A 238,293-nucleotide genomic window follows, 5' to 3' on the forward strand; every position below is an offset into this window, starting at 1 on the left:
TAAAACCCTCCAAGAAGGGAGAGTCCACCACCTCCCGAGCAAGACTGTCAAACAGCTCTTACTATCAGAATGTTCTTCCTGATGTTTAAGTTTGAATCTCCTTTCTGGGAGCTTGAAGCCATTGGTTCAAGTCCTGGCCTCTATGTGACAGCCCTTCAGACACTTGAAGCAGTGTTAGAAACTGAGATATGAAAGCTAGGATCTAAATCGCACCTTAAACTTAGGTTATGGATGCAACATTGGAATGTCTAGGCACACTTTTTTAATAACAAGAATACAAAGCTGAAAATGAATGAACTGCAGCTAAAATATTATGTTCATTTATCACATGGTCTAGTCCTTCCCCTGCCCACCCCCCTAATATTCTTAAGAGGGTCTCTTCTCCAGTTTTCAGAGAGTATCTGGATGTGGGGAGGCAGAAAAACATCCTCCTTTCCTTCCACTCTGCAGTTTTAATCTGAAATCTTAGGCACAGTACTGAGCCCAGAGCTCAGAAACTGCTCAGGCTAATGAAATGACCTGCTGCAAAAAAAAGCACCTAAAACACTGGGAGTTTCAAACACCGATTTCAAGATGGCTGTCATGCCACATCTTTTTTTTTCTTTTAATGATATTTATTAGAGTTTCCAATAAAAAGAACACATCAGTAAAAAAAATAAAAAAGAAAAAAGAAAAATACACAATTCAAAAGTACACAATACATAATCCAAAAAAAAGCAAAAAACAAAAGACAAAAAAAAAAACAACAGTTAAAAACAATACCACCTTTTCATCACCATTTTTAAATTAACTTATTTTCTGGACCTCCTCATACCTCCCTCTTTTGTATTCCAGTTCAATTTTGTTTGTCCAGCAATTTCTTTCCCTCTTTTTTAATCCCAATCCTTAATCTTAATATACTATAACATTAAAATTTTTACCTCTTAAAAGCCAAATTTCCATTTCCTTTAACTTTTTTAATCCTAATCCTTAATCTTGATCTATATATAACTTTAAAGCCTGTATAGCTAGAAGCCACTTAATTTCAATCCATCATCACTCTAACATTCTTTAATTTTGCAATATTACTGTAGATAGTCTTTAAATTTCTTCCAATCTTCTTCCACCGACTCTTCTCCCTGGTCACGGATTCTACCAGTCATTTCCGCCAGTTCCATATAGTCCATCAGTTTCATCTGCCATTCCTCCAGTGTGGGTAACTCTTGTGTTTTCCAATACTTTGCAATGAGTATTCTTGCTGCCTCATGCCACATCTTTGCACCTAGTCCAACCCCCTGCAATGCAGGAATCTCAACTAAAGCATCCATGACAGCCTTGAATAGCACTCACTTAATTCTGCTGCTGCATCACCCTGTGGGCTCATGTTCAGCTTGTGGTCTATAATAACTAAATAAATTGGAATAAATAAAAAATAAATAAAAAATTGTCCAGTAGCACCTTAGAGACCAACTAAGTTTGTTTTGGTTATAAGCTTTCGTTCGCATGCACACTTCTTCCATTTCATGCAGCTCAATGTGCTGCCTTCCATAATTCTAGATTCATGGAGATTCTAGATTCCTCCATGATTCTAGATTCATGAAGAAGTGTTCATGCACACAAAAGCTTATATCCAGTACAAACTTTTGTTGTTGTTGTTTAGTCGTGTACGACTCTTCGTGACCCCCTGGACCAGAGCACGCCAGGCACTCCTGTCTTCCACTGCCTCCCGCAGTTTGGTCAAACTCATGCTGGTAGCTTCAAGAACACTGTCCCACCATCTCGTCCTCTGTCCTCCCCTTCTCCTTGTGCCCTCCATCTTCCCCAACATCAGGGTCTTTTCCAGGGAGTCTTCTCTTCTCATAAGGTGGCCAAAGTCTTGGAGCCTCAGCTTCAGGATCTGTCCTTCCAGTGAGCACTCAGGGCTGATTTCCTTAAGAATGGATACATTTGATCTTCTTGCAGTCCATGGGACTCTCATGAGTCTCCTCCAGCACCAGAATTCAAAAGCATCAATTCTCCTGCGATCAGCCTTCTTTATGGTCCAGCTCTCACTTCCATACATCACTACTGGGAAAACCATAGCTTTAACTATAAGGACCTTTGTGGGCAAGGTGATGTCTCTGCTTTTTAAGATGCTGTCTAGGTTTGTCATTGCTTTTCTCCCAAGAACTTAGTTGGTCTCTAAGGTGCTACTGGACAATTTTTTAATTTTTAAAATTTATTTCGACTGCGTCAGCCCACCTACCTACCTGAATCTGAATAAATTGGCGCAGGAGAAAGGGAGAGGAGCCAGAGCCCGGCCCCCACTTCGCCTCCCCCACCCCCGAGACTCCCCTTCGAGGTCCACTTGGCCCCGCCTCCACGGGCCCGCCGGCTGCCCTGATTGGCCGGCCGGGCTGAGTGGCAGGCTTCCCCAGCGCCTCACCTGAGGGCGGTCATGACCCGCCTATAGCGCTCGTAGCGGCCCAGCACCACCAGCAGCTCGGCCGGGTCGACGGGCGGCGGCACCTTGACCCTGCCGGCTTTGGATTTGGCGGGGGGGTCGTGGCGCGTCTTGCGGCCCCGCGAAGGCGCGGCCAGGAGCGGCGCCAGGCTCCGGCCCAGAAGGCCGCCCCGGCCGGAGAAGGGGACCAGCCCGCGAAGCATCACGGCGGCGGCGGCAGTTAGAGCGGAAGCAAAATCCTGAGGGAAAAGTCCGCACGCCGGAAGTTGGGCTGGGGCAGTATGGGAAATGTAGTTTCCTCGCGGTCTTTTGCCTCACGAGCGGCTGAGCACCGGAAGTGGGGCTGAGGCACCATGGGAAATGGAGTCTTCCTCAACTCGATTCCTTGTGGCCTACACACCGGAAGTAGACCCGGGCTACTGATGGTTTTCTCGCTTTCGCTACTCCCGTCTCCTGCTATTAGGCCCCGTATTTGCTGGGTCCGTGAGGCGGGTGAGACCCGAGCGCGGCCTACCTCAGAAATAAAAGCAGGCGGAAAGAAGGAAGGCAGGGTATGCAGGACACCGGAAATAGGGCGTGAGCATGACGGGAAACGTAGTTCTCCCTCTCGCTGTCAATCAAGGAAATGAGCGGGAAAGACGGCGCCTCATCTGCTGGAGGGCGGGCAGGGCACCGGAAGTAGGGTGTGGGCGTGATGGGAAATGTAGTTCCTCTTCCCTGTCACTCAAGTTAAGCGTTTAGCCTGCCTTGCAGGGTTATTGTGGGGGATTAAATGAGTGGGGAGAGTCATGTAGCCCACCTTGAGCTCCTTGGAGGAGAAAGGGTGGGATGCAGCAAATAATAAAATAAAACGAACGGGGGGAACCGCACCTCAGCTCCTGGTCCTCCTCACGGGTATTATTACTACTAAAGTATTAGCATTATTCTCATCTGCCTGTCCTACCAAAGGAGCCCAGGGTGGCAAACAGCGAAGCAGTACAATTAAAAATAAGAATAACAAAATTAAACAGTAATATATCCTCATAGCTAATAATGTCAAGGATGCCGGGAACAGAATTTTTCAAAGTGCCTGCTTTAAAAATTTCTCCTGAATGTTAAGAATGATGGAAAGCATTGCACAAGTGGGGAGCCACTACCAAGAAGGCCCCGTCAAAGGGTTATTGTTATTACCTCAGAGAGCCGCCACGCTTTCCTTTACGAAGTGTTTCTTTCATGCACTCCAACATTTCAGATGGAAATGGGGACGTTGTTGTGTACTTGAGTTCTTACACTGCCTGTTACCTCGCCTCCCTCCAATTATTACACATTGCTAAAAGCCTTTCTCTAGCTGCTGATCATTGCCTATTCTACCCTGTACTATGTGGGCTCTTGAAGAAGGCCCTTTCTATTCCACCAAGCCTTGGGAGGTTGAGATTGGTTGGAATTGTGACTAGTTCTTGCTGCGATTTGTAGCATTTTTTGAGAATTTGCAATAATACATTTTACTGTTTTAATGTGTGCTTTAAAAATCTTTTTATGGTAGTCTTGGCAGACTTTTTTTTTTTTTGCCAACAGGCAAACAATGACTCAAGTAAATGAATGAATAAACAAATGTATCCCCCTTCCATGCCATATTGTTAAGCAGATGAACAGTGACATAAGCAATAGACATGCTAATAGAACTTTATTGAAAAGCCAGGAGAACACAAATCATAGACTTCTGTTGCTGATATGCAACTGTTAATTTGCACAAGTTTGTCAGCCGTTAGCATCCAGCATGCATACTTGAAGTGTCCCACTGGCGTTGCCTGCAAGTTCATAATCTAAAAGTGGATTCACATGATCCTCGTTCCTTGTTGTCTTTTCATTCTTGGTCACAGGCAGAGTCTACCATGCAGCCCTCTGAAATGACAAGGAAATTCGTCAAAAGAAACCAACATGGGCCACGTCTTTTGTGGCCGTTTCTGATCATCATAGGAACAGATCTGCCCAAGGCAGTTTGCATACTGAGCCAGCCCAACAACAGAGACTACCTGGACAACTGTCTGTACAGTGGTACCTCGGGTTAAGAACCTAATTCGTTCTGGAGGTCCGTTCTTAACCTGAAACTGTTCTTAACCTGAAGCACCACTTTAGCTAATGGGGCCTCCTGCTGCCGCCGCGCCGCCGGAGCACAATTTCTGTTCTCATCCTGAAGCAAAGTTCTTAACCTGAGGTACTATTTCTGGGTTAGTGGAGTCTGTAACCTGAAGCATCTGTAACCTGAGGTACCACTGTAGTGCCAAAATTCAAGGAGCACCTGCCAACATCTTGAGAGGAGAAAAGTGTTGCCTGCGTGATTAGAGGAGACACAAAGAGGCAGCTTATCAAATTCCTTTCTGGTAATATATCTCTGGAATTCCAGGGAACATGGTCAAGTGAGGAGGAATCTTTTAAAGGCAAGAGCTGCATATTCTTCTAGACAACTTCCAGGGGCACAGGCAAAAGTGGGTGGGGCAGTGCATGCAGATTTTACCTTTGGCTAGTTTTACAGTTGGCTAGTTTCTCACATAAAAAGGTAAAGGGACCCCTGACCATTAGGTCCAGTGGTGGCCGACTCTGGGGTTGCGGCGCTCATCTCGCTTTATTGGCCGAGGGAGCCGGCGAGGATTCGAACCTCCAACTTTCTGATTGGCAAGTCCTAGGCTCTGTGGTTTAACCCACAGCGCCACCCGCCTCCCTAGTTTCTCACATACCCTCCTCTCTATTCTCCATCCGCACAAGCAAGAGGCATCATCGAGGGACATTCCTGCTGTGCAAAAACATTCAAGAAGGGTGCAAAGCAGGATTGGGGAGCAGGTGTGGGCTGGGGAGTGACCCAAGGGCCAGAGAGGCTTAGAGGGCTGCATTTGCACACCCACCCACCCTTGTTCCTGATGGTTCCCCACACCTCATCAAGAGAGTTCCGGTCCCTTTCAGCTGCCTAAGCCTTAGTCCCCAACAGTTGTTAAAAGGGAAATGGAAAACGTTAAAATGACAAAACAGTATTCTAGCAAACTCTTGGTCATTTCAAGTACTCTTTCATGCTCCTCAGCATCACATAAGATATAGGGGAAGTGGCATATTTTATGGAAATGTTGATTTGCTTAGGCTGGCATCAACTAGTTGCTAAGATAAGGTTACCAGACATCCCCTTTTCCCGGGGACAGTCCCCGGATTTACAAATCAGTCCCTTGACAAAATCCTATCCGAAGCTGAAAAGTGTCCCTGGATTCATTGAAGAAATCTGGTAACCTTGTGCTAAGAAGTAATTACATTGCAGGGGGTTGGACTAGATGATCCTTGGGTTCCCTTCAACTCTCCAGTTCTATGATTCTAAGAAAAGCCACTTTTCATTCAAAAATATCATTTCACTGCAAGAAAGCTGCATGTATTCCTGTTTCACGGTAGCAATTTGTGGATGTTTAAAATGCATATAAATGGGGGATCAGAACCATTCCTGGGGTTCCCAGCCCCATCACCCGCATGTTGACTTGAACCTCTGCACAAGGACAGAGATCCTACTCACATCTAAACTGGCTTTATGTAGCCGAGCAGAGATGTGATGTGGCACTATGGTTTCCATGTTCACCCTCGACCCTTTAACAGCAGGCTTGACAGCAACTGTAGAAGCAGCAATTTCTATGCCTACAGTAATTTCCAACTATCAGAAACCAAATCGCGCTCACTTGAAAAAGCAAAAAGGGTCATATGCACACTGTGGAAAGCACAAATGCCAGAAACCACATGGCGCTGCACAGATACGGACAGCATAGCAGTGAATGTTATGGGTAAAAAGGGCGGGTTTCAGCCAAAAGAGAAGAATAAACTTTTCATGTATGCTACAACCGTGGCAAGGATATTGTTAGCCCAAAAATGGGAAAGCGACAAAATTCCAACAACAGGAGAATGGCAAGGAAAGCTGATGGAATATGCTGAAATGGTAAAAACTGATGAAAAGACTTAGAGATAAAGACAATACTGCAGAGACTTTAAAAAAGAATGGGAACCATTCATGTTGTATATACAGAAACAATGGAAAGAGATGAACTCACTAGCAAATATAGAAACTACAAAGAGATTGTTAAATAAGATAAGAGTACAACAACAAGCAATATAGAGAACTCAATATTAAGATAAAACAAAGTAAGGAGCAGGAGAAGTTATTATGCAAAAAACCAGAAAAGGAAGTTGAGGGAGGTCATGGGGGGAAAGAGGGCTCTGTATTTTGTTTGTTATGTGTTTGTTATTTTATAAAAATATAAAATCCAATAAAAAATATTTTAAAAAGAAAAGGAAAAGGGCGGGTTTCTGATGGGGAGATGTCCTCACCATTGTTGCAGCAGATGCCTGATGAAGCGCAAGTCCCGCCGCTGTTGCCGCACGGCTTCCTTCCAGACTCGCAAGGCGTTGGGAGGAAGTTTTCTTCCTGGCATCTCATGGTTTCCGCTGTGCCAAAGTAACAGCCTAGTTCTTCCCCGCAACAGATGTTGGGACCAAAGCAATGCCCTCTGTTTCTTGGCCCACACGAGATGCACTGGTGTGGGGCACAAAACGGAGGAAATGTAGCTTTATCCAAGTCTGGTTTACATAATCCGATGTCTGGCGATGTTTACAGTTGTAGATGTTTTGGATGGCATGCAAACCATGCATTTAAAGCACACCCACACAAACACACCCACACACCAACAGACAGAATTCTTTCCCGGTCTGATATGGAGAGCCCAGGGATTGAACCTGCAGTCTTCTGCATGCAGATGCTCTTAACACTGAGCCAAAGCCCTCTCCCACCTTGCCGTAAACCCGCCATGACCTACCTTTCTGACTTCCATGTCCAGAAGGGAGCGCTTCCCTCCAATGGGGCAATTCTGGATGTAGCAAGCCGAAGAGAGAGCCAGGAGCCAAAGCAAGCAGAAGGCTAGCATATTGTAAGACATGGTCGCCACCAGCTGCTTCTCTTGAGGAGCAGGAACGGAGAAGGTCCTTCTGGTTTTTGCCCTTATGGCCGTAGGTATATATATACTGGTGGACAGGCCTGTTGAGCCGTGCTGTAGCCCTTGTTACTCATTTCTCTTAAAAAGCACAAGGCATTGCTCTTCACGCCAAGTGTCATGTCTAATAAGACAAGGTCGCAGATGTGAGGCCACTGAAATATGGGCAATTTTCTCTCCTGTTTCGTTCCAAACTGGGTAGAAGATGCATCAAAGGCCAAGAGTTCTCCCTAATTGAAGAAGTCTTTGATGTCACCCGAGGTTGGGGAGGAGAATATGAATACTTTTTGTTGGGCTTTCGGGAGATCTGATCTGTGTGAGACTCTGGCCCTCTCGGAAAAAATCTGTCATTTTAGGAGGACATCCGTTTGTGGAAAGCACAAACACCACCCATTCTTATTAGATCTATTTATTTTATACAATAATAGTAAAGGTAAAGGGACCCCTGACCATTAGGTCCGGTCATGGACGACTCTGGGATTGCAGCGCTCATCTCGCTTTACTGGCCGAGGGAGCCAGCGTACAGCTTCCGGGTCATGTGGCCAGCAGGACTAAGCCGCTTCTGCATCCCAGTACAGCAATAGTATTTACCCGTATATATCATCTGTTCAAGGGATGTGGGTGGTGCTGTGGTCTAAACCACAGAGCTTAGGATTTGCCGATCAGAAGGTTGGCGGTTCAAATCCCTGCGACGGGGTGAGCTCCCGTTGCTCGGTCCCTGCTCCTGCCAACCTAGCAGTTCAAAAGCACGTCAAGTGCAAGTAGATAAATAGGTTCCGCTCCGGCGGGAAGGTAAACGGCGTTTCCGTGCGCTGCTCTGGTTCGCCAGAAGCAGCTTAGTCATGCTGGCCACATGACCCGGAGGCTGTACGCTGGCTCCCTCGGCCAGTAAAGCAAGATGAGTGCCGCAACCCCAGAGTCAGCTACAACTGGACCTAATGGTCAGGGGTGCCTTTACCTTTACCTTTACCCTTATCACCTGTTCATACAATATAATATGTTGGTGTGCAGCAATATATACAGTGAAATATAAAACAGCATGAAAACAGTACAAAATGACCTTTTAAATGATAGAAATACATTTTTTAAAATTTAAATGGTACATAGGCTTGTCTCTTCTGGAAGAGGGTTCCACAGCTTGGGCCTGCCAACACTAAAGACTCAGCTTCTAGCGGAGACAATGAAAATGTTTAAGATTTCCTGTTGGAATAGCTCAGTGGCTAGCGCGTGAGGCTCTTAAACACAGGGTTGTGGGTTCGAGCCCCATGTTGGGCAAAAGGTTCCTGCATTGCAAGGGCTTGGACTAGGATGAGTGAAATATACTCGGAGTGGAGAGTGGATTTCATGCTCTTTATTCAGCTCATAGTGGTGAGGAGGAATGCCCGTTCCCCCAGAATGTCTGCTTTATATACATTATTTACACAATGGGCCCCACGTGATTGGCTAATTCCGGGATTCTCCTGTAGACCAATCAGGTTGCGGATTCACTTCCACCTGGAGCTGGATAGGGTGGCTCCTGTGGACCAATCAGCATTCTGAATCCTATAGTTCTAGGACCAATCAGACTGCTGCATTCTGAATCCTATTGTTCTAGGACCAATCAGACTGCTGCATTCTGAATCCTATTGTTCTAGGACCAATCAGACTGCTGCATTCTGAATCCTATTGTTCTAGGACCAATCAGACTGCTGCCTTTTGGATCCTATTCAACCCAGTAAATAACAATGAGCCTCGTGGTCCCTTCCATAACAATGAGCCCTCGTGGTTTCCTGCTTGGCAGGGGGTTGGACTTGATGGCCCTTGTGGTCTCTTCCAACTCTATGATTCTAAGTTTATGGTTGCGTCTTCCAACGGAGCCTAGGACGGCAAACACCAAAGTGGTAAAGCCGTACTATTAAAAATAAAATAGTAACATACTTAAGGCAATTAAAAACATTTAAACCACTTGTGCTAAGGCTCCTGAAACTTTCGTTTCAGGCAAGGCGTTCTCCAAAGAGGGCTTATAGTTATTTTGGATCTCTTTGCCCAAGTCAAAAAGTTGTTTCTATGCACAGTGTGTGTCTACTGAACCAGTAGATGGTGCACAAAGAGTGGCCTTAACTTCTTCTTAGGCTGCTGAAGTATAGAATCCATTCCAGTTAGTGTTATGTTCTATCGTGCGTGCAGTTTACTAGAAATGGGTTGGCATAAATGAAAAAATTGGGTAAGCCATTCCTCTCACCCACTTGGATAAAAATAAGGAGCCAGTTCACTCCAAGTCAGATGAGTTCTTGTAGCTTGGTAGGGTCAACTCTGAGCATTAAGGGATTCCAAATCTACGGTAACTCTCTGCAGCCTTTAGTGTTTCAGCAACTTAAGATCTGTAAAATGGAATAGGCCCTGTTCCTGATTGTTATGTACTGAAGTTCTCACCCTGGGCCAGCAGGGGGATACTGTAGATAGTTATGCAAATGAAGGATCGAAAAGTGACATTCAGTGATTGGATAGTTTTAGAAAATGGCAACAGTTACATTGTTCTGGAGCTCTATATAAGCAGGCTGACTGAGCTCCTCAGACAGTTCTGTTCCAGCTTACAAATAAAGAGCTGCTTTGGAAGAATCGCTGTGTCGCCTGATATGTTCGCCCACAACTTAACACTGATATCTCCACATTGCAAGTTTGAAGAAGGATGTGCAACCATTGCGCCCTTGCCCCTTTCCTCTGCTAGGGACGGACAGATCTGTCAATTTCGGTTTCTCTCAGTTTGCAATTTTATTTCTTATTGTTTTAAAGTTCTCAGCAAAACTTGTCAGCTTTTTAGGCTGATTTTCTCACAACAGAACACATTTCTGTATGCCGTTTTGCCGCATATACTGTACACAACCATAGGTTTGTCTTTTCCCTAAGTGCATTTCTGTACGCTATTTTCACCATCTAACCCTAGGCTATCCATTTTTGCATGCATTACTTGCGCTACATTGCAAAATTTGGAAAAGTGCAGGTTTTGAAGGACGGTTGTGTTTCGGCGTATTGTTGCAGAAAGTGTGAATTAGGTAGGTTCGCCATAAAATGCAAAAACGACTCAGATTGGTCCCCAATGCCTACCAGTCCCTTAATCCTCCCCACACTCCAGTGTGCTGGGACCACCCTGTTAGGCCGCAATAGATTGTAATGGCTTGCTTTGAAGTCATTTCGGCACCAGATGGAGAAAGAATAAATCACCTCCCCAAGTGCCCTGCCCACCCTGCCCTGTATTCGGCCAGAACAAAGGTGACAACCCTAGACTAGCTGACCCTTGATGTCCCTTCCAACTGTACAGTTCTGTGCCGTGCTTCTATGGCTATTCCCACCCCCCAGTCTGACACGTCACTCTCCGTCTTCCACACAGGCAAGGAAGAAACATTCGATGACATATTCCAGCCAGGCAAAAACCTTCAAGGAGGATGCAAGCAAGGATGAGGAATGTTGTACAGTGGTACCTTGGTTCTCAAAAGCCTTGGTACTCAAACAACTTGGAACCCAAACACTGCAAACCCAGAAATAAGTGTTCCAGTTTGTGAACTTTCTTCAGAAGCCAAACATGCTCTGTTTTGAGTGTTATGCTTCCAATTTGAGTGCCACACTTCCGTTTTGAGTGTTACACTGAGGTTTGTCTGTTTTTGCTGTTTATTTTGTGTTTTTGTTTCTGCGGCTCTTTTTTGTTGTTTTTGTGACTGTGTGGAACCCAGTTCAGCTACTGATTGATTGATTGTGTGACTGCAGTACATTGTTTATTGCTTTCATTTTATGGATCGATGGTCTCGTTAGAGAGTAAAATTCATGTTAAATTGCTGTGTCCAGGGCAGCTGTCTACCAGCTCCATCTGGTACACAGGCTGAGACTGTATCTGCCCACGGACTGCCTCGCCAGAGTGGTGCATGCTCCGGTTATCTCCCGCTTGGACTACTGCAATGCGCTCTCCGTGGGGCTACCTTTGAAGGTGACCCGGAAACTACAACTAATCCAGAATGCAGCAGCTAGACTGGTGACTGGGAGCGGCCGCCGAGACCACATAACACCAGTCTTGAAAGACCTACATTGGCTCCCAGTACATTTCTGAGCACAATTCAAAGTGTTGGTGTTGACCTTTAAAGCCCTAAACGGCCTCAGTCCAGTATACCTGAAGGAGCGTCTCCACCCCCATCATTCTACCTGGACATTGAGGTCCAGCGTCAAGGACCTTCTGCCGGTTCCCTCACTGTGAGAAGCCAAGTTACAGGGAACCAGGCAGAGGGCCTTCTCGGTAGTGGCGCCCTCCCTGTGGAACGCCCTCCCACCAGATGTCAAAGAGAAGAACAACTACCAGACTTTTAGAAGACTTCAGATAAGGCAGCCCTCTTTAGGGAAGCTTTTAATGTTTAACAGACCACTGTATTTTAATACTCTTTGAAGCTGCCCAGAGTGGCTGGGGAAACCCAGCCAGATGGGCGGGGTATAAATAATAAATTCTATTCTATTCTATTCTGTTTTATGGGGTTGTTTTTAAAAGTGTCTGGAACGGATTAATCCATTTTGCATAACTTTCTATGGGGAAGGACACCTTGGTTTTGGAACCGACTTCCAAGGTACCACTGTATCTGGCTTAGGGAGACTTTGAGGGACAGATAGAGATGACCTGAGTGGTGCAATTGTCCCTTTGGCCTGAGGCTTCCCATCCTGGTGTAGCAAAAGGAGATCTGCCCAGCTTTCCAAACCTTGTGGTCCACATGGGCTGCCATGATTGCTGTTACACACATATTTACAAACAAGGTTTAGAGTGGCTTACTGGGAGAGGATCGGTTCTTTTTCTTCAAGGGTGCAATGACAGTGATGCTGAATATAAATGAGAAATACTGACTATTAATGAAACTGGGGCTAATATCTGTTGCTGCCATACCTGTTCCTTTTTGCCTGACCTTCGTTAGAGTCAGTTAGCACTTTCATCAACTCTGCAGCTGCAGACAAGGACTTGAAACTCTTAATCGCATTGAACGCCTTCGCTCTGTAATGCACTTTTAGCTTTACTAATTGACCATCAGGCTCTTAACCGTTGTCCAGGAAACAATCTTGCTACCTGCTCTCTTGTGCCTTAATATTTGGCACTTAAAAGGGCACAGGAGGTCAAATTCAGAGGTCAAAGAGGACCTCGCTCCTTGCTTGTGAATTCAAGAACGTTCAGGTCACCGACTTTAAATTGTGAGGACTATTAAAAGGCAACTCATTAGGGATGAGATTCAGAGGGTGATGTAGGATATTCTGTTATCTACTCCGCTGTTATGACATCATTAGACTGATAGGGCAGGAAAGTTGCAAATCCAACTTACGGCGCCATTGCTAGACTCGTCTCCACACTGGCAAGCCTTACTTTGATAAGACTCTGATCAGACAGACTGCAAGGGAATAGATATATCTGCAACTGGATGAAATGCAGAGCCACTCAATGAAGCAGAATGTTGGAAAATTCGGGACAGACAAAAGGAGGTCCTACTTCACACAGCGCATAGTTAAACTTTGGAACTCCCTTCCACAGGAGACAATGATGGCCACCAACCTAGATGACTTTAAAAGAGGGTTAGACCATTGCATGGAGGATGAGTGCCAGTGGCTACTACATTGTCCCTCCATTGTCAGAGACAGTAGGCCTCTGAATACCAGTCGCTAGGAATCAGAAGCATGGCGTAGGGAGCGCTGTGGCACTCGTGCCTTGCTTGCAGTCCCCTCTGAGAAGAGACATGGACCTTTGGCCTGATCCAGCGGTCAAGCTCTTCTTATGCTCATTGTGCACTGAAGAAGCACCAACAGAGCAGGTGGCTCCAGAACGGAAGACTCAAGGAAGCGAGCCAAGCCGCGATCTCACCCCATTAAGGTCGAGGGATGCCTGAACAAGCAGGAGATGCAAGTAAGTGTTGCTTGCTACGCCTATGGATCGTTGTCTGCCAGTACAAGTCACCTCGGATGCAAGGAGGTAGGAAGGTGTGAAGGGTTGAGCATGATGCTGTGCTCACATTCCCATTGGTTCTTCATCCAGTGTGCTCCTGATGACGATTTGGGAAGCGGCGTACACACAGTGTTGGCCACAATCCGCCTCTGTGCTGTGGTTTTATTATGAAATGCTGCATTTGCTCACCCCCACCCCAGACCAGCTTCGATCCGAATCGAGAAAATGAACAGCACGGCCTCATTTCAAGCTGGCAACATGTGTAGACAGCCTACAGCGGTCTGCATATGCACAGAAAGCATGTTGTGCATCACCAAGCGGCAGCCCTGCCTGACCCCAAAAGTCTCTGAGTCAAGCACCTCTCGATGTCATCGTCACTTGTCACTCGTTCCCTTCTTTGGAAGAAAGAAGACCAAATCAAATGGCTTGAAGGATCATATACAGGCATTGATAGACTGGGGGTGAGGGTTCCTGTTGAAGCTAAAATCCCCATCTTCTTGCCCAGGGCTTCCTCTTTACATCCTCCCTTCCTCTTTCAAATATAGAAAAGAAGCCCTTTCCAACTTGGGTGGCAATATCTGTGATGCGATGCTATGTTAAAGGTATGGTTTTCCCAGTAGTGATGTATGGAAGTGAGAGCTGGACCATAAAGAAGGCTGATTGATCGCCAAAGAATTGATGCTTTTAATTATGGTGCTGGAGGAGACTCTTGAGAGTCCCATGGACTGCAAGAAGATCAAACCTCTCCATTCTGAAGGAAATCAGCCCTGAGTGCTCACTGGAAGGACAGATCCTGAAGCTGAGGCTCCAATACTTTGGCCACCTCATGAGAAGAGAAGATTCCCTGGAAAAGACCCTGATGTTGGGAAAGATGGAGGGCACAAGGAGAAGGGGACGACAGAGGACAAGATGGTTGGACCAGCATGAGTTTGACCAAACTGCGGGAGGCAGTGGAAGACAGGAGTGCCTGGCGTGCTCCGGTCCATGGGGTTACGAAGAGCCGCACACAACTAAATGACTAAACAACAGCAACATCTGCGATGCATGCATCTCCAATCACAGACTTGCTTGAGCTTGGCCATCGTTTTTCCAATGGGGTAAGCATATGCTTTTCCTTCTGGGTTTATCATTTTATTCTTCAGCAGGGGCGTAGCAATGGGGGTGTGAGGGGTGCGGGCCACACCGGGTGTCAGGCTAAAGAGGGGTACCATTTGGCGCTGCCCACCCCCACCCGCAACTCCCCCAAACCCAGCAAGCGGCAAAGCAGCAAAGCAGCTGCTGCTGCTCTCAAGGAATTTTGATTTCTTTTCATTTGGTCCGTGTATTCCCACCAATACTATCTTTTCTGCTTGGACTTTGATTTGTACCACTAGAATTCTCCCTTTATCATCTTTCTGAATCAACTTGGGTTCAAGTTCAGGTTTAATATAAAATACTACACCACGTCTTTTTGCATTATCTGCCGAAATGAAATTCATCCCTAATTTTTTATTAATCAGAATTCTTTTGTGTTTATTTGCTACATGTGTTTCCTGGAGACAGATTATATCTACGTTTTGTTTAAGAATTTCATGTTCAATCCTGATTCTCTTTGCTTTGTTGTTCAATCCGTTCACATTCCAACTGAGTACTTTAAGATTTGCCTTTGTCCTTCTCGTTTAAAAAAATCTGTTTTTTCCACCCACTGCTCCCCCAAGTGTTCCAGTGCCTCCTTTTGCTCTTCCAGGGGGCTTTTCAGTTCTTTTATCCCATCTTTGAATTAGGACCCCTCCCATGTTTTTCCAGAAATTCATGAACCTGACTCTCCTTCACCAGTCTGTATCCCAGCTTGCAGAGCCTGTCAGTCAGAAGATGGAAGTCAACTTCCTGTTTAGTTTCTGTCTTCGCCAAATTGCTTTTAAAGTCCAAATTAAGCTTTAAAAAGTCCAGAAATTTTGGCATTAACAACCTTGCTTGGAAAATCTGTTGCTTTCGGTGGCGACTTGTGGCTTCAGCTACCAGACTGTGATATCGCCATGAACAGACTCAAGTCGCTTCTTGCTCCCACCCTCCCACTAGCTGCTAACACAGCAGCAAGGTAGCAGGGAGATTGCGGCAAGTTGCTCCCCATTTGGCTGGTCCCCTCGAGACCCCACTCTTCTGTGGGGCTTTTTCAGGGGAACGCGTAGCCCTAGCGCTTCCCCGCTGGTCCATAATAGCTCGAAATGGTCGTCTCTTAATTGGACGATCCATCTCACGCCACCATAAATACTATACCAAAATAGTTTAACTTTGTCACATGTCCACCACATGTGATAGAAATCCCCTTCTTTTACCTTACATTTCCAACAATTCATATTTCTCATTCTAGACGTTTTCGCTAATTTGGTAGGAGTCAAATACCACCTATACATCATTTTCATTATGTTTTCTTTTGTTGTCATGCATGCGGTAAATTTCATACCCATATTCCATAGGCTTGATCATTTATCAAATTCAGTGTTATGCCCAATATCTATTGCCCATTTTATCATTACTTCCTTAATTTCCTCATCTTTTGTATGCCATTCTAGAAGTAACTCATACATTTTTGATAGGATTTTTGTTTTACTTTCTAATATTCGGTTTCCAGCTTCGATCTAGAAGTCTCAAAGCCGTTCTTCGTTTTGTCTTTTTTAAATATGTCATTTATTTGGTGGTACTGTAGCCAACCTGTTAACTTATCACACGTTTTGTCATACGGTTTCATTTTTAACACTTTATCACTTTCCATTAACAACTCCCTATATGCAGGCCAATTGTCTTTCATATTTAACCTCTTGACTGAAATTGCTTCTGCTGGTGAGACCCACAATGGTGTTTTGTGTTCTAATAATTATTTATATCTAACCCATACTTCATAGAACAGTTTTCTTATTGCATGATTCAGGAAGCCTCTGTGTAATTTAACTTTGTCATACCACAAATATGCATGCCACCCAAATCTGTTTCCATAACCTTCCAAATCTAATACATCTGTGTTTTCTAATTTCATCCAATCCCTTAGCCAAGTCAGACAGGACGCTTCATAATATATCTTTAAAACCGGTGGCAAGAAGCCGCCTCTTTCTTTTTTATCTGTAAGAAGTTTATTCTAGGTTTCTTCCCCACCAGATAAATCTTGACAACGCTTTTTGCCAATATTTAAACTGTCCTATTCCACTAATCACTGGGATTGTCTGAAATAAGATTAACATTTTGGGTAGTACATACATCTTTATCACAGAGATTCTTCCCCAGAATGACAATTTCAATCTCCCCCATATTTCTAAATTTCTTTTGACCTCTTTCCACACAGATACATAATTATCTTTAAATAGATTTATGTTTTGGGGAGTCAACCAGATACCCAAATTTTTACCTTTTTGACCACCAAAATTCCTGTTTTATCTTGTAATTCTTTAATTTGTTCCTGATTCATACTTTTAACCATCATTTTTGTGTGGGCTTTAAAATCTGCTAATTGCCCAAACTCTTCAATTGCTTCCAATGCTTCCGTTACACTGGCTTGTGGCTCTTCTAACGTTAGTACCAAGTCATCTGCAAAGGCTTTTAACTTGTATTCCTTTGTGCCCACTTTAATTCCTTTTACACCTTGTGTCTCTCTTAACTTTTGTACCAGAATCTCTAAAACTGATATGAACAATAAAGGTGATAATGGTCACCCCTGTCTTGTTCCTTTAGAAATTTCAAAATTATCTGTCAAAACATTATTAACTATTAACATCGCTTTTTGTTCTGAATAAATTGCTTCTATCCCTTTCAAAAACCCACTCCCCAAACCCATCAATTCCCAATTTTTCTTCATAAAGTACCAATAAATGTTGTCAAATGTCTTTTCTGTGTCTATGAAATTCAATGTGGCTTGCTTGTCATTCCTGTCTCCAAATCTTCAATTACCGTAAATTTCGCTCCATAACACGCAGATTTTTCCTCCTAGAAAGTAAGGGGAAATGTCTGTGCGTGTTATGGAGCGAATGCCTACAGATGGCGGGGGAATCTGCTGCAGTCGTGAGCAGACCGTGGCTCGCTTTGAAACAGCAAAGCGGGTGTAAGCGGCTCCTGTCAGCTAGCAGAGCCGGGGAGGAGGGAGAGAAGCAGAGCGGGAGTTGGCTGCTTTTAAACAACCCCTGCTCTCTGTCCCTGCCTGCAGTTTTTTGCTGTCTGATTTTGGATTAGCCACTGTAGGGGCTGTGTGTGTGTGTGTGTGTGTGTGTGTGTGTGCTTGAGCTATCGTTCTCCTCCTCCTGCTTCCCCTTCACTCTCCCAGCGCCCCTGCGACTTTAGAATCCACACTCTGTGTGTGTGTGTGTGTGTGTGTGTGTGTGTGTGTGGGCTCCTTCTCCTCTTGCTTCCCCTTCACTCTCCCTGCGACTTTAGAATCCACACTCTGTGTGTCTGTGTGTGTGTGAGGGCTCCTTCTCCTCTTGCTTCCCGTTCACTCTCCCTGCGACTTTAGAATCCACACTCTGTGTCTCTCTCTGTGTGTGAGGGCTCCTTCTCCTCCTCCTCTTGCTTCCCATTCACTCTCCCTGCGCCCCTGCGCTCTCCCAGCGCCCCTGCGACTTTAGAATTGACACTCTGTGTGTCTGTGTGTGTGTGAGGGATCGTTCTCCTTCTCTTGCTTCCCATTCACTCCCCCAGCGCCCCTGCGACTTCCAGCGCCCTGTGACTTTAAGGCCAGTTCTCTCTCTGTGGTGTGTGTGTGTTTTGACCTCACTGCGCTTGTTGGGGGAGAGTGTTGGTCGCAATTTTTCTTGATTTGTCTCAGAGTGGTTACTATCGTGGTTTCCTTGCTGGGGAGGAAGGAGAAACGCAGAGCCTGCTTGTTCTAAAGGAGCAAAGCCGGAGAGGAGCCTCTCCTGCATTATTAGCAGCATCCTTCTCCACACCCCCCACGCGTGCTCCTTGTCCCTTGAGTGCTTTTCCTTCCCTCCCCACTTAAAACGTCGTTACAAAGCACGGATCCACATGGATCCTCAGGATTTTTGCACTGGGTCATCCCAAATTCACCATCAGATCACATAGCATGTCCATGGCTACAGCCTGCACAAAAAACACACACGCACCCACTGTTTCATGGGGCCGCAATGGCGCAAAAACGTGGTTACAAAGCATGGACCCACATGGATCCTCAGGATTTTTGCATTGGGCTACCCCAAACTCACCGTCAGATCACATGTCTGAGGCCACAGCATGAACCACAAAAATCATACATCCACTGTTTTGTTTAGAATATTTTTTCTTGTTTTCCTCCTCTAAAAACTACGTGCGTGTTATGGTCAGGTGCGTGTTATAGAGCGAAAAATACGGTATATCAACTATGTTTTTCATATTGTCTTTCAATTGGCAACCAGGAAGAAAGCCCTGATTTAAAATCAACTTAAATCTATTTGCTAGAATATTGGCAAAACATTTATAATCATTATTTAACAACGAAATTGGTCTATAATTCTTTACATTCATTAAATCTGTTCTTTGTCTGGGAATTAATGTGATATACGCTTCTTCCCATGTTTTCGGAGTCTGGCCTTTTGTCAGTGCATTATTTATTTATTTAGTTGTTTATACCCACCCATCTGGCTGGGTTTCCCCAGCCACTCTGGGCGGCTTCCAATAGAATATTAAAAACACGATAAATACATCAAACATTAAAAGCTTCCCCAAACAGGGCTGCCTTCAGAAGTCTTCTAAAAGTCGGATAGTTGTTTATTTCCTTGACATCTGATGGGAAGGTGTTCCACAGAATCTGCCATGCTGATCTGCCCAGGCAGCAACGGGCCCTCTGAGAGGGGTTCATTGATGCGTTTGCAAGTCACAAGATTCCCCCTTGCATATTAATTCCACGTTCCTAAGGTCATTCCCTGCTGGTGTCAGGTCTCGGAAGCATCTTCCTTTGGGGACTGCACTGCAGGGGTGGTGTGTGGGGGGCATCGGAGGAGACGTTGCTTGGAGTTGGGGGGAGTTGTTTGGGCCCAAACAAAGCACAACACTGCAAAACAGAGGGAGGAGGTTTGGTGAGGGTTGACTCACCAATGGGCACTACATTGGCAGTCCTTGAATCAAAACATGGAGGTATCAAACAGCCTTCACACCCAACAGTCTCATGTTAATGTCTCCAATGCAACTGTTGAACATTTTGCAACAGGATGAGAGTTAAGCATCCTCCACCACTACCTTGCAACTGGGGAGCTAGGCACTGGATATCTCACGGTGGTCAGTTGTCAGTCATCTCTCTTTTTTGTGTGTGGCAGGGAGGGCCTATGGGGATATCCAGGCACGGGTATGTTCCACTGTGAGGTACACCTCCTCTTTTCTGCTCTGTGGAACCATACAAATCTGATACGGACAAGCAATTGCTATATGCAGCAAGGAAAGAGATTCTGTACCTATTAAGTTTTACTGGTTCTGCTCTGTGGAACCATACAAATCTGATATGGATAAGCAATTGCTCTACGAAGCAAGGAAAGAGATTCTGTAGCTATTAAAGTTTAGTGGTTGGCATCTGTCTGTCTTGCGAGACAATGGAGTGTGCCTCTACCTTCGCAGCACTGAAATGACCTCCTTGGGGTGCAAACCTGGGCAGGGTGGATAATGACCCTGCCCAGATGACAAGACCCCCTCTCAGCCTTGCTGATGTGGTCCAAAGGAAAGCAGAGCAAGACGTTTGGCACCAACTTAGTTGCAGGGCTTATTCTTACATGACTGCCTGCTTGTTGATACCGATACAGTGCTACCTTGGTGTTATGGTTCCAAGGGGTTGCTCGTGAGCAAGCAGGCAAATATCTCCCTGGCTGGCTGTGAAAGTAAACTTTATCTGTCCGGAGCACCACTCGCCCATGGCTGACTCAATCGCTGGCAGAATCCGTGAGTGGGCGTTTCTTGAACTTCCTCCAACAAAGAAGCTCCTTTATGCCCAGTTTGCGCGTCCCTCTCTGTGTGAATGCCTTCTGCGCAGAGAGGGCGTGGGCAGTGGAGGACCCCTTCCCTCCTTGCTTCTCCCAGGCAAGGAGTCCTGGGACCGCCTCGCCATTTCCGACGTCTGCGCCTCCTCTCCACTGGACCTGCGTTTATCCTCTTCCCCGGAAGAGGAGCTACTTCTCCCGATCCCTGGAGGCTCTCTATAATGCATCTGCCTTTTGCTCTCTCCCTCCGGCACTGATGGCAGTTCCCTGACATCCACCACCTCCTCAGGACCCCCTTCACCCCTGGTGAGATCCTCTGATGCCTCCTCCTCTCTTTCGCCGACCGGCGATGCGGGGAATCCCCTAAAAGACCCTTCATCATCATTAATTGGGCGTCAGAGACTCTCAATGCAATCGTGCCTCTAGCCCTCCAATCTGCGGCAGTCCCCGCATTCATGAGTGGGGCTGGGGCGTCCTCCGACACGACATGCCATAGCTTCTCATGCAGCAGCAGACTCTCCATTCAAAAGCTCCATGTGGCGTAGTTCGTCGCATCTAGGCAAGGAAATGTGAAAGCCTTGTTTCCACCCTGGCTTGCAGCCATTTCTACCATTCTCTTCAGCCAGCAAATGCAGCCCACAACAGCAGGTATTTATGACTGGCAAAGCACTTCTCTTTCAGGCTAATCAGCAAACTAGCAGCAAAACAGACAGACATGCCTCATTAGCAGCTGGACTTGACCCACTTTCCATCATGTCGCCATAAATCACACAATTCTGGACCCATAACCGATAACAGATCACAGGACGCTCCCCTTGTTCTCTGAGTACCATACACAGCAGCGACACACATCCGAAAGATATGTGCACACATGAGCAGAGTCAGCAAAAACAAGATTGTGCAGGAAATGTAGCATTAAGGATTTTACTTACAGCAAAGAAAACAAACAAACCGAAAGAATAATGGTGTGCTGTGAGAGCGTCTTCTCACACATCCTCTCTGTCTGGAGAGAGAACAAAGAGCAAAAGTTGTCGATTTGACTTCCGCCCATATACATACAGTGGTAAGAAATGTAAACATTGGATCATGTGACCCTTTGCAATAGTTGGCAGTGAAAATACTGACAATAAGTACATCAAACATTAAAAACTTCCCTAACAAGGCTGCCTTCAGATGTCTTCTAAAAGTCGGATAGTTGTTTATTTTGTTGACAGTTTATTTTGTCCACAGAATCTGCCATGCTAATCTGCCCGGGCAGCCATGGGCCCTCTGAGAGGTTTTTTTGGGGAACCATGATGCTCTCGTGGTCTCGCCCTTCTTCAAAGCACTGGGGCTCTTTCAGCCGAAACAGCTCCCGGCTGCCATACCGGGAGACCAACCGGAAGTCAGCACAAAATTGCATATTAATGCCAGGTTCCTAAGGTCATTCCCTGCTGGTGTCAGGTCTGGGAAATGTCTTCTTTGGGGGACCACACTGCAGGGGTGGGGTGGGGGGGGCATCTGAGAAGAAGCAACCTCTGCCACTAAATTGCAACTGGGGAGCTAGGCACTGGATATCTCAAGGGGGTCAGTTGTCAGACATCTCTCTTCTTTGTGTGTGGCAGGGAGGGCCTATGGGCAGTGGTGTAGCGTGGGGGTGCAGGGAGGGCCGGCCGCACCGGGCGCAACATCTGGGGGGGCGCGCTCGCACTTGCAGCTCTCTGCCCCTACCTGGCAGGGGCGCAAATTACTTGCCTTGCCCCGGGTGCTGACAACCCACGCTACGCCACTGCCTATGGGGATATCCAGACATGGGTATGTTCCACTGTGAGGTACACCTCCTCTTTTCTGCTCTGTGGAACCATACAAATCTGATACGGACAAGCAATTGCTATATGCAGCAAGGAAAGAGATTCTGTACCTATTAAGTTTTACTGGTTCTGCTCTGTGGAACCATACAAATCTGATACGGACAAGCAATTGCTCTACAAAGCAAGGAAAGAGATTCTGTAGCTATTAAATTTTACTGGTTCTGCTCTGTGGAACCATACAAATCTGATACGGACAAGCAATTGCTATATGCGGCAAGGAAAGAGATTCTGTACCTATTAAGTTTTACTGGTTCTGCTCTGTGGAACCATACAAATCTGATATGGATAAGCAATTGCTCTACAAAGCAAGGAAAGAGATTCTGTAGCTATTAAATTTTAGTGGTTGGCATCTGTCTGTCTTGCGAGACAATGGAGTGTGCCTCTACCTTCGCAGCACTGAAATGACCTCCTTGGGGTGCAAACCTGGGCAGGGTGGATAATGACCCTGCCCAGATGACAAGACCCCCTCTCAGCCTTGCTGATGTGGTCCAAAGGAAAGCAGAGCAAGACGTTTGGCACCAACTTAGTTGCAGGGCTTATTCTTACATGACTGCCTGCTTGTTGATACCGATACAGTGCTACCTTGGTTCTCAAACTTAATCCGTTCCGGAAGTCCATTCCAGAGGGATTGTTTTCCCATAGAAACTAATGCAAAATGGATTAATCCATTCCAGAAACTTTTAAAAGCAACCCCTAAAACAACGAGACAATTGATCCATAAAATGAAAGCAATAAACAATGTACTGCAGTCACACAATCAATCAATAAGTAGCTAAACTGGGTTCCACACAGTCACAAAAACAAAACAAAAAAGAGCCACAAAAACGAAAAATATATAACAAAAACAGACAGACATCAGCGTAACAGTCAAAATGGAGCATGTTTGGCTTCCGAAAAAGATTCACAAACCAGAACATTTACTTCCGGGTTTGCAGTGTTTGGGTTCCAAATTGTTTGAGTACCAAGGCGTTTGAGAAACAAGGTGCCACTGTAATTCATTTTCAAGAGCACTTTCCCTGTTACATGCCAGCAGGAATAAAGAGCAGAGGTGGTCTGTTTTGTTGGGTTTAATTTCCTTCATGAGTGTAAATCACCCCAAGAATGAGATAAGCCAACAGGCGCATGGTCAGCCAAGCCAGTTGCTATGGCAACAGCCTAATGCCATCCATATAAGTGATTCTGGCACATCAGCTCATTGTGTCCGGGGTCTTGTGCTGCGTGTTGGGGTCAGGCTTGTGAAGTGAGGGAGTATTGATTTGGAGTCTGTGTTACGTCTTCAACTGCTGGAGCAGCGGAGATACTTTCTACTTGTATGTATATATATGCAAAAGCTATATGTGTCAACATCTGGAACTGTTTTACTGAAGCCTTGTCTTCTGCCACAGTAAACTATTGGGACCTTAGGCTGCCTCTGTGGGGTGAGCGGAACTGGGGGCAACTTCCGCTACCTGGGTATCTCACCTCAGATCGCCAAGACATCCCCGTTCCAGACTTTCCTCCTTCTGCAAGGCAAGTTACTCATCCCCTGGAGTAACGTTGCACAGAGAAGCTAAGGTGGCTGAAAATGAGGAAAAATCAGTCCCATCTCCACCCCCCGCAATGAAGACCCAACAAGTGTATTTAAAATGCTGCTAATGTTTTGACCTGTTTACAATGATTTTGTATCTACATTGTAAAGATTTCCCATTCTTTTTAAAATTTCTTCTCTTCTTGATTCCTGAGCTTCCGGAAGTATGGCTGTTTTGTGGTGGCTGCAATCATGGCAGAGGAGGAGGAGGAGGACGTTAAGGGAGGGAGGGAGTGGAGGGGGCAGGGCCAGAGTGAAAGTGGGCGGGGCCAGCGTGAGAGGGGCGGGGCCTCCATCGAGGTCATGATGATAGAAGTGTTGCATCGATGCAAAGGGGAGCTACAAAGGGTATAAAGAGGCAGGTGGTCCAGAAAGGAGGCAGATACAGGAGGCAGAAGCCAGGAGAGGAAGACGGCCTGTGAGCAAGATTTGCAAGCTCACCAGGATGCCTCAGACCTCTCTTCCAGTCTACGTCCTTTGCCTACTCACCTTGTCTTCGGCTTGCTATATCCAGAACTGCCTTCGGGGAGGAAAGAGATCAGTCTTAGACATCCAGAATTGGCATTGGCGAGGAAAGAGAGGAGACATAGAACGCAAAGAATACAGACCGGTAGGAGAGAGAGAGAGGATCTCAGTTGATGCACCTGCAAATCTCAATTGATGCGCCTGTCTCCGAAAGAGACTGCTTTTCTGCTCCTTTGCTGGTTCTGGGGGAATTGTTCCAAAGGTGTCTTTGTGTCCCTAATCCCTTTCCTGCTTTGCTCTGCCTCTCAGACCTGTTTCTGCTCTACAGGGATGGAGCACTGCTCCTTATGGAAGAGAGAGAGGTGCTGCAACTACTGTAGCAAAAGAGTGAAGGAATGCTCCCTCAAGGCTGCAGAGACGACCCTTCCTTTAAAGGACATTTAAAGCGCACCCGCCCCAAATCCTGGGAATGGCAGTCTACCCCTCACAGAGCCACAATTCCCAGGACCCTTAACAAACTACAATTCCCAGGATTATTTAGGTGCTTTAAAGGTGTTCTGAACACACGGGGTGTGTGCTGCCGTAGATTTCTATGTCTATATGAGAGGGAGATAAGACAGTAAGCATCTTAGGAAAGACTTTAATTTGTGTCTTAGATTGTCAAGAAGATGATGCACCTACATTTATTCTGGCACAATCTCAGAAAGAGGCAAAGCCTCTATTAGTAACGGTGCAGGGATCTCGAAGCACAGCTTTCAACCTTCCATGCCAGCCCATTTCTGTTGCCTGCGCTAAGTGCTGCTCTTCTCTGTACTTCTGTTCCTTAGAGAAGCTTGCAGGGCTAGCAGAGCCAAGTGTGGTAGCTTGGGGTTCAGATTTGGCCCATAGCTTGCCACTAGCCCATAGGTTAGACATGTGTCAGTCTCTTCATTTATCTGTGAGCTGGACAATGTGAAACCCTCCCTCGAGGGAAGCAATGAGGTCATGCTCTGTGCACAGCTCATGCACTAGAAACATTGCAGATTAGATTTATAAGTATTTTTCATACCAGCACTTGTACTGAAGCATTTACTCCCTTTCAACGCTCTTTTCCAAGCTGCATAGCAAGTACTCTGCCTTCCTGCAAGACTATTCCTTTGCAAAGGCCTCAATTAATGCCTCAGTAATTAAATGGGAGTGCAGTGCAGGCCTAGACATAGCGACTCAAAAGTAAGCCTTATTGAGTTCAATAGGACTTGCAACCAGGTAAGTAAGTACAGGATTGCAACTGTTATCGCACAAAGCAAGGGTGGGGATGCTGAGGTCCTCCAGATGTTGTTGGACTACAACTCCCAGTATCCTCTGGGGCATTTGGCCAGGTTCTCTGGGGGTCTGATGTGAGCTGCATTGCAACACCAGCTAGAGAGCGGCACGTCCCCCATCCCTGACTTTAAGCTTCAGCACCTACTCAAAACACTTTTCTTCTATTTAGATGATTTTAATACTTTTTGCAAATTGCTTAAAGGCTTCCTTACAATCAAGCGGGATATAAAATTTGTTAAAGAAATACATATTAATTGGTTGTGATCAGCTTGTTGAGCCAAACGTTCACATTGGCACTCGGTTCAAATGAAGATTCCTGGTGTGATTGGAGTAAAAAGAAAGTCCATTTCTGAACTTTGCTAAATAGAAAACAGAGAGGCACATCACTCTGCCTGGTAGATGTGGTGAGAAATATAAAATATAAAATGATTAACTAATACAATGCCTGTATGAAATGAGGAGAGGGAGAGCAATGTGACCACCTTGAACTCCTTCGAGAAAAGGTAGGATATAAACGTTGTCATAATCATGATAATGTGCATTAAATTCAGTGTGTCTACCCTGAGTAACGTTAAGTGGGATGTCACCCATGGTGTTTAGAGATAGGACAATATGCATGGGAGTGTAGCCTCAAATGGTTTTGAAAGGGGAATTGGAGAAATCCATCGTGGGGGACAGGTCTGTGTTAGCCAGCATGGTTGGATGAAAACTCCAGCTTCAGAGGCAATATACCTCTGAATACCAGTAGCCAAGGCAGGGACAGGGATTCCCCTGCTTGTGGGGTACTTGGCAGCACCCGGCTTGTGCTGTGGGACAGGGAACGTTGGTCTGGATGGATTTTCGTGAGCCCTGCTGGATCAGACCAAACACCCATCTAGTTCAGCATACCTGTAGTCACGTTGCCGTAGCCAGACTCAAACTCAGCACCACCCCTCTCTCTCTCTCTCTCTCTCTCTCTCTCTCTCTCTCTCTCTCTCTCAGTGCATCACCTGTGGTCCTGAAATGAAAGGAAACTGTTTTGGCCCCAACATCTGCTGCGGAGAAGAATTTGGCTGCCTCATTGACACCGAGGAAACTCCGCGCTGCCTGGAGGAAAATGACCTGCCTGACCCCTGCACGTCCGGCTGGAAGTGGTGCGGTGAATACGGGAGATGTGCAGTGCCAGGCACATGCTGCAATATCGGTAAGGGTATCCGTGTGCGAGAGATGAAGCTCAGCAAGAGGGGGTGCTGGAGAGAGGAAGAGGGGGAATGTCAGTCAGAAAAGTCAAGTGGAAAACCACCGCCAAGGCAAAGACACATTAACAAGTCATGACCACGGGTCATTTAGTACAGCCCCTGCAATGCAGGAATCTCAACTAGATCATACAAGACAGATGGCCATCCGACTTACCATTAAAAACTTCCACTGCCAAGCAGCAGAACGTTCTTCCTAATGTTTAGTCAGACTCTTCTGTCTTGTATTTCAATCTATTGCTTTGGGTCCTGGAGCAGCAGAAAAGAATCTTGTTCCGTCTTCCATGGGACAGCCCTCCAGATATTTGAAGACGGCTCATATCACCTCTCCGTCTTCTCTTCCCCAGGCTAAACATACCCAACACTCCTTCAACCATTCCTCATCAGGCTTGGGTTCCAGACCCTTGGTCACCCTGTTCGCCCTCTTCTGAACACATTCCAGCTTGTCAATATTAAACTGTGGTGACCAGAGTTGGACACAATGATCCAGGTTGGGTCTGAGCAAGGCAAAATAGAATAGTATTGTTACTTCCTTTGACCTGGACACTAGACTTCTGTTGAAGCAGCTTCGATTAGCATTCACTTTTTTTGCTGCTGCATCACACTATACTCTCATGCTAAGCTTGTGGTCTCTACTAAGACCCCAAGATCCTTTTCACATGTTCTGCAGTCAAGCCGGGTGTCACCCATCCTATATTTGTGCATCTGGTTATTCCTGCCTCCATGTCAAACCTTACATTTTTCCCTATGGAAATTCATTTTTTTTAAAAAAGTTTGGGCCCAGTTCTCCAATCTGTGAAGCTCATCTTCAGTCCTGATTCTCTGAGGTTTTAGCTACCCCTCCCAGTTTGGTGTCATCTGCAAATTTGATGACACCCCACTTGTCCTTTTCTCCCAGGATTGGGAGGAACCATAGGGGAGTCCTTTTGGGCCTCAGTTAGTCAAACAGCTACAAATCCACCTAACAGTTCACATCCTCTAGGCCACAGTTTACCAGCTTCACTGCAAGAATACCAGGGGAGACTTTGTGACCAGCCCAAAAGGCTTGGCAGAAGATTAAAGCACAGGAAATTTTATATTTTTTCTTCCGCAGAGAGCTGCACCGAAGATGCGGAATGCGTGCGTCCCTGAAGTCTGCGGGGAGGCAGCCCCCAGAACATTGGTTCTCCAACTTATATTTCAGAACGCCCTCAGACAAAGAAGAATCCAAAGAATACCCTAAATAGCATAAAGAAAAAATAAAAATTGGGGGATGAAAATGTAAACACACAGCAAATAATAAAAGTCCTTTATTGCATTGTGTTGCATGTTTTGTCCTATGTCATATATGAAGGGAAACGCTTGATATTTTCAAATACATGGTGGGGATACTTTGGGCCCCTTAACGCTGGTGTTTTATTGCAGCTGTGTTCTGGACACAAATCCACATTGGTAGTGGATTTAGCCTGCTTTAGTTGGTTAGAATAATAGAATCATGGAATTGTAGAGTTGGAAGGGACCACGTAGTTCATCTGGTTCAGGGGTTGGCAACCTTTTTCAGTCATGGGCCAGTCCTCCGTCCCTCAGACCATGTGGTGGGCCAGACTATATTTTGGAGGGGAAATATGAACAAATTCCTGTGCCCCATAAATAACCCAGAGCTCTCTGTCCCTGCCTGCAGTTTTTTGCTGTCCGATTTTGGATTAGCCACTGTAGGGGCTGTATGTGTGTGTGTGTGTGTGTGTGTGTGTGTGTGTGTGCTTGAGCTATCGTTCTCCTCCTCCTGCTTCCCCTTCACTCTCCCAGCGCCCCTGCGACTTTAGAATCCACACTCTGTGTGTCTGTGTGTGTGTGTGTGTGTGTGTGTGTGAGGGCTCCTTCTCCTCTTGCTTCCCCTTCACTCTCCCTGCGACTTTAGAATCCACACTCTGTGTCTCTCTCTGTGTGTGAGGGCTCCTTCTCCTCCTCCTCTTGCTTCCCATTCACTCTCCCTGCGCCCCTGCGCTCTCCCAGCGCCCCTGCGACTTTAGAATTGACACTCTGTGTGTCTGTGTGTGTGTGAGGGATCGTTCTCCTTCTCTTGCTTCCCATTCACTCCCCCAGCGCCCCTGCGACTTCCAGCGCCCTGTGACTTTAAGGCCAGTTCTCTCTCTGTGGTGTGTGTGTGTTTTGACCTCACTGCGCTTGTTGGGGGAGAGTGTTGGTCGCAATTTTTCTTGATTTGTCTCAGAGTGGTTACTATCGTGGTTTCCTTGCTGGGGAGGAAGGAGAAACGCAGAGCCTGCTTGTTCTAAAGGAGCAAAGCCGGAGAGGAGCCTCTCCTGCATTATTAGCAGCATCCTTCTCCACACCCCCCACGCGTGCTCCTTGTCCCTTGAGTGCTTTTCCTTCCCTCCCCACTTAAAACGTCGTTACAAAGCACGGATCCACATGGATCCTCAGGATTTTTGCATTGGGCTACCCCAAACTCACCGTCAGATCACATGTCTGAGGCCACAGCATGAACCACAAAAATCATACATCCACTGTTTTGTTTAGAATATTTTTTTCTTGTTTTCCTCCTCTAAAAACTACGTGCGTGTTATGGTCAGGTGCGTGTTATAGAGCGAAAAATACGGTATATCAACTATGTTTTTCATATTGTCTTTCAATTGGCAACCAGGAAGAAAGCCCTGATTTAAAATCAACTTAAATCTATTTGCTAGAATATTGGCAAAACATTTATAATCATTATTTAACAACGAAATTGGTCTATAATTCTTTACATTCATTAAATCTGTTCTTTGTCTGGGAATTAATGTGATATACGCTTCTTCCCATGTTTTCGGAGTCTGGCCTTTTGTCAGTGCATTATTTATTTATTTAGTTGTTTATACCCACCCATCTGGCTGGGTTTCCCCAGCCACTCTGGGCGGCTTCCAATAGAATATTAAAAACACGATAAATACATCAAACATTAAAAGCTTCCCCAAACAGGGCTGCCTTCAGAAGTCTTCTAAAAGTCGGATAGTTGTTTATTTCCTTGACATCTGATGGGAAGGTGTTCCACAGAATCTGCCATGCTGATCTGCCCAGGCAGCAACGGGCCCTCTGAGAGGGGTTCATTGATGCGTTTGCAAGTCACAAGATTCCCCCTTGCATATTAATTCCACGTTCCTAAGGTCATTCCCTGCTGGTGTCAGGTCTCGGAAGCATCTTCCTTTGGGGACTGCACTGCAGGGGTGGTGTGGGGGGGGCATCGGAGGAGACGTTGCTTGGAGTTGGGGGGAGTTGTTTGGGCCCAAACAAAGCACAACACTGCAAAACAGAGGGAGGAGGTTTGGTGAGGGTTGACTCACCAATGGGCACTACATTGGCAGTCCTTGAATCAAAACATGGAGGTATCAAACAGCCTTCACACCCAACAGTCTCATGTTAATGTCTCCAATGCAACTGTTGAACATTTTGCAACAGGATGAGAGTTAAGCATCCTCCACCACTACCTTGCAACTGGGGAGCTAGGCACTGGATATCTCACGGTGGTCAGTTGTCAGTCATCTCTCTTTTTTGTGTGTGGCAGAGAGGGCCTATGGGGATATCCAGGCACGGGTATGTTCCACTGTGAGGTACACCTCCTCTTTTCTGCTCTGTGGAACCATACAAATCTGATACGGACAAGCAATTGCTATATGCAGCAAGGAAAGAGATTCTGTACCTATTAAATTTTACTGGTTCTGCTCTGTGGAACCATACAAATCTGATATGGATAAGCAATTGCTCTACGAAGCAAGGAAAGAGATTCTGTAGCTATTAAAGTTTAGTGGTTGGCATCTGTCTGTCTTGCGAGACAATGGAGTGTGCCTCTACCTTCGCAGCACTGAAATGACCTCCTTGGGGTGCAAACCTGGGCAGGGTGGATAATGACCCTGCCCAGATGACAAGACCCCCTCTCAGCCTTGCTGATGTGGTCCAAAGGAAAGCAGAGCAAGACGTTTGGCACCAACTTAGTTGCAGGGCTTATTCTTACATGACTGCCTGCTTGTTGATACCGATACAGTGCTACCTTGGTGTTATGGTTCCAAGGGGTTGCTCGTGAGCAAGCAGGCAAATATCTCCCTGGCTGGCTGTGAAAGTAAACTTTATCTGTCCGGAGCACCACTCGCCCATGGCTGACTCAATCGCTGGCAGAATCCGTGAGTGGGCGTTTCTTGAACTTCCTCCAACAAAGAAGCTCCTTTATGCCCAGTTTGCGCGTCCCTCTCTGCGTGAATGCCTTCTGCGCAGAGAGGGCGTGGGCAGTGGAGGACCCCTTCCCTCCTTGCTTCTCCCAGGCAAGGAGTCCTGGGACCGCCTCGCCATTTCCGACGTCTGCGCCTCCTCTCCACTGGACCTGCGTTTATCCTCTTCCCCGGAAGAGGAGCTACTTCTCCCGATCCCTGGAGGCTCTCTATAATGCATCTGCCTTTTGCTCTCTCCCTCCGGCACTGATGGCAGTTCCCTGACATCCACCACCTCCTCAGGACCCCCTTCACCCCTGGTGAGATCCTCTGATGCCTCCTCCTCTCTTTCGCCGACGGCGATGCGGGGAATCCCCTAAAAGACCCTTCATCATCATTAATTGGGCGTCAGAGACTCTCAATGCAATCGTGCCTCTAGCCCTCCAATCTGCGGCAGTCCCCGCATTCATGAGTGGGGCTGGGGCGTCCTCCGACACGACATGCCATAGCTTCTCATGCAGCAGCAGACTCTCCATTCGAAAGCTCCATGTGGCGTAGTTCGTCGCATCTAGGCAAGGAAATGTGAAAGCCTTGTTTCCACCCTGGCTTGCAGCCATTTCTACCATTCTCTTCAGCCAGCAAATGCAGCCCACAACAGCAGGTATTTATGACTGGCAAAGCACTTCTCTTTCAGGCTAATCAGCAAACTAGCAGCAAAACAGACAGACATGCCTCATTAGCAGCTGGACTTGACCCATTTTCCATCATGTCGTCATAAATCACACAATTCTGGACCCATAACCGATAACAGATCACAGGACGCTCCCCTTGTTCTCTGAGTACCATACACAGCAGCGACACACATCCGAAAGATATGTGCACACATGAGCAGAGTCAGCAAAAACAAGATTGTGCAGGAAATGTAGCATTAAGGATTTTACTTACAGCAAAGAAAACAAACAAACCGAAAGAATAATGGTGTGCTGTGAGAGCGTCTTCTCACACATCCTCTCTGTCTGGAGAGAGAACAAAGAGCAAAAGTTGTCGATTTGACTTCCGCCCATATACATACAGTGGTAAGAAATGTAAACATTGGATCATGTGACCCTTTGCAATAGTTGGCAGTGAAAATACTGACAATAAGTACACCAAACATTAAAAACTTCCCTAACAAGGCTGCCTTCAGATGTCTTCTAAAAGTCGGATAGTTGTTTATTTTGTTGACAGTTTATTTTGTCCACAGAATCTGCCATGCTAATCTGCCCGGGCAGATATGGGCCCTCTGAGAGGTTTTTTTGGGGAACCATGATGCTCTCGTGGTCTCGCCCTTCTTCAAAGCACTGGGGCTCTTTCAGCCGAAACAGCTCCCGGCTGCCATACCGGGAGACCAACCGGAAGTCAGCACAAAATTGCATATTAATGCCAGGTTCCTAAGGTCATTCCCTGCTGGTGTCAGGTCTGGGAAATGTCTTCTTTGGGGGACCACACTGCAGGGGTGGGGTGGGGGGGCATCTGAGAAGAAGCAACCTCTGCCACTAAATTGCAACTGGGGAGCTAGGCACTGGATATCTCAAGGGGGTCAGTTGTCAGACATCTCTCTTCTTTGTGTGTGGCAGGGAGGGCCTATGGGCAGTGGTGTAGCGTGGGGGTGCAGGGAGGGCCGGCCGCACCGGGCGCAACATCTGGGGGGGGCGCGCTCGCACTTGCAGCTCTCTGCCCCTACCTGGCAGGGGCGCAAATTACTTGCCTTGCCCCGGGTGCTGACAACCCACGCTACGCCACTGCCTATGGGGATATGCAGACATGGGTATGTTCCACTGTGAGGTACACCACCTCTTTTCTGCTCTGTGGAACCATACAAATCTGATACGGACAAGCAATTGCTATATGCATCAAGGAAAGAGATTCTGTACCTATTAAGTTTTACTGGTTCTGCTCTGTGGAACCATACAAATCTGATATGGATAAGCAATTGCTCTACAAAGCAAGGAAAGAGATTCTGTAGCTATTAAATTTTACTGGTTCTGCTCTGTGGAACCATACAAATCTGATACGGACAAGCAATTGCTATATGCGGCAAGGAAAGAGATTCTGTACCTATTAAGTTTTACTGGTTCTGCTCTGTGGAACCATACAAATCTGATATGGATAAGCAATTGCTCTACAAAGCAAGGAAAGAGATTCTGTAGCTATTAAAGTTTAGTGGTTGGCATCTGTCTGTCTTGCGAGACAATGGAGTGTGCCTCTACCTTCGCAGCACTGAAATGACCTCCTTGGGGTGCAAACCTGGGCAGGGTGGATAATGACCCTGCCCAGATGACAAGACCCCCTCTCAGCCTTGCTGATGTGGTCCAAAGGAAAGCAGAGCAAGACGTTTGGCACCAACTTAGTTGCAGGGCTTATTCTTACATGACTGCCTGCTTGTTGATACCGATACAGTGCTACCTTGGTTCTCAAACTTAATCCGTTCCGGAAGTCCATTCCAGAGGGATTGTTTTCCCATAGAAACTAATGCAAAATGGATTAATCCATTCCAGAAACTTTTAAAAACAACCCCTAAAACAACGAGACAATTGATCCATAAAATGAAAGCAATAAACAATGTACTGCAGTCACACAATCAATCAATAAGTAGCTAAACTGGGTTCCACACAGTCACAAAAACAAAACAAAAAAGAGCCACAAAAACGAAAAATATATAACAAAAACAGACAGACATCAGCGTAACAGTCAAAATGGAGCATGTTTGGCTTCCGAAAAAGATTCACAAACCAGAACATTTACTTCCGGGTTTGCAGTGTTTGGGTTCCAAATTGTTTGAGTACCAAGGCGTTTGAGAAACAATGTGCCACTGTAATTCATTTTCAAGAGCACTTTCCCTGTTACATGCCAGCAGGAATAAAGAGCAGAGGTGGTCTGTTTTGTTGGGTTTAATTTCCTTCATGAGTGTAAATCACCCCAAGAATGAGATAAGCCAACAGGCGCATGGTCAGCCAAGCCAGTTGCTATGGCAACAGCCTAATGCCATCCATATAAGTGATTCTGGCACATCAGCTCATTGTGTCCGGGGTCTTGTGCTGCGTGTTGGGGTCAGGCTTGTGAAGTGAGGGAGTATTGATTTGGAGTCTGTGTTACGTCTTCAACTGCTGGAGCAGCGGAGATACTTTCTACTTGTATGTATATATATGCAAAAGCTATATGTGTCAACATCTGGAACTGTTTTACTGAAGCCTTGTCTTCTGCCACAGTAAACTATTGGGACCTTAGGCTGCCTCTGTGGGGTGAGCGGAACTGGGGGCAACTTCCGCTACCTGGGTATCTCACCTCAGATCGCCAAGACATCCCCGTTCCAGACTTTCCTCCTTCTGCAAGGCAAGTTACTCATCCCCTGGAGTAACGTTGCACAGAGAAGCTAAGGTGGCTGAAAATGAGGAAAAATCAGTCCCATCTCCACCCCCCGCAATGAAGACCCAACAAGTGTATTTAAAATGCTGCTAATGTTTTGACCTGTTTACAATGATTTTGTATCTACATTGTAAAGATTTCCCATTCTTTTTAAAATTTCTTCTCTTCTTGATTCCTGAGCTTCCGGAAGTATGGCTGTTTTGTGGTGGCTGCAATCATGGCAGAGGAGGAGGAGGAGGACGTTAAGGGAGGGAGGGAGTGGAGGGGGCAGGGCCAGAGTGAAAGTGGGCGGGGCCAGCGTGAGAGGGGCGGGGCCTCCATCGAGGTCATGATGATAGAAGTGTTGCATCGATGCAAAGGGGAGCTACAAAGGGTATAAAGAGGCAGGTGGTCCAGAAAGGAGGCAGATACAGGAGGCAGAAGCCAGGAGAGGAAGACGGCCTGTGAGCAAGATTTGCAAGCTCACCAGGATGCCTCAGACCTCTCTTCCAGTCTACGTCCTTTGCCTACTCACCTTGTCTTCGGCTTGCTATATCCAGAACTGCCTTCGGGGAGGAAAGAGATCAGTCTTAGACATCCAGAATTGGCATTGGCGAGGAAAGAGAGGAGACATAGAACGCAAAGAATACAGACCGGTAGGAGAGAGAGAGAGGATCTCAGTTGATGCACCTGCAAATCTCAATTGATGCGCCTGTCTCCGAAAGAGACTGCTTTTCTGCTCCTTTGCTGGTTCTGGGGGAATTGTTCCAAAGGTGTCTTTGTGTCCCTAATCCCTTTCCTGCTTTGCTCTGCCTCTCAGACCTGTTTCTGCTCTACAGGGATGGAGCACTGCTCCTTATGGAAGAGAGAGAGGTGCTGCAACTACTGTAGCAAAAGAGTGAAGGAATGCTCCCTCAAGGCTGCAGAGACGACCCTTCCTTTAAAGGACATTTAAAGCGCACCCGCCCCAAATCCTGCGAATGGCAGTCTACCCCTCACAGAGCCACAATTCCCAGGACCCTTAACAAACTACAATTCCCAGGATTATTTAGGTGCTTTAAAGGTGTTCTGAACACACGGGGTGTGTGCTGCCGTAGATTTCTATGTCTATATGAGAGGGAGATAAGACAGTAAGCATCTTAGGAAAGACTTTAATTTGTGTCTTAGATTGTCAAGAAGATGATGCACCTACATTTATTCTGGCACAATCTCAGAAAGAGGCAAAGCCTCTATTAGTAACGGTGCAGGGATCTCGAAGCACAGCTTTCAACCTTCCATGCCAGCCCATTTCTGTTGCCTGCGCTAAGTGCTGCTCTTCTCTGTACTTCTGTTCCTTAGAGAAGCTTGCAGGGCTAGCAGAGCCAAGTGTGGTAGCTTGGGGTTCAGATTTGGCCCATAGCTTGCCACTAGCCCATAGGTTAGACATGTGTCAGTCTCTTCATTTATCTGTGAGCTGGACAATGTGAAACCCTCCCTCGAGGGAAGCAATGAGGTCATGCTCTGTGCACAGCTCATGCACTAGAAACATTGCAGATTAGATTTATAAGTATTTTTCATACCAGCACTTGTACTGAAGCATTTACTCCCTTTCAACGCTCTTTTCCAAGCTGCATAGCAAGTACTCTGCCTTCCTGCAAGACTATTCCTTTGCAAAGGCCTCAATTAATGCCTCAGTAATTAAATGGGAGTGCAGTGCAGGCCTAGACATAGCGACTCAAAAGTAAGCCTTATTGAGTTCAATAGGACTTGCAACCAGGTAAGTAAGTACAGGATTGCAACTGTTATCGCACAAAGCAAGGGTGGGGATGCTGAGGTCCTCCAGATGTTGTTGGACTACAACTCCCAGTATCCTCTGGGGCATTTGGCCAGGTTCTCTGGGGGTCTGATGTGAGCTGCATTGCAACACCAGCTAGAGAGCGGCACGTCCCCCATCCCTGACTTTAAGCTTCAGCACCTACTCAAAACACTTTTCTTCTATTTAGATGATTTTAATACTTTTTGCAAATTGCTTAAAGGCTTCCTTACAATCAAGCGGGATATAAAATTTGTTAAAGAAATACATATTAATTGGTTGTGATCAGCTTGTTGAGCCAAACGTTCACATTGGCACTCGGTTCAAATGAAGATTCCTGGTGTGATTGGAGTAAAAAGAAAGTCCATTTCTGAACTTTGCTAAATAGAAAACAGAGAGGCACATCACTCTGCCTGGTAGATGTGGTGAGAAATATAAAATATAAAATGATTAACTAATGCAATGCCTGTATGAAATGAGGAGAGGGAGAGCAATGTGACCACCTTGAACTCCTTCGAGAAAAGGTAGGATATAAACGTTGTCATAATCATGATAATGTGCATTAAATTCAGTGTGTCTACCCTGAGTAACGTTAAGTGGGATGTCACCCATGGTGTTTAGAGATAGGACAATATGCATGGGAGTGTAGCCTCAAATGGTTTTGAAAGGGGAATTGGAGAAATCCATCGTGGGGGACAGGTCTGTGTTAGCCAGCATGGTTGGATGAAAACTCCAGCTTCAGAGGCAATATACCTCTGAATACCAGTAGCCAAGGCAGGGACAGGGATTCCCCTGCTTGTGGGGTACTTGGCAGCACCCGGCTTGTGCTGTGGGACAGGGAACGTTGGTCTGGATGGATTTTCGTGAGCCCTGCTGGATCAGACCAAACACCCATCTAGTTCAGCATACCTGTAGTCACGTTGCCGTAGCCAGACTCAAACTCAGCACCACCACCCCCCCCCTCTCTCTCTCTCTCTCTCTCTCAGTGCATCACCTGTGGTCCTGAAATGAAAGGAAACTGTTTTGGCCCCAACATCTGCTGCGGAGAAGAATTTGGCTGCCTCATTGACACCGAGGAAACTCCGCGCTGCCTGGAGGAAAATGACCTGCCTGACCCCTGCACGTCCGGCTGGAAGTGGTGCGGTGAATACGGGAGATGTGCAGTGCCAGGCACATGCTGCAATATCGGTAAGGGTATCCGTGTGCGAGAGATGAAGCTCAGCAAGAGGGGGTGCTGGAGAGAGGAAGAGGGGGAATGTGAGTCAGAAAAGTCAAGTGGAAAACCACCGCCAAGGCAAAGACACATTAACAAGTCATGACCACGGGTCATTTAGTACAGCCCCTGCAATGCAGGAATCTCAACTAGATCATACAAGACAGATGACCATCCGACTTACCATTAAAAACTTCCACTGCCAAGCAGCAGAACGTTCTTCCTAATGTTTAGTCAGACTCTTCTGTCTTGTATTTCAATCTATTGCTTTGGGTCCTGGAGCAGCAGAAAAGAATCTTGTTCCGTCTTCCATGGGACAGCCCTCCAGATATTTGAAGACGGCTCATATCACCTCTCCGTCTTCTCTTCCCCAGGCTAAACATACCCAACACTCCTTCAACCATTCCTCATCAGGCTTGGGTTCCAGACCCTTGGTCACCCTGTTCGCCCTCTTCTGAACACATTCCAGCTTGTCAATATTAAACTGTGGTGACCAGAGTTGGACACAATGATCCAGGTTGGGTCTGAGCAAGGCAAAATAGAATAGTATTGTTACTTCCTTTGACCTGGACACTAGACTTCTGTTGAAGCAGCTTCGGTTAGCATTCACTTTTTTTGCTGCTGCATCACACTATACTCTCATGCTAAGCTTGTGGTCTCTACTAAGACCCCAAGATCCTTTTCACATGTTCTGCAGTCAAGCCGGGTGTCACCCATCCTATATTTGTGCATCTGGTTATTCCTGCCTCCATGTCAAACCTTACATTTTTCCCTATGGAAATTCATTTTTTTAAAAAAAGTTTGGGCCCAGTTCTCCAATCTGTGAAGCTCATCTTCAGTCCTGATTCTCTGAGGTTTTAGCTACCCCTCCCAGTTTGGTGTCATCTGCAAATTTGATGACACCCCACTTGTCCTTTTCTCCCAGGATTGGGAGGAACCATAGGGGAGTCCTTTTGGGCCTCACTTAGTCAAACAGCTACAAATCCACCTAACAGTTCACATCCTCTAGGCCACAGTTTACCAGCTTCACTGCAAGAATACCAGGGGAGACTTTGTGACCAGCCCAAAAGGCTTGGCAGAAGATTAAAGCACAGGAAATTTTATATTTTTTCTTCCGCAGAGAGCTGCACCGAAGATGCGGAATGCGTGCGTCCCTGAAGTCTGCGGGGAGGCAGCCCCCAGAACATTGGTTCTCCAACTTATATTTCAGAACGCCCTCAGACAAAGAAGAATCCAAAGAATACCCTAAATAGCATAAAGAAAAAATAAAAATTGGGGGATGAAAATGTAAACACACAGCAAATAATAAAAGTCCTTTATTGCATTGTGTTGCATGTTTTGTCCTATGTCATATATGAAGGGAAACGCTTGATATTTTCAAATACATGGTGGGGATACTTTGGGCCCCTTAACGCTGGTGTTTTATTGCAGCTGTGTTCTGGACACAAATCCACATTGGTAGTGGATTTAGCCTGCTTTAGTTGGTTAGAATAATAGAATCATGGAATTGTAGAGTTGGAAGGGACCACGTAGTTCATCTGGTTCAGGGGTTGGCAACCTTTTTCAGTCATGGGCCAGTCCTCCGTCCCTCAGACCATGTGGTGGGCCAGACTATATTTTGGGGGGGAAATATGAACAAATTCCTGTGCCCCATAAATAACCCAGAGATGCATTTTAAATAAAAGGACACATTCTACTCGTGTAAAAACACGCGCAAATGAGCCAAGAGATCCTCTGGAAATGAGCCAATGTGATTAATCTGATGAAGGCTTTGCTCCCCCAGGAGAGATCATTACCGCCTGTGAGGTTGCTGCCCCATCCACTGCCATGCTAAAACTAACATCTCTCAATACATTCTTATTCTAATCATAACTGATTTATCAATCACCTTCTAAGCTGCTGCATCAAGGCGATGTGCACCGAAGATGATTAAAAACCGTTAAAGACGAAAAAAAGCAACAAATGCCTTTGAAACAAGACTGAAACCCCGACAAGTTGACACTCTTGGTAAAAATCCATTTATCCAGCCAGGAAAGCCTGTCAGAACAAAAATGTATTTGGCTGTTTCCAGAAAGGGCAGATGGCAGCTGTCTGTCCTATCATGACAGGACTGCTATTCCACAGAACAGGGGCAGCCGCACTAAAAGCCCTGGTCTGAGTTACTCCATAGAGGGACTCTGAGATCTTGGGAACTTGCAGAAGAAACTGCCCTGTGGATCACAGCCTTCTGCTGGGTGTTTAGGGGATAAGCCGGTCTCTCAAAAATATATACAACAACAACAACAGCATCAAATTTAGTGGTGGGTTGCATGTTACTGTATTATTGCTAGGGTGGCGCTGTGGGTTAAACCACAGAGCCTAGGACTTACCAATCAGAAGGTCGGCGGTTCGAATCCCCGCAACATGGTGAGCTCCCGTTGCTTGGTCCCTGCTCCTGCCAACTTAGCAGTTTGAAAGCACGTCAAAGTGCAAGTAGATAAATAGGTACCACTCCAGTGAGAAGATAAACAGCTGCTCTGTTTGGTTCACCAGAAGCAGCTTAGTCATGCTGGTCACATGTTATGTACTGAGTTGAATAGGATCCAAAATGCAGCAGTCTGGGGGGCTCTGCTAGGGGCGCCACGGAAGATGGCCGACAATACCATCTCTCCAGCTCACACGAGGTAATTTAGAGGCTGAGATGGGTGTAATCAGCCTCCCAAATTCTTCCCGGTGGAAGGGAAGAAGCAGTCTCATCTGCGGCTGCCCACAAACCACCCCCGAGTTCGTAAAGAAGGAGGGGGTGGGGGCACTGGATGGAAAGCCCTCGAGGGAGCTCGGATCTCCTGGACGCTGTCTCTGTGAGCACTCCAAGTTCCATTTCTTAAGATAAAAGATTGGATATAAGAGTTATGGACATGCTTCGAGTGAAGAAAGGGTATTTAATCTGCTAATTAAGCCAGCCACTGAGGTGCCAAGAGTGATGGAGTGGAATAAAGAAAACATCAAAGAATAACATCTATGCTGGTATGTTGAAACGGAACAGAAAGGAGGGGGGGATAAAACTTTTTCTTTTCCTACTACGATACTACTTAACAATGCCCCCCCGAAGAATCGTCTACATTACTTATAGCAAGTGAGATTGGAAAATATAAACTGTGTGGAAATAATAATATTAACTAAAGCCTTTGTTCTTTGAAAGCCTTTGTTCTTTGAAGATAAAAGGCTCTCCTGTACACACTAGTTAATCGGGATCCGCCATTATGAGACAGACTGAGTTGCAGAGATTGATAGTCATAGGGGGGAGACGAGCTCTTACTTTGTTATTATTTCTGTATTTCAAGTACGATTTGGCAAACCTCCTCTGGAAAGACTAATGTTTGGTGCAACCTGTCTGAGAAAATTAATGAGCAAACGCCTAGATTTTATTTCATCGGAACTGAGAAAAGATGGCGTCTGCCACCCGAGAAGGACTTTTGGATGGATTCTGCATAAACACCAGCGTGTGAGGACATACTGCAAATAAAAGACTTACCAGCTGCAAAAAAAAAGGAGAGTCATACAAAGTTCATACAGAAGTATATTATTGCTATATATATTACAACTCAGAGGCTATGAAAGAAAGAAGGATTACAACAAGAAGATTTAAAGAAAGGACTATTGGACACTCAAGGCAGTAGAAACATGAGATGATTGGACCCTACTGAACTCGAAGTATGGGAACCCCCAACAAAAAAATTATAATTTAGCAAAATATTTAGACTTTATGATATGATACAATTTGAATATTTAATGTGATTTGATTGGATTGTTAAAATGGAAAACTTAATAAAAATTATTACATAAAAAAACCCAAAATGCAGCAGTCTGATTGGTCCTAGAACAATAGGATTCAGAATGCAGCAGTGTGATTGGTCCTAGAACAACGCAGCAGCATGATTGGTCCGCAGGAGCCACCCAATCCAGCTCTAGGTGGAAGTGAATCCACAACCTGATTGGCCTACAGGAGAATCCCAGAAATAGCCAATCACGTGCAGCCCATTGTCTAAAATAATGTATATAAAGCAAATATTTTAGTGGAACTTTCATTCCTCCTCACCACTATGAGCTGAATAAAGAGCATGAAATCCACTCTCGACTCTGAGTATATTTCACCACATGACCCAGAAGCTGTACGCCGGCTCCCCCGGCCAGTAAAGCGAGATGAGCGCCGCAACCCCAGAGTCGGTCACGACTGGACCTAATGGTCAGGGGTCCCTTTACCTTTACCAAATTCACCTATTAATACAGCAACTCTGAAGGGCAGTGATTGTATTGCAGGTCTTTGGGGAGGAGGAACAGAGACTGTATAGTGGACAGATTTCACACCCTCCAACATTTCCCCAATGAAAATAGGGGCGTCAATAATAATAATAATAATAAATGTTATTATTTATACCCTGCCCACTCTGGGTGGCTTCCAACGTATATAAAAACATAATAAAACATTAAACAATTAAAAAAATCTTCCAGGGCTGCCGTCAGATGCCTTCTAAAGGTTGTAGAGTTACTTATCTCCTTGGCTCGGGGGGTCGCATAACTCCATACCCTGCAACATTTCTCCGATGAAAACAGGGATGTTCTAAGGAAAAGTGGGACATTCTGGGATCAAATCAGAACCCAGGACGGCTTCTATAAATCCAGGACTGTCCCTGGAAAATAGGGGCACTTGGAGGGTCTGAGCTTTTGCCCCTACCAAAACGAGATCTCCAAATGAAGCATAATATGGCAACTCTGGTTTTGTATCCCATGCTCTGTTAAATCTGTTCTGGGCTTCCTCCAACCCTCCAGGGGAGGTCTGGGGTAAGTGAGGGGTGGGCAGAGGTGGAGAAAGGGGGGCAGTTTTTCTATCGTGCACATAAATCCTTGCACTAACAGAACAAGGGCACTAGGTATTTCTCATTGGTCTTAAGTACAGGTGAAACTCGGAAAATTAGAATATCGTAGAAAAGTTCATTTATTTCAGTAATTCAACTTAAAAGGTGAAACTAATATATGAGATAGACTCATGACATGCAAAGTGAGATATGTCAAGCCTTTATTTGTTATAATTGTGATCATGGTGTACAGCTAATGAAATTAACAATCCCCCAAATTAACAATCTTGAAAAATTAGAATATTAAATGAAATCAGCAAAACAAGGATTGCAAATAGAGCAATATTGGACCTCTGAGAAGTAGAAGCATGCATATGTACTCAGTACTTGGTTTGGGCCCCTTTTGCATCAATTACTGCCTCAATGCGGCGTGGCGTGGATGCTATCAGCCTGTGGCACTGCTGAGGTGTTATGGAAGACCAGGAAGCTTCAATAGCAGCCTTCAGCTCTTCTGCATTGCTCGGTCTCATGTCTCTCATCTTTCTCTTGGCAATGCCCCATAGATTCTCTATGGGGTTCAGGTCAGGCGAGCTTGCTGGCCAATCAAGCACAGTAATCCCATGGGCATTGAACCAGGTTTTGGTACTTTTGGCAGTGTGGGCAGGTGCCAAAGTCCTGCTGGAAAATGAAGTCAGCATCCCCTTAAGGCTCGTCTGCGGAAGGAAGCATGAAGTGCTCCAAAATCTCCTGATAGACACCTGTGTTGACCCTGGACTTAATGAAGCACAGTGGTCTTAATGAAGACCAACACCAGCTGATGAGATCGTTAATTTGGGGTTTTCATCAGCTGTACGCCATGATCATCACAATTATAACAAATAAAGGCTTGACATATCTCACTTTGCATGTCATGAGTCTATCTCATATATTAGTTGCTGAAATAAATGCACTTTTCCACGATATTCTAATTTTCCGAGTTTCACCTGTATAGGGCAATGACAAGACTCCTGCATCTTTAATAGTACTAAATATTAAGGTGCAAAGCCCTGCCTTCTTTTGCCGCTGACAACTCTGTCCGAATGGCCGATTAATCTGGATGAAGAGCAGGCCTGAAAAGCAGAGTGTGGTCCAATCTGAAGGCCAGCTTGTCTTTTTTATCACCATTCCACCAGCTCTGCTTTCCCTTAAGTTGGTTTTCTTCTTCAAGCCCAGCAAGAGGGAAACGCTAATTTGTTATGTTGTTCTGGTCATAACCACCTTGGCTTAAAGGCAGCTGTTAGGTAAGGAAGAAGATCAGTTTTCCAGACTGCATTAGGGCAATTACTGAAAAAAGCGGGTACATTAGAGAGAGAGGCAATCATGCAAGACCTTTTATTCCTGACTCAGAAGAGAATAAAGGAGACGTTAGGTCAGGATGGCTGGTGCTTGGAGGTTATCTTCATGTTATGGCCCTTTTGTGGCGTTTTTCTACAATCATCTTGAAATATGCTCAGTGTCGAGTGTGAATTTCATGCTCTTTGTTCAGCTCATAGTAGCAATGAATGAATACTCAGGATGAAACGGTTAAATCTGTTATGATTAAATTGGCACAGGATGTTGGACATAATATTATGTTTGCTGACTGGGAACAGTTATGGACCACAGGTATGAAATTTACGGCATGCAATGCCTTAAGAGAGAATATTATGAAAATGGTATACAGGTGGTACATGACACCAGTCAAGCTTGCAAAAATCTATCATTTGCCCGATAATAAATGTTGGAAATGTAAAGAAACTGAAGGTACATTCTTTCACCTTTGGTGGACATGCCCAAAGATTAAGGCCTTCTGGGAAATGATATATAATGAATTGAAAAAGGTATTTAAATATACCTTCCTGAAGAAACCAGAGGCCTTTCTCCTGGGCATTGTCGGCCAATTGGTGCCAAAGAAGGATAGAACTTTTTTCATGTATGCAACAACAGCAGCAAGAATACTCATCGCAAAGTATTGGAAGACACAAGATCTACCCACCCTGGAAGAATGGCAGATGAAGGTGATTGACTATATGGAATTAGCAGAAATGACTGGCAGAATCTGTGACCAGGGAGAAGAGTCGGTGGAAGAAGATTGGAAGAAATTTAAAGAATACTTGCAGAAATACTGTAAAATTAAGGAATGCTAAAATGATGTCGGATGGAAAATAAGAGGTATTGGTAAAAAGTTTTGTTTTAAGAATATGCAAGTATGGACTGATAACGGTTAAAAATATATATTTATAATAGGTCAAGATACTGAGTTATGACAAATGACAGAGGGCAAGGATTTGCTGAAAGGATTTTTTAAATGGGAATACAAAAGGGGAGGTGTGAGGAGGTCAAAGAATTAAGGAAATGAGACCAAGGATTATTGAAAGATGGAGTTAATTTTAAACTTTTTCTGTTTTCCTTTTTCTATTTAGCTATCATGGTTCCCCCCCCCCCTTTTTATATATTTTTTCCATGTGTGTTTTTTCTTTAGCTTGATAACTTTTTTTTATTTTGTATTTCTGTAAACCTTATTGTGTAATGTTTGTGTCTTAAACCTTAATGTTATTGTGTATGTTTGTGTCTTAAACCTTAATAAATATTTTATTTTAAAAAAAAAACTTTCCCCAAAACGTCTAGCTATATATACATTATTTACACAATGGGCCCCGCGTGATTGGCTAATTCCGGGCTGCTCCTGTAGGCCAATCAGGTTGCTGATTCACTTCATCCAGGAGCTGGATTGGGTGGCTCCTGTGGACCAGGCAGACTGCTGCATTCTGGATCCTATTGTTCTAGGATTCAGCACAGTACACAACACATCTGAAAGTGGAACCAGAGCAGCACACAGAAACACTGTTTACCTTCCCGCCGGAGCGGTACCTATTTATCTACTTGCACTTTGATGTGCTTTCGAACTGCTAGGTTGGCAGGAACAGGGACTGAGCAACGGGAGCTCACCCCGTCATTGTGCGGATTCGAACCGCTGACCTTCTGATCGGCAAGCCCTAGGCTCTGTGGTTTAACCACAGCGCCACCCGCGTCCCTAGGTACAACACTATATAGAATGCTATATAATCAGGCAATGCCCATTCCCAAAGCCAAGCTCCTTCTATTACATTTACTGTACTCAGAAGGAATTCTGTTGAGCAGCGTTCCCCTGCAATCTGAATTAGAAGTTTCCTTCTTGTGACTTCTGCTTCTAATTGCTTCCTAATTGCAGGCTTCTGCTTCCAAAGTGCCTCTAATTTTATCTTAATTGCAAGGGGCAGCTGAAGCATTACCGTATTTTTCACTCCATGGGGCGCACCGGAGCATAGTGCGCACCTAGTTTTTAGGGGGGGAAATAAAGGGAAAAAAATATTTCCCCCCCCCCCAGCCCCAAAGAGCAAAGAAGCCAAGACAGCGAGCGGGATCCATCCCCCTGGCTGTCTTGGCTTCCTCGTTAGCCGGGATGGATCCCGCTCACTGTCTTGGCTTGGTTTTTAGCCGCGGGGCTGGAGCGGGGGAAGCCCAAGCTTCCCCCGACACCAGCCCCCAGAACAGGTCCGGGAGCGGCAGCAAGGTTGCGTGCAGCCTTGCTGTCGCTCCCGGGGCTTGCGGGGCTTGGGGCGCACTCCTAAGGCTTGTGGGTAGCTGCCTGAAGCCCGGGAAGTGCAGCGGGCTGCAGGCTGCAGGCTGCAATCCGCAAGCCTTTGGAGTGCGGCGGGAACTCCTGCTGCGCTCCGAAGGCTTGCAGATAGCTGACTGAAGCCTGGAGAGCGAGAGGGGTCAGTGCTCATCGACCCCTCTCGCTCTCCAGGCTTCAGCGAAAGCAACGCGAAACCTCCGGAACACGGAGGGAGAGCTCCCTCTGCGCTTCGGAGGCTTCCCGTTGCTATCGCTGAAGCCAAGGAGCCTGCATTCGCTCCATAGGACGCACACACATTTCCCCTTCATTTTTGGAGGGGAAAAGGTGCGCCCTATAGAGCAAAAAATACGGTACATACAAATTGTCTTCTTCTTCCCTGAAAGGGGAAGGAACTTTTTACTGGCTTTCTCTCATCATGGTTTTCTTTCTTCCCTCTACAGCAAAATAATTACACTCTATTATTCTGACCAACTAAAGCAGGCTAAATTCACTACCAGTGTGGATTTGTGTCCAGAACATAGCTGCAATAAAACACCAGCGTTAAGGGGCCCAAAGTATCCCCACTATGTATTTGAAAATATCAAGCGTTTCCCTGCATATATGACACAGGACAAAACATGCAACACAATGCAATAAAAGACTTTTATTATTTGCTGTGTGTTTACATTTCCGTCTCCAAATTTTTATTTTTTCTTTACGCTATTTAGGATATTCTTTGGATTCTTCTTTTTCTGAGGGCGTTCTGAAATATAAGTTGGAGAGCCAATGTTCTGGGGTCTGCCTCCCCGCAGACTTCAGGGACGCACGCATTCCGCATCTTCGGTGCAGCTCTCTGTGGAAGAAAAAAGTAAACAAATATAAAATTTCCTGTGCTTTAATCTTCTGCCAAGCCTTTTGGGCTGGTCACAAAGTCTCCCCTGGTATTCTTGCAGTGAAGCTGGTAAACTGTGGCCTAGAGGATGTGAACTGTTAGGTGGATTTGTAGCTGTTTGACTAACTGAGCCCCAAAAGGACTCCCCTATGGTTCCTCGCAATCCTGGGAGAAAAGGACAAGTGGGGTGTTGTAGTGGTTGGGAGTTACTCGTGCGTAATCCTGCCCCGTTTGGGCGTTAGGTTACCTGGTTAACCCTTCGGACTGCACAGCCCATCTCAGCATGGCTGCCCTTAGTCACTCGTAGAATCTGTCTGTGGGCGTTTCTTAAACCGCTGCCAACATAAGAGTTGTTTGACACCCAATCGTCTCCGCCTCTCACTGCGCGGGAGTCTCCTGCGCAGGGTGGGCGTGGGTAGCGGGGTGCCTGGGCTCTCCTCACTGACTTCCAGAGAAGAGTCCTGGAGCCCCTCCACCTCCTTGTCCCGTTGCTCTCCTGGATCCCTGGTGTTACACTTATTTCCTTCCCCTTCCCCCAAGCAGAGTCTCCCCCTGGTGCTGGGACCTTCGCCTGCAGAATCAGAGACCCTCTCCTTCTCCCCTGTCTCTGATGTCAGTTCCCTGACAGGTGTTGTCAGGGGTTCAGGAGCAGAGGCAAGGGCAAGGGAGGAAACAGAGAGCGAGGGGGAGGAGGCAGAAGAAAAGATGAGTGATGACGACGACCCGAGATCTCCGAGTCTTTCCAGTGAATCAGAAGATTCACAGAAAGGAGCACCAGTGGCCAGGGCAAGGGGGGAGCCTAGGGGGACACCCCAGGAAGATAGAGCCAGAGGGGACTCAGAGGGGAGCAGTTGGAAATCGGGACCAGCGTCACCGCCAGAGAGCAGGGAAGAGGAAGGGCGCCAGGGATCAAGCGCTGGCAGCTCACAACAGGGGGGAGGGCACGAGTCAGGAGTGGCCACACCTCCATCGGGGAGCGAAGAAACGGTCAGACGGAAGGTGGAAGGTTGGGCGCGCGCGCCAAGTTCAAATGCACAGGAAGGTGGCGCAGTAGGCAGCCCGGAAAGGGAGCCAGGTCCTAAAGCCCGCCGAAAGGAGGGAGAAGAGTCAGGGGGGTCAGCGTCAGAGGAATCCCGGAAGGAAGAGACCCCGGGGGGCAGAGGGACCCAGAGAAGAACAGTCAGGCGGAAAAGGTGGAGCAGGGCTAGGATATTAAGTTGGTGTACAAGGGGCGGAGACTCAGATGGAGCTTCGCCGATCTAACCATGAGACGTAGGGTTGCACGCAGCAGCTTGAGAATGGAAACTGTAACTCAATAAAGACTTTTATTTAATGATCGCTGGCTAGCGTGATCCTCTGTGAGCTAGGATCTGGAAGCAACTCTGACAGTAAGCTCCATCTCATAAATTGTGGGCATCTACAGCCTCGCGGAGAGGAGAGAAAGCGGGTGCCTACTAGCGAGCTCACGAACGGCAGACAACATGACGGCCGAACAGCAGATAGCGGAACTCAGAGAAGCAGTGTCACGACTGAATGCCGAGGCTCTTGCATCCAGGAAGAGAGAGGAGGACGCAGCTGCCGCCTACAGGGATCTCCAGGTCAGGTTGGAAGTGCTTACGAAGCAAGGGCAACTGACACCCAAACCGGAGGGGATTGGGTTGGGGAGACGAACAGGCGGTCTGGTCTCTCACTTCGATGGGAATTTGCAACAGTACCCCAACTTTAGAGCAGATGTAATGTGTGCACTGCAACTGCTGAATAAAGACTTTAGAGATGAGCAAGAGAAGGTGGGATTCATCATGTCCCATTTGCATGGAGATGCTAAAGCATGGCTGCGCAATTTGTGGAGAGATAAGGATCCGGCGCTCCAAAATGCGGATGCCTTTATTAAAGCGATGGATGGGTGCTTTTTATCAAGCATTGACGTGGATCTTGCTCGGCAGGAGATACATGGACTGAAGCAAGGGAGGGCCAGCGTAAGGCAGTACCATGCCCGCTTTTTCGCTTTGGTCAGTGCTCTGGAATGGGACAGAGATTCGGCTCCTGTAAGAGACCTGTTTTGGGAGGGATTGCACGGCTCGGTTAAAGATGAAATTGCGAGGGGGGAGAGACCCCGGACCACGCAGGAGATCGTTCAGAGGGCGCTGGCGGTGGGGGTGCGGCTGGAAGAACGTCCGTGGAGCAGTGGCGAAGGGCGTGGAGGGCGCGAACCAGCCAGGGGCTCCTCCTTCCTTCCCAGAGAAGCAGCGCGTGCGCAATCCACGCCTCCGCCAGGAGGAGGAGCGGAACCTATGGAGGTTGGAGGTGCAAGGGCTCAGTCAGCAGCCAGAGCCCTAGCACCGGCAGCAGTGAAAGCGAAGCCTCCTAGAGGGAACAGGAAGTGTTACATCTGCGATGATCCACAGCATATGGTGAAAGAGTGTCCCCAGAGGCTCCACAAGCACACTGCAGCCTCAGCAATGGTAACTGCAGCAACGCAGCAAGGACAACCACAGCAGGGAAACGACGGAGTCTGGCTGGAGAAAGAGGCACTGGGGCCCAGCCAGACGTGTCAGTGAAGCAGTCCCCAGAGATTTTACAGCCCATGGACCCCCTCCCACCCAAACCAGTAGTGAGGCTCACCGCGTCGCTCCAGCTGCCCAATGGAATCACCATGGACGTGCCAATCACCATTGACTCCGGAAGCAATGCGGACTTTATAGGGCAGGACTTTGTCGACCGGCACGCTATACAGTTGCTGCCTGCCACGCTGCCCCTGCAGGTTGTCACGGTGGATGGCAGGGAGCTGCTAGGGGGGCAAGTGGTGAAGCAGACGCCACCAATGGTGATGCGACTTGGGAATCACAGGGAAATCATCAGCTTCAATGTCACTCACCTATCGGACACGCCCATTGTATTGGGCATGAGTTGGCTGGACAAGCACAGCCCGACGCTGGCTTGGTACCAGAGGCAGCTGACCTTCGGCTCTTCCTTTTGCGCTGAACACTGCATCGTGCCCCGGCAGGAAGGAGAGGAAGAGGAGTCACAGCTGCAGCTAGGCACGCTGCAAGCGGTTCCCCACAAGTACGCAGAATTTTTGGAGGTTTTCTGCGAGAAGGAGGCAGACAGGCTACCCCCCCACAGACCATATGACTGCAAAATTGACCTGCTGCCGGGGGCGGCGCTGCCCAAAGGGAAGCTGTATTCCATGTCTGAGGACGAACTGCAGGAACTCAAAGAGTTCATAGATCATAATTTGGAGCGCGGTTTCATCCGAGAGTCCAAGGCAGCGGGGGGCAGTCCGGTATTCTTTGTTAAGAAGCGGGACACGCCCCAAAAAAGACTTGTAGTGGACTATCGCATCTTGAACAGTGTGACCAAGCCATCGGACTTCCCCATGCCCCGAATCGACGACCTCCTCGCAAAGGTACGGAAGGGCAGCGTGTTCACCAAGTTGGACCTGCGAGGGGCGTACAACCTCATTCGCATGCGGGAAGGAGATGAGTGGAAGACAGCCATGTTCACGCCCCTGGGCACCTACGAATATAGAGTTATGCCTTTTGGATTGCAAAATGGCTCCCACGTTTTTCAAGCTTTCATGCATCACGTGTTGGCGGGGCTCCTCTACAAGACGTGCGTCTGTTTCTTGGATGACATCCTGATCTTTTCGGAATCGCAGCAGGAGCATGACAGACACGTCAAGGAAGTGCTGAGCAGGCTACAGCAACATAGGCTTTACGCCAAGCTGGAGAAGTGCCAATTCGACGTGACGGAGGTGGATTTCCTGGGCTACAAGTTGTCTGATAAAGGGCTCGCCATGGACAGCGCCAAGGTCCGAGCAGTGTTGGATTGGAAAAGCCCACGCAACCGGAAGGAGGTCCAACGGTTTGTCGGCTTCGCGAACTTCTATCGCAAGTTTATCAAAGGCTTTGCGATGCAGACAGCGGCCATCACGGACACGCTCAGCTCCAAGAAAAAGAAGTTCATCTGGACAGAGCAGGCGGAGCAGTCCTTTCAGGCACTCAAGCGTCTCTTCGCGTCGGAAGAGCAGCTGCTTCATGTCAACCCCAGCAGGCCGATGAGGGTGGAGACAGACGCTTCGGACAGAGCCGTGGGAGCAGTCCTGCTGCAGAAAGACCCGCAGGGGGTTTGGAGGCCGGGAGCGTTTTACTCAAGGAAGCTCAGCAAGTCCGAACAGAACTACACCATCTGGGACAGGGAGTTGCTGGCCATTCATGCAGCGTTCAAAGCGTGGAGGCACTTCCTGATCGGCGCCAAGCACACGGTGCAGGTCTGCACGGACCACAAGAATCTAGAGCACTGGCGCACGGCACAGTTCCTGAACCAGAGGCAGATACGTTGGGCTGAGTTCTTTGCGAATTTCGACTTCCGAATAGAGTATGTCCCGGGGGACACCAACATCATGGCGGATGCTCTCTCCCGTAAGCCACAGTATCTGGAGGAGGCAACGCCAGCGGCCGCCATGCACATCTTCGCACCGACAGTGTGGGCGTGCGCGGCGGCAACAGTTGACCTGGATGCGGTGCGACGAGCGTTGCAGGATGACTCCTTCGCGCAAGCAAAGATGGCAGAGGTGCACAGGGGCACAGCAGCGACCGACGAGTTCCAGCTGCGAGATGGTTTGCTCATCCGTAAAGGGGCCATCTACGTGCCGGGAGACGAACTTCGCGCCAAGGTACTGCAGCAGCTGCACGACGCGCCCACTGCCGGGCACTTTGGCAAGGAGAAGACGGTGGAATTAGTAGCCAGAGACTTCTGGTGGCCCGGAATGAGAGGGGAAGTCGCGGACTACGTGGCGAGGTGTGACACCTGCCAGAGGGCCAAACCAGTGCACAGACCGCCGGCCGGACTGCTGGAACCGCTGCAAACTCCGTTCGAACCATGGGAGAGAGTGGCCCTGGACTTTGTCACGGATCTGCCCAGCTCGAGGGGCAAGACGGCTGTGCTGGTGGTGGTGGACTTGTTCTCCAAGATGGCACATTTCATTCCGTGTGCGAAGGTGGCCACGGCGGAACAAACCGCCAAACTGTTCATAGACCATGTGTTCAAGGTTCACGGTCTGCCGCGGTCTATTCTGTCCGACCGAGGGCGACAGTTCATCTCGAACTTCTGGCAGAGGCTGATGGGCTTCCTGAACGTCAAGATCAACCTGGCGTCGGCTAGACACCCGCAGACCAACGGGCAAGCGGAGCGGGTCAATGCCATCATGCAGCAGTACCTGAGATGTTATGCGAATCAACAGCCTGCGACGTGGGTGGATTACCTGCCTCTCGCCGAGTTCGCCTACAACAACACGAAGCACGTGTCCACGGGGGTCACGCCGTTCTTCGCCAACAACGGGAGGCACCCCAGAACCTTCCCGGGACTGGAAAGAATGGGGGAGGGGGAGCCGCAGACAGCAGATGCGTTCGCGTCGGAGTTGCAGGAGGTCCACGATCAGCTGCGGCGGCACCTGGAGCTGGCTAAACACGCATACAAGGTACAAGCGGACAAACACAGAACGGTTGGCGAAGAGATCCATGTGGGAGACTGGGTCTGGTTAGCAGCCCACGCAGTGCCGGCCAGGTCGTTGGCGAAGAAGAAACTAGGGCATAAACAACTGGGGCCCTACCAAGTCGAAGAACAGGTCAACCCGGTGGCTTTCAGGCTGGCTCTTCCGGAGGGTTCCAGAATGCATCCGGTGTTCCACAGATTGGTGCTCACTCCCTACAAGGCACCTCACAGGTTTCAGGAACCAGGAACGGCACCGGGTCCGCTCCGAGAGAGAACCGGGCAAGGGGGAGGGGCACAGGAGGAGCGCATCAACGAAGTCACGGAGATTTTGGACTCCAGATGGGGGGAAGAGGGGGTAGAATACCTTCTCGCCAAGGAGGGCACCCCGGCCAGTGCCAACAGCTGGGTGCCGGGCTACGCTTTAGACGAACCTCTGCTCAAAGAAGAGTTTCATGCCCTCTTCCCACATAGGCCAATGCCAGCAGACTTTTTCGACGACTGGCTTTTCACGCCCACGCTTTCAGCCAGCACGTTCCGGGGGTTCGACTCGGACGAGGAACCGACACGAGACGCCCGTTCCCCGGAGGGGTCACCCTCGGGATCTGCTTCAGAACCCTCGTATTGGTGGGATGATCGACCAGAGGAGCAGTTCCGCAGAAGGTGGCTGGAGGGTCCAGGACGAGCAACGTCTCCAGAAGGCAACGAGGGAGAGACGGACATGGACGTTTTCGGGGACGACCCGGGTTTCGAGCACGGCGGCACAGAGATGGAAGCGGAGGTGACCATCGTCAACGAGAGCAGGGAGGAAGAACCGGAAGACTTCAGATGGCGGCCCGCCACGGGAAGCGAACTGTATCCGACATTCGTCCCCCTGACACGGCAGCACCCAGATCCCGCACCGGAAGGAGGGGAGGGGGGAAGAGGGGGCTTCGAGGGGGGGGATGGATGTCAGGGGTTCAGGAGCAGAGGCAAGGGCAAGGGAGGAAACAGAGAGCGAGGGGGAGGAGGCAGAAGAAAAGATGAGTGATGACGACGACCCGAGATCTCCGAGTCTTTCCAGTGAATCAGAAGATTCACAGAAAGGAGCACCAGTGGCCAGGGCAAGGGGGGAGCCTAGGGGGACACCCCAGGAAGATAGAGCCAGAGGGGACTCAGAGGGGAGCAGTTGGAAATCGGGACCAGCGTCACCGCCAGAGAGCAGGGAAGAGGAAGGGCGCCAGGGATCAAGCGCTGGCAGCTCACAACAGGGGGGAGGGCACGAGTCAGGAGTGGCCACACCTCCATCGGGGAGCGAAGAAACGGTCAGACGGAAGGTGGAAGGTTGGGCGCGCGCGCCAAGTTCAAATGCACAGGAAGGTGGCGCAGTAGGCACCCCGGAAAGGGAGCCAGGTCCTAAAGCCCGCCGAAAGGAGGGAGAAGAGTCAGGGGGGTCAGCGTCAGAGGAATCCCGGAAGGAAGAGACCCCGGGGGGCAGAGGGACCCAGAGAAGAACAGTCAGGCGGAAAAGGTGGAGCAGGGCTAGGATATTAAGTTGGTGTACAAGGGGCGGAGACTCAGATGGAGCTTCGCCGATCTAACCATGAGACGTAGGGTTGCACGCAGCAGCTTGAGAATGGAAACTGTAACTCAATAAAGACTTTTATTTAATGATCGCTGGCTAGCGTGATCCTCTGTGAGCTAGGATCTGGAAGCAACTCTGACAGGTGTCATCAAATTTGCAGATGACACCAAACTGGGAGGGGTAGCTAAAACCTCAGAGAATCAGGACTGAAGATGAGCTTCACAGATTGGAGAACAGGGCCCAAACTTTTTTTAAAAATGAATTTCCATAGGGACAAATGTTAGGTTTCACATGGAGGCAGGAATAACCAGGTGCACAAATATAGGATGGGTGACACCCGGCTTGACTGCAGAACATGTGAAAAGAATAAGAGGTCTTGGGGTCTTAGTAGACCACAAGCTTAGCATGAGAGTATAGTGTGATGCAGCAGCAAAAAAAGTGAATGCTAATCTAAGCTGCTTCAACAGAAGTCTAGTATCCAGGTCCAAGGAAGTAACAGTACCACTATTGTGCCTTGCTCAGACCCAACCTGGATCATTGTGTCCAACTCTGGTCACCACAGTTTAATATTGACAAGCTGGAATGTGTTCAGAAGAGGGCGAACAGGGTGACCAAGGGTCTGGAACCCAAGCCTGATGAGGAATGGTTGAAGGAGTGTTGGGTATGTTTAGCCTGGGGAAGAGAAGACGGAGAGGTGATATGAGCCGTCTTCAAATATCTGGAGGGCTGTCCCATGGAAGACGGAACAAGATTCTTTTCTGCTGCTCCAGGACCCAAAGCAATAGATTGAAATACAAGACAGAAGAGTCTGACTAAACATTAGGAAGAACGTTCTGCTGCTTGGCAGTGGAAGTTTTTAATGGTAAGTCGGATGGCCATCTGTCTTGTATGATCTAGTTGAGATTCCTGCATTGCAGGGGCTGTACTAAATGACCCGTGGTCATGACTTGTTAATGTGTCTTTGCCTTGGCGGTGGTTTTCCACTTGACTTTTCTGACTGACATTCCCCCTCTTCCTCTCTCCAGCACCCCCTCTTGCTGAGCTTCATCTCTCGCACACGGATACCCTTACCGATATTGCAGCATGTGCCTGGCACTGCACATCTCCCGTATTCACCGCACCACTTCCAGCCGGACGTGCAGGGGTCAGGCAGGTCATTTTCCTCCAGGCAGCGCGGAGTTTCCTCGGTGTCAATGAGGCAGCCAAATTCTTCTCCGCAGCAGATGTTGGGGCCAAAACAGTTTCCTTTCATTTCAGGACCACAGGTGATGCACTGAGAGAGAGAGAGAGAGAGAGGGGGGGGGTGGTGCTGAGTTTGAGTCTGGCTACGGCAACGTGACTACAGGTATGCTGAACTAGATGGGTGTTTGGTCTGATCCAGCAGGGCTCACGAAAATCCATCCAGACCAACGTTCCCTGTCCCACAGCACAAGCCGGGTGCTGCCAAGTACCCCACAAGCAGGGGAATCCCTGTCCCTGCCTTGGCTACTGGTATTCAGAGGTATATTGCCTCTGAAGCTGGAGTTTTCATCCAACCATGCTGGCTAACACAGACCTGTCCCCCACGATGGATTTCTCCAATTCCCCTTTCAAAACCATTTGAGGCTACACTCCCATGCATATTGTCCTATCTCTAAACACCATGGGTGACATCCCACTTAACGTTACTCAGGGTAGACACACTGAATTTAATGCACATTATCATGATTATGACAACGTTTATATCCTACCTTTTCTCGAAGGAGTTCAAGGTGGTCACATTGCTCTCCCTCTCCTCATTTCATACAGGCATTGTATTAGTTAATCATTTTATATTTTATATTTCTCACCACATCTACCAGGCAGAGTGATGTGCCTCTCTGTTTTCTATTTAGCAAAGTTCAGAAATGGACTTTCTTTTTACTCCAATCACACCAGGAATCTTCATGTGAACTGAGTGCCAATGTGAACGTTTGGCTCAACAAGCTGATCACAACCAATTAATATGTATTTCTTTAACAAATTTTATATCCCGCTTGATTGTAAGGAAGCCTTTAAGCAATTTGCAAAAAGTATTAAAATCATCTAAATAGAAGAAAAGTGTTTTGAGTAGGTGCTGAAGCTTAAAGTCAGGGATGGGGGACCTGCCGCTCTCTAGCTGGTGTTGCAATGCAGCTCACATCAGACCCCCAGAGAACCTGGCCAAATGCCCCAGAGGATACTGGGAGTTGTAGTCCAACAACATCTGGAGGACCTCAGCATCCCCACCCTTGCTTTGTGCGATAACAGTTGCAATCCTGTACTTACTTACCTGGTTGCAAGTCCTATTGAACTCAATAAGGCTTACTTTTGAGTCGCTATGTCTAGGCCTGCACTGCACTCCCATTTAATTACTGAGGCATTAATTGAGGCCTTTGCAAAGGAATAGTCTTGCAGGAAGGCAGAGTACTTGCTATGCAGCTTGGAAAAGAGCGTTGAAAGGGAGTAAATGCTTCAGTACAAGTGCTGGTATGAAAAATACTTATAAATCTAATCTGCAATGTTTCTAGTGCATGAGCTGTGCACAGAGCATGACCTCATTGCTTCCCTCGAGGGAGGGTTTCACATTGTCCAGCTCACAGATAAATGAAGAGACTGACACATGTCTAACCTATGGGCTAGTGGCAAGCTATGGGCCAAATCTGAACCCCAAGCTACCACACTTGGCTCTGCTAGCCCTGCAAGCTTCTCTAAGGAACAGAAGTACAGAGAAGAGCAGCACTTAGCGCAGGCAACAGAAATGGGCTGGCATGGAAGGTTGAAAGCTGTGCTTCGAGATCCCTGCACCGTTACTAATAGAGGCTTTGCCTCTTTCTGAGATTGTGCCAGAATAAATGTAGGTGCATCATCTTCTTGACAATCTAAGACACAAATTAAAGTCTTTTCTAAGATGCTTACTGTCTTATCTCCCTCTCATATAGACATAGAAATCTACGGCAGCACACACCCCGTGTGTTCAGAACACCTTTAAAGCACCTAAATAATCCTGGGAATTGTAGTTTGTTAAGGGTCCTGGGAATTGTAGCTCTGTGAGGGGTAGACTGCCATTCCCAGGATTTGGGGCGGGTGCGCTTTAAATGTCCTTTAAAGGAAGGGTCGTCTCTGCAGCCTTGAGGGAGCATTCCTTCACTCTTTTGCTACAGTAGTTGCAGCACCTCTCTCTCTTCCATAAGGAGCAGTGCTCCATCCCTGTAGAGCAGAAACAGGTCTGAGAGGCAGAGCAAAGCAGAAAAGGGATTAGGGACACAAAGACACCTTTGGAACAATTCCCCCAGAACCAGCAAAGGAGCAGAAAAGCAGTCTCTTTCGGAGACAGGCGCATCAACTGAGATTTGCAGGGGCATCAACTGAGATCCTCTCTCTCTCTCCTACCGGTCTGTATTCTTTGCGTTCTATGTCTTCTCTCTTTCCGCGCCAATGCCAATTCTGGATGTCTAAGACTGATCTCTTTCCTCCCCGAAGGTAGTTCTGGAAATAGCAAGCCGAAGACAAGGTGAGTAGGCAAAGGACGTAGACTGGAAGAGAGGTCTGAGGCATCCTGGTGGGCTTGCAAATCTTGCTGGCAGGCTGTCTTCCTCTCCTGGCTTCTGCCTCCTGTATCTGCCTCCTTCCTGGACCACCTGCCTCTTTATACCCTTTGTAGCTCCCCTTTGCATCGACGCAACACTTCTATCATCATGACCTCGATGGAGGCCCCGCCCCTCTCACTCTGGCCCCGCCCACTTTCACTCTGGCCCTGCCCCCTCCACTCCCTCCCTCCCTTAACGTCCTCCTCCTCCTCCTCTGCCACAATTGCAGCCACCACAAAACAGCCATACTTCCGGAAGCTCAGGAATCAAGAAGACAAGAAATTTAAAAAAGAATGGGAAATGTTTATAATGTATACACAAAATCATTGTAAACAGGTCAAAACATTAGCAGGATTTTAAATGCACTTGTTGGGTCTTCATTGCGGTGGGTGGAGAAGGGACTGATTTTTCCTCATTTTCAGCCACCTTAGCTTCTCTGTGCAACGTTACTCCAGGGGATGAGTAACTTGCCTTGCAGAAGGAGGAAAGTCTGGAACGGGGATGTCTTGGCGATCTGAGGTGAGATACCCAGGTAGCGGAAGTTGCCCCCAGTTCCGCTCACCCCACAGAGGCAGCCTAAGGTCCCAATAGTTTACTGTGGCAGAAGACAAGGCTTCAGTAAAACAGTTCCAGATGTTGACACATATAGCTTTTGCAGATATATACATACAAGTAGAAAGTACCGTATTTTTCGCCCCATAGGACGCACCGGCCCATAGGACGCATCAAGTTTTTTTGGGGGGAAATAAAGAAAAAAAATTTATTTCCCCCCAGGCGCTTGTGGGGCAGGCAGCGGGGAGAAGCGCTCTTCTCCCCGTCGCCCGCCTTGAGATCAGGTCCGGGGACAGCGGGAAGACGCGCTGCGTCTCCCAGCTGTCCCTGGAGCTTGTGGGGCAGGCAGCAGGGAGAAGCGCTCTTCTCCCCGCCTCCCGTCTTGAGATCAGGTCCGGGGACAGCGGGGGGACACGCTGCGTCTCCCTGCTGTCCCCGGAGCTTGTGGGGCAGGCAGCGGGGAGAAGCGCTCTTCTCCCCGTCGCCCGCCTTCAGATCAGGTCCGGGGACAGCAGGAAGACGCGCTGCGCCTCCCCACTGTCCCTGGAGCTTGCGGGGCTGGTGGCGGGGTCTCCCCGCCGTCAGCCTCCAAACCACTTCGGGAGACAGCGGGATGGCGGCGTTCCCCCTCCCTCTGTCCCCCGACCTTGTGGGGCTGGCGCTGGGGCTCTCCTGAAGCCTGGAGAGCGAGAGGGGTCGGTGCGCACCGACCCCTCTCGCTCTCCAGGCTTCAGTGAAAGCCTGCATTCGCCCCATAGGACGCACACACATTTCCCCTTCATTTTTGGAGGGGAAAAAGTGCGTCCTATAGGCGAAAAATACGGTATCTCTGCTGCTCCAGCAGTTGAAGACGTAACACAGACTCCAAATCAATACTTCCGAACAGACTCCCTCACTTCACAAGCCTGACCCCAACACGCAGCACAAGACCCCGGACACAATGAGCTGATGTGCCAGAATCACTTATATGGATGGCATTGGGCTGTTGCCATAGCAACTGGCTTGGCTGACCATGCGCCTGTTGGCTTATCTCAGTCTTGGGGTGATTTACACTCATGAAGGAAATTAAACCCAACAAAACAGACCACCTCTGCTCTTTATTCCTGCTGGCATGTAACAGGGAAAGTGCTGTTGAAAATGAATTACAGTGGCCCCTTGTTTCTCAAACGCCTTGGTAGTCAAACAACTTGGAACCCAAACACTGCAAACCCGGAAGTAAATGTTCTGGTTTGTGAATCTTTTTCAGAAGCCGAACATCCTCCATTTTGATTGTTATGCTTCCAATTTGAGTGCCACACTTCCATTTTGACTGTTACGCTGGTGTCTGTTTTTGCTATTTATTTTGCGGCTCTGTTTTGTTTTGTTTTTGTGACTGTGTGGAACCCAGTTCAGCTACTGATTGATTGATTGTGTGACTGCAGTACATTGTTTATTGCTTTCATTTTATGGATCAATGGTCTCATTAGATAGTAAAATTCATGTTAAATTGCTGTTTTAGGGGTTGTTTTTAAAAGTTTCTGGAATGGATTAATCCATTTTGCATTAGTTTCTATGGGAAAACAATCCCTCTGGAATGGACTTCCGGAACGGATTAAGTTTGAGAACCAAGGTAGCACTGTATCGGTATCAACAAGCAGGCAGTCATGTAAGAATAAGCCCTGCAGCTAAGTTGGTGCTAAACGTCTTGCTCTGCTTTCCTTTGGACCACATCAGCAAGGCTGAGAGGGGGTCTTGTCATCTGGGCAGGGTCATTATCCACCCTGCCCAGGTTTGCACCCCAAGGAGGTCATTTCAGTGCTGCGAAGGTAGAGGCACACTCCATTGTCTCGCAAGACAGACAGATGCCAACCACTAAAATTTAATAGATACAGAATCTCTTTCCTTGCTTTGTAGAGCAATTGCTTGTCCGTATCAGATTTGTATGGTTCCACAGAGCAGAACCAGTAAAACTTAATAGGTACAGAATCTCTTTCCTTGCTGCATATAGCAATTGCTTGTCCGTATCAGATTTGTATGGTTCCACAGAGCAGAACCAGTAAAATTTAATAGGTACAGAATCTCTTTCCTTGCCGCATATAGCAATTGCTTGTCCGTATCAGATTTGTATGGTTCCACAGAGCAGAAAAGAGGAGGTGTACCTCACAGTGGAACATACCCGTGTCTGGATATTCCCATAGGCAGTGGCGTAGCGTGGGTTGTCAGCACCCAGGGCAAGGCAAGTAATTCGCGCCCCTGCCAGGTAGGGGGAGAGAGCTGTGAGTGCGAGCGCGCCCCCCCAGATGTTGCGCCCGGTGCGGCCGGCCCTCCCTGCACCCCCCCACGCTACACCACTGCCCATAGGCCCTCCCTGCCACACACAAAGAAGAGAGATGTCTGACAACTGACCCCCTTGAGATATCCAGTGCCTAGCTCCCCAATTGCAAGGTAGTGGCAGAGGTTGCTTCTTCTCAGATGTCCCCCCACCCCACCCCTGCAGTGTGGTCCCCCAAAGAAGACATTTCCCAGACCTGACACCAGCAGGGAATGACCTTAGGAACCTGGCATTAATATGCAATTTTGTGCTGACTTCCGGTTGGTCTCCCGGTATGGCAGCCGGGAGCTGTTTCGGCTGAAAGAGCCCCAGTGCTTTGAAGAAGGGCGAGACCACGAGAGCATCATGGTTCTCCCCAAAAAAACCTCTCAGAGGGCCCATGGCTGCCCGGGCAGATTAGCATGGCAGATTCTGTGGACAAAATAAACTGTCAACAAAATAAACAACTACCCGACTTTTAGAAGACATCTGAAGGCAGCCTTGTTAGGGAAGTTTTTAATGTTTGATGTTGTCAGGGGTTCAGGAGCAGAGGCAAGGGCAAGGGAGGAAACGGAGAGCGAGGGGGAGGAGGCAGAAGAAAAGATGAGTGATGACGACGACCCGAGATCTCCGAGTCTTTCCAGTGAATCAGAAGATTCACAGAAAGGAGCACCAGTGGCCAGGGCAAGGGGGGAGCCTAGGGGGACACCCCAGGAGGATAGAGCCAGAGGGGACTCAGAGGGGAGCAGTTGGAAATCGGGACCAGCGTCACCGCCAGAGAGCAGGGAAGAGGAAGGGCGCCAGGGATCGAGCGCTGGCAGCTCACAACAGGGGGGAGGGCACGAGTCAGGAGTGGCCACGCCTCCATCGGGGAGCGAAGAAACGGTCAGACGGAAGGTGGAAGGTTGGGCGCGCGAGCCAAGTTCAAATGCACAGGAAGGTGGCGCAGTAGGCAGCCCGGAAAGGGAGCCAGGTCCTAAAGCCCGCCGAAAGGAGGGAGAAGAGTCAGGGGGGTCAGCGTCAGCGTCAGAGGAATCCCGGAAGGAAGAGACCCCGGGGGGCAGAGGGACCCAGAGAAGAACAGTCAGGCGGAAAAGGTGGAGCAAGGCTAGGATATTAAGTTGGTGTACAAGGGGCGGAGACTCAGATGGAGCTTCGCCGATCTAACCATGAGACGTAGAGTTGCACGCAGCAGCTTGAGAATGGAAACTGTAACTCAATAAAGACTTTTATTTAATGATCGCTGGCTAGCGTGATCCTCTGTGAGCTAGGATCTGGAAGCAGCTCTGACAGTAAGCTCCATCTCTAGATTGTGGGCATCTACGTCCTCGCGGAGAGGAGAGAAAGCGGGTGCCTACTAGCGAGCTCACGAACGGCAGACAACATGACGGCCGAACAGCAGATAGTGGAACTCAGAGAAGCAGTGACACGACTGAATGCCGAGGCTCTTGCATCCAGGAAGAGAGAGGAGGACGCAGCTGCCGCCTACAGGGATCTCCAGGTCAGGTTGGAAGTGCTTACGAAGCAAGGGCAACTGACACCCAAACCGGAGGGGATTGGGTTGGGGAGACGAACAGGCGGTCTGGTCTCTCACTTCGATGGGAATTTGCAACAGTACCCCAACTTTAGAGCAGATGTAATGTGTGCACTGCAACTGCTGAACAAAGACTTTAGAGATGAGCAAGAGAAGGTGGGATTCATCATGTCCCATTTGCATGGAGATGCTAAAGCATGGCTGCGCAATTTGTGGAGAGATAAGGATCCGGCGCTCCAAAATGCGGATGCCTTTATTAAAGCGATGGATGGGTGCTTTTTATCAAGCATTGACGTGGATCTTGCTCGGCAGGAGATACATGGACTGAAGCAAGGGAGGGCCAGCGTAAGGCAGTACCATGCCCGCTTTTTCGCTTTGGTCAGTGCCCTGGAATGGGACAGAGATTCGGCTCCTGTAAGAGACCTGTTTTGGGAGGGATTGCACGGCTCGGTTAAAGATGAAATTGCGAGGGGGGAGAGACCCCGGACCACGCAGGAGATCGTTCAGAGGGCGCTGGCGGTGGGGGTGCGGCTGGAAGGACGTCCGTGGAGCAGGGACGAAGGGCGTGGAGGGCGCGAACCAGCCAGGGGCTCCTCCTTCCTTCCCAGAGAAGCAGCGCGTGCGCAATCCACGCCTCCGCCAGGAGGAGGAGCGGAACCTATGGAGGTTGGAGGTGCAAGGGCTCAGTCAGCAGCCAGAGCCCTAGCACCGGCAGCAGTGAAAGCGAAGCCTCCTAGAGGGAACAGGAAGTGTTACATCTGCGATGATCCACAGCATATGGCGAAAGAGTGTCCCCAGAGGCTCCACAAGCACACTGCAGCCTCAGCAATGGTAACTGCAGCAACGCAGCAAGGACAACCACAGCAGGGAAACGAAGGAGTCTGGTTGGAAGAAGAGGCACTGGGGCCCAGCCAGACATGTCAGTGAAGCAGTCCCCAGAGATTTTACAGCCCATGGACCCCCTCCCGCCCAAACCGGTAGTGAAGCTCACCGCGTCGCTCCAGCTGCCCAATGGAATCACCATGGACGTGCCAATCACCATTGACTCCGGAAGCAATGCGGACTTTATAGGGCAGGACTTTGTCGACCGGCACGCTATACAGTTGCTGCCTGCCACGCTGCCCCTGCAGGTTGTCACGGTGGATGGCAGGGAGCTGCTAGGGGGGCAAGTGGTGAAGCAGACGCCACCAATGGTGATGCGACTTGGGAATCACAGGGAAATCATCAGCTTCAATGTCACTCACCTATCGGACACGCCCATTGTATTGGGCATGAGTTGGCTGGACAAGCACAGCCCGACGCTGGCTTGGTACCAGAGGCAGCTGACCTTCGGCTCTTCCTTTTGCGCTGAACACTGCATCGTGCCCAGGCAGGAAGGAGGGGAAGAGGAGTCACAGCTGCAGCTAGGCACGCTGCAAGCGGTTCCCCACAAGTACGCAGAATTTTTGGAGGTTTTCTGCGAGAAAGAGGCAGACAGGCTACCCCCCCACAGACCATATGACTGCAAAATTGACCTGCTGCCGGGGGCGGCGCTGCCCAAAGGGAAGCTGTATTCCATGTCTGAGGACGAACTGCAGGAACTCAAAGAGTTCATAGATCATAATTTGGAGCGCGGTTTCATCCGAGAGTCCAAGGCAGCGGGGGGCAGTCCGGTATTCTTTGTTAAGAAGCGGGACACGCCCCAAAAAAGACTTGTAGTGGACTTTCGCATCTTGAACAGTGTGACCAAGCCATCGGACTTCCCCATGCCCCGAATCGACGACCTCCTCGCAAAGGTACGGAAGGGCAGAGTGTTCACCAAGTTGGACCTGCGAGGGGCATACAACCTCATTCGCATGCGGGAGGGAGATGAGTGGAAGACAGCCATGTTCACGCCCCTGGGCACCTACGAATATAGAGTTATGCCTTTTGGATTGCAAAATGGCTCCCACGTTTTTCAAGCTTTCATGCATCACGTGTTGGCGGGGCTCCTCTACAAGACGTGCGTCTGTTTCTTGGATGACATCCTGATCTTTTCGGAATCGCAGCAGGAGCATGACAGACACGTCAAGGAAGTGCTGAGCAGGCTACAGCAACATAGGCTTTACGCCAAGCTGGAGAAGTGCCAATTCGACGTGACGGAGGTGGATTTCCTGGGCTACAAGTTGTCTGATAAAGGGCTCGCCATGGACAGCGCCAAGGTCCGAGCAGTGTTGGATTGGAAAAGCCCACGCAACCGGAAGGAGGTCCAACGGTTTGTCGGCTTCGCGAACTTCTATCGCAAGTTTATCAAAGGCTTTGCGATGCAGACAGCGGCCATCACGGACACGCTCAGCTCCAAGAAAAAGAAGTTCATCTGGACAGAGCAGGCGGAGCAGTCCTTTCAGGCACTCAAGCGTCTCTTCGCGTCGGAAGAGCAGCTGCTTCATGTCAACCCCAGCAGGCCGATGAGGGTGGAGACAGACGCTTCGGACAGAGCCGTGGGAGCAGTCCTGCTGCAGAAAGACCCGCAGGGGGTTTGGAGGCCGGGAGCGTTTTACTCAAGGAAGCTCAGCAAGTCCGAACAGAACTACACCATCTGGGACAGGGAGTTGCTGGCCATTCATGCAGCGTTCAAAGCGTGGAGGCACTTCCTGATCGGCGCCAAGCACACGGTGCAGGTCTGCACGGACCACAAGAATCTAGAGCACTGGCGCACGGCACAGTTCCTGAACCAGAGGCAGATACGTTGGGCTGAGTTCTTTGCGAATTTCGACTTCCGAATAGAGTATGTCCCGGGGGACACCAACATCATGGCGGATGCTCTCTCCCGTAAGCCACAGTATCTGGAGGAGGCAACGCCAGCGGCCGCCATGCACATCTTCGCACCGACAGTGTGGGCGTGCGCGGCGGCAACAGTTGACCTGGATGCGGTGCGACGAGCGTTGCAGGATGACTCCTTCGCGCAAGCAAAGATGGCAGAGGTGCACAGGGGCACGGCAGCGACCGACGAGTTCCAGCTGCGAGATGGTTTGCTCATCCGTAAAGGGGCCATCTACGTGCCGGGAGACGAACTTCGCGCCAAGGTACTGCAGCAGCTGCACGACGCGCCCACTGCCGGGCGTTTTGGCAAGGAGAAGACGGTGGAATTAGTAGCCAGAGACTTCTGGTGGCCCGGAATGAGAGGGGAAGTCGCGGACTACGTGGCGAGGTGTGACACCTGCCAGAGGTCCAAACCAGTGCACAGACCGCCGGCTGGACTGCTGGAACCGCTGCAAACTCCGTTCGAGCCATGGGAGAGAGTGGCCCTGGACTTTGTCACGGATCTGCCCAGCTCGAGGGGCAAGACGGCTGTGTTGGTGGTGGTGGATTTGTTCTCCAAGATGGCACATTTCATTCCGTGTGCGAAGGTGGCCACGGCGGAACAAACCGCCAAACTGTTCATAGACCACGTGTTCAAGGTTCACGGTCTGCCGCGGTCTATTCTGTCCGACCGAGGGCGACAGTTCATCTCAAACTTCTGGCAGAGGCTGATGGGCTTCCTGAACGTCAAGATCAACCTGGCGTCGGCTAGACACCCGCAGACCAACGGGCAAGCGGAGCGGGTCAATGCCATCATGCAGCAGTACCTGAGATGTTATGCGAATCAACAGCCTGCGACGTGGGTGGATTACCTGCCTCTCGCCGAGTTCGCCTACAACAACACGAAGCACGTGTCCACGGGGGTCACGCCGTTCTTCGCCAACAACGGGAGGCACCCTAGAACCTTCCCGGGACTGGAAAGAATGGGGGAGGGGGAGCCGCAGACAGCAGATGCGTTCGCGTCGGAGTTGCAGGAGGTCCACGATCAGCTGCGGCGGCACCTGGAGCTGGCTAAACACGCATACAAGGTACAAGCGGACAAACACAGAAGGGTTGGCGAAGAGATCCATGTGGGAGACTGGGTCTGGTTAGCAGCCCACGCAGTGCCGGCCAGGTCGTTGGCGAAGAAGAAACTAGGGCATAAACAACTGGGGCCCTACCAAGTCGAAGAACAGGTCAACCCGGTGGCTTTCAGGCTGGCTCTTCCGGAGGGTTCCAGAATGCATCCGGTGTTCCACAGATCGGTGCTCACTCCCTACAAGGCACCTCACAGGTTTCAGGAACCAGGAACGGCACCGGGTCCGCTCCGAGAGAGAACCGGGCAAGGGGGAGTGGCACAGGAGGAGCGCATCAACGAAGTCACGGAGATTTTGGACTCCAGATGGGGGGAAGAGGGGGTAGAATACCTTCTCGCCAAGGAGGGCACCCCGGCCAGTGCCAACAGCTGGGTGCCGGGCTACGCTTTAGACGAACCTCTGCTCAAAGAAGAGTTTCATGCCCTCTTCCCACATAGGCCAATGCCAGCAGACTTTTTCGACGACTGGCTTTTCACGCCCACGCTTTCAGCCAGCACGTTCCGGGGGTTCGACTCGGACGAGGAACCGACACGAGACGCCCGTTCCCCAGAGGGGTCACCCTCGGGATCTGCTTCAGAACCCTCGTATTGGTGGGATGATCGACCAGAGGAGGAAGGTTGGGCGCGCGAGCCAAGTTCAAATGCACAGGAAGGTGGCGCAGTAGGCAGCCCGGAAAGGGAGCCAGGTCCTAAAGCCCGCCGAAAGGAGGGAGAAGAGTCAGGGGGGTCAGCGTCAGCGTCAGAGGAATCCCGGAAGGAAGAGACCCCGGGGGGCAGAGGGACCCAGAGAAGAACAGTCAGGCGGAAAAGGTGGAGCAAGGCTAGGATATTAAGTTGGTGTACAAGGGGCGGAGACTCAGATGGAGCTTCGCCGATCTAACCATGAGACGTAGAGTTGCACGCAGCAGCTTGAGAATGGAAACTGTAACTCAATAAAGACTTTTATTTAATGATCGCTGGCTAGCGTGATCCTCTGTGAGCTAGGATCTGGAAGCAGCTCTGACAGATGTATTTATTGTCAGTATTTTCACTGCCAACTATTGCAAAGAGTCACATGATCCAATGTTTACATTTCTTACCACTGTATGTATATGGGTGGAAGTCAAATCGACAACTTTTGCTCTTTGTTCTCTCTCCAGACAGAGAGGATGTGTGAGAAGACGCTCTCACAGCACGCCATTATTCTTTCGGTTTGTTTGTTTTCTTTGCTGTAAGTAAAATACTTAATGCTACATTTCCTGCACAATCTTGTTTTTGCTGACTCTGCTCATGTGTGCACATATCTTTCGGATGTGTGTCGCTGCTGTGTATGGTACTCAGAGAACAAGGAGAGCGTCCTGTGATCTGTTATCGGTTATGGGTCCAGAATTGTGTGATTTATGGTGACATGATGGAAAGTGGGTCAAGTCCAGCTGCTAATGAGGCATGTCTGTCTGTTTTGCTGCTAGTTTGCTGATTAGCCTGAAAGAGAAGTGCTTTGCCAGTCATAAATATCTGCTGTTGTGGGCTGCATTTGCTGGCTGAAGAGAATGGTAGAAATGGCCGCAACCCAGGGTGGAAACACGGCTTTCACATTTCCTTGCCTAGATGCGACGAACTACGCCACATGGAGCTTTCGAATGGAGAGTCTGCTGCTGCATGAGAGGCTATGGCATGTCGTGTCGGAGGATGCCCCAGCCCCACTCATGAATGCGTGGACTGCCGCAGATTGGAGGGCTAGAGGCACGATTGCATTGAGAGTCTCTGACGCCCAATTAATCAATCTGCAAGGTAAGCAAACTGCAAGGCAGATGTAGGATGCTCTTAGAGATATCCATCTGAGAACAGCTGCTGGCTCTTCTATCATATATTTTAAGAAGCTTTGACAAATGCAGCTTCAACCTGGTTGTGATCTGGAATCACATCTGACGTAGCTAAAATTCCTTAGGGAGAAACTTAAGAAGAGGGGAGTGACGCTTGCTGAATATATTTTCTGTTTCATGATTATCAACAGTTTGGATGCAAGCTTTGATTCATTTGCTGCTCAGCTGTCCCCACAGCACAGTTAACTGTTGATCATGTAGGGGGGGGGGTTGCTTAATGAGATGGATCAGAGAGTAGCCATCAATCATAGCTAGGAGAGGGCTACTAGCAACATTCCCAAACCATCTGCACAGAGTCCAGAGGGGGGCACAGCTTTTAAAGCACAGTGATGCTTCAACTGCGGAGAAGTGGGACATCTACAGAAGTTTTATAAAAAGTGCACTAAATCTAAACATGACTCCAGAGGATGAGGTGGGGGGAAGACCCGGGGACCTGCCCAACCCAAAGCTTTGATCACACACTGTTCCAGTCAACGTTCGCGGTTGTCTTTTGTCATTGACTCAGGCGCCACCCAACACCTTTGCAAAGACAGAAGCCTGTTCATCGAGCTTGAGATGCAGGAGGGAAAGATTCATCAAACTGATAGAGGGCTGTTGCAGAGCAAGGGAGAAGGGACTGTTTCTTAAAAGCCTCAACACAACAATCAAGAATGTACTATATGTCCCACACCTGGCACATAATCTGCTGAGCATATCGCAGCTCACTTCACAAGATTTCTGAGTGTGCTTCACTAAGACCAAGTGTGAAATTATCAAGGGCAATGAGATCATTTTTAATGGCAAATTTGAAAAGGGTTTATTTATGTTGCCTTATTATACCAGTGCTGTAACTGATGTTCATTCTAATGCTGTAAATGATGAGCAATGTTGCAATATGACTGTGGGTAAAAATGTGAAATTGCATGATAATTGTGTACATGACTACCATCGCAAGCTAGGTCATTTGCATTTTCAGGCCGTTGCTAAAATGCCGGATTTGGTTGAGGGCATGTCCTTGAAGAATTGCAAGTACCACATGAAATGCATTTCTTGTGCTGAAAACATGGTCAAAATGGCTCCCAAGGGAAGAATGTCCAGGTGGGAGGCTTCATCGCCTTATCAGTTCTTTCATGCCAACCTTGTGGGACCTCTAGCTCCCTCTAGAGGTAATTCACAGTATTTTTTGGTCTTAATTGACCAATTTTCCAGGTATGTTTATGTCTACATGCTGGAACATAAAAGTGGTGCTTTTTCTAGGTTTAAAAATTTCTGTGCATGGTTGAAAAATGTTCATGATACCCAGGTGAAATGTTTGTTCACAGATAAAGGTGGAGAGCTTTGCTCAGCTGAATTTGAGCAATATCTGGCTGAACTTGGCATTGAGCATCAAGTTGCTTGTCCCAGGTCCCCATGGCAAAATGGTCTCTGTGAGAGAGTAAATCAAACACCCCAACAGGGGATGAAGACTTTGCTTCATGATACCAACTTGCCAGACCCTTTTTGGGAAGAAGCTTTAAACCGTTTTGTTTATTGCTACAATCGCAGGTTCTCATCAGACATAGGCTGCACTCCTTATGAAAAGTTGTTCCAGAAAAAGCCTTTCATCAAACACCTCAGAATTTTTTGTTCAGATGTCTGGGTTCATACACCTCAGGACAACAAGTTGAGCAAACGAGGTTTGCATGGTATATTTCTTGGTTATGAGAAAGGTGCTTATTGTGTGTTAATGTCTGATACCAAAACAATAAGGTTGACTAGGAGTATTGAATGCAATGCAAAATGGGACACTGTAGGGATTTTTCAGTGTCACCCTGCTTCTGATGATACAGGTCATGCATCTGATGTTGATGGTGAAGGTTATGGTGATGATGGTGCTGCTGCAGAGTCTGGTAGTGATACAGACACAGCCGATTACAAAAGCACCAAAACATCTCTCAGATCATCTGATGAGTCTGATACTGAATCAGGGGTACCCCTTTTCACTACAGGATAGTTTTCTCTAAAGAAGGAAAGACCTGATCTTGAGGATTTACGTATCATACACAGGAGTGAAAGAGCCACTAAAGCTAAACCTCCTAAAAGGTATGCTGATGAGTATGCTAACACGGCTGGCTATTGCTAGCTTGGAAAATTTCCAAGAGGTTCAAGGTTTGTCCTCAGAGGATGCTGAGCCTTGGCTTAATGCCATGAAGGCTGAACTTGTTTCCTTCAAGAAGAACAATACTTGGGAATTGGTTCCAATGCAACCTTCCATGAAGTTAATTGATAGTCGTTGGGTCTTTAAGGTCAAGACTGACCAACATGGAAAGGTAATTCAGCACAAGGCGAGACTAGTTGCTCATGGTTTTTCACAGATTCCATATCAAGATTACCACAGGACCTATTCACCAACTGTGAATTTTGAAAGCATAAGGTTAATGCTTAAAATGGCTGCTGAAGAGAAATTGAACGTTTCTCATCATGATGTCAACACAGCTTTTTTGTACGGTGAATTGGCTGAAAATATTTACATGCTACCGCCTGATGGTATACAAGTAAAACAGGGAATGGTGTGTAGTCTCAAGAAATCCCTGTATGGACTCAAACAGAGCGCCCGTTATTGCCACTTGAAATTGACAGAAGTATCATTTTCTTTGGGTTTTCATCAAGGCAAAGCTGACCCACGTGTATTTGTCAAAGAGGGTAATCAACACAAGCTGTATTGTATCTGTTTTGTTGATGATGTCCTATTCCTATGGAAGGATGAAGCCATGTACTAAACCACCTTAGCTAAATTACAGGAGCGCTTTGACAAGAAAGATCTTGGTGAGGTAACCAATTATCTCTCCCTCGAGATAGAAAGAAACCAGGAAGGTGATATTCTGATATATACCAGACAAAGAAAATCAATGATGTAATAAGTAAGCTGAATTTGGTCGATGCTAATGCTGTTGATACACCTATGGTTACAGGTTTTCAGCTTGATAATGCTGAAGATACCTTTTGTGATGGTACTTTGTTCTGAAGTGTTTTAGGCAAACTGAGTTTCATTGCCAGATGCACAAGACCAGACATTGCAGTCAGGGTGAATCTGTTAAGCAGACATGCTACCAAGCCCACTGTTAAAGATTGGAATAATAATAATAATAATAATAATAATAATAATAATAATAATAATTTATTATTTGTACCCCACCCATCTGGCTGGGTTTCCCCAGCCACTCTGGGCGGCTTCCATAGAAACCAAAAATACACTAAAATATCACAGATTAAAAACTTCCCTGAACAGGGCTGCCTTAAGATGTCTTCTGAATGTCAGGTAGTTGTTTATCGCTTTGACATCTGATGGGAGGGCGTTCCACAGGGTGGGCGCCACTACCGAGAAGGTCCTCTGCCTGGTTCCCTGTAGCTTTGCTTCTCGCAATGAGGGAACTGCCAGAAGGCCCTCAGCGCTGGACCTCAGTGTCTGGGCAGAACGATGGGGGTGGAGACGCTCCTTCAGGCATACTGGGCCGTGGCCGTTTAGGGCTTTAAAGGTCAACACCAGCATTTTGAATTGTGCTCGGAAACGTACTGGGAGCCAATGTAGGTCTTGGCGGCCGCCCCCAGTCACCAGTCTAGCTGCCGCATTCGGGATTAGTTGTAGTTTCCGAGTCACCTTCAACGGTAGCCCCATGTAGAGCGCATTGCAGTAGTCCAAGCGGGAGATAACTAGAGCATGCACCACTCTGGCGAGACAGTCCGTGGGCAGGTAGGGTCTCAGCCTGCGTACCAGGTGGAGTTGGTAGACAGCTGCCCTGGATACAGAATTGACCTGCGCCTCCATGGACAGCTGTGAGTCCAAAATGACTCCCAGGCTGCGCACCTGGTCCTTCAGGGGCACAGTTACCCTATTCAGGACCAGGGAGTCCTCCACACCAGCCCGCCCCCTGTCCCCCAAAAACAGTACTTCTGTCTTGTCAGGATTCAACTTCAATCCATTAGCCGCCATCCATCCTCCAACCGCCTCCAGGCACTCACACAGGACCTTCACCGCCTTCACTGGTTCTGATTTGAAAGAGAGGTAGAGCTGGGTATCATCTGCATATTGATGGACACCCAGTCCAAACCCCCTGATGATCTCTCCCAGCAGCTTCATATAGATGTTAAAAAGCATGGGGGAGAGGACGGAACCCTGAGGCACCCCACAAGTGAGGGCCCAGGGGTCTGAACACTCATCCCCCACCACCACTTTCTGAACACGGCCCAGGAGGAAGGAGCGAAACCACTGTATAACAGTGCCCCCAGCTCCCAGCCCCTCTAGACGGTCCAGAAGGATGTTATGGTCGATTGTATCAAAGGCCGCTGAGAGATCCAGCAGAACCAGGAAACAACTCTCACCTTTGTCCCTAGCTCGCCGGAGATCAACCAGCGCGACCAAGGCAGTTTCAGTCCCATGGTGAGGCCTGAATCCCGATTGGAAGGGATCCAAATGGTCCGCATCCTCCAGGCATGCCTGGAGTTGTTCAGCAACCACGCGCTCAATCACCTTGCCCAAGAATGGAAGATTTGAGCCTGGGCGATAGTTGGCCATACTGGCCGGGTCTAAAGATGTTTTTTTAAGAAGCGGTTTAATAACCACCTCTTTCAGCGGATCTGGGAATGTTCCCTCACAGAGGGAAGCATTCACCACCACGCAGAGCCCATCGCCCAGCCCTTCCCGGCTTGCTTTTATTAGCCAGGATGGGCAAGGATCAAGGAGACAGGTGGTTGGTTTCACGCGTCCAAGCAGCCTGTCCACATCCTCGGGGGTAACGGATTGAAATTGATTCCATACAACCTGACCAGACACAGCTCTAGCACTCTCCCGCCCCAGCCCTGCTCCCACGGTGGTGTCTAGCTCCTTCCGAATATGAGTGATTTTATCTGCAAAAAACTTTGCAAAATCGTTGCAGGAGATTTTGGGGTCTTTACAAGGCCCCGGTGGTAAAGGTGGTTCCATTAAATTGTGAACCACCTGAAAGAGTCTCCTGCTACTATTTTCTGCAGATGCAATAGAGGCGGTGAAGAAAGTCTTCTTCGCCGTCGCTATCGCCACTTGGTAGGCTCGACGTTGAGCTCTAACCTGTGTCCGGTCAGATTCGGAGTGAGTTTTCTGCCACCGACGCTCTAGCCGTCTCAGTGATTGTTTCATCGCCCTCAGCTCTGAAGAAAACCACGGGGCTGTCCGGGCTCCATGCAATCGAAGAGGGCACTTCGGAGCCAGACAGTCGATAGCCCTGGTTAACTCCGCATTCCAGCGGGCCACCACGGAATCAGCTGAAAGGCCATCAACATGGGATAAAGCATCCCCTACCACTCTCTGGAAACCATTTGGATCCATTAAGTGGCAGGGGCGGACCATCCGAATTGGTCCCACCTCCCTGCAGAGGGGAAGGGTCGTGGAGAAGTCCAGTTGCACCAGGAAGTGATCTGACCATGGCACTTCTTTTGTTTCACTTTTACTTAGTGTCAGATCACCCACGTCACTAGAGGTCAACACCAGGTCTAAGGCATGTCCATGACTATGAGTTGGGCCAAACTTATTCAGGGACAGCCCCATGGAGGCCATGCTTTCCATGAAGTCCCGAGCAGCTCCTTGTAAGGTCGTGTCGGCATGGATGTTAAAATCCCCTAGGACAACCAAACTAGGTGTCCCCAGGAGAAAATCCACCACAACCTGAAGCAGCTCGGACAGGGAATCCTGGGTGCAGCGGGGAGGTCGGTACACCAAAAGGAATCCTGTACTGCCCCTATTGCCCAACTTCCAGAACATGCACTCAGAAAACTGGATCTTCCCAGTAGGACGCCTGGTGCAAGCTAGTGACTTCCTAAAAATCACTGCAACCCCCCCTCCCCGCCCACATGACCTGGGTTGCTGTGCATAAGAGAAACCTGGTGGGCAAGCAGCGGCAAGGACAGGCCCATCTGCTTCCTCCAACCAGGTCTCTGTCACACGTGCCAGGTCAAATCCTCCATCCACAATCAGGTCGTGGGTGGCAGTGGTTTTATTCATCATTGACCTGGCATTACACAGCAACACCTTCAGGTTATGTGGGTTTCCCCTGTTGATTCCAGTATCCATCCGGTCAAGGCCAGACCCGGAGGCAGGGATAGTCTTCAAACAACGACTAAACCTGCCTCCTCGGTAATGACATGGTCTGGTCTTAGCGTAACTCCGCCTCCTGCCCATGATCACTGAGATCGGATGTCCCAGTGCTTCTGCCCCTGTGGAACTTGTCCCAGCCATCATGTTGGCTGGGGCCCCACTCCCAGGCAGCCCTGATCCCGCCTCTTAAAAACAAAACACAAACTATACAGAACCAATAAAACAACAACAACAACAAAAGGAACAGAATAATTATACTAAAATTAATCCCCAACCAAATATCCATCCCACCCACCCACCCCCAACAAAGGAAAAAAGGAAAAAAAAGAAATAAAAATTTAAATTGCCACCGATTGCTTGAGGACATTTTGAAGCACATTAACCACCTGGAACAGGGAAGCAATGGCAGAACAGTTCCCACACTTCCCCAAAAGTTTGTTCCAAATAAGGGCCTGGGCCACGCCCCCTGGGCCAGTTGGAAAAGGCCCTGGAAGGGAGCAGGCCCTGCAGTCCTCACCCAGCCGATGGAAGGCGTTAAAACACATTGCTCACTACCTGAAAGGTACTATATGCATTACAGACTGAGATTTACTAATCAGAAGTCTGGAGGACTTGAAATATATGCTGATGCAAGTTTTGGAAGTGACCGCATAGATGGTAAAAGCACTTCTGGTGTGTGCTATATATACAACTGTTTATTTGACTGGTCATGCAAGAAGCAAACAACTGTAAGTTTAAATTCCTGTGAAGCTGAACTTAAAGCTCTGATGTATTCACTCGTGGATGTTGAGTGGTTGTTACAATCATGTAAAGACGAGATTGAATGTGTCTTGTTCTATACAGGTTTATCAGGATAACAAATCTTGCTTGGCTTTGCTAAATTCTGAAGGTTGCAAGCAAAGAAACTTGCAAATCAAGTTATTTCATGCAAGAGACTGTATCAAGAGAGGATTGATAAATGTATCCTATATGCCAGGAAAAGAAATTCCTGCTGATCTCTTTTCAAAGGTTGTTAACAAGGAACAACTAAATGTGTTTGTACATATGTTGCAATTGTGCTAAATGCAATAGTTGCATGAAATAAGGGGAAGATGTCAGTATTTTCACTGCCAACTATTGCAAAGGGTCACATGATCCAATGTTTCAATTTCTTACCACTGTGTGTATGTGGGCGGAAGTCAAGACGACTTGTTTTTGATGACTCTGCTAATGTGTGCACATATCTTTCGGATGTGTGTCGCTGCTATGTACGGAACTCCGAGAAAAAAGGGGAGCATCCAGTGATCTGTTATTTATCGTGTTTTTAATATTCTATTGGGAGCCACCCAGAGTGGCTGGGGGAACCCAGCCAGATGGGCGGGGTATGTATGTATGTATATGTGGGACGCGTGTGGCGCTGTGGGTTAAACCACAGAACCTAGGACTTGCCGATCAGAAGGTCAATGGTTTGAATCCCCGCGACGGGGTGAGCTCCCGTTGCTCGGTCCCTGCTCCTGCCAACCTAGCAGTTCGAAAGCACGTTAAAGTGGTACCGCTCCGGCGGAAAGGTAAACGGCGTTTCCGTGCGCTGCTCTGGTTCGCCAGAAGCGGCTTAGTCATGCTGGCCACATGACCCGGAAGCTGTACACCGGCTCCCTCAGCCGATAAAGCGAGATGAGCGCCGCAACCCCAGAGTCGTCCGTGACTGGACCTAATGGTCAGGGGTCCCTTTACCTTTTGTATGTATGTATGTATGTATGTATGTATGTATGTATGTATGTATAAATAAATAGATTTATTATTACTACCCACCTATACTCAGGTTAAGTGCATGGGGTGTTAGGGGAGGTTAGCACATCTGGTGGGTGACACATCATGCTCCTTCTGGGGTAGCTTGTCCACCTTTGGTCCCCATCCTGCGCTCAGCTCCCACCTGTGGCTCCTAGAAACTGTCAGTATCTGACAGCGGCCACACCTGGGGAACAGCTTCCACTGGCAGGCTAAACCAGGTGAGGGTAGCCAATGGGCCTCAACCCACATTTTCCAGGGTTAAACCAGTTTTCAATCTGTAGTATGGATGTTCCCTGGAGGTGTCCGACTCGGAGCCTATTGCGTTAAGCTCAAACCAAAATAAGACGTTAGTGGTGCATTGCCGGCCTGCCCTTGCCATAGTACTTTAGGACAGTAACACAGAGGTTTTGCTGGGACAGAGTTCAACGGGTCTCTCCAAACATCCTTCTTATCGCACATCAGTGATGAATTGTGCACATGATGTTATCAGGGTGGTCACACTCCAATCCACTATCAATGCTGTTTGTGTCTGCAAAAGTTTTGGGGTGGAATCACAGTTGGGACTCAGCTACATTAGTAAAAAACAACAACACAGCGATTTGAATGTGCTATAAACACGCAACACCAGGTGGCCCCAGAGAGCAGGAAAATCTAAAACATTATTTTTCTTTTGCTATAATGATCCAATTCCTGACTTACCTATAGCGGGTCCCCGGTCCCCTCCGGTGTCTAGATCCACCCTTGCATTTCCAATCAGGGCATATCCTGCCACTACCTGTGGAAATCCCATAACTTTTTCATCCACAAATACTCCTGTTTACTTTTTTACTGTGCTTTTGTTACGCTGCAGCCCCTCCCACCAGCAACAATGTGTCCCGATAGAACCATAGCTCAGTTGTTAGAGCATGAGACTCTTAATCTCACGGTCATGGGTCCGAGCCCCACCGCAGGAGGTTGTTGAACTAGATCAGGGGTAGGCAAGCTAAGGCCCTTGGGCTGGATGCAGCCCAATCGCCTTCTCAATCCGGCCTGTGGACAGTCCGGGAATCAGCATATTTTTACATGAGTAGAATGTGTGCTTTTATGTAAAATGCATCTCTGGGTTATTTGTGGGGCATAGGAATTCGTTCACCCCCCCCCCCAATATAGTCCGGCCCACCACATGGTCTGAGGACTGGCCCATGACTGAAAAAGGTTGCCAACCCCTGAACTAGATGAACCATGTGGTCCCTTACAACTCTACAATTCCATGATTCTATTATTCTAACCAACTAAAGCAGGCTAAATCCACTACCACCATGTATTTGAAAATATCAAGCGTTTCCCTGCATATATGACTCAGGACAAAACATGCAACACAATGCAATAAAAGACTTTTATTATTTGCTGTGTATTTACATTTTCGTCTCCCAATTTTTATTTCTTCTTTATGCTATTTAGGGGATTCTTCTTTGTCTGAGGGTATTCTGAAATATAAGTTGGAGAACCGATGTTCTGGGGGCTGCCTCCCCGTGGACTTCAGTAAAACTGCAGCTTCCCCTGTTGCTGCCTGTTTGCATTCGCCATGTGCATCAGCTTGAGGAGGAGATCCCCTGCCGAGCTGTCCAGCACAGTCAGGTTTCTTTCAGAGAGCATTCGACTCCTGTCGCTGTTTTCATCCACGCACGCTGCATCTGTGGTGCAGCTCTCTGTGGAAGAAAGGAGTAAAACAAATATATGAATTTTTCTGTGCTTTAATCTTCTGGCAACTTTTTTGGGCTGGTCACAAAGTCTCCCCTGGTATTCTTGCAGTGAAGCTGGTAAACTGTGGCCTAGAGGATGTGAACTGTTAGGTGGATTTGTAGCTGTTTGACTAACTGAGGCCCAAAAGGACTCCCCTATGGTTCCTTGCAATCCTGGGAGAAAAGGACAAGTGGGGTGTCATCAAATTTGCAGATGACACCAAACTGGGAGGGGTAGCTAAAACCTCAGAGAATCAGGACTGAAGATGAGCTTCACAGATTGGAGAACTGGGCCCAAACTTTTTTAAAAAATGAATTTCCATAGGGACAAATGTAAGGTTTGACATGTAGGCAGGAATAACCAGATGCACAAATATAGGATGGGTGACACCCGGCTTGACTGCAGAACATGTGAAAAGGATCTTGGGGTCTTCGTAGAGACCACAAGCTTAACATGAGAGAATAGTGTGATGCAGCAGCAAAAAAAGTGAATGCTAATCTAAGCTGCATCAACAGAAGTCTAGTGTCCAGGTCAAAGGAAGTAACAATACCATTCTATTTTGCCTTGCTCAGACCCAACCTGGATCATTGTGTCCAACTCTGGTCACCACAGTTTAATATTGACAAGCTGGAATGTGTTCAGAAGAGGGCGAACAGGGTGACCAAGGGTCTGGAACCCAAGCCTGATGAGGAATGGTTGAAGGAGTGTTGGGTATGTTTAGCCTGGGGAAGAGAAGACGGAGAGGTGATATGAGCCGTCTTCAAATATCTGAAGGGCTGTCCCATGGAAGACGGAGCAAGATTCTCTTCTGCTGCTCCAGGACCCAAAGCAATAGATTCAAATACAAGACAGAAGAGTCTGACTAAACATTAGGAAGAACGTTCTGCTGCTTGGCAGTGGAAGTTTTTAATGGTAAGTCGGATGGTCATCTGTCTTGTATGATCTAGTTGAGATTCCTGCATTGCAGGGGCTGTACTAAATGACCCGTGGTCATGAATTGTAGCAGTTAATGTGTCTTTGCCTTGGCAGTGGTTTTCCACTTGACTTTTCTGACTCACATTCCCCCTCTTCCTCTCTCCAGCACCCCGTCTTGCTGAGCTTCATCTCTCACACAAGGATACCCTTACCAGTATTGCAGCATGTGCCTGGTCACCACAGACAGGAGATTCTGACTAAACATTAGGAAGAACTTTCTGAGCGTAAGAGCTGCTTGGCATTGGAAGTTTTTAAAGGTAAGTTGGATGGCCACCTGTCTTGCGTGATCTAGTTGAGATTCCGTCATTGCAGGGGCTGTTCTAAATGACCTTTGAGGGTTCCGCCCAGTTCTACAATTCTGTTATGCTATGGTCATGACTTGTTAAATATGTTGCAGTTCTTGTTATTAAATATACCAAGGAAAAAGCACACCAAGAACTCTGGCCAAAGTTTCAGTAGTGGGAGTGGTCCCTACTGGCAAATCAATAGTCAATTGTAACAAAAACTAATCCATTCAAAAGTTTGTATTCTGACAAGGATTACAAACTCAGAGATTACAAACTCAAACTCATAAGGATATGTAGGAAAGCCTATTACCTTTTATATGTGCTTAAGGGGGCAGATGAGATCCTCTAGATCTTCTTAAAGGCATAGAGTTCTATGGACTAACATGAACTTATCTCTACTCATAAACTCTTATCTCTAATCCTGTGACAAATTATTGTGTTATACATATCCCTACAAGATTTAGTTTGTAATCCCTGTTTGAGTTTGTAATCCTTGTCAGAATACACACTTTTGAATGGGTTAGTTTTTGTTACAGTTGACTATTGATTTGCGAGTAGGGACCACTCCCACTACTGAAACTTTGGCCAGAGTTCTTGGTGTGCTTTTTTCATGGTCATGACTTGTAGCAGTTAATGTGTCTTTGCCTTGGAGGTAGTTTTCCACTGACTCACATCCCCCCTCTTCCTCTCTCCAGCACCCCCTCTTGCTGAGCTTCATCTCCCACGCACAGATACCCTTACCGTCATTGCAGCATATGCCGGACGCTGCACACCTCCCTCCTGCACTGCAGGGCTTCCCACCGGCCTCGCAGGGCGAAGGCAGGTAATTTTCCTCCAGGCAGCGCAGAGTTTCTGGGGTGCCAAAGTAGCAGCCAAATTCTTCTCCGCAGCAGATGCTGGGGCCAAAGCAGTTTCCTTTCTTTCCAGGACCACAAGGAATGCACTAAGAGAGAGAGAGAGACAGAGAGTGAGGGGTGGTGCTGAGTTCGAGTCTGGCTACGGCAACGTGACTACAGATATGCTGAACTAGATGGGTGTTTGGTCTGATCCAGCAGGGCTCACGAAAATCCATCCAGACCAACGTTCCCTGTCCCACAGCAACAAGCCGGGTGCTGCCAGGTACCCCACAAGCAGGGGAATCCCTGTCCCTGCCTTGGCTACTGGTATTCAGAGGTATATTGCCTCTGAAGCTGGAGTTTTCATCCAACTATGCTGGCTAACACAGACCTGTCCCCCACGATGGATTTCTCCAATTCCCCTTTCAAAACCATTTGAGGCTACAGTCCTATGCATATTGTCTATGGTGTGTAAACACCAGGGGTGACATCCCACTTAATTTTACTCAGGGTAGACACACTGAATTTAATGCACACTATCATTATTATGACAATGTTTATATCCTACCTTTTCTCAAAGGAGTTCAAGGTGGTGTACGGTTCCATCATTGGGGAGAAGGATTTCATACTGGCATTGTATTAGTAAATCATTTTATATTTAATATTTCTCACCACATTTACCAGGCCGAGTGATATGCCTCTCTCTGAATCCATTTTCTTTTTAGCAAGGTTCAGAAATGGACTTTCTTTTTACTCCAATCACACCAGGTATCTTCATTTGAACCAAGTGCAAATGTGAATGTTTATTTCAACAAGCTGATCCTCACCAATTAGTATTTATTTCTTTAACAAATCCCGCTTGATTGTAATGAAGCATTTAAGCAATTTGCAAAAAGTATTAAAATCATCTAAAGAAAAGTGTTTTAAGTAGGTGCTGAAAACAGTACAGCAAAGGGAACTGCCTGGTGTCAATAGGGAGGGAGTTCCAAAGTTTGTGTGTTGCCACACTAAAAGGCTGATCGCTTGTAACAGTGCCATTCCCACAGACTGAAGCCGTTGACTGGGCACATCTGGGGCAAGAGAATCATTCAATTATTGCTTAACACGGATGAAACACCTTTGGTGCACCTCAGTCGTAAACGGTTGTTTTAATGGCCCTCATTCATTCATAAAAGGTCTCTTCAGAAGAGCAGCACAACTTAATAAAAACGGCTGTTTGTAGAAAATGGGTTAACTCGGAAGTTGTGCTACAATGGAAGAATCGCTTTGAACACGGAGCATCTAAAAGCCAGGGGGAAGATTCCTTTTTCGTATGCACACCTACTGGAGTGAGTTTCCCAACTTTTCCGCTGGTGTGCCTGATGTGCAGACACCATCCAATAATAGACGGTCATGCTGGGAAAACCACCTGCTCACTTTAAGTTGCTGTTAAAGGCACAAGAGCAGACCAGGCCCTTTTCTTCTTATCAGTTGGCAACGCTGCACTCGTCTGTGTGCAGAGAAAGTGGTTAAAAGCAGTAGGGCTAGGAGCTTAAATTCCGGGATGGGGACATGCGGCTCTCTAGCTGGTGTTGCATTGCAGCTCACATCAGACCCCCAGGGAACATGGCCAAATGCCCCAGAGGATACTGGGAGTTGTAGTCCAACAACATCTGGAGGACTTCAGCTTCCCCACCCTTGCTTTGTGCGATGAAGGTTGCAATCCTGTACTTACTTACCTGGTTTCAAGTCCTATTGAACTCAATAAGGCTTACTTTTGGGACACGGGTGGCGCAGTGGTCTAAACCACAGAGCCTAGGGCTTGCCGATTAGAAGGTCAGCAGTTCAAATCCCTGCGACGGGGTGAGCTCCCGTTACTCGGTCCCTGCTCCTGCCAACCTAGCAATTCGAAAGCACAAAGTGCAAGTAGATAAATAGGTACCGCTCCGGCAGGAAGGTAAACGGCGTTTCCGTGCGCTGCTCTGGTTCACCAGAAGCGGCTTAGTCATGCTTGTAACATGACCCGGAAGCTGTACGCCGGCTGCCTTGGCCAATAAAGCGAGATGAGCATCGCAACCCCAGAGTCATCCACAATCTCAGGGGTCCCTTTACTTTTACCTTTGAGTAGCTATGTATAGGCTTGCACCACACTCACATTTAATTATTGAGGCATTAATTGCATGCGCATCACCGAAGAGGCCTTTGCAAAGGAATGGTCTTGCAGGAAGGCAGTGTACTTGCTATGCAGCTTGGAAAAAGAGCATCAAAAGGGAATAAATACTTCAGTACGAGTGCTGGTATGAAAAATGCTTATAAATTTAATCTGCAATGTTTCTAGTGCATGAGTTGTGCACAGAGCATCACATCGTTGCTTCCCTTGAGGGAGGGTTTCACAATGTCCAGCTCACAGATAAATAAAGCAGGGTGACTGACACATGTCTAACCTATGGCTTAGTGGCAAGCTGTGGGCAAATCTGAACCCCAAGCAACCACACTTGGCTCTGCTAGCCCTGCAAGCTTCTCTAGGGAACAGAAGTACAGAGAAGAGCAGCACTTAACACAGGCAACAGAAATGGGCCGGCATGGAAGGTTGAAAGCTGTGCTTCAAGATCCCCACACCATTACTAAATTAAAGTCTTTCCTAAGATGCTTACTGTCTTATCTCCCTCTCATATAGACATATAAATCTACGGCAGCGCACACCCCGTGTGTTCAGAACACCTTTAAAGCACCTAAATAATCCTGGGAATTGTAGTTTGTTAAGGGTCCTGGGTAGCTCTGTGAGGGGTAGACTGCCATTCCCAGGATTTGGGGCGGGTGCGCTTTAAATGTCCTTTAAAGGAAGGGTCGTCTCTGCAGCCTTGAGGGAGCATTCCTTCACTCTTTTGCTACAGTAGTTGCAGCACCTCTCTCTCTTCCATAAGGAGCAGTGCTCCATCCCTGTAGAGCAGAAACAGGTCTGAGAGGCAGAGCAAAGCAGAAAAGGGATTAGGGACACAAAGACACCTTTGGAACAATTCCCCCATAACCAGCAAAGGAGCAGAAAAGCAGTCTCTTTCGGAGACAGACACATCAATTGAGATTTGCAGGTGCATCAACTGAGATCTTCTCTCTCTCTCTCTCTCCTTACCTGTCTGATTTCTGTGTCTGGGAATGCTCTCTTTCCTCCCCGAGGGCAGTTCTGGATATAGCAAGCCGAAGACAAGGTGAGTAGGCAGAGGACGTAGACTGGAAGTGAGGTCTCAGGCATCTTGGTGGGCTTGCAGATCTCGCTCGCAGGCTGTCTTCCTCTCCTGGCTTCTGCCTCCTGTATCTGCCTCCTTCCTGGACCACCTGTCTCTTTATACCCTTCGTAGCTCCCCTTTGCATCGACGCAACACTTCTATCAGCATGGCCAGGATGTTTATTTTCTCTGCCCCCACCCTCCTCCGCACATCTCATACCTCTCCCCCCCCTCCAAGCTGGACTTGAAATCACATAATAATTGAACCAATTTAGTGCAGAGCCAAGCTCAGGTCCCCAAAGTCTCTCTCTCTCTTGTTTATTTTATTTTATTTTTAAGTGGTGCAAGAATATTATTAATACGTGCATCATAATAAATTTGAGTAGGATGGATTGCAGCACAGGAGTACACAGGGAGGGGAGTCTGCCTGAGAAGAGGAGAGAGGCCTTCTGGGTGAATTTTCTCTGCCCGTGTGTGCAGGACTTCTTTTTCCAGGCGTTGAAGGCATCAAAAACAAAATTCTGCCAACAATTTCTACACAATTCCACTCATCTTTATACCCTTCCCTGCGGCTTGTGGGATAATTTGGCTGCTTGAGCCCTTGCATTCAACAGGGGATGCCCATATCTGTCATATCTGTCAAGGCCCTTTCCACCTGGCCTAGGGGGTGAGGCCCACACTCACCAGCCCCACTGAAGAGGCTCCTCATGAGGCCGGAGGAACATCGCCCAGCTAACGTTTTAGTCATTGATTGATTTTAATATGCTGTACACCGCTTTGAGATTTGTATTAAAAATATAAAGCGGGGTGTGTGTGTGTATTGGTTTCTTGGAGTTTCTCATGTTTCCAGTCCAGTTTCAGGTGTTGTTGTTTTGTTTTTTTTAAAGAAGTCCTCATGAAAATTCATTGGAATTTTAGAATTTTTCAGAACATATACATCTGTATGCCATTTTGCCTAATATGTACATTTGTGCAAAGCAACATCCAGTTTTTGCATGCGATTTCCACTTATATATACCCAACGCATGCAGTTTGGGGCACGTTGCTTGGCAGTGGAGCTGCATTGCAAAATTTGAAGAAGGGCAAGTTTCAATGGTTGGCTATGTTTTGGTTTGCATATTGTTCTGCAAAGTGAGAATTAGTTAGGGCTGATCTTTAAATGCCACCTGAATCAAAAGTCTCCCCCATCCCGGGGCAACAGGCGAAGGGTTAAACATAAGATACTTACAGATACAAAAGAAAGAGAAGGCTTCGCCCTCCCAGACTTTAAATTGTATTATGAGGCTGCATGTTTAGTTTGGATTAGGGACTGGATAAAACTGGAAAAGGAAGAAGCATTAGATTTGGAAGGTCATGATAACAGATATGGATGGCATGCATATTTATGGTATGGGAAAGGGAAAGTACATAAAGGATTTTACAATCATATATTAGGAAATCAGTAATGAGAGTGTGGGAGAGGTACAAAGACCTAATAGAACAAAAAACACCTTGGTGGCTATCACCAACTGAAGCTTCATTACTTAAACCGCTTGGTAAAAAGGGAAAGTGGCCTACATATAGAGACTTACTGAGACATCAAGAAGGAAAATGGAAATTAAAAGATTATGAGGAAATCAAAGACTATTTTCAGAGCTGGTTGCATTACAGACAATTATATGAGATGTACAAGGAAGATAACAAAAAAGGGTTTGGCTATACAATTTCTAGATTCCAAAAAGAGGTTATAGAAGAAGGAGTGAAGCTGTTGAAGAAAGCATATAGTATTCTGCTAGAATGGGAAACGAAAGATGAGGAGGTCAAATCAGTTATGATCAAATGGGCACAAGACATAGGACATAACATAAAATTTGAGGACTGGGAAAAGCTGTGGAAGGTAGATTTGAAATTTACAGACTGTTCTCTTTTGAAAGAAAATTATATGAAAATGATGTATAGATGGTATACTACACCAGCAAAAATGGCAAAATTGTATAAAACCGGGTCAAATACATGTTGGAAATGTAAAGAAAAAGAAGGTACTTTGTATCATATGTGGTGGGAATGCAGAGAAGTTAAAAAATTTTGGGAGATGATATATAATGAATTAAAAAAATGTTCAAAATGACATTTGTAAAAAAGCCAGAAGCATTTTTGTTAGGGATTTTAGGACAAGACCTGCCAAGGAAAATGAAGAACTTATTTATGTACGCTACAACAGCGGCAAGAGCCCTGTTAGCACAAGGATGGAACAATGAGGAAATCCCAATGAAAGAGCAACGGCAAGAAAAGCTGATGAGCTATGCGGAGTTGGCAAAGTTAACATATACCGTGGTACCTCGGGTTAAATACTTAATTCGTTCCGGAGGTCCATTCTTAACCTGAAACTGTTCTTAACCTGAAGCACCACTTTAGCTAATGGGGGCCTCCTGCTGCTGCCGCGCCGCTGGAGCACGATTTCTGTTCTCATCCTGAAGCAAAGTTCTTAACCTGAAGCACTATTTCTGGGTTAGCGGAGTCTGTAACCTGAAGCGTATGTAACCCGAGGTACCACTGTAAATTATGTGAGAAGGACAACCATGACTTCAAGGAAGAATGGGAACTCTTTACAAACTATTTAAAAAGACAACAAAATGATTTGGACTCCTTGGCAGGTTTTGAATAAACATCCACAAATTTATTAGTAGAACATAGGATAGATAAGGCAATGATATGTACAATTTTACAACATACAGAGAATAATATGTGTAAACAAATTAGAGAGGTGAGCTGAGGGAAGTCTCTGGAGGGTGGGGAAGGGAGGGAGGGGGGAAAGGGTGAAATGTAATTGGATATATTGATTCATAATTTGATTTGTTAAATTTGCTCAATAAAAATATTTTTTTAAAAAAGTCTCCCCCATCCTTAGCTTCAGGTGGCAGATTCTGTGGGGGTGGGGATGGATAGGGCTATATGTTTTCTACGCTGCCTGGGCTGCACTCCCTAAGGGAGCCTCCTTCCCTCAAATCCCATCTCCCGTGTTGAAGAAAAATACTACTACCAACTTTTGTGCATGGATTTGGTGAGGGTGCCATCTGGCCCTTTGCCTTAGGCACGTAGGTCCTGCTTGAGCCATCAAGAGTCTCACTGCCATCCCAATATCGGCCACATCTGGCATGGTGAATCTTCCCTCCTCCCATGGGCTGCTTGTTTGACACTAACCCATGACGGGGCCTTTTCAGTGGTGACTTCCCCATTGTGGAATGCCCTCCCTAGTGAGGTGAGCCCGTCTCCATCATTATTAACTTGCAGGAGGAATCTGAGAACTTACCCAGGCATTTAGTGGCTGAGGAACACTGTCGCTGGAAACCTCAAGTACATTGGATGGAACTGTGCTTTTAACTGCAGTTTAATTGTACTAGAAAGTTTTCGATTGTAATTATTTCTACAGTATTTCAAACTGTTTTGTAATGTTTTTGTTTGTAAGTTGTATATCTGCATGCTGCCCTGCCTCCTTGGGGATAATAATAATAATAATGATAATGATAATGATAATGATAATGATAAAATAATACTGGAGTGTATTAAAAGCACATTCAACTCCTTGGCCAACACAGATGGAGACAACTCTGCTGGCGAAGTTTGCCAAACGAAAAGAGCGAAATCTGCAGCGGGCAAGATATTGGCGCTTCTTGCTGCAGCTTTTAAAGGCAGAGAGAAGTTCTCCTTGGCTTCTCTGTGCTGGGGTTAGAAGCTGAGCTCTCCCAGTTCGCTTTCCTCCCAAACCACAAGGAGAAACCTTAGAAGGCCTTTCGGAGAAGGCCATCGTGGAAGTCGTTCATCCTCACACAGATGGGGATTTTTGTGGAGGATGAGTTTTGGCTGCATGAACCGGGGCTGAACGGCCGCACTGCCATCAGGATGTGGTGTTTGCGTGGGGATGCCATCTGCACCCTGGCAGAGAGACATCCTCTCCGGGATTCTGCTGGGAGCGAGGCGTGGGCAGGGCCCACAAAAAAGATCATTGGGAATTTGTCAGTGAGGTGCCAAGGGTACCATCCCACTTAGTCCTGGGGACAAAAAACATCACCTTACTGACAAAGGTTTGTATAGTTAAAGCCATGGTTTTCCCAGTAGTGATGTATGGAAGTGAGAGCTGGACCATAAAGAAGGCCGAAGAATTGATGCTTTTGAATTATGATGCTGGAGGAGACTCTTGAGAGTCCCATGGACTGCAAGAAGATCAAACCTATCCATTCTTAGGGAAATCAGCACTGAGTGCTCACTGGAAGGACAGATCCTGAAGCTGAGGCTCCAAGACTTTGGCCACCTCATGAGAAGAGAAGACTCCCTGGAAAAGACCCTGATTTGGGAAAGATGGAGGGCACAAGGAGAAGGGGATGACGGAGGACGAGATGGTTGGATAGCCACCAGCATGAGTTTTACCAAACTGCGGGACGCAGTGGAAGACAGGAGTGCCTGGCGTGCTCTGGTCCAGGGGGTCACGAACAGTCGGACATGACTAAACGACTAAACAGCAACAACAAAAATAAAATATTTTTTTTTTTTAAGGGAAAAAAGAGGGGGGAAAGAAAAGAGGAAGTGTGAAGGCTACCTCCATGTTTTGATTCAAGGACTGCCAATGTAGTGCCCATTGGTGAGTCAACCCTCACCAAACCTCCTCCCTCTGTTTTGCAGTGTTGTGGTTTGTTTGGGCCCAAACAACTCCCCCCAACTCCAAGCAACTTCTCCTCAGATACCCCCACACACCACCCCTGCAGTGCGGTCCCCAAAGGAAGACGCTTCCCAGACCTGACACCAGCAGGGAATGACCTTAGGAACATGGCATTAATATGCAAGGGGGAATCTTGTGAATTGCAAACGCGTCAACGAACCCCTCTCAGAGGGCCCGTTGCTGCCCGGGCAGATCAGCATGGCAGATACTTCTCATCTTTCAACAGGAATTATGAAAGGTCGCTGTTCATTGTTTAATTAAAAGGAAAATGAGGAGTGGAGGGGGCGAGGGTAATGACGGCTTAGCTGAACATCACATCCGAAATTCCTGCTGCGTGCAGCTTGCTTCAGAAGGAGGGGAAGAAGTACGTAGCAGGTAGGCAGAGAAGGGAAGGAGGTTTATTCCCGGCGAATAAATTTGGGAGAAGATGTGTTGTGAGAAGGTATGGTGCTCATATAGGTTTATGAATGTAAAGTTGTTGTTCCAGCGGGGTGGGGTGGGGACACACACATTGTTTTCATTAATGGGGGATGAGAGTGTGAAAGGAGCAAAATCAATGTGGCAAAGTGGTTGGACCAGGAGGCAGGAAGTTCACCATGTGGCCTCAGGCCAGTTACAGTCCCTCACCCTAACCTCCATTGTAGTGTTGTTGTAAGGATAAGACAGTGAGAGAGATGACCAGGTGTGCTGTTTTGAGCTCCATGGGAAAGGGGTGGGACGTAAACACTGTTAAAAAGCTGGGCGCCTCTCCATCTCTCTGCCGAGTGGCGGCAAAACCCCAGGGCGTTCCCAGCACTCACCCAGGGTCTGTGCCCCGTCGGAGAATTGAGGCACGGCAGAGATGTAGCTTTAAGAAATATGGTTTATCTGTCAGGAGCTCAGCCTACACTCGAGTAGGACCCTGGCAGAAACACATGCCCCACTGGCATGTTCCCTCCCTCCTGGTCGATGGTTCAGGAGCTTCAAAAGTTTTCTTCAGCCTGAACATCACAGTGACCGATGCCAACCAACACCAGCACACTTAGGGATCCACAGAGTCTTAGCAGCTTGCGTGACAGACCTCAGCAACTCAGCATTTTGGCTAATCTACTTTATTTACATATAAACACACACGGAGCACTGCAACATGGCTCCCTCTCTCTCTAGCATCAGACAGCAAAGAGAAAAGTAACAAAGGACAATAGTCCCACTTCACAGAACACAGTAACACAAACATCCTGTCTCTGTCACTTCCCACTCTGTGGAGACAAAACATACACCGTCATGTGAAAGACAACAATCCCATGACTGAAATCATGGAGCAGGAATTCTAACATTATCCACCAATTTACACCTTCAGTGTGCATGGCGGGAGTCCAGATTTTACAGCACGGTCATTTCAAGAGGGGCTTGTCGCTCACAGCAGTGCAGCTCTGGAGTCCAAGGCATCTCTCTAGCCAGCCTGCAGCCAGCCTGCCCAAGATGGATCCCAGTCTTTCTTCTTCTTCTCAGCAACTCTTGCTCAAAACTCTCTTTCCCTGTCCCCTCACACCCAGTTGCTATGGCAAGCTTCCAAACGCCCAGTCTCTGTCCACATTTCAGGGCAAGGAAGGACAGTTGCATTGCCCATGGCTCTCAATGGCCCGCTATTGTTTCTTAATTATTCAAGCTTGATCACGTCATTTTGCATAGGCTAGTTCATGATTTCCTCTGCAGCTTATATTTCTCCCTTCACATGCCAAGTAATCAAAAACTCACAATTTATTAATTTCTAGGGTTCAGGAGGAGCAGTTCCTCCCAATCTTTACCACCATGATAGATTCAATCTATAACACCGGATAATGATACAGGTTTGCAGCTGCAACCTTTTTAGAAACCAAGCAAACTACAGTGGCACCTGGGTTCTCAAACTTAATCTGTTCTGGAAGGCTGTTCCAAAACCAAAGCATTCCAAAACCAAGGCGTGCTTGCCCATAGAAAGTAATGCAAAATGGATTAATCCATTCCAGACTTTTAAAAACAACCCCTAGAACAGCAATTTAACATGAATTTTACTATCTAACGAGACCATTGATCCATAAAATGAAAGCAATAAACAATGTACTGCAGTCACACACTCAATCAATCAATCAATCAATCAATTGGTAGCTGAACTGGGTTCCACACAGTCACAAAAACAAAACAAAAAAGAGCCGCAAAGACAAAAACGCAAAATTAATAGCAAAAACAGACAGACCTCAGCGTAACACTCAAAACGGAAGCATAACACTCAAAATGGAGCATGTTCGGCTTCCGAAAAAAGTTTGCAAGCTGGAACACTTACTTCCAGTTTTGCAATGTTTGGGTTCCAAGTTGTTTGAGAACCAAGGTACCACCGTACCGCTTTATCTCAAATTGCCAAGAAAGGTGCTGCGATAGAAAAGGTGCAAAAACTCCAACCCTGCAATAATTGCAGATCATTCGGCTTTTTCGCAGGCATGCCACGAGGAAACCTCAAGCTTGATGGGTGACTGTAAGAAAGGGGGGGGTGTCACACAGAGACAGGAGATGTTTAAATTGCTGCCACTCCACTTTCCTTCAGCGGCCGAATCTATACACAATTATATCATCTGATGTCCATTTGGCAGTCAGGGCAGAGGACTGGCGTGCCTGAGAAGTGGCTGTCAGAGTCACTTACAGGGAGACGGGGAAATGAGTGGACATTACGCTTTTGAATCACGGCTCAGCAATTTACGCCAAAGGATGAAAAGTCATCTTCATAAAATAGCCACATGCACTCTTGCTGAAATGGCCGTAATACAGTCTTCACCCATGTAAGAAATTAATATCTGGGCAGGGTGGGGGGAGGCAGCAAAAAAGGCTCACAGAGGAGAATCAGTGTCATAGTGACCCAAGTCTTGTCCACCAGCCTCTCTTGCTAAAACAGACAAGCATCTTGTAAGGCGGACAGACTTCCAAGCTCTGCTTTTTTCAGGATGATGTCTTAATGCACCTCTACATGAAGGTGTAGTGGGACGCGGGTGGCGCTGTGGTCTAAACCACAGAGCCTAGGGCTTGCCGATCAGAAGGTCCGCGGTTCAAATCCCCACGATGGTGTGAGCTCCCGTTGCTCGGTCCCAGCTCCTGCCCACATTGTTGTTGTTTAGTCGTTTAGTCGTTTCCGACTCTTCGTGACCCCATGGACCAGAGCACGCCAGGCACTCCTGTCTTCCACTGCCTCCCGCAGTTTGGTCAAACTCATGCTGGGAGCTTCAAGAACACTGTCCAACCATCTTGTCCTCTCTTGTCCCCTTCTCCTTGTGCCCTCAATCTTTCCCAACATCCAGGGAATCTTCTCTTCTCATGAGGTGGCCAAAGTATTGGACCCTCAGCTTCAGGATCTGTCCTTCCAGTGAGCACTTAGGGCTGATTTCCTTAAGAATAGATAGGTTTGATCTTCTTGAATGGATAGGTTTGATCTTCTTGCGGTTTGAAAGCACATCAAAGTGCAAGTAGATAAATAGGTACTGCTCCAGCAGGAAGGTAAACGGTGTTTCCGTGCGCTACTCTGGTTCGCCAGAAGCGGCTTAGTCAAGCTGTCTGCAGACAAATGTCAGCTCCCTCGGCCTATAGAGCGAGATGAGCGCCCAACCCCAGAGTCGTCCGTGACTGGACCTAATGGTCAGGGGTACCTTTACTGTTAAGTTGTGGGCGAACATATCAGACGACACAGCGATTCTTCCAAAGCAGCTCTTTATTGTAAGCTGGAACAGAACTAAGCTGAGGAGCTCAGTCAGCCTGCTTATATAGAGCTCCAGAACAATGTAACTGTTGCCATTTTCTAAAACTATCCAATCACTGAACGTCACTTTTCGATCCTTCATTTGCATAACTATCTACAGTATCCCCCTGCTGGCCCAGGATGAGAACTTCAGTACATAACATTTACCTTTACCTTCACATGAAAGTATAACTCCAATGGTCCAAGCCCCAGCATCTCCAGTTAAAAGATTCCTGTAGCCCCCAAGGCTGCATTAAGGTGGGCTTGTTTTACTGCTGTTTTTCTAGAAAAAGAGGTGCCAGAGTTTACCATGAACTTCTCCCCTGTTCTCTTAAAATAGCAATGCCACCCACCTGAGAGGTGCCGGAGCTGAGCTTTGGTGAGCTCTGGCTGAAAAAAAAAGCTCTAGTTGGTCCCCAAAATAGTGCTCCCCCCACCCCACTTCTTTCAGGTATACAGAGCCAAAGCCATTTAGGGCTTTAAAGGTCAGTACCAACACCTTAAGGGACGCAGGTGGCACTGTGGGTTAAACCACAGAGCCTAGGGCTTGCCGATCAGAAGGTCGGCGGTTCGAATCCCCGTGACGGGGTGAGCTCCCGTTGCTCGGTTCCTGCTCCTGCCAACCTAGCAGTTCAAAAGCATGTCAAAGTGCAAGTAGATAAATAGGTACCACTCAGGCGGGAAGGTAAACGGCATTTCCATGCGCTGCTCTGGTTCAACAGAAGTGGCTTAGTCCTGCTGGCCACATGACCCAGAAGCTGTACTCCCGCCAATAAAGCAAGATGAGCGCTGCAACCCCAGAGTCGTCCATGACTGGACCTAATGGTCAGGGGTCCCTTTACCTTTACCTTTACCAACACTTTGAATTGTGCTTGGAAACATACTGGGAGCCAATGTAGATCATTTAAGACCGGTGTTATATGGTCACGGCGGCCACTCCCAGTCGGCAAGTCTAGTTGCCACATTCTGGATTAGTTTCCAAGACAGCAATGGAGTTTCTCACACCATCACCACAGGGCTAGGAATCTTATGGTGTGTGTGTGTGTGTTGTGTGTGTGTGTGAACTGTCCATTGGCATCACTGGAGATTTATTATTTTGTGGCGCCCATCCGGGCATTGCCCAGTCCCAGACCTGCTTAGTTTGATGCAAGGTGGCACCTTCATAGATAATCTCCCATCACCTTCAAAACTTTGCCACTTTTGAAACCCACCTCAGAAGTTTCCAAGTGAATCAGTGAATTATCACACGGAAAGGAAGGACTCTGTTTCTTTTTTTTAAAACTGACCGCCGTCCCAAGTGTGGCTTCTAGACTTAATGCACACACTGCGAGACCAGACCAGACTTCAGATTACTGTATCTTAAAATTACATTAGCAGGAATTATCCACCCTTAAATGACTCCGTCTCCAGAATGATAATGTAGGAATGAAAGATTAAAATGCAATTACACTCTTTAAAGCCAAGGGAGGTTAATGAAAATGTTTTCCAAGTTAAGGAAAACGCTCTCACACACAGCCTGGAATCACTTAATGAAATCAGCCAATGCATCAGCTCAGAGGCTGAAGGTGAAAAACAACTGTTATGGGTTTGCGGGGAGCAAGCGCCCCTAAAATTGCTGGGTGCCAGCTTGCCCCCATAACTTCTGAAATTAACCAATGTGGGATTTGAGCAAGGGATTGAGCAAGGGATTTAGCATGGTTGGCGAACCAGAGCAGCGCATGGGAACGCCGCTTACCTTCCCACCGGAGCGGTACCTATTTATCTACTTGTATTTTGACATGCTTTTGAACTGTTAGGTTGGCAGGAGCAGGGACCGAGCAACAGGAGCTCACCCTGTCGTGGGGATTCGAACCACCAACCTTCTGATCGGCAAGCCCTAGGTTCTGTGGTTTAACCCACAGTGCCACCCACGTCCTCTAGGCACCCTCAAAATCTGCTCTGGTGAGTTGGGGGAGCCCTTGACATGGGGGGGGAGGGCGGACACAGAGGCAGCTGAAGGGGGCCAAGAGAAACTGGAAGTCCTGTTGCAGAAGCCTGTGGAAATCACCTAGGGCTGGGCGATATATCGTCCAAAACCGGTTTGAAGTCCACATTATGATATCGGTTTCATAATTATTGACCTGGCAATATATTGTGAATCATGATGTGTGTGCTATGCAAATATCAGTGTGGGGGGAAAGCCAGCCAGTGCCTCTACATAGCTCCATCCTTATTTCAGACTAGAGCTGGGGAGGCCTGAAAAAAACCTGGAAAATTGGGGGGGGGGGAGTATTTTCCCCCAAAGCTGTTGTTTTTTTTTTTTTTTCTGGAAAAATTGGTGTGTGTGTGAGAGAGTTTGATATAGTTTGAATATTCCACACACTTTCCCCCCAATTTTCCAGGAAAAAAAGTTTTGGAAAAAAACAAAAAAAACTGGGGTCCCCCCATTTTTATGCTTTTTCCCCAGGCCTTCCCATCTCTATTTCAGACATCGTGATATATTGGCGTATCACAATGTTTAGCTGGTGATATATCATTATATTGAAAGCCAGATATATCGCCCAGTCCTAATGTCACCCACTGCTTTTCAAGGAGAGTTCACATTCAGCGGTTGAGCAGCCCAGGCTTGGAGATGCAAATGAATCGTGGTACATGCATGTTATAAACTACGCTCCTGGCCTTGCATACAAGTGGGATTTTGCTGTTTGCTATAGCAGTGACCATTTCAGAAAAGGCAGAAAAATGGCTGGGTTTTAAGGTGGACACTAGGCAGCATGCTCAGCCCAAGCAAAGCCTGCCTGTCTGGCAAACGTCCTCAAATGAGGTATGGAGGAACACTAATAGGACAACAGGGAGCATCTATTCGCAGGCAGGGATGCATCACTGAACTCTCTCCCACTGAACATTCGCAACTAATGGATACCATGGAGGGCAGCAATGAAAAGGCAACACAAATGTCCTTATTGAAGGTTGCTTGGGAGAATTCTACTCTAGGAAGCCTGCTCCTCCAAATGTGCTTTAACTACAATGTCTGGAGGCTACAAGGGGGTGTCTCTCTCCAGAGGGAGTCACCTACTCTGATTATGGAAGGTGTCAGGTTCCACCAACATATCCATCACCAATTAAAAAGAAAAACAAGTCAGCTGGCCAGAAAAGACCAAGGCGTCAGATCTTGGACAACAGCTACCAGTCTTGGGAGAAGACAATGGTGGCAAGACCAATCAGTGGCCTTAGCTGCCGCTGAAAGGCAACTTCTTATGTTCATATGTTATTGTGTTTGACAGAATAGTGATTGTAAAGTTTGTTTCTTAGTGCTTTTGTGATTATCATGAGCCGCTTTGAGCTCTACGTTTGTAGAACAGAATATTAAATAAAATCTAACTAGGTTTGAGGGGAAGAGGGATTTAAATAAGGTGTGTACTTACATTGGGGCAGGTGTGTTCTACAGCAGGACCTTTTTAGTGGTTGGCCCTATATTTATGGAAGGTCCTCTCCCAGGAAGTATGGTCCCCCATCACTGGTGACTTTTAAAAGAACGCTAAAGACATCCTCTTTTCAATCTGCTTGTGATTATGTTTTTAATGAAGTTGTGTCACTCAACTGAAGGGGAATGATGTAGATTTTAATTTAACTTTTTAAATGCATATTTATTTTGCACACTGTCTTGGGAGGGCAGTTCCACTGAAAGGCGGCTTGTGAATTAGCAATAAAACACTTTCCCTTGTGTAAAGAAAACCACGAGATTTGAAAGCCCAAAGGAGATCAGCAACTTCTGACCATCATTTTTATTAAGGCTTATTATTTCCCCTGCTTCTATAGCCACCCCTCCTCTCCAGTTGCATAACAGAAATCAAGAGTGACAACAGATGTGTGTGTGCTTGCGTTTGTGTGTAAACACGCTGGCTTTTTATACAGATTGCACAACTAATGAAAATGGCCAGTCACCGTTCAAGCGTCTCATATGGAGAGTTGCTTGGTTTTCGGAAGAGGCAACCTATGGTTTCTGCAAGCTCCCCCCCACTCAGGTCGGATGTCAAATTAAGTGGCGGGTGCCACATCAGGTAGACTTTCCTTAACCACCTACTTTCCTTTCTATAACCAAAAAAGCTCCCTCTATTGACCAGAAGGCAGGGGAAATGAGGAATAAAACGCCGCAGAGGCCTGAGCCACCTGGAAAGTAGCAAAATAATGGAGCACTTACATGGACACACCACTTTTATATACAAATGACCTTTTTAAATTAGAGAAGCATATGGCTTTATTATCCTTTGATCGCTTTAGCTCTGGCACAACGCGCAACGCTGTAGCTGCATCGAGATTCTCTCCAAAGGCAAAAAGTCCTCTTCAGAACCTCGCAGAGTTTCCTTTTGCAAGGTCTCCCATCCTGGCACGACTCAAAGGAGATGGGGGGAAGCGTGTGGAACAGCCACGGGTCTCTTCTGCTCCTTGGTCCCCCCCCCCCAACAGCTCACTTTTGTTTTGTTTTTCATCCAAATTCCAGAGAAAGCGTCGTGAGAACGGTGTCAGAAGTGGACCCTCAGGATGTCGTGCGTGGCAACCAGCCTCTTGCAACTCATGCACAGTATCGATAAGGACTTCTGCTTCTCAGCCAAGCAAGAGCGGCACACCAGGTGGCCGCAAGGGAGCTGGTAAACGGGCTCCGTTTTGAAGTACACGGAGAAGGTCCGGGAGCAGGAAGAACACCCTTGGGCCGAGTCACTCCTACTGTGCTCTGCAAAACAAAGGAGGAAGAAGCACATGTGAGTGCCCTTGGGGTCTCCCGGTCAGAGTTACAAACCCAAATAACGGGAATTCCCACTCACTGTTGGAAAACGCCCTGGGGGTGAGCATGCAAGGCCCCAGAACTCTGAGCATCCTCCAGTATGCGCAGCTCTGGAGAAGGCATTCTCCCCTCATCTCCAGTGCGCTCAGCAGCATAAACCAGCTGGTATCATGCACACCAATCTTCTAGCTTACACAGCAAGAAGCTTGAAGCATCCTAGAGCTAATCTGCTATTTATTTACACACTATGTACAGACAAAGGCATAATGGCGTCTGTTCTCTCCAGCTCGGAGAGAACAAACAGGACAAGTAAAAGTGAAAGTACATTACAGTGGAAGCTCGGGTCGCGAACGTGATCCGCGAGGGATGCACGTTCGCAACCCGCAGCGTCGCATCTGCGTATGTGCGGGTTGCGATTCGGTGCTTCTGCACATGCACAAAGCGTGATTTAGCACTTCTGCGCATGCACGACTGCCGAAACCTGGAAGTAACCCATTCCAGTACTTCCGGGTTTCAGAAGGTGCGTAACCCGAAAAAACGCAACCTGAAGCAGCTGTAACCCGAGGTATGACTGTACAGCGGAAGAAATAAGACTGTCTTCCGTTTCTCACGCTCTTCTCAGACAGGCCTGTGATTTATAACAATCTCATCTGCAGAATCGGGCTGTGTGAAATACTAACACTCACTGCAGACACCACCAAGTAGAAGCCTAAGCACCTTTTGCAAGACCCAGCCTTTGGAACTCTGGTCAACGTGAGTCGGGAAAGGGTGGGGAAGTTTGATAAAATATTATGTATTATTGTTACTGCGTTTATATTCCCCCTTTTCTTCCAGGGAGCTCAAGGATGGCATACATGGTCCGTCCGTCCCCTTCTCACTTAATCCCCCACAACAACCCTGTGAGATAGGTTAGGCTGAGAGGCAGTGACAGGCCCAAGGCGACCCAGCAAACTTCAGCACAGAGTGGGGATTTGAACCCTGATCTCTCCCAGGTTCCTAGTCTGACACTCTAAACGCTACACCACCAGTCTGTTTTTCAATCTATTTTGCTATTGTCACCAGCCTCTGGGATGGAGGAAACTATCATCTCTGAATACAGCCTGACTCTCCTGAGACATGCACTCAGAACATAGGATCTGTATATATCAAGGAGAATGTCAACATGCATATTAGATAATGAAACCACTCAGAGGATTGTTTCCCCGCCCTCCGAACTGAGGAGCACCTCTGAGGCCACCGTTTTCTGGTTACCTTCTTTTAAACATATAAACATGACTTGAGGTCCCGCCTATTTGACCGCAAGTGCTCAGCAAATCTACACAAGTGAATAAGCCAAATTTGCTTCCTGTCTTTTAAGGCATGCCAATCTTGCAGAGCACACATATCCTGGGTGGATGAGGTCCAGGGCTTCGTCTAACGGCTCTCTGATGCAGCTTCTCTTGGCAGGAGAAACACCACATCGTTGTGGAATTCATAGCCACAAGATGTGGCTGTGGCCACAATCTTGAGATGTTTCACCCCTTCTCTCATAATACTAGAACTCAAGAACATCCCGTGCAGCAGAATGCTGGAAGGTTCAGGACAGGCAAAAGGAAGTTCTGTTAGGATATTTCCGTTCCACCTTAAGAAGTGGACAGGCTGTTGTGAGTCACAGCCTGTGTACTTCCTGCTCTCAGGAAGTTTCTGTTTTGTATATAGCTTTTGTTTTCTCTCTGTTGCCTGGACAGGAAGGCAGGCAGTCATGTTTTTCCTTTTTTCTGACCAACGCTGAATAAAGTTGTAAATATGCTCTCCTGGGTGCATCTTTCGTTGTGGAAGCTCTGCGAAAAGGGCGTGCATGAGTCCTGGAATGTGGACAGCTATTTCCGAGGCTCGTGTCGCTAATTGACTGATACTGTTTCCATGGGAGACCGGGAGACGACGTGGGGGCACGATGGCCTTTGTCTCCCTGGCAGTATCCCAACAAGTTCTTCTTCCTGCAGCACGTGGTTAAACTCACACCCGCAAGAGTGATGGCCACCAACCATGGTCACAGTCTAGTATATGGTCACAGTCTAGTATATCTGAAGGAGCGTCTCCACCCCTACCGTTCTACCTGGACACTGAGGTCCAGCGCCGAGGGCCTTCTGGTGGTTCCCTCACTGTGAGAAGCCAAGTTACAGGGAACCAGGCGGAGGGCCTTCTCGGTGGTGGCACCCGCCCTGTGGAATGCCCTCCCACCAGATGTCAAAGAGAACAACAACTACCAGACTTTTAGAAGATATCTGAAGGCAGCCCTATTTAGGGGAGCTTTTAATGTTTGATGCATTACTGTATTTTGTTGAAAGCCGCCCAGAGTGGCTGGGGAAGCCCAGCCAGATGGGTGGGGTATAAATAAATTATTATTATTATTATTATTATTATTATTATTATTATTAGGCTTTAAACAATTAGACAAATTCATGAAGGGCTACCAATGGCTACTAGCCAGGATGACTATAATCTACTTCCAAGGCTGGAGGCAGCCATCCTTCTGAATATCAGCTGCTGGAAACTACAGGAGGCGAGAGGGCTGTTCTTGTGCCTTGAATCCTGCTTGCCGGTTTCCCACAAGCAACCGTGTGACCACCGTGAAGACCAGATGCGGGACTAGGGGTGCCACTGGCCTGATCCCGGAGGCTCTCCTTGTGTTCTTATGTGTGATGGCCTGGGACTCGGGCTCGGAACTGGAGGAGTCTCAGTCTGCACCGGATCCTCTGCCTCAGGCGGCATCTGAACAGAGTCTTGGGCCTGATTCTGAAGAGCCCCAGTCTGCACAGGTTCCCCTGAAACAAGCACCAGCTGGGCCGAGTCAGGGGCCTGAGCCTGCCCTGGCTCCAGATGCGGGGATTACCTCCTTGCCTCCAGCTGGGCCATCACTTACAGCTGCTCCACCACCGATTGGGTCAGGGGAGGCTGAGGCGGCCTCTGGGTCTAGTAACACACTGACGTCTCCCGAGCTGCAGACTCAGGTCTGAGAGAAGGAGAGACCTGAGTACTCGCAGGAGGAGTGCTCGCCTTCAGGTAAGACAGGGAGGTGAGTCGCTGGGGGATCAGGACCAGCCGTTACCCCGTCAAGAGATAAAAGGTTGTCGTACCCTGCCCCAGGTTGCGGGAGCAACATTGCTGCTTGCTGGAACCTGCCTGTTACCCTGTGCCTGACCTTGCCTGGTTTCCTGCCTTGGCCCTGTTGGACTGACTCCTCGTGGAATCCTTGGATTCAGGACCGGACCTGGAAAGCGTTGCTTGGGTTAACTCCCGGGCCCAGCACAGTATGAAGTGATCACTTTCAGGAAACATTTGAAGTTAGACCTGGGGCTGCAAGTTGCCCACCTATGCAATCCACGTCTAGCTAGGCTGCTGGGCAGCCGAGGGCTCTTCCTCACACAGCAAGCATTAGGAGCGCTTTGCAAACTTTGCCTCCCACCACCCCTTTCCGAAAGAGGAAGGCAAGAACCGCCGTTCCCCAGGCCAGCAACCTTGCAGTGTCGTGCTGCCTCTTTACCGTGTCCACTGCTCGCGTTCCACGGGCCAGGGCAGCCGCCGCCGGTGTGTGGTTGCTGCTGCCCTTTCGTCAAGCTAGCTGTGAACAGCGGCATGGAGCTGAGCGCAGAGTTCAAGGCGCTATCTAAACTGTCCGAAAGCCTCTGTTCGTGAGAAAGCAGATCTGCGGAGAGATTTGCAAAATCAAAATCATCATCATCTGGAAATAGTCACTCTGGATTTACAAAGGGAGCAGGCAGCAAAACAACGGGCAATTCAGTCTTTCATGCTGTGCTGCAATAAAAAATTAAAAAGGCAAGTTTAAAAAATAAAATGGAAGGATTCCAGCGCTCTTCTTCCTACCAGCGGCTAGGATCCAATGTTCTCTGTCTGCTAGCGCAGGGGGTCGATAAAAGGAGTTGCACAGCAGAAGAGTCAAGGCAGAGACTCTGATCTGAATTCCCTCCTTTCCACCCTTCCAAACACATGTTCAATTAATGTTTTAAATCCTAATTAAGCATGTGGTCAACCAATACCCAACACCCCTTTTTGACAGCCCTGGATCTCCCCAGGTCAATACAGGCTGCCTTGACCCACTTAAGGAAAATCACACATTGACCTGACCTATGTCTGGAGGTTGTGCACAGCCTAGCGATAAGGGGGAAATGGGATGGACTCCTTATGAAGCAAAGAGCAATCACTTGTAAACAAGAAGCAGTGGAGGGAAGAAGGAAAAGTAAATAGATTTGGCAGAAGTAACTGACTTGCCACTGCTCGAATGTGGCAACAAACTATGGCTGTGGCGTATCACGAAGCTAACAAGCCGCCGTGAGTTTTCGGTTGACGGACTTCCTCCTCTTCCTTGAGGCCAGAAGCTGAATAAAAAACAATAACCGCAGCTTGCTGTATCATCCCAACCCAACCTTAACTTGACCTTAACTACGGCTAGCTTGAAACAAGCCAACTTCAAACGGAAGTTCAAGATGCTGGCTTGTTTTACCACAACTTACTGGACAATGTAGCGATTTTTCATTAAGGAAAAGTGAAAGCTTCCGAACACCCCCTTGCAGATAAGTTGGAGGGTGGCAAGGGGCACAAGCCCAAGTCTTGTTGATTTGAAACAGGAAGAAGAAGCCTGAAGACCATGAAGCTGTAATGAGCTTTGTGGCAAAATCACAGTTACTTATGCATGTTTTAGAAAACAAATTCTGAAAATGAAGCTAATCCTTTTTCTTTTTCTTTTTTTTTTTAAAGGAGGATACACATTTTGTAACCTCATCTCTGAAACAAATGCATTTCCCCCAGGGGTTATTCAAGCGTGCACAGTACTGGCACCCTTTTTTTGTTGTTATTAAATAGTGCAGCACTTACTGCAACAACTTGATGTACCGGCACCTATTTTTCTAGAAAAAACACACTGTCTGATACTGTATTATTCTGGAAAGATGAGGGCACTTCAAGACTGTTGTTCTTTCCAAGTGGCATCCAATCACACACCAGCAAATTTAGGGCGTGCAATTGTACCTAATTAGTGCTCTTCGGCAACAAACCACCCCAAAATTGGACTTTTTTGCAGTAAGGAAATTGAACTGCAAAGTGTGAGATGACATTTATTTTGATGCAAGGTCATCTCCCCACCAGGCTAACAAATCGGGATGAATGCTCAACGAACGTGATTGTCTGGGAATGCCATGGGATGGTAAGCAGAAAGGCAGGAGGCAATCCACAAGCTGACAGACGGCTAAAGCTGGGCAATAGAAAACCTGGGGTGGAATATGGCATTTTTACCTCCTGACCACTATAGGGACAAAAATACTGAAATATTCAGTGGACACTGCCCAGTTTTGTTTCTTATATTTGAAATGATGGGGTCTAAAGACTCTTTTAGAGAGGTTCTCAGATACTTTTAAGATCAGAATTCCCTATTGCCCAATGGAGACGGGCAGAATGAACAGGCCTGGAAATATCAAGGCTCAAACAAAACAGAAAAGGAGGCAAAGAGTAATGGAGGTCATAAAATCAACCAGCAAAAGAATGCAGCAGAGTCAAGAGGAAGGATGCGTCCAAAACAGAAGACAGCTCCCTGTGAAAATGGCCGGGACATGATGCCACTCTAACCATCTTACAGCTGCGGCGACAAAGGCGTAGCTTATTCCTGCTGCAGCGGTGCTTAATTTTCCAATGCTGAAAATGCTCCCATTTTGTGAATTCATTGGTAATAATCTATGGATGCCAATTGCAAATGCAACATTAGGAAAGCTGGACAGCTTCAAGGTTTTTAACTGTTATCTGCTAAATTAGATTGCTCTCCAGGGCAGTCTTTGCCAACCTGGTGCCCTCCAGATGTTTATTTATAAAAGCATTTCTGTGCTGCCTTATCATAATGGTGCACAACGTTAACAACTTAAAACACCATCCCAAACGATGCAAATAACCATTAAAGTGACTGGTTAATCAGTTTAAACAGCTGCATGGGCCCATTGCCAAAAAAATGTCCTCAAGAGATGTTTGAAACTCAAAAGGCAAGGATGCTGGCTGAACCTCACAGCAATATGAGACCAGCAAAATTGCATGCCTGACTCCCTAGTTGAAGCCATCCCGGCCTGCACAACACTGGGGACGACAACAACAACACCACCCCTCTGAATGTTCTTGGTGCTGGCAGGAGCAGATGGGACTTAAAACATCTGGAGAGCAGCAGGTTGACAAAGGCTGCTCTAAGGAGCCAGAAAATTTCCTGATGCAAACTGAAAATTTATCCATGCAAACTGCCCCATGCAAACTATCCAATAATATAGTTTGCATAGGAAAGTCATTCCCCCCCCCACTCCCACAGCTCTGCTCCCCATCCACTCGCCATTCAAAGAGTCACATTATAGACCCGTACAGTCAAATAAAGCTTTTTTAAAAAATAAATAAATAAAAGGAAAAAAGAGGATTTGAATGAAGCAGCGCCAGCAATCCAGGCTGTTCGCCAACAGGCTCCTTCTGCGTATTAAGAGGACAGAGGAGTACCTGTCGAGCAGTCCATCTGGGAAGAGTTGGCATCGCAATCGGTTTTCATTTTTTTAGCACGGGACTCAGAGGTAGACGTGGCAACAAGGTTTGTCGCGGGGAAACGGAAGGGCTCCGTGCTGCTGCGTTGGCCGCCCGGCTTCTGCTCTACGAGGTCCATTTTCCTTTTGAGGGAAGACATGGCTATGGAGGAAGCTACCACCGTCCCCGTGGCCTGAGCCCTCCCCAGGAGGCGAGTGCTGGGAATGCTGTGCTGGAGCAGGAAGTGGTCTATCCTCGCCTTGAGAGAGGGGTGGGGCAGGGGCTGCGAGTGCTGGCTGAAGGCCACCCCCGTGAAGGGGTCACTGGGCACTCTCCCCCAGGACGCCTCGCTCCGGTTGCACTTCTCCAGCGTGCTCTGATCGATCACTTTGCCCGAGGGCAGCAGCATGGGGAGAGTCATTACCTCCAGGGTGATCGGGTCCAGGAACTCCTCGGGAATGTCCGGGATGGCGTCCATCAGCTTCTGCTCCTGGCTGTCCGGGTTGCCAAAGGGCGCCTGGTCGCTCTCCATTGGCGACGGGAGGCCGGCAGCCTGCCCTCCAAAGCCTTGCACGGCCCGCAGCACGTCGTCCACCACCTCGTGGGGGCAGGATTTGGCCGGCTGGCCCCAAACCTCCACTTTCTTGATGCAAGGGAGACCGCCACCAGCCACATGGGTGATGCAGATCTTCAGGTGCGAGACGCAGCTCAGGGAGCTCGGGCCTTTGTTCCACAGGTCCAGAGACGCTGAGCCAGGGAAGGAGAAGAGTGTGTCCATCTGCTGATGGAATGGAAGCCTCGGCCGGAAGCCTCGGTGGCTGAAGGTCACTTTGCTTTGATTCTTCAGCACCGCTTTGCCCACCAACGTGAAAGCTTCCTTGTCCAACGGGGGCTGAGCATCCAGACCTGAGAAGGGAGAGTCCGAACTGCTCCAAGAGGCTTTGCTGGGTGAGGTAGAAGTGAAAATATCCAGCCCAGTGATGTTCTGATAGCCGCCGGAGGAGACGTCTATATTAATCCGGAAGATTTCTACGTTGAAGGGGAAAGAGAGAGTCACGTGGACCGGGGGCTTGATGAAGTATTCGCAGCGGAAGCCTCGGTTTCGTTTGGCAAGGTCTTCTGAGACCAGGTTTTCTACTTCGTATCCGTCAGCGGAGATCTACGGGTAGAGAAGAAGAGAAGAAGAGTATGGATTTGATATCCCGCTTTATCACTACCTGAAGGAGTCTCAAACCGGCTAACATTCTCCTCTCCCTTCCTCCCCCACAACAAACACTCTGTGAGGTGAGTGGGGCTGAGAGACTTCAGAGAAGTGTGACTAGCCCAAGGTCACCCAGCAGCTGCATGTGGAGGAGCGGAGACGTGAACCCGGTTCCCCAGATTACGAGTCTACCGCTCTTAACCACTGCACCACACTGGCTCTCAAAGAAAAGGACTGACAATCTTTCCCGTAGTCTTTGCATGCCATGCCGGCGTAACAACACAGAAAGAGACTGGAATCCTGCAGCAGCAACAAAAAAGGACTCGCCCTCAATGAAAGCTCCCATGGATTTCAACAGGAGAGTTAAAGCACATGCTTAAAATTCTCCGATTGAAATAACTGGGAGTGGAACATTTAACTTTCTTTACCACATGCCCCTAATCTCTCCACCTTTTTATTGTGGCTGATTGGCTCGAGTTACACAGACACACTTTGCACCCCACCGAAAGAAGAAAAAGTTAAAGCGGGGGGCATCTGTTTCAAAAGAACCTCTCATCACCCCGCTACCTTATTCTAAATCTGCAAGTCCCCCTCCTCAAAAAGTGGGATGCCCAGCTTAAATATCCCAAGCAGATACACTCGTACAACCTTCTCTTGAAAAACTGGAGGAGGAAAAGCGTGCAAGGAGCTCTCTTGGATCAGATCAAAGGCCTCTCTGCTCCACCATCCTTCATCCTTCTCCTCAGTGGCCGATGTCTCCAGGTAGCCCTCAACCTCTGGTGGTGTTCAGGGGAAGACTCTCTCTAAGCCTGAAGGTCCCACCACAGGGGAGCTTTGGTTTTTCCTCCAGTACTAAAACATCTGCCTACAAGAGAGTGCAGCTGACCAAGCTGTAAAGTAGCAAGGCCACTGACCTGTCTTGCTAGTACTCTAGTTTCTGATCTTCCATTATGATGTCACTTCCCTGGCCAGTGACTTGCAACAGGAGGCAGTCCAACCAAATTCACGCTTTTTTTTTAGCTCCACCAGAAACAAGTACAGTATCTGAGCCAGCTATAGTTGGGTCTATTTCTCCTTCAGGCTTTTGCTGAGCTACTGATTTTATTAGGGGTGGGGGAACAGCTGTCTGATCATGATTGTAGGGCCAAGGTGGACCTACCAGTCCAAGCCGAAAGTGGCAAGCTGGAAGAATCTAGTTTTTGTTTGCAGGGTGACGCTGGTGTGGTGACAGGATTACAGAACCCAACCACCTGCTGCTTGATTAGGCGGGTTACACTGCACAGAATGATCTGCTGCAGACGTTGACAACCCCGGGTGTCATTAAGTCACATTTTCTCAGAAAGGATATGCATGAGCAGCAGGGGCAGCAGAAGGAAGCCTCCATGCATAAGCAGTGTCAATTTAGTTCTGCAACCAGCCGCTGAGTCAAAGCACTCCTTGATCTCTAGAATGTTAACTCCTTTGACCCTGAGATGCTGCAACCAAGTCTCCACCCTCTGCTTTCTTAACCTGGAGCAAGGAGGGTTGTTGGGGGGCGGGGAATACCTTGTTGCAGTGAATTCTTGGCTTGAATTGCGGGAGGCAAACATTTATCACCATCTTTGTGGCTCAAGGTGGAAACCAGCTCCCCAATCTTCAACTTGGCTCTAAAATAAAGCACATAAAAGTTTTTTAAACAAACAAACAAATAAATAACTGTGGTGAACAAGTGATGTGACAGAACTTGCCGCTTTGATGATAACATTTGTTTTGGTGTTTTGAAGATTGCATTACAGCACAGTAATGTTGTGTTTTAACAAAGCGATGCCCAGGTCTAAATAGGGCTTTCCAGGCCTTGGAAGATCGACTCACCAAGCCAAGGTTGCAGTCACCGAAATGGAATGTCTAGTTGCCATTTTGGACGGCTCTAAAGTCCTATTTTTCAAATGATGGACTGGCTGTGATTGATTAAACATCTGGCTAGTTCAGAAGACAACCCTGAGCCAGGTTAAGAACTCAGAACTTAAAGAGAAGAAAAGTCATTTGATCCAGGGACAGTCCACACACACATATAGGCTCATTCCGACCTCTTTTTCTTAATGGCTGCTGCTCCTGCTCAGGCTGCACGGAAAAAGCATTTTGGTCCCAGAAATTCATTCCAATTGTGCAGACAAAATATAACAGATAGAATTCTACAGGACGTGGTATTAGTGTGTGAAAACAGTCCAGATCCAGTGATCCCCAGGCATCCACCTCTGGATGACGGAGTTGTCAGGCGCCATCCTGGCACCCAGGCATCTTCATTTGGTCTCATGTGGTCAAAAGCAAGGTGCAAAATGTGCCTGGTGCCCTGCTAATTTTGAACACTGCACACCCCTTACTACCCTGGAGCGTTTGGGCAGGTTGGCATGTGTGCTTGGACTCTGTTAATGCCTCTTGCTTGTCTGGATGAAAAACAGAGGTGTGTGTTTGTGTGTGTATATAAAAACCAGCCAACTGTACCATAATATTTACGTTCATTGATCCAGCCACAACTGTATGTGCCCCCACCCCCAGAAAGGGAATAAGGGCCTTGGAATAAGTTTCCCCCACCCTGGATGTAGTGCATGAAAAACTGATGTAGCTAGGACCCGCCGTACTACAGTATGGTTACTAGATTTTTTTCAATGAATCCGGGGACACTTTTTTTTTTTTTTGAAGCCGAGTAGCAACAGGGAGTCAGTAGTGGGGATGATGAGGCAAAAGACCCTGGGCCCAAGCACACATGCATATTGTATAAAGGTGCAAAGGCCTTCTTTTGCACCCTGTGAAACATAAATGCGCAGAGGTTTTTTTAAAAAAACTGGGCAACGGCACACCGCCTGCCCGTGACTCCCGTGCCTTCCCCAATCTCCTTCCCCCTTCCCCCTTTGTTTTGGCAGATCAGGGGAGGCTTGGGAGCCATTGCCCAGAAGGCGCCATCCTGGTAGTGCAGTTGGCTCTGGCTGGCTTCAGGAGCTGCTCGCTGCCGTGGCGCAGGAAAAATGGCGGCCGCCACGGCAGCGAGCAGCTCTTCAAGCCAGCCAGAGCCAACTGCGCTAACAGGCTGGCTCCAGGCTGCGGAGGCTGCCACTGCCACGTTTCCCAGGAACAGATTTGCAAATCTGGGGACATTCCGGGGACTGAATTTGTCCAGCGACAGATTTGCAAATCCAGGGACTGTCCCCGGGAACCAGGGACGTCTGGTAACCCTATACTACAGCTCTGCTTCTATCATATCAGCTCAAGCAGGATGGATGAAAAGATAGTCCTTGGATGTGAGAGCAGAACCTGCAGTCACAGCCAGGGTTGATGACCACCATCCCTCTCCTCAGGAAACAGAAGAGCCAGTGTGGCATAATGGTTGGAGTGTTGGACTAAGACATGGGAGACCAAGGTTCAAATCCCCAGTCAGCCCCGAAGATCACTGGGTGACCTTGGGCCAGTCACAGCCAGAATTCTACAGGACGTGTTGCTGGTGTGTGGAAACAGTCAAGATCCAAGGTCCCCAGGCATGCACCTGCAGATGTTTGAGACGTCAGGCACCATTCCTGGTGCCCAGGCATCTTCCCTTGGTTGCAAGTGGCCGATAGCCAGATGCGAAATGTGCCTGGCTAATTTTGAACACTGCTTTCAGCTTGGTATCCCTTTTGAGTTTCGTCAACACCCTCCCTGGTTTAGCTCAGCAATAACTCCCAATATACATTTAAATGAAAAGGTCTTTGAGACGGATCTCTGATCCATGATTACGTTGACACTGAGAAGGCTCGGTTAGTTCCCTCCTCAAGCACGAAGCCTGCCTACTGGCAACATCTTCCGATTCCCTTCAACAAGCAAAATCTTATCTGTTTGGGAAGGGGGAATCCAGGACAGCAAAGGCTGAGTGCTGACAGAAAGGTAGCAGGTCTAGCACAGTAGATCTCAAAGGGTGAGGAAGGAGACGGCAAGTGCAGTGGGAAGATTCAAGGACAATCAAAGAAACATTTAGTTTGGTTCACTGGCTGTCGTGCAGAAGTTTTAGATTGGGTATTGGAACTGAAGAACGAATTAAGAGCTTTTGGAACGAGTAGCACCAACTGAATGCCAAGGACTGGTGTGCAAGGCTGGCATACTTGGTCAATATCTTTACCCAGCTGAATGAGCTCAATGCCAGTATGCAAGCCCACAATGACAATATCCTCGCAGCTACAGACAAAACAAGCTGCATTAAAAAAAAAAAAAAAAAGCTTCAACAACATACCCTGAAAATGTTCCCGCAGGTAAAAAGACAATGAATTACATGGCCTCGTACAGGAACAGCTTGCAACACTGGTAGAAAAGATTGACCATTACTTCCCATCATCTGCAGAAAATTTAGACTGGGTTAGAGACACCTTTGCAAATTGCAGCTGTTCAGGACTGACATTGAATGAGGAGGAAATGGCCTGCGTTTTAAGTGTTTGTACCTTGAAAATGAAACACAGGAGTATGCTACTGGACTCTTTTCGGATATACAGCCAGAAACCATATCCACACCTCTCTTCAAGAGCATGGGCTATTGTTCTGCAGTTCTCCATGACATATTGTTGTGAACAGGGATATGACAAGTAAAGAAAGATTGGAAAAGAGAAAGGCTTCTTTGTGTTGATGAGATCAGAGTTTGCCTCAAATTAGACCTAATATGAATGACATTACCTGGCAAAAGCAATCTCACACCCCTCATTGAGTTTGTATACCTGCTTAATGTACATACCTGTATGTAAGAGGCTCATTTATAATTATATTTTGGAAATCACATTCTTATTTAGCTGGACTGTTTTATACTTTCTGGATGTCCCATGATCATATTATAAAGTAGTTGTGTTCTATGTTATGAATCAGGCACTGGTAGTTGTTTCTTTTTTTGTCTTCCAATGTATTTATCATAATTTTAAAAATGGTGTGGTGCAAGGAAATTTTTATTCTAAAGGTATGTCCCAGAGAAAAACGTTTTGAGAACCACTGGTCTAGCAGGATGCAAGGGGTGCTACGCTCAGCTTCATGTTGTCATGGAAGGCCAAAACTAGATTTTATTCTACTTGTGCTGTCATAAGATCCCACCCCTCACTTAGCCAATGGGAGCATCTCCCCTGGCCTCAAAGTGGTGGAATTTTCATGGGGATCTCATATGAGAAGGAAAAGGTTAGAGTGACCTTGCCCCCCTGGGCACTGCACTCCCGGTGAACAATGCTCCTTCACTTATTAAAAAGAAATAAAACCTGTGCGTATTGAAGAGCTGACCAAAGACCCATCTAGTCCAGCATCCTGTTCTCACAGCGGCCAGCCAGATGCCTGTAGGAAGCCAGCAGGCAGTTTCCTAGCCACGCAGTTAAGAATGATGTCTACTTTGACTCCGAGTGCTGCAGCAAGGAGCGTCTCCTAAAGGTTTTCCAAGGAAGGTATCCCAGAAATCTAACAACTTGAGGTCATGCAGCAGGTGTTGCTTGTACCTTCCTATTGCAGGAGCGATGATGGGTGAGGAAAGGTCCCTAAGGTGGGAGTGCAGAAGCAGGTATAGAGATGGAAAGGCATTCATTCCACTAGCCCACAGATGAGATGCTTTGAGGGGAACAGGGTGGTGCAACAAGCCTTTCCTCTCCATTATGAGGCTGCCCAAAAGGACCCTTGCTGTCCCAAATTCGTCATATGTCTGCTGATGCCCATTTTCTCCTTTGAGTGAAAATTCCTTGTGTGGTGTTCTACCAAATCCTTGCTTGTTACCCAGCTCTACATCCCACCCCTCTCCCCCAAAACCTAGTTTATCTTAGGAGCTTAGCCACAAAAGTCAAGTGAAATGCAAGAAACATTTTGCTTTCAGCCAAGCCTATGTTGTAACAGACTACATAAGCCTTGCAAACTAGCCAACAGAATATTCTTTTTTTAAACAAGCCCGTGTGAGCAAACATACCTGCATTGCCATTTGTGGCACATCAAAAGCTGTTTAAGGGTCAGGGGCTTCCATTTTACAAAAGCTTCCTTGCTTGAATGAGATTCATACTTGCCAGAGTGGAGTAGCTATTGACAACACTGCCCCGGGCTGTCCAGGAAGCTAAAAGACACCACTACCACATTTCTGCATTTGAGAATTATGCCCCTTTGCCAGGAAAGCATTCAGCTTATGGAGCCAGATGAAAATATGTATGAAACTTGGAAACAGCTATAGGTCACAGCCCAATTTTAGCTTTAAAGTAGAATGCTGCTGCCTGTGCCCCTGCCAAAAAAAATAATAATCTGAGACTTTCTAAACCCTACAAGCCTTGACAGAGGGAAGCATGCAATGCTATAGGGATGTTGACAAAAAAAATCATGAAAAACCCCTTTCAAAAACTATATGCCACCTGTAAAGCAAAGGCAAGGCAATAAATCCCATGCCACAGAAAAACTGTGTATGAATAGCAGTGGCTCTTAACATTATTTGCCTATATTTCTGAAATTGGGAATCTTAAGTGGGCAATTCCTTATTAATTAAGGAATTGATTAAGGATAATTCATTATTAATCACTGTTTTGTGCACTCAAGATCAATAAATGTGGATTAATCCATTCAAAGTGTGTTCCAGTCATTCATTTGGAACAGCAGAAAAATCCACCCATGACCTCCACCCAGGAATTCTAAACAAGAAGGTGATTAAAGTGTAATAAAGGATGGTGGAAACCTATTAAGTTTATGTGAACACTCCATATTACCCACAATGCCTTTCCTAGAATCATAGAATTGTAGAGCTGGATGGGACCCCAAGTGCCATCTAGTCACAGCTAAAGAATCTCTGGCAGATGGCCACCCAAGCTCGGTTCAAAAATTTCCAACAAAGGAGAGCCTCTTCTAGAAGAGATTGTAAAAAACAAATACACAGTTTAAAATGCCAAGCACTTTACAGCATCACTCTCGCTCACATTTCTCCTAGCCCACCCGGTTATGTAGGCAAAGGTAATTCTCATTTTGCCGATGGAGAGTAAGACTCATTTAGAGTGATAAGTGAACTGGGGATTACATCTAAACATTACCACTGGACTGCATTGGTACCATTAACGCTTGAAGAGCTTTCCCTGCTCCCTGTTCACTTTCAAATAAGCTAGCTGTCACTCCAGGGAGGAAAAAGAGCACATTTAAAATTCTATTAGAATAAACATTTTATTTACAGGATAATCACTGCGAGACATTCGCAAGCTAGGGACCATTTCAGGGGTATGTTGCCATTCCTAAGAATGCTGAAGCACAGACCCTGCAAAGAGATGCTGGCAACCAAGCAGCTTCGAAAAGGTACATTATACAGCAATGCTAAACTACCTAGCTACATTGCCCGAGACCAAGAGCATCAGTGTGTGAGGAAACTTTTCAGAATTTTGGTTCTGAAAACCTGCAGACGGGTCACTGACTACCTATGTCATCTAAAGCGCCAAACACTTTGTGGTGTAAATAGCTCAGCTTTTCCGACCGGCTACGTCTGAGCAAAGGCAGCCACTCCCAGAAGGGCAGTTCTACCACTACATATCCCATTTGATGGAGTTGCCTCCTTTTCAAACTGTGGAACCCCAGAAGGCGTTTGGTGCTGTAGCAGTAGTGGTTCTTGCTAGACACCTGGACGGCTAGTTTCACATCCTGGCCTTGCAACTCATTCAACCAAGGGGCTGGAGCTTCACACGAAGAGGCCTTGGGTTTGGTTAAAGCATTCAAGATGGCGCTCGTCAGTGGAACTCCGTTCGAAAACATAAAATGATCCCAAGTGGGTGGGGGTGGATCCTGTGGCAATGGGGTAGACGTTTCTATCTTGCTTTCAGTATTATTCATGGGCGATTGGCTACTAGATCTACTGTTTAAAAGCTGACTCATCAAGTCATCTGTAAGGGAAACTCCACTTTCTTTCAGCTCCAATTTTACAACTGCCTGAGAGTTAAACGGCAACGGCTTTCGGTCAGAGTCGAAACGAATCTCCAAATCAACAGATCTGGTATGAGGCAAGAGCATGTGACTTTTGACATACTGGGGCCCACCCAACATCTCCCCCAGTAGAGAGAGAGCTTCAGTCGATTCCGGCTTCGTTAAAATATCCTTCTTGGCAACGTTCCACAGCATCTCTGCTACCTCTTGCCTAAGCCGCGGCTCAAGGCGATGGCCTGTGTAACTGGGGCATTCAATCTCCACCGTGCCATCCAGAGTGAACAAGTCCTTGCTAAGGTCAAATTCACTCTTGCTGATTAATTCTGCAAACTCAGGACCCAAAGCGTAGTCTATCAAGTCGTTTGGGAATCGCTCTGCAAATGCCAGAGCTAACAAAAAGGTGAGGAAATGCTCCGGGAATTTCTGGATTTCATGCATCTTTGCGCGCATCTCTTCCTCGAGGCTGGCATAAAGCTCCTCTGCATTGGGGGGCTCATAGTTCAAGCACCCAAATGACCACAAGAATTTGGCAATATCTTTGCTCCGGCAATAAGAAACTCTGGAAGGCAAAGAGGCAGCAACAGCGTTCATAATCCTTTCATCCAGATAATGCAAAGCCGAACAGGCAAGGGTGATGTGCATAACACCTTGAATGCCTATAGTTGGTATCATGGGAGGAACAACATTCCCAAGCTGATTCATAAAGTCAAGATGAATAACATGAGTGTAACGGTACATCTTGAGGACATTCACCAAGGCAAAAGAGCTCATGTCTGACATACGGGCAGAGACTTTATCTCCAATTTTCCGCATGGTATGTTCTGAAAGACCATTGTGTGACTTGAAGAACCCTAAGCAAATGGCACCCACTTCCTCTAGATTGAGAGAGTCCAACTGTTTTAACACCAAGAAGTCTAATTTCTTCATTAACTCTTCAGGGGCTTTACGGCCTTCGCCTATGATGTAGACCAGCTGGACCACGTGGGGCAAAGAGAGTTCCTTCCAACGCACGTTGACACAGCTCAGCATGCTCTCCAAGTACTGGGGGACGCTGCGGCCTAAGCAGCGCCACAGGTCAGCCACCATCAGCTGCTGGTCTAGCGTCATGCCCCAGACCCGGCGGCAGCACTCCGCTTCGTACACATTCAACATAGAGTGGGAGGGTGGGATGGCCAGGCAGACAAATGCTTCTAAAACCATCATGAGCTCAGAAATATCAAAGAGCTGGACCTTCTCAATTCCATAGCGGCACAGCACAGCAAACCTTGGGTTAGACTTCATGCTTACTTGTTGTTCAGCTGGCAAGCAGCTCAGCTTGAAGAAATGCTCTGCGATTGCTCTTGGTTTCAGGCTACTTTTCAACACAGAGATTTTCTGCAATATCCGGTCACGTTCTTCCATGGAAATGGGCTGAGGGAACTCGTCTCGGTTGTAGCACAGAGATCTGTATTCGGGCCTTTGCTTCTGGAACAGCCTGATATCTTCCTTAGGGTCATAAGCCTCCACGTCAGCTGCTTCCCCGTTGTCTTTCACAGGGTCCAGTTTAGTTGGCTGCTCCAAAGAAGGTCGGATGGGCCGAGTGCGATTGCCTTCCAAATCCAGCAGTGTGTTCTGCGTGCTCGAAAGCTTCCGTGAGCAGGTAACGTTGCAGGCATTCTGTAACGGTTTGGCACTAATCCTGGGACAGTCACTTTCTAGCGAACCCTCCTCCAAACTTCTCGAGGCTTCCTCACGAGATACGGCTTTGGTTCCTGGGTAGGCGGATGGATTAAAAGATACCCGGTATTCTGCAGGCTTCCAGAGTTTGAGCATGGTGGCGGGTTTAGAGCTCTCTCCCGCCTCTTTGGTGGGCTGGCCGCCTTCTTCTGCCTTTCGGAAGAATACTGTCTTGCCCCCAGCCTTGCTTGTAGTAGAAAACGCAGCTGCCCTGCAAGGCTGCCCTGCAAATCTTCGGCATATTATCCTCGTAGCCATGGTCACAATTACCAGGTCAGAAATGGTCCCAGGTACTGAAAAAAGGGCAGATGAAGAATGAGTGGCTTTCATCCGTCATGATGGCTTCTCTTTTTCTTTTTTAAAAAGACTTAACCGTTTAACACTATAGTAAGACATGCCCTGAAAGGCAGCATTTACCCAGCACTTCAAACAATCTCAGCACATGGATATCCACCAGAAAGTTGACTATACTCAGCAGCCAATAATCCTGCTCCATCCTCTCACGCAACCAAGGTATTCTGCAAAAGTGAAGGGCAGGTCCCTTATCTTAAGAGATTAGGTGCTCCGTTACTACAGGAATCTCTTTCAGGACTAGAATACGCTATGAATCCATACATTAGTGCATGTCTATGCAGATAATATCGTACGTTAACTTCTAATATTTAAGGTTTGTGCAAATCTTTAGTATGAAAGAAGCAGCAACCCCCCTTAGCAGTATGCGGCCTACAGTGGTTCTCAAACATTTTACAGAAGAAATTCACAAATAGCATTTAAACAAAGATTTAGGACACACCAGTTGGGGTCCATTCCTGACCATAAAGTAACAACTCTTTGTGCTGCCTTTATCCTGCCTTTGCAAGCTTGAATGACTAGTGTGATCAAACCTCCCACATCCACTATCAGCGGCTGAAGCTGTTGCTGGCTGAAGTGGAAATGGATCCAATCCAAAGTCTTAAAAAGTGCAAGAAGCAGGGCTGTGATGTTCAGACTTCTGACTGACTAATCAAATGCCCTGGTTAATTGTTTTCAAGCAAAAGTCCTTAGAAAAAGCACTATCAAAAGCATTCTCACTCCCTTGCAGGACTATTGTTTTTATTCTTTTGAAATGTTTCAGGTCTTTGGAAGACAAAGGTACTGGAGACATGCTGGCCCCAGAAAATGAGAAATAAATGATAGTTTAAAATGCCTTTTTTTTTTAACAGGATCACTCAGGTATCTAGAAGCTGTGAAGCCTTATCTGGCTGTTCTTTAGGCACAGATGCTCAACACAAGATGTAAAAAAATGGAAGAAGGAAGTTCTTGAACGCTCTACCATGGCTGAGGGCTACCTGAATGCCCCACGCACAATGGGCCTGCTGATTCAGTAACAGTCCATATGGCTTTGGCAAGAGAAGATGTCTTTGGATTCATGCCCGAAGAACCACCTTACATTCAGCAACATCCAGCTTTCAAACAAAATGGCAGTTCCATTTTGAATGTACAGTGGTACCTCGTTGAGCATCCAGGATCCGTTCTGGAGCCCTGGACGCTTGGCGAAAGAGACGCTTGACAGAGCGTCACTGTGTGCGTCAAGCGGTTTTGCGCTTCAGCACATGTGCAAAGTGGCAAACCCGGAAGTAACCCGTTCCGGTACTTCTGGGTTTGCCATGGACGTCCGCCAAAATGTACGATCAAGGGGGTGGATGTTCACGGAGGTATGACTGTATTTCCAATGAATTCATATTGCTCTGGATGCAGCAAAGACCAGAGGCTTTCAGCACATTTGTATGTCTGCTACACAATGACAGCGTGAGATGTCCCTGGTTTGGTTCAGACATAATCTGGTTCAAACTATGATTCAAGCAAGCCAGGAAATCCATATGTAGAAAGAGGAAGAATAGGGAGGTGGAAACATGATGTCTGAGTTAAGTCCAAAGGATTTTGCTTAGCGTTAAGCACAACTTAAAACTACTACTGCAACGTTGATTTCAAATGCTAAACCACAGAGTTGATGCAGTGTAACTGATGGTAAGGAAAGTGAGCCAAAAAAATGGATTTGGTGTTAAAAAGGTTTTCAGTTAGCACTCCAGGAACTGCCACCACTTCCCAGAAGGCAGTTTTTTCAAAGTCAAGTCAGTGAAAAAGACCCCCACCCCCAGCCAGCAAAACCGCCATTAACTCTCTTCTGTGTCTAATATGCTTACACAGAGGGTTACTTAGAATCAAAAGAATGGTGAAATAACTTAACAGACGCCAAAGTCTAGATGTAGTACTATAACTAAATTTATGGTGTGACCATACTTGGAATACTGTTTACCACATCTCAAAAAGCATAGTGGAGGCCTGGAAAAAACAGTAACCAAAATTTTCACTGGCCTGGCACAACTCTCCTTTGAGGAAATATTACAAACATTTGAGACTATTTAGTGTAGAACAGGCGTATGGAAAGTCCATTTCGGGGGTGTAATCCAGCCCGCCAGTTGGTTTAATATCTGGCCCCTATGGCAGTCTATCTCCTGGGGTAAAATCCTAAAAAAAGCTCAACAAGCCCAATCCTAAAAAGAAAGGTCAACAACATTGGTTGGCCCTCACACATGTTCACTTCATCAAATCTGGCCCTCTTTGAAAAAAAGTTTGGGCACCCCTGGCATAGAAGAAATGTGAAAAGAGGGAGCGTGGAAAACATGTGGAGTAGAGAGATATTTTTCCCCCCTCCCCACTCTGATATAATACTAAAACCCAACGAGGTTATCCAATGAAGATGAATGGTGGGAGATTCAGGACAACAAAGTAGTATTTTAACTGTACAGTGTTTAGCTAATCTGCTGAATTTGCTTCCTCAAAATGTGAACGATGTGTCAGAGTGGGGAAATAATAGCTATATAATCATATAATTGTAGAGTTGGAAGGGATCCCGAGGGTCATCGAGTCGAACCCCTGGCCATTCAGGAATCTCAACGAAAGTATACATGACAGATGGCAATCCAACCTCTGCTTAAAAAGCCTTAAGGAAGGAGAGGCCACCACCTTCCACCCCACGGTCGAACAGGTCTTACTGTCAGAAATTTCTTCCTCATGCTGAGTCGGAATCTCCTTTCTTGTAACTTGAAGCCACTGGTACGCGTCCTACCTTCCAGTGCAGGAGAAAACAAGTTTGCTCCATCTTCCATGTGTCAACCCTTTACATATTTGAAGATGGCTATCATATCTCCTCTCAATCTCTTCTGGAGACAGTACTCCAGGTGTGGTCTGGCCAAGGAAGAGTAGAGAGGTACTATTACTTCCATTGATCTGGACACTAAACTTCTGTTGATGCAGCCTAGAATAGCGTTAGCTGCTGCATCACACTGTTGACTAGGATTAAGCTTGTGGTCTGAGTTAAGTAGTAGCAGGGCTGGTCACAACTGAATTCAAGAACCCTATTACAGCTGCCCACCCACCTCAGGACAAATTAGGCTAGGAACCAAATGATCCACATGAGGATAGAGGCAGCTTATTTAGCGGACATATCAGGAGAGAGACTACTGGTACACCTAGCCCAGTACTGCCCATCTTAAACGACCAGCAGTTCCCCAGGGTGGGATACAGAAGATGGTTCTCAACACTTACTACAGGCTTCCTCAACCTCGGACCTTCAGATGTTTTGAGACTACAATTCCCATCATCCCTGACCACTGGTCCTGCTAGCTAGGGATCATGGGAGTTGTAGGCCAAAAACATCTGGAGGGCCAAGCTTGAGGAAGCCTGACTTACTACCTGATCCTTTTAAATTGAGATCACAGCAACCATGAAAACCCTATGATCTACCACTGTGTTAAGCTCCTCCCCAAGCAAACAAAACCCTGATGAATTGCAAAGTAGAACACCGTATTTTTGCATTGGCCTGAAATTCTCTTTACACTCTTGTTTTACAAAATATAGATAGCCTGAGACGCCAATCTGAAGGCTGATGAAGAGAAGAGAGGTTCTTTAAACCCTTGCTCTCCAGCCCATTTCCTCATCAAAATTAAGCTCTCAATGCAGCTCTTTCTCTGAGGAAAGGAATACATACAGATTTTCTGTAAAGCAAGTAAAATAAATTCTGTTTCAAAAACTAGCAGAACCACACAATATGCTGTTCTGTCAGTAGTAATTGATCATAGGCGAGAAGAAAAGAGTCTGTTGCTGCCACCTGGTGTTGAGAAAGTGGAGCCACCACAGAACCAGAAAAAAGAAAGGCCCAGAGCTTACATTTTATTTTATTTTTTTGGAAAACCGCTCATATTTCTAGCCCATCATGCAGTGGGCAAAAGCAAAAAATGTCAGAACAGTATGCCTATAATACGCAGGCAGGACTAATTGATTGGTTTCTTTTTCCTGCATTGCTACAAGAAGTTGCTGGGCTGGTGGGGAGGAAATAAGTGAATTGAGAGTAGGGAGGCCATATTTGTTAAGACAGTAGAGAGAAAACGGGGCTTCTAGTGCCTTTTTAGGGTGGCTCATGCACATCTAGGCAAGTTGAATCAAAGTGCAAAAGATGCAGAAAAGACTGCAGCCTGCAGTGGAAATGGGTTAAAAGACACCTGCCCGTATTCTGTGTTAAGAGGGCCCCATGTAGTTTCTATAGAAGGACCACTGTGCAGTGAAATGACTCATGGTTTCAGTTGTATCTACACGAATGCACAGAGTATAGAAAACAAGTAAGATGAATTGGAGCTTTTAAAACAGGATGGCAAATATGACCATGTAGGCTTTACTAAAACCTGGTGGGATGAGACTCGTGACTGAAATTGCAAAATCTGTTCAAAAGGAATACATCAAACAGAAAGGGAGAAGTGGCAGCATTATAAGTAAAGGATGTTTACACTTGTGAAGAGATGCATGACTTGGAGCATGAAAGACAGTTTGAGAGTATATGGGTAAAAACTGTAGGAGAGGGAAACAACAGTGACCTTACTGAAGGTGTCTGCTATAGACTTCCATGACAGACTTGGGTGATGCCCTCCTACAGAGAAGATTACAAAACATTCAAAAAGGAGTCATGGGAGATTTCAACTATTCCGATATCTGCTGGAACACAAGTTTACTGTTAGGTGGATTTGTAGCTGGTTGACCAACCGAGTGCTCACTAACAGTTCCTCACCATCCTGGGAAAAAGTGACAAGTGGGGTGCCACAGGGTTCTGTCAGAGGTTCACTGTTGTTCAACATCTTTATAAACTATTTGGATGAAGGTACAGTGGTGCCCCGCAAGACGAATGCCTCGCAAGACGGAAAAACCGCTAGACGAAAGGGTTTTCCGTTTTGGAGTTGCTTCGCAGGACGAATTCCCCTATGGGCTTGCTTCGCAAGACGAAAATGTCTTGCGAGTCTTGAGATTTTTTTTTCACTCCCCCCCCCCTTTATCTAAGCTGCTAAGCCTTTAATAGCCTTTTAGCAGCTAATCCGCTAAGCCTTTAAGCCTTTAATAGCCGCTAAACCGCTAATAGCGCTAATCCGTTAAGCCGCTAATAGGGTTGCTTCGCAAGACGAAAAAACCGCTAGACGAAGACACTCGCGGAACGGATTAATTTCGTCTTGCGAGGCACCACTGTATTCAGGGGATGCTCATCAAATTTGCAGATGACACAAAACTGTGTCCAGTTCTGAACATCACAATTTAAGGAGGATATTGATAAGCTGGAATGTGTGTAGAGAAGGGCAACCAATATTAACAAGGGTCTGGAAACCAAGCCTTATGAGGAACAGTTGAGAGAGCTGGGTATGTATAGCCTGTAAAAATGGAGACTGAGAAGAGATATGACAGCCATCTTTAAATATGCAAAAGATTGACACATAGAAGATGGAGCAAACTTGTTTCCTCCCACTCAGGAGGGTAGTACCCGTACCAATCAATGGCTTCAAGTTACAAAAAAGGAGATTCCAACTCAACATCAGGAAGAACTTTCTGACAGTAAGAGCTGTTTGACAGTGGAACGGACTCCCAGTAGAGGTGACTCTCCTTCCTTAGAGGTTTTTAAGCAGAGGTTGGATTACCATCTGTCACGTATGATTTAGTTGAGATTCTAGCAGTATAGGTGGTTGGACTAGATAATCCTTGGGATCCCTTCCAACTCTACAATTATATGATTTCCAAGAAAGAGGAATTTATCACCTTCTGTATGCATTCAGTTTGTTTGTCCTTGCCGGTGATGTATTAACAGATGATATATACCCAAAATAATTCACTTCACCTTGTGTGCCTTGTCTTATTTAGCTTATAAAAGTTCGGCCTCTGTATTTTATGTATAGTGCCTCATTTACAGAAAACCATTGGAAATGTGATTACTACTAATTTATTATTATAACGGAGGAAAAACATATGCACAGGCTCCACAGGGAATGTTAGGCATTCTTTATAATCATATTACACCATGCACAAGAAATCTGCAGGTGCCTGGTGTCTGGACATGTGATAGCTGCCATTGCAGTGCTGCTCTGCAAATGTCACCCCCGAAAAGGGCAGAATACACATGGCGGAATATCAAGACCTCCTTGGTTGGCCCTTCTCTGCCTGAGACCTAAGAGATGGCTGCTGAGCAGACAATCCTGGGCCGCTAGACGATGGGCGGCTTCACACGCTAATCCATAACGGTAGCATTAAGGAAAGTGCCTGCTGTGCAATCTGCATGCGACTCACTCCGCTGAGAACGTAAGAAAAGCCCCTCAGGATCAGGCCAATGGCCCATCTAGCCCAGCATCCTGTCCTCATGGTGGCCAACCAGGTGCCTCTTCTGGGAAACCTGCAAGCGGGACCTGAGCACGAGAGAAACACTCTCCTCTCCTGTGGCCTCTGGCAGCCGGCATTCAGAAGCATCACGGCTTCCGACCGCAGAGGGCAGGGCATAGCCATCGTGGCTAGGAGCCATTCATAGTCCCTGGTGCTCCCTGCAGGTGTTTCCACAGACACGAATTTGCTACCAATTTACCCTGAATTGTTATTATTTTAAGAAAAAGCAGCCTTTGGCCCCTCCCTGAAGGGTAAATTGGTATCAATGAAAGTCTGGAGGTGCCAGCAGAGAGATGGCATTGGGGGGGGGGAAGCACCTGGGGTCTATGAGGCAAACACGGGGGGCGTGGTAAGCGGGGGGGGGAGAGCACCGGCCAGATTACGTCACACCCAGATGATGACGTGTTCCCCAGGGTCCTATAGCGTAGAGCCGTGGGCGGGGGCTGAGGAGAGGCGACTGTGACGTGCCGCGCAGGGGCTCCAAGCATCGCCCCTCCCCCCTCGAACGCGTCACCCTCCCCCCGCTTTGTATGGTGGGGGGTGTATTTATTTTCGAGAGGGCCGCCCCCCCTCAGGACACCGACAGCGCCTCCTCCTCTTCCTCGGCCTGCCCTTCACTCACCGGGAACGGCGCTGCCTCCGTCCTCCTCCTCCTTCCTCCGCTGCCGCCGGGTCTGGCCCCTGTCAGGCAAGCCTCCTCTTTCCCCGCCCTGCGCGACCTCTCTCCTCAGGAACGCTTCCGGTGCCTCCCGCTTCGGCCGCGCACTTCCGGGAGAGGCCCTACGGAAAGCGGGTGGGCTCAGCTGCCTTCGCGTGCTTGACGTTAAGTGCTGGAGCTGAGGGAAGGGGGGGGGAGTCAGCATCCGCGCAGGCGCGCCGAGAGAAAAGTTCTGTTCTGCGCAGGCGCCCGGGTGCCTCTCAGCTGTGCGCATGCTCCAGCACGGGGAAAGGGGCGTGGGGAAAACCGCCGCCGCCGCCGCGCAGGCGCAAGAGGGCGCCGTCACCCCGGCTGTTGCTAGGGGAGAGCGCGGTCGGCGTCGTCAAGGGGCGCTTCCGCCATGGGGCCGGTTCAGACTGCCTGTTACCCAGCGCCGGGCCTTCCCGTTACTTTTTTGGGTTGCGTGACTTCCTCCCCTCCCCTCCATTTCTGTACAGGCCAAAGCCGAATGGTCACTGAGGCCGCTTACAGTAGAGGGAGTCTCACTGAAGTCTATGGAGGCCATTGGTCGTCGCGGGGGGAGGGGGGATTATTTATTTCCTGTTGTTGTTTAGTCGTTTAGTCGTGTCCGACTCTTCGTGACCCCCTGGACCAGAGCACGCCAGGCCCTCCTGTCTTCCACTGCCTCCTGCAGTTTGGTCAAACTCATGCTGGTAGCTTCGAGAACACTGTCCAGCCATCTCGTCCTCTGTCGTCGCCTTCTCCTTGTGCCCTCCATCTTTCCCAACATCAGGGTCTTTTCCAGGGAGTCTTCTCTTCTCATGAGGTGGCCAAAGTCTTGGAGCCTCAGCTTCAGGATCTGTCCTTCCAGTGAGCACTCAGGGCTGATTTCCTTAAGAATGGATAGGTTTGATCTTCTTGCAGTCCATGGGACTCTCAAGTCTCCTCCAACATGATAATTCAAAAGCATCAATTCTTCGACAGCTTATTTCCTACCCCGTCTTTTTCCTCCCAGGAGCTCAAGTCACCACACGTGGTTCTCTCCCCTTCCATTAATCCCCACAACAACCCTGTGAGGTAGGCCAGGCTAAGAGGCAGTGACTAGTTTTTGGCTAATAAAATTCGAGCTGCAGTTGTGGCATACAAAAACAATCTAACATATTTTGGGGGGCAATTCCAGACCTATTGTTCAAAGAAGAAAGGCCTCTGGTTTCTTAACAAATGTGTATTTCAGCATTTTTTTCAGCTCATAAATCTTGTCCCAGAAGGCTTTCACCTTGGGGCAGGTCCACCACATATGGTGAAAGGTACCCTCCTTTTCTTTACATTTCCAGCATAGATTATCACTATTGTGATGAATCTTTGCTAACTTTACAGGGGTCAAGTACCATCTATATATCATTTTCATTATATTTTCCTTTAACATTGTACATGCAGTAAACTTGACCCCTTTCCTCCACAACCTTTCCCAATCTTCAAACATTATGTTACAGTGGTGCCCCGCAAGACGAATGCCTCGCAAGACGGAAAACCCGCTAGACGAAAGGGTTTTCCGTTTTTGAGTTGCTTCGCAGGACGAATTTCCCTATGGGCTTGCTTCGCAAGACGAAAATGTCTTGCGAGTCTTGAGATTTTTTTCCGCTCCCCCCCCTTTTTCTAAGCCGCTAAGCCGCTAATAGCCTTTTAGCAGCTAATCCGCTAAAACGATAAGCCTTTAATAGCTGCTAAACCGCTAATAGCGCTAATCCGCTAATAGGGTTGCTTCGCAAGACGAAAAAACCGCTAGATGAAGACACGCGCGGAACGGATTAATTTTGTCTTGCGAGGCACCACTGTATGTCCCACATCTCTTGCCCAATTGGAAAAAACAAGAAATACCAACAGTGGAGGAATGACAGATGAAGATGGTGGACTTTTCGGAGCTAGCCCACCTGACTGGAAGAATCCGTGACCAGGAGGAGGAGGAGCATCAGGAAGAATGGAAGAAATTCAAAGGCTATTTATCTAAATATGCTAAGATAAATTAAATAGAAATACTTGCAAAATAATAGGCTAAGGATCTGAATATGTGAAATTATAAAACAATATGTTTAAAGTTAAGATGAAAAGAGATAAAGATGTTAAGAGGATTAAGTAAATTTTATGAGATATTATTTTGGAAAACCGTTACAATGATACATAATGAAATTCAGTCAAGGGAATTTGAGGAAGTCATTTAACTATGATATTAATATTGGGTCAAGTTCAGTTATGATTTGTGTTTGTGTTTGAGAGCCAGTGTGGTGTAGTGGTTAAGAGCGGCTGACTCGTAATCTGGTGAACCGGCTTCACTTCCCCGCTCCTCCACATGCAGCTGCTGGGTGACCTTGGGCTCGTCACACTTCTCTGAAGTCTCTCAGCCCCACTCACCTCACAGAGTGTTTGTTGTGGGGGAGGAAGGGAAAGGAGATGGTTAGCCGCTTTGAGACTCCTTAGGGTAGTGATAAAGCAGGATATCAGATCCAAACTCTTCTTCTTCTTTGTCTAAAATGTGGAAAACTAATAAAAAACAATTTGGAGGGGGGGAGAGGCAGTGACTAGGGTTGCCACCTTTGTTCTGACAAAAAAAACAGGGTGTGGTTGGGGGGGCTTCATCTAGTGCTGAAGCAACTTCAGAGCAATCCGTTACAATCTATTGCAGCCTCATAGGATGCCCCCTCTGGAATTTGTCTCACACACGTGAATTTGTAAATCTGTGCTTGGTCACCCAGAGCGTAAGTGCATGACCTTTAACGTATCCTTTCAATCACATGCATTTGGAGAGGATCCTTAACTTGGCAGAGAGAGAGAGAAGACCTGAAATACAGGACAAAACTATCAGTAAAGGATGTAGCATTTTACATTGGGATACAGGAGAATCTTGTATTATACGGTGCAGGTGGCAAAACTTACTGGACCCCCAAGGTCACCTTTCATGGCCTAGTGGAAATTTGAACCCTGGACACTCCCAGACCTTTAGCCTGACACTGTCTAACCACACCAAGTCTCCAGTGTGTTAACATGCAAAATTAAGTGCCTAATTGGGATTAAAGTTTCGCCAGGACCTGGAGTTTAGCCTTGTGCAATTAAACAGGACAAAAGCGCTCTGGGTGACCTGTTTATTGAGTGTGTACCCGAATTTGCTATTTATTGAGCATTCATTCTGATTTGTTTGCAGGGAGGTTAGATGCTGTTGCATCAAACAAACAGCCCATGCTTTCCAGTGTGTTTTCTTGACTCTTCTAACCAGATGTTTTCAACCTTTTTTGAGTCCACGGCTCCTTTGGCCAACGGCATTCTTTTTGCTGAACCCCTGTGGGGCTCAGGAGCCCAGTTATGTGAGCTCTTGCCTGCAGAGCTGGCAGCCTCTCACCCTTTTTTGAATACCCTCCCTTGTGGGATGTTCCCTCTTCCCCCCTCTCCTTGGGAGCCACTGCTGCTGCCCCTGGTCTCTGAGCTGCCCCCCTCCCATTTGCCTACAGAGCTTATGGCCAGGGCTGCTGCAATAAACAGCTGTGCAAGCCTTGGGGAGGCAGAGATGCAAGAAGGCATCAGGGGAGGGAGGAAAGGAAAGAGAGACAAAGGCCAGTGTTGCCCACGGCACCCCTGACCATCATTCAAGTCACCCCAGGGCGCCATGGCACACTGGTTGAAAACCACTGCTCTAGACCAATGGTTCTCAAACTCCCCCCCCCCCATCCCACGGGTCACATGGGGGACCACTTAATGATTTTGCCCTGAATGGCAGGGGCAACCCAGCAAGATGGGTGGAATATAAATAGTAAAATTATTATTAAAAATAATGCCTGTTGTTGCATTTGCAATGCCATGTGCTAGATGTTGTATGACTACAGACCTATTGTATTAACATCTGTAGTGATGGAATGCTTTGAAAGACTGGTCCTTCAACATCTTAGAACCTGCTTTCCACAGGACTTTGATAAACATCAGTTTGCCTATAGAAGAAGTAGGTCCACAGACGATGCGATAGCCACCACCTTTCATCTTGCAGCAAGTCATCTTAGAGAAACCGGAGAACTATGTCAGGATGTTGTTTATATATAATTTATACTATATATATATATATATATATATATATATATATATATATATACACACATATATATACATATATATAAAATTTATATATAATTATAGCTTGACTTTTAATACCATCCTTCCGGACAGCCTCATTAAAAAGTTGACATGAACCTTTCTTCTACCATCTGTGACTGGATTAAAGACTTTCTGATAGATCGGACACAAACAGTGAGGATTGGACATGTAACATCTAATTCCTTAAAAATCAGCACTGGCACCCCACAGGGATGTGTGCTAAGTCCCTACCTGTATTCATTGTATACATACGATTGTGTATCATCTGACGCGTCTACTGCAATTATTAAGTTTGCAGATAACACTACCATAATAGGTTTAATAACAGGTGGAGACGAATCAGCGTATAGAGGGGAGGTCCAAAAAATATCTACATGATGCCTAGGGAACAACTTGCACCTTAATATCAGCAAGACAAAGGAGATGGTGTTGGACTTTCAGAGGAAGAGAGAACTAGCCCCGCTGTACATCGGGGAGGGCTTTGTAGAGAGAGTCTCTTCCTTTAAATTCCTAGGAGTTTATCTCAGTGAAGACCTTACTTGGAAAATCAATACAACCCAGGTGGTTAAGAAAGCCCAACAGAGACTCCATCTCGTCAGTGTATTGCGAAAGAACAATGTCAATCAACATTTGATGATCTTCTACCGGTCCACAATAGAAAGTGTCCTTTCATACTGCATCATGGTGTGGTACGCTGGTTTGACATCAAACCAGCAAGGAAAATTCTCAGGGATGATTCACACCCTGGCTGGCACTTTCTTGCTCTCCTGCCCTCAGGCAGAAGATATAGAAGCATGATTAGTCACACCAGCAGGGTAAAGAACAGCTTCTATCCGTGGGCTGTTAGGCTGCTGAATGAAAAGATAACAACAGGGCAACTGACTTTTGGGTTTGGTGTGTGTGTGTCAGTAAATGAGGGGAATTAAGACAGAGAGCTGAGTGGGGGGTGCTCGTGTAATCTCACTGTATACAAGTTGTACAAGTGACAATAAAGTATTTCATTTCATTTTTACAGATTCTGAGGCCACCTTGCATTGTGTGCTTTTATTATTGTTTTGTGTAATTTTTGTGTAAACTGCTTTTGAGCTTGTCAACAGGCCATATAAAAATGTTTTATGATAAACTGTACCATGCACTTTTGGGCATGTGAAAGTTTATGCCACAGTATATCTGTTACCCTTTGAAGTATCACCACGCCTTTTAATGCAGATTAGAATCAGGCTGGGTATTTCTGTGCTAGCCATTAAACTCTTAACAGTGTCCTTAGCAACAGAGGAGGATATGTAGCATATATATATTTGAGAGCGGTTGTTCACATCCATCTGTACTTCACGCTTGCTGACCAAGGCAATAACTATGAAGAGCAGCAACTATAAAAAGAATGAACTGGGAAACAGATGGACGTTTAGACAGGCCAGGAATAATTCTGAAACTCGTGATAGCTATGCCATTATGGCAATTTATGGGCAATATATCCTCCCTTAGCTGTGTTGGGTTTTTTTCTCCTTTTCTGCAGTTTATATTCGGGGGGGGGGGGGGGTTGACCACAGCTGTATTCCAAATGTGCCCCCACCATCTATTTGAATGAAGTTGCTATGATATTTGGAAGACTGAAATCAAGACAGCTGGTAATACCTAACGTAGAATTTGTTCCTACCACACACCAATGTTTTCAAGAAGCTCACCATTATGCTCCCAATATCTCTTTCCTGGAGCCAGCTCAGACCCCATGAGTGTATACTAGATGTGAATATTTTTTGCTCCAATAGACATCACTTTACATTTGGAGCTAATCCACATGCCAAATGTGAGAAAGGCGTGATAGTTCTTTGCTAAATTGCAGTTCTGCGTAGGGGTGATTTTGCAGCTGAGAAACAGTGACGGAAGACTCCTAACTGTTGTTGTAAACATAAATTGCCCTTTCCCCTTCTGGGGTATCCAAGAGCCCATATAGAGTCCTTACATAGGTCTCCTATCGGTAGGAGAAAATAAAAAAGGCCAACCAGAGAATATTGAGAAGCAAAGCAGCTAGTAAGCTTGATCTTTTATTGATCTGTTGCAACAGGGTGCTCCCCTCACCCGCAGGAGAGGAGGAGGAACCCAGAACAATGGCGCGCAAGGCCTTATAAAGACTTTTGAAATTGCCACCCTATAGATCAAGACCACCCCCAGAAACATCATACATACATCACAGAAGGGGTGTAACCTAAGACCACCCTTAGATACATCATACCTACATCACAGAAAAGGCGGTCTAAAACAGAAATTTGAATGTTGTTTTTCTCCTGTTGTTTATCTCCTGTCTGCCAGGTTACTTGATTGGATTGCCTGGGGAGCCTGGCCAATCTTTTGTAGTGATAAATACTTAGTTCCTGGGCCAGGTCACAGGATCACACCCTATTCATATCTTAAATGTGCCTTTAAGACAGGATTTGTGAGGAAAGAGACAATGGGAGGTTTCCCACTTTGACCTTGCAGAGAAAACATTTGCTCAGTTTAGGAATCAAAAAGGTTCCAGGTTGGTCTTCCTGTGCTGATCTATGTACGTGCTTGGTTGGTACGCTTATGAACATTACCATATACCGGTATCTAAGACCTCAAAATTCCTATCACACTATCCATAGCCCCCGCCCCACGCTTTCCACTGCAACTTCCCCCTCCTCTCCTCCAGGGTTCCATACAACCATTCTACTACCTTCAGTGCGACCTTTTGTTTTCCTTTCACCTTGGAGATGTCTTTGGCTGGGGAGTGGGGCAGGGCATTTACACTCTGTATGGGATTTTCCTGTCTTGGAATAATTTGGTCTTGCCCAGAAGTTTGGTTTTGTTACCGGAAAAATCCGAGGGCTCCCTTGGACAAAAACAAAGACACCAACCAGGATAACTTGGAGCAAAACAGCAGCCTGTAGGCTTGGCCTTTATTGAACTGTTGCAACAGGGTGTTCCCCTCACTTGCAAGAGAGAGGAAAGACACAGAAAGATGGTGTGCAAGACCTTATAAAAACTTTTGAAATTCCCATCCTCTAGGTCAAGCCCACCCCCAGAAACATCATGCATACATTACAGAAAGGAGGGTTGAGGGAGGAGTTGTGGTGGTAACCTGAGTGTCCTGTCACCTGGCTGGTTCCTCCTTTCCCCCTGCCCACGAGTCACTTCCAGGAGACAAAGGGGAGTTGGCAGTTTCTTGCCCCCAGAGGGAAGATCTGATCATTGTCCTTTGTTTCAGTCCATGCTGAATCCACTCCCATATGCAAGTTCTTTGTGATCTTGATGGTCTTCTGTCTAGGACCATCAGGGTTGGCATAGCAACTGGGCAGGGCTCCTGTGGATGTGCTGGGATGGTGAAGGGATTATGGCTGACCAGAACCAAGCCACCCCCTTTGATAGTCCTTGTCATATGGAGTAAAATAAAAATGGAACAGTGCAAATCCGATGTATGGTTGATTTTTCTATGAATTTATAACAGAAGTGTGGCATATGTAGTGTGTAAGTGTGAGTGTGTGAAGTTTGTACAAACTGAATGATTGGGGTGGGGGGTTCCTGCTACAGTTTAAGGGCTGTTTTTGAATCCTAAGCTACTAGCCCTCATGGCTGCAAACATGAGCGTTTTTTTTTGAGGGGGGGCAGGCATTATGTTAGAGGGGGCAGAACCGAGTTATCTGCAATGCAGTTGGTCAGTTAGTTAAGTAGTATGCCTTCACCTAGGAAATGTAAGCATCAAAACTTCCTAAATTTACATAATTTTACACTTGCTGTTCTTTTAAACATCAGGGGAAGGGCAAAGGGTACGGAAATGGATTGAAATGAATTATTAGTGTTTTCCACTGTACTGAAAACTTTCCAAGAGACCCACCTAGCTCAACACCCGGGCACCAGACCGAATTTTAGGACCAAGTATCTTTTTTTCGCTACCTTTGTGGCCTTTTACAAGCCATATAGCATCCCTGTGGCTGAGGGATGTTGCTCTGTGCCTCTGGGTCAATCATTTGTTCATTTCCTACCCTTAAAAAAATAAAAGAGGCACCCCACCTTTCTGCTTCAGGCAGTTTCAGAGCTCCCAGAGCTGCTGCTTATGTAAAAAAATAAAACGGTTGCTCACGGTTATAATCCCAGCTAGCTGAGCTTCATGAAAGCATTCGGACATGACCACAACTAAATGCCATGCAAATGCCCAGGCAGATCCATTAATTAAATCAGCTGTTCAGCAAAGGCCTTAATTGGGCTGTGACAAGCTCCCGGAACAATTGTGACGAGAGTTTATTCCTTGTCTGTTGTTCTTATTAACTGCCACTTCCTCTGCAACGACAGGCCCCTTACGCTGGAAAACTGCGTATCTGTACGAGGTTCATCGCCTCCCAGGAACCTAAGAAGAGCTCTGAGAAATTAGGCCAAGGGTTAATCTAGATCAGGGGTAGGTAATCTCATGCCCAGGGGCCAAATGCAGTCCTGTCTGGCCCTCAGAAGTCTCTCCATGCCACGCTCCCATCTTCCCAGGCTGCACCCTTCACTGGCCTTGTTTTACACCCTCCTTGAGTGTTTCTGACTGGCTGGGATGTGCCCTTGAACCCGAGATGCCTCTTTCTTCTCTAGATGGGGGATAAGGAAGAGGCTGCGCAGGTGGGTGCACAAAATCTAGCCTAAAGGTAAAGGGACCCCTGAGCATTAGGTCCAGTCGTGGCCGACTCTGGGGTTGCGGCGCTCATCTCGCTTTATTGGCCGAGGGAGCCGGCGTACAGCTTCTGGGTCATGTGGCCAGCAGGACTAAGCTGCTTCTGGCGAACCAGAGCAGCGCACGGAAACACCGTTTACCTTCCTGCCGGAGCGGTACCTATTTATCTACTTGCACTTTGATGTGCTTTCGAACTGCTAGGTTGGCAGGAGCAGGGACCGAGCAACGGGAGTTCACCCCGCTGCGGGGATTCGAACCACTGACCTTCCGATCGGCAAGTCCTAGGCTCTGTGGTTTAACCCACAGCGCCACCCGCGTCCCTACTGTGCACTTAAAATTTATATGAATTGCTTTTGCCCACTTTTGTCTCTGGCTGCATCCAGCACCGACAAGTGGCCCTTGGAAGGTTGACCAGAAGAGAATGCAGCCCTTGGGCGAAAGGTTACCCACCCCCTTGAATTCGATCAGCTCCCAAGAAAGTGTGCACAACCTTAGCATCTTTGTAAGATACGTTGGCGAGACTTCGGTCGGGCCTCTTTATAATCGTTCATGGGCTTAATGCATTTCTAAACTGGACTGAATTTAGAGGCAACTGGCCCAGGGTGGGCAGGGTGACTGTCATATGATACAGCCGCTGAACAACAAATTCGACAAACAGTGGAACATGTGGATCTTGCTCCTGCCCCAAGGTTCCCTGCAATACACAAATTTCCCCTCCCTCCCTCTACACGTGCGTAAGTGCCTGTTTTTGTAACTGCAGCCACTTTTTCCAGTCATAGAAATAGAGGCGGATTCATTCATAATCCCATCAACAAAAACACTGCAACAGCTTTCAAATGTTTAAAGGGGGTCTTTCTCCATTTTTAATTTTTGCTCAGATAAAACACCTTGTCATATGGAGATATAGACAGACAGATGTGTGTATTGTGTGCGTGTGCATATGTACACACCAACATATACACATACCTCTCTCTATATATATTTACATTATTTTAAAAACCACTATCCCATGGCAACAGCTGTTCTTGTCTTTAAAAACCAATGAAGACGTACAAGAAAAGAGGAGATGGTGAAACAAGTTTATTATTTTTAAAACTATTATGTCTCTGCTGCACATAAAGAAAAGGACTTTTTGTTGTGGCCTTCCCCATCCAGTTGTTTTGGACGACAGTTCCCATCAACCCCAGCTGCACAGCTGGGCTGTCTGGTCCAAAACCTCTGGAGGGCATCAGGTTGAGGAAGGTTGCTTCAATATTTTAAACACAATGACCAGCAAGGCAAAGTTGGTGGGTCAATGTCTGAAAGCAAGGGTTGGAAAGGATACACACCTCAAACTTTAGAGTGTTAGTTCTGAAAAGATTCTTTAAAAAAATAAAAATTGTGTTTCAGTCCCTTCCGCCCCCCTTCTTGTGGGTTTTGTGGTTTTAGTTTGCAAATCTCAGGTAGACATAGTTCAAAGAACCATCAACAGTCAACATGTGACAAAAAGATCAACAGTTTTGATTCAGTACACTTCTGGCTTAAATTCACAGTAAGAGCAGATATACAGAAACAGATTGAGGCTTATGGTTTGTTGTTTACTTTTTAAAGAGGAGAAAAATAACATCTAGGCCATTTTGCTTCCAACGTGCTGACCCAGGGCCAGTCTAGATTTTGTGTTTTAAAAGATACTAGCCATCAGCAAAATCTAAAAACATGCAAAGGAGCAGAGTTCTTATTGCTGGTGAAATCGCACTGGGTTATCCTGTCAACTAATTAAAAATCCTGCAGCTTCACTTGTGTTATTCCATGTTTTCCTAGAGCAGACGTCCCCAACTTGGTGCCCCCCGCCAAAGCTTTTTGCTGTCCTGCAACTCCCATCAGCCCCTGTCGACGCAGCCAGTAGTCAGGGACTGTCTGTTGGAGAAGGTTATTCCAGACTGTCATCTCTCTGGGAAAGACTAGTCTGAATAATGACTAGTCATTATTTGGGTCGTCTGAATAATGATGCTTCTTTTGTGTCTGAACACCTTTCCCCACCTGCAGGATCTAGCAAAGATTCTCCCATTTGCAGCCAGCCAGGGCCACCACAATTGGCACAGTGGTCTCAGGAGGCAGGTATTAAAGAAATTGCCAGTTATTTAATGACTACATTTAATTTTATTAGGCTTTTTACCTCAAGGGGGTGCCATCTGACTTTTCTCCCTCAGATGATGCTAGATCTGGCCTGAACTGTAGGAAGCAAAACTATTTTTGTCATTGTTTTTGACTGGTGGGTGGGAACTCTGGTGTCACTCAGCCTAGCAAGTGAAGTCTCAGCTCCATTCAGTCTCTCCAAAATTGATGCAACACACACCAGAAATTAGCCGGGGGGAGGCATCCTTTCATTGATTTCATTCCCAATAAACTTCAGCTCCAGCACAACTTATATGGAGTCTTGCCAACTTTTGACATCTAAATTTCCTCACTTCTCATGTTCCAGCCAGCAAAGGCTTCCCGTGCAAAAGAATTCCACAGCCCAGAATTCCACAAGTCCGGCAAGAAATGAGTCATTACTGGACGCAGCCTTTCAAGACTTTTGTTTGGTAACATACTTAAAATGAGCCGTAGAATGGAATTCCCCCATGCGTTGCTTGTTTTGAACTGTGACCATGCGTTGGGCGACAGTACTGTAGGTGCAAAAATTATTGTGTGCATACAGCCTTGCAGGACTTAAACACACAGCAAATTGGGAAACAGAGAACTCCCCCAGTTCCCTGGTTTAACACAAAGCTGTGAGCCCTCTTGCCCTTTCTGCTCTGTCCTTTTCCATGTGTGATATCTGCAGAGTGGTTTTTGCTATGGGCAGCAAAGTGCACACACACTGGGCTTTTGCAGATGTCTCTGTATTACCTAGCTCTGAATACAGAATGATGAAACCATAGAATTGGACAGGACCCAAAGAGTCATCTGGGCTAACCCTCTGCCATGCAGGAATCAAATACAGTGGTACCTCAGGTTACGTACACTTCAGGTTACATACGCTTCATGTTACAGACTCCACTAACCCAGAAATATTACCTCAGGTTAAGAACTTTGCTTCAGGATGAGAACAGAAATCGTGCTCCGGCGCCACAGCAGCAGCAGGAGGCCCCATTAGCTAAAGTGGTGCTTCAGGTTAAGAACAGTTTCAGGTTAAGAACGGACCTCTGGAACGAATTAAGTATGTAACCAGAGGTACCACTGTATTTCCTGGCAGATGTTTAAAAACCTCCAAAGGAGAGCCTACCTCCTTCTGAGAGAGCCCATTCCACTGTTGAGCAGCTCCTACCACCAGAAAGTTCTTCTTAATGTTCAGTCAAAATCTCCTTGTGATTTCAATAAAAATGTCCTTGTAATATGCCCGATTACGATTTTGTTTTGTTATCTGCCATACTGTGCAAACACACACACAACCAGTCCTTTTGAGGAATCTCCAGTTGGAAGCTAGCTATTGTAAACTGAAAAGTACAGAACCAATTCCTTCTGGTCAGTAGTTTTCCTGCTGACCAGAAAGCAGAGAGAAGCATTTTGAAGCAGGGATTCTGGGTGGAGATGAAGGATTGTAACTCAGCCCCCAAAAGTGGGCTACTGGGAAAAAATCATAACCACGCAGAATGGTCAATATAGGTTTCTCTCGTTGGCAGCTAAGGCACTAGAGAGTGTGCCTTTAAGAGGACTTCATTTTAGTTCAGAGCTGACAGCTGCTGATTTTATTCCCAACTGTTAGGGTGGGGGAGCTGTAGGCTCTTTCTATTCTTATTTCCAGTTTTGTCTCATTTATTCTTACCAACTTTTGCTGGTTAATGTCCTTCAGGTTAGTGACAGGGAACAGTTTTTAAAAAAACATCTCTCTGAACACAAAGAACATCAGCCTCTAGAAAAAAGCCAAGTTTCGGTCACTTCTGCAAAAATAAAAAAAGGTTGAATTAAAAATAAATTCCTCTGAGGGGGAGCAGCAAGATTTACAAGAGGAGTAGGGTGGGAAAAGGGTATCTTGTTCCATTCTTGCCTCCCCACCAACACCCAAATCTCTCAGACATCCACAGCAACAAAAGGCTCGCTACCCCTTTCATCCAAATCACAGTGGTTATTTCCCAGAAACTGGTATTTTAAAACAGTGCCTTTGTTTCAGCACCTAGGCCTATCAGTTTCCCCCTGGTGTTTAGGAAACATCTATTAAGGACCATTTCTCATGGCATCTGTGCACGGCTGCCTACAGTGGTGCCTCGCAAGATGAAATTAATTCGTTTCGTGAGTTTTTTCATCTTGTGGTTTTTTTCGTCTTGCTAAGCACGGTGTCGGAAAAGTTTTGGAAAAGCTTCAAAAATCACCAAAGTCTTCAAAAACCTCAAAAAAGGCTACCACACCGCGTGCTATGAGTTGCTCCTCGAAGTCAAGTCGCAACTGTATTAACGGTTTTAAGAAAAAGGAAACAAACTTGCAAGACGTTTCCGTCTTGCGAAGCAAGCCCATAGGGAAAATCGTCTTGCGAAGCAACTCAAAAAACCAAAAACCCTTTTGTTTTGCGAGTTTTCCGTCTTGCGAGGCATTCGTCTTGCGAGGTACCACAAAGATGAGGCCTTTGCCATAAAGCCAACTCGCCATTCGGTATCGCAACGCCTAGCGTGCCAAGCAGTGGCTTAACGGTTGCGACAAACGATTGCGCTAAACCGAAATCCTGTGCAGCATCCGACTACCTGAGAATCTCAGCTTTTCGCTTCGGAGAACAGCAAGTGTTTAGCCCTCATGGATGCAAAGAGTAGCAACTGGAAAATGTGCTGGCGGCCACCTCCTCACAAGGGAACCCACAGCACGCAAAGCCCAGCAGGGATTCTGTCAGTCGCCAAGGCCTAGAAACCCCATAGAAATATGGTTCCGGTAGCATCCTGAAGGCTCATCCAAGCAGGTCTTTGGTCACAATGGCCAGGTATCAGAAGCAAATATTATAAAGTGCTGTTTCAACGGGGCAACGGGTGGGTCCTCTTGGGTTTTTTGCCCCCTGGGCTGCTTCCGTCCACAATGAACCTGCAGGCAGCGGTGTCTCTCAGGAATTTCTTCCAGGCGGAGGTGCCTCAGGAGCAGGGGTGGGGGAAATCTAAATGGTCTTGTTCAAGTGAGCTTGGTTTCAAACCACAAGTTAGAAGCAACAGCACACAGACACTTCAAAATAGCTTAAAATCCTCAGGTTCCCCCCACCTACCTACAAGATTATTGATGGGTAGACAGAAGACATACACCAAAACAAGACTGCCATGTGATTTGTAACCCCCAGGAAGGTATAGTGTAATCTCTAGAGCGCATGAAATCAGTGGGGCTTTGGAAAACCCTCCAAGATGTTGTCTTCTTGCCAGAAATTCCGTTCTCGACAGCAAAGTCTGCTCTTTCCGCAAAGCCCAGTTACTCACAAGAGTTTTCTCTCTCTTTTTTTGTACACGTGTTTTGCTTTAATAATCATATATACATATACAGAACAGTTATTTACATCCAAGTACACTTGTCTCTGTATAACTTAGCAGCATATAAGTAAATGATTTGCTTCCTAGTTCAGTTAATAAGCACTTTCACATACAGACAACCCGGCAGTGATTTTCCTGCAGATGCTAGCAACAGTAGGGTTTGCCCGACGCCGCCACCACTAGGCAGAAGGCCTCTGTCTCAGGTGGTAGAATCTGGGCACCATTGTAGAGCGGCAAACCATTTCGTTCCAAAACCTATTTATATATATTTAGAGAGGGTGACTCTGCGCACGTTTGTGAGAGTGTTGTTTCTTAGGCACCAGAATGTCTGAGAAGGCCTGACCCTGCGTCTTGCTGTGGTGGGTGATTGGGAAAATTGGTGTAGATTGGGGAAATTGGTGGGTTCTTCTCTGATATCTATCAAGGCTCTCCCCACCCAAAAAAGCACCATAAAAAACCCTCTGAAGAAGGCATTGACCACTAGGCATTCTGGAGGCAAGCTAAACCATGGATTGCGCAAAAAAAGGAAGAAGACCCAAAATATTTTATGCAGCCAAATCAACTTACAGAACAAAGTTTTTGCTGCTGTTACTGATTCGCTGTGGAAGATGCAAGGGTACATCTGCACCCCAAATATAAACCATCTTAAAACTGAGTTTAACTATCGTGGTTTCCCTGTAAATCACGGGAAGGGTAGTCAAAGCCCCAAAGAGAAATGTTTTGTCTCCTCTCGTTAATACGAGTGCTCAGGATTTAGTATTAGGTAATAAAACGGGGCTAAAGATTCCAGAGCCAAAAACCTTTAACCACAGAATGTAGACTCTAGCTTACATATTTCATGGTCAGAAGATGTGGCAATAACAGCTGTGGGCTTGACAGGGGAATTTCACAAATTGGCGAGACACGGGCCAATTAGGGACGCCAGCTAAATGGGCCTGACATTTAAAGCACTATGATGCCACTTCAAACAGTGGCATCGCTTCCCCCAAAGAATCCTGGGACGGTGCTGAGAGTTGTGAGGGAGACCCCAATTCCACTAACCAAGCTACAATTTTCAGAGTGGTTTAACAGTCTACCCCCCTTCCTAAAGAACTCTTGAAAACTGTAGATTTGCAAGGGAAATAAGGGTCCCGCAACAACTCTCGGCAGCCTTAACAAACTGAACTTCCCAGGATTCATTGGAGGAAGCTGTGATTGTTTAAAGTGGCATGGCACTGCTTTAAATGCATCATGCGGATGTAGGCCTTAGTTCCCATGGCAGGGGAGCAATAGGGCTGCTTTGGGGCTTCCTGAGAGCACTTGGTTGGCCAATGCGAGATGCAGGTGGCTGGACTAGAGAGAGACTCCTGGCTGACTTGACCTTGAAAGGCTCTTCTTGTGTTTTTATGGGTTTCTTGTTTGGTTGGGTGCCAAATCAGCTACCTGAGCTTGAAATGGGATTAGCTTTGCAGTGCAGACAGGCTCCAGATTTCCTGCTTCCAGGCAGCACCTCCTATCGCAAGGATGCCACGTTCCCCCACACACTTAAATTGGCGACGTTTTGGTATTGGAAAAATGCCACCGCCCTTTCCTGTCCCAGCTAGCAAGCAGCCTTGGCTTTTAATTTTTTTTAAATCACTTTAAACGCAAGTCCAACAGCACAATGGTAGCCACGAACTCCTTCGGGTGGCCCCCTCCTTCAAGTAAGGAATTCTGAGCTCCCAATCGCTTCCAAGAATGATTGGTTCTTTTATCGGCCTTGCATAGCATTCATTCCTTTCCTAACCTAGGGCAGATAAGAAGGTCCATTAGAGGGTGTGGAAAAGCTGGGAGGAACTGGCTAAGTTGGTACAGACTAGCAAAATACCGCTTTTGAGCAAATCCATTCGCTCAAAAGCTCTGCCGCAAATATGGGAGCCCAACTCATATTCCTGGGACCTAATCAGCACTTGCTAAATAAATCCAATTGCATGCAGCTGAATCAACAGGGACTTGATGGCAGGAACTCCCATTGCAAGGGAAGAGGAAGGTTACCAACTGCACTGGCTAGAGTACAGGGTTAGGTTTAAGGTACTGGTTTTGACCTTTAAAGCCCTATGCGGCCTAGGACCCACATACCTACGGGACCACCTCTCCTGGTATGCCACGCGGAGGACCTGAAGGTCCACAAATGACAACACTTTGGAGGTCCCAAGTCGCAAGGTGGTTAGATTGGTCTCAACTAGGGCCTTTTCAGTACTGGCCCCGACTTGGTGGAACGCTCTGTCCCAAGAGACCAGGGCCCTGCGGGACTTGACATCTTTCCGCAGGGCCTGCAAGACAGAGCTGTTCCGCCTGGCCTTTGGTTTGGACTCAGTCTGACCCTTATGTTTCCCTCCCCTTATGGTCTTAATCTATGGGCTACCTTTAAAACAAGGCTGCATTTTAAATTGCATTTTAACCTGGATTTTTAATTGGTTTTTTTCCTATTATGTTTTTATTGTAATTTTACTGGTGTTAGCCGCCCTGAGCCTGGCTCTGGCCGGGGAGGGCGGGGCATAAATAAAATTTATTATTATTATTTTTCATGCAAAAGGACTGGATGGTAGAGTCAGCGGCAGAGGAAACATCTCAGGCACCTGGGGCAGACCCATAGGGACGAGACATGATGCGCGGCTCCCATAGAGATGGGGCGCTCAGCAGGGCCTCAGCCACCCTACAGCTGGCGGGGAGGCAGTGGGCGGACAGCATGGAGCCTGCGGGCGCAGAGAAGTGTGGCCCGTGCCACCCGCTCTTTTGTCACCCCCCGTCAGGGTGGCACCCGCGGCGGACCGCACCCCCCTTCCTACGCCCCTGGGTAGAGCACCTGCTTCCCCTGGGCCAACGCCCAGAACCGCCATGCAGGGCTGGGGATGCCTCCTGCCTAAAATCCCGGAGGGTTGCTGCCAATCAGTGTAGACGATACTGAGCCAGACGGACCAATGGGCTGTCTCAGTATAAGGCAACCTCCACGCGTGTGTGTTTCTGCTACTCAACAAAAGCAATGTTCTGGGGGAAGGGCCCAAGGGGAGAGAAAAACCACCCATCTCTCGATTGAGATCATCTCTAATTCTAAATACAGTCATACCTCGGGTTACAGACACTTCAGGTTGCTTTTTTTGGGTTACGGACCACCGAAACCCGGAAGTACCAGAATGGGTTACTTGCGGGTTTGCACATGCACAGAAGCGCCGAATCGCAACCCGCACGTGCGCAGACACGGGTTGCAAACGTGCATCCCGCACGGATCACGTTCGCAACCCAAGCGTCCACTGTATGTTTGGCCAAACCATCTTCCCATTAAAAAAATACAAACCCACTCTAGTTTTTGGCTGAGCAAAGAGCAGTGCAATGATCTAGAACAGCATTTCCCAGAATGGGTGAGTGGGATTGCCTAAGGGGCTGCTAAGAGCCAAGGGGGCGGCCAGGGTGGGGGGAAGGCTCTGGAGGTGCAAATGATGATTAGCCTTTGAAAAGCAAGGGTCACTGGATCATCCATATTGTTGAATTAATTTAATGTAATAATTTTAATTAGATTTTCCTTTATAAAAATAAATGTTTTGAATTTTATTGTGCTCTTATCTTCCTTGGTGGGTTGTGCAAATCGCTGTCCTGGAATACTGGTTTTTTATAGGGTAGGGGGGCACCAGGGATGAATTTAAGGAGCCCAGGGTGTGTGTGGCTTGGAAATGTTTAGGAACTATTGACCTAGGAGAACGCCTGTGCTCCTGCTTTCATGCTGGACAAGGCAGATGACCAACTGTGTGTGTGTTAGCATTTGGAGCCGGACTAGATGCCCCACATAAATTCCTTTCCATCCCGTTCTTCTGCCTTCTCCCCCAATTCCAACTACATGTGGTAGCTTAGTTCTTGCCCTCCTGGCTGCATTAAAGGAACGAGGTGTTAAGTGCCAACTATCTAAAATGGTAAAAGGGATGCGGGTGGCGCTGTGGTCTAAACCACAGAGCCTAGGACTTGCTGATCAGAAGGTCGGCGGTTCGAATCCCCGCGACGGGGTGAGCTCCCATTGCTCGGTCCCTGCTCCTGCCAACCTAGCAGTTTGAAAGCCCATCAAAGTGCAAGTAGATAAATAGGTACCACTCCGGCGGGAAGGTAAATGGCGTTTCCATGCGCTGCTCTGGCTCGCCAGAAGCGGCTTAGTCACGCTGGTCACACGACCCAAAAGCTGTATGCCGGCTCCCTCGGCCAGTAAAGCGAGATGCGTGCCGCAACCCCAGAGTCGTCCGCGACTGGACCTAATGATCAGGGGTCCCTTTACCTATCTAAAATGGTAGTCAATATTAAATAATGCTATAAATGTTTGGGGAGGGGCGGTTTCATTAATGCAGGCCTATTGATGCCACCTCAGTTCATGGCCCTCTCATTGGGATATCTGGAGCACTGCCTTTGAGAGAGTTGTTTCGATTCAGTCCACGGTGCAGAGCATAGATTGTACATGTCACCAAGGGAGTCTTGCCCTCTCCTACTGTCTGTGCAGCCTCTCTCACAGCTTGTGTGTGTAGATGCCTGAGGGCATAACCTTGCAAGAATCAAATAACCTGCAAACTGCTCCCATCCGCAGCATATGAACGCCACCACAAACTAAGACGGAGTGTGAACCAGGAAGTAAATAAACACGCCTTGCTTCCAATTTATAATCGGCTTAGCCTGGGACCGAAGGTGGCACACATGAAGCCCGTAATTGAGAACTCAGAACTGGCTTTCATAGGGAACTCCTTCAAAAGGGGGCGGCAGACAGCAACACTACAAATTCGTATCACTGCTATACTGGTCATGGCTCCTCTCAAAGGATCCTAGGAACTGTAGGTTTTCTAGGTGCTGAGAATTGCCTGCAAGTGATCTGCATCCCTTTCTCCTCTCAGAATGACAGTATCCAGAGTTATCTCAGGAGCAGAATTTATGATTTATGTCCGGTTGTGACACAGAAATGCTTCAGGAAAGCCTTCCCCAACCTGGGGGGGCCTCCAAATGTTCTGGACCGCAGCTGCCATCACCCCCAACTCTCGGCCACGTTGACAGAGGCTGATGGCAGTTGGGAGTCTGATACCTGGAAGGCTTCCTCAGAAAATAGAGACGTTCTGCTGATGTGGAAGAGAACGTCCCTTTTCCCCTGAGGAATGTCGGAGGGATTCCGCCCTGGGTTATGGCAAAGATGAGGCAAGCCTGAGCATGGCATGAACTTCTACTAGCCAATATGGCTAAAAAATGCCCTGGGAAAAGAAGGTGGGCCAGAAGACCATTAAGAGAGGTGCTGCAGTAATGGCAGACACAGAAAACTCTGCGGTGTCTTTGTCAATGGGGCTAAGGGAAAATAAAATAAAAACCCACAACAGGCACGCCAACTCCTAGGGGCAGAGGGCTCTTCGGCCCGCCTCAATATTTGCTGGCAGGGGACCGGGGCCCCTTGATGTTGTGGGGGCAGAGAAGGCCGAGTGCGGCGTGGCTCAATGGCTGGCTCCTCCTGAGTGCGAGAGAGGAGGCCGCACTAGGCCGCCCAGTCGGCCTCTTCCTGAAAATGCACGTCGCACACATGTGATGTCATACATGTGATGTCATCCACGTCACGTCGAGAGGAAGCCGAGTGGGGAGCCCAGTACGGTGCGGCTTCCTCTAACTCGGCCATTGAACCGCACCATGCCGGGCTCCCCACTCGACTTCCTCCCGCCAATGTGCAATGACATCACATGCAAGTGACACACGTACGATGTCACGCATGCGACGCGCGTCCCAAGCATGACATCACACAATGCGACGCACGCTGGCCCCCCAATCTTGGGTGCAAGACTGCACCCCTGACCCCTCCCCACATACGCACACTCAATCCACCCCACAATACTCCTGATGTCAGTTCATCCCTAGAAACACAGAAGATACACCTGTCTCTATTTTTCCTTTATCACCTGAAAAGCACCAGAGCATTGTGGGAGATGCCCAGGGCAGACGAACTTACACTGCTGGTTATATAGCATATTATTTCTCCTCGGGAAGATCACCGGCTGAAGTACATGCACAGTAATTTGGGGAGGTGGGGTTGGGGGGGGGGGGACAACGTACTTTGAACGCCTCAAGTCCTTTCCTCAAATCTCTGTGGACTCTATCCTCTCCAGCCTGGAAGGAGTCCATGTTTTCTTCTCGTCGGTGTGTGGCGGGCTGGTGACCTTGCTGGTCATTTCGCTGACTTTGTGCTCGAGGATTTGGTTCTTCTGGTACATCTCCACGTAATTCAGCTGCAGCTGCTTCTGGTACTTGATGACCTTCTCCTTCTCCTCCTGCCAGGTGCGCCGCTCCTCCTCAAAGTCCAGGACCTGCTGCTCCCGCTGCTGCCTCTCGGCCTTCAGCTCCGCCTGCAGCCGCTCCACCTCCTTCTTCAGCGCGTTGACGTTCTCCTCGCTCTGCCGCTTCATCTTGGCCTCGTCGCTCTGGCAAGCCAAAGGGTCCCTCGCCAGCTTCTCCGCGAGCTCGGCACCAAAGTGGCCATGGGCACCGCCTAGGCTGGTGAGGGTCTGCTTCAGGTTGGAGACCTCCAGCTCACACTGGTCAAGTTTCTCCCTCAACATCTGCACCTCGCCCATCTTCCGCTGCAGTTCGCCCTCGGAGATCTCCAGGCTGACGCTCTTGGTGCTGTAGGAGTCTTTCAAGGTCAGGATCTGCTCCTCCTTCTCCCTGAGGAAGCTCTTGCCTTCCTTCAGCTGGGTCCGCAACCCGACGATCTCGTTGAGCTTCTGGGAGACGTCGGACTGGGAGTCCTTCAGCTGTTGCTTCAGCAGAGAGATCTCACCAGCCTTTTGGCACACCTGGAAGAGAGGCCTTGTCATGAGACAACTCAAACAGGATTTGCTTTAGTGCATGCTATGCTTCAAGCAATATCATACCACTCTGATCAGTCATGGCTCCCCCCAAAGGATTCTGGGAACTGTCGTCTGTTAAGGGTGCTGGGAATTGTTAGAAGACGCCCTATTCCCCTTCACAGCTACAGTTGCCAGAGTTTCCTGGGAAGAGGGACTGATTGTTAAAACACTCCGGGAATTGTAGCTCTGGGAAGGGAATAGGGATCTCCTAACAGCACCCCCAACAAACTACAGTTCCCAGGATTCTCTGGGGGAAGCCATTGATTTGTGAAAGTGGTATAGCACTGCTTTAAATGTTAAGGCCTACTTTAAGCGGCTGCACCAGCCCCACAGAATGAAAAGCACAAGGCGCCACAGCGCTCCTGCCCAATGTACTTTACCCAGGCCCTCCACATGCAGAAATGCCGTTAGAGACGGACACATCTATCAGTCTTGCGATTGCTCAGTTTCTCATTTTTTCCACTGGTAACTTCCGTTTCCCACATTTTCATTTCAGCTAGTGACCTATTTATTTTTAAGTCCTCGTGAAAATTCATCAGCACCCTAATGCAGATTTCTTCTAAGGCATGCTGTTTTCACTAATATGCACATTTTTGCAAAGGAGATTGCATAACACATGTTTTATGCTAGCTTACTTGAACATTACTTAGCTGGGGAACCGCATTGCAAAATTCAAACGAATGCACATTTCATACGAGAGCCTTTTTTTAAAAATGTGCATTGGTTTGGAAAATGCAGATAAGGTTGGTTCACCTTTAAATCTGAACTAAATCAAATTCCCTCCCCCGCCCCTTTGCTAAATGCTAACCACACCTATTGCTGCAGAAACCAACAACTCTCACCTCCCAGGCCTAGTTAAACATCCAGCTCTCTTTGTGTTGGAGCTTTGAATTCTCATCTAGTAACAGCTACTACAGGCAGTCAGGCTGGAGGAGCTCACAGAACTCTCAGAGAAAAGAAGGGGAGGAGAGACCTTTCTTTGCCCTAAGGGTGTCAGACTAAATGATGTATAGCAATTTTAAGGACTGCTCCTGTTTTTGCCAGGGATGAAGCTGCTCTCCCTGCAAGCCCGTCCCAGGAGTATTCTGCACCCGTCTACCTGTAGTGGCTGTTGGTAGACGAAACTGGTTGCCTTCCTCCAGCCTTCCAACACAAACCAATAGTTGTTCAAATAAAGGCATTCCCTCATTAGGATGGGAAGATTATGAACTAGCTCTGAGAGACAGAACGGCTGAGAGTTTGCAGCAGAAAATGTAGCTTGAACCTCTATGCATGAGCCCCAGGGTGATAAACAAGGACTGTTCCAATAAGCAGAGAGGGGCTCCAATGCACACGCCCTCATTGTGAAAGTTATATGTGAAGTATACGGCCTAGGACCCTCGTACCTACGGGACCGCCTCTCCTGGTATGTCCCACGAAGGACCTTACGGCCTTCAAACAAAAACATCTTGGAGGTCCCGGGCCACAGGGAGGTTAGGCTGGCCTCAACCAGAAGCAGGGCTTTTTCGGCTGTGACTCTGATCTGGTGGAACGCTCTGTCACAAGAGACTAGGGCCCTGCAGGACTTGACATCTTTCCGCAGGGCTTGCAAGACCACCAGGCCTTTGGCCAAGGCGCAGTCTGACCCACTCTCTCCTTCTGTAATCCTCATAGCACTCTAGCCCAATGGTTGCCTTTAATTTGATTCTGAATTGATTTTAGAATGAATTGATTTTAGAATGTTATTTTAATTAATTGATTGTGATTTTATGTAAACTGTGTTACTTTTACTGTTGTTAGCAGCTCTGAGCCCGGCTTCGGCTGGGCAGGGTGGGATATAAAAAAAAATTATTATTATTATTATTAGCTAATAATTAGCAAGGTCTCGACTGACCTTGATTTCCACCAAAACTCCACTCTGCCACTCCTTCAAGCTTCCATTGGCTTCAAGAAGCGGGAGGACAGCATCAGGGTAGGATAAAATAGCACAGTGAGGGAATAATGAGAGAATGGGGAAACACAGCCTAAATGGCAAACTTCCGTCTATGTCTTGACAGCAAGGTAGCCTAATGGTACCCCTGCCGGAAATTCACGGACTTACAGAAATGAAGAGTTGGGGCCCTAGCAGTAATCCAACCTCCTGCAATGCAGAAACCACTGTCTTGCCAGAGTGGTGCATGCTCTGGTTATCTCCCGCTTGGACTACTGCAATGCGCTCTACGTGGGGCTACCTTTGAAGGTGACTCGGAAACTACAACTAATCCAGAATCCAGAATGTGGCAGCTAGACTGGTGACTGGGAGTGGCCGCCGAGACCACATAACACCGGTCCTGAAAAACCTTCATTGGTTCCCAGTACATTTCCGAGCACAATTCAAGGTGTTGGTGCTGACCTTTAAAGCCCTCAACGGCCTCGGCCCAGTATACCTGAAGGAGCGTCTCCACCCCCATCATTCAGCCCAGACACTGAGGTCCAGCGTCGAGGGCCTTCTGGCAGTTCCCTCACTCCGAGAAGCGAAGTTACAGGGAACCAGGCAGAGGGCCTTCTCGGTAGTGGCGCCCGCCCTGTGGAACGCCCTCCCATCAGATGTCAACTATCTGACTTTTAGAAGACATCCGAAAGCAGCCCAGTATTGGGATTTTTTTTAATGTTTGATGTTTTATCGTGTTGTTAATATTCTGTTGAGCCGCCCAGAGTGGCTGGGGAAACCCAGGCAGATGGGTGGGGTATAAATAATAAATTATTATTATTATTAAAGAATCCCTGGCAGATGGCACATGCAACTCACCTGTGCTCATGCCATCAAAGAGAAGGATGTGTCTCTTGGCTGGTGATTGAGTTCCTGGTCACTGATACCCACCTGTGGTGTAGCCACAACCTTGAGGAATCTTGGTTTGCCATTGGCACCTCCTCAAGGTTCCATACTAAGGCAATAGCTTTGACTGAAGCGTCCAGAACAGCCTTCACCAGTCTGCTACCTTCCAGAGACCTTGAACTAGAACTCACATCAGCCCTGCCATGTTGGCAGGCACTCATGGGAGTTGTAATCCAAAACATTTGGAAGACTCCAAATTAGGGAAGGTTGGTCTTGGGACACCGGGGTTAACGTTGGCCTACTTGTAACAGAATGGAGGCCTTTTTTGCAGAGGTGAGCACCTAAGTCTGAGCATAGCTGTCAACTTTCAGATTTGAAAATAAGGGATCAGCAGCCTCACGTGTCCCGGGGACAGTCTATGGGATATCTAACAATCCGGGATAGCAGCAGGAAGCAGTGGGAAACTGCGCTGGAATAAGGGAATTTCCCGCCAAAAAAGGGAAAGTTGACAGCTATGAGTCTGAGGAAGAACAGTATTTCCAGTTAAGTTGGGCCAACATAAAAGGATACATTTAACACAGTCTCTCTTAAGTGCTTTTCAGAGGGAGTCTTTTTGGGGGGTCAGGCATGTTTGCTCAGGCGCACTCTGATGCTTTCAAAAGGCCCGTGGAGACTCACAAGCTCTTCCATCTCATTTCTCTCCAAAGGGCGTATGGAACACCTAAGCCACAACTCGGCCGACAAAAGAGCATGGTTCATTGTGCTGGTTTCCTGCTAGTCCAGACAGGGCACAACTCAAAAGAGACAACATTATAGACCAAGCCTAAGCTGCTTGATGGATGCGGGTGGCGCTGTGGGTTAAACCACAGAGCCTAGGACTTGCCGATCAGAAGGTCGGCGGTTCAAATCCCCGCGATGGGTTGAGCTCCCGTTGCTCGGTCCCTGCTCCTGCAGTTCAAAAGCACACCAAAGTGCAAGTAGATAAATAGGTACTGCTCTGGCAGGAAGGTAAACGGCATTTCCGTGCGCTGCTCTGGTTCGCCAGAAGCGGCTTAGTCATGCTGGCCACATGACCCGGAAGCTGTACGCCAGCTCGCTCGGCCAATAAAGCAAGATGAGCGCAGCAACCCCTGAGTCGGCCACGACTGGACCTAATGCTCAGGGGTCCCTTTACCTTTTTAAACTGCTTGATACTCCTCCCCACTGTCTCCTGAAGCACAAAACCTGAAGGAATCTGCATTCTGTGATCACCCTGAGTTGATCTCAAACAGCAGCTTGCAGACTTTTTAACCAAGCCTGCTGTCTGCGGAGAGTCAATTCTGCAAGTTGCGTTTTGGTGGCAGCACAACAGTGTTTTTGTAAGAACCTTGTAATGTTAAGGGGTGCTTCCAGATGACCAGTTTAATGAGGCTGCACCCAGATTTGCTTGCAGGGAGATTAGACACCATTGGCTATTTAACGTGCATTCATTCCAATTTGCTTGCAGGGAGGTTAGATGAGATTGCGTCAAAGCAAGTGTTATTATCTCACACTTTCCAGTGCATCACCCCCCTTCCTTATCACGAAAAGTCCAGATTGCTGCACAAGACCTCCCAATCCACTATAATTTTACAACCTGAATTTACAGTGGTGCCCCGCAAGACGAATGCCTCGCAAGACGAAAAACTCGCTAGACGAAAGGGTTTTGCGTCTTTTGAGCTGCTTCGCAAGATGAATTTCCCTATGGGCTTGCTTTGCAAGACGGAAACGTCTTGCAAGTTTGTTTCCTTTTTCTTAACACCGTTAATACAGTTGCGACTTGACTTCGAGGAGCAACTCATAGAACGCGGTGTGGTAGCCTTTTTTGAGGTTTTTGAAGACTTTGGTGATTTTTGAAGCTTTTCCAAAACTTCTTTTGCAGCCATTTGGTAAGTTAAACTTTTAAAACTTTTTGGGGGTTTTTTGGATTTTGGGTTGGGGTGTTTGGAATTCAAGGACTTGGTGTTGGGGAGGGGTTTGCAAGAATCTGGAAGCTTGTGGGGTTTTTTTCTGCATTTTTATGATTTTCTGTGACCACTGGGCCACTCTGCTGTTTTTTACAAAAATTTCTGGATTTGAATTTCTGTGTGGTGGGTGGCTGGGGGAACAGTTGAGGAGGGGGTTCTTCAGCAAGAAGCAAAGAGTGGAAGAGGAACCTTCTTCGAGTTGTCCCCCAGAATCTTAGAAAATGTACTGTACACTTTGTTGATTTTTAAATGTTTTTCTGTCATGTTTAGAAACTTAATTTATTGTTCCTTCAATTTTTGAAATGCTCTTTACAGTATGTGTGACTTTAAAGAGCACTTAATAAACTCTTGTTGTACCAAATTTGGCTTTGTTTGGACTTTTTTTGACCATAGGAACGCATTAATTGAATTTCAATGCATTCCTATGGGATTTCGTGCTTCGCAAGACGAAAAATTCGCTAGACGAAAAAACTCACGGAACGAATTAATTTCGTCTTGCGAGGCACCACTGTACCAGTATGTAATGGAATCCAACCCCAAAACACTGATGAAAGTCGAAGCACCCTAAGATTTGGGTGCCTGAGTTTAATTTGTTTCTTTAGATAATAAACCGCAGGATTGAAAGAAATTATCCAATAGAATGTTGAAAACATAGCTAAAACCCATGAACCACGGAGAAACAAATAGGCATAGAATCATCATCAAGCTCACCACTATGAAAAGATAAAACTAGCAAGTCTTTACAACAAATATAAGTAACTAAATCAGGGGACTGGACAGACTTGCTGGAACAGAAATGTTTTCAGGAGGCATCTAAAACAATCCAGAAAGGCACCTACCTAACATCAAGGGGCAGGGAGTTCCACAGCACACGTGAAGGAAAAGCTCCTTGCAAATGTGTAGTGGACGTAATGTGGCACTTGTAGGAATGCTAGTTTGGCAGAGTGAAATGATCTAACAGGCATGGAAAGAGGCAAGTCAATCCCATAAGTAAATTGGTTGCCAGCAGTTGGGGGCTTTATATACTAATACAGTACTGTTTGGTACTTGAACAGCTTGGCTCCCGAAAAAATCGGCTCCCGAACGCCCCAAACTTGGAAGTAAGTGTTCCAGTTTGCAAACGTTTTTCGGAAGCCGAACATCTGACGTGGCTTCTGACTGAGTGAATGAAGCACCTGCAGCCAATCGGAAGCCGTGACTTGGTTTTCAAATGGTTTTGGGAGTCGAACGGACTCCCGGAATGGATTAAGTTCGAGAACCAAGGTACCACTGTAGTAAAATACAAAAGAATAAATATAAATAAAAGTAAAACCACCACCACCACAACCTTTGGCACTCCAAATATTGCTGACCAACAAATCCCATCGGAGTTGTAGCTCTGCAACATCTGAAGGGTCAAAGGTCGCTCACACATAATGTGGGCCTTCAGGACGCTTCTAGATTACACCCCCTCCTCAGACCAACATCCTCTTGAAAGACCTACACTGGCTCCCAGTACATTTCCGAGCAGAATTCAACTTGTTGGTGTTGACCTTTAAAGCCCTAAACGGCCTTGGCCCAGTAGACCTGAAGGAGCGTCTCCATCTCCATCATTCAACCCGGACACTGAGGTCCAGTGTTGAGGGCCTTCTGGCGGTTCCCTCACTGGGAAAAGCAAAGCTACAGGGAACCAGGCAGAGGGCCTTCTTGGTGGTGGCACCCGCCCTGTGGAACACCCTCCCACCAGATGTCAAAGAGAACAACAACTACCTGACATTTAGAAGACATCTGAAGGCAGCCCTGTTCAGGAAATTTTTTAATGTGTGACATTTTGATGCATTTTTAATCTTTGTTGGAAGCCGCCCAGAGTGGCTGGGGAAACCCAGCCAGATGGGAAGGGTACAAATAATAAATTATTATTATTATTATTATTATTATTATTATTATTATTATTATCATCATCATCTTGAAGGCCCCCATGTTGGCTGACCGTGACAGAGACCACACCTGCCTCTCACCTCCCACTTGGTCTCCTCGATCTTGGGAAGGAACTCGGCCTGCTCCTTCTTGAAAGCCACGAACTTCTTCTCCAGCTCTTCCCGCTGCTGGAGGAGCTGCCCCACGTCGTCCTGGAGCTTCTTCTTCTCCTGCTGGAGCTTGAAGATCTGCAGCTGCAGAGCCTGCTGCGCCCTCTGCGCCTTCTTGGACACCTGCTGCAGCTTGTTGGCGTAATTCTGCCGCAGGTCCTCCATCTCGCGCTCCCAGATCTTCTGCTTCTCCTCAAAGACCTGGTAGATGGCCGCTTCGCTCTTGTCGAGGTTCCTCCTCATCTGAAGGACCTCCTGCTCCTTCTCCCACAGCCGGTCCTCCAAGTCCTGGATGATGTCGTCCGTTGAGGGCGAGTGGAAGGGCATCGTCTCATTGAGGTGGTTGAGCCGGCTGAACGAAGACGTGCTCTTGCTGGAAGACCGGCCGCTGTCTGAGGTAGATATCCCATTGTAGCCCACAATGTTCTTGTCCACGTAGGTGGTCCCGATGCGGTTTATGTGGCTGGTTGAGGCGCTCATGGGCCCGATGTGCTGGCTGTAGCCTGTGCCGTAGGTGGGCAGGCTGGTCAAAGAGTTCCGCCCGGAATCGGAGAGGCCGCCCGCCTGGTTGGTAGTCCTGTTATGGCTGGCCTTCTCCATCCCACTTTTGACCGTGGAAGGGCTATTGCTGTTGGTGTGGTTCAAGGTCTTCCGGGTCTCCGAGATGCCGTTGTTCTGCGGCGGGCACAGGTTCTGCATGGAATGGAAGTTTTTAGGGACTACGGGCTTAAAGGCTGAAGGTCTAACTAAGGGCTCATTGCTCTGCAAGGAGGAGGGAAAGAAAAAAACAGGACAGCAAATTAAACACGAGAGGATTGACACATACCTGGATAGCTCGGTTGGCTAGAGCATTGGTTTTCTTTAAAAAAAAAAAATATTTATTTTGTTTCTCAAATTAAAATTTCACAGAGATATATCAAGCATAAATCATAAACACAAGATTCCAAGAAATCTTCTGGACTTCCATCGTCCCCTTAGTGCAGTGGTTCTCAACCTGTGGGTCCCCAGATGTTGTTGGACTACAACTCCCATCATCCCTGAGCTCTGGCCTTGCTAGCTAGGGGTGATGGGAGTTGTAGTTCAACAACATCTGGGGACCCACAGGTTGAGAAAGGCTGCCTTAGTGGGTCCTATTATTTATCATTTCCTCCTTTTATGATAATCCAAATCCTTTACCTCTTCCACTATGTCCAGAATTCAACCTTAAACTACAAGTGATAATCCAATCCTGAGCACTGGTGTTCAACCGGTGTGCCATAGCACCGTGGGGTGACTTGAGGAACATTCAGGGGAGCTTGGGGGGGGGCACATCTTTTCATTAACTTGCAGCCCATAATTTCCTGTGTTATCTCTATTTCTCTCTGAGGAACCGGCAGCTTTAACTTGCAGTCCAAAATAAAGCAATGGCAAAAAAGTGTGAAAACACTTTTGCATGACTGTTTCTCTTCTTAAAATCTCCCCCAACAACAAAAATCCTCCCCAGCTTCAGTAACTAATAGTTCCTTGGTTTTATACAGAGACCTTGAGAAACGCAAGGAAATGGCAAAGTGGTAGCTTGATGGTGTGTGTGCTCTATAAGGAGGGATATAAATATAACCCTGAAAGTGAGGATTGTCTTCTGCGTTTCTTTCTCCTTCTACCCCCAACATCCCTCCCCTCCTTCTTCTCCACCTCTCCCCCCAGGCAACCGCCCTCCTCCTCGACAGTCACCCGGCTTTATGGGGACAGGGAGAATGAGGCAGGAAAGGACAATGTCAGCATGTGATTCCTGCGCTATGTGTGTTTCTCATTTTTCTTCTCCAGCTCCGAGGGCCTTCTGGCGGTTCCCTCAATGCAAGAAGTGAAACTACAAGGAACCAGGCAGAGGGCCTTCTTGGTGGTGGTGTCCACCCTGTGGAACGCCCTTCCATCAGATGTAAAACAGATAAACAACTGTGTGATTTTTAGAAGACAGAAGGCAGGTTTTAGAAGACAGTATAGGGAGGTTTTTTTAAATATATTTTTTATTTTGCTGGAAGCCGCTCAGAGTGGCTATGGCAACTCAGCCAGATGAGCGGAGTATAAATAATAAAGTTATTATTGTTATTATTACTACATAAAAACTTTTTTAAAAACCCCAACCCGAAGATGTGTACAAATCAGACACAGGTTTTAGCAGATCCTGCCACGCCAAAAGAGGCCGCAAATACATAACACACCTTCACATTAAGGGCCAAAAGCCCTGGGAAATGAGAAACTTGCTTCTAGCTCATCAGACCTGCAAATGACGCCAAGTTGGGAGGAGTAAGTAATGCCACGGAAGACAGAATTGAGAGTCAATACAACCGCAAGAGATTGGAGAACTGGGCCCAACCCAGTTGAATGGATTTCAATAGGGACAAATGTCAGGTTCTGCACTTAGGCAAGGAGAACTAGATACACAAATATAAGATGGGAGACACCTGGCTTACTAGTAGTACATGTGAAAAGGATCTAGGGGATCTTAGTGGACCACAAGCTGAACATGAGTCCACAGTGTGATGCAGCAACAAAAAAAGCTCATGCTATTCTAGGCTGCATCAACAGAAGTCTAGTGTCTTGGTCAAGGGAAGTCATAGGACCACTCTATTCTGCCTTCGTCAGACCACACCTGGAGTCCTGTGACCAGTTCTGGGCACCACAATTTAAGAATGTTGACAAGCTGGAAGGTGTACAGTTTAGGGCAGGCATAGGCAAACTCGGCCCTCCGGATGTTTTGGGACTACAACTCCCATCATCCCTAGCGAACAGGACCAGTGGTCAGGGATGATGCGAGTTGTAGTCCCAAAACATCTGGAGGGCCCAGTTTGCCTATGCCTGGTTTAGGGCAACCAAGATGGTCAAGGGTCTGGAATTTCTCCACCAATTGTTTGACTTGGCAGCTTCCTATGTTCCTAGGACATCAGGTCTCAAATTCCAACCCCCGGCCATGCCCCACTTGAAAATTGTGGGGGTCTTGGCGGACCAATTAATGAGGATGATGGTGATTTATTAAATTTGTTCGTGTCACTGAAGGAGCGTCTCCACCCCCATCGTTCTGCCCGGACATTGAGTTCCAGCTCTGAGGGCCTTCTGGCAGTTCACTCGCTGCGAGAAGCCAAATTACAGGGAACCAAGCAGAGGGCCTTCTCGGTAGTGGCACCCGCCCTGTGGAACACCCTCCCACCAGATGTCAAAGAGAAAAACAACTACCAGACATTTAGACGACATCTGAAGGGAAGCTTTTAATGTTTAATAGGTTACTGTATTTTAGTGTTCTGTTGGAAGCCGCCCAGAGTGGCTGGGGAAACCCAACCAGATGGGTGGGGTATAAATATTAAATTATTAATTATTATTATTATTATTACTACTACTACTACCTTGCCCAAGGCAACTCCATGTAAATTGAGTCTCACCTGGTCTAGTTTACCAGAGACTGGCAATATCTTTGGTGGGTTACTGGGTTCTCTGTACTGGGGAGGAGGTGGGATGTTCTTCTCGTTGTTGGCTGTGACGTTCCCACAGAGGTCCGCCTTGCCTTTCTCGCTCTTGCGCAGGTCCCCGTTGATGAAGATGGAGTGGGAGATCTTCTCCGTCTTGTAGGTCTTCTCCTCCCCGGAGTAGCGGTTCGAGATCTCCCGCGTGGAGTAGCTGTTCCGGGACCCATCGACCTGGCGGCCGCCGCTCTGCGTCCTGGTACCCACGCTCTTCATGGCGAACTCTTGCTCGCCGGCGACGCCGCTGCCGACGCTTCCCATCGTGCCCTGGGAGGCGGGTTCGGTGAGCCTGGGGTCGAAAGGGTGGAAGGCTTCTTTGTTGTGGTAGCTGGCGTCACTAAGGACGGAGAGGGTCTCTAATTTGGCCATGGCAAGGTATGGTAGTGGAGGCACAAGACGTCAGTGGCACTGGGAGAGAGAAAGGGGAAAGAACAGGACGTCACAAAAAGGGGTTCCTTGGAGCAGCCATTGAACACAAGAAAAGCCCAGCTATGGAGGCACAAGAGGAATAAACGTGGGAAGACCTCACCAAAGGCCCATCTAGCCAGCCTAGCATCCTGTATTCCAAGTAGCCAAAGAGATGGCCACAACAGGAAGCATCCAAGTAGGACCTGGGGGCAAGTTGGTGCTGACCTTTAAAGCTCTAAACGGCCTCGGTCCAGTATATCTGAAGGAGCGTCTCCACCCCCATCGTTCTACCCAGAAACAGAGGTCCAGTGCCAAGGGCCTTCTGGCGGTTCCCTCCCTGCGAGAAGCCAAGTTACAGGGAACCAGGCGGAGGGTCTTCTCGGTGGTGGCACCCACCCTGTGGAATGCCCTCCCATCAGATGTCATAGAGAACAACTACTACCAGACTTTTAGAAGACATCTGAAGGCAGCCCTGTTTAGGGAAGCTTTTAATGTTAATATTTTGTTGGAAGCCACCCAGAGTGGCTGGGGAAGCCCAGCCAGATGGGCGGGGTATAAATAATAAATTATTATTATTATTATAATTAGTGTCCTTGACTCCTACTTGAGTCCCCTAGCAGCTGGGATTCAGAAGGCATATTGTCTCTGACCCTGGGGGACAGAACACGGCCATTGTGGCCCACATCCACAGATGTCCTCCATGGTTTTCCCGCCTCCCCCTTTAAAGCCATCAAGGTTGGTAGCCATCATTACGTCCTGCGGGAGCCAATTCAACCGAATGGCATGCTATCGGGGGCTACTAGCCACAATGGCTTGTCTCCATCTCCACCGGGGAGGCAGTAAACCTTGGAATCCCAAACTGCAGATGGAGAGAGGGCTGTGGGCACTCATGTCTTGCTTGCAAGCTTTTGTTTCAGGGTTGGCCACTGTGGGAAAAAGGATGCTGAGAGCTAGATGGGCCATGGGCCTGATCCTGCAGGGCTCTATTTGCATCCTGACGATTCTTGTTTCTGGGCCGGGGTAAGGGCCAGGGGCTGGCGCACCGCAACTCCCGCTCACCTCTTCCACAGTGTTTCTGAGCTGCTGAACATTTAAAATATACATAAGCAGTATGAAACAAAATGCAGCGAAAAACAAAAGGAAAACGGAAGAATGGTATAAAAACAGTACACATCACAACAGCAGAGGTGTAAAAATCCAGACTTTATTGGTCAGAGAGAGGAGGGTGTTCCAGACTACAGTCTCCCTGTGCCTCGCCCCCATAACAGGAGTCAATTCTTAGGGGCCGAGGTCCCTGCCGCTCTCAATAAAACATTTGAGGGGGCCAGCCCCCCAGAGTTGATGGGCATTGCCATTCAAACAATGGGTGGGTGCCACATCTGGTGACTGATTATATGGGGCGGGGCTTACCTGGCCCCCCTCCAATGTTTTATTCAAGCTGGCACCCCTGCTTGCCCCTCTTGGCAGTAACCCCTGGTGCTGGGAAGCTGGGAGAGCAATGGAGACCTACTGTGACCACTAGACGCTACTGCCTGCCATCCCCCTCTCGTCCTGTCCCCTTCCTGACCTGTTAGCCTGCTCACCCACTTGCCTACCTGTTAGGGACTGGCTGGATGAGGAAGAATGGGGGGAGCCGCCCACCCAAGTGCCCCCCGGGAAGGGCACAGTAGATGACAACTTAGATCCTGGATTCCAGTGATGGGATACTGGCCACACCTCATCCCAGACCCACTTTGGGTGGGTTTCTTACCACTGCCCTGCACACTGACCCTCATGTAGACCTACTGCAGTCCAGTACAGGATCTAACCAGGCCAGGCCCCTGAGCTCAGCTGCCCACAGTCCAGGGCTAATAATATAGCCTTCTGACCCTTAAGTAAAGGTAAAGGGACCCCTGACCATTAGGTCCAGTCGTGGCCGACTCTGGGGTTGCGGCGCTCATCTCGCTCTATAGGCCGAGGGAGCCGGCCTTTGTCCGCAGACAGCTTCCGGGTCATGTGGCCAGCATGACTAAGCCGCTTCTGGCAAACCAGAGCAGCGCACGGAAATGCCATTTACCTTCCCGCCGGAGCAGTACTTATTTATCTACTTGCACTCTGACGTGCTTTCGAACTGCTAGGTGGGCAGGAGCAGGGACCGAGCAACGGGAGCTCACCCCGTCGCGGGGATTCGAACCGCTGACCTTCTGATTGGCAAGTCCTAGGCTCTGTGGTTTAACCCACAGCGCCACCCGCGTCCCTCCTTCTGGCCCTTACATGGGTGCAATTTTATAAAACAGAGCGAAGCTGAAATCGCCCTCCAGCCTGCCAAGGTCATCAAAACAACTGGGAGAGAGCCATTGGGGGCCCCAACCATTGCAATCTGTCTCTCCCCCCACCCCAAGGTCTGATACTGGCTAAGCACTTGAGCAGCCTCACCTGAATTATCTGCCTGCCATCTCCTCCCCCATTCCATCTTAGGAACCTAGGAATCTGCTGCTGTAGATGTTCTGTGAGATTCTCCTCTTTGCTCATCCCAGGGCTTAATGGCAGCACCTGAAGGAGATTCCAGGATGCCAGCTGTGTACACCTGACTCCTTGCAAAGGGGGCATCAGCGAAGGGGCAGTTTGGGTAGGCAGCAAGCTAGCAAAGTGCGGCAACCCTCACACTGAGACAGCAGGGAGTAGCACAACAGCAAACCGGACGTAATTACGATTGCTGCATGTAGAGCGAAACCACAGCTACCAACGCCCCCATGCTCCCTTTCCAACACACACGCACACATGCACACACACACCAATAGCATCCTGCAGCAAGGATGTTAAGTGCACTGGCGTTCGGAAAACCACAACAGCTACACACAAACACACAGATAGAGCCACAAAACAACATGTCTAGTCCCCAGTGCCGTGAGAAAAGAGCTGTTGGATTGGGCCAATCTCCAGCTGTTTTTGGACTACAATTTCCATCTTCCCTGACCACTAGGGCAGATGGGAGTTGTAGTCCAAAAACAGCTGGAGACCCAAGTTTGGGAAATGCTGGACACCTTCGGGGTCCCTTCCAACTCGCCGATTCTATGATCCTATGAATGCTGTTCCAATATCAGGTGCTAAATGTCAGGGAGGCTGGTAGTTAATTGCATCATAATCTAAGGAGAGCCTTGGCTGCTGGATGAGGCCACAGACTCGTCTGGTCTCTTATCCCCTCCTCACAGTAGTTAAACAGGTGCCTACAAGCAGGTGATGAAACTGGAGGAGCGAGAGGAGAGACATGTTCTACCAAACAGGTCGAGATCCACAAATGTGATAGCCTGCAGCTCCTCGCTGCTGCCATTTGAAAACCGGGGAAGTTGAAGACTTAACCATTTAGCTGTATGCATATGCATGAAGTGGGGAGAGACAATGTGTGTTTGTGTTTATGGGTGTGTGTGTGTAAGACATTTCTTCAAGGTAGCATGGAGTCACAGGTTCCATGTGACCAACTCAGGCACCTTTCCATACCAGGGCATGTCATTTTGGGGGTGAAACTTAATTTTTGCCAATTTCTTCAACGGGGGGTGAGTCTCTAAATCTGCTGTTATTTTTGTGACTGGAGAACATTTAGCTCGGCAAGTCTGTGCTTCATGAAGAAGCACATATACTGCTTTAGGAAAACCAAAGACTTTCACCTTCTGTAAACACGTAATGCTAAATAAATAACAGCAACAAGAAATGACTGCAAGTACTTGGCAATCATTTTTAATGATTTCTATGCAATTTTATGCACACTTTACTTACCAAACAAAACGAAATTGTATTAATTTAACTGACATATCTTTCAAATTCCCAAGTCAGGTTAATATCTTTCTTTCTTTTTTTTAGCATCCCTAGTTTTTGGAATTTGAAAGGTGAAAAATTCAAGATGCCTTATTCCCATATACCTGAACCCATCCTCTTTCACTAAGTTGTGGCACATTCAAAAGAACCAATGGCCACCGTGGAATGACAAGTTTACTCACCTAGCAGGGAGAGATAGCTATTATAACCCCCATGCAAACTCACTGACCAACCACGGGGTATGCAGATTCTGACCAGGGAAATGTCAATCAGCAAAAGGGACGAATTGGGTTGACTGCGGGGGCAGTGAGGAAGAAAAGGAATTAGCTTAGGATGCGGTGCTCTCGTGGGTTGGCCTCGAGGTCATCGTGTCCTTATCCCTCCCTCACACAAGACAGAACAGTGATTTTATTTACTTGAATGAGCCGGCTCAGGTCTAAATCTCCGGCTGCGACACAGCACCTCCTAGGTTCCCAAACGATCCCCGCTCATTCACAGGCCTGGTTATAGGTGCTAAAAAAATGGAATGGAAGAAGATAAAACAGATTAAAATAAGGCCTGGAAAGTCTTGAAAACAATACAATTTTCATTCTGCCCCTCTTACCCTGACATGTGTTCGCTTCAGAAGCGTCACCCAAGAAGCACCTCTGGAGAAACGGGAACCACAAAAGCCACCTCAGATATTGCATACAAGCAAAAAAAATGGCATTTGCCCAGGTAACCCTTCACCACCTGAACACAGGATGTGTCTGTTCCCTTCCACACTCATAAATGACTGGTTCACTGAAACAAAATAAACAAATTCCTTCCAGTGGCACCTTAGAGACCAACTAAGTTTGTTCTGGGTATGAGCTTTCGTGTGCATGCACACTTCTTCAGATACACTGAAACAGAAGTCACCAGACCCTTATATATAGGGAGAGGGTGGGGAGGGGTATTATTCAGAAGGGTGGTGGGAATGGGTGATTGGCTAATAGGTGTGGTAGACCTGTTAACGACTGCAATTTGTCTTACAGGAAAAAGCAAGGGGTGAGATGGCTAAAAATAGCTTTATCGTGTATAATGAGATAAGAATCCAATGTCTCTATTCAGACCAGGTCTCTCCATGGTTTTAAGTTTGGTAATAAGTTGCAACTCAGCAACTTCTCTTTCCAGTCTATTTCTGAAATTCTTTTGTAACAAGACAGCGACTTTGAGATCTTGTATAGGATGTCCTGGGAGACTGAAGTGTTCTCCTACTGGTTTCTCTGTCTTGCGATTCCTGATGTCAGATTTCACTGAAGTCCATAATTCATTGGCTCCGAATACAAATCTCACTTATTCATAATGCTACTTTCAATACAGTGGAACCTCGTATTGCAAACGTGATCCGTCCGGGAGGCACAACCTGCACCGTCTGCAACCTGCAGCATTGCGTCTGCGCACGCGCAGGTCGCGATTCGGCGCGTCTGCGCATGCACCGAAACCTGGAAGTAACCCGTTCCAGTACTTCTGGGTTTGGCACAGTGCGCAACCTGAAACCGCGTAACCTGAAGCGTCTGTAAGCCAAAGTACCACTGTACAAGGTGAGCATTAAGAATCCTGAGTTATGCCCCAACTTGGATTTAATCTGAGCCGCAGAAGAACTCCTCCTTATTCCCAACCACCCACTGACCTGACTGTTGTCAATGTCCTAAGTGCTGGGAGCCCTGGGAGGTACCTGGTATCAGTATGGCTACCATTGCCTTGGGGAAATTATATTTCCCAGGGCTCTGAAATGTAACTATAAATGGAATTCCAGGCACCAAGGATGGTGGGAGAAAGGAAGAAAAGAGGAGAGTTGAGAATGACCTTCTTCTTCAGTCACTGAGCAGAAGCCACCATCTCCCTGTTAAGCAGCTGGAGGTCGGTCAACAGTTAGGAATCTATTGAGAATTTGGGGTTGAGAGGAGAGACGTTCTCTGTGAGAACGAAACACTTTTGTTTGGGACCAGCAATTACCGTCTAAGCCGAGCCTGGGAGTTCACCCATCAGTACTCTTGGTGTAAGGACAAAATGGCACCCCCTCCGTAGAATTACCAAACTGCACCTGTTTTTACCACCCCACGGTGAAACTCCAGTGGCATAAACTGCTAGAACCTTCGTGGGCAGTGGCTTCATCTAGGAGCCAAACGGCAAATGCAGACATTGTCAAAAAGTGCCCAATTCAACAACTCAAAACAGGCTTAAATTTTATTTAAATTAAGACAAACTTTCCAGCCCTTAGGGCTGTAAAGATACACCAGAAAGTATATATATACACACACACACACACACACACACACACACATATACTGCATCTTCAAAAGGACACCCCACACACACCCCTTCTGTCACACACAAGAAAAAAAACCTCATTTAGAATGGTTATCTGCAGTTTCTTTCTTTTTTTAAAAAATACTTTTTAATTGAATTTTCACTTTAAACAAAAAAACAATAAATTTCAACATCCATTTGTAGAACTCCTTTCCTCCCGCTCTGCCGAGCAATGACTTCCCTCGCTCCCTCCCGCCAACAGTTTTCTATTTCCAATCTATATCTCACAGTTTCCTCTTTATTCAAGTCCATGTCATAAGATTTATTTTAATCCTGCTAGTGTCTTCAAACTTCTACAGTTATTATTTAGATAATCAGTAAATTTGCTCCAATCTCTTTGGAATTTTGATTCCTCCTGGTTTCTAATCCGTCATCTGCAGTTTCTTATAGGTATATAGATTGGGTGTTGTGTTTTCTTTTTTTTAAAATGCACCCTTTTAGTCATTCAAAATGCTTTTATCGATTAATCTAAGCCAGGCATGTCCAACTTCCAAGAGACTGCGATCTATTCCCACTATAAAAAAACTGGCAGTGATTTTCCCATTGGATTAGGGAAGCTTTTAATGTTTGATGTATTACAGTATTTTAATATTTTTTTGGAAGCCGCCCAGAGTGGCTGGGGAAGCCCAGCCAGATGGGCAGGGCATCAATAATAAATTATTATTATTATTATTGTTATTATTATTATTATTGATTGTCCAGAGTTGTTGAGCTTTCGGGGGGGAGGATGAGGCAAAGTTATTGAGTTTCTTGTTTTTTGGGGTGGAGGGGGCGAGTTCCCGCGATGAACCAGGATCAACCGGGGACATCCTGCGATCCACCAGTAGATTGCGATCGACCTGTTGGACAGCCCTGATCTAAGCAGTTTCATTTTTGTCACCCTTATAATAATCAGGACATGTCTGATTGTCAACACTCCCCGCCCAAAAGAGAACTTAGCACCATACATGAAGATTCCCTTATGGTCAGTTTTGAACCACTGGACCTACAGACTTTAAAAAATATGGTCCTAACAGACCCATAATTTGCTCCTTGCACCTGCAAGAGAAGAGACCATAAAGCAAGGGAGTGACGACGCAGCCAAGGACTTTCTCGGATCAAGGCCAGAACGCGCCTTAAATTTTGCCTTCCCTGCCTGGCGGCACAGCAGAGCTCTCAGTGTGGCAAAGACCAGCTATAAATCTGTTCGCTGCCCGTTGATGGCCGGTGCATGGTTTGTTCAGCCCTTGTAATAAAGGAAAACCAACAACCTGCAAAAGCTGCTCTCCTTCCTCCGCCGTAACGGATCCTGAGTTACGTTCTTCGGGAAGCAAAATCCTGCTCTGTTCCAACTCAAGCAGCCTTCGGTTACAGAAAAGGCCCCACTCTCTCGCCTCCAGCCCCCAGAATGCCCCCAGAAGGGGGCACACAGAGAAGGGGATCAGATACTGATCTCAGGGTCTGAGCAGGTTCGTATGTATTTATTAAAGTATTTATGTTTCGCTGTTCCATGTAAAATACAGTGGTACCTTGGTTCTCAAACGGCTTAGTTGTCAAACAAATCGGCTCCCAAATGCCGCAAAAGTGAGTGTTCGACACGGCTTCCAATTGAGTGCAGGAAGCTCCTGCAGCCAATTGGAAGCCGTGTCTTGGTTTTCGAACAGTTTCGGGAGTCAAACGGACTTCTGGAATGGATTAAGTTCAAGAACCAAGGTACCACTGCCTACAATATATGCACATATAAAGTGTTTAAACATAAAGCACCACAAATACAAATTAAATAGCAAGGCAGTCTAAAATGTATAGACATAAAGGTAAAGGGACCCGTGACCGTTAGGTCCAGTTGTGGCCGACTCTGGGGTTGTGGCGCTCATCTCACTTTATTGGCCGAGGGAGCCGGCGTACAGCTTCCGGGTCATGTGGCCAGCATGACTAAGCCACTTCTGGCAAACCAGAGCAGCACATGGAAAAGCCATTTACCTTCCCACCAGAGCGGTGCCTATTTATCTACTTGCACTTTGACGTGCTTTCGAACTGCTAGGTGGGCAGGAGCAGGGACTGAACCACGGGAGCTCTCCCCGTTGCGGGGATTCGAACCGCTGACCTTCTGATCAGCAAGTCCTAGGCTCTGTGGTTTAGACCACAGTGCCACCCGCGTCCCTAGGCATATACAATATTTAAACACCACAAATACAAATTAATCATTGAAACGACCAGCTAATCAAGAAAATTTAAGCAGCTGCCGAGACTCCTTAGCATCAAATATGTTTTGGTGTGAAGAAGTTCCTCCTTTTGCCTCTCCCGAATTTCCCAGTCCTCAGATTCATTGGCTATCTCCTGATATTTGTTATAGACCTCTACTCACCTTTTCCCTAAACTAAAAAGCTCCAAATGCTTCCTTCACAGGAGAGTCGATCCATCTCCTTGATGGGTTTGGATTGTCCCTTTCTTAACCTTTTCCAGCTCCGCAATATCTTTTTCGAGGCGAGATGCCAAGGACTGCACACAGAATTCCAAATGCAGCCACACCATCAATTTGTTCGACAGCGTCATAATATTGGAAAGGCTGTTTTCATTCCCTCTCCCAATGATCCACATGCAGCATGCCATTCTTTTTCACAGCCATCAAATACAGGGTCAACACCTCTACTGAGGCATCCTTTACGACCCAAAGGTCTTGCACCAGTTCAGTCACTGCCAGTTCAGGCCCCATGAGGGTATATGCAGAAATTGTGGGAGTTTTTTTGCCCAGATGAGCATCATTTTAGACCAGCTAAAACAATTGCATCGCATCGCATTCATCCAGTGCTTTACCAACTGCACTGGCTCCCAGTGGAGTACAGGGTCAGGTTTAAGGTGCTGGTTTTGACCTTTAAAGCCCTATGCGGCCTAGGACCCACATACCTACGGAACCGCCTCTCCTGGTATGCCCCACGGAGGACCTGAAGGTCCACAAATGACAACAATTTGGAGGTCCCAAGTCACAAGGTGGTTAGATTGGTCTCAACTAGAGCCAGGGCCTTTTCAGCACTGGCCCCGACTTGGTGGAAGGCTCTGTCACAAGAGACTAGGGCCCTGCGCGGGTTGACATCTTTCCACAGGGCCTGCAAGACAGAGCTGTTCCACCTGGCCTTTGGTTTGTACTCAGTCTGACCCTGATGTTTCCCTCCCCTTATGGTTTTCAACTATGGGCTACTATTAAAATGAGGCTGCATTTTAAATTGTATTTTAACCCGTATTTTAAGTTGGTTCCTCCCCCCCCCCCCAATTATGTTTTTATTGTGATTTTACTGGTGTTAGCCGCCCTGAGCCCGGCTCTGGCCGGGGAGGGCGGGGTACAAATAAAAATTTATTATTTTATTATTATTATTATCTGCCATTTTATTGCTCGGATTCACCCAGTTTGGAGAGATCCTTTTGGAGCTCCTCACAATCCCTTTTCCTTTTCGCCACCCCAAACAATTGGGTGTCATCAGCCAACTTGGCTGCCTCACTTGGCTCACCAGAAACCATCTGTCATGGATGCTTTAGCTGAAATCCCTGCAATGCAGGGGGCTAGACTAGATGACTCTTGGGGTCCCTTCCAAAGCTATGATTCTATGAAACTCCAGCTGACCGATGAACAGGATAGAAAGCAATGGTCCCATATCACCATGGCGAATAGTCATGGACGGAGCCATTTCTCTGGCTTGTTTTTCTGTATCAAAGAGCACCAGTCCTTGCTTGCTCTCCAAAATAAAACCTACCGTATTTTTCGCTCCATAAGACGCCCTCTTTTCTTCCTAAAAAGTGAGGGGAAATGTGTGTGCGTCTTATGGAGCAAATGCAGGCGGGAGGCTCTGCTCGGCGCTCCCTTTAAAGAGCCGTTCCTCCTCCCTTCCGTTCCTCCTCCCGCTTCGCTGGGAAGCCAGCAGAACAAGAGGCGCTGCGCAGCTATCACTCTTGCTCTGCTGGCTTCACAGCGAAGTGGGAGGAGGGACAGTGTGATGGCCTGGGATTCGGACTCAGAGGCTGAACCTGAGGAGTCTCAGCCTGCACAGGATTCCCCGCCTCCAGAACCAGCTGAGCCGGGGCTGGGGCATGAGCCTGAAGGGTCCTCATCTGTGCTGGATCCTCAGGTGCAGGCATCAGCTGAGTCTGCTCTGGCTCCGGAGGTGACTGAGGACCCATTGCCTGCAGGTGCTCCACTCTCAGCCCTGTCAGAGGAAGCTGAGGTTGCCTCTGGGTCCGGTAACCCTCCCGCCTCTCCTGAGCTGCAGAGGCTCAGGGCAGAGAGGCGGAGGGAACTAAGTTCCCGCAGGAGGAGTGCTCGCCTCCAGGCCAGGAGGGGCGAGTCACCTGTGGACTGGGGCCACCCTATGCCTCGGGGCAGATAAAAGCCAGCCAGTCCCAGTCCTAAGTTGCGGGAGCAAAGTTGTTGGTAGCCTGTTCCTGCCTGAACCCTGTCCTGCTCTTCTGCTGGAGCTCCTGACCTCACCCGACTCCCTGCCCTGCACCCAGCTTCAGCTTTGATGGACAGCCTCCATACCGCACACTGGACTCGGACCTCGCTGCACGGTTAACCCACGGGACCAGCACAGACAGATGGGAGCAAGCAAAGCAAGAGCCACTTACATGGCTTCTCTCCTGCTTTGTGCAGCTCTCACTTTGCTTGCCCATCCTTCCTCCCACCTCGCTGTAAAGCAAGCAACGCACCTGTCCCGGTGTCTCCTCCTCCTCTTTTACAGCGAGGCAGGAGGAGGGATGTGCAAGCAAAGCGAGAGCTGTGCAAAGCGGGACAGAAGCCATGTAAGCGGCTCTTGCTTGCTTTAAAGCAAGAAAAGCGACAGCCGCTTACATGCTCTGCGCAGAATGTTTTGCTTTCCCCCTCTAAAAACTAGGTGTGTGCTGGTCCCGTGGGTTAACTGTGTGGTGAGGTCCGAGTCCAAGACAAACTGGAACGCGTCCAGAGGAGGGCAACCAAAATGGTCAAAGGCTTGGAAACGATGCCTTATCAGGAACGGCTAAGGGAGCTGGGTATGTTTAGCCTGGAGAAGAGGAGGTTAAGGGGTGATATGATAGCCATGTTCAAATATATAAAAGGATGTCACATAGAGGAGGGAGAAAGGTTGTTTTCTGCTGCTCCAGAGAAGCGGACACGGAGCAATGGATCCAAACTACAAGAAAGAAGATTCCACCTAAACATTAGGAAGAACTTCCTGACAGTAAGAGCTGTTCGACAGTGGAATTTGCTGCCAAGGAGTGTGGTGGAGTCTCCTTCTTTGGAGGTCTTTAAGCAGAGGTTTGACAACCATATGTCAGGAGTGCTCTGATGGTGTTTCCTGCTTGGCAGGGGGTTGGACTCGATGGCCTTGTGGTCTCTTCCAACTCTATGATTCTATGATTCTATGAGTCCAGTCCGAGGTTGAGGGTGTGGTATGGAGGCTGTCCGTCAAAGCTGAAGCGGGGTCCAAGGCAGGGAGTCGGGTGAGGTCAGGAACTCTGGCAGAAGAGCAGGTCAGGGTGCAGGCAGGAACTAGCAACCAACAATGTTGCTCCCGCAACTTGGGACTGGGGCTGGCCGGCTTTTATCTGCCCCGAGGCATAGGGCGGCCCTGGTCCACAGGTGACTCGCCTCTCCTGGCCTGGAGGCGAGCACTCCTCCTGCGGGAACTTAGTTCCCTCTGCCTCTCTGCCCTGAGCCTCTGCAGCTCAGGAGAGGCTGGAGGGTGACCGGACCCAGAGGCAACCTCAGCTTCCTCTGACGGGGCTGAGAGAGGAGCACCTGCAGGTAATGGGTCCTCCATCACCTCAGGAGCCAGAGCAGACTCAGCTGATGCCTGCACCTGAGGATCCAGCACAGGTGAGGACCCTTCAGGCTCATGCCCCAGCCCTGGCTCAGCTGGTTCTGGAGGCAGGGAATCCTGTGCAGGCTGAGACTCCTCAGGTTCAGCCGCCGAATCCCAGGCCATCACAGTGCGTCTTATGGTCAGGTGCGTCTTATGGAGTGAAAAATATGGTGAATATAGAATCTAGGCTTGCCTGGAATTTCTCGGACACAGCTGGTATTCAGTCCTTGTGAACAGCGTCCGGCAGAAATCGCTGGATGCCTGGCAGCCCACGTTGGTAGTATAGATTTTTGAAATATGGCAACTCTCCCGACACTGTCCTGTCATTCTCCATGCAGCTTGGGTAAGGAGGAAAAACTTTTTGAGAACCCGTAAAGGAAAATAAAATGCTTGGCACCCACTGAGGCTGCTGAACAAAGTCTGTTTCATTGGCTAACAATAGTCTGGCATGCCCACCGGGCACTGGGAGTTGAATTGTCAGATTCTACTTATGATAAAGCCATGCTTTTAAAAGAGACGGGCAAAGGGGGGTGATTATGGGTGGTTTAAAAGAAGGGTACTCACCTACAGACTGAGACAGGGCAAGGGAGAAGGCTCCCATTTCCTTCTAGGGAACAGGCAAATATATCAGTTTCGGGTTCTCCCCATTTCCCATTCTTCCCATCTTGAATTCAGGTCTCCGTATTTCCTCAGAAAACCGCAAATTCTTTCCTCACGAAAATGCACCTAGTGCATTTAGTGCAATTTTCTCCTAATAAGCAAATCTCTGCATTCAGTTTTGTTTAAGACACATATTTCTGCAAAACATCGCCCCGTTGTAATGCATTTCTGTATGTTATTTTTTCACTAATACCTGCATTTTAATGCACACTTTATCCTTGTATATGCATTTCTGTACACAGCATTTGGAGAACTACATTGTGAAATTCAGAGGCGTGCAAATTTTGAAGAATAGGTTCATGCACTGGTATGGGAAGCGCAAATTAGCTAGTTTTTCATTAAAATTCAATGAAACCAATTTTCTCCCTATTCCCCCCCCCCCCCATTAACATTACTATCATGGGAAATTCTGTGCTAAGGAACTTAAAATTTCACAAGCGGAAACTTCCATTCTCACTATTGCAACGAAACTAGAAGGTCCCCAATTCACTCCTAGCGCTGTCACCACTATTTTCTTACTACTGGAAGACCCACCCTGACTTTTGAAGAATGCTATATGAACAGCAGAACCATCATATATTCTTCCCTTGCATCATGAGGACTATCACCTTGCTTGTTTTTTTTAAAAAAGAAAAAAATTCTTAAAGGAACCATGAAGATTATTTGGAACCTGCAGCACAATACTAAAGGCTGAGTTAAAAGATAACGTTTCAGGCTCCCGGGGCAGAGACTGGAAGCCTTGCTTCTGCATCATTTGTGCAAGAGAGACAGAACTTTCCCATCTTTATTACCGCCCCGTTCTGGTATGTGTTTGTTATGTTTGGCTGAACATGAGCAGGATTTAGTCTACAAAACTTGACTAAGCCAACAGTCAATATTTAACCAGCCCCTCCCTCACGGCTCCAAAAGGGTTTTGGTTTCCTCAGCTGAAAACATGCATTAAGGGAGATTTCGTGCAACTACAAAAGGGGAGACAAAAGAGAACTTCTCCATCATCGACGCTGATCGAGTTTTCTATTTCCGGGGAGCTGAATCCGAGGTCTTTGTTTAGCCTAATTCCTTTTTCTCCCCATGTTCAAGCGAGGCTGAAAAGAATCTCTTTGTTTGGGTTGGACTGTGGTAAACGGAGACGTCCTTTGCAAATCCTCTTTTTCAAAAAAAAAAGAGAGGTCTACGTACACTCATTGAACTGGTTAATGCTGTAATAAAAGGGATGTCCTTGCCCCAGAAGAAATTCTCAAGCTAAGACTGAACTCTCAGGGTGGGGTGAGAGGCTTGGCCGTGTGCCACGAAACAAAGGGACTCGCTTTTGGCCTCTCTCCTCCATCTGGTTTCAACTCTCATTTCTCTCCCAGGTCACAACCTTCAGCAAGCCCATCCTTCAACTTCCCCTCAATTGGGATGTACTTCCATTTAGGGCAGTTTTCCCCAAACTTTCTGGGGCGGAGAAGCTAATGGTTTGGAGCTTGTAAAGCTAAAGGGACCCCTGACCATTAGGTCCAGTCGTGACCGACTCTAGGGTTGCGGCACTCATCTCGCTTTACTGGCCGAGGGAGCCGGCGTACAGCTTCTGAGTCATGTGGCCAGCATGACTAAGCCGCTTCTGGCGAACCAGAGCAGCGCATGGAAACGCCGTTTACCTTCCCGCCGGAGTGGTACCTATTTATCTACTTGCACTTTGATGTGCTTTCGAACTGCTAGGTGGGCAGGAGCAGGGACCGAGCAACAGGAGCTCATCCCGTCGCGGGGATTCGAACCGCAGACCTTCTGATCAGCAAGTCCTAGGCTCTGTGGTTTAACCCACAGCACCACCTGCGTCCCTTAAGAGCTTTTGGGTCCACCAATTTCTGTGTGAAGCAAGGGTTCAGAACTACCCTTAAAAGAGGACTCTGCATCATCATCGTCATCATCATCTCTTTCAGGTTTTGTTTTCATTTAGATTAGTCTGGTGTTTTTTTTATTGTATTGCTTTATGAAAAAGCTTTAATGAAATCTCATGGAACGGGGGGAGATGGTCATGAGAGCCAGCCCTCAGTTGGCTAAAGCTGCCAACTATTTGAAAATAGAATTCCATTGAGATAAGAACACGAAATAAGCCCATTTTGGGCCTGGTAGGTTAATCATTAATGTTGTGCTAGCAAGCAGCTGTGTAAGAAATCCCTGGGCATCTTTCCAGTCCCAAAACACACCAGGAGGACTTAATCAGTGCTATTCTTGGGAGAAACTTGTAGTTACCGACAGCAAAGGAGCCCAGTGTGTTCTTGTTTACCCTTCATTCATGGCCACTGGAAGCGTGGACATTTGGGAATGTGGACATTTTGGGGGAAGCTTCCGTTCTCAGGCACAGGAGGGTCACAAAAGCGGATAAGTCTGTAGCCACGTAGACTGAGCTCTGTCTCCTGCGTCAGAGACAGACAGGTGTGTAAAGAAGATATCGTTTCACATGCTGCCCCGCTGCATTCATCACATGCACCACTGTTTCCGTTCTGCTGCAGTTATGCTTCCACCAGAAACCACGCTATTCGCCTTGCATTCCACAGTGGTGAAATCACGTTAACTGATATAGTTTACTGTCACGGACTAGTTGGACGCAGAGGAATGGTGGGAGGAACCAACTGGGGGACCCCAAAGGAGGCTGAGAGCCAGGGGACTGGTGGAGAGAGAACGATGAGTGGCCAGAGGGAGAAGAGGGAGATGGATGGGAAGAGGAGGTGTCAAAGCTGAAGAGGTAACAGGGCTTAGTGAGCGGGGAGAGTCTGTGGAAGAGAGAAGTGCAGAATCAGAGGCAGAAGCTGAAGCCGGAGAGAGGGGAGACCGAGAGGAAGCGATGAGTCTGGCTGGTGGAGAGTCATGGATGTCTCCTTATGACAACAAGCTCCCCGCAACAAGCTCCCCTACTACTGTTGTCTCCCAAAACCAGGAGAGGCATGAAAAGGGTGGAGGAGAGGTTGGCTTCGCACAGGCACAGTCTCTGATTGCTTGTAAAAAACCGGAGAGAGGAGGGGGCTTAAGACGGCTGTGGGGAGACAGGGACCTTTAGTCTCGGCAACTGATTTCATGGAGTAAGACACACAGGGAATGAGCTATTGTGCTCATTAAGCCTGACACTCAGCCAAGTCTGTGGGGATTATGTTTTTGCTAATAAAGAGTTACCTCCAACTCTGAACTATGTGATTTACTGACCGTCACGCTCTGCGACATTTACATCATTCATTATGAAGATCTTTTGTCAAAGATCGACAGGTTTTACAAGTTTAACCTCTGCAGTCAGGAGCAGAGATCCAGTAGAAATTCAATTCAGCTCACATTTAATTGCAAACCTACCTAATTCCTGCTTTCGGGAAAAATACACAAACCAAAACACAGCCATGCTTTAAAAAAAAATTCAAAATTTCGCAGTGCAATTCTCCGGCTGAGTAATGTGCACAAAAAAGCACATTCTAGGGTAAAAGGTGCATTAAAATGCAAGTGTTACGAAGGTAACATACAAAATGCACTATATTACGGGAAACTGATCTGCAAAAATGCGTATACTGGGCAATATTCCATAGAAAAATGTGTATCTTGGGATAGAATCTGCGCTAAAATGCTGATGAATTTTCGTGAGCACCTAAAAAGAAGTAGTCACAAATTGATGCAGAAATGTGGAGAACTCAACTGGAAGACCAAGAAAATGAGAAAGTGTGAGAAACCAGAATTGACAGATTCATCCATCTCTAAGTCAGAAATACCACTGAATTCAATGCCACCTACTGCCGCAAAACTACGCACAAGGTTGCAAGTGATGCTGACCTAAATAAATCTGGGATCATGCTATTTGCTGCTACATTTTGGTGTGTGTAAATAATGCAGGGACTGTGGAATTAGCTCCGCCCAGGAGGCCAGATCCTGGACTCTCCAATCCCCGGTGGTCTCTTCCACAGGTCAGGCAACCCATTTTTCCGTTGGCTGCACAACACAACGAAAAGACAAGGCAAGAGAGACTTGACGTCGCTGCCCATCAGCTGATCGGCAGTGACTTCCACAGCGCAGCCAATCCTGATGGGCTCACACTCCCCACCTCTCAGCTGATAGGCAGTGATGCAAAGCCTCCCTTACCAATGAATCCTTGGGAGAACACTTCCAGGCTTCTGAGTGGGCACTGGCCGACTTTGCCTATGCAGAGGCAGATTTAGGGGAGCGCACCTGGTTAGGTCGCACTGTGCGCGGAGCCTCAGGATCGCCACTGGCGATGCCACAACTAAGATTTACGATGGAGTCCAAGAGGCGGAAGGGTGCCAATTTGGGCGTCACACAGGGTGGCACTAAAAATCAAGGCCCCAAAGGGCAGGGGGTAGAAGGGTTTGGCTTCGGGGAAATGGCTTCACGTGCCGAATTGGGACCGGGCTCAGTTAGGGGCATTGCCCAGAGGTTTGCCACCACTGTAATAATGGATCAACACAGCTGTGCCCATTTTTGGAGTGTCCTTCGGAGCAGGGCTATGGGGCCAATATGATGAGCTCTTGCACTTCGAAATTTAACCTTTGCACCACTGGAGTCCTCGTCCTCCTCCTGAAGACTGTCACCTGCTCTGCCACCAACTCTAAATACCCGTGGGAAAACCGCCTCGTCCTCAGAATTGCAAACTGCCAGGGGTGAGCAAGATTCTCTCCAAGTGGGAATGCCTGTCTGCAGAAACAGCGTGACCCCCGCCCCCGGAGAAGTGCTGTGTCTGAAAGCCCAGATTTTAAGCGGGGTTCCCCCACCTATAAAATGCGAAATCCAAGGAGCAGAAATGACTACAGTGGTACCTCTAGATGCGAACGCAACCCGCGTCTGTGCGGGTCGCTATTCGCCACTTCTGCGCATGCGTGTGACGTCATTTTGAGCATGTGCGCAAGCACGAGCGGCGAAACCCGGAAGTAACGTGTTCCGTTACTTCCGGGTCGCCACGGAGCGCAACCCAAAAACGTTCAACCTGAAGCATATTTAACCCAAGGTACGACTGTATTTATGTACACGACGACTACTGGCCCAGAGATGGAAAGAAGATAAAGTCCCAACCAGAGATGAATGGCTGAATAAGACTACGCTGAAATGGCAAAATTGACCGGGTAAATCAGAAACCAGGAAGAGAGGAACTTTAAGAAGGAATGGGAAAAATATAATGTATTATATAAATAATAATAATAATAATAATAATAATAATAATAATAATAATTTATACCCTGCCCATCTGGCTGGGTTTCCCCAGCCACTTGGGCGGCTTTCAACAGAACATTAAAATACAATAGTCTATTAAACATTAAAGGCTTCCCTAAACAGGGAAGAGAACATTATAAACAACTAAAAACTTTGGCAGGATTTGAACAATGCTTGTAACATGTGAAAAACTATGGTAAAAATTGATTGAGAAACTAAGAGAAGCAGTTTGTGGGGGGAAAGATTGATAACGGTAACCCTGGAAGAGCGGAGGGGAGTCGAAGGATTCAGGGATGATTTTGATGTTTAATGTTTGAATTTAAATCAGCAATGTCAAACTCAATAAAAATATATTTTTAAAAAACAATGCAAAATCCATTTTGGAAAGGCAGCAGCTGAGCCAAAGTGGCGTCTCCTATGGGCGTGGGGAAATGCAAACAAACAAACGGTTGTGAACACAACGCACAGGCTTCTTTTTCTCCCTTTCATCCCAATAATAAGATAATTGTAGGCTTTTCTGTTCTGGAAGACAACATGCCCATTATAGGGGCTGCGTCGCCCATTTGCATAAGTAATCACAAGACAAAGGACAGGCAAGATGGAAAGGGGACTGGCTCTGCAATGAGAAAGGGGACGAACGACAAAGACACATCGCACACAAACAAGAGGGACATCCTTCCATCATCCCAAGGTCCATCCATCAGGCATTATTTAGTATTACGGTATTATCATCATCATCATTATTACTTGACCTTCACCGTAAGGTGACAGGGCGGTTACAGCATTACAAGACAATAGTAAAAACAGTTTTAAACTGCAGTCATTCCTTGGTTCTCGAACGGCTTAGTTGACGAACAAATCGGCTCCCAAACGCCAAAAACCTGGAAGTGTGTGTTCTGATTTGTGAACGTTTCTCGGAAGCCGAACGTCCAACAATGAAATTGAAAAAATCTACATCAGACATTCAAAAACCAACAAGCCTGCTATCCCAGCTATCCCAGCCTGGTTAACCCCCTAAAAACTCTGATACCCCATAATTAAATACAATATACTCCCATAGAGACGACCTTACACTGTGTTTAAAACCAAAATCGCACTTGGATAGAAACTGTTTCTCAGGCGGTTCGAGAACCAAGGTTCCACTGTACAGTGGTATCTCGGGTTAAGAACTTAATTTGTTCTGGAGGGCCGTTCTTAACCTGAAACTGTTCTTAACCCGAGGTACCACTTTAGCTAATGGGGCCTCCCGCCGCCGCCACGCGATTTCTGTTCTCATCCTGAAGCAAAGTTCTTAACCCAAGGTACTATTTCTGGGTTAGCGGAGTCTGTAACCTGAAGCGTCTGTAACCCGAGGTACCACTGTACATTGTCAAGAGACAATGGAGTGTGCATCTGGGGGTGAAGTCAAACCGCTGCGTTAGCAAGACCAAAGTGAGGTCCTGGGCTGCCCAGATGACAAGACCCCCCTCTCGGCCTCGCTGATTGGGGTCCAAAGGAAAGCAGAACAAGATTTCCCTCCCCAGGCTCACAAACCCCCTCTGCCCCCTCCACATCATGTCCAGAAACCATCTTTGTGACCGTTGGGCCCACTGGAGAGCCAGTGTGGTGTAGTGGTTAAGAGCGGTAGACTCGTAATCTGGGGAACCGGGTTCGCTTCCCCGCTCTTCCACATGCAGCTGCTGCATTACCTTGGGCTAGTCACACTTCTTTGAAGTCTCTCAGCCCCACTCACCTCACAGAGTGTTTGTTGTGGGGGAGGAAGGGAAAGGAGATTGCTAGCCCCTTTGAGACTCCTTCGGGTAGTGATAAAACGGGATATCAAATCCAAACTTTTCTTCTGTCTTTGCTTGCAAGAGAAGTCCCTAACTCACCGGGGGTTTGAGACCCATTGGCTACCCTCACCTGGTTTAGCTGACTAGTCGAAGCCGTTTCCCAAGCCACAAACCGAATTTGAACATTGGAAACAAAAGCGGCCAGTATCATAAACTGATCTGCACAATTCCTCATCATTTATTCTGCAGTGAATCCTTCGAACGCAGGTACTGACGGGTCAGCAGATATGAAGGCAGAACAGGGTTAGTCAGAAATGAAAGGAAATTATTAGTATAAGGGGAATACCCAAGTTTGCTAAGTGCAATTGAAAAAGAATTTATGAGGGTAATTCACGCCCCCCTCCAAAAAAGTCCAGGGTAATCTTAACATGCTCAATAGCCAAAGAATATTTGGTGGTCAGGTGGAATATTTTGTGGTGGGCCTTATAACTAGTTTGTAAAATTTACTCCGGTTTTCCTAGTCCCAGGAAGCGACAGGAAACTGTGCAGGACAACAAAGTCCTTCCTGGGTGGAAATTGTATTCAACTGGCTGGATTCCAATATTCCAGCTGATGTTGCCCATGCGTTTCCAAGCGTATCTTTCCCTCCAGAAGGGCTGTAAACAGAGGAGGAATACAGAGTGTTCCTCAAAAGAGAGATTCGTATTTTTTAACTTTGGTACCTGGTAGGTGAGCCTGGCTCCCGTTCCACTTTCATTCGTCACACATACCTGCCTCCACGGCAAACGCCAATTTCCTTGTCGAGCTTTGCTCCCCCCTTGTGCTTCTGGGGGACGGCCAAATATATAAGAACACAAATAGCTCTTCGGAACACAATCTGATTGCACCTGCTTAAAAAACAAAGGGCGAGGGGAATACCCACACCCGAACGCCCAGGGTCTTGCAGGACGGAGCAGTTTATTTGCAAATCATACCTAATGTAAGAAGGTCAAATCTCCCCCCAGTAGCCCCAGCGACCCTGGACGGCGAACGCATTACGGATTTGCTATTAACTTGGCATAAAGAAGCTGAAACGCAGCGTTGCACCTCTCACCTCCTGGTATGCTACTGGCAAAAGAAATTCGACGTGGGAGGGTCCGAAAACACTAGTTATTCATTGGTGGGGATTCAGCCAGAAACTGCAAATGTCAGGCCTTGAAACCAGTTTGAAAGCCGTGATTTTTAAGGCAGCCTTCGCTCAGCTGCTGCCCTCCAGCTTCTTTTGGACTATAATTCCCATCAGTCCCCAAAGCGTCTCTGGTTTGGCTTCACCCCTTGAGGCACACTCCATTGTTTCTCGAGACAGACGGGTGCCAACATTGCCGAGCATGGGCCTTGATAACTTATAGGGATGCGGGTGGCGCTGTGGGTTAAACCACAGAGCCTAGGACTTGCCGATCAGAAGGCTGGTGGTTCGAATCCCTGCGACGGGGTGAGCTCCCGTTGCTCAGTCCCTGCTCCTGCCAACCTAGCAGTTCAAAAGCACAAGTAGATAAATAGGTACCACTCCGGTGGGAAGGTAAAGGACGTTTCCGTGCGCTGCTCTGGTTCCCCAGAAGCAGCTTAGTCATGACCCGGAAGCAGTACGCCAGCTCCCTCGGCCAATAAAGTGAGATGAGCGCCGCAACCCCAGAGTCGGCCACGACTGGACCTAACAGTCAGGGGTCCCTTTACCTTTTTACCTGGTTATTTTGTTCAAAGATTTCTGCATTTTCAGGGTGTAAAAGAAAGATAAATAAACCCAGCAACTATTATTATTATTATTATTATTATTATTATTATTATTAAAATCACAGCCTGCAACCTGAACCTGTTATGCAAACTGAGCAAGTCGGCATTCATGTCCTTATTTTACCATGCAAATCAGGCTTCTGGCAGAATTTTGCAAATGAAAGCCAAGGAGTGCGGCACAATCTCTTGAATATCGGTGCCGTACACATCTATTTGCATAAATGCAAAACTGCCTTAACAGCCTGGCAGTTCCAGCCCAGCCCTGCGAGAAATCTCGCCAGCCAAAGTCTCTTGCAAATATCCTGCTTCTTGGGTTCTTTTTTTGCTCAACCGGGGGAGGCTTGGGTTTGAACCTGGGATTTTATGAGAGCGTGTGCCTCTGCTGCTGAGCTCTGAGCTATCCCTGAGATGGTAAACGATGGTGGATTTAGAAACACAGAAAACTACCACTATGGCTGGTCAGATTATTTGCTCATCTCAGCCCCAGCAAGCCAGGCACCCAGGGTGCATGGGAGCTGTAGTTCAACATCTGGAGGGCTAAAGGTTCCCCACTCCTGATTCTAATCCTATCCATGGAGGCTGGTCCATTAGGCTGAACTGCTTGCTGCCCCAGGAACCTCAGTCCGCCCTCACCTGTGTGACGCCAGGCAAGGGGTGTCTCTGCCCGCCAATGGGTCTGGCTTCAACTTCTGTTGGTCTCCTTGCCCACCAGTTGCAATGGGCACCAGTCCCTACTGGATCCAATCTTGTCTACTCGGACTGGCAGCAATTCCCCGGGGTCTCATGGAGGTCATTCTCTAATCCTTCCAACTGAAGCTACCAAGGATTGCATACCCTCCAACATTTCTCTAATGAAGATAGGGGCATCCTAAGGAAAAGGCGTGAGAGATTTTACTTTCTTGGGCTCCATGATCACTGCAGATGGTGACAGCAGTCATGAAATTAAAAGACGCCTGCTTCTTGGGAGAAAAGCAATGACAAACTTAAGCATCTTAAAAAGCAGAGACATCACCTTGCCAACAAAGGTCCGTATACTTAAAGCTATGGTTTTCCCAGTAGTGATGTATGGAAGTGAGAGCTGGACCACAAAGAAGGCTGATCGCCGAAGAATGGATGCTTTTGAATTCTGGTGCTGGAGGAGACTCTTGCGAGTCCCATGGACTGCAAGAAGATCAAACCTCTCCATTCTGAAGGAAATCAGCCCTGAGCGCTCACTGGAAGGACAGATCCTGAAGCTGAGGCTCCAATACTTTGGGCCACCTCATGAGAAGAGAAGACTCCCTGGAAAAGACCCTGATGTTGGGAAAGATGGAGGGCACAAGGAGAAGGGGACGACAGAGGACGAGATGGTGGGACAGTGTTCTCGAAGCTACCAACATGAGTTTGACTAAACTGCGGGAGGCAGTGGAAGACAGGAGTGCCTGGCGTGCTCTGGTCCAGGGGGTCACGAAGAGTCGGACACAACTAAATGACTAAACAACAACAAGAAGAAGGAAAAGCAGGACATTCCGGAATCAAATCAGAAACCAAGATGGCTTCTGGAAATCCAGGACTGTCCCTGGAAAACAGGGACACTGTGAAGATCTGGGGATTGAAGTCGAACCTGCGTTGTTCTGTAGGCCCCATGAGCATCTGTTCTGCTCCAGTAGCAAAAATACCTTTCCTCTGTTTTGTACACAACCCATCATTGCTCCTGATGCAATTGTTTATCTCGTTGCACCATTCCCCCTGGGAATAGCTCTCCTTCTAAGCAAAGGTATTCTATGGGGTATAAGCAAAGCTGACCAATTATTCCACTCCAAAGCCACAGAAGCAGTTTCGTCCCCAGAACCACCCACCCTTTCAGACAAGCGATGCCCCTCAAATAGCCCAATTCCATGCTCACGACGTAACCATACAGAACTGCAAATACACTCCCCCTCCTCAAAAACTGCAGGTTGATCTGCAAAGGGTTGTCTAAGGGTCCTTAAAAATCAAAATAAACCAGTCTCCTAAAATAGGAACGTAAGGATATAAGTTGAACCCTGATGAATCTGACTGGGTTACCACAGCCACTCTGGGCGGCTTCCAACAAATTAAAACACCAAACAGAGTAAAACATCAAACATTAGAAACTTCCCTGTACAGGTATCCTGGTCCCAGGCTGTACTGGGATTTAAATACCGAATCTTGAAAGCTAAAGTGAAGCCAGTATAACCCTTTGAAAAACGGGTGCAGCCAATTCCAGTTGCCACCATGCTCTGGACTAGCTAATGTTTCTGAACACTTTTCAAAGGCAGTCTCTTGAACAGAGCCCCATCAAGTCCCTTTAAAAATTTTGCTGCCTTCGGAAATCGAAACAGATCTTTCCAGCAGCTTTTAACTTGGGCCAAACACATCCCATAATCTAAAAAGAACTCCCCCCACAAGTAATGGAGCATATGATAGCAGTCTCAAGTGTTGGAACTAACACTGGTGAGGTGTGTATGTGTGAATCTGCCAGTGGCAGCTCTTGACAATTTGCTTGTGCTAGCATGCATGTAAAGTTTAGGGGGGGGGTCCCCTGGTTCTTAGAGACCCCAATCCTCACAAATGGGAGGGTTGGGTTGCCAGCTTCTCGGGGGAAGCAGCGCTCCCATGCCTTTAACTGCTCTACAACAAGCAGAGGTGCGGCAAGACAACAGGGACACCATGACAGCAACCGCTGCGCTCGCTCAGTCCAAACCTGCCATGCAGTTTTCAAAGACCTGGGAGTTCTGCGGAAGAACAAACCCGGCAGCCCTACTCACAAGGCAGAGGCTATATCACCCCTGCCAGAACTCGAACCCGGCCTTATTAGATGCCGAGCAGGCAAAGTCCAGCCCTGCAATCTGCTCTGAGCAAAGGAATGAAAAGCAGAGTGTTAGATGAGCGAGGAGACATCGTGCAAAGCCACTTACTCAAGAGGAGGTGCAAACTCCCCAAACACATTTGCTGCAAACAGCACTTCTGGGTGCAAAAAGGAGGCGGGTGAGATTTTCTGCAGGAAAAGCAGCAGATCAGGGCAGACAGCCCTGGCGACGGCTTGTATTTATTATTACATTTTAAAAAAGTATTCCCCCCCCCCCACGAAAGGGCTGCTGGAAGCAGCTTACAGGTGTCAAAGCAACATGATCCTGGTTTTCTAAAACTGGGACAGGAACACTTTTCCAGCTCAAGGGCCACTTCCCATTCTTAGCAACTTTCTGGGGGCCACATTCCAGCAGTGGGAGCTGCCAGAGAAAAAATGCGGGCAAGTAGCGGGTGCGAATTTCGCCACTGTACACTAGGTTTGTTGCTACACCTTCACTCACCCCCAGCCCTCTGTCCTCTATCCAAGCAAGCAAAAGGCATTGCCATATTCCAGACATGCAAAAACTCAGTCGGCAGAGCCTGAGACTCTTAATTTCAGGTTCATGCGTTCGAGCCCCACGTTGGGCAAAAGATTCCTGCATTGCAGGGGTTGGACTAGACGACCCTCGTGGCCCCTCCATGAATCAAGGAGGGTGCAAAGCATAGTTAGTAAAAGGGCTGCTGCTCAGGAGGGGGCGTATGACCTGGGGAGAGTCCCCGGGGGCCAGACGGAGATATCTCGAGGGCCACTGGGTCTGAGATTTTCCCCTCCCCGCTCCAAACCTATCGGTGGAGGGGCTTGGAAACAAACCGCAAAAACGCAATTCCAGTGGGAAAAGGAAGGGAAAGGGTCAGAGATTCCAGCTCAAATTCGAATGCAGCAGCAACAGAATATCTGCTCCGCACCTGCGGACAGAAACCCACCTGTCTGAAGCCTCCTTCCTCAGCCAGCAAGGACAGAGCTGGCTTCTCAGCTTGTCTGCCCAGCCTAGGCAGGTCCTGCCTTATTCAAAAGAGGGGAGTTTCAGGTTACCCTGCAAAGGGAGGTGGGCGGGAAGCAAAGTTTCCTTCTTTTCTTTTTTTTAAAGGAGTCTTTTTTAAAACCAGGAATTCCTCAGGTCATTTACCTCCACGCTCCAGGAGAGGCTGGCTCCCATGCTCCCTGCGGATCCTGGCCCTCGCTGGGCTCTAAGCTGCTTCCTCGCCTGCAGGGACTTCTGGAGAAAAAACTAAAATTAATACCTGCCGCAAACAAACCCATCACCTGTTGCCAACCTTTGTTCCCTCCGATTGGCCGATACCAGGAAGCGCTCGCCTGCCAAGTTCCATTAACTCTTCCCAGGCGAGACGGCAACTTGCCCTGACCTGCCTTAGTAAACTTTAGGAACAGAATCGTAGAATTATAGAGCTGCGAGGGACCACAAGGGTCATCTAGTCCAACCCCTTGCAATGCAGGATTTTTTTTTTGGTCCATCGTTGGTTCTCGAACCCACAACTCAGAGATTAAGAGTCGCAGGCTCTACCAACTTTGAGAAAGGAGTTCAGGGATTATTTTTTTAAAAAAAATAATTTTGTAATTACTGTGTGTCCTTGTTTTTCAGTTTGATCCTTTGACGTGGTTTTGTACGTTTGGTGGTATTTTATGCATGACTTTCCATTATTTTTATTGATTATAGTTCAGTAATTCTTTATTGTAATGATTAAGCGTAAATGGTTTAATTATTATTTGCTGATATTTAACTTGGCTGCATACTATTAGACTCTAATCAGCTATTGAATATTGCTTTATTTGATATAAATTGTTTGTTTTTATTATGACTTTTTGTATTGGATCAGATTGTGTGATCTTTGCTGTCCATTTTGTTACTTCTTCAGCTTGCAAACAGCCTTGTGTATAATAATATAGAAAGGAGTTATACAAATTAAAAGTGAAATGAAATGAAAACTGCTTAAACTGAGGTCGGTGAGAACAGAGGCAAACCTCCTGGAATTTATTTTTCTTTCTTTCTTTTGGCTGGGATAGCTCGACTGGTAGAGCACAAGACTCTTCATTTTCCAGGATCGTTCGAGCCACAAGCTGGGTGAAAAATTTTGCATTGCGGGGGGTTGGACTAGATGACCCCAATAAAAACATTTTGTTTTTTTGTTCTCAGCTATAAGACACAAAGAAAAGCAATGACAAACCTAGACAGCATCTTAAAAAGCAGAGACATCACCTTGCCAACAAAGGTCCATATAGTTAAAGCCATGGTTTTCCCAGTAGTGATGTATGGAAGTGAGAGCTGGACCATAAAGAAGGCTGATCACCGAAGAACTGATGCTTTTGAATTATGGTGCTGGAGGAGACTCTTGAGAGTCCCATGGACTGCAAGAAGATCAAACCTCTCCATTCTGAAGGAAATCAGCCCTGAGTGCTCACTGGAAGGACAGATCCTGAAGCTGAGGCTCCAGTACTTTGGCCGCCTCATGAGAAGAGAAGACTCCCTGGAAAAGACCCTGATGTTGGGAAAGATGGAGGGCGCAAGGAGAAGGGGACACAAGAGGACGAGATGGTGGGACAGTGTTCTCGAAGCTACCAGCATGAGTTTGACCAAACTGCGGGAGGCAATGGAAGACAGGAGTGCCTGGCGTGCTCTGGTCCAGGGGGTCACGAAGAATTGAACACGACTAAACGACTAAACAACAACAACAAAACTTGGGCACACAGCACTCGATGCAAGAAGCAAAGGGCTTCCTCCTTTCGGAAAGGGCTTCCCTGCACCGGGGAGACCAGATGACCTATTAAACTTGGGCAGGAGGCAATCTTTTGATCACCCGCGGAAACTAGGTCAATGTCGGCATCCACCGGTTAACCAAAAGGTACCCGCTGGAGAACTCGAGTCTCGAGGCTTAATTTCGTACCAGAGCGCCAGAGTCCGGATGCTCATTTTAAGACTCCCCACAGGACGGGTGTTCCGCCACAAGCCCATTTTCCTGCAGTTTGGAAACAGAACACCTTGTGCCCTTTTACGCACCGCTAAGTTTTCGGCAAGTGTGCAACTGTAAGGAAAGCCTGCAGCGGTCAACACGCGCAGGTGCGCTTTTCGAATACAGATCCCTAGGCTGTGAATAATTTAATGCTGCCGGCTGCAGACCATGTGAAATTGCAGGCATTTGCAGAGGGAGGTCGGAACCAAAACAGCCTGCTTTCAAATTTTCTTGCAAACGCAAGAAACTCTGAACTCCGACAGTCCAGGAAATAGTAGAATCATAGATTTGTAGAGTTGGAAGGGAACCCCGAGGGCCATCAAGTCCAACCCCTTGCAATGCAGGAATCCTGCCCACAGCCATCCCTGGATGGGTTCGAACCACCTTCTGGATAACAGCCAGATGCACGGACCCATGGTGCCAAATGTCTGCTAAAAATACAGAAATAAAGGCATCCACTATCAGCCATCGATCACACAGTGCTGGGAGGCACCAGCTGAGGAACCCCAAAGGGAAGAAGGCTCAGAGCCCAGGGATTGGTGGTGGGGTGACAACGAGCGGTCAGAGGGAGAAGAGGGAGTAGACTGGGAGGAGGAGGTGTCGGAAGCTGAAGAGGCAACAGGGCTTAGTGAGCGGGGAGAGTCTGTAGCAGAGAGCAGTGCAGAAGCAGAGGCGGGAGAGGAAGGGGCCCAAGAGGCAGAGATGAGCCAGGCTGCTGAAGAAGCCAGGGGGTCTCTGTTAGCATTTCACTCCTCTGTTGCTGGATGTGTGATTGTTACATCACATGTCTGTGTTTACAGTGGTGCTTTGGGTTACACACACTTCAGGTTACAGACGCTTCAGGTTACAGACTCCACTAACCCAGAAATAGTGCTTCAGGTTAAGAACTTTGCTTCAGGATGAGAACAGAAATCATGCTCCAGCGGCGCAGCAGCACCAGGAGGCCCCATTAGCTAAAGTGGTGCTTCAGGTTAAGAACAGTTTCAGGTTAAGAACGGACCTCCAGAACAAATTAAGTTCTTAACCCAAGGTACCACTGTACTTTCTAGGATTCGAAAGTCTGAGAACGGAAGTCATTCTTATCTCTTCCGTTGTACTGTACTTTTGTATTCTCTCTCTCTCTCTTGGAGATGTGAGAGAATGCCTTGGTTGCTTTGTCCTTTATATATTGCTTAATAAATATACAGTGGTACCTCGGGTTAAGTACTTAATTCGTTCCGGAGGTCTGAAGAAAAGTTGCACGGCAACGTGTATATTGGGAGAAATTTGCTGGTGAATGTCTTTTTTAAAAATAAAAATAAAAATCCACAGTGATGTGGAAATGTGGAGAACTAAATTTAAGACTAGAAAATTGTGATACAGAGAAACCAAAACTGACAGAGTCACCCAGCCCTGGCGTCAATCTAACCCAGGGGTTTTAGACCTACCGCCCACTAATGCATCTTTCTTCATGGTAAAATTTCCTTACCGCCCACCACAGCTCGACGGAAGGATTCAACTTGTGCCGTAGAACCCTCGACCGCCCCCCTAGAATCCTGAAATGCCCACTAGTGGGCGGTAGGAACGAGGTTGACAACCCCTGAGCTAACCATTAGCACATTCAACGTTGCAGCCCTATTCTGGGCTTTGCGCCTTCGTTTTTACACAAGGGATGGAACGCATGTACACTGACGGCTCTCCAAAGGTGTCCAGAAAAACTCCGGCATCCCTAAGAAGCTTGCAGCTCCCTGGTGAGATGATCAGTATCAGCAGATAAGCTTCCTTGCGAGAGCACTTGTCCTCTCCTGCTGATTTTCCCTTGCAGGGTGCCAATGTAGGGCAGAGTCGATTACGGTCATCTAAGGGTAGGGATGAGCAGGAGATCTGGCTGTCTTTGCAATCCCAGAAACAACACACACAGAGAAACTTAGTCCTTCAAAATTCGCACTTCTCTGAAATTTGCACAGCAGTTCTGGAAAACAGCGACAAGCCTAGAAGGCTTAACCCATTGTATAAAAGAAGTTTCATATAAGAATGGGGGGCTTGTATGACCAGACTTCCAAACGACCCGGTCGACTTCCAAAACATCCTGCAACCTGAAGTCAGGGGAGCAAACGTAGAAAAAAACACCTTGGAGCTGCCCAAACTTCTTTGCTCTTTCAATTGAGCAATTTTCATTTTAAAATTTAAAATTCTGCAGACATCGTACACTCAACACTACAAGTTCACAAGCTACGGAGCAACTGGATTTATCTCCTTGTATGCTTTGTGCTTTTCTTCTGCTTAAAAAAATAAGTTGTCAGTGACTTAAAGTCACGGGGGGGGGGGAGGCATTTAAAACAGAGAAGCTTTGCTGTTACTACCAATGTAAAATAAAGCACAAAAACACTCCACAAAACACCATAGAGTTACCAGATTTTTTCCAATAAATCTGGGGACACTTTTAAAAATAAATAAAATTGATATTTTTTTAAAAAAGGGAAAAAGTTATTTTAAAAAATTAAGGAAAAAAGTCAACACCACAGATCAAAGTTTGCTTTAAAACTGAGCTTTGGTTAATTTAAAAACAACCCCCCCACACACCATGTTGTTGTTGTTGTTTAGTCGTTTAGTCGTGTCCGACTCTTTGTGACCCCCTGGACCAGAGCACGCCAGGCACTCCTGTCTTCCACCGCCTCCTGCAGTTTGGTCAAACTCATGCTGGTAGCTTCGAGAACACTGTCCAACCATCTCGTCCTCTGTCGCCCCCTTCTCCTTGTGCCCGCCATCTTTCCCAACACCAGGGTCTTTTCCAGGGAGTCTTCTCTTCTCACAAAGTGGACAAAGTCTTGGAGCCTCAGCTTCAGGATCTGTCCTTCCAGTGAGCACTCAGGGCTGATTTCCTTCAGAATGGAGAGGGTTGATCTTCTTGCAGTCCATGGGACTCCCAAGAGTCTCCTCCAGCACCACAGTTCAAAAGCATCCATTCTTTGGCGATCAGCCTTCTTTATGGTCCAGCTCTCGCTTCCATACATCACCATGCAATGTATTAAATCCAGGAGAAGAAACGCGCAGGCACGTTCGAAAGAATCCAAGTGCGGCTGACGTGCACCAAAGAGGAAAGGGGCATAAAGGGGAAAGGATGAGCATGAGCATTGGGATGCCAAGCGCAGCGTGCTGCTCCTATCTAGAAGCCCTGGTGCAAACACACAGAGCAGGACACATTGAAAACGAGGTGTGGGGAATTGGCTGAAAAGCCACCACAGAACAATGGGCAATAACGTGAACGGAGCTCTCCCCTTTCCTTCAGTGAAGCACAGGCACACAACATGTACCCACAACCGAGCGCCAACGAAACAAGACACACACCCAGCACACCCGCTAAGCACAGCGGATTTCCCTGCTGCTTGTTGCGTTTCTCTGCCACCAGTCCCCTTGCTCAGTGTGTCTGCTTGCTGCAAGGTGACGCGCCTGGGAAGGAATTAGTAGGCGGACACGATCCTTTCCCCTTCCGTTGCTCAGCGCCGGCTGCGGCAGCGTCACCTCGCAGCAAGCAGACGTGCCGAGCAAGCGGACTGGTGGCAGACAAACGTAATAAAGAGCAAGGAAATCCCCAGCCCTCACGGCAAGCAGAGGGGAAAGGATCGTGTCCTTCCTGTTAATTCCTTCCTAGCTGGACTGCGCGCAGGCTCCAGCCCACCCGGCTCAGTTTCCGGCGGCTAGGAGCGCAGCCGATAGCAGCCTCCTCCTCCTCTCTGTGCTCCGGTGCTGCTGCTGCGTCCAGGGAAGCGTGCCAGGGACGCGCAGGCAGCCAGAAAACGTGCACGTGGGAGGGAGAGGGGTGGCTGGCTTGGGGGGGCACGAGAACTTTTGCCTTCCTTTCCTCCCCCCATTGAACTCACTTCTCCTGCATCCAGTTAGCCTATGGTTACCAGATTTTTGTAACTAAGAATCCCAAAAGTACACTAAATGACAACTGAAGCATGCAGTCCCAATATACCAGATAAACTTTTCTGATGTTACCTAATTAAGTTTCCTATTAATGGTTCTCATTCCTTATTCTATAACCCACGCTATCAAATATTCCCCAATTGTAATTTCAAAATTACAGAGTTTACAATCCTATTGCAAGTAACCTGAAACTTTTTGCATCTTTAAAAAAGAAGTTAGTGGGCAAAGTCTGAGGCTGTTAGAAACTGGGTTTATATCGCACTGTTTTCATATGTATATATGGCTCCAGGCTGCTGAGACTGCTGCTGCCACGTTTCCTGGGGACATTTAATAAAATCCGGGGACATTCCGGGGACGGAATTTCTCCGGGGACATATTTGCAAATACGGGGACTGTCCCCAAGAACCGGGGACGTCTGGTAACCCTATCATAGCCTGCTAGTTAACATAACAAGGAAAGGTCCGTTCAGATTACCCTCCAGACTCTGGTCTGAGGAACCTAAAACAAGATGAAGACTCACATTCTCCTCTTCCCACCTGTGTGTAACTTCCATATTTTCCCACAATCATAATTTCAATTGTCTCCCAACCATGCAAAAAGAAATAAGAAGGGGTGGGTGAGAACCACGGCAGAACCAAACGCAAAGAAAGCCCCCGTTTCAATCATTGCAAATCTTGGACAAGATGGACTGTTTCAAGAAGTGGCAGAGAGACATTTCTAGATTTGTCTGGCAGGGCAAGAAGCCTAGAATAAAATTTAAAATATTAACCGATGCAAAGGATAGAGGTGGATTTGCCCTGCCAGACCTTAAACTTTATTATGAATCAGCAGCATTCTGCTGGTTGAAAGAATGGCTGCTTCTTGAGAACACAGACATTTTGGACTTAGAAGGTTTTAATAATGTTTTTGGGTGGCATGCATATTTGTGGTATGACAAGGTTAAAGCACATAAAGCATTTAAAAACCATATTGTCAGGAAAGCATTGTTAAATGTCTGGATAAGATATAAGGACTTACTTGAAAATAAAACCCCAAGGTGGTTGTCACCGATGGAAGCAAAGGCTCAGAAAAGGCTCAATATGGAGGCCAAATGGCCGAAATATTGGGAAATCTTGGAGCAAGAAGGAGACAAATTGAAATTGCAGAGTTTTGAGAAATTAAAAGACAAAGTGCGAGACTGGCTTCATTATTATCAGATAATGGAGGCATACAATTTGGATAAGAAAATTGGTTTCCAGGTGGAAAAATCAAAATTGGAAACAGAACTGTTAGAACCCAAAACTAAGATTTTGTCAAAAATGTATAACTTGCTGTTGAAATGGAATACTCAAGATGAAACGGTGAAATCTGCTATGATTAAATGGGTACAAGATCTTGGACATAATATTATGTTTGCTGACTGGGAACAGTTGTGGACCACAGGTATGAAATTTACGGCATGTAATGCCCTAAGAGAAAACTTAATGAAAATGATTTATAGGTGGTACATGACACCAGTCAAGCTTGCAAAAATCTACCATTTGCCCGATAATAAATGTTGGAAATGTAAAGAAACTGAAGGTACATTCTTTCACATTTGGTGGACGTGCCCAAGGATTAAGGCTTTCTGGGAGATGATATATAACGAATTGAAAAAGGTATTTAAATATACCTTCTTGAAGAAACCAGAGGCCTTTCTCCTGGGCATAGTCGGCCAATTGGTGCCAAAGAAGGACAGAACTTTTTTTATGTATGCTACTACAGCAGCAAGAATTCTCATTGCAAAGTATTGGAAGACACAAGATCTACCCACCTTGGAAGAATGGCAGATGAAGGTGATGGACTATATGGAATTGGCGGAAATGACTGGCAGAATCCGAGACCAGGGAGAAGAGTCGATGGAAGAAGATTGGAAAAAGTTTAAAGACTATTTACAGAAATATTGCAAAATTAATGAATGTTAGAATGATGTCGGATAGAAACTAAGTGGTCTTTAGCCGAAATGTTATAAGGGAATATGGAAAAAAATGGTTTATTAATAGGTAAAAATCTAAAATTACAAATATTTTATGATTAACGATTAGGATACATAAAGAGGGGAGGGATTTGTTGAACTAATAACTGAATTGGAATACAAAAAAGGGAGGTGTGAGGAGGCCCTGGAAATAAGCAAATGAAGGCTAAGTAACGGAAGGAATGAATTGTTTTTAACTGTTCTTATTTTGTATTTTTCTTTTTTCTTTTTTTCTTTTTTTGTCTTGTAATATTCTGAAAATCTTAATAAATATCTTATATATAAAAAAAAAAAAAACGCAAAGAAAGCCCCCAATATCATCACATCGGACGTTTGCTCTGCATCAGGAAAGCCCGTGAGAATGCAAGATTCGCGGCGCTCTCACACGACTCTCGGAACCGGGTGCGCACCATGTAGCACTTATGGATTTTGCATGCTGAGTTTGCCAGTGGAGCCAACAGGGGCGCGAGCAGAGAGGCAGGGAATGCCTTGCTATTCCTTGACCTGGCTCAGGTGGATTAAGGGTGTCAGGTGGTGGTGTGGTTGCTCGAGAGCAAACAGGTAAGACTCCGGCCAGTCCTTGTACCTCCCCCAGCATAACAGTCATGTGACCCCCATCCTTCTCCTCCCCTCTCTGTACCCAAACCTCCTGCACAGAGTGGGCGCTGGCAAAGGGGTACTTCCCTCCTCTCCGGTTTGCTCAGGCTCAGTGTGGGGGCTCTCCCTAGCATCTCCTGGTCCCTGCACCCCCTCCCAACTGGAGGCGGGGCTTTCCTCCTTGCCAGAGGCTCCCTGTAACACAACTGCCCTTCCACCTCTCACCTCTGAGCTGAAGGCAGTTCCCTGACAAAGGGCAATGGAAATATGGCCAGTAATGCAAAACGCATGATATGAGAGAGAGAGAGCGCATCAGTGTCACAAAGCCATCTCCAGAAGGTAAGGAAGAACACAGGAGCTCAAAGAGACACCAGAAGCAATGAGCGATCATAGGTAGCAAGTAATGGGGAAAACCATTTATTTCTGGTTGATCCCGGACTCTGAACACTTCTAAACAATCTGTGTTTATTGAAAGTCCATTCCAATTTGCTTCCAGGGAGGTAATAACAACAACAACAACAACAATAATAATAATAATAATAATAATTTATTATTTATACCCCGCCCATCTGGCTGAACCTCCCCAGCCACAACAAAATAATAAAATACAGTAATGCATCAAACATTAAAAGCTTCCCTAAACAGGGCTGCCTTCAGATGTCTTCTAAAAGTCTGGTAGTTGTTGTTCTCTTTGACATCTAATAGTAATAAATAGACGACATTGCATCAAAAGTGCAGGAATCCTGTGTACAGCCGTCCCTGGGTGGGTTCAAACCACCAACCTTCAGGATCGCAGCCAGGTGCACTGACCCATTGTGCCAAGTGCCTGCTAAACACACAAAAAAGGCACTGCCTGCCAGCCACCACTGTGTTTGCTCCGTCAGTGTCATACGACTGGCTGGCTGCAGAGGCAGCAGCTAGGGGGGCCGCCAAGGGCAGAAGGCTCAGAGTCAGGGGACTGGTGGTGGGACAACAATGAGTGGTCAGAGAGAGAAGAGGGAGCAGACTGGGAAGAGCAAGTGTCAGTAGCGGAAGAGGCAACAGGCTTGAGTGAGCAGGAAGAGTCTGTGGCAGATAGAAGACCAGACCCAGAGGCAGAAGCAGAGGCTGGAGAGGAAGGGGGCCAAGAGGCAGAGATCAAGTAAGCTGCTGAAGAAGCCAAGGGGTCTCCCCCTCCTGCTGTGGCAAGCTCCTCTCCCCCCAGATTTCCAGAACATGGAGAGGAATGAAGAGGTTGTAGCAAAGGGACAAGCCTTGTGATGCTGGGGAAGTACCTGGAGGAAAAGTCTTAGAGAGAGGTAGGAAGGAGGAGAAACTTCAGTCCTTGCAACTGCTTCATTGGGGCAAGACCCACTGGGAAGTGTTGCTGTGATCGCTAGGCCTGCACTGTTTTGGTTTCTTTGAACAAAGAGTTAACTTCATGAAGAGAATCTTTTTATATGCAACAGCCGCTGCAAGGTTATTGATTGCAAAAAAATTGGAAGTCAGAAGAAGTACCAACATTGAAAGATTGGCAACAAATTTTTTGAAATGACTGAATTAGCAAAAATGACGGCAACAATTAGAATGCAATCTAATCAAAATCTCAAACAGGAATGGAAATGTGCAGAAGAATACATGACCAAAAGACGCTCCAACAAGAATTTATTGATATGTATAGACTGATTTCACAAAGTTAAGCTAAGCAGATATATAAGATTGAATGTTTAATTATTAAGAAACAAAATTATAATCTCAGTAATAAAGTTAACAAAAGAATAACAAGGACAGGTGGAGGGAAGACACAGGGCAAGAAATAAGAAATGGATAAATGTTGGTACATAATGAAATGTGAAAATGTGAATTTACAAATATAATCTATATGTATCATTATGTAAAGATTCCATATATGTATTGGAACATAAATAAATAAATAAATAAATAAATAAGAGTTAACTTCACTGGCACTGAGTGTTTTATTGCTGACTTGCCCCTGACTCTGGCTCCTGGCACTCAAAGAGAGAGGCTCTTTGCACCTCTGCCCTGCTCAGAAGGGATGGCAGGTTGGGTAGGCAGTCCTGGCACCCAGCAGAAGTTGAGCATGCTCAAGGGACTATGTTCAATATAGGAGAGGCTGCGCCAGTGGAAACAGAACTAAACAGGAAGAGCATTGCCCGGGGATTATTTGCTGAGATCTGTCATGGGCATCACAGGAGGTGCTGAACGGCTTACAGGAGCCCACAGGCATTGGGTTGGCAATCCCTGGCCTACAGAGATTGGCAGCAGATCTTTTGGGTTTAAGAAAATGTAACCGGGCATTGTGCTGGATCCCAAATAGATTGCAGCGTCACCTCTGAATATATATCCTTTGTCCGATTTGGAAAGGTCCACCCCCGGGTTCTCCATGGTATATCACGACCTCTTTCCTAACGGCCAAAATCCAGCCGCTCTTAGTCACTATTCCTGGGCGAGATCATCCATGACTTCAAAAGAAGCCACTCTGCAAATGGAGAATCTTCATAAAAAGAAAGGCACCAGAAGCAAGATTTTGTGTTGACAAAGCAGGTGAAGTAATACGGGCAAGATAGGTTTTTGTTTTCAGTTTTTCATCTCGGCAACAGATTACATAACACTCTCAGAACACACACTTGACTATTCTACAGCTGGTATCTCCAGAGGAACAATCGGGAACAACAACAACAACAAAAGATTCTTTCTGAAGTGTATGATACAGTCCTCATTATTTCTTTTTTAAAAAAAATCCTCAGAGGCAAAAATAGTGATTTTTTTTTACTTTTGTGGGAAAAATTTCCAGGATAACCACTTCTGTGCTTGCAAGATTTGCCATCCTATAATATTCACTGCGCCGAAATGGTCAGGCCAGAGAAGTGCTATATGGGAAACGAGGAAAGAGGAACACAAAGCAAAATTTCCTGGGTTGTAGGATCAGAAGCAGATTTTTTTCCAGCCTGGTACCATTTTGTGTGTGTAACACGGACCTCCTGCTTTCTCTCTCTCAATGCTTGGTAGTAGCATCATCCGAAGAGCAGGAATGAGGACCGCCATGCAGGAAGTTGAAGGAGGATCGCTATTGGCCCAGGGAAAGCACGAACCCACCTGTGACTGGCCAGTCAAAAGGGAACGCGGGGCACCCATTTGGACAGGCAGGGTGGAAGGCGGGGTGGTCAAGAAGCGGTGGCACCAGAGCCAATGATAGGAGGAGTCAGAGAAATTGACAGGTCCTGGAGCCAACCGATTCGTCTCCATCTTCCTCTTCCTTGTGGAGGGCAACACGGAGACAAAGGAGGGAACTGGCAGAGTGTGGCACATTATGGGATAGCTACAATGTTAGAAAGCAGAGACATCACCTTGCCAACAAAGGTCCGTATAGTTAAAGTATGGTTTTCCCAGTAGTGATGTATGGAAGTGAGAGCTGGACCATAAAGAAGGCTGATCGCCAAAGAATTGATGCTTTTGAATTATGGTGTTGGAGGAGACTCTTGAGAGGCCCATGGACTGCAAGAAGATCAAACCGATCCATTCTGAAGGAAATCAGCCCTGAGTGCTCACTGGAAGGACAGATCCTGAAGCTGAGGCTCCAAGACTTTGGCCACCTTATGAGAAGAGAAGACTCCCTGGAAAAGACCCTGATGTTGGGAAAGATGGAGGGCACAAGGAGAAGGGGACGACAGAGGACGAGATGGTGCGACAGTGTTCTCGAAGAGACCAGCATGAGTTTGACCAAATTGTGGGAGGCAGTGGAAGAAAGGAGTGCCTGGAGTGCTCTGGTCCAGGGGGTCACAAAGAGTCAGACACGACTAGACGACTAAACAACAACAACACATTGTTAGAATTGAAGAGATCCCATCAATCATCTAGTCCAGCTCCCTGCAATGCAGGAACATGCACCCATATGGGGATCGAACCCGTGACCTTGGCGTTATCAGCCCCATTCTCTTGATTTAATTGAACTAAAAAGTTTCAACTGGATTTTGAGCCAACGTGCAATTAAGCGTTTTGAATTTCGCCGCGTTGCTATCTCCCTTAGTGGGACATGCTACCTGCTATTCTGAATATTGCTTTTCATAGGGTAGGGGGCAACACCGGGAGCGAATTTGTGGAACCAAGAAGGCAGTGGCCCAAAAAGCGTTGGGAACCACTGGGGTAGACAATATACTGAGCCAGGAGGAGCAGTACTCTGTCTCAGGGCAAGGATGTTTGCAGGGGTGGAGGAAGGGGGGTGCAGTGAGTGTGGGCCGCCCCGGGTGTCACCACTGAGGGGGGGTGACAAAATGGCGGGCGGCACTCACCGCGGGGCCTGCAGCACGCCCAAGCCACATTTCTCTCCTGGGAGAGACGCAGTGGCTGGGGCGCGTGCAGGCTCTGCGCTCCCCAAACGGTCAGCCCGCTGCCTCCCCCCAGCTGTAGGGCGGCTGAATGGGAGGAGGCAGGCAGACTCCGGAGCATAGCTGTCAATTTACAGATTTGAAAATAAGGGACCAGCAGCCTCGAAAATAAGGGAAGAGCAGCCCAAAGAAGGGATTTTCCAAGCACAGGTATGTTCAACTTCTGAGCCCCTCCGAGCCAAAGGCAGAAAAAGCCCAGCCAGAAGCCAAACAAAGCCTCAAGCGGTGGTTCCCACAGCATAGCAAGCCGGAAAAAGGGGATGCAGTAAGGAAAACCACCGTCACCTCTCCGCTGGGAAGCGCTGAGCAAAGGCGAGTCCCCAGGCAACACGGCCGATTTGATTGGCACAAGGCATGCAAGCTCCACCCCCCAGTCGTTCTTAGACTCCTTATTGGGTGAGCAACGCAGCCAAGCAACACAGTTGGAGCCTCCCTCCTCCCTGGCTGGCAGGGAGGGAGGGAGAGGAGCTGCTTCCTTTGAAACCCGGGAAACTTAAGGGATATCATCAAAAAGGGACAGCAGCGGGACACGGCGCTGGGATAAGGGAGTTTCCCGCCAAATAAAGGACGGTTGACAGCTATGCTCCGGAGGACTTGCAGTACGCCCCACCCCTATGGGCAGCTTGCCCCGCCCCTGGGCGCGCCACCCCAGGCACCTGAGCTGCTTCCTCGGCCGCTGCTTGGTTGGCATCGTTCTGTCTCAGGAGACAACAGAGGAGTGTGCCTTTGGGGGTGAAGCCAAACAGCTGGAACTCGCAGCGCCTGCTGTGGTTGTAGAAAACGCTACAGGAGAGACATGTTTTGTTGCAGCTGGGGTAGACGAAGGCGATCGGTTGTGCTTCTGCAGATGCACCACGACTTTTCACCTCTCTGCGCTCCTCCCTCGGGTCACTGCTATGGATGCAGTGGAGGCCCCCCAATGGAGGCAGCAGGATGAGACGGGTAGCAGAGCCGTTTGGCAAAGCAACCCCATTTTCTTGAAACTGAAATTGCTTGCTTCCTTTTCTATGGAATCAAGTTTTATCCCTCCTGCCCCCGCCCCCCTAGCATCCTTTTCTGAGGATGCATTGAGCATCCTGGCAAGAAAATAAATACAGAAATAGAAAAGGAGGAGGCAGCTGACATTCTAAGCTGCCTCCCGAGGAGCCCGCAACTCATCGAGCCGCTGTGTAAATAATTTTTTGCTGGAGCTGTCTGGTAGACACTGAGATCATATTCCCAGCGCTCCAGAACCACTTTGCAAGAGACTTTTAAACCTCCAGCTAGCTGCCATTTCAGAAGTGTGTAGGAGGTGAAGCCGGAACGCGCTATATAAAATGCCGACAGCCTCCGCCGAGGGGCAAACTCTCCTCCGATGGCAGGTTCAAAATGCACAGCGATGCACAAGCCTTTCCTCACTCTCTTTCATGCAAGGATTGGCCAATCCCAGTTTCTTGGCACGCCAGAAATTCAGATATATAAGCTAACCACCCAACGGCACCTTAAACCTAGGTTATGTTCACCACAACGGAATGTCTGGCCGCCATAATTTTTGCCATGGAATTTATTATAATTACTTTTCATTTCTATACCGCTTTATATTTTAAAGAGAAAATATCTCAAAGCGGTTTGTAGCACATTAAAACATCAAACCAAACAAATCCAGACTAAAATGAATTCAAGCTTCAAGGAAAATATTTCAGATCCTTCTCTGACATTTTGCTTTCCCCATATTTATCTACCTACTGAATTTTTAGAAAAAGAAAAAAGCAGACTAGGACCTGTGAGTTCAGGGTTCAAATTTCCACTCAGTCATGTAGCTCATGGGAATCAGTCACAGCCTTTTCACCTACAAACAGACAAAACCAGTCCAAGTCTAAAACAAGTAGAACAACAGGGGATGGATATAGGACATAATAGTCATATCTCGGGTTAAATTTGCTTCAAGTTGAGCGCGTTTGAGTTGTGCTCCGCGGCAACCCGGAAGTAATGGAGCGCGTTACTTCCGGGTTTTGCCGCCTGCACAGACGCTCAAAATGACGTCACGCGCATGCTCAGAAGCGGCGAAAAGCGACACGCGTGTGCGCAGACGTGCCATCGCTACATACGTTTACCCCTAGATGCGAACGGGGCTCCAGAATGGATCCCATTCGTATCTAGAGGTACCACTGTATTGATTTAGCTGTATGGGAGAGATTTTAAATTCACAGCATGCTATGCGATAAAAGTAAACTATATGAAAATGTCATGTAGATGGTATTTGGCTCCTAGTAAATTAGCCAAGATGTATAAGTCGAAATCTGATACCTGTCAGAAATGTAAAGAGAAAGAAAGTACCTTTCTCCACATGTGGTGGTCATGCAAGGTGGTAAAAGCTTTCAGGGAAATGATATATAATGAATTGGAAAAAATGCTGAAGATAACTTATGTTTAAAAACCAGAAACTTTTCTTTTAGGAATAATTGGTGGAGAGGAACCCAAGGAAGAGAGAAAAAGAGAAAAATTGACTTATGTATGCTACCACAGCAGCTCTTATGATATATGCCCAAAGCTGGAAAGAAGAAACAGTTCCAACAAAAGAAGATTTAAATTGATGGAATATGCAGAAATGGCAAAACTTACCGGAGGAAAAAGAAATCAAGATGAGAGACTCTTTATGATTGAGTGGAGAAAATTTATTATTTGAATACATATTGTAGACAACTTAAAACGTTAGCAGGGTTGAAATAAACCGGTGCAGTAACATAACTAAAAGAGAATGTAACGGGAAGTTAATAAATAGATTTAAATTGTATATGCAGTAATAAAAAGATATAAAGTAAGTAACCACAGAAAGGAGTGGAGGGAAGCTGAAGAAAATGCGGATTGATGTAAATATTGTTTCTTTATTATTCAGCAAATATGCGTAATATGAAAAATGAAATTCAAATTAAAAAACAAAACGAAAAGGAAAACAGTTCCAAACAGAATGATTTTTCGCGGTTTTGAATGTTCACCAGTGGAAATATTAAAGGGTGTTGGGAAACAGGAGAGGGGAGGGGAAAAGGACCCACCAAACAATTGCAAAAAAGAAATTATTTTGGCAAAGCATTAGCGACCCCACTGCACTTCCTGGCAGCTATTTCCAGCTTAAACCCGGCTTCAATTCTCACACAGAAAGCTTCTGAGGCTCAGCGGCCCATCATCCCCAAACAAACAAATGCTAAAAAGGCTGTCCTTAAATGCTCTGCAAGAGATCATTGGAGAAGCTCCCATTTCGGTTTTCAATTGGCGGGGGGAGGAGAGGGAGGAAAAGTCGCTTTTGCAATAATAATACATCCTTTTTTATCCCAACATGATACCGGCAAGCAAGACCCTGTCCACTTCTGTTACTCTCGTTTTCTCATGTTTCTACATTTACCTAGATCTGGAGAGGGTAAACTTTCTCATTTATTTAATTTTTTTCAGGCTTAAAGATATAGATAGATGTTGAGAAGCAGTTTACAACGTAAAAAACAACAACCCATAAAATCACAAATAAAAGTAAAAATGCATTCCGCCAATAGAAACCCAGGATCAAAAGAAACTGAACCTTTCTTGGGCTTCCGTTTGTTTGTTTTAAACGCTGCCAAGTCCCTTCGAAGACCCCTGGTGCTTAGAGAGGTGCGACTTGCACAATTTTACAGACTAAATGAAATATACTCGGAGTCGAGTGTGGCTTTCATGCTCTTTATTCAGCTCATAGTGGTGAGGAATGCCAGTTCCCCCAAAATGTCTGTTTTAAATACATTATTTACACAATGGGCACCACGTGATTGGCTAATTCTGGGATTCTCCTGTGGCCAGTCAGGTTGCAGATTCACTTCCACCTGGAGTTGGATTGGGTGGCTCCTGCGGACCAATCGGACTGCTGCATTCTGGATCCTATTGTTCTGGGACCAATCAGACTGCTGCATTCTGAATCCTATTGTTCTAGGACCAATCAGACTGCTGCATTTTGTATCCTATTCAACTTAGTACATAACACTAAATATATGCTCAGTAAGTACCCTTCACTCCAACCTAGCTTTCCTGGTACAGTGGAACCTCGGTTTTCGAACACAATCCATTCCGGAAGACCGTTCAACTTCCAAAACATTCGAAAACCGAGGCGCAAAGGGTGGTCTGCCAATTCAATAGAGAAAATTTTGAAAAACAACAGATACACGCATCAGAAGCCGTTCCGAGGCGCGTTCGAAAACGGAAGCATTTCTTTCCGGGTTTTCGGCATCCAAAAACCGAAACATTCAGCAACGGAGACGTCCGAAAACCGAGGTACCACTGGAAGAAATTTAGAATAATGAACGGTTGTTTTCCTTTTTTTTCAGGGCAACCTTCAGCACTGCACTTCTGTTTCTTGCGACAGACGAAACTTCTTCTCCTCTCACCTGCAGTCCTAAGCACACTCTCAAAATTTGCCCCAGGGGATTGGGGAAAACCTCTGGGGCAGATTTTGGGGGAGCATGAGGTTGCGGGGGGAAGGAGAGGAAATCCCACTTTGCAAGCCGAAATCAGCTTCTTGCAGACTTGCATGCAAGCTACACATGTTTAAATGTCGTCTTTATTCCATTGCGGAACCCAAAGGGGCATAAATGTGGATTGCAGGCAGCCAGATCCAGAACTGCGTGGCTTCAGAAAGGGGCTCCAGACCATAAAACTGCTGCCACCTTTGCTTTCAAACGCTCCCCTGATATTATGAGGGCCTGCAGGGGATTTCCCTAAGCCTTTTGTCGTTAGCAGGAACCCAGAGGGGGGAAAGAGAGGCCGCCAGTATTCCCCCTTCCTCCATTCAGTCACATGAGTCACCGGCCACCCGAGATTTGCTTGAACTTTCTGTCATCGCAGGGTAATTCGTTCCAAATTGCTACCATCAGCTAATGAGCAAACAAGATCAACTCAAATGAAGTGTCTCTGTCAACAGACGGGGCAGCCCTGACGGAGCCGCTCAGAACTAAAAAACCCCCCCGAGAAAGTCTAAATCTCAAGCTAGAGTAAGCTCTCGGCGCAGGGACGGAACGGGGTCCACATGCGAATCCTGCCTCTCACAAGGTGGCTACAGACAAGGCACTCTTTCCTAAGCAGTGAAAAAATATACAGTGGTACCTCGGGTTACATACGCTTCAGGTTACAGACTCCGCTAACCCAGAAATATTAAGTCAGGTTAAGAACTTTGCTTCAGGATAAGAACAGAAATTGTGCTCTGGCGACGCGGCAGCAGCAGGAGGCCCCATTAGCCCCATTGATGCTTCAGGTTAAAAACAGTTTCAGGTCAAGAACGGACCTCTGGAACGAATTAAGTACTTAACCCAAGGTACCACTATAAATGAGGGACGCGGGTATCGCTGTGGGTAAAACCTCAGTGCCTAGAACTTGCCGATTGCACGGTCGGTGGTTCGAATCCCCGCAGCGGGCTGAGCTCCCGTCTTTCGATCCCAGCTCCTGCCCACCTAGCAGTTCGAAAGCACCCCTAAGTGCAAGTAGATAAATAGGTACCACTTTATAGCGGGAAGGTAAACGGCGTTTCCGTGTGCTGCGCTGGTCTGGCTCGCCAGAGCAGCTTCGTCACGATGGCCACGTGACCCGGAAGTGTCTCCGGACATCGCTGGCCCCCGGCTTCTTAAGTGAGATGAGCGCACAACCCTAGAGTCTGACAAGACTGGCCCATACGGGCAGGGGTACCTTTACCTTTACCTTTTACCACTATAAATGGACAGAGCAGAGGATTTCTGGAATCAAGTGTTTTTTGAGGGAAGATGTATAGTAATACAGTAAGCCCACAATTTATGCTTTGGGTGAGTGGAAGTTCTGTCCAATCATAGGTAGTTTGTCCACCTTTGGTCCCCACCCAGCACTCTGCTCTCACCTGTGGCCCCTATAAGCTGTTGGCATGCAACAGGGGCCACTCTCCCAAAAACGGTTTCGGCCGGCCAGCTGAACTAGGTGAGGGTAGCCGATGGGTCTCAAACCTTCAGTTAGGGGCTTCCTCTGCATGTGAAGACAGGCTTCGGTGGATTGAGCGGACAAGAGAAATAGTGGGTCCAACGGTCAAGAAGGCGGTTTCTGAACATGCCATAGAAGGAAGTGAGGGGCAGGTGGGGCTCGTCCACCTGGGAAGGTAGCCCAGCTAGAAGAAGAAAAACTCTGGTCCTCTGCCTTCACTGTCTTGCAGGATATCTTCAGAAGAAAAGACTAAGGAGTAAACAGCCTCAGCCCAGTATACCTGAAGGAGCGTCTCCACCCCCATCGTTCAGCCCAGACACTGAGGTCCAGCTCCGGGGGCCTTCTGGCGGTTCCCTTGCTGCGAGAAGTGAGGTTGCAGGGAACCAGGCAGAGGGCCTTCTCGGTGGTGGCACCGCCCTGTGGAACGCCCTCCAATCAGATATCAAGGAAATAAACAACTATCTGACTTTTAGAAGACTTCTGAAGGCAGCCCGGTTTAGGGAAGTTTTTAATGTTTGATGTTTTATCGCTTTATTATTATTATTATTATTATTCTGTTGGGAGCCACCCAGAGTGCCAGGGGAAAGCCAACCAGATGGGTGGGGTATGTACGTATGTATGTATGTATGTATGTATGTATGTAAAGGTAAAGGAACCCTTGACCATTTGGTCCAGTCGTGGCCAACTCTGGGGTTGCGGTGCTCATCTCGCTTTACTGGCCGGGGGAGCCGGTGTACAGCTTCTGGGTCATGTGGCCAGCATGACTAAGCCGCTTCTGGCGAACCAGAGCAGCACACGGAAACGCCGTTTACCTTCCCGCTGGAGCGGTACCTATTTATCTACTTGCACTTTGACGTGCTTTCAAACTGCTAGGCTGGCAGGAGCAGGGACCGAGCAACGGGAGCTCACCCCGTCGCAGGGATTCGAACTGCCGACCTTCTGATTGGCAAGCCCTAGGCTCTGTGGTTTAACCCACAGCGCCACCCGCATCCCAACAGCATATCTGCAAACATAATAAAAACATCAAGCATTAGAAACTTCCCAATACAGGGCTCCCTTCTGATGTCTTCTAAAAGTCAGATAGTTGTTTATCTCCTTGACATCTGAAGGGAGGGCGTTCCACAGGGCGGGTGCCACTACCGAGAAGGCCCTCTGCCTGGTTCCCTGTAACCTCACTACTGGCAGTGAAAGAACCAGCAGAAGAGCGTTGGAGGACCTCAGTGTCTGGGCTGAACGATGGGGGTGAAGACAATCACTGGAGATACACACACACACACACACTCTTATTAAAAAATTAAGACGTGTGAATTTCAAAGGAAAGCAGTCTTTCATGTAAAGAACATTTAGCTAAATATTGTGATATAAGATAAATAGAAAATTCTTGGAAGTAATAAATAGGCTTAGGGGTAGAATAAGAATATTGGCAGTAAATATTAAGGATTAGAATATTAATAAAGGACAAGAGGAGTTCATATTATTAGAAATATGAATTTGGAGAACTGTTATATAGGTGATATAATGAAATTCAGTTAGAGGGGATTTGAGGAAGTCAGCTATCAATGGAATGAGAATTAGGCATTTGAAGAAACAATTTTTCTTTGTGTTTAGTTTATTGTAGTGTAATGTGTCTTTTTGTTGTTGTGTGTTTTGTTATGTCATTTTTGTGATAAATGTTGAAAATCAATAAAATTTTTGAGGGGGGGGGAAGGAAAGCTGTCTTTCAACTTGCTTACTGGTCCAGGAAACATGAATTAAGTAGATTCACATCAAAATGTGAACTAACCAAATTTCTCCTTCATGTCATAGAACAGTAGAGTTGCAAGTGACCCCTAAAGCACATCTATTCTCACCCAGGAGCCCTGGACAGGTGGCCCTCCAACATCTGCCCCAACCTAGGAGACCCTTGCCATCTTCTGAGGTAGGCCGCCCCCCTGCTGAACGGCTCAGAAAGAGGGGCTCGAACCCCTCTTGCTAACAGTGACATCTTGCGGACACCCCAAGGCTTTGCTTTCCTCTCCTGATAGCCAAGGCCAGCTGCATGCAACCCCTTCCCACGTCCACAGAGCTGCAACGGAGGACGGCGAAGACCCCCCCCTTCGGCATCCTAAACCGAGCGTAATTGAAATCTAATCACAAGCCGCGAAACTCCCTTTGCTGTTGGCAGCCAAGCTGGCAGCCTGCCCGACGTCTCTATTTTGCTCGTTTCCCTCTACTCCACAATCAGCCCTCGTTGCAACTGAATGGGCTGCCTCTTCGGAACAGCCGCGCGGGTCCGTCTTCCCAGGAGAAGGTCGGGCGAGAGCCTCTCTCCGCCACTTCAGAGACAATGTTTGGAGGCTCCCGGCCAAACGTCAGCTCTCCTTAACCTCATCTGCCCGTGCAAACGTCTCCTCCGATCCAGCCTTTGCCAGCCAGCCAGCAAGGGCTTCCGAGCAAGGTCCTTGGGCGGCTCAAACAGGGGGGTGGGCAGCCGGGCAGGAGGCAGAACGAAGGGGAGAGGAGAGGAAGGAGAGGAGAGGAAAAGGCTCTCCGGCCACAAATCTCCAAACAGGATAGCATTAAGCAGCACTGCAAAGAGGGAGTGGATAAAAGGAAAGTCATTTTGGCAGGAGAACGCAAATGCTTTTTTCCTGTACTGCAGAAAGGAGGATGGGGTGGTTGACCTTCAGGTGTGGAGGCCAAATTTGCCCCTCCAGGTGCAGATGAGCACACCTGTCCATTTTCATCTGTCCGCGGTTTTCCAAGCTTCAGTACTTCATATTCCCACGAGTTTGCAATTACAGTCATACCTCGGGTTACAGATGCTTCAGGTTGCGTTTTTTCGGGTTACGGACCCGCCGAAACTCGGAAGTACTGGAACGGATTACTTCTGGGTTTGGGGGTCGCGCATGCGCACTAAACCGCGCTTTGCGCATGCGCAGAAGCGCCGAATCACAACCTGCGCATGCACAGACGCGCCGCTGCGGGTTGTGAGCATGCATCCTGCACTGATCACGTTCGCAACACCGAACGTCCATTGTACTCTTTATTTTTTAAAGGTCATCATAAAAATCCACCCACTTTTTAGTTCGAACTTTTCCCAATTTATACGTTTGCATGCCATTTCCCCTAATACGGACATTTTTATTTTATTTTTTTGCAAAGCGGCTTTCCCATATATAATGCGTTTATATACGTTATTTCCATTCACATGTTGTTTATTAAATCTGTAAACTGCCCTCCGTCCGTAGATCTTGCTATGCTTCACATCACAGAAATGCAAGACAAAAAACACAAAATGCGTAATAAAAACGAAGAACAGAAACAAAGCAATAACCTTGGATGCCAATCGGCCAAAGGCTTGGTTGAAGAGGAAAGTTTTTGCCTGGCACCTAAAGGTGTATTATGAAGGCAACAGCCAAACCTCCCTGGGGAGAGCATTCCACAAAGGGGTGTCACAGCAGAAAAGGCCCTGTTCTCATTTCTATGCAAACTCTTAAACTAGCGCATGTGTAAGTTGCAACAAGTCAGTCTCATTAAGCATTTCTTAAATCCAGAGTTTTACTCAATTTTCTTCTACCTCTTTCAGCAAACCTCCTCCGGCTGAAAGTCAAGGCCCTAGTTCCCCCCTCTGGGTTAACCTATGCCCGGGCCACAGCAGTTCAGTTTGCCAGGACTCACATGGCAGAATGCTCCTGTGTACAATCAATACATAAATCCCTGCATGTAGAAAGCTAGCACGTCAGGGAGGAAGTCGGGCTCAAATCCACCACCATCCTAGATTTCTACATGCAGTTTATTTGTTTTATAAAAAAAACCCAGAAGCCAAGCTGAAATGGCACAGCTCACACACAGATGGATCACACAGCCTATGACTGCATACGCATTTAAAGCACATTAAGAGCACATGACTCCTCCCAAGAATCCTGGGAACTGTATTTACCCGGCTCAGAGCTACAATTCCCAACAACCTTAACAAACCGCTGTTTCCCAGGATTCTTTGGGAGAGTCACGTCCATCAAATGGGTTTTAAATCTATGGCGTGTAGTCACAGTCTCCCCATAGACGTGGAAAGTTCATCTGCTTTCTGCAATGCCTCCAAGCCACTTCAAGAGCTGGAAAAGCCTAAGAGAAGGAGGCTAAACAGCTCCAGTTTATAAGATTTCTCCCTCTTCTGCCAAACCACTATGGAGAGTCGCATGAGCCCTGTGGATTTCAGCTGGTCCTGTTTGCATTGACATACGGCAGACATTAACAATTTCTCGCTTCGTTTGCAGGCCTTGCCTTCCCAAATACAAACACTACACCCTGGGCTTCTGTTTTCTACCTTCAAAAGATAGTAACCTACCCGCACTGCATCATCGGCTTTGTAGTCTTTAAGGAAACGCAAACGGTCGCTGGCTCTAGTTTGTGAGCATTTCGCAGCGCAACCCTTAGGCATGTCTACTCAGAAGTAGAGTACAGTGGGGCTTTGCTCCCGGGGAAGTGAGTCACTCAGTCACACTGCAACATGGGTTTTATTGCCTCTTTCCCTGTGTTATTCTGAGATGTAATATTGGCTTTGTGGTCTTAAACCTATACAAAGGGTGTAGCAACGCTCATACGGATGCATGTTGTGCCAGAGTACTTGTGCACGTTATGTGCTTGGCAAAAAAATAAAATAGAAAAAATAAAATAAAAGACATTGGCAATCCCGCCTGCCATCAAACCCAATGTGTTTTGACTATACACGATTTGGGCTTTCCTATTAGGCATTACAGGAGTGGACTTACCAAAATCTCAAAAGAATTTATTTATGTACGCCACTACAGCCACACGGACATTACTAGCACAACGTTGGAAAGAAGAAGGTGTCCCAGCTTAAGAAGATTGGCAAGTTAAATTAACGGAATATGGTGAAATGGCAAAATTGACAATGAAACTAAGAGGAAGCGACGACAACGAATTTAAGGAAGAACGGAAGATGTTTATTGTGTATATACAGAAGCAATGTGCACAGGTTAATACAATAGCAGACTTTTAAAAACTATGTGTAGTTTTGTTATGAATGGAAAATAGGTGAATTAAACGAGTTAAAATTTAACTATGGACATGCGGTATGTTGATAAATGATGGAATCAAGGAAGGGTCTAAGGGGAAGTCAATTTGTTTTGTTTTGGTATTGCTGTTGTTTTTTGTTATTTTTGGAAAATTAATAAAATGTGTGTGTGTGTGTGTGTGTGTGTGTGTGTGTGTGTAGGCTTTATAGCGAAATACAATTCATCTGGCTGCAGCTTCCCTTTGGCTCCCAAAACTATGACAGCTATTCCAGTTTAGGGGATTAGGCAAGCACAATTAGTCTCACTCCCTGTTTCTCCTACACAGGTACAATGCGTTCATTATCCATACTCTGCAGAGGGGAAAATGTCAACTCGTGGTGTTTGGGGTTATTTTTGCGAGGGTGGGGAGGTTGCATTAAAGGCATCGCTGTTAAATGCCTCGCCGGATTGTCGGAGGTGGCAATTAAAAGGTTCTCTCTCCCAGGTCTCTCACACAGTTGAACAATGTGGGTTTGGGCTATTCCAACACCAGCCAGAAGCAGTCGGGTGATCTTAGAATCATAGAATCCTAGAGTTGGAAGAGACCACAAGGGCCATCGAGTCCAACCCCCTGCCAAGCAGGAAACACCATCAGAGCACTCCTGACATATGGTTGTCAAGCCTCTGCTTAAAGACCTCCAAAGAAGGAGACTCCACCACACTCCTTGGCAGCAAATTCCACTGTCAAACAGCTCTTACTGTCAGGAAGTTCTTCCTAATGTTTAGGTGGAATCTTCTTTCTTGTAGTTTGGATCCATTGCTCCGTGTCCGCTTCTCTGGAGCAGCAGAAAACAACCTTTCTCCCTCCTCTATGTGACGTCCTTTTATATATTTGAACATGGCTATCATATCACCCCTTAACCTCCTCTTCTCCAGGCTAAACATGCCCAGCTCCCTTAGCCGTTCCTCATAAGGCATCGTTTCCAGGCCTTTGACCATTTTGGTTGCCCTCCTCTGGACACGTTCCAGTTTGTCAGTGTCCTTCTTGAACTGTGGTGCCCAGAACTGGACACAGTACTCCAGGTGAGGTCTGACCAGAGCAGAATACAGTGGCACTATTACTTCCCTTGATCTAGATGCTATACTCCTATTGATGCAGCCCAGATCTTGGTGGCCAGAGCCCTAAACTCGTCAGCAAGAAAGGGCTGCCTCTGATATTATTCGTATTTTATTCATTTGTATAACCTCCTTTCCCCCAGACCTGACTGCCTCAAGGAGGCTTACACAAGCCACGCACTTCAGAAAGCTAAAAGCATGCAAAGGATAATTGCTAAAAAGCAATTCAGCTCTAATAAAATTAAAACAGTATTTAAAAAACAAATCTACTAAAATGCAGAAAATAAAAACAGCACAACACTATTAAAATCCCTTTTAAAAAAAACAGTTCCCAATAGCCTGTTGGAACATGGAGGTCTTTTCCAGCTGGCGGAAGAACCACAATATATTTTGTGGCTTTATATTTTGATTTTGTTCTGTGAACCACCCTGGGACCTCCATGTATAGGGTGGCATAAAAATTCAATAAATAATAATACCATATTGGCCTGAATATAAGGCACACCCAAATATAAGCCGCACCTTTAAAATTCGGGGGGGGGGAATACCCAAATATAAGCCCCTCCCTTAAAATTCTGCAGGAACTCACACCAATCCATTTTACCGTATGTCTGTTTCAGCAGCAATATCGTAAAAGCCAATTTTTGTAAGGTCGTAAATTAAAGCCGCACTTTAACTTTTCACGGTCAGAATTTGGGGGGAAAGTGAGGCTTATATTCAGGCCAATACGGTAATAATAAAGAAGGAGGGAGTCGGTCTAACTTCACTAGGAAGGGAGTTCCAAAGTTGTCTGGGAGGAGCCACCACTGAGAAGGCCCTCTCCCATATCAGTCTCTACAGCCACAGAAGGAGCTGTAACCTTCTAACAGCTCGACTTCACCCCGAAAGACACACTCCTCTGTTGTCTCCTGAGACAGACAGCTGCCAGCAGAATTTATTGCTGCCCGTGTCTATTTATTCAGATACCGCTTTTCCCACAAGTAAATCTGGGCTCAAAGCGGCTCACACAAAATCAAAATATAAACACAGCCAAAAGAGTGACACTGATGAGCTGGAAAGATGAATGCACAGTTCCATTTAATCGGAGTTTCTAACACCGGGTGCCAAATGGCTCCTTAAAACAAGGCTACAGTCGCCAAAATGTAATGTCTCGTTGCCAATGATGTCTTGTTTTTTAAATAATGGACTGACAGCAGTTGATTCTCAGCTAGTTCAGTGGACAACCTTGAGCTAGGTTAAGAGTTTTGAGAACTTAAAAGATGAAAAGTCACTTGGTCCAGGGACAGCCCACATATATACTGGCCTATTCTGGGCTCTTTTTCTTAATGGTTACTGCTCCTGTTGCACAGAAAAAGCATTTTGGTTCCTGAGATTCATTCCGATTGCGCAGATAAAATATAACTGATGGATAAAATATAACTGGTGGCTTTCGACCACTTGTGACCAAGTGAAGAAGATATCCGGGTGCAGACGCAAGTGGTCGAAAGCTAGGTGCAAAACGCGCCTGGCCCCTGGCTAAATTCAAACACTGTTGGCACCTAGCTCATATATCTGAGTTTCTAACACTGTGTACCCCTATGCTAGGAGAAGCTACATCAGTTGACTTTCTGCCTGTCACAGTAGAGTGTGTCATTTTAGAGGGTGAAACTTAATTTTTGCAAACTTCTTCAGCTCTTAAAAACAAGTTTTGGGAGGGTGAGGAATTCAAATCTGCTATTATTTTTGTGACTGGGCAACCGTTAGCTTGGTAAGTCTACATCCGATAAAGAAGCGCTGCTTTCGGAAAAACCAAGGAATTTTAATTTCACCTTCTGAAAATGTCAGGTAATGCTAACTAATAATAATTAATTATAATCATAAATAATGTATAATGTAACTGCAAGTACTTCAAAAGCCAGGGATAGATTCATCGGCAGAACAGGAGACTGTTAATCTCACAGTTGTGGGTTCGAGTCCCATGTCGGGCAAAAGATTCCTGAATTGCAGAGGGTTGGACTAGATAATCCTTGTTGTCCCTTCCAACTCCACGATTTTTAGTGATTTCTATGCAATTTTATACATACAGTGGTACCTTGGTTCTCAAACTTAATCCGTTCCAAAACCAAAGCGTTCCAAAACCAAGGCGCACTTTCCCATAGAAAGTAATGCAAAACGGATTAATCCGTTCCAGACTTTTAAAAACAACCCCTAAAACAGCAATGTAACATGAATTTTACTATCTAACGAGACCATTGATCCATACAATGAAAGCAATAATCAATGTACTGTACTATAAAATAAACAAGACAGCGTTGTAGCTGATAAAAATTATCATCCACGCAGACACAAAAACAAATTAACCGGAAAAGCCTCAAAAACAAAAATGCAAAATAAATAGCAAAAGCACCAAACTTAATCCGTTCCGGAGACTGTTTGGCTTCCAAAATGTTTGAAAACCAAGGCGCAGCTTCTGACTGATGCAGGGGCCCCGGAAACAATAGCCGACAACCGCATCAGATGTTCGGCTTCCGAAAAACGTTTGAAAACCAGAACACATACATCCAGGTTTTTGGAGTTTGAGAACCAAGGTACCACTGTATTTTACTTACCAAGCAGACCTAAATCGCATTACTTTAACCAAAATCTCTTTTGAATTCCCAAGTCAACTTTTTAGCAACCCTCATTTTTGGAAGCAGAAAGTTGGAAAATTCAACACGGCCTACTGTCGGCGTGTCATGGGCCCCTATTGAAAGCAAAGGTTGTTGCCCTGGTAGGAAAGGAGATTGTGCCAACCAACAGACTCCACCCCACCCCCTTCTTGCAAAGTTGGCACCAGAAAGTCTAATATTAGCTTTTCCAAGACACTGGGCTGCAAGTCTTCCCCTCCCATTTCGGATCCTCCTTGTCATGTTCGCTTCCAAGTGAACATTAAGGTCAGCCCGGCTGGAGCAAGGGAACGACGATGACAACAACAAAAATCCTTCTCTTAAAGAGCCTTGGCTGGAAGGATGGCAACAAATCCAGCCCGCCTTCTTAATAATCTTTTAATCTGCTGCTAAAATTCCACTCTGAAAGCTCCTTTTAAGTGCTGCAGATTCACCGCTAGCCAATTCCAATCGAGCAAAGCGAAAGAGGAGAGAAGGAACACACTCTTCGCTGGATCTCGTCGGCTCCTTGTTCCAATCGCTCCAATTTAATTCACTGTCAAGGAACCACTGGGCTGAATCGTGGGAGGATTAACACACCTCCCCATACACACACACACACACACACAAAAATCACACACCCACAAAGTGATTCTGGCCGATTGGTAGCTCCTGCAAACTGGGAGCATGGAAGCTTGCAAATACCGTATTTTTCCGTGTGTAAGACACCCCCTATTTTTGGGAACTCCAAATTAAGAAAACACCCCTCAGCACTACACATGTATAAGACGAGCCCCAATTTTAAACCTAATTTTTTGATAAAAAGAACCTAGTCTTATACACAGAAAAATACGGTATATCTCAAGCTGGGGACTAAGGTTAAGCCCAAAAGCACCATCTCAGATCCACCCAAACCATCATTTGTTTTCTCAAACCACGAATGTCTGCCAGAAAGAGGAGAAGAAATTCGGGTCACGAGTTCAGATTCAGGAGAAAGGGGTGGGGTGGGACCAGCGATAAGCATCACAGTTTTCTGCCGCACATTGCTTGAATGTTGTAACTGAAGGCACAATGATTCACAGCCACAAAAGTAATATCTTTCACCCGTCTCTTTTGCAAGTACATATTGTCCTAAATAATGCGCTGTCTTGCTCACGGAGTATTTTAAACTGGCTGTGTGGGGAGCAGCGGTTGCTGCAGGTTACAGGAGCGGCCAAGACAGGTGTGCAGTTCTGCTTTGGATTGGGGTTGCACCCCAAGTTCGGTTTGGTTTGGGGGTGGCCGTCGACTAATTGCTGCTTTGGGGTACTCAGGTAGCACGCCAGCTTTGGCTGGTTTGCCAGCTTCATCCTTTTCTGCAGCAGACAGGCCTGTCTGCAAATATTTATGCTTTAGTAACTTATAGGCTGGACTACTGCAACTCACTCTATGTGGGGCTGCCCTTGAAGAGTGCCCACAAATTCCAACTGATCAAAAAAATGCAAATTCTGCAATATGAATTAGCGATGGCTAGATTGACCGTATAGTGGATAGTGTTCTCGAAGCTCCCAGCATGAGTTTGACCAAACTGCGGGAGGCAGTGGAAGACAGGAGGGCCTGGCGTGCTCTGGTCCATGGGGTCACGAAGAGTCAGACACGACTAAACGACTAAACAACAACAAAGATTGAGCGTATTGCCTTAGGGCAGGGGTACAGAACCTCTTTGGGCTGGCAGACAAGACTGTTAACACCCCACCACCTGGAGGGCCAGATTTGGCATGTGGGCAGGATTGCCCACCTGTCAATCATCACCTGGTGTCACCTGTTGATGGCATTTTACCATTGTACTGTGGAGAGTGTATTAACTTATGGTCTGCGTGTGTGGTTTGGGAGCTGCACGGTCAGGGGAAAAATAATGCTGTCCAGGGATGTAAAGACTGCGGAGAGAATAATTGGGTGCACTCTTCCCACCTTGGATCAGATCTATGTTTCCAGGTGCCATAAGAAAGCTGCAGAGATAGCGCAGGATAGTGCGCACCCCAGAAATTATCTCTTTCAGCTTCTGCCTTCTGGAAGAAGATACAGGGGGGTTATAAAAACTAGGACTAGTTGCCTGAGAAACAGTTTCTATCCAAATGCAATTTTGGTTTTAAACGCAGGGTAAGGTAGTCTCTATGGGAGTATATTGTATTTAATTATGGGGTATCTGAGTTTTTAGGGGGATAACCAGGCTGGGATAGCTGGCTTGTTGGTTTCTGAATGTTTGATGTAGATTTTTCAATTTCGTTGTTCTGTATGAGGCAATGACAATAAAGAGTAACCTATCGTATCGTATTGTGATGTTGAGCTCTGATATCCTGATTACTGGAGTTCCCAGTGCTATCTGAAAGCCTTTTGATGCTTACAAGGGGCATTGAGACAGTTCCCATGCTCCAGTTGGAGCCTTTGGAAAGCCCTGGTAAAGTGATCAGAAGGGCAGAAGAAATGTCTTTTAGAAGCACCACCTGCCTGCTAGGGCGAAGCGATATCTGTTTTTCAACATTGTGATATATCACCAGCTAAAGATCGTCATATGCTGATATACCACAATGTCTGAAATAAGCATGGAGCTATGGTATGTGGAGCCATGGGCTGGTTTCACGGTTTTTCGCACATTGCGATTTTTGCACAGCACACAAACACAATGATTCGTGATATATGGCCAGGTCAAAAATTATGAAACGGATGCCATGATATGGACTTCAAACCGGTTTGGGGTGATATATTGCACAGCCCTAGTGCCCACAGGAGATTCTTACGTACAGGAGACTCGTCCGAAAGGGAAACTTCCCAGCACTCCTCTCCTGAGCACCTGATCAGATTTTGAAGGACAACTGCCCTTCAGTTCTTGCACTGTTTCAGAAACGGTGACTTAAGTAGGTTCACCCTCAGACGGGAAGTGAATCAGATCTATCCCTCTTCCCTAATCTGGAATAGAGACTGGCCTGTGTCCATTTTTCACTATGGCGACCTCGGATTGGAATTCCCAATCCTATTAGTGACAGCATTCACAAAATTAAAAAACGCCTGCTTCTTGGGAGAAAAGCGATGACAAACCAAGACAGCATCTTAAAAAGCCGACAAATCACCTTGCCAACAAAGGTCCGTACAGTGGTACCTCGGGTTAAGAACTTAATTCGTTCCGGAGGTCCGTTCTTAACCTGAAACTGTTCTTAACCTGAAGCACCGCTTTAGCTAATGGGGCTTCCCGCTGCCGCCACACGTTTTCTGTTCTCATCCTGAAGCAAAGTTCTTAACCCGAGGTACTATTTCTGGGTTAGCGGAGTCTGTAACCTGAAGCGTCTGTAACCTGAAGCGTCTGTAACCCGAGCTACCACTGTATAGTTAAAGCTATGGTTTTCCCAGTAGTGATGTATGGAAGTGAGAGCTGGACCATAAAGATGGCTGATCGTTGAAGAATTGATGCTTTTGAATTATGGTGCTGGAGGAGACTCTTGAGAGTCCCATGGACTGCAAGAAGATCAAACCTCTCCATTCTGAAGGAAATCAGCCCTGAGTGCTCACTGGAAGGACAGATCCTGAAGCTGAGGCTCCAAGACCTTGGCCACCTCATGAGAAGAGAAGACTCCCTGGAAAAGACCCTGATGTTGGGAAAGATGGAGGGCACAAGGAAAAGGGGACGACATGGTTGGACGGTGTTCTCGAAGCTACCAGCATGAGTTTGACCAAGCTGCGGGAGGCAGTGGAAGACAGAAGTGCCTGGCGTGCTCTGGTCCAGGGGGTCACGAAGAGTCGGACACGACTAAACAACAACAAACAACATGCACATCTGCTCAGAAGTAAATCCCACTGGACCTGATGAGGTCACTCTGTGGTGTAGTGGATGGAGTGCTGGACCAGGACCTGAGGGAGCAGGGTTCAAATCTCCATTCAGCCATGAAATTCACTGCGTGCCCTTGGAACAGACACTCATTCTCAGCCTAGCCTACCCCACAGGGTTGTTGTTTAAGAGGATAAAAGAGGGAGAAGAATTATGTACGTCACCACCTTGGAGGAAAGGTGGGATATAAATGCAAAAGATAAATAATATGTCTACAGAGAGTTATTATTTTTAGTACAACTGACCGATACACCTTATGTTCTGGGAAGCAACTGAAAGCGATTCCTTTCCAGCTTTAGAGTACTACGCAAACAGAGGGAGGGGAGAACGCTGGCAGCATTAAGATAAATTCAACAGTGCAAATAAGTTTTGATGGATGCAAAAGCGGAATCCTGAATGGTATAGTTTTTGTAAAATATGCAAGGATTTATGATATGTAAAATAAACCATAGAAAGAGAAGAAGGTAAGTCACTGATATTTTAAGGATGTAAAAGGAGTATTTTAAATTGCAAAACAGAAACTTTAATAAAAATTATATAAAGAGAGAGAGAAAGAGAGAGGAGGAGTAGCAGTAGTAGTACAGTGGTACCTCGGGTTAAGTACTTAATTCGTTCTGGAGGTTCGTTCTTAACCTGAAACTGTACTTAACCTGAAGCACCACTTTAGCTAATGGGGCCTCCTGCTGCTGCCGTGCCGCCGGAGCACAATTTATGTTCTCATCCTGAAGCAAAGTTCTTAACCCGAGGTAATATTTCTGGGTTAGCGGAGTCTGTAACCTGAAGCGTACGTAACCCGAGGTACCTCTGTAGTAGCAGCAGTAGTAGTAGTAGTAACTTCCCAATTTGTTCAGGCAGCTTCAGGAAAAAAAAGTTTGTTAATTTCTTTCCCTGGTTGTATTACATCATATATATATATTTTTTATCAAACAAGATATTGCCCTTTCCAATGGTGTTGTGAACACCATGGAATGAAGCAAAGGAAGAAGGAAGGAACTTTTGTCATGATAGAAGCAGCTTTAGGATATGTTTGAGGGCCACAGAGAACCATAAAATTGTAAAATTGGAATGGGTCCCAAGGGTCATCTAGTCCAACCCCCTGCAATGCAGGACTCTCAGCTGAAGCATCCACAACAGATGACCATCTGACCTCTGCTTAGAAACCTCCAAAGAAGGAGAGTCCACAACCTCTGGAGGGAGACCATCCCACTCTCAAACAGCTCTTACTGTGATAAAGTTCTTCCTCATAGGACAACAGTCAAGAGAAAGGAATCCGTTGAGGAAGACTAGCTGTTGCTGCTAAACTGCGATGAAACGAGACAGTGCCATAGAGAGAGGAGAGGTTCAAATGTGGAAAAGCCATTCCTAAACATGCGCAAACACTATGGGAGGGAGGAACCCGGCAGGTGCGGGGCTAAGATTTCACTTCCCCAAATAAAGAATCTATTCGCAGGCGACACAAAAGGCGTAGCAAGTCGGAGATGGTCACACTGGAACAAGAGCTTGCAGTTTTAAGAACTCGATAAAGTCAGGTTTAAAAACTGCATTTGTCTTTCGCACGTACAAATCAGCAGTGGGAGGGGGGCTCCAAAGGGCACGGAAAGAGAGAAAGACATGCGAAGTCGGTCGTGGCCCTGGTCCCTAAATAGAACAAACGGCACAAAACTTCGTTTTCCAAAATTGCAACCTCAGCGGCTGCAAACACCGGCAGAAGACAGGTGGGCTTGTGGGGGCTGGAGGCAGGAAGCCAGCAGCCTTACGGCAAGTCAGATCACTGGCCCAACAAACATGGAACTGTCTTGATCAGAATGGCAGCAGGTCTTTGCGGTTTCAGGCAGAGAGAGAGAAAGAGAGAGAGGTCTTTCTCATTACCAGCGCTAGGCTGGTACCCTTTGGGACTCACAGGGTGGAAGGCGGGGAGACTGACACTAGGTGGCGCTAGAGCGCACGGCAGGCACAGCCAACGGACTCAAGCGTTGTCCGTAATCACACTGTTCAAAGATGGAATGAACTCTTTATTAACACGACCTCCACAGACTTGGTTGTGTGTCAGGCGTAAGGAGCAGAACGGCTAATTCCTGGAGGTCTTCCTCCATGAAAACCAGTTTCGGAGACTGAAAGCTCTCGCCTCCTCACCAGGGCTCTTTCCGAGCAATCGGAGACTGTGTCTGCATGCAACCAACCTCTCCTCCACCCCTTTTCATGCCTCTTCTGGTTCAGCGGGGAGGGTAGCTCTTCGCAGCCAAAGGGGGAGACACCTGTGACTCTCCACCAGCCTGACTTTTCTCTGCCTCTTGGCCTCCCCTCTCTCTTGCTTCAGCTTCTGCCTCTGATTCTGGACTGCTCTCTGCTACAGACTCACCGCTCACTAAGCCCTGTTACCTCTTCAGCTTCTGGCACCTCCTCCTCTCCCTCTGACCACTCATTGTCCCACCACCATCCCAGGCTCTGAGCCTTCTTCCTTCTTCCTTTGGGGACTCCCCAGCTGGTTCCTCCCACCGTTCCTCTACCTCCAACCAGTCCATGACACCTCCCCACTGAGTTCTACGCTTGGCTAAGGGGGAGGAAACCAACAGGCAACGCCGCCCCCCCAAGACTGGTTGTAGGTAAGAAGGCAGGCAGATGGGGGCTGGCTAAGGGCAGGTTGACTTTGGCTGGGCAGTGCCCCTCTTGCCCCAATGGACCAGCCTCCACTGCCCTCTGCCTAATCGTTTTATATCACAATGTCTAAAATAAGGATGGAGCTACGCAGAGGTGATGGCTGGCTTCACAGGTTCCCCCACATTGTGATTTTTGCACAGCACAAACACACACAGCATGATTCGCAATACAGTGGACACTCGGGTTGTGAACGTGATCCGTGCAGGCGGCACGTTCGCAACCCACAGCATTCGCAACTCACAGTGGCGCGTCTTCACATGCGCGGGTTGCAATTCAGCGCTTCTGCACAGGCGCAAAGCACGATTTAGCGCTTCTGCGCATGCGCACCTACCAAAACCCGGTAGTAACCTGTTCCGGTACTTCCGGGTTTCGTGGCGTCCGTAACCCGAAAAAACGCAACCTGAAGTGTCTGTAACCTGAGGTATGACTGTATATTGCCAGGTCAAAAATTATGAAACAGATTATCACAATACAGTGGTACCTCAGGTTACATACGCTTCAGGTTACAGACTCCGCTAACCCTGAAATACAGTGGTACCTCGGGTTAAGTACTTAATTCGTTCCGGACGTCTGTTCTTAACCTTAAACTGTTCTTAACCTGAAGCACCACTTTAGCTAATGGGGCCTCCCGCTGCCGCCGCGCAGCAGGAGCACGATTTCTGTTCTCATCCTGAAGCAAAGTTCTTAACCCGAGGTACTATTTCTGGGTTAGCGGAGTCTGTAACCTGAAGCGTATGTAACCCGAGGTACCACTGTAGTACCTCAGGTTAAGAACTTTGCTTCAGGATGTGAACAGAAATCGTGCTCCAGCGGCACAGCGGCAGCGGAAGGCCCCATTAGCTAAAGTGGTACCTCAGGTTAAGAACAGTTTCAGGTTAAGAACGGACCTCCAGAACGAATTAAGAACTTAACCCGAGGTACCACTGTATGGACTTCAAACCAGTTTTGGATGATACAGTGGTACCTCGCAAGACGAATGCCTCGCAAGACGGAAAACTCGCAAAACGAAAGGGTTTTTGGTTTTTTGAGTTCCTTCGCAAGACGATTTTCCCTATGGGCTTGCTTCGCAAGACGGAAACGTCTTGCAAGTTTGTTTCCTTTTTCTTAAAACCGTTAATACAGTTGCGACTTGACTTCGAGGAGCAACTCATAGCACGCGGTGTGGTAGCCTTTTTTGAGGTTTTTGAAGACTTTGGTGATTTTTGAAGCTTTTCCAAAACTTTTCCGACACCGTGCTTCGCAAGACGAAAAAAACCGCAAGACGAAAAAACTCGTGGAACGAATTAATTTCGTCTTGCGAGGCACCACTGTATATTGACATATCGCCCTGCCCTACTGGAGTCCTGTGTCCATTTCTGGGCACCACAGTTTAAGAAGCATATTGACATGCTGGAACATGTGCAGAGAAAGGTGAACAAGATGATCAAGGGTCTGGGAAACCAAGGTTTACAAGGAACGGTTGAGGAGTTGGGTTTGTTTAGCCTGGAGAAGAGAAGACCTAGAGGAGATTGGATAGCCGTCTTCAACGATCTGAAGGGCTGTTGCTTGTGCTCTCCTGCTCTGGAGAGTAGGACCTGAACCTATTCAAGTTACAAGGAAGGAGATTCCGACTAAACATTGGGAAGAACTTTCTGATTGTAAGAGCTGGTTGACAGTGGAGCGGACTAAATCGAAAAGTGGTGTGCCTCTATTGCTGTTGTTACTATTATTTATTGAATTTATATACCACCCAGAGGTCTCAGGGCAGTTCACAAAACAAAATCAAAATATAAAAGCACAAAAGATATAATCAAAATAAAAGCAACAACCCAATAACTCTTCTCCCACAAAAAAAAAAAATTTAGAAGGGCCTAGGATGTCAATCAAGGGACGCAGGTGGCGCTGTGGGTTAAACCACAGAGTCTAGGACTCGCCGATCAGAAGGTTGGCGGTTCGAATCCCCGCGATGGGGTGAGCTCCCGTTGCTCGGTCCCTGCTCCTGTCAACCTAGCAGTCTGAAAGCACGTCTAAGTGCAAGTAGATAAATAGGTACCACTCCGGCGGGAAGGCATTTCCGTGCGCTGCTCTGGTTCGCCAGAAGCGGCTTAGTCATGCTGGCCACATGACCCGGAAGCTGTATGCCGGCTCCCTCGGCCAATAAAGCAAGATGAGCGCCGCAGCCCCAGAGTCGGCCACGACTGGACCTAATGGTCAGGGGTCCCTTTACCTTTAGGATGTCAATCAAATCAGCCAAAGGCCTGGTTAAAAAGGAACGTTTTTGCATGGTGTCTAAAGGGGTATAATGAACTTCCCTGGGGAGAGCATTCCACAGACAGGGAGCCACTGCAGAGAAGGCCCCGTTCTCTACTTCCTTTGATTAGAGATTGGATGGCCATCTGAGGGATTATTTAGCTGTGATTCCTGCATTGCGGGGGGTTGGCCTAGACGACGCTTTGGATCCCTTCCCGACACCACAATCCTACAATTCCATGAGTCTATCACAGGTGGTTTATTCCGAAATCTGGGCCCCTACTTTCACCTCCTGTTAGTCTTGTTTTTCCTCCTCCGGCGTCTCCCACTGTGGAAATGCAGACTGAGAGCATCTCGAGTGGGGCAGAGACTCATTCCAGAGAAAGGCCGCCTTTGCCTGAACGGGCAGGGAAGCCTTACACGAGAACAGCTGCACCACAGATCTGGTGGAAAGCCGCTCCTTCAACCAATCACCAGGAAGAAACCTTTCGCTCTCTCGCTCTCCTCTCTCATGCCAGCGACCGGGAGATCAAAGCTTTTGCTGGAGTGTGAAAGACGACATGGATGTGCGTGCATGCATGCATGCGTGTGTGTGTGTGAGAAACCCTGCCAACGTGCTTACATCATGCTTAACCGAGCCAGCGTGAAAATAAGCCTGAGTGCAGGGTTGCAAAGGGGCAGCAAAGGATGGGCAGAGAAACCTACCCAGCTCTCTCCCTTATCTCCGCTGCACTGCAGCTAAGGGCTCCCTGAGCTCTCTACTAGGGAGAAGGTGGGGGGGGGGAAGAGAGCAGAAAAATGCCTTCCTAAAGCAGCTTGGAAATCCAGCTTCAGGATATAGTAATTATATATGTGTGTGAGAGAGAGAGAGAGGGAGAAATTTGCATGCACAATGACCCAGTTATGCACCGGGCCAACTCTAGAGATGAGCAGTAATGAGCGAATGCTTCAGCAGACCAAAGCCACTTGATTCGTGTGTGTGTGTGTGTGTTGTGTGTCCCACACACACACACTCAATATTGCCCCTAATAGTACAGGTCTACCCAGCTACATTTGCTGGATGGCTCACCCCGGTGATGTGTAATCTCCTCTCCCTCGCTCTCTATTTTAGGAAACCTTTGCGGGGATGGGAGAAGGAAGGTTACGGACCGGGTGGATTTCAGATGCCCCAAATAAAGGATATGCCAAATTCGCAGGATCTGGATTATCATCATTTTTTAAGGATCCGTCCACAACAGGACTGAAATGAAATCCGCTTTAAAAAAACCCCACAACAGCCACAAAACGAAGGCTCCATCTTCAAGAAACGAGAGAGGTCTCTGCCGAGTTCGGTGATCCATGCACAGCCAAAAGAGACCTGATCATCACAGAATACTATATCCATGCGTATATGGAGCCCAAAACGATGTGACGGAGGGTTATAGCAAGCAAAAATGTTTCAGTCTTTGAAACACACACACACAGAGAGGAAGAGGACATTTAATCCTTCTGCTCAGCTGGACAACATGTCACGTTTACCGGGAGTTTATGGCCATCCTTGCTTTGCAGCTATAATGCTACCGACAATAAAAAGCAAACAAACCAAGGGGCATTATATAGCCATTTCGAACCCCTCTCTCCCGGTTTCTACACCTTGGCTTAGCCTTCAAAAAGGGGGGGAGCCGGTCCCCCCCCCGTCTAGTTTGCCAGCGAAATGGCACGCAGCAGTTGCATCCAGAAAAGCAGATGACATAATTTGCAGCCATCCCTGTTCATCACCCAAACGCCAGCACCTCACCTCGCGCTCTGGATGACACCCCATTTATGACATCATCTTAAAAAAAAAAAACACAACCACACACACAGACACACAACCCAACCCTAACACCAACCATCCCTGATCATACCTGCAAGGGGTTTTATGGTTTTACTTACACAAACGCACGCACATCCTTTATCAATGGGTGGCTGCTTCTTCAACATTGCAAGGCGGGGGGTGGAGAAAAGCAAGCGAAGAGGCTATACCCCCGCCCCAGATGACCAAAAAGAAAAAACTGGTGGAAATATTTTATTCTGGAGCAATGCACACGTTTGCAACGGATATGCATCCCCTTGCATTCTCCGGCGGCGCGTCAGATTATATTGCAAGAAGCAGAGGTCTCCAAGCTCATGGAGGGTTAGGTGGGGGAGGGCAAACTAAACTAATAAGCAGAAAATAAATCGGAAGAGGTGGCGGGGCTTATTTCGGAGGACCCCCGCATCTCCGCCGTGCACCACATTTTAATTGCAACCATATCTGCACACGCTCCCGTCCTCCCACAGAATCCTCTTCGTGCACCGATTTCCTCAACCCAGAGCGATTTTGCAAACGGGGGGGAAAAAAGGTAGCGCGTGCAAACGTAACCAGTCTTCCACCACCATGCAAGCAACCCCCCCCCCCGTCCAAGTGTGTGGCGACGCCTCCCTCTCTCTCTCCTCCTGCGCCCCCTCCCCAAATCCCTCCCGGGCGTGTAGGCAAGAGCTACCTCTCCTCCTCCCCGCCGTGCCCTTACTCTTTGCAGGAACGCAGGCGATGCGCCCTGGGCGCGCAGCAGCTCCTTCAGCCGGGAGGCGTCCGGTTTTTAATCCTCTCTTTTTTTGGCGGCGGCGGCGGCTCGGGATGCAGGAGAGAAGCATGCACCGCGACGGGGAAGGTGCTTGGAGTTCAAAAATGAAATGCAACCGAAAACGACGACCTCCGACCAATTGCACGGGGGGCGAATTCAAAGCGTGCGCTCAGGCGGCCACCCGGCGCATCGCGGAGCCTTTGCAAGGAAGGAGGCGAGCGGCGCTGCAGGCGAGCGGGCTGGCGGCTCGCATCCCGGCCAGCGTCACCGATACACACGCGCGCACTCGCAGACACGCATCTTGCCCCTTTTCTTGCGGCAAACGGCAGCCAACCCCCCTGGCCACGCCCCCCTTGCCACAGCCTCAGCCTATCAGAGAGCAGGATCCGGGAGGAGGGTGGATCGCCTGCCCTTTTTAACTCTTCCCGCACTGCAGCGCTCCAAGGCTTGGAGGAAGGGTCGGGGCTGGTCCACACGTGATGGGAGATGTTTGGGTTTGATGGCATTTTTATTTTTTGACACGTTTTATTGTCCCATTTTGCTTTTTTTCTGTGCGCCGGTTAGAAGTTGCAAGTAATGAAGCGTTTCTTCCAATTGGGAAACTGAACCCACATTCATCAATTGATCTTAACAGATTGGAGAACTGGGCGCAAGCTAATAAAATGAATTTCAATACAGTAGAGGCAAATGTCAGGTCCTGCACTTAGGCAGGAAGAACCAGCTGCTCAAATATAAGATGGGAGAACACCTGGCTTGACAGCAGTACATTTGAAAAGGATCTAGGGGTCTTGCTGGACCACAAGTAGAACATGAGTCAACATGGTGATGCAGCAACAAAAAAAGCGAATACTATTCCATGCTGCATCAACAGAAGTCTGGTGTCCAGATCAAGGGAAGTATTAATACCACTCTATTCTGTCTTGGTCAGACCACACCTGGAATATGGTGTCCAATTCTGGGTACCACAATGTAAAAAGGATGTTGACAGGCTGGAAGATGTGCAGAGGAGGGTGACTGAAATGATCAAGGGTCTGGAAACTAAGCCTTATGAGGAACGGTCGAAGGAGCTGGGTATGTTTAGCCTGGAAAAGAGGAGACATAGAGGAGATATGATAGCTCAGGAAATTGTGGACTCTCCTTCCTTGGAGGTTTATAATAATAATAATAATAAATTCTATTTATACCTCGCCCTCCCCAGCCAAGACTGGGCTCAGGGCGGCTAACAATCAATAATAAAAACAAAATATAACTTAAATACAACTTAAAAAACAAGATTAAAATACAACATTAAAACATTAAAATGCAACCTCTTCACAGGAGGAGAAAGGAAAAAAGAAAGAGGGGGAGGGAATCAAGTTGATTCCAAGCCAAAGGCCAGGCGGAACAACTCTGTCTTACAGGCCCTGCGGAAAGAAATCAGATCCTGCAGGGCCCTCGTCTCAAGAGACAGAGCGTTCCACCAGGCCGGAGCCAGTGTTAAAAAGGCCCTGCCTCTGGTTGAGGCTAATCTGACTTCCTTAGGCCCCGGGACCACTAGAGTGTTGCTATTTATGGACCTTAAGGTCCTCCGTGGGGCATACCAGGAGAGGCAGTCCCATAGGTATGAGGGTCCTAGGCTGTGAAGGGCTTTAAAGGTCAAAAACAGCACCTTAAATCTGACCCTGTACTCCACTGGGAGCCAGTGCAGCTGGAAAAGCACTGGGTGAATATGCTCCCATGGCAGAGACCCCGTGAGGAGCCTCGCTGCAGCATTCTGCACCCGCTGGAGTTTCTGGGACAGCTTCAAGGGCAGCCCCGCGTAGAGCGAATTACAGTAGTCAAGCCTGGAGGTGACCATCGCATGGATCACTGTGGCCAGGTCAGGGCAGGAAAGGTAAGGGACCAACTGCTTGATGCGGTGAAGGTGGAAAAATGTCGCCTTAAGCAGGTTGGATGGCCATGTGTCATGGATGCTTTAGATGAGATTCCTGCACTGCAGGGGGTTGGACTAGATGACCCTCAGGGTCCCTTCCAACTCTACAACTTCATGAGTCTATGATTATAAACAGCTTTTCGCCCTTCTCTCATAATAGTAGAAATTTATGGATGGCCCAATAATATTAAGTGGCAGAAGCTCAAGCATTTCTTCACACAGTATTTCCTTAGTGCATGGAACTCCCTGCCACAAGTAATAATAATAATAATAATTTAATTATTTATACCCCACCAATCTGGCTGGGTTTCTCCAGCCACTCGGGCCTCTTCCAGCAAAATGGAAAAACACAACAAAACGTCATATTATAAACAAAGTGAAGCTTTAAAAGGTGGCTATTAAAAGAGATGAAACGAATTTGTGGGGGAGGCAAAGAGCATATGTAATTGGTGGTTAGACATGATGGACCCAGTCTATTGAAGGTGAATGCACATTTGGGGAGTGATGTGTGCGAATTCTGCCCCATGGAAATTGCTTTGTCCTGATTCCCCTGTTGCCGTTCAAGGTTTCCCAAAGGGATCAATATTGATCTTCTTGGGGTTGGCAGGACTGTGCAGGGGATGACTAAAGCCCTAGAGATCGAAAAAGAAGTTTGCAAAGTACAGTGTCAAAAAATAATAACTGGGAAGTCTGAGCTTCGGCACTAAAGAGGATGGCCTAGTACAGAGGGCACTTCCTTGGCCAATGAGGAAACTCTGTATTTAATGAGACGACTCCACAATTCAATAGTTATTTCCTTATTTTTTACACTTTAAGATATGTAATCACAGTGGTTGATAATAAAGCAATGACGATTGTTTCTTGGCTTTATTTAATTTACATTCCTAAGAATCTGGGTGGGGTCAAGGGCAACTTCCAAGGATTCAATGAATTCAGAAAGGGTTTAAACCTTCCCAGTGAGGCAATGGGGTGGTTGTTCTGTTGCATTCACCTGATGGGGAGAAAGATGGGGGGGCTGGCAGGCCACCGGATCCAGGCCCCTGTGTTTGCCACGCTTTTGTTGTTTAGTTGTTTAGTTGTGTCCGACTCTTTGTGACCCCATGAACCAGAGCACGCCAGGCACTCCTGTCTTCCACTGCCTCCTGCAGTTTGGTCAAACTCATGCTGGTAGCTTCAAGAACACTGTCCCACCATCTCGTCCTCTGTCGTCCCCTTCTCCTTGTGCCCTCCATCTTTCCCAACATCAGGGTCTTTTCCAGGGAGTCTTCTCTTCTCCTGAGGTGGCCAAAGTCTTGGAGCCTCAGCTTCAGGATCTGTCCTTCCAGTGAGCACTCAGGGCTGATTTCCTTCAGAATGGAGAGGTTTGATCTTCTTGCAGTCCATGGGACTCTCAAGAGTCTCCTCCAGCACCATAACTCAAAAGCATCAATTCTTTGGCGATCAGCCTTCTTTATGGTTTTCCACGCTGGTTCTAAGCCATTTCGACCTGCGATGTGATTCAGTCGCTCTCAACTTCCTTCGACAGCTCTTCTCATCTCCCACGACTAATGCGGTTCCGCCGCTGCTATAGAGACTGGGTTTAAATAAGAAATGCACACAGCCCACTAAGTGTGTGCCCAGGGAGATCGGGAATAATTATACAATTACATGTTGTTTTCATTTTTTGGAGATAAGAGGTGCCGGAGCTCAAAGGTACTTGAAAGCCCTTTGCTATGGAAACCTTTAACTCCCTTAAGCTCAGGTATGTCAGGGCGGGGGGAGTCCAAACTATGGTTGCTTGGGGGCGGGAATATGCACTCTGCATATGCTCAGAGGTACCCCTGCCTCTTAACAGAGCGAATACTATTCTAGGCTGCATGAACAGAAGTCTAGTGTCCAGGTCAAGGGAAGTAATTGTACCACTCTAAAGACGCCTGCTTCTTGGGAGAAAAGCAATGACAAACCTAGACAACATCTTAAAAAGCAGAGACATCACCTTGCTGACAAAGGTTTGTATAGTTAAAGCTATGGTTTTCCCAGTAGTGATGTATGGAAGTGAGAGCTGGACCATAAAGAAGGCTGATCGCCGAAGAATGGATGCTTTTGAATTATGGAGCTGGAGGAGACTCTGAGAGTCCCATGGACTGCAAGAAGATCAAACCTCTCTATTCTAGGAAATCAGCCCTGAGTGCTCACTGGAAGGACAGATCCTGAAGCTGAGGCTCCAAGACTTTGGCCACCTCATGAGAAGAGAAGACTCCCTGGAAAAGACCCTGTGTTGGGAAAGATGGAGGGCATAAGGAGAAGGGGACAACAGAGGACAAGATGGTTGGACAGTGTTCTCGAAGCTACCAGCATGAGTTTGACCAAACTGCAGGAGGCAGTGGAAGACAGGAGTGCCTGGCCTGCTCTGGTCCAGGGGGTCACGAAGAGTCGAACATGACTAAATGACTAAACAACAACATTGTGCCTTGAACAGACCAAGGACACTGAGAGGAAAGATGACAGTCATCTTCAAATATCTAAGATGGAGAAAGATGGTTTTTAAGCAGAGGTTGGTGGCCATCTGTCATAATAATAAATAATAATAAATTTTTATTTGTACCCCGGCCGGAGCCGGGCTCAGGGCGGCTAACATCATAAAACTAACACAGTATACAAAGAACATAAAAACAGGCAATCAATTAATTAAAATACATCTTAAAATTAGTTCAGAACAAATGAAAATCTGGACAGATGGCAGTCCACGGGTAAAATTGAGAGTGGTTCATATTCTCCAGGGCCAACTGTTACCACTGGTCTTATAAAGGACCTGTGAGCCGTCTAGGAGGCCTCTTTAATGCTTGTTCTTATACAGAAAGAAAAGAATCAGACTGAACCCCAACCAAAGGCCTGGCGGAACAGCTCCGTCTTGCAGGCCCTGCATGGATGCTTTAGCTGAGATTACTGCATTGTAGGGGTGGGGCTACATGACCTTTGAGGTCCCTTCCAACTCTACAATTTATTTATTTATTCCATTCTTCCTCTTTTAAAATAAATAAATAAATTGTTAGTTTTCCTATATTTACCCAATATTTCCACACTTTAGCCAATTATACAGGTTTTTTTTTTTTAAAATAAAAATAAAAATAAAATTATGATTCCATTCTTCCCATTGCCCATTCGCTGTGCCCTTCCCTCTGTCATATGTGAAGCAGCAACCACCCGTTGCTTCAGGTGCCTTGGAAAGAGGTAGGTTTCCATCCAGGCTTTCCCTGACCCATGAGATCAGACCCAGGGCAACTGCTTCAGTGCTGCAACAACAACAACAACAACAACATTATTTGTATGCCACCCATCTGTCTGGGTTGCCCCAGCCACTCTGGCTGGCTCCCAACATAGGGTTGCCATATTTATAGAAGTAAAAACTTAACAGAGCTTTCTTTTCAAAAGGTTGTTGAGCGTTTCTTGAGAAAGTTTCAAAAAACCCGGATATTTCCCTAAATTCCCCCTGGACGCTAATTCCATCATGAGAAAACCTGGGAAAATCCAGACGTATGGCAACCCTATCCCAACGCGAATATTAAAAACACGATAAAACACCAAACATTAAAAAGCTTCCCTAAACAGGGCTGCCTTCAGTTGTCTTATAAAAGTTGTAATAATAATAATAATAATAATTTATTATTTATACCCCGCCCATCTGGCTGGGTTTCCCCAGCCACTCTGGATGGCTTTCAACAGAATATTAACATACAATAGTCTTTTAAACGTTAAAAGCTTCCCTAAACAGGGCTGCCTTCAGATGTCTTCTAAAAGTCTGATAGTTGTTTTCCTCTTTGACATCTGGTGGGAGAGCGTTCCACAGGGCGGGTGCCACCACCGGGAAGGCCCTCTGCCTGGTTCCCTGTAACTTGGCTTCTCACAGCGAGAGAACCACCAGAAGGCCCTCGGCGCTGGACCTCAGTGTCTGGAAAGAACAATGGGGGTGGAGATGCTCCTTCAGGTATACTGGGCCGAGGCCGTTTAGGGCTTTAAAGGTCAGCACCAACACTTTGAATTGTGCTTGGAAACGTGTAGTTCTTAATCTTCTTGACATCTGACGGGAAGGCGTTCCACAGGGAGGGTGCCGCCACCGAGAAGGCCCTCTGGCTGGTTCCCTGCAACCTCGCTTCTTGCGGTGAGGGAACCACCAGAAGGCCCTCGGTGCTCAAAGTCAATGGGGGCTGAGCAATGGTGCTGGGTGTCAATATCTGGGCTGAGCGATGGGGGTGGAGATGCCAACAGAGTTTCCCACTGAGTCAGCCCCCTTCCCTATGCTCTGCTGACTATGGCCTAGTGGTGACACACACCAGACCTTCTGTACTTAGCCTTATACAGTTCTGTTCCTCCCTGCAATAGATCTGAGCATCCATTCTGGGCATGATGAGACAAGGGAAGCAGGAGGAGCTGAGATTTGTGCCACCGAGGGAGCGCATCCTGCCCGAGCCATCCGATCGGAGCAGGCCCTGGCAAGAGAAAGGCGCCAAATCAAACACATGGCCCGGCGGTTCTTTGCAAATATCTACCCCCGTCGGAACGGCGCCCTGGCTAGGAATCTGCTTGTTGATGCAATTTTGCCAAATGTGGCTTTTGAATTTGCTCTGTTTTCATCAAGCACGAGGATATCTGTGGGCGTTGCGGAGTCTTTAGAGGCCCGGAATATGATGGGATGGATCGCTGGAAGGTTTCTCTCTCTTTTTGCAACCAGACGGAGGTAGCCAAAGCAAGGGGAGAGAGAGAGGGAGGGAGGGAGAGGTGTTTGCGCTGATTTCTGCACCCATCTCAGGTCCCCACACATTGCACAAGAGGAGGTGGCAAACTCAGAAGTGGGGGGCAGAATTCAGGGTGCATGGCCCCTTTGCGCATCTGCAATACATGTCAGGCAGGTGATGTGAAGCAGTCTGAGGTGAGTCAGAAGCAGCATGTGACAGTCAAAAGCACAAGGCGAGCCAGGAGGCAGGGTTGCAAAAACAGGTGAAAAAAGTGAGTAAGGGCGGTTTGATTTGCTTTCTGATGCAAATCTACCTAATTCATACTCGCTGAAGCCACCTGAGAAATAAAGAAGAACTACGATTCTCTGATTCTATGAAAGCCACACGCCTCTGAATTTTGCGATGCAATTCGGCAGCCCAAGAAAAGGTGCCCCGAAATGCCCACATTCTGGGACAGCATGCACGAAATATCAGAAGGGGGAGGCAGGATAGAAATTAGTAAAATGGCACAGGGAGAGTCAACAGAGAAAAGTTTCTCTCCCTCCCTCATAATGTTAGAACTTGAGGCAGGGGCATCCTAGGGACCAAGGCAGTTTCGGCCCCTCAAATATTTCTTTTGAGGGGGCTGCCCCCATCAATATTCAGAGGACATCACATGATGTCATGCCAGCCCCCTCTAGGGAAGCTGGTGCCTCTGCCAATGAAGCTGAGGGTTGGAAAATTCAGAGCAGATTTTAAAAGAGTATTTATTCAGATTTTAAAAGAGTATTTATTATTAAACTTTGGAACTCATTGCCACAGGAGGCGGTGGGGGCCACCAACCCAGATGGCCTTAACGGAGGATCAGACCAGTTAATGGAGGAGGGGGCTGTCAATGGCTACTATCTGCTCTGCCTCGACAGTAGGAGACTGTGATGCTTCTGAATAGCAAGGGGAGAGTGTTCTTGTGTTCGAGATCCCACAGGCATCTCACTGTGAGCACAGGATGCTGGACTAGACGGGCCATTGGCCTGATCCAGCAGGAGAGCCACTATAGACAACACTGAGCTAAAGCAGAGATGGAGAATCTTCAACTCTCCACACATTGTTGTTGTTGTTGTTGTTGTTTAGTCGTTTAGTCGTGTCCGACTCTTTGTGACCCCCTGGACCAGAGCACACCAGGCACTCCTGTCTTCCACTCCTGAGGTGGCCAAAGTCTTGGAGTCTCAGCTTCAGGATCTGCCCTTCCAGTGAGCACTCAGGGCTGATTTCCTTAAGGATGGAGAGGTTTGATCTTCTTGCAGTCCATGGGACTCTCAAGAGTCTCCTCCAGCACCATAATTCAAAAGCATCGATTCTTTGGCGATCAGCCTTCTTTATGGTCCAGCTCTCACTTCCATCCATCACTACTGGGAAAACCAGAGCTTTAACTATACAGACCTTTGTCGGCAAGGTGATGTCTCTGCTTTTTAAGATGCTGTCTAGGTTTGTCATTCCTTTTCTCCCAAGAAGCAGGCGTCTTTTAATTTCCGCACATTGCTGAACTACAACTCCCATCCTCCTTGGCCTTGCATGCTGGGCGCAGATGGGAGTTGTGGTTCAGCAACTCCTGGAGGGCCAAATTCTCCCCACCCCTGAGCGATGCAGGCCAGCAATTTGACTCAGCACAAGGCAGCTTCCCGGTGTCCCCATGTCCATAGCAACTTAAATGGGAAGAGAGACGCTATTTATTGTCTTGCTGCGGCGGGATCCAATTTGACAGTGGTTACTCACAGAGAGTGGGCGCATCTCTCTCGTTCTCAGCATAAGAGCCCCCTTCTCCTTGCAGGGACCCGAGGAGAAAGGAAGAAACTAAAAGCAGATGGCTGGAGGAGGCTGGTGGCAGTTTTCATCAGAGGTTGCCAACCCCCCGAAAAAGCACACACGATGGCTGCCACTTTGGCTAAGGCTGTTGGCAAGGCGGGAGGTGACATTGTGACATCCCTTGAGATGTTGAAGAGAGCTTTCTTCTCTCCTCTCAGTCTCCTCTTTTACAGGCTAAACACACCCAGCTCCTTCAACCGTTCCTCATCAGGCTTGGTATCCAGACCCCTGATCATCTGACTGTAAAGAATAGCCCCATAAGAAGCCCATTTTTACAACTCAAACTGACATGTCAGAGTTTAGCTGAATCATAGAGTTGTACAACTGGGACCCAAGGGTCATCTAGTCCAACCCCCTGCAATGCTACAGCATCCAGGACAGATGGCCATCCAACCTCTGTTTCAAAAAACCTCCAGTGAAGGACAGTCCACTACCTTCTGAAGGAGTTTTTTCAACTGTTGAACAGCTCTTATTTCGTGGTGAGTTCCCACCCCCACCCCCAGTGGAAATAATGACACATGACACAATTATTAAGGTTAATGGGATAAATAAGGCCACAACTTTATTGGTTACAGGTGATGAGCGGTATTGGCTTAGGCATTGGTCCTAACTGACTATATCCAACTTCAGCCCGTCCGCTAGAAGTCCAGGAAGGGTTAACCACCAGTAGGGGGAGTCCTGCTGATGCACATCAACTAGGAACTCCCCCAGGGTCACCAATAGGGGGCTTGTCTTAGGCCCTCACCTCCCCAGGCTTCGGACAGGGCCACGCCCCCCAGAATCCTTTATCAGACTACCCTTCAATATGCGGGGCAGGTGATGGCGCTACCTCCCCTCTTCCAACTACAGAACTATACCAATGCCTAACCGCCAATACCCAGAAAGTTGTGACAATTTGCTACGAGGTAGGCAAAAACCAAGCGGCTCGTGCCAATTTGCCAAGTGGTAAATTCCTACCAGGCCCCTCAATGGCGACCAACCAAGGTCCATAGCAAGGTCAAAGAACGAAAACCTTAAAAGCAGGAACAGCTGGCAGGCAGCAAAGAGGGAGATCCCCGGCCGCATCCTGGTTTAAATAAGGCAGGCCACACCCCCAGAGCCAGCCGATTGGCTGGCCAGGAGGTGACGCAGCCGGGAATCCCCCCAATCACACGGGGGTGGGGCCGTGAAGCCCGCAACTCCACCTCCTCCGAAGGGCGGAAGTGGCTCTGTCAGAAAGTTAATCCTGACATTTAATTAGAATCTCCTTTCTTGTAACTTGAATTAGTTCAGCTCCTACCCTTCAGAGCAGGAGAAAACAAGCTTGCTCCCTCATCCATGTGACAGCCCTTAAGATATCATATCTCCTCTCTGTCTCCTCTTTTCCAGACCAAACATACCCAGCTCCTTCAACTGCTCCTCATAAGGCTTGCTCTCCAGCCCCTTGATCATCTTGGTTGTCCTCCTCTGCACACCTTCCAGCTTGTCAACATCCTTCATAAATTGTGGTACCCAGAACTGGATACCGTATTCCGGGTGTGGTTTCACCACGGCAGAATAGAATGGTACTAATATTTCCTGGACACTAGACTTCTGTGGATACAGCCTAGAATAGCATTACCTTTTTTTGCTGTTGCATCATCCTGTTGACTCATGTTCAGCTTGTGGTCCACTAAGGCCCCTAGCCTAGATCCTTTCCGCATGTACTGCTGTCAAGCCAGGTCTCCCCAATCTCATATTTGTGCCGCTGGTTCTTCCTGCCTAAGGGCAGAACCTGACATTTACTTCTATTGAAATTCATTTGGTTATAAAGGGTTATAAACTGTTATAAAGACTAGGACTAGCCGCCTGAGAAACAGTTTCTATCCAATTGCGATTTTGGTTTTAAACGCAGTGTAAGGTAGTCTCTATGGGAGTATATTGTATTTAATTATGGGGTATCAGAGTTTTTAGGGGGATAACCAGGCTGGGATAGCTGGGATAGCAGGCTTGTTGGTTTTTGAATGTCTGGTGTAGATTTTTTCCATTTCGTTATTCTGTATGGGACAATGACAATAAAGATTATCGCATCGTATCATATTTGGGGTGTAGTTTGAGCGTCAGTGAATTTGCTCCCAATAAACTCCTCATTTTGAGTTTCGATCTCACTTTATTATCTGTGTTTTCTCCAAATCTTCAGATACTTCTTGAATATTCACTGAACATTTGAATTTTGCATTTGAGAGTCATTTTGTTAGTTTGGGCCCAGTTCTCCTTTCTGTTGAGGTCATATATTGAATCCCAATCCTGCCTTCTGCAGCATTGGCTCCCTGTGGGGCTGAGTACACCCCAGTCTGACACCATACGCCCTGCCACTGACTCATCTCAAGAAAATTAATAACAATAATAATAATATATTTATACCCCGCCCATCTGGCTGGGCTTCCCCAACCACTCTGGGCGGCTTCCAACAAAATATTAAAATATAGTAATGCATCAAACATTAAAAGCTTCCCTTAACAGGGCTGCCTTCAGATGTCTTCTAAAAGTCTGGTAGTTGTTTGTCTCTTTGACATGGGAGGGTGTTCCACAGGGCGGGTGCCACCACCGAGAAGGCCCTCTGCCTGGTTCCCTGTAACTTGGCTTCTTGCAGGGGGGAACCGCCAGAAGGCCCTCAGCGCTGGACCTCGGTGTCCAGGTAGAACAATAGGTGTGGAGATGCTCCTTCAGATATACTGGACCGAGGCCATTTAGGGCTTTAAAGCATAGCTGTCAACCTTCCCTTTTTTGTGGGAAATTCCCCTATTCCAGCGCTGTTTCCCGCTGCATCCCGCTGCTATCCCAGATTGTTAGATATCCAGTAGACTGTCCCTGGGACAGGTGAGGCTGCTGATCCCTTATTTTCAAATCTGAAAGTTGACAGCTATTCTTTAAAGGTCAGCGCCACCACTTTGAATTGTGCTCGGAAACGTATTGGGAGCCGCCCGCAGGGCGAGGTCTGGCTCTCCGACTCTCTGGCAGCTCTTGCTGCTTGCTTTGCTGGAGGGTTGGCGATGCCCCCTCTGCGCACGTGCCTGCTCCTCCCACCTTGCCTGCAGCTCCTGAGCAAATCCACTAGCAGCTTGGCATGAAACTTCACCCATCTCCTACACACCTAGCCTCTGAAGCAAACACGTTTCCTACGCAGCTTCTTCTGCCGAAATTATACTTTCTGCCTCCTCCACTATCCATCACTGCTTGGAGTCACATCTCAGTTCCAGCAGCTTTTAAGATTCTTCTTCTTCTTCTTTTTGGTGGGGAGGGGCCTCTTCTTGCAGGGAGATGGGAAAATTAGGGTCCTCTGTGTGTGGATGGGAGAGAGAGAGAGAGAGAGAGAGAGAGAGAGAGAGAGAGAGAGATGTGAGTGTGTGAGAGACTGTCAGTATGAGAGATGGATTTGAATGCGAACCTTCCTGATTTGCATTTCCTGAAACAGTGGATGAACAAAAAACACACCTCTCTTTCCAAATCCACACTTTTCCAGATTACGAAATGCCACACGGATGTGTGCAAAAAATGCACATCTTGCAGGAATGTGTGCATCAAGTTGCATATGCTATTGAAAAGGCATCGTAACACAGGAAACCATTTGCAAAAAATGTGTGTGTTCAGGCAAAATTGCATAGAAAATACGCGTTGAAGGAGAAATGAGCCCTAAAATGCTGGTGAGTTTTGGTGAGACCCTTTTTTTATAAAATAAAATGTGCAAAGTCATGCAGAGCCAACTCTTACTGGAAATATTTTCCTTAATGGGATTGTGCAAAGGAAGGCAAAGACTCCAGCAAAGGTAAATGATTATATAAGTATTGGCTTGTTTGACTATTTTATTATCCCCAAGGATATGTCAATACTTCCTCAAAACTCCCAATAAACATTTACCCTGAAAACAAACAAAGAAACAAAGTGATTCAATAACCGAATTTAGGTTGGAAAAAATATGGAGATTGATCTGTGATTGTAGCAATAAAGAACAGAACTGAAGACTGGAAAATAAAAACAGAAATGGACAGAGTTGTCTGTCTCAACTTCTGAGTAATTCCTGCTTTTACTCTCAAAGGCGCCATCCTTTTCCCCTGCAAAAAGTGTTTTGCCCAGTTTTGACTCAGAACTGTGCGCACCTCAGCTATCAAACAGTTGGGGAACACTGATGCAGAGAACGAACGAAAACAGAAATCCAAAATCTGTGGGTAATCATACCAAACGTTCCCGTTAGAAAAGGCCACGCTGACACCCAAGTGCGGCTTGCGGCTGCTAGGCTGAATGAGCCCCCGTCACCCCCACCCCAATGGCACAATCAAATAATTTCTATCAAAGGCGCCTTTAACATATTATCTTTAAATAGCACCCACACTGAACTAGGTTATAATTACTGACAGCTTCTAATTCTGGGAAGCTGTTTCAACTCCCTGCAAATCTCTGCGTTGTTATTATGAGAATAATCTTTTATTACTCAGTCCCCATAGCTTCATCTCTGATTTCCTTAACTTGAAAGAGGAGGAGAAACAATTCCGTTCCATTATCGCGGCGGGATCCCGGTTCCTTATCAGCAAATAACAAAATTTGCTATGAACTGGCTGGAATAGTCGGCGGCGGATGAGGAGCCTTTCACCTGAGTGTTCGTTCTCTTTAATGGAAGCGGTTACGGTTCCTCGTCTGACCCAGCCATCTTTGAAAGTGAGGCCCATTTAGTTGGCAGCTGATACAGATAATGATAATAATAATAATAATAATAATAATAATAATAATAAATTTTATTTATATCCCGCCCTCCCCAGCCGAAGCTGGGCTCAGGGCGGCTAACAACAATAAAACCGTACAACAGTACAACAAAACACTCTAAAATCATTCATTATAAAATTAATTCAAAACAAACCACTGGCAACCATTGGGCCAGAGCTCCGCGAAGATTGCCGAGGGAGGGAGTCAGGCTGTGCCCTGGCCAAAGGCCAGGCGGAACAGCTCTGTCTTGCAGGCCCTGCGGAAAGATGTCAAGTCCCGCAGGGCCCTAGTCTCTTGTGACAGAGTGTTCCACCAGATCGGAGCCACAGCCGAAAAAGCCCTGGCTCTAGTTGAGGCCAGCCTAACTTCTCTGTGGCCTGGGACCTTCAAGATGTTTTTATTTGAAGACCGTAAGTTTCTCTGTGGGGCATACCAGGAGAGGCGGTCCCGTAGGTACGAGGGTCTTAGGCCGTATAGGGCTTTAAAGGTTAAAACCAGCACCTTAAACCTGATCCTGTACTCCACCGGGAGCCAGTGCAGCTGGTATAGCACCGGGTGAATGTGATCCTGCAGCAAGGACCCTGTAAGGAGTCTCGCTGCAGCATTCTGCACCCGCTGGAGTTTCTGGGTCAGTCTCAAGGGCAGCCCCACGTAGAGCGAGTTACAATAATCCAGTCTGGAGGTGACCGTTGCGTGGATCACAGTGGCTAGGTCAGGGCAAGAGAGGTAAGGAGCCAACTGCTTAGCTTGGCGGAGATGGAAAAATGCCGCCTTTGTTATAGCTGCAATCTGCGCCTCCATGGAAAGGGAGGTGTCGAAGATTACACTTAAGCTCAAGGTGTAATATCAAGGTAATATCGTTGTGGGCTTTGCGGAGGGGTCAGTCTGGATGATGCCCCAAGCCCCCTTCCGTTTCTTGGGCCACGGGGAGTTACAAGTTTGAGCCTCCTGCATCTTAGCATCTGGCTGCTATTTCAGCTCCTAGCTTATTTAGAGCTTAGTGTCCATTGGATCTGACGCTCGCCAGATGTTCATTTCATCATATAAGGAGATTCTTGGCCCCAGGAGAAATCACATGATGACACGTCCCGGGACTAATATGCATCCGATGGAGACCAAAGATCGTGGCAGATTGGAAGCAGGCTGTTTGCAGCGAGCTGTTTGCGGCCGCACGTTGCCTCTTCTGTGTTTGCGGGGGGTGGGGAGAAAATGTGCTCACACCAGAGAGGCACCAACTCTAGGCCTGGCAGGTTCAAATCTCCACTTGGCATGAAGCTCTTTGGATGACCTTAGACAACTCACTCTTTCTCTCCCAAAGCTACCTCACAGGGTCGGTGTGAGCATAAAATTACTTTTCAAAGTGCTGGTGTTTGACCCATAAAGTCTTACTGTGCTGGGCCCTGGGGTGACCTGTGAAAGGCGGTCCAGGATCGGTCCAGAATCCGAAGGTTCCGCTGGGAGTCAGTCCAACAGGGCCAAGGCAGGACACGAGGCAGGAAACCAGGCAAGGACAGGTACAGGATCTCAGGAAGGATCTAGCATACAGCAATGTTGCTCCCGCAACCTGGGGTGGGGTCTGACAGCCTTTTATCTTTGTTGGGGTAGCGGCCGGTGTTGATCCCCCGGCAACTCACCTCGCTTTCTCACCCAAAGGCGAGCACTCCTCCTGCGAGTACTCAGGTCTCTCCAGTGTGGTGTAGTGGTTAAGAGTGGTAGACTCGTAATCTGGGGAACCGGGTTTGCGTCTCCGCTCCTCCACATGCAGCTGCTGGGTGACCTTGGGCCAGTCACACTTCTCAGCAGTCTCTCAGCCTCACTCACCTCACAGAGTGTTTGTTGTGGGGGAGGAAGGGAAAGGAGAATGTTAGCCGCTTTGAGACTCCTTCTGGTAGTGATAAAGTGGGATATCAAATCCAAACTCTTCTTCTCTCAGACCTTAGCCTCTGCAGCTTGGGAGACGTTGGTGGGTTACTAGTCCCAGAGGCAGCCTCAGCCTCCCCTGACCCAACCGGTAGTGGAGCAGCTGTAAGTGATGGCCCAGCTGAAGGCAACGAGGTAATCCCCGCATCTGGAGCCAGGGCAGGCTCAGGCCCCAAACTTGGGCCAGCTGCTGCTTGTTGCAGGGGAACCTGTGCAGACTGGGGCTCTTCAGAATCAGGCCCCAGACTTGGTTCAGATGATGCCTGAGGCAAAGGATCCGGTGCAGACTGCGTCTTCCTCCGGTTCCGAGCCAGAGTCCCAGGCCATCACACTTACATTGCTCTGGACCTCCATACCTTAAGGATCTCCTCTCCCCATACAAACTGACCTTGGCCTTGCACTCGTCACCTGAGGACTTTCTCCATGTCCCCCATCACAGAGAGGTTTGAGGGTGGAAGCATGAGAACGGGCCTTTTCGGTGGTGGCTCCCCGATTGCGGAATGCTCTCCACAAAGAGGCTCGCCTAGCACCATCCTTACATATCTTTAGGTACCAGTCGCGCCTGCCCTCCTGTCAGATTTCAAGGAAATACACAAGCACCTGACATTTAGAAGACATCTGAAGGCAGCTCTGTTCAGGAGGGAAGTTTTAAATGGTTGATATCGTATTGGGTTTTTTGTTTTTGTTTAATTTTTTAACATCTTTACTGAAAGTTCAAAAAGGGCATAATTATATGTGCACCAAAACATGGTGAGATACAAACAAAAAATGAGAAAAAGAGAAACAGAACCCGTGCAGAATGGAAAACAAAGTAGGGAGGGGAAACCCAAAACTGTATATTTTACAAGGTTGTTATTTTACTTCACCAGATCTTAACATATTGCAGTATTTATAAGAATGGATTCCAAATATCATTGAATTTGTCCATGGCAAGTCTGCGTTGATATGCAAGTTGCTCATATGTTGCGAATTTGTAGAAGTCTTCAATCCAGTTGTAGAAGGGATGTTGTATTGTGTTTTAATTTGTTGAAAGCCGCCTAGGGTAGCTGGGGGAACCCAGTCAAATGGGCAGCAAATACATTATTATTATTATTATTATTATTATTATTATTATTATTCCTCTTTACCCAGTCCTTTGACCATTAAATAATCTGTGGCCTGGTAAATGTGAAACGACTGTTATTATTAATTTGGGGGTGGTTGTTTTAATTTGAGAGAAGTACAAATTTTGATAGCTGTGTTTGCATATTAACTTGAGAAATGTGAATTAGATACCGTATTTTTCGCTCTATAACACGCACCCGACCATAACACGCACATAGTTTTTAGAGGAGGAAAATCCATAGAATGCCACCCGTAGGCATTCCCTGCATAACACGCACAGACATTTCCCCTTACTTTCTAGGAGGAAAAAAGTGAGTGTTATGGTGCAAAAAATACGGTAGTTTCTGATTAAAATACAAACAAAATCTAATAGAAAGATCTCAGCTGCATCCTTAGTACCTGCAGTGAAATTATCTCTTTGGTAGCAAAGAGTCTTGCCTGAGAGTTGCTGCTATGAGCCAGTCATGGAAGACAACACTGATCGTTTGGGGCTGAATTCTCACATTATGCTAACCCACAGTTTAGCAGCACAAACCATGGTGTCCTGGTTTCACATGTCTCAAATAGTGTCAGAGATCAAATTGCTGAAATCAAATACCCTAAGATTTCAGCCGCATCTGTCAAATGCTCAGTGAATACAGTGGTACCTCGGGTTACATACGCTTCAGGTTACAGACTCCGCTAACCCAGAAATAGTGCTTCAGGTTAAGAACTTTGCTTCAGGATGAGAACAGAAATTGTGTTCCAGTGGCGCGGCGGCAGCGGGAGGCCCCATTAGCTAAAGTGGTTCTTCAGGTTAAGAACAGTTTCAGGTTAAGAACAGACCTCCAGAACAAATTAAGTACTTAACCCGAGGTACCACTGTATTCAACAAGTATCTGAAGATTTGGAGAATACATGGATAATACGTGAGATCGAAACTCACAGAGGGGAATTTCTGGGGAGCAAATTCACTGCGGCTCGAGCGATAAATAAGGGGACACCAGCAATTACAGGGCATCCTTCGAAAATGGCAATTTAATCAGCTGACGTTAACGAGGCATCCAATGCTGATATGATCTCGGTGTTGTTGACCCATTCAGAGCTAGGCTTGATGGTGATTTGAGGCGACAGTGTTCCTGTTGCAAAGAACACTGGCTCTAATCTTCTCGACTCTCTGGCTGGTCCCAGGGCCGGAGCTAGGAAAACAGAGGGGTCAACGGGGCAGATAGTTGCTGAGATAGTGGACAAACAGGCCCCTTCACTCGCTACATGACTGTATTAAAGAGCCAATGAACCAAAGGAGTGTTTCTGCCACTTTGCAATCTTCACCAGAGGAATTTTCCACCCTGTGACTCTAACACTTCCCGTGAGAGTTAAGGACAGACCAGAAGTCCCAGGTCCATTGGTGTCTGGTCCAAAAGTGGAAATCTGGACACAAAGTTGTTGAGTTTTTTTGCCAAGGTTGTTGAGCTTTTTGGGAGAGGGGGTTGTCGAGTAGGGATGGTCTAGGGTTACCAGACGTCCCTGGTTCCCGGGGACAGTCCCCAGATTTGCAAATCTGTCCCCGGACAAATTCCGTCCCCGGAATGTCCCCAGATTTGCAAATCTGTCCCCAGGAAACGTGACAGTGGCAGCCTCAGCAGCCCGGAGTCAGCCTGGTAGTGCAGTTGGCTCTGGCTGGCTTCAGGAGCTGCTTGCTGCTTGCTGCTTTTCCTTGCCAGAAGTCCTCATATGATGTGTCTTGTGCCGCAACACATTATATGGGGACTTCCGGGAAGGAAAAATGGCGGGCGCCATGGCAGCGAGCAGCTCCTGAAGCCAGCGAGCTTTCGAACTGCTAGGTGGGCAGGAACAGGGACCAAGCAACCAGAGCTCACCCCGTCGTGGGGATTTGAACCGCCGACATTTTGATCGGCAAGCCCTAGGCCAGCAATCTTTTCCAGTCGTGGGCTGGCCCACCGTCCCTCAGACCTTGGGGGGGGCCGGACTATATTTTGGGGGGGGGAATGTGAACGAATTCCTATGCCCCACAAATAACCCAGAGATGCATTTTAAATAAAAGCACACATTCTACTCATGTAAAAACACGCTGAATCCTGGACCGTCCGCAGGCCAGATTGAGAAGGCGATTCGGCTGCTTGCGGCCCCTGGGCCTTAGGTTGCCTACCCCTGCCCTAGGCTCAGTGGTTTAGACCACAGCGCCACCCACATCCCATCTTAGCAAGTCTATTCAGAGTTAAATACCATCTATAAAGACAACTCTGAGTCTCATGCTCTGCTCTGCTGACTGAGCTATCCCTCAGGTGGCCATATACTGAGTCTCAGCATTGCCTCCACTGACTGGCCGCAGCTCTCCTGAGGTGTTTCAGCAGGGAGTCTCTCCCAGCCTTCCCTGAATATGTTGAGGAGGTTGAATCTGGGGCCTTCTGCATGCAAGGCACATGCCCTACTGCTGAGCTGCAACCCTTCCCCAAAGGCACAGCTGCAATGGAATGCAGAAGCAGCTGGGTTTCAAGACTTTTAGTCCCCCTCTCGTGCAGCGACTGCTGTGCAAGAAAAAGGGGGTGGTCCATAATACAGTGGTAAAAGGTAAAGGGACCCCTGACCATTAGGTCCAGTCACGGACGACTCTGGGGTTGCGGTGCTCATTTCGCTTTACTGGCCAAGGGAGCTGGTGTACAGCCTCCGGGTCATGTGGCCAGCATGACTAAGCCGCTTCTGGCGAACCAGAGCAGCGCACGGAAACGCCGTTTACCTTCCCGCCGGAGCGGTACCTATTTATCTACTTGCACTTTGATGTGCTTTCGAACTGCTAGGTTGGCAGGAGCAGGGACCGAGCAACGGGAGCTCACCCCGTCACAGGGATTCGAACTGCCGACCTTTTGATTGGCAAGTCCTAGGCTCTGTGGTTTAACCCACAGCGCCACAGTGGTACCTTGGGTTAAGTACTTAATTCGTTCCGGAGGTCCGTTCTTAACCCGAAACTGTTCTTAACCTGAAGCACCACTTTAGCTAATGGGGCCTCCCGCTGCTGCCGTGCCACTGGAACACAATTTCTGTTCTCATCCTGAAGCAAAGTTCTTAACCCGAGGTACTATTTCTGGGTTAGCAGAGTCTGTAACCTGAAGCATATGTAACCTGAAGAGTTTGTAACCCGAGGTACCACTGTACTGCAAAGAGCCCCTGACCTAAATAATAGCATTTATTGACACATGGGGTACCTTTGGTGTGCGCATACACAGAGAAACGTTATTCTGATTTCCCCAGCAGTTCCAGATGTGTCACAGATGCATCTGCTAAATTGGGTTGCATAACCACTTTTTTCAAAAGAGAAAGCACTCTAACGCACACCGCTGGTCTTGTTAGCTCTCTTATCTGGTGAGTGAAAACGGAAAACATGTGGTTTCTTTCCTTAGAAAACAGCCCTTGGCGATACCAGGGAACTCCAAACCTGTCTTTGCCAAGTGTGAGAAGCTGGGGGCGAGGGGGCAGTCAAAGTTTGAACCCAAAGGAGAAGAGGGTTATGCATCTCTGTTGTGAATCCGCAACTTCCAGTGCCGGGTGATGATTCGAACCCTGGTCTCCCAGCTCCTAGTCCGACACTCTAACCACTACACCACGCTGCCTCTCAAAATTAAAAAGCCAACCAATGTGGGAATCCACTGCGTCTGCATGCTGTGAATGAAAGAAGGACTCTGGCTGGCAGGAAGACAGGCATCAGCTTGATGCCACAGTTCACCTGGCTTATATTTGACTCCCCGGTCAAATTTTGACCTATAAAGCCTTAAGCAGCTCAGGACCACAATACCTCAAGGACCACCTCTTTCCATATGAACCTACCCGGACCCTGAGATCATCTTCCAAGGCCCTTCTTCATGTGCCTCTTCCTTGAGAGGTCCGGAGGGTGGCAACATGAGAACGGGGCCTTCTCTACAGTGGCTCCCTGTCTGTGGAATGCTCTCCCCAGGGAAGTTCGCCTGGCACCTTCATTATACACATTTGGCACCAGGCAAAAATGTTCCTTTTTAACCAGACCTTTGGATGATGTGATTGACTTCCTATGCCCTTTTAAAATGTGGGGTTTTGTTCTGGAGGGGGTGTTATTGGGTTATCATTTTAATTTTGATCAGAGCTTTTTTCGGGGGGGACGCAGGGGTACGCATACTCCTAAACATCTTGTGAATCTTTGTACTTTTGTCCATTTACTGTATTTATTTTTATTTACTTATTTCCCCCGATTTGAACTACAAAATGGTGATTTTCTTGAGTCAAAATGAGAGTACCCCTAAACATTTTTAGGGGGGAAAAGAGCACTGATTTGGAGGATGTATTTTGTAGTTTTATCTTTTGATTTTATTCTGTGAACCGCTGAGACCTCTGGGTATAGGGCGGTAAATAAATTCAATTAATAATAATAATAATAATAATAATAATAATAATAATAATAATAAAAAAAAACAATGAATTCATTTCATTAGTCACCATGAAGGGGCCCACTTTGCTCCTGACCCTACGCAGACGGCTACAATGGCTTAGGCGGGGGGTCTTTGGCATTCTGAGCAAAATGCCTAGAAAAAGCTAATTAAATTATGCCGACAGCCTCTGTGTGCTTTATTCCGCCACGGCTTCCTGCGGCAGGCCGGCAATTCAACACTCTGCAACTGCCTCGCGGCGCTTTTGTGCCTTGTTTACCCTCTCAGGTTGCCATTGCTGCGCCAAATGACAGGGTTGCTCCGACTCTGGGGTCCCTGAAATCTGTATAATCAAGCCTCTGAGCCGCAGGTCTCTTTACGTGTGGGTCAGGGCCGGGGGTGCCAATAAGCGACGAAAGGGTCCTTATCGGCGGCTGCTACGGTCATCTCCGTTATGCGCCTCAGCACATCTGTGGCATGCGGAGAAAATGACACGGAGAGAACTTTAAGCCGCAGGGTTTGAAATGTGCGCATACCCAAGCAGGGTGGGTAACCTTGGGCCAGTGGGCCAAATACGGGGCCCCCAATAATGATGATGATGATGATGATGATGATGATGATTATTTGTACCCTGCCCATCTGGCTAGATCTCCCCAGCCACTCTGGGCGGCTTCCACCAAAGATTAAAAATACATTAAAATGTCACATGTTAAAAACTTCCCTGAACAGAGCTGCCTTCAGATGTCTTCTAAAAGTCGGATAGTTGTTTATCTCTTTGACATCTGATGGGAGGGCATTCCACAGGGCGGGTGCCACCACCGAGAAGGCCCTGTGCCTGGTTCCTTGTAGCTTTGCTTCTCGCAGTGAGGGAACCGCCAAAAGGCCCTCGGAGCTGGACCTCAGTGTCTGGGCTGAACGATGGGGGTGGAGACACTCCTTCAGGTATACCCAAGCCACACCCCCTCTTCTCAGGCCACACCCCCGGCCAGACCATGCCATTCAACGCAGCGAACAAAGAGTGCCGGCTTGGCTGAGGATGCTAACCTTCAGAGAGAGGAACATCCTCTGCAAATTAGGACACCCTGCCACCCTGCTTTCCCCAGAGAGGTGGGCCTGACCCTGCTCCCATTCCTGCACTCCCCAGCTGCCCAAGGTGCCAGCGGCCTCCCTCCCTGCTTAGACGCGGGAACGCCCAGCAAAGCCACTTCCACCTCTGTGATTCTGTAGCGCCGAGTTGTGACTTCGCTGCTCCGCATTCCCATTCAGGCGAACGAGCGGCCGAACATCAAAGATGAGAGAGGGAAGACAGATTGCCATAGCAACCCTCTCCTTCAGTGACTTGATGATGGGATTGCCTTACATCACCGGCTTGGCTGAGGCAGGTCAAGCAAAGGTGCCACCTTATTTTGCCAGCGGGCCGGTATTTTTTAGAGGCGACCGCCCACCCTCGCCTGGCAGCATCAAGCTGCACAATAAAACCCCGATATAAATAATAAGATGCTCCGTTCCATGATATTCTTCCCGCCGCCGCCGCTTGCCAACATCAAATCACAAGTTCTGCAAATGCTTTTTAAAAAAGGAGATTCAGGAGAGAGAGAGAGAGAGAGAGAGAGAGAGAGAGAGGAACACA

The 238,293-nt window shown here is 47.4% G+C and overlaps 8 protein-coding genes across 15 annotated transcripts in view; 2 read left to right on the forward strand and 6 right to left on the reverse strand.

Moving 5' to 3' along the window:
• The window catches only part of MRPS26 (mitochondrial ribosomal protein S26), a 4,620-nt gene extending 1,962 nt beyond the window's left edge, over positions 1-2,658 (reverse strand). Inside the window, exon 1 of the mRNA XM_081021272.1 lies at positions 2,405-2,658. Within this exon, the coding sequence (XP_080877398.1) occupies positions 2,405-2,625 (221 nt within the window). The 5' untranslated portion in view covers positions 2,626-2,658. The remainder of the gene's footprint in view (positions 1-2,404) is intronic.
• A 1,410-nt stretch (positions 2,659-4,068) lies between these two features.
• LOC308485424 (neurophysin 1-like) lies at positions 4,069-7,418 on the reverse strand. Its single transcript, XM_081021307.1, has 3 exons — positions 7,237-7,418; positions 6,752-6,956; positions 4,069-4,303 (listed from the first exon to the last, which is right to left on the reverse strand). Exons 1-3 carry the CDS (start codon positions 7,354-7,356, stop codon positions 4,266-4,268), a joined length of 363 nt encoding a protein of 120 aa, XP_080877433.1. The 5' UTR covers positions 7,357-7,418; the 3' UTR covers positions 4,069-4,265.
• A 16,671-nt stretch (positions 7,419-24,089) lies between these two features.
• Positions 24,090-27,984, forward strand: LOC308485415 (neurophysin 2-like). 2 transcript variants are annotated; one of them, XM_081021294.1, is made up of 3 exons: positions 24,090-24,295; positions 26,434-26,635; positions 27,781-27,984. In XM_081021294.1, exons 1-3 carry the CDS (start codon positions 24,131-24,133, stop codon positions 27,816-27,818), a joined length of 405 nt encoding a protein of 134 aa, XP_080877420.1. In that variant the 5' UTR covers positions 24,090-24,130; the 3' UTR covers positions 27,819-27,984. The 2 variants fall into 2 exon arrangements, with proteins under 2 accessions (XP_080877420.1, XP_080877421.1); XM_081021295.1 differs by lacking the exon at positions 24,090-24,295 and adding an exon at positions 25,277-25,395.
• A 6,712-nt stretch (positions 27,985-34,696) lies between these two features.
• Positions 34,697-38,569, forward strand: LOC308485416 (oxytocin-neurophysin 1-like). Its single transcript, XM_081021296.1, has 3 exons — positions 34,697-34,902; positions 37,025-37,226; positions 38,372-38,569. The coding sequence occupies exons 1-3, from the start codon at positions 34,738-34,740 to the stop codon at positions 38,407-38,409; spliced, it is 405 nt and encodes a 134-aa protein (XP_080877422.1). The 5' UTR covers positions 34,697-34,737; the 3' UTR covers positions 38,410-38,569.
• A 7,849-nt stretch (positions 38,570-46,418) lies between these two features.
• LOC308485417 (neurophysin 2-like) lies at positions 46,419-57,338 on the reverse strand. The gene is made up of 3 exons (XM_081021297.1): positions 57,039-57,338; positions 54,720-54,921; positions 46,419-46,555 (listed from the first exon to the last, which is right to left on the reverse strand). The coding sequence occupies exons 1-3, from the start codon at positions 57,201-57,203 to the stop codon at positions 46,518-46,520; spliced, it is 405 nt and encodes a 134-aa protein (XP_080877423.1). The 5' UTR covers positions 57,204-57,338; the 3' UTR covers positions 46,419-46,517.
• A 19,241-nt stretch (positions 57,339-76,579) lies between these two features.
• Positions 76,580-82,374, reverse strand: LOC308485966 (vasotocin-neurophysin VT-like). The gene is made up of 3 exons (XM_081022195.1): positions 82,153-82,374; positions 78,949-79,150; positions 76,580-76,911 (listed from the first exon to the last, which is right to left on the reverse strand). The coding sequence occupies exons 1-3, from the start codon at positions 82,270-82,272 to the stop codon at positions 76,742-76,744; spliced, it is 492 nt and encodes a 163-aa protein (XP_080878321.1). The 5' UTR covers positions 82,273-82,374; the 3' UTR covers positions 76,580-76,741.
• A 9,097-nt stretch (positions 82,375-91,471) lies between these two features.
• LZTS3 (leucine zipper tumor suppressor family member 3) lies at positions 91,472-216,695 on the reverse strand. 7 transcript variants are annotated; one of them, XR_013990465.1, is made up of 6 exons: positions 216,010-216,693; positions 156,251-156,347; positions 151,554-152,042; positions 148,072-148,902; positions 138,706-141,241; positions 91,472-91,519 (listed from the first exon to the last, which is right to left on the reverse strand). XR_013990465.1 is itself a non-coding variant. In XM_081020822.1 (5 exons), the coding sequence occupies exons 3-5, from the start codon at positions 152,001-152,003 to the stop codon at positions 140,525-140,527; spliced, it is 1,998 nt and encodes a 665-aa protein (XP_080876948.1). In that variant the 5' UTR covers positions 152,004-152,042; positions 156,251-156,347; positions 216,010-216,693; the 3' UTR covers positions 134,395-140,524. The 7 variants fall into 7 exon arrangements, 6 of the variants coding, with proteins under 6 accessions (XP_080876948.1, XP_080876951.1, XP_080876949.1 ...); XM_081020822.1 differs by lacking the exon at positions 91,472-91,519 and having other exon boundaries at positions 134,395-141,241; XM_081020825.1 differs by lacking the exon at positions 91,472-91,519 and having other exon boundaries at positions 134,395-141,241; positions 215,983-216,693.
• Positions 94,854-120,447, reverse strand: UBOX5 (U-box domain containing 5). Its single transcript, XM_081020848.1, is given in 5 exon segments — positions 94,854-95,388; positions 98,963-99,124; positions 101,956-103,135; positions 120,135-120,219; positions 120,221-120,447. Coding segments are annotated over 5 exon segments (1,860 nt in total). The 5' UTR covers positions 120,445-120,447; the 3' UTR covers positions 94,854-95,179.
• Positions 216,696-238,293: the final 21,598 nt, after the last annotated feature.

This window comes from Podarcis pityusensis (genome assembly GCF_964106645.2).
Source record: "Podarcis pityusensis genome assembly, chromosome: 9".
NCBI lineage: Eukaryota > Metazoa > Chordata > Lepidosauria > Squamata > Lacertidae > Podarcis > Podarcis pityusensis.

Excerpts from the sequence above, each read along its gene's own strand:
- LOC308485424 (XM_081021307.1), bottom strand. The coding sequence starts at position 7,356 with ATGTCTTACAATATGCTAGCCTTCTGCTTGCTTTGGCTCCTGGCTCTC. Across the intron at positions 6,957-7,236 it reads TGGACATGGAAGTCAGAAAG|TGCATCTCGTGTGGGCCAAG; the intron begins GTAGGTCATGGC and ends GCCCCACACCAG. Across the intron at positions 4,304-6,751 it reads AGGCATCTGCTGCAACAATG|AGGGCTGCATGGTAGACTCT; the intron begins GTGAGGACATCT and ends TTGTCATTTCAG.
- LOC308485415 (XM_081021294.1), top strand. The coding sequence starts at position 24,131 with ATGCCTCAGACCTCTCTTCCAGTCTACGTCCTTTGCCTACTCACCTTG. Across the intron at positions 24,296-26,433 it reads AACGCAAAGAATACAGACCG|TGCATCACCTGTGGTCCTGA; the intron begins GTAGGAGAGAGA and ends TCTCTCTCTCAG. Across the intron at positions 26,636-27,780 it reads AGGCACATGCTGCAATATCG|AGAGCTGCACCGAAGATGCG; the intron begins GTAAGGGTATCC and ends TTTCTTCCGCAG.
- LOC308485416 (XM_081021296.1), top strand. The coding sequence starts at position 34,738 with ATGCCTCAGACCTCTCTTCCAGTCTACGTCCTTTGCCTACTCACCTTG. Across the intron at positions 34,903-37,024 it reads AACGCAAAGAATACAGACCG|TGCATCACCTGTGGTCCTGA; the intron begins GTAGGAGAGAGA and ends TCTCTCTCTCAG. Across the intron at positions 37,227-38,371 it reads AGGCACATGCTGCAATATCG|AGAGCTGCACCGAAGATGCG; the intron begins GTAAGGGTATCC and ends TTTCTTCCGCAG.
- LOC308485417 (XM_081021297.1), bottom strand. The coding sequence starts at position 57,203 with ATGCCTCAGACCTCTCTTCCAGTCTACGTCCTTTGCCTACTCACCTTG. Across the intron at positions 54,922-57,038 it reads AACGCAAAGAATACAGACCG|TGCATCACCTGTGGTCCTGA; the intron begins GTAGGAGAGAGA and ends TCTCTCTCTCAG. Across the intron at positions 46,556-54,719 it reads AGGCACATGCTGCAATATCG|AGAGCTGCACCGAAGATGCG; the intron begins GTAAGGGTATCC and ends TTTCTTCCACAG.
- LOC308485966 (XM_081022195.1), bottom strand. The coding sequence starts at position 82,272 with ATGCCTGAGACCTCACTTCCAGTCTACGTCCTCTGCCTACTCACCTTG. Across the intron at positions 79,151-82,152 it reads CAGACACAGAAATCAGACAG|TGCATTCCTTGTGGTCCTGG; the intron begins GTAAGGAGAGAG and ends TCTCTCTCTTAG. Across the intron at positions 76,912-78,948 it reads CGGCATATGCTGCAATGACG|AGAGCTGCACCACAGATGCA; the intron begins GTAAGGGTATCT and ends TTTCTTCCACAG.
- LZTS3 (XM_081020827.1), bottom strand. The coding sequence starts at position 152,003 with ATGGCCAAATTAGAGACCCTCTCCGTCCTTAGTGACGCCAGCTACCAC. Across the intron at positions 148,903-151,553 it reads TCTCTGGTAAACTAGACCAG|AGCAATGAGCCCTTAGTTAG; the intron begins GTGAGACTCAAT and ends TCCTCCTTGCAG. Across the intron at positions 141,242-148,071 it reads TCGAGGAGACCAAGTGGGAG|GTGTGCCAAAAGGCTGGTGA; the intron begins GTGAGAGGCAGG and ends CCTCTCTTCCAG.